Source organism: Dendrobates tinctorius, unplaced genomic scaffold, assembly GCF_039654945.1.
Source record: "Dendrobates tinctorius isolate UK_male_01 unplaced genomic scaffold, ASM3965494v1 ptg000176l, whole genome shotgun sequence".
Taxonomy (NCBI): domain Eukaryota; kingdom Metazoa; phylum Chordata; class Amphibia; order Anura; family Dendrobatidae; genus Dendrobates; species Dendrobates tinctorius.
In genome coordinates, this window is record NW_027361843.1 from 2,417,546 (window position 1) to 2,705,903 (window position 288,358).

At 43.4% G+C, this 288,358-nt stretch overlaps 1 protein-coding gene and 1 long non-coding RNA gene across 2 annotated transcripts; both read left to right on the plus strand.

Moving 5' to 3' along the window:
• The first annotated feature begins 390 nt into the window (after positions 1–390).
• On the plus strand, positions 391–118,392 carry LOC141054180 (uncharacterized). The gene is made up of 3 exons (XR_012221371.1): positions 391–736; positions 827–884; positions 118,155–118,392. It is a non-coding gene; the product is annotated as an uncharacterized lncRNA (long non-coding RNA).
• Positions 118,393–135,012: 16,620 nt separating this feature from the next.
• LOC141054190 (uncharacterized) lies at positions 135,013–137,037 on the plus strand. The gene is made up of 2 exons (XM_073551425.1): positions 135,013–135,162; positions 135,265–137,037. Exons 1-2 carry the CDS (start codon positions 135,020–135,022, stop codon positions 136,241–136,243), a joined length of 1,122 nt encoding a protein of 373 aa, XP_073407526.1. The 5' UTR covers positions 135,013–135,019; the 3' UTR covers positions 136,244–137,037.
• Positions 137,038–288,358: the final 151,321 nt, after the last annotated feature.

The following is a 288,358-nucleotide window of genomic DNA, read 5'->3' on the forward strand; positions in this document are numbered from 1 at the left end:
GTATTCCCGTATATATTTTTTCTATTTTCATTTTTTATTTTTCATCCGTTTTTCGTTTTTCTTTTTCTTTTTCTTCTCCCTTTTTTATTTTCATTTTTATTTTATTCCCTTTTTCCCTTTTTTTCACATTTTCTCTCAAATTCTATTAATTCATTTTTTTATTTTTATTTTTATATTTTTTTATTTTTTGTTCTTTATTTTCATCTTACTATTTTTTATTTTTTTAATTTTTAAATTTTTCTACTTTTTATTTTTTCAATTTATGTTTCCCATTTCATTTATTTTTTTCCCATTTTTATGTTTTATTTTTCCCCTTCTCCCCCCCTCTTTTTTACTTATATCCCTTCTTATTTATTAACCCGCTTTTCTTATCTTTCTTTTTCTTCCCCTCTACTTCTTTTTTATTTATTGACACATTTCCAACTTCATCCCTTCCTCTCTCTCATTTATCATAAACTGTTCTCTCCCCTTCTCACCCCTCCCTCCACCACTGAGTCTCTCCTTCAACAGTGCAGGTACTGCTCTGAGCTACCGCATGCCTTCTTCCAAACACATACTGCCCTCAGCCTGACCTCCCCCTGCTCTCTCTCCCTCCCTATGCCGCAAACCCCATACAGACGCCACGTTGGCTTTATGACGTCATCATCCTGCACCTTCTTAATAAACATATATATACCGCGCTTTCTTGAGCACACACTTACAACACCGCAGGTCCAGGCTGCTCCCATGCCATCAGGTCAGCTCTGCAGCACCACCTGGTGCATAACATCTCCTTCTGATCCATTTTTTTCTTCTCCACATTCATCTCTCATGTTTTCTCCTACAGCCCCTGTTTGGGACTTCTGAAAATGCTCTAATTAATCTTTTCCTTGACACTACTTGAGGTTAGTACTCAGTATATCTGCCTTATTTGCCTGCCTTGTGTTTCCACCACCCCTGTTATTTCATCATAGACAGAGACAATACTATAATATGTCTCATCTAGGTCTGCTGCTTATCCCCATTGTTACTCCTGATGCCTAGAATGTTAAAATTGACTTGTGGCCAATAGTCTCTCTAGCACTTGCTTAATTTAATTTTTTTACTCTCTATATGACATTTTCCTAATTGCCTTAGGGACCTTTATGTTGTCGTGCTTAAATTTGTATAGATATATGTTTCGCCTTTAGGGTTTTTTTGCACTACTTTTCTGTTTTTGTTGTTTTTTTGTTAATATTTTTAAAAAAAATATATTTTTATTTTTTTTTTAAATTTTTTCACATTTTTTTCATGTTTATTATTTCTTTTCCAGCTTTCCGCGAGTTTGTCGTCCATATTCATTGTTGTGATTGCTTTTTAATTTATTTTGCAGTATGGTTTGAGAAAGGCCTCTTAGTAGGTCGAAACGTAACCATAGTATACTCATATCCTGGATTACGATATTATACCCACATTTTGGATACTTCTTTTGTCTGCGGTGTTACACTATTTGATGCATTTGAAATAAAATAAAAATCCAAAAATTTCACAAAATCTTCAAGATTTTTTGGCAAGATTAATCCACACTTGAGTGCGACTGTTTATCTACTGACTATTGTTTGTGGACCCTCCACGTACAGTCAGCACCTATCTCCTCCACAGCAAGAGTGCGCGTCTTTCTTCTTTTGCTCTGCAGGCAACCATTGATGGCACAGCACGCTCTCTCCGGCTCCGCCCTCAAAGAACGCGCCGCGATGTGCAGTTTCAAGTCGCCGCGCGTTCTTAACCCCTAAGGTGCCAGTGCCACCCCAAAATCTGCAGCGCAAGCCGTGCACCTTTGAAACTGCCGCCGTGCCCACAAATTTAAAGGGCCGGCGGTGGGTAAAAGAGGCCGGTGGCCGCTGCATTAGCCTGAGGCCCACAACGGGCTAATAAAAAGCGGCCCACCGGGAAAATACCCGGTTGGGCAGATTACCAATCCGGGCCTGTGTATATAGTATTGGGGAGAATTGGAAGCTCCATAGAGATTTTAGGATGCTGAACTATTATCTCAGGCCCACTATAGATTACACTTCAATTTAACAGGCTAAAATAGGCAGGTGTATGACCAGGTACAAGGTGTATATAGTATTGGGGAGAATTGGAAGCTCCCTAGAGATTTTAGGAGGCTGACAATGATGATCTCAGTCCAAGTAAGCCAGCAGGCAGCCTAATAAGCAGGCCTGCTGCACACAAAAGTGTGGAAAAATGAACGCTTGGTAACTGTGCAGAAAAGAGGAAGAAAAGTATTTTTGCTTTTAAAAAAGCAGTTTGCACAGCAGTGTGCAAACAGCAATGCAGCTATCAGGGAGCCTTATAAGGCAGCCTAATAACCATCAGAGCTGATGCACAAAAATATAGCCTCCCCTGTCACTGCACACAAACTGTTGTGTTGTACAGTGGAAATCGCTACCAGCAGAAGCAGTTTTTTTGTTCTTCTTCATTGCCTAACGCTCTCCCTTATTCAGGATCAGCAGCTGCAACCTCTCCCTAATGCTAAGATCAGCAGAAGTAAGATGGCGGTCGGCGTGCACGCCCTTTTATAGCCCTTGTGACGCCACACAAAGCAAGCCAATCACTTGCATGCCCTTCTCAAAGATGGTGGTGACCGATGCCCATGTCATCGTGTTGCACACAGTGTGCGTCCTCCATCATTGGCCGAAAAAGGGCGCTGGAAGCATCATTTGAGACGCGACTTTGGCGCTCTGGTCGCCGACCTTGTGGCCGACCTCACGCTATGGTCGGGTTTCGCTTCATGAAACCCAACTTCAGCGAAAGTCGGCGACTTGTGAATTTGACCGACCCGTTTCGCTCAACTCTAGCGATGACGTGAGTATGGTTTAGCTTAGATCCATTAAAGGAGTCTGTGTCTTTCTGTTGTTATACAATTTTACTATGGGGTTAATCATGGGGCCATCTTACAGACGCCTATCCATTGCTAGCCTCTGGTCTTAATGTACCTGGCAGTAAAAAGGTGATATCAACCCCACAAATATGAACCCCACTTTCCACCGCCACAGGGCAAGTGGGAAGAGCCGGGAAAAGCACCAGAATTGTAGCATCTATTAGATGCATGTTTTCTGGGGCAGCTGGGGGCTGCTATTTTTAGGATAGAGGTGCCAATATCCATGGATTCTTACTAATCTGAGAATACTAGCCTCCAGCTGTCTGCTTTAGCATGGCTGGTTGTCAAAAATGGAGGGGGGCTCACACCATTTTTTAAAATTGTTTATCTAAATAATTAAAAAATATGGCATGGGGCCCCCTTTTTTCTTGATAACCAGCCTTGCTAAAGCTGATAGCTGAGGGTTGCAGCCCGCAGCTGCCAGTTTTGCCAGACTGGTTATCAAAAATACATTGGAACCCCACGTATTTTTTTGTTATATTTATTTATAGCGCAAGTGGCGGCTGATGAACCCTACCATCAGCCGCCGCCTGCTCTTAGTGTTAAAGGGAACCTGGCAGCAGGATTGTGCACCATCTTGGAGGAGGACTTTTTTATCTTCTCTAGCAAGATGGCGCTGCCGATGCATGTGCACTCGCAGCTATAGGATCACCTCTATATACACCGATAGCTGCTACTGCGCAGGCATGGCGGTCACCATTTTAAAAAGGATTTTTTTTAATACTCCTCAAGAAAACTGCACATTAAACATGCACTTATGCTGCAACGCAGGTGCCACAGTTTGCACCTGCCTGCAGAAGGGTTGTAAGTATGACTGAACATATATTCATTATGTAGACTAGTGGGCAGGTGACTTAAGGATCATTGACCTGTCATCACTCTGCTTTATGAAAACCTAAGCACCACATGAAATCTTTGCACACAGCCCGGCCCAAAGTACAAGCATATCATTAACTCAAAGCTGAAAATAAAGATCAAACAACCACAAGACGGATTTCATCAACCAAGGTATCATTTTATTCAGTATAATGGTGTCGACCTGACACTGTCTGTAGGTTACTGTGCACAATCGTGCTGACAGGTTCGCTTTAACAGTAGAATAAAACTCTCAACATTGTCCACTGCTGGCAATGATCACAGCATGAGCAGGGTACAGTGATGTGAGCTGTGTTCAACACCTGACGATGGGGAACAGTACGAACAGTACCGCTGATTCCCAGATGCCAGTCCATGGAAACAGTCTGATATTTACACAAACTCATTCACTTGAATGGGCCTACGTGTGTAAATGTCTCCATTACATGTGAAAACTGTCATCACACGTACCGGAAACACTGACATCTTAAAGAGCCCTTATTGGAAACTCGATGATTTACCAAGCATTGGACGAATTTTTAGGAAAAAATCTATCTAATCTGAACAAGAATCTGAATGTGCAATTTTCGTGCCAAATTTGCAAACAAGTTCGCTCACCATCTCTCTGTTTATAGATAGTGTGGGTTCTTTTATTCCATCGATGACACCATGAAGATCAGTTGATGTTACAATTAGAGAACACAGATGAAAAATAGGAATTCAAAAGTTCGGCCTTCTCAACATCATTTTTTACCACTTCACCCTTTTCATCCTGTGAAAATCCTATAGCATCTTTGACTATTTTTTTGCTTTTTTCATACCCCCAAAATCCTTTTTACTGCTTTTCGTCTCCCTTGCAAGCCTTACTTCATTACTGTCTTTAGCTCTTCTAACTCTTGCTCAGCATTCCCTGCAGACAGCATTATATTCTTCTTTAGATATGCCTCCTCTTTCCATTTAATATACATTTCTTTTTTCCTTTTTAACAAGTGATTATACTCTGTGTTCATCCATCCTGGTCTCTTTAAACGCTTCCAATTCTTCCTTCTTTTCAGGATTGTTACTGTTTGTGCAGTGAGAATTTTATTTAGCAAAATCTCCCGTCCTTCTTGAACATTTCTGTCCTTTAGAACATCCAGCCATTGGATGTTGTAAACCATCAGGGATTTTATTACACTAATAAATTACAAGAGATTAATTGCATTAAATGATTATCAAACCTGATGTTATTCAGTTTGAAAATATGAAGGCTTAAGGGTGATTTTATTGCAATGTTCAAATAAATAAGGGGACAATGCAAAGATTGTGATGGTGACAAGGAGGCATTGTTTACATTTAGAGGAAAGAAGGTTTATTCGTAATCACAGATGCAGATACTTTACTGTAACAACATTGAGACTATGGAACTCTCTGCCACATGATGATCTTTCTGCCACAAGAAGGGTCTGGATGCCTTTAATGACAAATATAATATTACAGGTTACAGGGAAGGAATGTTTCCCCTAATATGTAGCTATTAGCATCTGCCCCACAGGGTTTTTGCCTTCCTCTGGATCAACATGTGAAGCTATAGTTTGAGCTCTGTGGATTTAAGTCTACCTTAAAACCTAAGTATGTTCCTGTTTGGTTTAATGCAAAAAGCAGAAAGTTTATACATTTTGCTTATAAACCTACTTTTGCATTGGGACATGAATAATTTTTATTGCAACTGTACATGAAGAACTAACATAGATCAAGCATATTTCTGTCAGTTAATGTTATTTTGGGTTGTGGATGCGCACTCCGTCTAGTGGAGGCTGAGCATATTTACATCCATCCACAAGAAGGTAGAAAGCAAATGATTTAAAAAAACAAATTGAAATACTATTTAAGTCCATGGCTGCTACATATATATATATATATATATATACATAAAAAGCTGCAAATCAAGTCAGCTGTGAGCTATGATTATAGAAAAGGACAGTAAGAGGAAAATAAATGCAGATGACAGTTTTTGTCATTAAATAACAAAATTAAGTTCTGAAAAAAATATTGTGTATATATATTTTTATTTTTTTAGAATTTAATTTTGTTATTCATTACAATATATTAAATATTGCATATTGTATGTATGTGTTGTGTGTGTATATATATATATATACTGTATATATATCTGTATATATATGTGTATATATATACAGTATATACATACACTGTATATATATATATATATCAAAAATATAACGGGCTAAGCGTCACACTGTCTGAAGCCTCTATAGACTGCGCAGTCTGGCTCCAGACAGAGTGACGCATCCCTCCCAAGAGATCGTGGTATGCGTAAGCACTGAACGCATACCGCGATCTCTGCTATAACTTACCGAGCCAGTGTTGCTGTTGCCGTGGGGTCTTGCGCCATGTGACGTCAGGAGAGGGCAGGTTGTGGCGCCGGAATCGGCGCCTGCGCAGGCCGCGCTTACCACCGCCATTTTGTAGAAGACACACTGCAGTGTGTCTTCAAGAAAATGGTGGCGGAAAGCGAGGACTGCACAGTCACCAAGTCCGGCGCCACAACCCGCCCTCTCCTGACGTCACATGAATCGGCGCCTGCACAGTCCGTGCTTACCACCGCCATCTTCTTGAAGACACACTCAGTGTGTCTTCAAGAACATGGCAGCGGAAAGAGAGGACTGCGCAGGCGCCCAGTCCAGCACCACAACACGCCCAGAACAGGACAGCGCTGGACACAGGGAAGAAAGGTGAGTATAAATGTTTTGGTTTTTTTTAATGTGTGCAGTTTAATAGGGGTGAGGGGGACCATTCATATCAGGATTGGGGGGTGAGGGGACCATGCATACCATGAAAGGGGGGTGAGCGGACCATGCATACCAGGATTGGGGGTGAGGGGACCATGCATACCAGGATGGGGGGGTGAGGGGACCATGCATACCAGGATGGGGGGGTGAGGGGACCATGTATACCAGGATTGGGGGGTGAGGGGACCATGCATACCACGATAGGGGGTGAGAGGACCATGCATACCAGGATGGGGGGGTGAGGGGACCATGCATACCAGGATGGGGGGGTGAGGGGACCATGTATGCCAGGATAGGGGGGTGAGAGGACCATGCATACCAGGATGGGGGGGTGAGGGGACCATGCATACCAGGATGGGGGGGTGAGGGGACCATGTATACCAGGATAGGGGGGTGAGAGGACCATGCATATTAGGATAGGGGGGTGAGGGGACCATGCATACCAGGATAGGGGGGTGAGGGGACCATGCATACCAGGATTGGGGGGTGAGGGGACCATGCATACCACGATAGGGGGTGAGAGGACCATGCATACCAGGATGGGGGGGTGAGGGGACCATGCATACCAGGATGGGGGGGTGAGAAGACCATGCATACCAGGATTGGGGGGTGAGGGGACCATGCATAACAGGATTGGGGGTGAGGGGACCATGCATACCAGGATTGGGGGGTGAGGGGACCATGCATACTAGGATTGAGGGGTGAGGGGACCATGCATACCAGGATTGGTGGGTGAGGGGACCATACACACCAGGATTGGGTGGTGAGAGGACCATGCATACCAGGATAGGGGGGTGAGGGGACCATGCATACCAGGAGAGGGGGGTGAGGGGACCATGCATACCAAGAGAGGGGGGTGAGGGGACCATGCATTCCAGGATTGGGGGGTGAGGGGACCATGCATACCAGGATTTGGGTGTGAGAGGACCATGCATACCAGGATAGGGGGGTGAGAGGACCATGCATACCAGGATTGGGGGGTGAGGGCACCATGCATACCATGATAGGGATGAGGGGGTACCATACATACCACGATAGGGATGAGGGGGTGCCATGTATACCACAATAGGGATGAGGGGGGTGCCATGCATACCAGGATTGGGTGGTGAGGGAACGATGAATACCAGTATATGGATAAGGGGATACCATGCATACCATGATAGGGATGAGGGGTGCAGCACATACCAGGATGGGAGACCATATACCACTAAAAGTGTAGAACGGGTTCATAGCTAGTATGTGTATATATATATATATACATACATATATATATATGTATCCTGCTGTAATTAAATAAATAATAAGCAAAAGTGCATTTAAGTGATACAGAGTTTATAGTAATACTGTATTTGATAAAATATAGCATAAAAGCTGTCCCACCATCGACAAGGTAACTCTGTGGTCGGGGCGGTACTACACTGTCTAGTATTAAAAACCTTATCATGTGTCAAAGTTGACCTCAGTATGAGAATAAGGGCAGACAAAAGGACCGGGTCCCATCCAGTGGACACCAGTGAGGGGAAGCCTTTAAATACAATTTCCAGCTCAGGAGAGGGAGACCACGCCCCAGCTTTCACAGAATGCAAAAACACAAAGAAAAAACCTCTCATTTCGTCTTTTGTAGGTTATATAATAATATATATATTATTATTATTATTATTATTATACATTTATATAGCGCCATTTATTCCATGGCACTTTACAGGGAAAAGGGGAAATATAGGCAAGTACAATAAACATGTGCAAGACAAGGGACACACGAGTACAGAAGGAGAGAGGACCCTGCGCGTGAGGGCTCACTGTCTACAGTGATGGGTGAGGATACACTAGGAGAGGGTAGAGCTGGTTGTGTGGTGGTTCAGTAGACCGAGGATCATTGCAGGCTGTATGCTTGTCGGAACAGGTGGGTCTTCATGTTCTTCTTCAAGGTTTCCGTTGTTGGTGAGAGTCTGATGTGTTGCGGCAGAGAGTTCCAGAGTATGGGGGAAGCATGGAAGAAGTCTTGTATGCGGCTGTGGGAAGAGGAGATGAGGGGGAAGTAGAGAAGGAGATCTTGAGAGGATCGAAGGTTGCGTGCAGGTAGGTACCAGGAGACCATGTTACAGATGTATGGAGGAGACAGGTTGTGGATGGCTTTGTATGTCATGGTTAGGGTTTTAAACTGGAGCCTCTGGACAATAGGAAGCCAGTGAAGGGCCTCGCATAGGGGGGAGGCAGGGGAAAAGCAGGGAGACAGGTGGATTAGTCTGGCAGCTGAGTGTAGGATAGACTGGAGTGGTGCCAGAGTGCTGGAGGGGAGGCCAGAGAGTAGGAGGTTGCAGTAGTCGAGGCAGGAGATGATAAGGGCATGCGTTAGTGTTTTTGTGGTTTCATAGTTGATGAATGCGTGGATCCGGGAAATATTTTTGAGTTTGAGGCGGCAGGAGGAGGCAAGGGCTTGGATATGGGGTTTGAAAGAGGGGGCAGAGTCGAGGATCACCCCAAGGCACCGAGAGTGCGGGACTGGGGAAAGAGAGCAGCCATTGACATTGCTGGATAGGTCTGGTGGAGGGGTAGAGTGAGATGGGGGAAATATGATGAATTCTGTTTTGTCCATGTTCAGTTTGAAAAAGCGAGCAGAAAAGAAGTCCACCGCATCTGGAGGCACGTTTGCCCCTCTCCTATATACTGACAAGCTCATTACCTTAGAGAGATCATTCTCCTCAATGCCTAAAGCACCATCGTCCTTTCTGATAGATGCCTATAAGCTCTACACAATCTATATACCACACGTAACTGAAGAAGGTCACATTGACCGAAACGTCTTTTTTCGTGTACTACAATAAACCGCCTTACAAATACCTTTAAGTTGAGTGCTAGGTTCATATTTGTTAGTTCAAGATATACATGCTGTTCCAGTAGTTTTGATTTGTAAGGGAGAAGAGATATCGGGAGATAGTTAAACACAGAGGATGGGTCGAGGGAGGGCTTTTTGAGCATGGGTGTGATTGAGGCATGTTTGAAGGGTGAGGGAAAGACACCATTTGGAAGTGAAAGGTTGAAGAGGTGTGTTAGAGTTGGGATGAAGACTGTGGCAAAGTCAGGGATGAGGTGGGACGGGAGCTGGTCAAGTGCACAAGTGGTGAGGTGTGATCTTGACAGGAGGGTGGAGAGCTGATCTTGTGTCATAGTGGAGAAGCTGGTTCTGGAAGAACAGGGGTGAGCAGCTAAGAGGGGCATTGGGGCTGCGGGCCAAATTTCTCTGATCGTATCGATCTTCTGCTTAAAGAAGGAGGCAAAGTCTTCAGCAGAAATGAGAGGAGATGGAGGAGTTGCTGTGGGACGGAGTAGAGTTGAAAGTGTTGAAAAGCTGTTTAGGGTTGTGAGACAGTGAGGATATGAGAGATGCAAAGTAAGTTTGTTTTGCGGCAGTGAGCGTGTACTTGAAGCTGGCAAGGGACAGGGACTGCTTGTATATATATATATATATATATATATATCATATAATTCCACACAAACCCCCCAAAATGGACCAGACAAAATTGTTGTCTGTAGACGCTCATTAAGCCTGCTGCAGTTTTTTGTGGGGGCTGAAAAAAATTTAATATATTTTGATCAATCAAGTATTACGTGCTTTGAGGTCCTATTTTGTGTTATACAACACACCTAAAAATCGTTGAAACAATTCCTTGGCTACATTTCTCAGCCATACATGATTCAACCATACTCTATTTCATAGTGTGGAGTACATTTCTGTAATGAACCAAACAATCCTCAAAGAATATCAATATGATTCCTTCAAAAAGCAAACACCACAAACCAATAGAGAAAAATGAAGGAGTAGAATCAAGATTATAAAGATAAAAAATATATATTTTATTATAATAAATTAAAACAACATATCATATAACAATATATTCAAATAGGATACCAAATATAGAGACATAAAGACACAAAGAAGCTAGCAGAAGGTATAGCCCAAAAAAGGTTAAGGTACACACAGATATGAGGTTACTTATAATCAATAATGCCAAAATGGATATCAATAGTGCATATAAATATCTTGCCCAGTTCCTACTACGTAATCCATATGATAAGGGACAAGGATGACAATATCCTAATAAAGTTGCAAACAATTTATAAGTACCAGGTCACTCAAATATATATAAATAAAGTGACAATATCTATATATCAAAAAAATATGCTAAGCACCATCGAAATACAATAAAAAGATATAAATCAATTCCTAATCATCATCATCAAAAGGCTGCAATAAATACAAAACATACATTAACTGCAGTCATAATGAATAGGGGGATAACCACCTGCTGTAACACACCTTGACGTGCGTTTCACCGCCTCTGCAGTTTTGTCAGGAGGTCATTATTTCTTCATTAGCATTTTAAAAAAGGTGATGGGGAATAAGGGTACAGCGCTGCCCGGCAGCCGCAATTCCCGCAGATTTCAGCTGTACATGACAGCTGATACTCTGCAGTTTCAGCCACAGTGTTTTCTTTAATTGATAGGTGCCGACTGACCCCTTAAAAGCCGCTGTCAATTGTAACAGCACTATTTAATTTGGTTGCGAGGGGGTTACAAGACCCCTTTTTTAACCATCGGACCCCCACGATGAGAATTGCGATTGCTGATGGTTGTCATGGTACTCTGAGGTCATTTGGGGACCCAGTGGTACAATAACTTATGAGATCTAACTATAAACTGGGTCTCATAGGCATAGTCATTGAAATACTGATCAAAATAAAAATTATACATGTCACAGAGGTACTAAGTATAAAAGTGGAAAAAATGAAATACAATATGTTGAAAATAATGAAAGAAATCACACACAAGTCACGGAAAGCCATTTAGTCACTAAAAACGCAGTTTTTGCGATAAAACAAAAATAAACAAAAAAAAGTACCCAAAATCGATATGGCTGCATCAGAACGATCAGCTCTAAAACTGGCAAGTTTTCAATAACATGAGGCGAAAGCCGTAAAACAAATAAAAAACATATACCGTATTTTTCGGACCATAAGACGTACTTTTTTCCCAAAAAATTTGGTGGAAAAATGGGGGTGCGTCTTATGGTCCAGATGCACTTACTAGGAGACACCATCCGAGGCTGATGGGCGGCGATTTGGCAGATGATCGGTGGTGCGGGGCCTCCGCCGGCATTGGTGGAAATCCCGGAGCCCCCGCACATCCATCCCGGGCTGGTGTGGCACTTTTGCAGGTGATTGGCGGTACAGGGGCCCCGCTGGCACTTTGTGAAAGGAGCCCCCGCACTTCCATAGTTGTAATGTTGATTTGAAAATGGCCGCGCATAGTGAGATCTCGGGAGACGAGATGTTGTCCCGGGAGACAAGATCTCTTCTCCTGAGATCTCACTCTGCGTTTGCGCCGCCTCCCGCAGCCATTTTCCTGAAGCTCAATTCAGCATTACAATTGAGCTTCAGGAAAATGGCCGCAATGTAATGCTGAATTGAGCTTCAGCTTGCATTTTTTAACTAAAAAATGGTAGTTTTTCCCCACATATACTGTGTACTAAGGAGATATTTCACAACAAATATTGAGGTCTATTTTCTCCTTCCACATTGCTTTAATTCCTGTGAAGCACCTGAAGGGTTAATAAACTTCTTGAATGTGATTTCAATGACTTGGGGGATGCAATTTTTAGAATGTCAATTTTGGGTATTTTATGTCATATACGCCCTACCAAAGTCACTTCAAATGTAATGTGTTACCTAAAAAATGGTTTTGTATTTTTTTTGTGGAAAAATTAGAAATTGCAGATTAACTTTTAACTCTTCTAAGTTCTTAACAAAAAAAATGTTTAAAAAATTATGCAAATGTAAAGGAAGCATGTGATAAATGTTATTTATTAACTATTTTGTGTGACATAACTTTGGTTTAAGAGCATAGGAATTCAAATTTTGAAACATTTCACATTTTTGGTCAAATTTTCTATATTTTCATAAACATGCGCAAATTATATTTTACCACTTTCATGAGGTACAATATGACATGAAAAAAACACTCTGAAAATCACTTGGATCCATTGAAGCATTCAAGAGTTATTACCTCATAAAGTAACACTGGTCAGATTAGAAAGATTTGTCCTAGTAATTAAGGTTAAAATTGCCTCTGTTACTAAGGGGTTAAACATGTTTTTTTTTTTTAAATTAATTTAATTTGATCTTCAGTATGCAGGACAATAAAGGTGTTCCACCTGAGGGGAAGGTGTAGGTCACCATCCTGACATTACAGTATACAGTGCAAAAATAGCAGCCAAGAAGGTTTTGATAGGGGGTGTTCCCACAATAGGTGAAACATAACTTTCACTCCTGCATTGCAATGGCAGCATGTATCTGGCACAGAAGGCTAATCCAGATATTCATATCAACAAGATAAGATCTTAAAGAGGACTTATGATGCTGCTGTAATGCAGTCTTTGCATTTCTCAAACATAACGCTTCTCATTTAATACCTTCACCCTAGAGCCTGTTTTCACCTTCCTGACCAGGCCAAATTTTACAATTCTTGACCAGTGTCAATCTATGTGGTAATAACTCACGAATGCATCAACATATCCCAGTGATTTTGAGACTGTGTTTTCACGACACATTGCACTTCATGATAGTGGTAGGTAAATTTAGACCGATATTTTTAGCATTTTCTTGTGAGAGTATCGGAATTTTGGTGAAAACATTGAAAATTTTGCAATTTCAAAACTTTTAACTTTTATGCCCTTTAACCAGATGGGTATATAGCACAAAATAGTTAATAAATAACATTTACCATATGTTTACTTTACATAAGCATCATTTATGGAACATATTTGTGAAGAATATTGGAGATATCATTTTATGTGAATCATTTGTATTCTATTTGGCATGAGATTATACAACCCCCTTATGTTGTGCAGTTATAACAGGACACCTAGCTCAGCAGGGGGTTAAGCCTGAAAAAGCTGTGAGTGACAGATCTCACAACTTGAGCCAGCTAAGCGCAGAACAAAAGGTGTGCTTGCAAACTGGTTACCATAAGGTTTAACTGCTTTGTTCAGACAGCTAGGATTTTATTCGGAGACTATGGACTGATTGTATACCTACACACTAGTTACATTTTCAAGATCTCTGGAATGGGACGAATACCTTCTAGGGTCTCGATCCGTTCTAGCCCATCAGGGTGGGGAGATAGCTAAAATGGCTAGAAGGAGCCAGGTAGCAAGGCTGTGTTTAGTCTCAACACGTAGCAGGAACCCGGCCGGATCCGATGGCGCCAAAACTGCTTCCCTAGGACCGCCCATTAAGGAGTTATGACCCAGCTTAGATTTTGGAGTTTTTACCTGCTAGAGGCAAGGGGAAGGGATTTAGATTCAGCCCAGAGGGCAGGAGGGGCACGACCCAAAATGGCTAAATGCTAGCATACAGCATGGGCCATTGCTTTTTCTCTGGGGAGTTCGCAGTGACAAATTTTGGGGGAAGAAGTCAAGGACCAGAGAGGACCACAAGCCTCCCATGTGGCATCCCCTCCCTGGCAAGCCATTCCTTTAATTTGACTGGTAATTGACACTTATATTCTGCATACATTGTCCTACCACTATTGTATTTGCATATCTGACTATTGTATATCTATAACTATTGTGTATATAGTGTATTGTCTAATGTGCCCTTAAGGAGATTAAACATATAATTTAACCTTGGGCTGATCTTTTATTTTGATCTACGAATCCACACGTTTGTTTCTCGTCTTAACTTTCCATGCTATCGGGGCTTGTTTCTGGCCTGATATAATTCGGTTAATGGACCGGGCTTTTATCTAATGAGGAGCTGGTGGTAGTTCTACTGGGTTGACCAGGCGTTCTTTCACTTGTGCTAGTGAAAAGGGCCTCTTAGCCTATCAAGGTTGTGGGAGAGTATGATGCCACATCAATGACTGCATGGGCAGCATCCTCTTACTCCCCGTGCCTCCCTGAGTCTGTGTGGACAGGGGGTTTCTGTGTAAACTTGTGCCAACCTGACATGGGGTGCAGAATGTCACATTTTGTAATTGGAAAGACCACATTATGTGATTCTTCAGATGTAATAGTGACAGGCAGGGTGGCAAGGTGCGGGTTCATCACAATTATTTTTTTAATCAGGAAGATAGAAGGGTTAAAGGTTGATCAGCAATTTCTCAATTTTCCAACAAAAATTTTAGTACCAATTGTTTAGGGACCACACCACATTTGAAGTGACTTTGAGGGGCTATTGTGACAGAAAATACCCAAGCGTGACACCATTCTTAAAACCTCAAAGTGCTCAAATCCACATTTGTTAAGTTTAGTAACCCTTCAGGTGCTTCATAGGAATTAAAGTAATGTGGAAGGAAAAAATGAAAATTTTACTTTTTCCCACTAACATGTTGATTTAACCCCAAATTTAGCATTTTTACAAGAGTAAAAGGAGAACATGGACTGCACAATTTGTTTTGCAATTAGTAACATACTAACATAGTTAGCAAGGCCGAAAAAAGACATTTGTCCATCCAGTTCAGCATATATTCCAATGTTCAAAAAAGGTTATAACACGGAGGACCGTGAAACCAGATACACAAACCACAAGAGAAAAGGTCCTCCAATGAGAGTAAAAAGTTTTTCATTTTATTGGTCAAATAAATACATGATAAAATTAGAATTGGCAAACCATACAGAAATAGGATAGCAAAAAACAAGCACACTGGGTGACACAATCAATAGCAAAGGATAAACTAACTTAATAATGGCACCTGAGAAAGCATATAAAAAGATATATAAAAAATAATTTTTTATATAAAGTGCTTAGTGCAAGAGAATTACTGCCCAATATGCTTCAAAGCTCCAGACAAATCAAAATTAATCCAAAAAATACATAAATAAATACATAAAGTGCTGGTGCAATGAAAAAACTATAAGCAAAAAGAATTATGGTTAAATAATATATTTCATAAATCCAAATACATCCATATCGATTCATCAAAGTGTATGGAGAAATACATAAAGTGCTGGTACAACAGAAAAATTGAAAAAGAAAATCATGCACATAGAGATTGGTCAGATACTAGTATTGCTGGTTTTTCCCATATCTGGCTACCTCAGAACGGGATCAAAGCCCTGAAGTCTGTAATGCATGTTGTGAATAAACTGAGAGAGCCAGATATAAGGAAATGCATCTCATGGCTGTGAAAGGAAAACTATATAAGTATATTTACCACAATAGAAGGTCACCCAGGGTCCCCCTGACGCACGTTTCGATGGTTATCTTCCTCAGAAGGGGTGCTCAACCTCCCGTTTCAAAAGATCACCCTTTTATAACCACATCCTCCATGCAATGCGGATCACCTGTGTAGTGCGAGGCCTCTCCCAGCCGCATTACGTCACCCTCCCGGAAATGTGTCCCCATAAAAAACCGCCGTGTTTCACACATATAAAAATGCCGTTATAGCAGATGCACGGTACTCAGAAGTGCACCCTCATGGTCGTCTTGGTGACAAATCACTATGCATATATTAAGAGCCAGTAGTATCGGCGCCATCTTGGATGCCCCGTAAAGGCAGTGTACTCTGTTGTCCTGGAGATATCACGTCATACAGCACAACAGTATCGTGCCCTGTGAAACCAGCCTACCCTTTGAGGAATGCACATAGAGCAAATCTTAGCGCAATCTAAATAAAATGCTCAGCTAATGTTTAAGGGCCAGACAAAGAAGGGTACAAAATCAACTAAACAGAGCATGTTCGCAGGAGACTGAGCAATAAAGATTTTTTTCTCATGTTAACCCCCCAAAAAACAGATATCTATAATAATAAATGCCCTAACCAGCTTCCGGTTGTAACAACTTCCGTCCAGTTGTAACCGGTGACGTCACCACACACACACACGCACGTTAACCCTCAACACACCACACCGCCTCAACACACACTCCTCTCACCTTTCACCTCCACTCATGTCCACTCACTCTTTCACTCCACATACGTTCCTTTCTCTCACTCCGTTTCTCATACTCACACCGTCATCGTCGCTGCCCCGACATCTTCCTCCGCCGCCGCGATCCAGGATCCAGACGTTCTCCAGGCCGCCGACATCGGGATCTAAAAAGATGGCGTCGGCGAAATCTCGCGAGATTACGCCGACGCCATTTTGGATCCCGATGTCGCCCATGCCAGCGACATGTTGTTGCGGCGACGCCATCTTGAATATCGCGGGACTTCACGAAATCCAAGATGGCGTCCCACAAGAACATGTCGGCGGCCTGGAGAACGTCTGGATCCTGGATCGCGGCGGCGGAGGAAGATGTCGGGGCAACGACGATGACGGTGTGAGTAAGAGAAACGGAGTGAGAGAAAGGAACGTATGTGGAGTGAAAGAGTGAGTGGACATGAGTGGAGGTGAAAGGTGAGAGGAGTGTGTGTTGAGGCGGTGTGGTGTGTTGAGGGTTAACATGGCAAGAGGTGTGAGGCTGTGTGCACACGCTGCGGATTTTGCTGCGGTTCCGCAGCGGTTTTGGCCGCTGCGGAACCGCAGCAGTTTTTGCTGCGGTGTACAGTACCATGATTCCCTATGGGAATCAAAAACCGCAGTGCAGACGGTGCGGAATTTTCCGCGCGGATTATCTGCGGTTTTCAATCCACAGAAAGAATTGACATGTCAATTCTTTCTGCGGATTCTCCTGCGGTTTGCCATCTCCTATATTGAGGAGATGAAAAACCGCAGGGCAAAACCGCAGAGCAATCCGCAGGTAAAACCGCAGGTCTTTTGACCTGCGGTTTCACCTGCGGATTTTACAAAATCTGCGCGGATGAATCCGCACCTAATCCGCAGCGTGTGCACACAGCCTTAACGACGTCGGCGAAATCTCGCGAGATTTCACCAACGCCATCTTGCATTCGTGAAATTGCGTCATTTACCTCACGCCGACTTGCTGTGCGGACGCTTGGCATTGCCTGTACCACCATAACTACTGCTGCCTTGGTCCTATGCCTGTTTACTGCCGGTGTCTAATTACAGGGCCAATTTGCCTATACTGCCATAACTATTGCTACCTTGCTACTCTGCCGGTGTCTAATTACAGGGCTAATTTGCCTCTACCGCCATAACTACTGCTGCCTTGCTCCTCTGCCGGTGTCTAATTACAGGGCTAATTTGCCTCTACCGCCATAACTACTGCTGCCTTGCTCCTCTGCCGGTGTCTAATTACAGGGCTAATTTGCCTATACCGCCATAACTACTGCTGCCTTGCTCCTCTGCCGGTGTCTAATTACAGGGCCAATTTGCCTATACCGCCATAACTACTGCTGCCTTGCTCCTCTGCCGGTGTCTAATTACAGGACCAATTTGCCTCTACCGCCATAACTACTGCTGCCTTGCTCCTCTGCCGGTGTCTAATTACAGGGCCAATTTGCCTCTACCGCCATAAATACTGCTGCATTGCTCCTCTGCCGGTGTCTAATTACAGGGCTAATTTGCCTATACCGCCATAACTACTGCTGCCTTGCTCCTCTGCCGGTGTCTAATTACAGGGCTAATTTGCCTCTACCGCCATAACTACTGCTGCATTGCTCCTCTGCCGGTGTCTAATTACAGGATCAATTTGCCTCTACCGCCATAACTACTGCTGCCTTGCTCCTCTGCCGGTGTCTAATTACAGGGCTAATTTTCCTCTACCGCCATAACTACTGCTGCCTTGCTCCTCTGCCGGTGTCTAATTACAGGATCAATTTGCCTCTACCGCCATAACTACTGCTGCATTGCTCCTCTGCTGGTGTCTAATTACAGGGCCAATTTGCCAATACCGCCATAACTACTGCTGCCTTGCTCCTCTGCTGGTGTCTAATTACAGGATCAATTTGCCTCTACCGCCATAACTACTGCTGCCTTGCTCCTCTGCCGGTGTCTAATTACAGGATCAATTTGCCTCTACCGCCATAACTACTGCTGCATTGCTCCTCTGCTGGTGTCTAATTACAGGATCAATTTGCCTCTACCGCCATAACTACTGCTGCATTGCTCCTCTGCTGGTGTCTAATTACAGGGCCAATTTGCCTATACCGCCATAACTACTGCTGCCTTGCTCCTCTGCCGGTGTCTAATTACAGGGCCAATTTGCCTCTACCGCCATAACTACTGCTGCCTTGCTCCTCTGCCGGTGTCTAACTACAGGGCCAATTTGCCACTACCACTTCATAACTACTGCTGGGCAATTACAGGGTCAATTAGTATCTGTTTACTCTACAATACTCCAGGACGCTTTCTTCACGGCCAGATAACTGCCAAATAGACTCCTTTACCTGTGCAAACATGAGTCATAACAAAAAGTATGCCAATGCCAGTGAAAGGAAAGCAGCTTTAGCACTACGACAAAAACAACGCCGTGCTAATGAGACTCCTGAGGAAAAACACCATCGCCTTGAGAAGATTAAGGCTTATAAACGCCGTCGCCTCACACACGAATCCCCTAACTCTAAATCCATAAGATTGGCTGAAGAAGCCTCTGCATGCCGTCATCGCCGACAACAGACGGCCTCTTCCTCATCATTATTATTAGACTCACAACAGGATGCTTCCACATCAGCATGTGGAACAATTTACTGCTACACTTCATCCCATATGCCGTTCACTGACATAACTAATCAGCAATCTGTTTCTGCCCTATCAATACCACCATTCAATACCGATGCACAGTATGCCAATGCCAGTGAAAGGAAAGCAGCTTTAGCACTACGACAAAAACAACGCCGTGCTAATGAGACTCCTGAGGAAAAACACCATCGACTTGACAAGATTAAGGCTTATAAATGCCGTCGTCTCACACATGAATCCCCTAACTCTAAATCTATTACATTGGCTGAAGAAGCCTCTACACGCCATCACCACCAACAACAGACGGCTTCTTCCTCATCATCTATAATAATAAATGCCCTAAGCAGCTTCCGGTTGTAACAACTTCCGTCCAGTTGTAACCGGTGACGTCACCACACACACGCACATGTTAACCCTCAACACACCACACCGCCTCAACACACACTCCTCTCACCTTTCACCTCCACTCACGTCCACTCACTCTTTCACTCCACATACGTTCCTTTCTCTCACTCCGTTTCTCATACTCACACCGTCATCGTCGCTGCCCCGACATCTTCCTCCGCCGCCGCGATCCTGGATCCAGACGTTCTCCAGGCCGCCGACATGTTCTTGCGGCGACGCCATCTTGGATTTCGTGAAATCCCGCGAGATTCAAGATGGCATCGCCGCAAGAACATGTCGCTGGCGTGGACGACTCGGGATCCAAAAAGATGGCGTCGGCGAAATCTCGCGAGATTACGCCGACGCCATTTTGGATCCCGATGTCGTCCATGCCGGTGACATGTTCTTGCGGTGACGCCATTTTGGATCGGCGAAATCCCGCGATAGTCAAGATGGCGTCGCCGCAAGAACATGTCGCCGGCGAGGACGACGTCGGGATCCAAAATGGCGTCAGCGAAAACTCGCGAGATTTCACCGACGCCATTTTGGATCCCGACGTCGTCCACGCCGGCGACATGTTCTTCCGGCGACGCTATCTTGACTATCGCGGGATTTCACGATACTCAAGATGGCGTCGCCGCAAGAACATGTCGCCGGCGTGGACAACGTCTGGATCCAGGATGGCGCCGGTGGAAGAAGATGTCGGGGATCGTGGAGCAGCGGCGATGACGGCGTGAGTATGAGAGACGGAGTGAGAGAAGGGGTCGTATGTGGAGTGAAAGAGTGAGTGGAGATGGTGAAAGGTGAGAGGAGTGTGTGTTGAGGAGTGTGTGTGTTGAGGGTTAACATGGCAAGAGGTGTGATGGTATCGCATCGGGCCATAATCTAGTATCAAATAAGAATATTATTAAAGTTATTCAAAATGCTATTTTGCCGAATTAAATTTTGTCATGATCAAACGGGTGATGCAAGGGGTCCTCATGCATCCTTCTTGTTATCATAACTATTTTAATGGTTATCTTATTAACAACATTCCTACAGGACAATTTTTAAGGTTAAAACGTAATTGTTCTGATGCTAACTCCTTCTCTTTGCAGTCACGTGAGCTGTCCCGAAGATTTTTTGAGAGGGGGTATAGCCGAAGATCTGTCCAGAAGGGTTTGAAGAGAGCTTTAAACAGTGAGAGAAGCAAATATTGCCGTATACGGAATTTTTGTGATGTATACTCCTATATCTCACTGTGCACTCTCACTTTATTTATTGGTGTCATATTCACTTCAATAAATAATTCACCTTTGGTTGTGGTTTGTCTCTTATTTATTATTTCATATTATTTCATTAATTATTTATTATTATTTTCTATTTTTTATTTTTTATTTTTGAATTTTATTTTCTATTCCATTTAAAAATTTTAGAAATTTTTTTTTCTGTAATCTTTTTTATTTTTATTTTTCACTTTTTATTCTTTATTTTATTTTTATTTTTTATTATATTTTTTATTTTTTATTTATTTATTTTTTTTATATTTTTTATTTTTATTTTTTCTTTAATTATTTTTTCTTTAAAAAGAAAAATTTTTTCAGAGAATTTTTCTAAAAAAATATATATGTGTATATAATTATTTTATATGCAAAATACCATTAAAATAGTTATGATAACAAGGAGGATGCATGAGGGCACCTTGCATCACCTGTTTGATCATTTGATTGAGCAAAACAGCATTTTGAATAACTTTAATAATATTCTTATTTGATATATCTGTTTTTTGGGGGTTAAAAAGAGAAAAAAAATCTTTATTGCTCAGTCTCCTGCCAACATGTTCTGTTTAGTTGATTTTGTACCCTTCTTTGTCTGTCCCTTAAACATTAGTTGAGCGTTTTATTTAGATTGCACTAATATTTGCTCTATGTGCATTCCTCAAAGGGTAGGCTGGTTTCACAGGGCACGATACTGTTGTGCTGTATGACGTGATATCTCCAGGACAACGGAGTACACTGCCTTTACGGGGCATCCAAGATGGCGCCGATACTACTGGCTCTTAATATATGCATAGTGATTTGTCACCAAGACGACCATGAGGGTGCACTTCTGGGTACCGTGCATCTGCTATAACGGCGTTTTTATATGTGTGAAACACGGCGTTTTTTTATGGGGACACATTTCCTGGAGGGTTACGTAATGCGGCTGGGAGGGGCCGCGCACTACACAGGTGATCCGCATTGCATGGAGGATGTGGTTATAAAAGGGTGATCTTTTGAAACGGGAGGTTGAGCACCCCTTCTGAGGAAGATAACCATCGAAACGCGCATCAGGGGGACCCTGGGTGACCTTTTATTGTGGTAAATATACTTATATAGTTTTCCTTTCACAGCCATGAGATGCATTTCCTTATATCTGGCTCTCTCAATTTATTCACAACATGCATTACAGACTTCAGGGCTTTGATCCCGTTCTGAGGTTGCCAGATATGGGAAAAACCAGCAATACCAGTATCTGACCAATCTCTATGTGGATGATTTTCTTTTTAAATTTTTCTGTTGTACCAGCACTTTATGTATTTCTACATACACTGATGAATCAATATGGATGTATTTGGATTTATGAAATACATTATTTAACCATAATTCTTTTTGCTTATAGTTTTTTCATTGCACCAGCACTTTATGTATTTATTTATGTATTTTTTGGATTAATTTTGATATGTCTGGAGCTTTGAAGCATATTGGTCGGTAACTCTCTTGCACTAAGCACTTTATATAAAAAAATATTTTTTATATATCTTTTTTATATGCTTTCTCATGTGCCATTATTAAGGTAGTTTATCCTTTGCTATTCATTGTGTCACCCAGTGTGCTTGTTTTTTGCTATCCTATTTCTGTATGGTTTGCCAATTCTAATTTTATCATGTATTTATTTGACCAATAAAATGAAAAACTTTTTACTCTCATTGGAGGGCCTTTTCTCTTGTGGTTTGTTCAGCCTATATTCCGTCAGAATAAATCCCCAGATCTACGTCTTCTAAAGAACCTAACAATAACTGTATGATACAATGTTGTTATGCTCAAGAAGATATCCAGGCCTCTCTTGAACCCCTCGACAGAGTTCGCCATCATCACCTCCTCAGGCAAGGAATTCCAGATTCTCACTGCCCTAACAGTAAAGAATCCTCTTCTATGTTGGTGAAAAACCTTCTCTCCTCCAGACGCAGAGAATGCCCCCTTGTGACCGTGACCTTCCTTGCTATAAACAGATCCTCTGAGAGATATTTGCATTGTCCCCTTATATACTTATACATGGTTATTAGATCACCCCTCAGTCATCTTTTTCTAGAGTAAATAATCCTAATTTTGCTAATCTCTCTGGGTATTGTAGTTCTCCCATCCCCTTTATTAATTTTGTTGCCCTCCTTTGTACTCGCTCTAGTTCCATCATATCTTTCCTGAGCACCGGTGCCCAAAACTGTACACAGTACTCCATGTGCGGTCTAACCAGGGATTTGTACAGAGGCAGTATGATGCTCTTATCATGTGTATCCAGACCTCTTTTAATGCACCCCATGATCCTGTTTGCCTTGACAGCTGCTGCCTGGCACTGGCTGCTCCAGGTAAGTTTATCATTAACTAGGACCCCCAAGTCCTTCTCCATGTCAGATTTACCCAGTGGTTTCCCATTCAGTGTGCAATGGTGATATTGATTCCTTCTTCCCACATGTAGAACCTTACAATTATTATTGTTGAACCGCATCTGCCACCTTTCAGCCCAAGTTTCCAACTTATCCAGATCCATCCAATTGCTCCTGAGTATGATGATACTCAATATGTGTTTGAAAACTACTATATGGGGGCACAGTAATTCAGTCCAGAAATTCATCTAGGGGTACAATGAGCATTATTAACTCTTAGAAGATTCACAGTATTGTATAACATTGGACTGAGCAAATGGAAAATTACCATTTTTTCCACTAAAATGTTGCTTTGTTCCGAAGTTTTTAATATTCAAAAGTCATAATAGGAGAAAATGAATGGTGCAATTTGTTGCACAATTTCTATTGAGTACAACAATATCCAATATGTGGTCAAAAAAAAATAATTTTGAGACACAGTGCAAAGCTCAGAAGGGAAAAAAGTGCTATATTGGAGTTCAGATTTTGCTGGAATGGTTAGAGGCTAATGGGAAAAAAATGGACCTCACAGTTTGTTGTGCAATTTCTCCTGTGTGCACCAATACCATACATGTAATATGGGAAATACTTTTCAGCCACAGTGCAAAGCTCAGAAAGGAGGTGTCACTGTTTCTACATTGACTGTAGCCAAAGAATGCTGTGAATGACAGCTTAGCCACCCTATGGGATCTGGAGTGTGCTGGACTGTCAGTTTTCTGAGTGATAGTCCAGTTATCCAATCTAATCCTGAGGTGTGCTGGTTTGCCAACAGTTTGATTGACAGCCTTGCTGCTCAATCTGGCTTAGTCTGTAGGTGTTTCCTCAGGTGCCTCCCATCTCTAATCATTTGCAAGGTGTTTAACTGGCTAGCTTCTAGTAGTCTGTGTCAGTCCTATATTTGCTTTAGATAGGTGTGTTTGCTTGCTGTGTGTCTGATTCTGATCTTGCTGACTACCTTGAATTTTGGATTTACCCTTCTGCTTTTGACATACCCTCCTGGCATTTGACCCCAAACTGTTACCTGACCACGCTTTTGTATTACCTCTCTGTGCTATGAGCCCTCCTGGTATGTGACCCCAGACTGTTATCTTACCAAGCTTTTGTATTACCCCTCTGTACTACAAGCCCTTGTCGTATCTGATCTTGAACCTCCTGACTACCATGTCTCAACACTTGCCCTTGAGTAGTGAGTCAAAGGAGGACCATATTATAGCGCAGATTTTGTTTTTATGGTTTGTGGATGCCATGACACACTGGAAGCGCACCTAAGGTGCCAGAACAGCAGAACCCCCCATAAATGACCCCATTTTAGAAACTACACATCTTAGTGAATTTATATAAAGGTGCAGTGATCATATTGAAATCATGAGTGTTTAACAGAATTTTATACCGTTCGGCAGTGAATAAAAAATATTTACCATGTTTTAGGATTATAAGAAACACTTTCTTTACCTAAATTTGGGTGGAAATTACAGGAGTGGAAGGGGCTGCCATGCAGAAGTTCGGCAACAGCAGGAGTGGGGCAATGCTGTGGGATCCCAGCTAGAAGTAGGGGGTGTCCTGGCTTCAGGCCCCAGGCTGTCGGAAAATGTTGGTATTAAGTGAAGTCCCTGCACTTTCTCATTGATTTCCCTGTGGTGGGCTTCAAGGAAATGGCCACTAGAGGTGGTGCATGTGCAGATTAAAATCTCACCTCCCAAGATGAGATTACCTCATTTCGGCCATCTTTTTACTGTAATTTGTAACTTACCAGAAGTCAGAGGTAACGGCACAAGCTCTCAATGTAAGTCAAATAAAAGTTTGTCCTGGATCTTATAGCCTTACATTTAGTTGAGACTTCCGCATTGCTCTAGCAAGAACGATGCCCATAAAAGATAAAGACGGTGGCTGGTAAGTATTAATCTAGGTGCAGGAAACTTAGATAAGTAACACCACTCCAGCACTTCAATAACAAATGCTGGAGTAGTGTTTTAAATAAAAAATCTGTATTTTTATCTCATCAATCCAATAAACAATTTGTCAATGGCTTTCTGGCTTGTTCATATGATTGTTATCGAATTGCAGGCAAGCAGCTCTGCAATGATCTTTTTGAAGTGCAATGGCGTTCTCCTTACAAATTCTGTCATGCACCAAAGCGTTGTTCAGTGGCTTCACAATAGTGGACCCATGAACATTACCGTTAGCTAATGTGAGAAGCTGCATAAATACACAGCGTCAAACCTGCAGCTGTTCCTGATCGTGGGCATGCACCCTTATAGCCTATGTTACTCAAAGCCTTAATGGCAAAATATATGTTTAAGAAGTAAGATAACACTTACATGACTTTGAAGCTATTAGAGTATGTGGTTCAAGGAAAAGAACTTTGACTTTTGTATATGCAAATGGAAATTCTGACTTAAATCTATATTCAAAGTGGCAAGGCTCTTTAAATGGTTTCTTCTTATAAGATAGCAACTTTCAAAAACTATTTCTAAACTTTATTTCCTAGGGAGCACTGCATGGCACAAAAATCTAACTATGGCAGCTTGGCAGTCCCCTTAAACATAGACTTTACCCCTTATACAAGATCTGTGCCAACATTGGCCTATTTGACGGACAACACTAGCCAAAGAGGAAGGTTCGGAACGAAAAGGGCTGAAAAACAAATGCAATGTGGCAGTGAAGTGTCGGCAGCATGAGGTGCACCTTAATAGAAACGTAGACCTGATTATTAGGTCTGGTGCCTATTCATGATTGGAAATTGGAAGGAATGTTAGTGACAGAAGAGAACGAGTAGAAAAAAAGTCAAGTGATTAAGAGAAAGAAAGAGAGCCAGAAAAAAAAAAGACAGAGACTGGGTCTAGGATAGAGGTTATGGAAGATATTATACTAAAGTTTGCAGAAAATCAAGGCACATCTGTGCTTATTGTATAAACTCAAAGCTGAATAAGAGGAGCTGGGTGATTTCTAAACTTTATAAGAGCAGTAAATTATAGAGTTTTGATTAGCTTTTACTCAATTTTCAGCAATACAATTAATATTAGCATGTGCTATAATATTTTAAATAACAATAAATAGAATATTAATAATACTATACTAGCAATTAATAATAAAATTGTAATTATAACATTGAGCAGAATTAAGATAAACCTATTGGTTTGGTCCCTCATGTGAGCCCTTGGGAAAATGAATTTTCCAACCTTACCTTAAACAGAACCAACCTGTGAGCCTCCCCTACTTTTCATTGATGAGTGGCAAGAACTAAATAAAACCTGTATGCAAAATAAGATTCTGATTTAAATTTATATTCTATGTGACAAGGCTCATTAAGAGGTTATATTATTGACTAGTAAGATTACTATTTACAACAGTTGGCACTAGAGAACCTACAAATATTCCCCTCAATGTGCCCCTGAATAGACATATTTCTTTAAATGTGTTACTAGAATAAAACGCTTGCTCCACACAGTGCCAAATAAAAATTAACCACCGTGCTCAACTTAAAGGAAACCTGTCAGCAGGATTGTGAAAAGTAACCTACAGACAGTGTCAGGTCAGTGCCGTTATACTGATTGAAATGATACCTGGGGAGATGAAATCTGTCGTGTTTTTGTTGTTTAATCTTTATTTTCAGTTTTCAGTTAATGATATGCGCGTGCTCTGGGCCGGCCTGTCACCATGCGGGTATGTCCCTTGCCTCCTATCTGACATACCCGCCTAATACCTGCCTTGGTCTTTATTGGACAGGCTTCTGCTGAAAAAAATACATGGCACAATAACATCTGGCTGCCTTTGTTATGAGGAAATTAATGGATCAAAGGCACTGCCAAGAGCCATAATCAGTCCTGAGTGGATTATATGCGTTTTATTACTTACCTGCAGATTTTCAGCATCCCATTCAAGTCTATGGGGTATTTTTTGCACTTTTGAAATCTAGCATTGCATCAAACCAAACGGAAAAATGAACTCAACTTTTATGGATTTATCTGGTAATTGTGAGACAGAAAGAACAATGGGCTTTGTGAACTTTATTTGAGTCAGCATACCATTTCAGCCATTTGTAATGTATTACTGTATAAATATGATTGCTAATACCTGCACAAATCGAACTTCAGATGATGATTGATATATTATGTAATAAATGTTCTCACTAACAGCCTCAGTATAAGAATAATGTGCATTGGATGCATGCTTGTAGCAATGTATCATTTCATTTATTGCTATTATCAAGAATTTGTTAGCTAATAATTCTAGAATCCGGTATGAAAAATATCACATCAAATTATGCTACTAAAAAATCGACAAAATTCCATTACATACCTAAATAATAGACTAATATTTAGTAACTGTACTGGGAATTGTCTTTGCATTAATAAAGCATCTGCAGCAAAAGGGGTGTCACTCGAGATACTAAATTCTATTAATTTTAAGGTAAATCTGATGTGCATTAATAGTACCATGATCAGATAAATATTAGATGAGTTCCCTGAAATATATGCAAATACTATCAATATATCCACGGAGGATTCTAAATGTGTATATATTGTATATTCAGACAAAATCACTGGCAAAGTGCTAGAGGGGAAATATGTAGCATTTTGGTTGTTAGCTTCAGTAAAATATATCTAGGAAAAATCATCCAGCACACTAAGTGATGAGAGGGGTTAATCAGCCAAGTTTAGTGCTACCATGATTGAAGAGCTGTTGAGTGGGAGGAGTCCAGGGGATAAATACCCAGCTTTCTAGAGCATTTGTGTGTGGGTGAATCTGAAGGTGCAAGTTCTGGAGATGTGATTTTGTGTTATGGAAAGCAGGATGTATGGAGATTGCAGGTTTTCTGGATTGAATGTCCTTTGCTAAAGGACATGGAGCCAGATGGGCTTACCAGCACCATTGTGTGGAATCATTACTTTATGTTTTACCTTCTGCCAGACAAAGGCTGTATTTACATTTTCTGGTGATGTGGTTTATGAGGATTCCAACAAACCAATTGGCCTTTAAATAGAAACTGTTCCTGCCTGTATCTACCTCTTTAAGAAAGTGAGTGGTCCAATCTTCCACAATATATATTAGAGATGAGCAGTTCTTTTGAAATTCAAATTCGCCAATTTCACCAAAATTTCCAGCAACTTGATTTGTGTTGATAAAATTTGCTCAAATCTCAATACTAGAAAGCTTATAATTGCTCAGAAAATACACATAGGAGAGATAGAAACCGTCTAATCCTTAAAGCTCATAATCTACGGGAGTGTGAGAGACACTGTTGAGATGGAAATGACTGCGGCACAAGCTGTGCTCAACTGGGAACCTGTGATCTGTAATGACTAGTGGTGGGTGAGTATAGGGGTGCTCGATCGAGTAGTGAGCAGTGCCAAGTATTGGGTGATACTTTAGTGCTCGGTTTCTCATGTGAATTATCACTGAGAGAGGGAGAGAATTTTTCTGTCCTCTGGAAAAATGCTCCAGTTTTGCTATTCACTTTCATTACGTGCGCTATTCGAGTCGTGTACGTCCGACCTACTTGATTCAAGTAGCAAGCACATGGTAATTTCACTGATTGAACAACACTATTGATGACCCCTGTACTGACGAACACTGTAAAAGGAATGATAATAACAGGGGTGGGCATTTGATTGCTGTGGAGGGCCGAACCAATCGGCTGAACTTAAAGGGGCGATTCGAAACCAAAGGTGAATTTCATATTAAATGTATATCTATTCAGTGTAATCATCTAAACTTGTTTTCTAATATACTGCAATGAAAAATTCCCTAACGTACCATCTATATTCTGACTTCCTGACTTTTTTTTTTAAACGTCTCATGACATTTTGTTTGCAATTCACCAGTGCATACAGGGATACTTGAATTAGCCGTCATCAGGGGGCAGAAGCTGTGGTTACTGCAGCAGCCTCTGCGCCCTCTCTGAAATTAGGCGCCATCAGTGATTTCTGTCTTGGAGGCTCGGCTAGTCCTGCTCACCTGCATGCTCAGTATGAGTTTTCTGTGCTATATTCCTTTGACTGCACGGTGTCAATGCGCTCCCTTGCTGGATCTAAGGAGAAGAGATGACCTGGCAGGGACCAGTCCAGTCTCTGAAACAGATAACGCTTCTTTTCATGGTGTAGAAAGCAGCTGTGGCAGTGACCGCAGCCTCTGCACCTAATGATGTGCCATGTGAGTACCCCAAAATGCACTGGGATTCTCAAAAAAAGTACTTGGAAGTAAAAAAAAAACACAAGCAATTTTTTTTTAGCACTCAAGGTGCTCAAAACCACATTCAAGAAGCTTATTAACTCTTTACGTGCTTCACAGGAACTAAATCAATGTGGACAGAAAAAATTCATATTTAACTTTTTTTACGAACATTTTACTTCAGAACCAATTTTTTTTTTATTTTCACAAGTGTAAAAAGAGAAAATGAACCACAAAATTTGCTGTGCAATTTCTCCTGAATACGCCGATACCTCATATATGGGGGTAAACCACTGTTTGGGTGTACGGCAGGGCTTGGAATGGAAGGAGCGCCGTTTGACTTTTTCAGTTCAGAATTGGCTGGAATTGAGATTGGATGCCATGTTGCATTTGGAGAGCCCCTGATGACAGTGGAAACCCACAACAAGTGTCACCATTTTGGAAGCTAGACCTCTTAAGGAACTTATCTAAATGTGTGGTGAACACTTTGAACCTCCGAGTGCTTCTCAGAAGTTTATAACGTAGAGCAGTGAAAATATAAAATTGTTCTTTTCCGCAAATACGAACTTTTCGCCCCAAATTTTCATTTTCACAAGGGTAACAGGATAAATTAGACCACCAAAATTGTTGAGAAATTTGTCCTGAGTAAGTTGATACCCCATATGTAGGAATAAACAACTGTTTGGGTGCACGACAAAGCTCAGAAGGGAAGGAGCGCCGTTTGACTTTTTCAATGCAGAATTGGCTAGAATTGAGATTGCACACCATGTCACATTTGGAGAGCCCCTGATGTGCCTAAACAGTGGAAATGCAGTGCTCCATCTTACGACAATTTATTTCTCGGATGGTGGGAGGAGCTGGTGGTTTATAAACATCAATAATTTGCATCTAATGTATTGATTTGGCAGAGATACATTGATGATGTTCAGTTTCTTTGGACTGGGTCAGTGGAGGATTGTCAAGCCTTTATTGGTGATCTTAACCAGAATGAACTAAATATAAAACTTTCTTACAATATTTCAGATGTGTCCATCGATTTTCTGGATTTGAAGCTCTCCGTGGCTGATGCAGGCAACAGGTGCACTCTGTTTCGCAAGGCCACGGCTACCAACAGCCTCACTTTACCAGCTTCTACCCCCTCCATCTTAAAACAGGTATCCCCAAAGGCCAGTTTTTGCGCCTTAGAAGAAACTGTAGTACGGAAGTGGATTTTCTCCATCAAGCCAAGGATCTGTCTTTACATTTCAAGAAAAGTAGCCATTCCAAAAAGACCATCTCAGTGGCTTTCCAATTCGCATCTCAGTAAGATAGAAAGAATCTCCTTGCGAAGAAGGTACGTGCTTCCTCTCGGCCACTGTCTATGATTACAACTTTTAACAATCAATGGTCTGACATCCGGAGGTTGCTGCAGGAAAACTGGGATATTCTGATCATTGACAAAAGGATTGTCCCCTTTGTCTCCAAATCCCCTAGCCTAGTTGCTAGCCATAAATTAATAGACACAGTCTTATAATCAATTAATAGAGCAAAACTCGTCAATGCATTAGATATATGTACACAACCTCCCAAGGTTTAAATGGAGGTAAGATGAAAAAAATGCCAAAAAATAAATAAGATTAAAAAAATCTTTATTCATTAAAGTATAATAAAATTGTTAGCGGAACATGATGGAGAAAAGCAACACTGGGAAATGTGAGTTGAGTACCAAGCACCTACATAGGGTATAATTCAGACTGTGATCATATAAATATAAAGTGTTCAGTGCACAAAAAAAAAGCGAATAAATGGTTAAATGAGACACATGCTTATATTCAAGTAATCAAACTCTTCATTGGGGTAAAATCAGAGTATAAATATATAGCTCTAAAGTGCTTTGGTGCACAATTATAATCTACAAACTAGTAAGCATGGAAAAAGGAATGGCAAAATTGTGTCATAGCAATATATTTTAAAGTGTTCACTGCACAACCTCAAAACCAAAGGTAGATAAATAGTTAAATAAGACACATGCTTATATGCCAAAAAAACCTCTTCATTGGGGTAAAATCAGAGAATAAATTGTATAGATCTAAAGTGCTACTGTGCACTAATATAATCTACAAGCTAGTAAGCATGAAAAAGTAATGGCAAAAATGTGTAATAGAAATATATCTTTAAAAGCTCGGTGCACAGCCACAAAACCACAGGTAATTAAATCGTTAAATAAGACACATGCTTGTATGCCAGAAAAACTCTTCATTGGGGTAAAATCAGAGTATACATTGCATAGATTTAAAGTGCATCAATGCACAATTATAATCTGCAAGTTAGAGAGCATAGAGAAGTAATGGCACAATTGTGTCATAGTGATATACCTTAAAGTGCATGTGTGCTGAAGCTCCCAGTGAGAATCCTCCAACCCCGACAGCGCCATTTCGCAAAGTGCTTCTAGCCATTTCGCAAATCCCCTAGCCTAGTTGCTAGACATGCAAAGAATTTAAAGGACAGTTTATGTCACAGTCACTATCAACGGTGAAATTAAATCATCACACTAGGATTTTTGGATCATATCCCTGTGGCAATTGTAATGTATGCCAGTACATGATTGGACAGGATGATTACTCGATCTCTACTCTTCCCTGTCAGATTAGACCAAAAGAGTTCTTTAACTGCAGATCTTGGAATGTAATTTATCCCATCTTCTGCGACTGCCCCAAGATTTACGTGGGTCAAAAAACACCAGAGATCAGAAGGAGAAGGCAACAACATCTTTCACAGTTTCAACAGCCCAAAGGGACTTTGAAAAGAGCAAGACCCTAACATCTGTTGCAAGTCACTTTCTGGAACACCATTGGGGCAGGACCTATAGTTTCAAGATTATGGGACTGGAAAGTGTATGTTGTAATATTAGAGGTGGTGATATTGCCAATTGTTTACTATGTTGTGAAAGCAAATGGATTTATAATTTGCATAGTCTCTCCCCAAAAGGCCTTAATGAGGAACTGCTCTTCACCGGGTATTATAAACAGTTATAGGGATCATTATAGCACGACTGTTTGTCCACTAACCGAGCCCTCTTTTTTGAGGGTTAGGGGTTAACAACTCTATCTAGGTGTGTCTGTTCAATTGATATGCCTTTCTGTGGCAAATTCCCTCTTTCTCGTGCGTTTATTTCTATACATCTGTGCTTAAGCTTATTGTATGGAGATACTGTAGGAAGGTGGCCCAGCTTGGAGGGTGGTCACTTGTTTGCCGCGAACAGACGTCACAGACACGAGACGGAGGCTGATTTCAGGTACAACAGGTCCAAGTTTATTAGCCGTCCTCCTGACGACCTCAGCAATACACCGCAGCACTTCCACAGCTCTCCGTATTCAGACCTGGGTACACACACCTTTCTTCTGTTGTTGTGATGTTTCTCACGGTTCTGTCACTGTGGCCGCCCTAGGCCTAACTACCACCAGCACTTCACCGGTCAGAGGTTGTCATCAATTTGGTACCCCCGTGGCCTCGTCTGTTCTGTTCTGCGGTTCTTCGTGTTGGGGCCACCCCCCTGACATCTTTTCTCCTCGGTCCCCTTGTTGAGCTCTCCAACACTGTCCGCACTCCTTCACAAACTCCTCTCCTCCTGAGCTCCCTTGGCTGACTGGAACTTTCTGGAACCCTCCTGTCCTATTAATAACCTTCCCGGTTCCCTGTAAACCCGCCCCCATTACTAATGGTTTCTAGAGCCATAAACTGTTGTCAAGTCCTGTACTCACGCTCCCCCCTGCCATCTTGTGGTCAATCCAAGGTACTGCACTTATTCTACACTTTTCCCAGCTGTCTCCCTTCTGTCATTACAAACATCTGTCTAAAGTGCACATACCGTCCCTTCTTCCTACTGACAAGTCCGTCTGTCAGGTCTCCTTCCCCACACTACCAACCTATGCAACCTGACTTTTCCGATCTGTAGGGGAGCGTATATATGGGTTGATAATTCATGTGCAATGTTACATCATCTCTAATTCATCTATCTACTCACTGACGCTTCATTCAGATATGGACCATGGATATAGCCATATTGCTACATTAATAGACATGCCGCTCTGAGTCTTAATGTCTCTTTTTCTGTGTGTTTATCTCTTACATGATATCTGAGCCTGGCCTATTTTGATACTTATTTCTTATAATAAAGTAATATCTTCTGTTTTTCAACTAAATCCTCTTTTGTCCTTAATTTATTGTTTGGGTGTAATTCCGTCTATATGTTCTATCCATGCCGTATTTTTTCCATCTCTTTTGGCATTATGGGTGTACTCAGCTCAATTTGCCCCTCTAGGTTTGAGGTAACCACTCTCGTCCGCTGGCAGTTGCCATGCAGTTCAGGGAGGGTCCTTTGTCTGTATGTGTCACGTGTACCTGTCCTGTGTGACATGACCTGCAGGTCGGTAACTGAAACAACAAGACAATGTCACATATACCTGTCCTGTGAGACACGACCCGCAAGACAAAAGGGAAACACCGGGGAAACAGTTACAACGGTGGGCCCTGCAATAGGGAACAGGGACATGGAGACCTCCTGCACTTCCCTGAGGCAGTGTCCCTGAACACTCCTAACGTTTCCTATACAGGCTCTTCACATGTCGCCGAGCAGGATACCTCAATCCTTCACTATCCCTGCAACTATCCCTTCCTAGGGAACTGGATAGTGGGAACACATTGTCCCACCGCTGCACTAATACACATGAAGGAAAAAGGGGAAAACACCAAAACTTATCCTTCTCTGCTGCAGTCACCAGGCAGCAGAGTGCAGCACCAGATCAGCTTTCAGCAGTGGCTCGACACCGCAGAGCCAACTGCTACTTTCACCATCTTTCTCTGCTGCAGGCACCAGGCAGCAGAGTTCATCATCGGATTAACTTTCAGCAGTGGCTCGACACCTCAGAGCCAGCTGCCACCTTCACCTCTTTCTCTGCTGCAAACACTGGGCAGGCAGAGTTCAGCACCAGTTTCAGCAGTGGCTCGACACCTCAGAGCCAGCTGCTACTTCACCAGGTTTCAGCAGTGGCTCAACACCTCAGAGCCAAATGCTCACTTCACCGTGGTTGGAATCCAAAAAGGAACTGCTATAACCAACACCTGCTGATACACCATGTGACCTTATATAGCCAAGGGAGTGGTCACATCAGCAGGGAAACCAACAGACATGCAATAACACCTATGGCCACTGGGGGGGCAAAAACCCATATTAAGCTCCCAGGCCTGAAAGGAAAAAAAAGGTTTAAATGAGGAAATCCCGAATCTGACACAGATCCAAGAATTGGACTGAGACAGTATGGGGAACTAGTATATAACCATTGGTCAGACAATCTGACACTATATAGACAATTTAATATACATTATATCATGGTTACTATTGGTTAGGTCCCTACATATAATAATAATAAATTTTATTTCTATAGCGCCGACATATTCCGCAGCACTTTACATTTCGGAGGGGATTTGTACAGACAATAGACATTACAGCATAACAATAATCACATAGATTATAACAAATACCAAGAGGAATGAGGGCCCTGCTCGCAAGGAAAGAGTAAGACATGAAAGGTGGGTAGTAACAGTTGCCCTCATTGTATGGACCAGCCATAATGTTAAGTGTGTAACAGTACAGACACAGAGGGCTAATGGATGCATAAAGCATGTGGGAACATGATGCGGGGAACCTGGTTAGGGTAAAACTTTTGGCTGTGCCACACAGGGATAGATTAGGTTAATGTGTTGAGGCGATAGGCCAGTCTGAATAAATGCGTTTTCAGGGCACGCTTAAAATTGTGGGGATTGGGGACTAATCGTATTGACCTGGGAAGTGCATTCCAAAGAATTGGTGCAGCACGTGTAAAGTCTTGGAGACGGGAGTGGGAGGTTCTGATTATTAAGGATGCTAACCTCAGGTCATCAGCAGAATGGAGGGCGCGGGTAGGGTGGTATACTGAAACAAGGGAGGAGATGTAGGGTGGTGCTGAGCTATGGAAGGCTTTGTGGGTGAGGGTAATAAGTATATACTGAATTCTGGAGTGGATGGGTAGCCAGTGTAATGACAGGCACAAGGTAGAGGCATTGGTGTAGCGATTGGTGAGGAATATGATCCTGGCTGCAGCATTCAAGACAGATTGGAGAGGGGAGAGTTTGGTAAGAGGGAGACCGATTAGAAGAGAGTAACAATAGTCGAGACCAGAATGAATAAGAGAAACAGGAAGAGTTTTTGCAGAGTCAAAAGTAAGAAAAGGTCGAATTCTAGAAATGTTTTTGAGGTGCAGATGACAAGAGCGAGCCAGTGATCGAATGTGAGGGGCAAAGGAAAGCTCGGAATCAAGTATGACCCCAAGACAGCGGGCATGTTGCTGGGGAGTAATAGTGGAGCCACACACAGAAATGGCAATGTTGGGTATAGGTACATTAGTAGTGGGAGGAAACACAAGAAGTTCAGTCTTTGACAGGTTCAGTTTTAGATATAGTGAGGACATGATGTTAGACACAGCGTTTAGACAATCGCCGGTGTTTTCTAGAAAGGCTGGCGTGATGTCAGGAGAAGAAGCGTATAATTGGGTGTCATCAGCATAGAGATAGTACTGAAAACCAAATCTACTGATTGTTTGACCAATAGGGGCAGTGTACAAGGAGAAGAGGAGGGGGCCTAGAACCGATCCTTGAGGAACCCCAACAGTAAGGGGAAGGTGAGAGGAGGAGGAACTGGCAAAAGATACAGTAAAGGAGCGGTTAGAGAGATAGGAGGAGAACCAGGAGAGAACGGTGTCCTTGAGGCCAATGGAACGGAGCATAGTGAGGAGGAGCTGATGATCCACAGTGTCGAATGCTGCAGAGAGATCCAAGAGAATTAGCATGGAGCAATGACCATTTGATTTAGCTGTTAGTAGATCATTAGAGACTTTAGTGAGGGCAGTTTCAGTAGAGTGTAAGGAGCGGAAACCGGATTGGAGAGGGTCGAGAAGAGAGTTTTCAGAGAGATAGCGGATAAGACGGGAGTGGACCAGGCGCTCCAGGAGTTTAGAGATGAAGGGAAGATTAGAGACAGGTCTATAGTTTTGGTCGAGAGATGGTTTTTTAAGTAGTGGATGTATGATGGCATGCTTAAATGAGGAGGGAAAGATACCAGAAGAGAGAGAGAGGTTAAATATTTTAGTTAGGTGAGGGGTGACAGCAGGGGAAAGGGACTGGAGGAGATGTGACGGAAATGGGTCACTGATGCAAGTGGTTGGGTGAGAAGATGCAAGGAGCCTGCTTACTTCTTCTTCTGTGACTGGTTCAAAATCAGAGAGTGAGCTAGATGCAGTGGGGGAGGGAGGACAGTGCATGGTATGAGGTGATTGGGAGATAATTTCCTGTCAAATCTGGTCAATTTTTTCTTTGAAGTAATTGGCCAGATCGTCAGCTCGGAGCTCCGTGGTTGGGGCCTGTACTCTTGGGTTGAGTAGAGAATGAAAAGAGTCAAAGAGACATTTCGGGTTATTGGACAGTGAGGTGATGAGAGTGTTGAAATAGGCTTGTTTGGAGAGATGAAGGGCAGTGTTGTATGTTCTAAGCATAAACTTATAATGGATGAAATCTTCGTATAGATTGGATTTTCTCCACAGACGTTCAGCGCACCTGGAGCACCGCTGCAGGAAACGTATTTGCAGGGTGTGCCAGGGTTGTTGCCATCTGTGTTGTGGTGTTCTATTTATAGGGGGTGCAAATTCATCCAGGTCTGTTGTGAGTTCATTTTCCCCTTCGTCACTGAGGTCTGGTGAACTCCCTATTCTGGTAATGGAAGGTAATGAGCCTGATTATCAGGCACCTGAGCCTAATGAGGATGACTGGCTGAGTGGAGTCACGGACTGGATATAAGGCTGCCGACGCCCTTCTGCCCTGCGGGTGATTTCTCTGTGGACTTCTAGGACACCAGTCTGATTCCTGCTCCTCTAAAGCTAAGTTTTCTGCTTTGCCTGTTAGCATTTGTGCTTTGTTTTTGTTTTCCTTGCTTTTCTGGATTCTGCCATTCCCTGCTGGGGTGAGCTGAATCTCCTTTGGCCGGTTGCTCTGTCTTCAGACTATTCCTGAGTACTGACATAGCTTTTTTGAAGCCTAGCATCTTCAGGGCCTTTTTCATTGTCAGTCTGTTGGCTCTTATTTTCATAGGGTTTTTCACGGATTGCAGACAGCAGCCTTCCTGTCCTTTCCTATCTAGTTAGCTTGGGCCCCGTCTTTGCTCAGTCTATCTTTCTGTCTGTGTTAGTGTTTTCATCTTGCTTCACCTTCATTATATGTTGGGGGCTGCGTATTGCTTTGGGGTCTGCTCTGGGGCAGTTTAGATTTCCCCTTTCTTTCTTTAGGCCTATTTAATTCTCCGGCTGTGATCGAGGGGTCTAGGGCATCATAGGAACCCCCCACGGCTACTGTTAGTTGTTGTGGATAGGATCAGGGGTCTGCAATCCGATAGCTGCCAACCTCTCTGGTTTTCTGAACTTAGCTAGCATTTCTGTTTTTGCCTCCTACGGTGACTCAATCATAACACAGGTCACTTTTAAGTGTTTCATTGTAATGCTTCAGTGCAGAATCAGGACATGAGAGGGAGGAGATAGAGGCCAATGAAGACTGCAAGTTCTTCATTCATTTCTGGGTGTTAATGGCCTGTATGTTTCTATAAGTATGGACAGTGGGGGTGACCTGAGCAGCCTGGCAGTTTTTGATAGACAATGAAAGAAGATTGTGGTCAGAGAGCGGGAGAGGGGAGTTTGCAAAATCATCCACTGCACAAAGTCGAGAGAAGACCAAGTCGAGGGAGTTTCCGTCTTCATGCGTTGGAGAATTAGTAAGCTGCGAAAGGCCAAACGAGGAGGTTAGAGATAAAAGGTGAGTAGCAGATGGGGAGAGGCGAAGAGCAATGGGGATGTTGAAATCTCCCATGATGCGGGTAGGGATGTCACAGGAGAGAAAATGTGGAAGCCAAGTGGCAAAATGATCCAGGAACTGATGGGAGGGGCCGGGAGGACGATACACCACCGCCACTCGCATTGAGAAGGGAGTGTAAAGTCTGATGGCATGGACCTCAAAAGAAGGGAAGACTAGTGAGGGTAGTTGAGGGATAATCTGAAAGGTACATTTTGGTGATAGGAGCAGACCAACGCCTCCACCTGCTCTATTGTCTGATGTTGGGGTATGAGAGAAGTGTAGTCCCCCGTATGAAAGAGCAGCAGCAGCGGTAGTGTCTGACTGCTGGATCCAGGTTTCAGTAAGAGCCAGGAGGTTAAGAGAATTAGAAAGGAAAAATTCATGAGTGAAGGAGAGTTTGTTACACACTGAGCGAGAATTCCAAAGTGCACAATTAAGAGAGACAGATGGCATGCAGGGAATATTAATAAGATTAGAGGGGTTTCTGAGTGTAGCAGTTGGGGGGTTTGACTTTCTATAACATGGGGGACCAGGGTTGTGAGCAATGTCTCCTGCGACTAGGAGAAGGAGGATAGAAAGAGTGAGCAGATGGTTGATTTGTGAGAGCGTCTCTTATGTTGAATGGTGGGACTGAATGGATCTGTGCAATTTAACAATGTGAAAAGAGCGTGAGTGCTATACATAGGAGAGGAAAGGAGCGAGGGGCTGACATGGATGGAATGTAGAGAGTTAATGCCAGGGCGGTGGATGTGTGTGAATGCAGCGGCAAGGATATAAATTACACAAATGCATATGGTATATATTTGTTGTTATCCAAATGTACAGGGAATAGATTTATTTATTTGTCTTACCTGTCTCCTGCCCTGTCTAAGTGCCATGTTATAACTGCCAGTACTTTGATACATGTACTTCGATTACATGTGCATAAATGCCCCCTGCATAAATGCCTTCCCCAAGCTATGTCTGAATATATAGGAGGCTAATGTTTTTTTTTTTTTAATTTTTTTGTGCTCTCTTCTCGTTAATCAATCAAACTAAATTGAGACAGCAGGACCCAATAAAATGTTGTGGTCAGATAAACATGTCCAGCACTACATGGATCATAAAGCACTTTGAAAAGTTTCTTGACCTCACAACATAAGGGGACAAGCAGAGTAAGTTGAAATAACTATATACCAGATATAAGCTTGCATAGTTGAAAACATATATATAGCATTCAGGATTAACTGCTTGCTGACATTGAATGGAGTGGAGAAACACAGGAGTTGATTCAGAGCAGAGATTGAAAGAGCTGGTTACCAGATATAAGCTTGCATAGTTGAAAACACATATATAGCATTCAGGATTAACTGCTTGCTGACATTGAATGGAGTGGAGAAACACAGGAGTTGATTCAGAGCAGAGATTGAAAGAGCTGGTTACCTGTATGAAGAGAATAGAGATGCGTGTCACATTCATCCATGTTATAACTGCCAGTACTTTGATACATGTACTTCGATTACATGTGCATAAATGCACCCAATGCATACATGACCCTCTTCCTTGTAGGTCGCCTGAGGACAAAGAGGATTAATCTCTCCTTGCTCTGTCCTTTTGTCCTCGTTTAACCCCACCTCCCTATGTCATTTCCCTTTCTTAGCCCCCTATCCTCTCATTCGTCGTCTCATCCTCCCCCCTGCAGCAGTCTCGTCCCTCCCTTCCATCGTCATGTCAGCCTTCTCCTTACCACTTCGTTTCGGCTGATAATTGACTCTAGTAAGGTCGATTCCTGATATACCCCCTCCCCCTAATACTAATAAAGATCACAACAACCATTCTTGGGTGCAGGGTGCATGCTACATGACCATAATGGTATGCCTGGGATATTAGATGGGCTGAGAGCTCAATTTTTGGCTTGGCACATTAATGATAGATTGAGTTTGAATTAGAGATGAGTGACATTGCCTTTTTTCGGGTCGAGTTGGGTTTCGCGAAACCCGACTTTCGCAAAAGTCGGGTCGAACGAAATCGGCCGACTATAGGGAAAAGTCGGGGGTCCGACTGAAACACGAAACCCAATGTAAGTCAATGGGGAAGAAAAGTCGGCAGTGAGAGGAGGACAGGAAACACACTTACAGTGCCCATTTGAATGCCAAAAGCATAAATTCTCCTGTGGCATGATGTTTTGGAATTTGCCTTTATAGCGTGGATCCAGGATGCTGGCCAACCAGTAGTCGTCATCGTTCATCATTTTGGCAATGCGGGGGTCCCTTTTTACGATCTGCAAGGCATAATCTGACATGTGGGCCAATGTTCCCAGTGTCAATGATGCAGTGCGACTGCTTGGTGGAGGAGCACTTTCTGGCAAATCCACATCTCTCCAGTCACGCACAAACCCTGTACCAGACCTTGCCACGCCAACATTTTCTCTGGACACACGAGAAGCATCCTCCTCCCCTAAATAATCATCCCCATCATCACCCTCCTCCTGACTGTCATGAAGGATTTCCTCCTCCTCTTCCTCTTCGTCAGCCTCGGCTGCAGACGCCTGTTCCTTAATGTGCGTCAAAGTTTGCATGAGCAGACGCATAAGTGGGATGCTCATGCTTATGATGGCGTTGTCTGCGCTTACCAGCCGTGTGCATTCCTCAAAACACTGAAGGACTTTACAGAGGTCTTTCAGCTTTGACCACTGCACACCTGTCAACTCCATGTCTGCCCTCAAAGTGCCTGTCCGGGTATCCTCCCACAAATGCATTACAGCCTGCCTCTGTTCGCACAGCCGCTCAACCATGTGCAGGGTGGAGTTCCACCTTGTTGCAACGTCGATAATTAGCCAGTGCTTGGGAAGGTGTAGCAATCGCTGCAGCTTCTGCATACGACTGGAGTGTACGGGCGACCGGCGGATGTGCGAGCACAGTTTTCGAACCTTCTGGAGCAGGCCTGTTAACTCTAGATAATTATTGAGGAAGCACTGCACCACCAGGTTCAAGGTGTGAGCCAAGCAAAGTATGTGTCTGAGTTTTGAAAGGGCTATGGCAGCCACAAAATTACGGCCGTTATCGCTGACTACCTTGCCTGCCTCAAGATGTAGACTGCCCAGCCATGACTCAGTTTGTTGCTGAAAGTAGTCTGCCAGTACCTCCGCGGTGTGTCTGTCGCCCAAACACATCATCTTCAACACAGCCTGCTGACGCTTTCTACTAGCTGATCGATAGGGGGACACCTCGTGTGCAACACTGGCAGCTGCGGATGGAGTGCTGCTGCGACTGCGCTCTGGGGACGAGCTTTCGCTTCTAGAGGAGTAGGAGGAGGAGGGTTGAACGCCTACAGCCAACTGTTTCCTATACCGTGGGCTAGGCAGCACAGTCCCACCACCGCTGTCCCCTGTGGACCCTGCATCCACCACATTAACCCAGTGCGCAGTGATGGACACGTAACGGCCCTGGCCATGCCTACTGGACCATGCATCAGTTGTGAGGTGCACCTTTCCACTCACTGATTGCTTGAGTGCATGGACAATGCGGTCCTTCACATGAAGGTGGAGGGCTGGGATGGCTTTGCGAGAAAAGAAGTGGCGACTGGGTAGTTCATAGCATGGTACTGCGTAGGCCATGAGTTTGAGGAAAGCTGCGCTTTCCACCAACCGATAGGGCAACATCTCTAACGAGATTAGTTTGGCAATGTGGGCATTCAAACCCAGTGTACGCGGATGAAAGGATGAGTACTTTCTTGTCCTACTCATAGTCTCTGGCAGGGTGAGCTGGACTTGAGAGATGCCTATGGTGGAACTAGCGGTGGACAGGGCGGACTGAGAGAGGGTTGATGATGGTGATGGAGTTGGTGTTCTTTCTGATGGCCTAGATTCAGTCTTTCGTTGATATAACATTAGATTCTATATGTCATCCCCAGATGAAGAAGTGGTATACACTTTGAAACGCATTGGGAAATAAACGGTTAATCTTTCTCATAACCTGGATAAGTGAATTTGTCTAGCAGCGCACTGAAGTCCATGAATTTATTCCAAAGAATCTGGAGTTTTACGGTCCCAGAGTTGACCTTTGGATGTGCAGCAAGCTGACTACGGATCCTATATGCCTGAACCTCTCCTGGAAAGGGTGAGTAGATTCTAATTTATTCTTCCAACAATAACCCGGATAAGACCCTATTGCGCTTTTTGTTCCTTTAGTTTGATTGCGTTGATATAACATTGTGATTCCCTGACAGCTTTGGCCTCAACATTTGCTGCTGTGCTAACCGGTGGGCTTACAGTGGGGGAAACAATGTAGCGTTGCTGACTACCTTCTTTGAGAGCATTTGCACATGTGGTACTTGAGGTTTGGTTTTCCGTCCACGCTTGCAAGTGCATGGTGGTTAAATGTCTAAGCATGCAACTGGTATTCAAATTTTTCAGATTTTTCCCTCGGCTAAAGGTCTTTGCGCACTTCTTACAGATAACCTTGGCCTGATCATTAGGATTTTGTTCAAAAAAGTGCCACACTGCACTCTTCCTACTATGGAAGACATTTTGCATCCTTGCACGCTGTGCTATTTTGACCGTCTGGCCAAGCAGTCCAGTAACTTTTTGGCTTTTTGTAACCCGTTTTTGGACTGCTCCGTGCCTGCCAGATGACAGCTGTTGCGATGTCGATGCCTGCTGCGGATGCTCGTCCTCCTCTTCGGAGCTATTGGCAGCGGCACCCTCTTACCCCAATGGATGCCAATCTAGGTCAACAACTGGGTCATCCATCACCTCCTCTTCAATGTCATGTGCACCTTCCTCTGTGTCACCATGTACGATGGTATAGTATGCGGGAAGGGGCACCTGAGTTTCATCAGGGTCAGAATCTGGCTCAGTACACTGCGAGGACAATGTCGTGCTCTGAGTGAATGTACCAGCAGAATCATCTATCAGTGGCTGTGCATCAGTGCACTCCATGTCAGATTCATCTTGGCCTGGGTAATTCACCATTTCACTTGATAACCCAGGCATGGTATGTGAAAACAGCTCCATGGAGTAATCTGTTGTGTGGCCTGCCGCATCCTTCAATTTTGGTTGGGGTGAAGGACACAAAGAAAGGTGTGGTTCATGACCATGAGCCTCCAAAGACGACTCAGTACTTTTATTTTTTACAAGTTCAGAAGAGGAGGCGATAGAGCTGGAGGCCGAGTCAGCAATGTAGGCCAAAACTTGTTCCTGAAGCTCCGGCTTTAAAAGCGGTTTACCTACTCCCAGAAAAGGGAGCCTTCGAGGCCTTGTGGAGCCAGACGATGACGCAGGCTTAACACCTCCTGCATTAGGTGTTATTTTGCTTTTGCCACTGCCAGCAGATCCAACACCAACACCATCATTAACAGCTGGCAACCCCCGCCTACTAACACGGCCTCTTACACCACACTTCCTCATTTTTTGGAAAAATGTACCCACAATTCCACCAACGATATGGAACTGTAAAACAAGGTACAAGGTGTATATAGGACAGGGGAGAATTTAATTCTCCTACCACTTCTGGACACTGATGTATTGTGTCAGGCCAGTGTATATCACACCGCTGTATGACAGGCTGAATTTGGCTGGTGTGTAAAATGTGATATATGACGGGAGAATTGGAATGTCCTTACACACTTCTGGACACTGATGTATTGTGTCAGGCCAGTGTATATCACACCGCTGTATGACAGGCTGAATTTGGCTGGTGTGTAAAATGTGATATATGACGGGAGAAATGGAATGTCCTTACACACTTCTGGACACTGATGTATTGTGTCAGGCCAGTGTATATCACACCGCTGTATGACAGGCTGAATTTGGCTGGTGTGTAAAATGTGATATATGACGGGAGAAATGGAATGTCCTTACACACTTCTGGACACTGATGTATTGTGTGAGGCCCAATGTATATCACACCGCTGTAGGACAGACTGAATTAGGCTGGTGTGAAAAATGTGACATAGGACGACAGAAATGGATTGTCCTTACACACTTCTGGACACCGATGTATTGTGTGAGGCCCAATGTATATCACACTGCTGTATGACAGACTGAATTAGGCTGGTGTGAAAAATGTGACATAGGATGGCAGAAATGGATTGTCCTTACACACTTCTGGACACTGATGTATTGTGTGAGGCCCAATGTATATCACACCGCTGTATGACAGGCTGAATTTGGCTGGTGTGAAAAATGTGACATAGGACGGCAGAAATGGATTGTCCTTACACACTTCTGGACACTGATGTATTGTGTGAGGCCCAATGTATATCACACCGCTGTATGACAGACTGAATTTGGCTGATGTGAAAAATGTGACATAGGACAGCAGATATGGATTGTCCTTACACACTTCTGGACACTGATGTATTGTGTCAGGCCAGTGTATATCACACCGCTGTATGACAGACTGAATTAGGCTGGTGTGAAAAATGTGACATAGGATGGCAGAAATGGATTGTCCTTACACACTTCTGGACACTGTTGTATTGTGTGAGGCCCAATGTATATCACACCGCTGTATGACAGGCTGAATTTGGCTGGTGTGAAAAATGTGACATAGGACGGCAGAAATGGATTGTCCTTACACACTTCTGGACACTGATGTATTGTGTCAGGCCAGTGTATATCACACCGCTGTATGACAGGATGAATTTGGCAGGTGTGAAAAATGTTATATAGGATGGGAGAAATGGAATGTCCTTACACACTTCTGGACACTGATGTATTGTGTCAGGCCCAGTGTATATCACACCGCTGTATGACAGGATGAATTTGGCAGTTGTGAAAAATGTTATATAGGACGGGAGAAATGGAATGTCCTTAAACACTTCTGGACACTGATGTATTGTGTCAGGCCCAGTGTATATCACACTGCTGTATGACAGGATGAATTTGGCAGGTGTGAAAAATGTTATATTGGACAGGGCAGGATTGGAATCTCCCTAGAGTGTACGTCTGTAAGAACGGAACAACTCCTCGACTTATCCTTACAGAGTCACACCCTTAGCTTCACTGTGGCCGTGATAACAGCCATTACACGGTACTGAGAGAGCAGCATGCACGTACACCGCTGTCCGGTGTATGTTAAATTGTCAAGCTCCGTGTTTTTTTAGTATACGGACTGACACACGCTGTCTCTCTATAGTTTTGAATGTAATCAAACAGCAAATAGACTAGACTGTTTGAAAAACAGACAAAACTATAAGGTGGAGGTCTGTAAGAACGGAACAACTCCTCGACTTATCCTTACAGAGTCACACCCTTAGCTTCACTGTGGCCGTGTTAACAGCCGTTACACGGTACTGAGAGAGCAGCGTACACCGCTGTACGGTGTGAAAAAATGCACGCTCAGTATCTCACCAGGACAAAAAAAAAAAAGGATTGCTTTTAAAAAAGCAGTTTGCAAAGCAGTGTGAAATCAGCAATGCAGCTATCAGGTAGCCTTATAAGGCAGCCTAACAACCAACAGAGCTGATCCACCAAAATATAGCCTCCCCTTGCACTGCACAGTGACTGGTGTGTTGTACAGGCAAAATTGCTAGCAGCAGTAGCTGATTTTTTTTCTTCTTCCCTGCCTAACGCTCTCCCTACAGAATCTGCAGCAGCAGCATCTCTCCCTATACTGAGATCAGCAGAAGTAAGATGGTGGTCGGCGTGCACGCCCTTTTATACCCCCTGTGACGCCCCCCAAAGCAAGCCAATCACTTGCATGCCCTTCTCAAAGATGGTGGGGACCGCTGCCTATGTCATCACGTTGCCCACAGTGTCCGTTCTTCCTCATTGGCTGAAAAAGGGCGCTGAAGCATGTTTTGAAACGCGACTTTGGTGCTAAAGTCGCCGACCTCGTGGCCGACCTCACGCTGAGGTCGGGTTTCGTTTCATGAAACCCGACTTTGGCAAAAGTCGGCGACTTTTGAATTTTTTCGACCCGTTTCGCTCAACTCTAGTTTGAATCCATTTCAATAGTCACAAACTGTCATCATATATTTACTACTCTTCAGTGCACCAGTGATGCCTTTGTCAGGTGTAATGTGCTAAGCATTTGGTGATAGGGCTAACACCAGAATGGGAGACCAGCACAAACCCACTGATCTCTCTAAAAAAAGTTTGAGTAAGCATGTGTAATAGTGACCTTATATATATGAGCTTTAAATAATTAATTTATTTGTTTTTCTTATTATCCAGTACTCTTGGTTTTCTATACATAAATATCTCTGTCCCTTCTATATTTATGTAGACTGATTAACCTGGACTGCGAATTTCTAAATTTACTGCGCAGGCAGCATCTAACCAATGGTTTTCCTCTTATAGCAGCTATAATCTGCCAGTCTGCTGTTCGATTATAATGGACGCATGCGCTAATGAAACTAGACTAGAACTCAGGTGTATGTCAGTGGCGTCCTTGTTAAATCGCATGTTTATTATGTTGCTGCTTCCTCCTGTAGCGCTTGCACAGTATGGATTCATTACTCGGCTTTGTCTAGCAGCTTTAACTAGATACGCTGATACATGAGTGTGATGTGACATATATGGTCTGATACACGCCCCCCATTTGTCATTCAGCCTGCCTATCATGTGACTTTTGGTCACTCCAATATTATGTGTTTCTGGGTACTCGGGCACATGCGCACTGGCCACCGTTCGGACATCTTGGTGTACCCTTTTCTTCACTTCCTGGTTTGAACACCTCCGGCGTTCGGCGCCATTAGCCATTGCGTGCACTTTCTAGCGAGTCTCCACATGAGAATACCATGCAGCTGCTGTAAGTTTGCTATGTAAATTTCTTCTGATAAATACTCAGGTGTCTAGTTGATCCACCACCCCTGCGCCTGACGAAGCCACTGAGGTGGCGACACGTGTTGGGCTTATGCCCTCTGACCCTCCGGTTGGGTAATATTCTGGTCATGCACAATTTACTTTTGTAGATGGGATTTAAATCTTATCCATGAGATACCCTAGGCATGGACGCTTATGGAGGATTTATAGTAGCCACCTAGTGGTCAGATGTTATATTAGTGTGTCAGTACTGCAAACCTTCATCTTGCTAGTCACTTCCTAGCTTATTTTATGCCTACGTAATGTTTGTTATTTGAGGCATCCTCCTCTCCAGGCCTTTGGGGGACTCATTTATCTATTGTGATACTGTTGTCTTTATTATCATCTCTTCAGCATCTGTCCATTTATCCATAAGGGATTTATTCATCTATTGTGATATTGCTGTTGTCATTTTTTCAGCATTTGTCCATTAATCCACAAGGGATTCACTTTTCTATTGTAATTTTGCTGTCATCATTGTCTCATCATTTGTTCATTTATCCACAATTATCCTCTTTACTGTGTTTCTCTATAATATGAAAGCACATTTGGGGCCGTTACTTATCAGTAGTGTTGAGTGATACCATCCGATATTGATAAATATCGGATCGGATTGGATCGGCCGATACCCAAAAAGTATCGGGTATCTCCGATTCCGATACCGTAAGTCCCATTCAAGTCAATGGGACAGAAATATCGGATTTAAAAAAGCCCCTTTCTTTACTTGCACATCCTGTTTGGGAGGGGGGAAGAATGTGGGTGGTGCGAGGGCGGACACTGTGCGTGTCTGTATGTGCGGGCGGGGTCTGTGCGGGCCTGCCGGGGGTCTGTACGGGCCTGCCGGGGGTCTGTGCGGACTGCCGGGGGTCTGTACGGGCCTGACGGGGGTCTGTGCTGGCTGCCGGGGGTCTGTGTGGGCCTGCCGGGGGTCTGTACGGGTTTGCTGGGGGTCTGCGCGGGCTGCTGGAGGTCTGTGCGGGCCTGCTGGGGGTCTGTACGGGCCTGCCGGGGGTCTGTGCGGGCCTGCCGGGGGTCTGTACGGGCCTGCTGGGGGTCTGTGCGGACTGCCGGGGGTCTGTGTGGGCCTGCCGGGGGTCTGTGCCGGCTGCCAGGGGTCTGTGCGGACTGCCGGGGGTCTGTGTGGGCCTGCCAGGGGTTGTGTGTGTGTGCAGGCATCGTCCCATTGGGCTATGCCTGCTACAATGACAGTGATTGACACATTAGCCAATGATGGGACAGTAGTAGTCCCATCATCCGGCTAATGTGTTGAATGTAAAAAAATGTATATATACATACTACATACATACTACATATATACAACATTCATACAACATACATACATACTACATACATACTTCATATATACTACATTCATACAACATACATACATACTACATACATACTACATATATACTACAATCATACAGCATACATACATACTACATATATACAGCATTCATACAACATACATACATACTGCATACATACTACATATATACAACATACATACATACTACATACTACATACATACTTCATATATACTACATTCATACAACATGCATACATACTACATACTGTACATACTACATTCATACAGCATACATACATACTACATACAGTATATACAACATTTATACAACATACATACATACTACATATATACTACATTCATACAACATACATGCATACTACATACTACATACATACTACATAAAATACTACATTCATGCAACATACATACTACATACTACATACATACTACATATATACTACATTCATACAGCATACATACATACATACATGCTACATACATACTACATATATACAACATTCATACAACATACATACATACTACATACATACTACATACATAAAACATGCTACATACATACTAAATACAATACATTCATACAATACATACATATAGACATACAGTACATATAATATAGAGTACATACTCACCATCACTTGTCACTTTGTTCCCCAAAGCCAGTTTCATCTATAAAAAATACGAGAATAACAAACAAGCAATATACTCCCTGATCTGCAGAAATCCACGAGTGTCCCACGACGATCTCCCGTGGAGAACAGCAGCATCAGCTGATGCGACCGCTCTCTAAGGGCCCCAGGAATCCAATGACGGGAGGTAGGTATCCTTCCGCATTGTATTCCTCCACCACTGTAAAAAAATAGTCCCTAGTCTCACTTTTGGCATTGCTGTGTGAGAAAGTTCCCACACAGCTTTTGCCATAAAGTGAGACCAGTGAACCATAGTAACCTCTCAGTGATGCAGTGCAGGAGATCGTCGTGGGACACTCGTGGATTTCTGTGGATCAGGGAGTATATTGCTTGTTTGTTTTTTTCATATTTTTTATAGATGACACTGGCTTTGGGGAACAAAGTGACAAGTGATGGTGAGTATGTACTCTATGTTATATGTACTGTATGTCTACATGTATGTATTGTATGAATGTATTGTCTGTAGTATGTAGTATGTTGTATGTTGTATGTATGTACTATGTATCTATGTTGTATGAATGTAGTATATATGTAGTATGTATGTAGTATGCATGTATGTATGTTGTATGAATGTAGTATGTATGTAGTATGCATGTATGCATGTTATATGAATGTAGCATATATGTAGTATGTAGTATGCATGTATGTATGTTGTATGAATGTAGTATATATGTAGTATGTATGTAGTATGTAGTATGCATGTATGTATGTTGTATGAACGTAGTATATATGTAGTATGTATGTAGTATGTAGTATGTATGTATGTTGTATGAATGTAGTATATATGCAGTATGTATGTAGTATGTAGTATGTACGTATGTTGTATGAATGTAGTATTTATGTAGTATGTAGTGTGCATGTATGTATGAATGTAGTATATATGTAGTATGTAGTATGCATGAATGAATGTTGTATGAATGTAGTATGTATGTAGTATGTATGTAGTATGCATGTATGTATGTTGTATGAATGTAGTATATATGTAGTATGTATGCAGTATGCATGTATGTATGTTGTATGAATGTAGTATGTATGTAGTATGTAGTATGCATGTATGTATGTTGTATGAATGTAGTATGTATGTAGTATGTATGTAGTATGCATGTATGTATGTTGCATGAATGTAGTATATATGTATGTAGCATGTAGTATGCATGTATGTATGTTGTATGAATGTAGTATATATGTAGTATGTAGTATGCATGTATGTTGTATGAATGTAGTATATATGTAGTATCTATGTAGTATGTAGTATGCATGTATGTTGTATGAATGTAGTATATATGTAGTATGTATGTAGTATGTAGTATGCATGTATGTATGTTGTATGAATGTAGTATATATGTAGTATGTACGTATGTATGTTGTATGTATGTAGTATATATGTAGTATGTATGTAGTATGTAGTATGTACGTATGTATGTTGTATGTATGTAGTATGTATGTAGTATGCATGTATGTATGTTGTATGAATGTAGTATATATGTAGTATGTATGTAGTATGTAGTATGCATGTATGTATGTTGTATGAATGTAGTATATATGTAGTATGCATGTAGTATGTAGTATGCATGTATGTATGTTGTATGAATGTAGTATATATGTAGTATGTATGTAGTATGTAGTATGTACGTATGTATGTTGTTTGTATGTAGTATGTATGTAGTATGTATGTAGTATGCATGTATGTATGTTGTACGAATGTAGTATATATGTAGTATGTATGTAGTATGTAGTATGCATGTATGTATGTTGTATGAATCTAGCATATATGTAGTATGTATGTAGTATGTACGTATGTATGTTGTATGAATGTAGTATGTATGTAGTATGCATGCATGTATGTTGTATGAATGTAGTATATATGTAGTATGTAGTATGCATGTATGTATGTTGTATGAATGTAGAATATATGTAGTATGTATGTAGTATGCATGTATGTACTGTATGTTGTATGAATGTAGTATATATGTAGTATGTATGTAGTATGCATGTATGTATGTTGTATGAATGTAGTATATATGTAGTATGTATGTAGTATGTAGTATGCATGTATGTATGTTGTATGAATGTAGTATATATGTAGTATGTATGTAGTATGTAGTATGTACGTATGTTGTATGAATTTTAACACCAAGATTCATACCTATGAATGATCATAACACTAAGTGTAAAAAGACACATGTGTAGTCAGGCAACTCTGTATTACAATAGCACCTACCAAGAACCTCCTGAGTTCAAATGCCTGAGAATTGTAAACTCTAACGAGAAAGCACACAAAACAGTGTTTATGTGCAAAAATACAAACAATTTTATTGAATAAAATACATATAGTCACAAATCCAATGAGCATATATAAGGTGGAAACAACAAACCGCTCGACACAATGTGCACAGGGTGTAAATAATTAAACATCTAGAGCTAGGTATAGCTTGGAGTAACCTGTTGGTAATAATAAAGTGCTGATGCAAATACTTGCTCATACCTCATAGAATCATAGAATCATAGAATCATAGAATCGTAGAGTTGGAAGGGACCTCCTGGGCCATCTGGTCCAACCCCCTGCTCAAAGCAGGATTCGCTAAATCATCCCAGTCAGATGTCTGTCCAGCCTCTGTTTGAAGACTTCCATTGAAGGAGAACTCACCACTTCTCGTGGCAGCCTGTAGTATAAAGGTCAGATAAAGGTCAAAATGAACATACTTAAATATGCGAGCAAACGGGACAATATTCCCTTTGTTGTACTGCCAGCAACTCACAGGTAAATTAACCTATAAGGCACTACTATGCCACAGAAAGGCTCTTAGGATCGAATCTCTTACCCATGTGGACAGGTCAAGCGGTACTGGCAAACCCCGACGCGTTTCGCCCAGAGGCTTCCTCGGGGGGCTGTGTGGCCACTGTTGTGGGCCCAGGCCCTCTTATACTGGCAATAATTAAAGTAATCTATATCTGGTGTGTGCGGTCATAAGATAGCGACCTGCGCTGTCAATACAGGACCGCCACGTCACTTCCGGTAGAAGGCGCGCGTCATAGTGCCTGTGTTGCTATGGCCACATCGACACGCGCGGCCATCGTGACGGCGCATGCGCGGGCAACACAGAATCCCCGCCGCGTCACTTCCGGCAATCCCGGAACCCGGCATCCGTCAGCACGCCCATGTAACCATGGACGCACAGACGCACGCCGACCCCGTCAGGATACCTTCCACGGCGCGGCAGGTGCGTGCACAGCGCATGCCCCTCTCAAGACGGCCATATATCAAATATACCATGAACCACCTCACTAAGGGAGATAATATAAACACAGGGGGAGTTTGTTACAAAATATAATACCAGAACAACAACCTAAGCACAAATCTAGGTCACAACAAATAATAATAAACAAAATAAGACAAAAAAATGTTTTTTTATAGTAAGTATAAGACAAAAAATAATAATATAAACATAAATAGAAATAATAAACATAAATATAAATATGCTGTGACACCAAAAGCATGCATCTTTCATTGTTTTTAATCATGGAGGATGTATAGTCTTTTCAGTTCTAGGATGGTTATTAAGGTAATTCTTCCTCCTCAAAATCCAGATAGTGCCAGAAGAAGGGTCTTCAAAGAAACCAGAATGATGATATTACAAATATATACCAACTGTTGAAAATTTAAAAACAAAAAATAATATTAAAACCCACAAAAATTGAAATTAAAATTAAAAACAAGAGAAAGCACAAAGAATTAGAGAAACGGTGAGAACGACAATTTCTCATTGAGACCTTTAGGAGTCATTGTGCCCAAGGTCACAATCCAATGGCACTCCAACTGTGCCAGGGTACGTTTAAGATTACCCCCTCTGATACCACAATGGACCCGGTCAATCCCCCGAACACACAATCCAGATGGATCCGAATTGTGGTGCAACCGAAAGTGTCTAGGGATTGTCTTCAGGCCAGGGACATCCGTAGCCTCCCGTACTGCCCGGATGTCCCTGACATGTTCACGAGTCCTAACCCGCAGCTCACGGGATGTCATAAATCAAATTACACTGGCAGGTTGCATAATACACGACATACCATGAGCTGCAGGAAATATATGTGAGAATACGAAATTCCCTATCACCATCGGAGGCTATGAAAGAGGAAGTCCTTAAGATATTACTACAAGCCCGACACGAGCCACAAGGATAACAACCCCAACGCTGTTGTTGCACCCCAAATGGATTAGGGGTAGTCGCCACATAGTGACTTTTAACTAGTAAATCCTTAAGGTTTTTCCCCCTTCTAGCAGTCATCAAGGGGTGTTCAGGTAAAATCTTACCTAAAACAGGGTCCGTTTTGAGGACTGACCAGTGTTTTTGGAGAATCTGGCGCATATCAGTCCACTGATTATTAAAAGTTGTAATAAATCTAAGTGGTTGATCTTTACCCATATTACGCACAGAACCACAAAGGAGTTCACTACGTGGAGTACCCCGGGCACGACGTAAGCCCCTCTTGATACACCTATTACTATATCCACGCTCACTGAACCTGGAAGTTAGGTCACGAGACTGACCCTCAAAGGCTGCATCCGTTGAACACACACGTTTCATACGTAAGAACTGCCCAGTAGGTATTGCTCGTATGGTCGAGGGGGTATGGGCAGAAGTCGCATGCAGCAAAGCATTTACTGCAGTATCCTTGCGAAAAACATCAGTTTGGATCCTGCCCACCCCATCGACCATAATCTTGATATCCAAAAAGTCTATCATCTTGGCATCAATCTTATACGTCAATTTGATGTTAATTGTGTTCTGATTGAGTTCCCGGATGAAGCCCAGAAGGCCAGCCTCCGACCCTTGCCAAATCATAAAAACATCGTCAATGAACCGGTACCAGCACTGCGCATGGGAAGCGGCCCGAGCGCCGTCACCGAAAACCTCCCTTTCCCAATAACCCAAGAAGAGGTTTGCGTATGACGGCGCACAGGCCGCACCCATCGCAGTGCCCCATTGTTGCAAATAGTACCGGTCCCTGAAAGTAAAATAATTGTGTGTTAAAACAAATTCCAATAGTTCCAGGATCAGTGAGCGCAGAGCGGGTTCATAATTACTCATGCCCAGAAAATACTCCACTGCCAACAGGCCGTCTGGATGTCGAATGCTGGTATAAAGTGATTCGACATCAATGGTGGCTAAAAGCATGTCTGGGTCCATACATAAGCCGTCAATCTTCCTCAGGACGTCCGTAGTGTCTCTGACATGGGAGGGCAGCGACTCAACCAAAGGCTGCAAGTAGTAGTCTATAAATTTACAGACTGAGTCGCATAACCCTCCAATGCCAGAGACAATCGGACGTCCCGGGGGTACCAAAGGATCTTTATGTATCTTTGGCAACAGGAAGAACGTAGGTGTAGTCGGATTTTCGACCATCAAACCGTTAAATATCTTTTTAGGGATTACCCCCTGTATTAAGGCTTCATCCAAAATTCTAAATAATTCTCCTTGGAATCTCTCAGTTGGATTACCCGATAACAGGATATAGGCATCCCGATCTCTCAATTGCCGGAATGCCTCTCTTTCATACATTCCTGATGGCCAGAGGACCACGTTCCCACCCTTATCTGCCGGCTTAATGACTATATCTTTTAAACCACTAAGTTCCTTTACTGCTTGCCGTTGTACATATGTAAGGTTCTGTACACCTCTCTTTTTAGGCAGGTTCCTAAAGTCCTCAAGAGCCAGTTTATTAAATATATCCACCTGTGGACAGATAGAAAAGGAGGGGAACGTGGTCGACTTAGGAAAAATGGATGTAGGAAAAGTACCTGTTTCATGAGGGGGGACACCTGTCTCCAATTCCTCCAAGATAGTTAAAGCCTCCTGTTCTTGAATAGTGGGTAAATCAGCACCAACCTCCGCTTTAGTATATATTTTACGTAAAACCACCTTCCTTAGGAAGAGTTGTAAATCTTTCATTGCTGAGAAGAAATCAAAAGAATTAGTGGGAACAAATGATAAACCCTTATTCAGAACCTCTACTTGAGGCTGTGACAGGGTGTAGTTAGATAAATTACCTCCAATCTATTCTTTGATTTCTTCTCTAATGATTGTGGTGGAGTAAGTTTTCTTTTATTTGGTCCTTTCGCCTTCCTCGCACCGGATTTAACATATCCCAACCTTTCATTAAGGAGGGAGGGAAGAGAGGGTCCAGCAGGTGCCTCTTCATCCATAGAGGATGCTGATGAAAATGAATTATGATGGCTTCTATTGGTCCCCCTTATTGATACTTGTTTCCTCCTCCACTTATACACCCGATCATTAGAGAAATCCGCTACATCTCTTTGATATTTTTTGGTTTTGGAGGCGACAATATCCTTTTCCCATCTCACAAAGTCAATTTCTAGATCCTCATTTAATTTAGTGAGAGCTTCAGTCGTTAAGCTAGTTTTTAAAGACGTCTGAAGAGAATTGATTTCCGTCTCCAATTCATTAAGTGTTGCATCATTAGATTTAATTAAAAGCCCCATAAAGCCCCTTGAACAATTAGCGGACACTTCCTCCCACTGCCTCCTAAAAGGTTCATCCTCAGTGGAAAAAGAGGGGAAAACTTGTACCCGAAGTCCCCTAGGTATAAGGCCTCTATCAATATATCGCTCCAGAAACGACTTGTTCCACCATAACCTTGTCTTTTTATTTAAAAGTTGTTTTAATTTCAAAATAGAATCCTCTGTGTCTCTTGAATTAGCAGCCACACTCTGGTCTCCACCAAATACCTCATTAAGCTTTGTAAGCCACGCTTTTTCGCGGGTTTTATGATCCATATGATCAGGTAGAAGAGCTGTGAATATACACAGAAAGATAACAATTTTAACACCAAGATTCATACCTATGAATGATCATAACACTAAGTGTAAAAAGACACATGTGTAGTCAGGCAACTCTGTATTACAATAGCACCTACCAAGAACCTCCAGAGTTCAAATGCCTGAGAATTGTAAACTCTAACGAGAAAGCACACAAAACAGTGTTTATGTGCAAAAATACAAACAATTTTATTGAATAAAATACATATAGTCACAAATCCAATGAGCATATATAAGGTGGAAACAACAAACCGCTCGACACAATGTGCACAGGGTGTAAATAATTAAACATCTAGAGCTAGGTATAGCTTGGAGTAACCTATTGGTAATAATAAAGTGCTGATGCAAATACTTGCTCATACCTCAGATAAAGGTCAAAATGAACATATTTAAATATGCGAGCAAACGGGACAATATTCCCTTTGTTGTACTGCCAGCAACTCACAGGTAAATTAACCTATAAGGCACTACTATACCACAGAAAGGCTCTTAGGATCGAATCTCTTACCCATGTGGACAGGTCAAGCGGTACTGGCAAACCCCGACGCGTTTCGCCCAGAGGCTTCCTCGGGGGGCTGTGTGGCCACTGTTGTGGGCCCAGGCCCTCTTATACTGGCAATAATTAAAGTAATCTATATCCGGTGTGTGCGGTCATAAGATAGCGACCTGCGCGGTCAATACAGGACCGCCACGTCACTTCCGGTAGAAGGCGCGCGTCATATCATCATTCTGGTTTCTTTGAAGACCCTTCTTCTGGCACTATCTGGATTTTGAGGAGGAGGAATTACCTTAATAACCATCCTAGAACTGAAAAGACTATACATCGTCCATGATTAAAAACAATGAAAGATGCATGCTTTTGGTGTCACAGCATATTTCTATTTATGTTTATTATTTCTATTTATGTTTATATTATTATTTTTTGTCTTATACTTACTATAAAAAAACATTTTTTTGTCTTATTTTGTTTAATTATTATTATTTGTTGTGACCTAGATTTGTGCTTAGGTTGTTGTTCTGGTATTATATTTTGTAACAAACTCCCCCTGTGTTTATATTATCTCCCTTAGTGAGGTGGTTCATGGTATATTTGATATATGGCCGTCTTGAGAGGGGCATGCACTGTGCACGCACCTGCCGCGCCGTGGAAGGTATCCTGACGGGGTCGGCGTGCGTCTGTGCGTCCATGGTTATGGAATGATGACATTGGATTTGTGACTATATGTATTTTATTCAATAAAATTGTTTGTATTTTTGCACATAAACACTGTTTTGTGTGCTTTCTCGTTAGAGTTTACAATTCTCAGGCATTTGAACTCAGGAGGTTCTTGGTATGTTGTATGAATGTAGTATTTATGTAGTATGTAGTATGCATGTATGTATGAATGTAGTATATATGTAGTATGTAGTATGCATGTATGTATGTTGTATGAATGTAGTATGTATGTAGTATGTATGTAGTATGCATGTATGTATGTTGTATGAATGTAGTATATATGTAGTATGTTGTATGCATGTATGTTGTATGAATGTAGTATATATGTAGTATCTATGTAGTATGCATGTATGTATGTTGTATGAATGTAGTATATATGTAGTATGTATGTAGTATGTAGTATGCATGTATGCATGTTGTATGTATGTAGTATGTAGTATGCATGTATGTATGTTGTATGAATGTAGTATATATGTAGTATGTATGTAGTATACATGTATGTATGTTATATGAATGTAGTATATATGAAGTATGTATGTAGTATGTATGTATGTTGTGTGAATGTAGTATATATGTAGTATGTATGTAGTATGTAGTATGTATGTATGTTGTATAAATGTATTATATATGTAGTATGTATGTATGTTGTATGAATGTAGTATATATGTAGTATGTATGTATGCTGTATGATTGTAGTATATATGTAGTATGTATGTTCTATGAATGTAGTATGTATGTAGTATGTATGTTGTATGTAGTATGTATGTGGTATGTATATATATATATATATATATATATATATATATATTATTTTACATTCAACACATTAGCCGGATGCTGGAACTACTACTGTCCCATCATTGGCTAATGTGTCAATCACTGTCATTGCAGCAGGCATAGCCCGATGGGACTTGTAGTCCCATCGGATGATGCCTGCACACACACACAACCCCTGGCAGGCCCGCACAGACCCCCGGCAGTCCGCACAGACCCCCAGCAGCCGGCACAGACCCCCGGCAGGCCCGTACAGACCCCCGGCAGGCCCGTACAGACCCCCGGCAGGCCCGTACAGACCCCCGGCAGCTCGCACAGACCCCCGGCAGGCCCGTACAGACCCCCCGGCAGTCTCGCACAGACCCCCAGCAGCCGGCACAGACCCCCGGCAGGCCTGTACAGACCCCCGGCAGTCCGCACAGACCCCCGGCAGCTGGCACAGACCCCCGGCAGGCCCGCACAGACTCCTGGCAGCCGGCACAGACCCCCGGCAGGCCCGCACAGACCCCCGGTAGTCCGCACAGACCCCCGGCAGGCCCGTAAAGACCCCCGGCAGGCCCGCACAGACTGCGCATCATGATGCGCACAGTCCGCGCATCATGATGACATCATTTCAGCAGCCAATCACAGCCACAACAGTGGCTCATTGCATTATGGGAACTTCCGATTTCGGTATCCGATATTCTAACAATATCGGTACTCGGTATCGGAATTCCGATACAGCGAATATCGGCCGATACCTGATATTTGCAGTATCGGAATGCTCAACACTACTTATCAGACATTGGTTCTACATGTGTTTGACCGGTTTGGGTTCAGGTGGATTGTAACATCTCATGGGGGCTTTTTGTCCTGCTTTTAATTGTTTTTAACTAATTGTTGGTGTGTTGTGGTTTCCTATGACTTTCTGAATAAATAATTTTTTTATACCATTTTGTGTATTTTTTGATGATCCCTGGTGTATAGTATGTCTCTCTTTCTTATTCACACGTAAACAGTGGAAAACCCCCACAATTGACACCATTTTGGAAACTTAAGGAATTTATCTAGATGTGTAATGAGCACTTTGAACCCCCAAGTGCTTCACAGAAGTTTGTAACGCAGAGCCATGAAAATAAAAAATCATATTTTGTTACCAAAAAATGATGTTTTTGCCCCCAAATTTTCATTTTCACAAGGGTATCAGGAGAAATTGGACCACAAAAGTTGTTGTACAATTTGTCCTGAGTACGCTGATACCCCATATGTGGGGGGAACCACTGTGTGGGCTCATGGCAGAGTTCGGAAGGGAAGGAGCGTCGTTTTGGAACGCAGACTTTGATGGAATGGTCTGGGGGCATGTTGTGTTTGCAGAGCCCCTGATGTTCCTAAACAGTAGAAACCCCCACAAGGACCCCATTTTGGAAACTAGACCCCCTAAGGAGCTTATCTAGGTGTGTGGTGAGCATTTTAAACCCCTAAGTGCTTCAGAGTCATGACAATAAGAAATCATATTTTTTCCACAAAAATGATGTTTTCACCCCCAAATTTTTACTTTCACAAGGGTAACAGGAGAAATTAGACCTCCAAAGTTGGTGTGTAATTTTTCCTGAGTATGCTGATATCCCATATGTTGGGTAAACCACTGTTGGGCACACGTCGGGGCTCGGAAGGGAGGGAGCACCATTTGACTTTTTGAAAGCAAAATTGGCTGGAATGAATGGTGGAGCCATGTCGCGTTTGGAGACCACCCTGATGTGCCTAAATAGTGTAAAACCCTCAATTGTAACTCCAACCCTACTCCAACACACCCCTAACCCTAATCCCAACCCTAACCAAAACTCTAACCACAACCCTAACCCCAACACACCCCTATCCCTAATCCCAACCCTAACCCTAATCTCTAACCCTAATCCCAATCCTAATCCTAATTTCAACCCTAACCCTAATTACAACCCTAACCTTAGCCTAACTCTAACCCTAATGGAAAAATGAAAATAAACATATTTTCTTTATTTTATTATCTTTCCCTAACTAAGGGGGTGATAAAGAGGGGGGTTTATTTACTATTTTTTGTTATTTTCATTACTGTGATAGGATCTATCACAGTGACCAAAATGAGCCAATAGGAAAAATATTCCTATTATTGCTGAGTGCCGGCCAGCAGTTCGCCATGGGCGCACTACGCATGTGCCCGCAATTTTTTTCCCAGAAGAAGATGGTGGCACCCATGGATGGGAAGCACATGGGCGATGGAGCACCAGGAGGTACCGGGGGGATCGGGGACCCTATTTCTCTCTCCTCTGATGTGCGATCACATCAGAGGAGAGAGAAATTAAATGGCACATCAGACTTTCTTTTTTTGCAGTCGCTGCTATACTGTTAATAACGGCGATGGCAAAAGCAGGGTCGGTAAAAACCAACCTGAATCATGTTCTCTGGGGTCTTGGCTACCCCCAGAAGCTGAGACCCCAGAGAAAATTCGACTCTGGGGGTGCTATACACTTTTAAAGTACCCTTAACTACCGCCATTAAAAGGTGTATCGGCGGTCGTTGAGGAGTTAAGATGTCATAGCTGCAGGGCATTATGGGGAAGCCTGTGACATTTGCCAGCCCTCTGATACTTCAGCATTATAAGAAATGGTTCCTGACAATCTTTATTGGGTTTGTGATTATAATTTTAATATAAAATTGGCAGTACTTCTCCAGCTCCTGGCTTGGTACATTTCTAGGGGCTGATGTCCATGACCTACACAGGCACAATTTTCAGCAAGTGTATGTTGCAATCCAAATTTTCCACAATCTATATTTAAAAAATTGGAAATCTTGTCTCTCTAATCTTCCAATTTTCACACAGGCCACTAAGTCTAATATTGGGCTCCTGCTTACTGTCATTTTCTGCAACCACATGGACATTAGCAGCAATAGACTGACCAAGCCCTATTTGTATAGAGGAGTTATATAAGCATGCATTAATCTGGGCAAAGGTCATTGTGAAGGGGCGGAGAGGAGGTTAGATGTGACAATAACCTATTGTGAATAGTGGATCCTGTGATATCTACTGATTGCTGAAAAGATGTTTGTACAGAAAAGAAAGTATAAGTTTAATATGAGACCTATTATCTTGTAAAAGTCCAATCTATCAAAAGATAATGTTATTTAACCCATCCAGTAAAGAAAGTGCAATAAAAAAATTATATTGATACAAAATGGCACCAACAGAAACTAAAGGTTGCAATTCAAAAATAAGTTCATATTTCATTCGGAACAATAAAAATTAAGGATCTCACAAAATGACAACACAAGCCATTTTCATTCTTACTGAGTACAACTTTTTTTTTAAACCAATAAAATAAAGAATAAACAATTTAAGTTTGCTATCTCTACACCAAATAAAATTAACCCCTTAAGCCCAAGGCCATTTTCGATTTTTGCATTTTTGTTTTTTGCTCCCCTTCTTCCCAGAGCCATAACGTTTTTATTTTTCAGTCAATATGGCCATGTGAGGGCTTGTTTTTGTTGGACAAGTTGCACTTTTGAAAGACACCATTGGTTTTAACATATCATGTACTGAAAAAAGGGAAAAAAAATCCAAGTGCGGTGAAAATGCAAAAAAAATGCAATTCCACAGATTTTTTTTTACCTTGCTCTCAAAAGGCAAAAACTGATCAGGCGATTATGAACATGGCGATACCAAATATGTGTATATTTTATTTTTTTTATTGTTTTATTTTGAATTGGGTGAAAGGGGGGTGATTTGGGTGGAAAATGGGTGTGCGTCTTATAATGTGGATATACCTTACTGGCCACGGTGGAGCAGGGTCCCAGGGTTGCTGCTGGAGGAGGCAAGAGTGGCGGGTTGCTGCAGGCAGCTGGCTGGGATGAGAGTGTGTTCCGCTATGGGTGAAAATGGCTGCAGTGCTCTGTGGTCCAGGGGGCTCAGCCAGGATTTTGTGAAAGCCCGGAGCCCTCCGCATATCCATTACTGTGATGTGGTGGCCTCCGGGAAAATGGCCACCGGGGGTGGCGCATGCTCAGATTGAGATCTCGGGAGCAAGATCTCTTCCCAAGATCTCGGGAGACGAGATCTTGACACCCAAGATCTCGTTGCCGAGATCTCAATCTGAGCATGCACCGCCCCCATTTTCCCGGAGCCCCCCGCATATCCATTGCTGCGATGTAATGGCCTCCAGGAAAATGGCCGCTGAGAGCAGCGCATGCTCAGATTGAGATCTCAGCAACGAGATCTTATCCTGAGATCTCGGGAGATGAGATCTCGGCACCCAAGATCTCGTTGCCGAGATCTCAATCTGAGCCCCCAGTGGCACTTTTCCCAGAGCCCCCTGCACATCCATTACTGCAATGTGGTGGCCTCTGGGAAAACGGCCACTGGGGGTGGTGCATGCTTAGATTGAGGTCTCGGCAACAAGATCTTATCCCAAGATCTCGGGAGATGAGATCTTGGCACCCAAGATCTCGTTGCCAAGATCTCAATCTGAACATGCGCCGCCCCCAGAGCCCATTTTCCCGGAGCCCCCTGCATATCCATTGCTGTGATGTAGTGGCCTCTGGGAAAATGGCTGCCAAGGGCGACGCATGCTCAGATTGAGATCTCGGCAATGAGATCTCATCCCAAGATCTCAGGAGACGAGATCTTGGCACCCAAGATTTTGTTGCCGAGATCTCAATCTGAGCCCCCAACGGCCATTTTCCCTGAGCTCCCTGCATATCCATTACTGCGATGTGGTGGCCTCTGGGAAAATGGCCACAGGGGGCGGTGCATGCTTAGATTGAGGTCTCGGCAACAAGATCTCATCCCAAGATCTCGGGAGATGAGATCTTGGCACCCAAGATCTCGTTGCCGAGATCTCAATCTGAACATGCGCCGCCCCCAGAGCCCATTTTCCCGGAGCCCCCTGCATATCCATTGCTGCGATGTAGTGGCCTCCGGGAAAATGGCTGCCAAGGGCGACGCATGCTCAGATTGAGATCTCGGCAACGAGATCTCATCCCAAGATCTCGGGAGACGAGATCTTGGCACCCAAGATTTCGTTGCCGAGATCTCAATCTGAGCCCCCAGCGGCCATTTTCCCAGAGCTCCCTGCATATTCATTACTGTGATGTGGTGGCCTCCGGGAAAATGGCCACTGGGGGTGGCGCATGCTCAGATTGAGATCTGCCGAGATCTCAATCTGAGCATGTGCCACCCTCGGTGGCCATTTTCCTGGAGGCCACCGTATCACAGTAATTGATATGCAGGAGGTATCCTAAAAGCATTGAAATTTATTCAGCTTGAAGTTGCAAAGCATGCACAAAAATGATGATATGGGCAATATACTCACTTGCCTAATTGTGCACATAGTGTATTATGATGTTGACAATGCGTTTTGGTCAACCTGAGGAAGAGATCAGACCAAACTTGAAATGTATTGCCCTAATCATCATTAAAAACCATGAACTTAATCTTCAGTCACAGCAGTGATTCTGCTGAGAGCAATTCTCCTTTTTTGCAGTTTGGTAATAGTCATTGTCATGGACTGTTTCTTAGCAAAGAAATACAATATTCTATAAAACTTACAAGATTGAAATATGGTTGGTTAGTTTTAGTCATATAATCTGAATGTGAAAAATGGTAATTCATTGACCTAATAAAATAGCAGATCATTAATGGTGAAGTCACTCTAGAAATCTAATTAGAACATCTAAAACTGTATAGCAACAAAGCAAAGGAAATAAAATATTGTCACAGCAAGATCATTTTATTTACTGGTTAAGAAAACTTTTGGAATTGTTTTCTCTAGGACCTTACAAATTGCAGCACAAAGATATAAATCAAGTATAATTGAGATAATGTGTGGCAGGATCATTGGGACGAGGTACTACATGTTCCTTTTAAATTAGTTACAGCTAAAAGTTGATGTACATGGAATAAAAAATGGCATATGCTGCAAGAATGTCAGCACAATAGCAAACAGATTCTTAGCAGACTGATGTGCATTTAAATGAATTTGCTGGAGGACAGGCTAAAGGCATCAGACAGTAAACTGAAGGAAGAAAGGATTTTACAGGATGCTAGTTACACGAACATCCAACATATACTGTTAAATAATGCATAAAACGACCATAGCAAATTATTTATTATAGCAATAACAGTATGTGGAAATCATATTTTAGAAGTCGACTATTAACTCTAACTATTAACTGAATACAGTTATTTGTTTTAAATAATACAGAAATAGAAATCCAGGAAATAAACTTTAGGGCTCTTTCATGTGTTTCACTGGTTCACATCATAGATTTGTACTGAGAGTTTATAGGACGCACTCAGAGGTGCAGTGGCCACTTCTGTATGTCTCTGAGCTAATACAGAGTATGGATTCTGACAAAAAAATGTGGAAATTGTAGGGTTTCATGCTTTAATCTCCGAGGATATAATGTGCAGACCACCAATGACTTGTCAGGGAGCTCCATTGAGCTGACTTTGGTCTGCTCAGTTCACTGGCACTTTTCCCCCCTGCAAATCCCTTAATTGTCTCCCAATTTCACAATATATCCACTTCAAGCTAGTAACACTGACCTACAAAGCCATCCATAATCTGTCTCTCCCATATATCCCGAACTAGTCTTCCTCCTCCTCTTCCACCTGTGCAATCACCTGATTCTTCATCGCATGAAGTGTTTCTACAAGGAAGCATAGAAGCATGGCGCTCATAGCAGAGCAAAACAGCATGCCAGTCCTGCATGGAGACCCATTTGAACAGAGAAAAGGCTAGGGGTCAGCCGATGTGAGCAGTAGCAGCCAACCTAAAGGAGAGGGGCCTGACTCAGAGCTTTTGCACCCTGCTGCCTTGTTTGCTGTGCTGCTTGGACTGCATGTGTGGCACCTCTGAGGGACCAGTTGCCACAGAGGTACTGCACCTCAGCCAGAGGTGTGGTACCCCACTCTCCGATAAGAAGGAGGTACTACCTGGAAGACGCACAACTCATCATGCTATGTATATTGATGTCATGTTGCCTATCATATTTAATTCTGTATTCTTTATGTATATATTTTTTTGATTGTATTATTCTATACCATGACAGGCAGTTGTTTTGTTGTTTTGCATCTCTGGCTATCACCAATATGACATCTGTTATAACGTCATTTTGTATGATCTTGGCCTCATTTGGTGTCCCCCCTCTTTAACCATATAGTCATTATTATATTTTGGTATATCAGTCATTTTATGTGGCCCCACCTGTATTTATATATATATTTTATACATATATATTATATATTCTATATTGTTAAAGACCCTCATTTAAATGGCTTTTTTTCTTATAATTTGCCTACTATGTGTATGCCTTATAGGTGGGATTCACCTATGCCTTAAATGTTGTATTGGCACCATACCACTACTTTGTCATCTTGTGGCCAACATTTGATCTATGTTCTTTATTGCTAGCGATGGCGCGCACTCTGCGCGCGTGCCGCTGGCTTCCTCACGCCGGGCGGCTCTCGGCATCCTGGTGTCACGTGATTAGTCACATGTTTGTGACGTCACGGGCGCGCGATGCCGTCGCCACTCGTTGTGTTCTGGTTGTCAGGGCGACGCGTGCGTCATCATGAGCAGACACATCACCGCTGCACGCAGTGAGGGGAGGAGCCTTGTGCCAATGCAGCCCGTGGTGTCTTAGAAACCTGGGTGACACGTGCATCATCAGTAGACGCGTCACAGCTACATGTAGTGAGGGGAGGAGTCTTGTGACGTGATGTTGGCCATGTGATTGCCTTAACACTAGTGTCATTGTAATGGGACATGGCCTGGGTCTCAACTTAATGCTGTTGCACGATTAATGCAGTGTTCCTCAGTACAGTGGTGACTCCACATTCCTCAATAAAAATTAGGCACTTTCACTCACACGTCTGTCTTGAATGTTCCTTGATGGATGTTGTTTAGACACTGGGCTGTGTGTATGGTATGTTTGATGTCACCATGGTGATGGCAGCCATTGTTGGGAGGTACTTTTGCCACTTATTTACCACCTTCTATTTGGTCACATGCATGTGATTCACAATGTGATTGGTCGACTCTACCTTAAATATCCCTCATTTCCTTCTTCCCATCACCCCTTGAGAAAGGCCATTTGCCGAAACGTGCGTTGGGGGGATATACATGTGGTGAGACCTCTACTTGCTGTCCCAACAGGTAAAGTTGCCTCTATTGTCTAAATGTATACAATGTTAATGTTTATATCCATCTAAACCTGTTTGGCTGCATTTGATAACTTGGGTTTGGCGCAATTTATCATTCTATTTTACATTGCTATTATGTCTTAGATATGCCTTATCCCTATTTGGTCTCATTTTCTTCTGTATGCCCCGTTTGTTTGCCTCAGTGCTGCCATGGTCATTCTGACTCAAATTTTTCCTCCTGTTTTCTTGTCTCTGTTCACACTACAATAAAGATTTAATTATATCTTTTGTAATATTGAGTCTTTTGGACTTTTTTGATCGCTTCATCTTTTCCTTTTGAGTTAATTCCCATGCTATGTGCGATTGTCCTTATTGCTCCTACTAAGGTATACCCATTTTTCATGGCCATATATGTATGTGCTATATGTAATTTATATATTTCATCTTTATGGGTTCTTTATCCTTAATATGGTTTTGGTCAGCCGATGTGAGCAGTAGCAGCCAACCTAAAGGAGAGGGGCCTGACTCAGAGCTTTTGCACCCTGCTGCCTTGTTTGCTGTGCAGCTTGGACTGCATGTGTGGCACCTCTGAGGGTCCAGTTGCCACAGAGGTACTGCACCTCAGCCAGAGGTGTGGTACCCCACTCTCCGATAAGGAGGGGGTACTACCTGGGACCCACACACTAGCACCCAACACCACACCTCTCCAAGCCAGGGGGGAACGAGGTAGAGGGTGTGGGTGGAGGAAGTAGATAAGAGCAGGACAGCTGGAGCGAAAGTTGACAGTTGGTAGTGGAGAGTTGTCATGGTTACAGGAGTCAGTTGGAGCAGGTGTCAAGAGAGGAGAGGAGTGACGAAGAAGGGCTCCAGTGAAGAGAAGGGGTCCTAGGGGCCAGGAAAGTGAAGAATACACCCGTGGTGGTCAGGTGGAGGGACCAGGTCGCAGTGGGGACCGGCCCCAGACTAGTGGAGAGACTGTAAGACACAGCTAGAAAACCGGAGGCTGTAGTATCTGTATGTCTGACAGCCAAATCCACACATAATAGCTAAATAGGCAGCCACATAGGGTCAAGGGGACCAGGAGATCATCGCCTGACAGGACCTGAGGCTGCTGGCTTGGGACACTGTGTGTGAGGCGCAGGGCAGGAGTGTGTGAGCCAGCGCAGAGAGACTACCTGGGAAGGTACACAAGAAGGGGGTCCTGGAAAAGTGCACCCAAACTACCTGAGAGCTGGCTGGACCCCTGACCCGGAGGACACAGCACCCGGCTGGTGATTATAACCTAAAGACTGCGAGTAAAGTGTGAAGACTGCACCCTGCTGTGTCCTCAGATTTATTTACTGCATCAACTGCCCTGCACTACAACAGTTACCATCATCAAATTAACCCTATAACTACCCTGGGGCCCGCTCTAGCCATGGAGAACTGTAACATCTCTGCTGCATGACCAACCGCCCCAGTGGACCTGAATCGCAGCATCGCCCATTTATTGCTGAACACCAAGGGTAGCGTCACGACTTAATCCCTTATAAACTTTCCCCCTTACATTTTAATGCACGCCCAAGGCCACGGACAGGGTCACTGCTGCCGTGACATCCCCTGAAGAACTGACTGGCCCAGACCGAGTGCCCCAAACTCTTGCGGGCGTCGCACATGACCACCACCTTTTCCTCCAAATTGTACGCATCACTCTAAAGGCCTTGACTTCTTGTGTATTTTAGGACCTCATCATCTCCCATCACATCAGCACACCTTTCCAGTCTGTCCGTTACTCTGCTGCCCTAATCTATTTCTGTCCTCACTACTTCTCTGCTTCTTCCCTCTTCAAATCCCTTAATTGTCTCCCAATTCCGCGGATGCAATCATCGTCCTCCAATTTCCAGACTGTTCCACTGGTCAGTCCACGCTGAGAGCATAGATACCATACACTTGGGTGGTGCAACTACACACGGTGGTGCATCATACGTGGAAGTGGTGAGCAATATGGGAACACAGGATGCTGTGCTGCGTACTGGTTTTGTTGCTTGGGAAATGTGATGTTCAGGATGCTGCTTGCCTGATGTTACCCAACGGTGAGAATTTGTGCACCCTGCTGTCTAGGTGAGCAGGGAGTGGCTCCCTGAAAATGACTGGGAGGAATGCATTCCCTGATTTTTACCCTTGGATTATGGCTAACTTTAAAAGGGCTGCTTCTGATCCAATTCAGTGATGTTTATTCAGTTTCCTTGCGTAGGTGCATGGTGGGTGTTTCCTGTTTGAGCTCTGGATGCTTCTCTGAAGTTGCTAATGGTCATTTTGGTTCTTTTTTATTATCTTTTGTCCTTTTGTCCCAGGGTTTCCCTTTGGTTTTCATTTTTTTTTGCTAGCTTTGGATTTACTCTTGTACCTTACTGCAGATCATCCGCATCACCAGATGCCAGCTACCCTGCGACAACAGTCTGGGAAGAGCTCTGTAAAGCCCCCCTATCCTTAGGGAGAGGGTAAAGAATATCCTGGCCCTTAAGGACATGCTTAGCAGTGTTAGCTTGTGCCAAGTGCGTCTGTATTTGCGATTTTGCTGGTCGAATAAGAGTCGATACAGAGTAGCTATTTCTGCATATAACAGTATCCATTTTAAGCTTACAACACTGACCTACAAAGCCATCCATAATCTGTCACCCCCATATATCTCTGAACCACGTAATCTCTGGTTCTTGCAAGGCCTTCTCTCCTCCACAATCGTGCATTCCTCATCCAATCACCTGCAAGACTTCTCCCGAATATCTCCCATGCTTTAGAATTCTGAGGCCCAACACATCCAATTATCCCCTATATTCAGACATTTCAAGCGGAATTTGAAAACCCATGTCTTCAGAACAGCTTACAGCCTGCAACTACCCCGCTACCACCTAACCAACACCAGAGTTGCTGCAGCCCTCAAACCTTTTGTCTCCTTCCCCATTATCCTGTAGAATGTAAGGTCGCAAGGGTAGGGTCCTCTCTAGTGATAGGCGAGCACTAAAATGCTCGGGTGCTCATTGTTCAAGTCGGGCAAATCTGAATACTCGGGTGCTCAACCAGAGCAGCCAGCACAATGTAAGTCTATGGGAGACTTGAGCATTATTCTGGCGGCCCTATGGAGGTCTGCAGAGGGACAAGAAATTGCAGAAATCGATGTGAACATTACTCAAATGACATGGGAACAGAATGGGGAAGACCCCTGGAAGCATTTCCTACTCCCAGATCACTGCTGTGAACAATGTTGTCAGAGTCCTACGCCACTTTTGCAGACTCACAATAAAACATACAAAACGAAACCAAAATGGATTTCCTGGGAAATATGTTAAGGAACATCCTTTCCAGGGTAATGACTTGTATATAAGGCAAAATAAATAACCAAAAACAAGAATGCTCCTGCACACCTTGGGCTATGTTCACACGTAGCGTTTTTGATGCGTTTTTGAACTTTAGCATTGCTTTCAACCAAAAGAAATGCATTCACTGGGAAATGTCATTTTAACATTTACAACCTTATCTGGCCATGTGGTTTGTGACACATCATCAGACACATCCTGTTTCATTTACGAAGGAGGGACACTGAAAGTCTCAAAGCCTATTTTTATAGGGCCATCAGGCGGCCTTAACTATTCTTAAAGGGCCAGTAGTCAGCCCTCACTATTCTTAGAGGGCCATCAGCTGGGTGGTGGTCCCATTATTAAACAGTGGGTCTCCTATACTGTTCTTGCAGTGAGTGGCAGGGCTTCCCAAAATTTGGACGCACCCCAATACTCCTTTGAAGAGACATATAGGAGGGCCTCCTGAAAACAATGTTCCCATTATTAGGAAGTGGGTCTCCAATACTGTTTGCCTATACAGTGAATGCAAGAACTGCCAAAAATTTGGAGGCACTCCAATGCCCCTTTGAAAAGATGTAGAGGAGGGCCTCATGAAAAAATGTTCCCATCATTAGGAAGTGGGTCTCCCATAGTGTTTGCCTATGCAGTGAATGCAAGGGTTGGCAAAAATTTTAAGGCACTTCAATGCCCCTTGGAAGAGATGTGGAGGAAGCCCTCATAAAAAAAATTTCCCATTAAAAAGGAGCGGGTCTCCTATACTTGTAATGCCCATGCGCTAAGTGTATGGACAGACAAACCTTTACTCCTGGGGCATATACATGAACATACTGTATAACAATTTTTTTTACGGGCATCATAAACACCCTTTAAAAAATTATGTGGGTGTTGCATCACGGACCACGGTCACCCTCGTGATATGGTGGTGTAGGATGAGGATGAGAAGGAGGAGGACAACTGCAAATAGCCAAAACCAGGAAGCGTATACCCATGTGTGAGTGTGAAGATGTGCATGGGAATAGGCCTCCCAAAAACAGACACTGGATTTGAGTTTATGTTGCGCTGCTATCATTCGGTGGTGTTGAGAAGTCTGGCCCAATCCAGTCCTTGTTCATTTTTTTAAGAGTCAGCCTGTCAGCATTTTCAGATGACAGGCGGATGCGCTTATCAGTTATAATTCCACCAGCAGCACTTAAAACCCTCTCTGACAAAACACTAACAGCAGGGCAGGCCAGGACCTCTAAGGTGTAGAGAGCCAGTTCATGACATGTGTCCAGCTTGGATACCCAATAATTATAAGGCACAGAGGAATCATGGAAGACGCTGGTACGGTCAGCATCTTCCCAAACTTTGCACTCCTCATGAGAGTACCCCACGCCTCAGGGCCTGTGCGATGGGAGCGTTTGAGAAAACTTTTGCAGAACTTTGACAGTGTTCCCCTGCCTTTACTGGATTTGAGTTGTGTCTCACTCGCCTGTTCTTCTTGGTTGTCCAACGAACTGTGATCTCTGCCGCCATCGTTTTCAGATGGGAATTTTTAAAATAATTCCACAAGAAGGGCCTTCTGGTACTGCCCCATTTTAGTAAAACCGTCCACCTCGGGAATAAGAGATAGAAAGTTCTCTGTGTTAGCATGGGTCTAAAAGTGTCACCAACCAGTAATGACTGTCACCCAAAATTTTAAGAATGTGAGGGTCACTGGAAAGGCAGCGTAACATAAACTCAGCCATGCATGCTATACTGCTAACAGGCAAGAATACCGTGTCCTCACCAAGAGGACGACTGACCATGCTCTCCTCCTCCTCCCTGTCCTCAGGCCATCCACACTGAACAGACAGTATGACAGTTGTGCAGGCAGTACCGTCTATAGCGCATTAAACTAGAAACTGTTCTTCCTCCTCCTCCTCTTCCTCATTGTCAACCAATCCACATTGGGATGAGATGAGGCTGGGCTGTGTGTAATCATCCTGTATAGTTCCTTGCTCCATCTCATCGTGCTCTGCCTGCAATGCATCCTCTTTGATTGTGAGCAGAGAGCGCTTTTGAGAACACAGAGATGTAGGATAGTTATGCTAATTATGGCGTCATCTCCACTCACCATCTTGGTGGAGTGCTCAGTTTTGGAGGATGATAAATATGTCTGACATCCATGTCCACTCCTGAGGTCTTATGTGTGGAGTCTGAACTGAATACCAACAGCCTTGTTGATGCTGGTAGTCAACAACTGTCCTCTTCTGCTCACAAATCCATCTGCAGTGTAGAGTTCCAACGTGTGGGGACATAACACACCAGTTGGTGAACTGGAAGCTTCAAATGCTGCTGAAGCACAGGAAGGGCGGTGGAAGCTGTAACTGATTTTCTAAAATGGGCACACAGGCAGCGTACTTTTAAAAGCAGATCCGGAAGCTTCGGGTAGGTTTTGAGAATCAGAATCGAATCAGAGCCACCACCAGGTTCTGGCCATTGTCACACATGACCATGCCTGGCTGTAGATTTAGTGGTATCAGCCACAGAACTGCCTGGTCTTTCAGAGCTGTCCACAACTCTTCAGCATTGTGCGGTTTTCCACCTAAGCATAATAGCTTCAGCACAGTCTGTTGCCGCTTTGCTGAGGAAGTGCTGCAGTGCTTCCAGCTTGTGACTGATGTGCTCATTTCGGAGATGGAGGCTAAAGAGGAGGAGGAGGTGCAGGAGCTGTGGACTGTGGGGGCAACCCTTATTGACGTAGGGCCCGCAATCCTCAGCGTCGGGAGGGCGTGTTCCATGCCAAGGTCCGACTGGGTCCTGGCTTCCACTATGTTAACCCAGTGTGCTGTCAGTGAGATGTAGCATCCCTGCCCACAAGCACTTGTCCAGGTGTCCGTGGTTAGATGAACTTTCTCAGTAACTGCATTGTTGTGGGCACGGTAATTTTGTGGGACATGTGCTTGTGTAATGCCGGGATGGCACACCAGGAGAAATAGTGGGGGCTGGGGACCGAACACCAAGGGACGGCCACTGCCATCAGGTTGCGGAAAGCTTCCGTCTCCACGAGCCTAAAAGGGAACATTTCAAAATAGTGAAATGTGGGAAATTAGTAGTGTGGCCCGTGGGCGTTGGCTGCGTACTTGAGCTTGCGTTCCAAGGACTAGGGTATGGACGACTGAAAGCTGCACTTGGACAAGGATGTGGACATGCTTGCTGTTAACTAATTAAATGTGTGCAATGACAGGTGCAGGGAAGGAGGCATCTTTGCATGCACCATGGATAGGAGATTGGCTTGCACGCACAACAGCGGAAGAAGCAGTGGTGTCACCCACAGACACTCTTCATGGACCCTGGGGTTTGGCCCACAAAGTCGGATGCTTTGCTGCTATGTGCCTGATCATGCCGGTGGTGGTGTCAAGCTTGTAGTTTTGCTACCCCTGCTGATGCTGGCCTGGCAGGTGGTACAAATGGCCTTTTTGGGGTTATCGGCAGAGTCTTTAAAAAACAACCAGACTTGGGAAGACCTAACAGTTGGACCGGCAACTTCCATCGTGTTATGGGGAATGGTTGCCCACCTTCTGTCTGCGGCCACCACACTGCTTCTTCCTGCTTGTTGGGGTGCTACGCCTCCCTCCCCCTGTGTGCTGCTGTCCTTGCTCTGCATGTCCTCCTGCCAGCTTGGGTCAGTTACTATATCATCTACCACTTTGTCTTCCAGTTCTGCACCCTGGTCCTCCTCCTGACTTTCTGGCAATTGTGTCTCATCACCATCCACCTCCTGTGACACTTTCCCACCGTTGCCTTCGTGTGACCATGGCTGCTCAAATATTTGGGCATTGCTACATGCGATTTCCTCTTGCCCTGCTTCAAGTGGACCTGGCAAGAGGCCCGAATCTATAAATGGAAAAGTGAACAGCTCTTCGGAGTGTCAAAGTGTGAGATCAGTTGTCTCCGAGCACTCGTCATGGTGGGAGGAAGGAGGATCTAGGTGAGGAATGTGTGGTCCAGACTCACGGCTACTGAGACTTGACCATGTGGAAGTATGGTGGTGGTGGTGGTAGCAAAGTGACTGGAAGCATTATCCGCTATCCAACCAACAACCTTTTGACACTGCTCTGGGTTCAATAGTGGTGTACTGCGGTCCCCTAGTAATTGGGACAGGAAGGTCGGACGAGAAGATGTGGGTGTTTGTTGTGGCACAATTTCAGCTTGTTCACGGCCTCGGCCTCTTTGTGCACCATAACCATCGCATCTAGTTCCCCGTCCCTTGCCATATGCCTTGCCCATTTTAAGTGGAGGACAATATTTTCCACATTCATAACAAATGGCTGAATTTGGAGCGAACTTATATGTGATCCATGTGATGGAAAACTACAGTTTTAAATAGCTAGCCTTTAGGTAACTATTTTTAACAGCAAACTGTTGTCAATAACTTCTCCAACACACTGCAACAAAATTTAAATGGAGGTCAGAAATGGCAGAATTTTGAGGGCACTTATATGTGATCCATGTGACGGACAAACCACAGTTTTAAATAGCTGGCCTGTAGGTAACTATTTTTTAACAGCAAACTGGTGTCAATAGCTTCACTAACACACTGCAACAAAATTTAAATGGAGGCTAGAAATGGCAGAATTTTGAGCGCACTTATATGTGATCCGTGTGACGGACAAACCATAGTTTTAAGTAGCTGGCCTGTTTGTAACTGTAATGCCTGCTGCAGTGCAGTAGCGCACAATCTCCACCAGAGGGTGAAGGAAAATAGGTACACTCACAATGAAACCACAGAGCAGCAGGCAGGAGCAACTAGATGGCGGAAGAGTAGTCAGGGAAGCCGGGTCAGCAACAGAGACGAAACAAAGTACCAGAGGTCACAGCAATAGATTTGGTCAGAAACAAGCCAAAGAAGTCATAGCCGGTCGGGAGCAGATAAGCCAAAGACAGGACACAGTCAAACAGGTCAGAGGACAAGCCGAGTCACATACCAAAAAGTCATCACACTAAAGGGAAACACTGAGTCAGGATGGGAATAGGGGAAAACAGAGACATGGGATCAGATAGCAAGCGTAGCAGGACCAATCAGAGCAATCAGAGTCAGCTACAGCAGCCCTAGGCAGGAACTATAACTTACATAGCCTTCAGGAAGCAGCGGCGATTAATAGCAACCCTGAACCCAGACTGAGGCTGAGAAAGGTTAACCCCTTCATGACCAGACCAGGAAAAAGGGAAAACAGGACTCCAACCCCGGTCTGGATCATGACAGTACCCTCCTCTCAAGGGGGCCCACTAGACCCCCAGGTTTCCCAGGATACCACGCATGAAATGCCCGAACCAATTGATCATCATGAACTGATTGTTTCGGGACCCTTGATGGATCCTCACGACCGTAGCCCCTCCAAAGGACCAAATACTGCAAGGAACTGCGGACCATGCGCGAATCCACAATCTGTTCCACCTCATACTCCATCTTCTCATCCACAGAAACCAGAGGTGGAAGGGATGGAGACCCATCAGAGGAAGGTGCGAATGACTTTAGGAGACACTTATGGAACACATTGGGGATCCGCAGCGATGGAGGTAGATGTAGGTGAAAGGCAACTGGATTGACAGCCTCATTAACCTCTTAAGGACCTATAAACCTGGGACCCAGCTTAGCGGAAGGAACTTTCAGCCGAATGTTCTTTGGAGACAGCCATACCTTATCTCCCACCAGGAACATGGGTCCTGTAGATCGTCGCTTATCTGCAATCTGTTTATGTTTGCCCTGAGCTTCCCCAATGTTCCTCTGGACCTCCCTCCGCCGCTGAATGGCCGAATCAGCCCCAGGACACACCGATTCCATCCTGGAAAACTCACCAAAATGGGGATGAAAGCCATAATTACAAAAGATCAGAGAGGTTTCCGTGGACTGATTAATATGATTATTAAAGGCAAACTCAGCCACTGGTAACAAAGAACACCAATCTTCCTGCTGAGACATGGCAATACACCGCAAAATTTGTTCAAGAGACTGATTGGTCCTATCTGTCTGACTATTGGTTTTGGTATGATAGACTGAGGAGCAAGCTAAAGTAATACTTAAGCTTTTATAAAAAGCCCTCCAAAATTTGTACATAAATTGTACCCCCTATCTTAAACCACATTGAAAGGCACACCATGCAATCGTACCACGTGCTCAACAAACAACCTAGAAAGAGTTTCAGCATTAGGCAGTCGCGCCAAAGGTACAAAATGCACCTGTTTACTGAATCTATACCCCACCCCCCAGACCAAAATTTTGCCAATGGAAGGAGGGAGATCAGTGATAAAGTCCATGGACAAATGAGTCCAATGTCTATCCAGAATTTGCAATGGCACCAATTCCCCAGCCAGTCGGTTATGGGAGCTCTTAGCACGGGCACAAGTATCACAAGCAGACACAAAAACGGTGACATCAGAGACCATAGAGGACCACCAAAACAGCCTAGCAAATAGCTTTTCAAGTGGCCAAGATTTCAGGATGCCCACTAACAGCAGAATCATGGAACTCCTGGAGCACCCTCAACCGGTACTGAACAGGGCAAAGAGCTTGTTGTCAGGCAATGATGGAGGAGCAAGAGACTGAGCCTCATGATTCTCCTGTTCCAACTCTGAAGGCACCCCAGCAATGATCACCCCATGCTGAAGAAAGTAGGAAGGAGGTTCAGGAGGTGATATCGGATCCAAGCTGTGAGATAAGGCATCAGCCTTGACATTCTTAGAACCAGGCTAAAAGGTGATAGAAAAATTACAGCGTGAAAAAAAACGACCACCTTGCCTGTCTGGGAGTCAAATGTTTGGCCAACTCAATATAAGACAGATTCTTGTGGTCCGAAATCACCATGATGCGATGAACAGCCCCTTCCAAAAAGTGCCTCATTCTTCAAAGGCCAACTTAATAGCTAAAAGCTCCCAATTCCCAACATCGGAATTTCTCTCAGCAGAAGAAGGCACAGGGCCTCAGGTTAGTCAAAGTGGCGGGTCCTTTTGACAACAATGTCCTCACCCCCACCTCCGATGGGTCCACCACAACGATGAATGGTTTAGACGGATCAGGCTAGACCAAAACATATCAGCCCCCTTACGAGTCAGATCAGTGAGGAGCTTGACCACCTGTGAAAACCCCTTAATAAATTTCCTATAATAAATTGCCAGCACCAAAAACATTGAAGACCCTTTAAGTCTCTGGGTTGCACCCAATTCACAATGGCCCGTACCTTACCAGGGTCCATATGAAACCCCTTGTCAGACAGAATGAACCTCAGAAAGGACAATTCTTGGGCAAAAAATGTACATTTTTCAGATTTCGCAAAAAGCGAGTTCTCTCGTAACCTCTGGAGAACCGCACATAGATGATCCATGTGAACCTGTTTGTTAGATGAGAACACGAGGATATCATCCAAATACACCACCATAAAGCACCTAATAAAATCAGAAAATACATGGTTGATGAAATTTTGAAAAACAGCTGGCGCATTGGTGAGACCAAAGGGCATAACCAAATTCTCACATAACCCTTCAGAAGTGAGAAATGCCGTTTTCCACTCATGTCCTTCCTGAATACGGATAAGATTATATGCCCCCTGAGGTCCAATTTAGAAAACCATTTAGCCCCCGACAATTGGCTGTATAAATCAGGGATGAGCGGGAGGGGGTATGTATTTCTCACTGTGATCTTATTCAATTCTCAAAAATGGAGGCACGGGCGCAAATCTTTTTTTTTTTACAAAAAAGAATCCAGCCACCACAGGAGAGACAAAGGGACAGATGTGGCCTTTACGTAGGCTTTCAGAAATATACTCTTTCATAGTAGTTCGTTCCGGGACAGAAAGGTTGTACAGATGGGCCTTGGGCAATTTAGCACCCGGTGTCAGATTGATAGTACAATCAAAAGGACAGTGTGGTGGTAAGACCTCAGCCTCCTTTTCGGAAAAAACATCCTCAAAATCCTTCAGATTCCCAGTCTATCACAGGATTATGTAACTGTAACCAGGGGAACCCAAACACCAGTCCCGCAGGCAGATTGTCCAGAACAAAAAATGAAATACGTTCCTGATGCAAGGAACTCACTTTAAGAAGAAACTCCTCTGAGACAAATTTGATAACATTCTTAGCCAGTGTGTTTTGTCAATAATGGCAACAACATGAATATGAGTCTCCAGCCTAACTCTCCCTAACTTACACTTGGTCACCAAGTTAGAGTCAATGAAGTTCATGGACGACCCGCAGTCCACGAAAGCAGAAGTGGTCAAGCAGTAACTCCCACAACTAAGTTCTACTTCCAACAATACATTTGAAAATGAGGAAAAAGGTACCTGAGAGTCTGGTGACCTCCTCAACAATCACCCAGACTCAGCCGCTTGTTAGTCGGTGGGCAGGAGGGGCAGTCCTTTTTCCAATGTCTGGGATCTATGCAGTAAAAACACAGCTTTCCTTCACGTCGCCGTCTCCTCTCCTTCTCCTTGAGGTTGGTGGCCCCCACCTCCATAGGTTCAGACGGTTCCAAAACAACAGAATTAGTAGGGAGTAACAGAACCTCTCGCTGTGTAACACCTCTCTCCCTTAGCCTCTGATCAATATGGATAGCCTGAGTCATAGCCTCCTCCAATGAGCTGGGAGGTAGATGGAGAGCCAGAGCGTCCTTCAGGTGATCCGACAGTTCTCTCCTGAACTGACATCTCAGCGCAGAGTCATCCCATGACACCTCAGTGGGCCATTGATGGAACCTGGAGCTGTACCAACCGACTGATCGCTTTCCCTGAACCAGACCCATGATAGTGTCCTCTGCCAACTGACACGGTCCATGTTATGAACGGGTAGCCGAGGAGGAAATAAAAAACAATACAAGCTAAGTCTCAGAAAACTAAAGAGGTTGGTAACTATGCAGACTGCAGACCCCTGATCCTAACACACAACTAGCAGCAGTCGTAGAGCGTTCGTACGGTGGTACTAGACGCCTCGTCACAACCGGAGAACTAGATAAGCCTAAAGCAGGAAAAGAGGAAAACTATCTGCCCCAGAGCAGACCCCAAAGGAGAGACAGCCCCCCACATGTATTGACGGTGAAAAGAGATGAAAACACAAACAAAGGCAGGAAAATAGGCTGAGCAAACGATGGGGCCCGACTAACTAGAAAGGACAGGAAAGGAAAGACACTGTCTGCAGTCTGGCAAAAAACCCTACAAAATGTCCAACACATCTGATAGCAAAATTAACCCTGAAGTCACTAGACTTCTCCCACTATATCAGCACTCTGAAATATTCTGAGACAGAGCAAAAAGAGGCCAATCTAAAAAGGGACAAAAAAGGGCAATTTGGCAAGTAAGAGTGGAAATTCAGCACAGCCCAGCCGGGCTGGCTGACCACACAAAAAACTGAAAAGACCAACAAGAGCAAGTGTGAACATTAGCAAAAAACAAACTTATCTTTGAGAAGACTGGAACAGAGCTGAGTCCTAGACCTGAGAAGCAGACTGAATCACCAGCATCTGGCTAGGGCGTATGCTGTCTTATATCCAGTCTGATACTCCAGAGATCCAATCATTATCTTCCTCACCAGGTGGCAGATCACTACCACTTAAACCAACCTCACTACCTCCTGTCACCACCAGAGGGAGAACGGAAGGGGAACTCTCAACTGGTGGAGCAGAAAATGAGCTCATAACAGTACCCCCTCCTTGAGGAGGGGTCACCGAACCCTCATCCATGCCACCAAGCCGATCAGGATGGGCCCGGTGAAAAGCATGAACCAATTTATTGGCATGAATATCAGAGGCAGAGACCCAAGAATTATCCTCCTGGCCATAATACTTCCATTTGACCAAATACTGGAGTCTCCGTGTAACCAAACGAGAATCCAATATTTTCTCTACCTCATATTCGATATTGCCTTTAACCAACACAGGGTCAGGAGGTGCCGCCACAGGAACTACTGGCTCAACAAACCTCTTCAACAGTGATTTGTGAAATACGTTATGGATTTTGAACGTAACTGGAAGAGCCAATTGAAAAGAAACAGGATTAAGAATCTCCAAAATCCTATAAGGTCCAATAAATCTTGGCTTAAATTTTGGAGATGCAACCTTCATAGGAATATTCTTAGACGACAACCAAACCATATCACCCACTTTAAACCGGGCACCAATGGTCCTATGCCGGTTGGAAAAACGCTGGGCCTTTTCCTGAGAGAGAGACAATTTATTTCACCACTTGGTCCCATATCTGCTGCATTCTCACAACCACAGTGTCCACACCTGGGCAGGACGAAGATTCCACTTGCCCTGAAGAGAATCGAGGATGAAACCCAAAATTACAGAAAAAGGGTGACATCAAGGTGGCAGAACTAGCTCTATTGTTCAGCGCAAATTCGCCAAGGGCAAAAATGAGACCCAATCATCTTGATCAGCAGGTATAAAACATCTTATATAAGACTCCAAGGTCTGGTTTGTTCTCTCAGTCTGCCCATTGGTCTGGGGATGAAACGCGGAGGAGAAGGATAACTGAATTCCCAGATTGGAACAAAAGGCTTTCCAAAATCTGGAAACAAACTGGATCCCTCTATTGGACACAATGTTCTTAGGAATCCCGTATAACCGAACCACCTGTTGTAAAATCAAGGGTACCAACTCAGCGGAATATGGCAACTTTGGGAGTGGTACAAGATGGACCATCTTCGAAAATCTATCACAAATTACCCAGATAACAGTCATTCTCTGAGAGACAGGAAGATCAGAAATAAAATCCATTGAGATATGGGTCCATGGCCTCTTGGGCACCGGCAGGGGCATCAGCAACCCACTAGAACAAGAACAGGGTTTAGACCGAGAACAAGTCCCACAGGACTGTACAAAATTCCTGACATCACGAGATAAGGCAGGCCACCAAAATGACCGACTCACCAAATCTCTGGTACCAAAAATACCTGGATGACCAGCCAATGCGGAGCAATGGACTTCAGACATCACTCTCTTTCTCCACTGGTCCGGAACATACAATCTTCCCATAGGGAAACGCTCAGGTTTATCCTCCTGAAATTCCTCCAGGGCGCATCTCAAATCTGGCGAAATGGCAGAAAGAACTACCCCCTCACCTAGGATAGTAGTAGGCTTGGTCACATTAAGAGAATCAGCAAAGAAACTCCTAGAAAGGGCATCTGCCTTAAGATTCTTAGTGCCCGGAAGAAAAGAGACCACAAAATTAAAACGCGTGAAAAACAAGGCCCATCTAGCCTGTCTAGGATTCAAGCGTTTAGCCGACTCCAGATAAGTCAAATTCTTGTGATCGGTGAGGACCACAAATTGATGTCTAGCTCCCTCCAACCAATGTCTCCACTCCTCAAATGCCCATTTCATGGCCAACAATTCCCGATTCCCTACGTCATAGTTGCGTTCAGATGGGGAGAACTTTCGAGAAAAGAAGGCACAGGGATTCATCTTAGAAGTCACAGGGTCTTTTTGGGACAAAACAGCTCCTGCACCAATCTCAGAAGCGTCTACCTCCACTTGAAATGGAAGTGAGACATCAGGTTGCCATAAAACTGGAGCTGAAGTAAACCTCAGCTTAAGCTCCTGAAATGCTGAGACAGCCTCAGGAGACCAATTCAGCATATCAGCACCCTTCTTAGTTAAATCAGTCAGTGGTTTGATAATACTAGAAAAATTACCTAAAAATTTACGATAGAAATTAGCAAAACCCAAAAACTTCTGGAGAGCCTTCAAAGAAGTAGGCTGAACCCAATCATAAATGGCCTGTACCTTGGCCGGGTCCATTTCAATAGTCGATGGAGATAAGATAAATCCCAAAAATGAAATCCTCTGTACACCAAAGAGACATTTCGATCCCTTAACAAACATGGAATTCTCCCTCAAAATCTGAAACACAGTTCCACATGAGAATCCCAATCACTAGAAAAGATCAAAATATCATCCAGATAGATGATCAAAAGCTTATCCACAAAGTCATGGAACATATCATTCATAAAGGACTGGATGACAGAAGGGGCATTAGTGAGCCCAAAAGGCATCACCAGGTACTCAAAATGTCCCTCCGGAGTATTAAACGCCGTCTTCCATTCATCCCCGTGCTTGATGCGAATAAGATTATACGCCCCCCTGAGGTCAAGCTTAGTAAACCAGCAGGCACTCTTAACTCTGGAGAATAAATCAGACATCAGCGGTAACGGGTACTGATATTTAACCGTCATCTTGTTAAGGGAACTATAATCAATACACGGTCTTAATGAACCATCTTTCTTGGCCACAAAAAACCCAGCACCTAAAGGTGACGAGGATGGTCTAATATGACCATTCTCCAATGACTCCTTAATATAGGATCGCATAGCATCATGTTCGGGTCCAGTAAGTTAAAAAGCTGACCCTTGGGAAATTTACACCCAGGCATCAACTCAATTGCACAGTCATAACTCCTATGAGGGGGCAAAGACGCAGACTTACTCTCACTAAATACATCAGAGAATTCAGCCAGATAATCAGGAATATCATGAGACTGAGGAGAGGTGGAGAAAACAGGAGCGTCCCTAAGAACTGAGGTTTATTCTCCGCCAACAGAGTGGCATCAATACCCCTCAAAGGAATAGGCGTCTGCAGAGGCATCATGGACAAACCACAACGTTTAGCAAAGTCTAAATCCATCAGATTCAGAGCTGCTCCTGAATCCACAAAAGCCTTAGTGGAAAATGTGGACAAGGAGCAGATCAGAGTAATTGCCAAAAGGAACTTAAGTTGTATACTGCCCACAGCAAATGTGTGCAAAACGTTTCTCTCGTTTAGGGCAGACAGAAATAGTATGAGAGGCGTCTCCACAGAAAAAACACAGCTTATTACGCCTTCTAAACTCCTGACGTTGCGCCCTAGACAAAACCCCATCACATTGCATAGGTTCAGACATTTGTTCAAAAGGTGGCAGCGCCTCCCGTGTATTTTTACGTTCATGTAAACGCCGATCAACTTGAATGGCTAATGCTATAGAGCCATCCAGACCAGAGGGAACAGGAAATCCCACCATAACATCTTTTACGGTCTCTGATAAACCTTTCCGAAAGAGGGCTGCCAATGCACTATCATTCCATGTAGTAAGGACTGCCCACTTTTGGAATTTTTGACAATATGACTCTGCAGGATCCTGACCCTGGTTTAATGCCAATAGGGTTCTCTCAGGTTGATCAACAGCATTAGGTTCATCATACAACAACCCCAAGGCCTGAAAAAATGCATCCACATTAGTCAGAATAGGATTTTCAGGTGTCAGAGAAAACGCCCAATCCTAGGGATCGCCGCGCAGCAAGGAGATGACAATTTTAACCTGCTGCGCAGAGCTTCCCGATGAGTTAGGCTTCAAGGAAAGAAATAATTTACAATTATTCTTAAAATTCAAAAATTTAGACCGATCCCCAGAAAACACATCAGGAGTGAGGATTTTGGGTTCAACAGAATGAATGAGGTAGGTGGAAATTCCCTGCACTTCAGCAGCCAGCTGCTCCACACGATCAGACAATTGCTTAATCTCCATTAAGGAAAAATCCTTCTACGGCCCCAGAGAAAAAGAGGAAAAAATGCATATAAAAAAAAAAAATTCTGACAATTTTTTTTCCTGCTTTTGAGTACCCTAGAAGTATGGCTGGTGATTCTGTTATGAACGGTTAGCCGAGCAGGAAATAAAAAATAATACAAGATAAGTCTCAGAAAACTAAAGAGGTTGGTAACTATGCAGACTGCAGACCCCTGATCCTAACACGCAACTAGCAGCAGTCGTGGAGCGTTCCTACTGTGGTCCTAGACACCTCGTCACAACCGGAGAACTAGATAAGCCTAAAGCAGAAAAAGAGGAAAACTATCTGCCCCAGAGCAGACCCCAAAGGAGAGACAGACCCCCGCATGTATTGACGGTGAAAAGAGATGAAAACACAAACAAAGGCAGGAAAATAGGCTGAGCAAACAATGGGGCCCGACTAATTAGAAAGGACAGGAAAGGAAAGATACTATCTGCAGTCTGCCAAAAAACCCTACAAAATGTCCAACACATCTGATAGCAAAATTAACCCTGAAGTCACTAGACTTCTCCCACTATATCAGCACTCTGAAATATTCTGAGACAGAGCAAAAAGAGGCCAATCTAATAAGGGACAAAAAAATGCAATTTGGCAAATAAGAGTGGAAATTCGGCACAGCCCAGCCGGGCTGGCTGAAAACACAAAAAACTGAAAAGACCAACAAGAGCAAGTGTGAACATTAGCAAAAAACAAACTTATCTTTGAGAAGACTGGAACAGAGCTGAGTCCTAGACCTGAGAAGCAGACTGAATCACCAGCACCTGGATAGGGCGTAGGCTGTCTTAAATCCAGTCTGATACTCCAGAGATCCAATCATTATCTTCCTCACCAGGTGGCAGATCACTACCACTTAAACCAATCTCACTACCTCCTGTCACCACCAGAGGGAGAACGGAAGGGGAACTCTCAACTGGTGGAGCAGAAAATGAGCTCATAACAGGTCCGGTTCATCATAGATAAGTCCTAGGGCCTCAAAGAACCTATCCACCAACATCCATTCGGGGCAGTGGGGGGCAGACAGAAAGCCCAAGATTGGGGAACCTCCCTGAGTAAGGAGATAATAATTTCCACATGCTGAGTCTCATTCACAGACGATCGAGGTCTAAGAGAAAGCAATAATTTACAACTCTCCCTGAACGTACGAAATTTATCTTTCTTACCAGAAAAGGTGTTAAGAAGCTTAACCGAGGGTTCGGGAGAGAGCAAAGCAACATCTACTGAATCACCAGGTCGATTAACAGCATGAGGGGTGGTTCCCTGCACAGTCTGAACTGTCTCTGTCAACTTTTTTTGTAAGTAAGTATGGGACGTGGCTAGGGCCCAATGTTCCACCGATAAATTCCACATCATCTGTGTCAAACTGGACACCTGATCCACCAAGTTACAAAGCGGATCCATGACCAGAGAAAAAAAAACGCAAAATCCCCTTTAAATGTATGGGTCAGTGATAATGGAATGCTGCTGCAGTGCAGTATAGCGCAACCTCCACCAGGGGATGCTGGTGAGGGAAGAGAGGTTGCACACACAGCATAGCACCACTGCAGCAGCACAGGCACCACTAGGTGGCGAAAGAGTCGTCAGAGGAGGGCGAGAAATACCAGAGGTCACAGCAATACAAGTGGTCAAATACAAACCAGAAGTCAGAGCCAAACGGGAGCAGAGATAACTGAGATGTGAGACAGTCAAGCAGGTCAGAAGACAAGCAGGGTTACATACCAAGAGGTCCAAGCACAGGGAACAAACATTAACACAAGTGGGATGGCAGGAAAGGGAAGTCACGGGAGCAGAGTAAATGGGCAGAGGACAAAACACAGTATCAAGGGGTCAGCTGCTCTAGCCTGGGAGCATGAACTATCACTGACATTGGTCTGCAGGCCACAGCAGACTGAAATAGCCACACAGAACCCAAAACGAGGCAGTGAATACAAGTGGGGATTACTTGTTTGTTAGGCAAACTAGTGAAAATCCTCCAAAAATTCAAAAATGCAGCTGAAGAAAGGGCAGCACCGCTTACCTGCCCAGGTTTCTGAATAAATGCACTACAGGATGCAGCGAGCCCATATAGCAAGATGTTGGCAACACAGGTGCAAAATACTAAATAAACAGCCACTCACAGCCTACCAATCAATGGAGGGGGTGACTGCTTAGTATATGTAGAGGCCTGTATAGGGCGCTGTTCTCATGAAGGTAATGCATAGTGTCTGGTTCACAGCTTATTAGTCATGCCCATACTTTTCGATTAGGCAGGCTGGCCAGCACTCTCTCAATGTATCCCAATGTGAACACCCCTGTATAAAACAAAACGTACTGGGCTTGGTTGCACCCTGAAAAAAAAGTGCACAAAATACATATAGTGAGGTATTGGTCAGTATTTTGGCCAAAATATGCAAGCTCGCAACCCAACATCAAGGGTCCCCACACTTGGGATTCCTATCACTAAACTAATAGCAACGCCACAAAAGAGGACTGAAAAGCCTACAAAAATTCAAAAGTACACATAAAAAAAGGCAGCACTGCTTACCTGCCCAGGTCTCTGAACAAATGTACTACAGCTGTATTTTTGTGTCTTCTCGCCCCCCAAAAAAATCCCAGAAACTGTGTGGCTACCTCCTCCTCCGCCTCTTCCACTTACACCACCACATCCACCTCATCCTCCTCCAGTTGGACCTCCACTCCCTGTTTGTAGCTTATGAGTTTAATTTGGGTTTATTCTATGTTCTTTTATGTCAGAAAAAACCTCCACAAAAACAGTGTTGGATTGCTTCTCCCTTGCCTATTCCACCTACACCGCCACGCCCACCTTTTCCTCCACTTGGACGTATACCTTCTTATTGCTAGGTTTAGTTGTTAATTCGAGGTTGTTTTAATGCATTTCATTTTAAAACAACACAAATAAACAACACTGAAAAAAGAAAAAAAACAACAAAAATTACAAAATACAAAAACAGTGTTAGATACAGTGTTGGATTACTCCTCCTCTCCATCTTCCACTTACACCGTCAGGTCCAACTCTAACTCCACTAGGACCTAATCCTCCTGGTTCTAAATTGGTAGTTTTAATTTTTTGAATTCTAGGTTGTCTTTAGTCAGTTGCCTTAAAAAATAAAAATAAAAACACTGACAAAAAAGAAAAAACATAAAAACAGTGTTGTATTATTCCTCCCTTCCCTCTTCCACCTACACAGCCACGTCTACCTCTTCCTCCCCTTGGACCTACGCCTCCTGGTTCTAGATTGCTAGTTTTAGTTTTGTTAATTTTATGTTGTTTTTAAGTCAGTTCCATTAAAAAATATTAAACAAACAACAACAAAATATATATGAAAACATATAGCTGAATGGTCTCCTTTGGACACCAGGGCTACGCTGCTCAGGAGAGGGGCAAGAGCGTTGGGGCCTATACGGTGCCTCTGTCAGGTTTTCCATGCATTCCTTTTCTAGTTCATAATTTTACAGTGATCTGTAGCCAGAAATTCAAAACAATTAACCCATATTTACTGATTTTATGACCATTCGCAGTCTCACTGTAGCATCCGAGTGTATGCGGTAGTGGTGGGAAACTTAGTGTACGCTACTGGAGCAGGAATTACCGTGGCTGCTGGCACCAAATGTTCCCTCCAATAGATGCTCTTTAAGGGATTTAACTAGTCATTCCAATTACATAGTCTCTAAATTGTCATGGATGGCTATTTTGTCTTGCAATATCAACTGCTGACTTAAGGCCCCGTCACACATAGCAAGTTTTGTGACACAACAGCGATCTCACCAGCGAGATCGCCGTGTGTGATAGCGATCAGCGACCGGCCCCCCTGCCAGTATCGCTGATCGCTCTGGGAAATCTCTGGACATTTCTTTCGTCGCTGATCTCCCGCTGGCCCGCACGCATCGCTGTGTGTGACAGGCGGGAGACCAGCGATCAGCGATAAAATAATGAAAAAAAAAAAATATTACTATTCTCACCTTCCGACGTCCCGCGCAGCATTCCTGCCTCTCTCCACACTCCGGTCCCAGTAATCCTTTGCAAGAATGACCGCGAGACTTTGCGATCCCGTCATCTCGGTAATTCTCGCAAAGGATTACTGGGACCAGAGCGTGGAGAGAGGCGGGAATGCTGCGCGGGACGTTGGAAGGTGAGAATAACAATATTTTTTATTTTAATTCTATTTTTGACATGAATCAGCGCTGAACACAGCGATGCCGCACGCGCGGCGTCGCTGTGCTAATCGCTGGTGAAGCTGTCTGTTTGACAGCTCACCAGCGATCACATAGCGATTCACCAGCGATCCTGACACGTTGATATCATTGTCGGGATCGCTGGTAAGTCGCTATGTGTGACGGGGCCTTTAGTTAAGAAGCGGTTAATTGGCTTGACTGGTGCTTTCCTTGGATGTGGTAACTGTTCATCAGGCTGCCTCTTCGTAATAGAACCCTGATTATCTGTTACTCATAGTCACCTTGGGGTGGAGCCCATACTGTATGGGAGTGAGTTCAGAAGGAAACAGGAGGCTTTCAGAAAACAACACTTGCACAGGGAGAGTGAGGTGGATGGCCTCCAAAGGACACCATGGCCTCCTTGCCTCGTGAACCATCACACCCAAGATGACACACAGCGTCGATCGAGAGAGGGGTGAGGGCATGTGGGCCTTTGCGGCACCTCTATCAGGCTTAGACCTACCTCCGCCACAGAGGTCCTTTTTGTTTTTGGGATTCTATGTTATTTTAAGTCATTTCTATATCCACATTTGTTTGAAGGGCACTTTTCCTGCTCTTACCCTCATTTCCTTTCGCAGAATGCTTACCCTTCCTATGACCATTTTGCAGTCATCTAAAAGCACCAAAGTTTGGTTCGCCATTGACTTCTATAAGGTCCGGGGTCATGTTCAGATGCCAATCTGTACTTTGAACATCCACGGGTTTGCTCATCCCTAATAATTGGAGTTGGGCCAACATGTAAATTTGGTGACCATATTAAAACGAAGGTACGTCCATGAGCAAACCAATTGAGTTCTTTAAGTTTTTTTTCCATTTAGGCTTCTGTGTTGAAAAATTTGTTTTGTAAAGAAAAGTGTCCTCAAGCTTTGCTCTTGCAGATATTCCAGAGATCATAACAGTAAATCATGGCTTTTGGTCTCAGTGCAGAGAACTAGCAAACTCTTAATGTTTCACACTTGCATTTTTCAATTTCAAGCTGTTTTCATGGAGATTAAAAAGCTTGCTTGTTCTTTTGTGGATAAAATTAGATGGCTAAATACCAGACTGCAGGGGTGATTTGATAAGTTGCAGATTGTGACAAAGAATGGGTTTTAGTGCGAAAGAGGTATCTAAGCAAAAAATAGCACATGTTAAAAATGTAAAACGTACAGAATGAAAAGAAAAAGAGAAAAAAAGAATTGAACAGGGAATGAAAAATAAATTAAACTATCTATTTGAAGGGAATCTGTCACCACATTTGACCTATCTAAACTAATAATATGGGAATACAAGTTATAGAATGATGAAAAAAAAGTCTTTACTGCCTCGTATCAGATGCCGTGTTGCTGATAAATTATTTTTTTATTAGTTTATTTAAATTACCTCTTCCGGGTTCTGGAGAGGACGCTACCTGGAAGACAACTTTGCCTCCCGAGGTTTTTTTACATGAAGGAGAGTCACCAGGGTGATGTGTGATGACCACTCTCTGCTCTCCTGATCTTACTGCGGAGCTTTGTGTGATTATACCTCACGTCTGTAGGTTCCTCCCAGCTTCAGCTTCCATCTCACAGGCAGACAGGGCTGCTATATTGTTACAATACAGCAGAGCTGAGAGATAAGCAAAAACCATGTTTGCAAGAAGACAAATTTCAATTCTCTTGTTCTGTTTTAGTTCCATATCACACTGGTAACTCCCCTTTCATGCCTGGAGGCAGACTTATCTTCCAGGCAGCATCCTTCCAGAGCATGTGTAAGGGGGTGGTCAGTCCCCTCAGTTGCGCCCTCTCCTCCTTCCGTGAGACCCCCGTGCACTTTTATGTACATATGCTATGTACATGTAATGATCCATATATGTTTTATGCCTTGTAATGTACTGTGATGTAATGTGTGTGTTTCCCCTTTAATGCCTGTCTAGTTATGGACAGAACTAGTAAAATAAGGGGGCTGGACCTGCAGCCACAAGGAAAGAGTAAGCTGCTGCTTCCTCAAAAAAAAATAGGTACATCGACCAGGGCAGACGTGTACTACAGAAGGTCCAGCAGAAAATTACTCGCATTTTCCATTGACTTGCATTGGACTCACTACTCATTACGAATACCCGAGTATTAGGACCTACTCGTTACGAGTATAGCGAGTCCGAATATTTGACTACTCGATCATCCCTATTCCCGATCTGATTACATTTTTTTATTCAATATCAAAAGACAGCTTGCATGCGTGCTGCTTACCTGGGAATGCACAATAGGACTAAAGCAAGAAGGCAGATAGTGTGATGCACTTCACTATGTTCTACTGGAAAACCAAGTTGACACTTACCATCTCCCTAAACATTGTTGCTATTGTGATATAGTACACCCTTTCATTTTAATGGTGTTACTTAAAGAATGTGGCCTTTTTCAGCAAAGCAAGGTGCATTGCTCAAGAGTGATTTGATCACCATGAAAAAGAGTTAACCTAATCTGCAAAATTCACAAGTATCAATCCAATAAAACACGCTAAAAGCAAATTCCATCTTACAACCCAAAAGACTTAAAAGATCCACTGGTAGTGTTTCTACTACAAACTGTAGCAGAATGTATCTTTTGAGAATCCACCCGAACATAAGAGAACTTCACTGAGCAAGTTATCTTGAGTAAACAGCATTTACTTCTTATGGGTAAAAATGAGATAAGAATTCAGAAGCACACAGCCCGTGTTGCTGCCATAATACACTCAAAAGTGAAAGTAAAAGTAACAACAAGAGAGCTTCCTTCCCCACAATACAGCAAATATATAACTTCACACTATCACCATCTGCTGTCAGGCTAGTGTAAAGTCCTCCTTTACATAAACAATAAGTCCATTTCTGTTGCATATGCCAACACCCTTTCTCATCAGTAAGGATTTATTCAATCAAACCCAACTTTTTTATTAGTCTCTGGTGTTTATCAGCATTCAACGCCTTCGTGAAGATGTCTGCTGTCAGTTCTTCAGAAGGACAATATTCTAACTTCAAGACTCCTTGTTCCTGATGATCTCTCAAGAAATGATACTTCACATCAATATGCTTGGTTCTTGGATTGACTCTTTCCATCTGAGCAAAAACAAGACATCCTTGATTGTCCTCTTTCAATTTTGTCGGTTCCAACTGTGGTTGTCCTAAGTCTGTCAACAATTGTCTTAACCACAGAACTTCTTGACTTGCATGTGCTGCGGCAACATATTCTGCTTCTGTTGAAGACAGTGTCACAATTGACTGTTTCTTACTTGTTCAACTTATTGGTCCACCTGAGAAGAAAAAAATATGTCCACTGGTAGATCTTCTGTCAGTTGGATCTCCAGCCCAATCTCCATCAACGTATCCTGTTGAAATGCAATTATCACTTGTGGGTAATTTGAGCTTAACGTTGCTGGTTCCTTTCAAATAATGCATTACTCTTTTTACAGCATTCCAGTCAGCTTTATTTGGTACCTTTCTACTCAGGATTCCTACTGCTGCTGCGATGTCTGGCCTTGTAACAGTCGCTAGATACAGTAGTTTTCCTATTGCTGTTCTGTACTCTTCATTATTTGGTAACATACTTTTCTCACTATTTATCTCTTTAAGATAATTAGTTTCCATTGGAGACTTTACTGTTTTTGCATCCTTCAATCCAAATTTTTCTGTTATGTCTTGAATCATGTGATTTTGATTCAGAAACTTCCGTCTTCTTCTCTTTCTATCTGTATTCCTAAGTACTGTTTCACATTTCCCAAGTCTTTGATTTCGAAATGTCACTTCAGGACTTTTAGAATGTTTTCTTTATCCCTTTCTTGTTCAGAACAAATCAAAATGTCATCTGCATATATGAGTACATAAATCCATCTATTCATCAGCCTTTTTGTGTACAAGCATGGATCAACTTTGTGTCTTTGAAAATTTTCATTTGTAAGCACTTCCGTGATTTTGTCATTCCACGCTTTAGCTGCTTGCTTTAAACCATATATGCTTTTCTGTAGTTTGCAAACTTTGTTTGGGTTTCTTTCATCTTTGAATCCTGGAGGTTGTTCCATGTAAATGTCTTCTGTTAAATCTCCATTCAAAAATGCTGTCTTTAAATCCAGATGTATCAGTTCCATCTGTTTCATTGCTGCAACTGTAAGTAATGTTCTTATTGTAGTATGTTTGACAACTGGATCAAATGTCTTATCATATTCTTCTCCATATTTTTGAGAATACTCTTTAGCTACTAGTCTTGCTCAGTATCTTTCAGGTGTGCCATCTGTTTGGTATTTTACTTTAAAAATCCATTTACATCCTATGGCTTTTCTTCCTTCTGGTAAATCTGTCAGTGTCCATGTATTTGAGTCACGCATGGATTTCAGTTCTGTTTCTGTTGCTTCTATCCATTTATTAGCTTCTTCTTTAGGGAGTTTAGATATGTCTTCCCAAGAGGTAGGTTCATAAATTTTACTTGTGCTTGTCTTGTATGAGAGACGTTTTGGTGGTTTACCTTTGTTTTCTCTCATTGAATGTCTTGGTTCTGTGCCTGTTTGTAGTTGTATTTCTTCATTTTCAGTATTACGTTCTTCATCAATTTCAACTACTTTCTCATCAGATGCCTCTTCAGTTATGTCACTGCTGTTTTTCTCATTTTTTGCGTCAATTGAAATCATAGTGTCTTCATTTAGCTCCTCAATGAATGTCACATTGTTACTCACCGTGACTGTCTGTTTTGGGATCTAGGATTCTGTATCTCTTGCAATTTTCACTATAGCCAACAAATATTCCCTCCATGGATCTGTTTTGACGTTTGGAACGTTTTTCTGTTGGAATGAATATAAAAACTTTACATCCAAAAACTTTTAAGTGATTGCCACTTGGTTTCATACCTTGCCACAGTTCATATGGAGTTTTCTTCAGTTTTCTGGAAAAAAGTCTGTTCTGTAGATATGTAGCTGTCATTGCTGCCTCACCCCAATATTTCTCTGGTAGTTTGGAATCTGCAGCATACATCTCATCATTTCTGTCAGAGTTCTGTTTTTCCTTTCTGCTACTCCATTTTGTTCAGGTGTATACAGAACAGTTTTCTGGTGTCTTAGGTAGTTTTCTATTTTGTGACCTGTAAATTCACCTCCATTATCACTTCTGATGACAATTGGTTTCCTTTGAAATTTGTTACTCGACCTTGTCACCTAGTCTACAAGTTTATCAAAAACTTCACTTTTGTTCTTAATTAAGTATGTGACTGTGTATCTTGAGTAGTCTTCTATGAAAGTCAACATGTATCTATTGCCTCCTGATGTAGTCACTTTCATGGGTCCACATACATCAGTATGCACCAAATCAAGTGGTCTTTTGCATTTCATCTCACTTTCTTTTGGAAAAGATATTCTTGTGGCTTTAGATTTTATACAACATTCACATCTTACGTTAATTGAGCAATCTGATATCTTTAGATCTTTTGTCAATTCTTTTCTTTGTAGTTCCCTTATACTGTCAGGATGTCTGTGTCCTAGATGTCTATGCCACACGTGAATACAGTTCTTGTGATCATGTGTACATACCTTCATCTGCTCCTCTGGTGTGTCAAGATGATATAATTGTTCATCTGCTTTGACATTGGTTATCACCTTGTTTCCTGCTAGAATTGCACATTCATTGTCTTTGAATTTTACAGAGAATCCAATGGCTGTTAAATGCTTCACAGATAACAATCCGCCTTCCAATTTTGGAACATACAACACATCCTGTACAAGTATCTTTGAATCTTGTCCGAACTTGCTTGAACAGTTTAGCATACCTTGTCCGATACCTTCTGCGGTTATTTTGCTTCCATCTGCAAGATAAATAGCTTCTTTCTTATCTAAATCAAGATCAGTGAAGAAATTCTTGTCTCTTGTCATATGACTCGTTGCTCCTAAATCAATAAACCAACCAAGTAAGGATTTCTTGTCTGTTGCTTTAAATGTGCCATTCCAATTATTCTCGCATGAATCGGAAATTGTGTTTTTCACTTTCTGTGTATGCTCTTTATGTTGTAATTTTTATTGTTCTGCTTTCTATATGGTACAGTCTTTCTTTAAATGACCTTTTTTCTTACATCTGAAACATTCTCTTGTCTCTTTATTATAGGGTTTTTTAAATTCTGTAGCTTTATGAGCGTTTCCACTGTCCTTTTCAGTAGAAGAATCATTTGTTTGTTCTTCTCTTCTCTGATATTCATCTATTAGTCTTGTTTTCACAAATTCTAATGTGATGTCTTTTTCTGGTCTTGTCTCTAGGGCATTTATCAAGGCTGCATACAAATCTGGTAAACTGCACAATAATATTGCTGCTACATGACAATCTTTAATGTCTTCACTAATAGACCTTAGCTGTGATATTACTTCCATCATTGAGAATATGTGCTTCTGCATGTCATCATTTGCACTCAATCTCATACTGTAAAGCTTTCTTAATAGAAATAACTTGTGATTTAAACTGGATCTTTCATGTAATTTTCTTAATGCGTCCCACATTTCTTTCGCTGTATCTTCATTCCTTATGTGTATTAATTGAGCATCATCCACTAATAAGCTAATGGTGGCTTTTGCTTCTGTATTCTTTCTATCCCATATTTGATCATCTTCATCAGGTCTATCTGTAATGATTACTTCTCATAAATCGTCCTTAGATAACAACATCTCTACTTTGAATTTCCATAACTGATAATTTTCACAGTTCAGCTTAGCTACTGTGAGTTTCAGCTCAGTGCTGAACATCATTTTTATATAATCTTACTTGTTTTATGAAGATATTCTTTTTTCTTGTTTCTTCTTTAGAGTTCCTGTATATCCTGTGTGTGGTGATTCTCTGTAATGATCTCCAGTGTGCGGTCATCCAGTTCCTGGAATCATAAATTCCTTTGTCCCTCTATATCTGGATTTTTTCAGCCTCCCTTCACTGGGTTTTATCTTATCTGCTTCTCCGGTATCTGAGATTATTGCTTGGGGTTTTCAGTGCCTCTGAGATTCTGTGTTCTGGGACTATCTCCTGGGCTTCCTCCTGGGATTCTGTATTCTGGGCCCATAACTTGTAGCAGAGTGTATCTTTTGAGAATTCACCGAAACAAAAGAGAACTTCACTGAGAACGTTATCTTGAGTAAACAGCATTTACTGCTTATGGGTAAACATGAGATAAGAATTCAGAAGCACACAGCCCGTACTGCTGCCATAATACACTCAAAAGTGAAAGTAAAAGTAATAACAAGAGAGCTTCCCTCCCCACAATACAGCAAACATATAACTTCACACTTTCGCCATCTGCTGTCAGGCTAGTGTAAAGTCCTCCTTTGCATAAACAATATGTCCATTTCTGTTGCATATGCCAACACAAACCACAAGTTGTGAAAGTGTTTTAAATGCACTGTTAGCAGTGTCTACAAAATCTATTTGTTTGCATGAAATGTGAAATTTTATAACCAGCAAGAGATAGAAATGTTAAAGATATTGTCCGTTTCAAATTCTATTTTGTATCTGAAAGATTTAGAAATGTGCAACATCATAATTCTTTACTTTTAACATACAAAAGAACATCTTACAAAGGTCATATGCTTCTAAAATGTGATGCGCTCAGAAGAAGGATGATAATGTACCACCAAGTCATTAGGATGTTACAATCTGGATGAGATGGATGCTGAATTGAAATAACTCATGGAATCAAAGTGAGACAAAGAAAAAAAATACTGAAAACCATATTTCTTCTATTTTATTGCATTTACTGAACCGCATCATGCCTAGGGAATTGTATTACTTTGTAGCATTAGATATGGTTAGGTACAGTACTTCTGTGTATTGTGAGTGCGATGGTAGTGTCTATAAGAAAATGCATATCAGCATACTAATGAACAGCACGGTGGCTGAGTGGGTTTGAATCCCACCAAGGACAACATCTGCAAGGAGTTTGTATGTTCTCCCCGTGTTTGCGTGGGTTTCCTCCGGGCACTCCGGTTTCCTCCCACATTCTAAAGACATACTAATAGGGAATTTAGATTGTGAGCCCCATCGGGGACAGTGATGATGATGTGTGCAAAAAATGTAAAGCGCTGCGGAATATGTTAGCGCTATATAAAAATAAAGATTATTATTATTATTATTATTATTATTATTTTACCAATAGAAATAAATCATGAATAGACATGTACACAGATATTTCTAGATATTAAATATACTGTATGGACAACTGTTTGACAAGTAAAATTTCACAAATCCAACTCACAAAAGGTTTTGTGAAATTTTATGTACACAAAGTTCCTCTGCATTGCGGCTTTAAGGGTATGTGCACACGCTGCTGATTCTGCTGCCAATCCGCAGCGGATTTGGCCCTGCGGGTCCGCAGCAGATTCTGCTGCGTTGTACAGTACCTTTATTTCCTATGGAAATAAAAAAACGCAGTGCACATGCTGCGGATTTTTCTGCGCGGATTTGCTGCGGGTTACAATCCGCAGCATGTCAATTCTTTGTGCGGATTCCGCTGCAGTTTCCTACCTTCACCATTGTGAGGTGAGAAACCGCAGGGAAGTATCAGACATAGCGATATCGCTAGCAATATTGCTATAACGTCACAAAACCAGTTATAGCGATATTGCTAGCGATATCGCTTAGTGTGACAGGCCCTTAAGACTCCTCATCTCGGCATGCTTAGCATGTCATTCTCCGCAGGGAGATTTGATACTTCTTGGATATCGGTCAGACACCTCTCACACAGCCAAACCAGATCTCACACTTTGCACTGATGAGGGGCAGTACCCAGAAGCACAGTGTCTGCAAATTGAGATTCTGGTATGGCTTTTATCCTAAGTCATGTAACAAGGCTCGTTAAAGGGTCAACATTGACTTTTAGGATGGCTAATTCCAATAGGTGGCACTAGAGTTCTACTCCTCTTCCTTTTTGCAGATCCAGTCCCTGTAATGAGAGGAGCAGCAGCATTTATAGCAGACTCAGACAGGCTGGTGGCCAGGTCTGCTTCTTTTTCTAATGCTGTGAGGCAAGCCTTATGGCTCAAGTGCTGGCTGGGGGACCTACAGACAAAATCCAAATTATGCTCCATTCACTGCGAGGGCGAATTCCTGTTTGTGCCTACGCTAGACATCATTTTGGACAAAGCAGTGGTTAAAAAGAAATCTTTCCCAAGGCTCTCCAACCAGTCCTTAAAACGGCCCTTTTGAAGCAGGAAATTCATTCAGAGGAAACCTCCTAAAGGGGCCCAAGGATGGGTGGGGGGATAAAAGAAATAGAAGCAAGAGGTTCATGCTCAACAGACTCTTTGACAACAAAAAACAACCCCAATGAAGGTGTCCCCCAAGTCGGAGGAAGATTAACTTACTTTCTCCCGGCCTGGTAAAAAATATCCAGAAGTATGTGGACCCTAGACTTAATAAAACTAGGTCTAAGGCTAAAGTTTCATTCTCCCCAACCCCTTTCTTCATAGTAACTCCACAAAGATTGCAAAAGATGAACAGTTAGCACTGCAAAAGGAGATTCTAGGTCTAGTGGAGAGAGATGTGCTTTGAGAAGTCCCCAGCCAAGATAGAGGCAAAGGGTTTTATTTCCCTCTTTTCATGAGAAAGAAGCCGGATGGGACATTCAGGACAATTGTGAACTTAAAAAAGTTGAACGAGTTTCTGGAAATTCAGTCCTTCAAAATGGGGACAATAAAATCATCAGTGAGAATGCTTTTTCCAACCTGTTTCATGGTTTCATTACTGTCTTAGACTTAAAGGACGCATACTGCCATGTCTTCATCCACAGGGACTATCGCATTTTTCTCAGGGTGGCAGTCACAATTCGGGGGGAATTAATACATTTCCTCTTCAGGGCACTCCCATTCGGCCTGGCCATCGCCCCGAGAGTATTTACCAAAATAGTGGCGGAAGTTATTATGGCTCGCATAAGAGAACAAAATACTCTGATAGTTCCATAGGACACCTTCTGGTAATAGGCAATTCCCCTCATCACTGCAAAAGACAGCTAGACAAATTTATGAAGACACTGACAAACCTAGGCTGGCTATTAAACCTACCAAAATGCCGAATCATACCGAGTCAGGTGCAAGAGTACTCTTAGGAATAGTTCTGGACTCAAACAAGCAGGAATGCCACCTCCCACAGGGGAAAATTCAGAACATGATACAAGGGGCATCATGTATGAGGAGCCTCTCAATCACAACTTTACGGGAGGCAATGTCACTGCTGGGATCAATGACAGCTTGTATTCCGGCGGTCCAGTGGGCCCAGGCCCATACCCGAGAATTGCAATGGGAAATATTAGCAGCAGGAGCATCTCTAGGTGGAAATTTAGATGGGTGGTTAAACATCCAGTCAAAAACGGGCTGTTCTTTAGAAGGGTGGACGGATACAAACAATATAGCCAGAGAGGCTCCCTGGGTATGGCCAATATCTCAAATCCTAACCATAGACAAGCCCCTGAGGGTGGGGAGCCCATCTGGAAGATCAGATAGCCCAAGGGTCTTGGACAGAGGATCAAAAGTTAGCATCATCAAACATGAAAGAACTGTTAGTGGTAAAACTCACCCTCTTTCAGTTTTTAAGCTCCCTTCAGTCCCACCATGTAAGGGTGTTCTCAGACAATCAAGTGGTAGTAGCATATTTGAACCACCAGGGGGCACCAGGTTCTGGACTCTGATGGATGTGACGAAGTTCATCTTTCATCTAGCGTAGGCCAATTTAAGCTATCTTTCAGCACTTCATATAAAAGGCACAGAGAATCAAACGGCAGGCTTCCTAAGTCGAACACAACTAAGACAGGGGGAGTGGGAGCTGGACCAGACAGCATTCAATCGGATCGCAGAATATTGGGGTTGGCCAGAAATAGACCTGTTTGCAAACAGCCAGAAAGTAGAGGCTTTCTGCTTGATAGACCTCTGTGGGAGTCCAGTGGCTTTAGACACTTTTACAATACCTTGGAACTACCATCTAGATTAAGCCTTCCCGCCAATTCTGAGTTCTGAGGAAAATTCGGGAGGACAACGCAAGAGTGATCATAATAGCCTCTTTTTGGCCAATGAGGACATGGTTTTCATGGCTGAGGATGATGTCCATTTCTGACCCTTGGGTTCTCCTGGACATCCCAGCCCTTCTGTTCCTAGGGCAGGTGGTTCATCCACAGGTAGAAAACTTGCATATGACAGCGTGGAACTTGAGAGGGCACTTCTTAGCGATAGGGGGTTCTCTCCAAATTTAGTAGCCACTCTAATGCAAAACAGGAAACCAGTAACTACCAATGCGTATGGGAGGATTTGGAAAAAATTTCTTTCAGTCTCAGGTGCCAATCTAGCTGTTCAAATAAAGATGATCTTAGAATTCCTTCAGAAAGGTTTGGAACAAGGTCTGTCCACAAGCACCTTAAAAGTTCAGGTGGCAGCGCTAGGGGCCCTGTACAACCATAATCTGGCCGGGAACCATTGGATAGCAAGGTTCATTAAGTCCTCAAGTAGATCCAGACCTATTTCTATTCATACTACTCCCCCCTGGGACCTGAATTTAGTCCTAACTGCATTAACCAAGGCTCCCTTTGAACTCCTGTCGGAAGCCCCGCTAAAAATTATATCTCTTAAAACCTCCCTGCTCATAGTTTTAACATTAGAACATAGAGTTAGCGATATCCAGGCTTTGTCAGCATACCCGCTTTTCACACAGATACTGGGGGATAGAGTTATACTTAGGACCGACCCAGCCTATGCTAGAAGTGGCATCGTGGTTCCACAGGTCACAAGAAATATCCCTGCCTACCTTCTGCCCCAATCCCAAAAATAAGAGGGAGGAAGCCCTACACACATTAGAGGTAAAAAGATGCCTAGTCCAGTATCTGGCAGCTACAAGGGAGTGTAGGAAGGATAGGTCTCTTTTTGCATGCTTCCAGGGTCCACGAAAAGGGCAGAAAGCATCGAAAGCCAAGCTGGATTAGAGACGCTATCACCCTTTCCTACTCCTCATGTGGGACAGCCATCCCAGAGGACATAAGAGCCCATTCGACAAGAGCTGTGGCGACTTCCTGGGCAGAGAAAGCCGGCGCCTCGATAGAGCAGATATGTAGAGCCGCTACTTGGTCTTCCCCCTCTATATTCTTTAACCATTATCGGCTAAACCTGGCCTCTTCTTCAGATCTTACCTTTGGGAGAAGGGTTCTGGAGGCAGTGGTCCCCCCTAATGTACAATCTATGTAATTCTCTTTGTGGTGCCATCATGAGGGAAAGAGAAAAACATAGTTACTTACAGTTGTGGCCAAAAGTATTGACACCCCTGCAATTCTGTCAGGTAATACTCAGTTTCTTTCTGAAAATGATTGCAAACACAAATTCTTTGGTATTATTATCTTCATTTAATTTGTCTTAAATGAAAAAACACAAAAAGAATTGTCCTAAAGCCAAATTGAATATAATTCCACACCAAACATAAAAAAGAGTGTGGACAAAAGTATTGGCACTGTTCGAAAAATCATGTGATGCTTCTCTAATTTGTATAATTAACAGCACCTGTAACTTACCTGTGGCACCTAACAGGGGTTGGCAATAACTAAATCACACTTGCAGCCAGTTGACATGGATTAAAGTTGACTCAACCTCTGTCCTGTGTCCTTGTGTGTACCACATTGAGCATGGAGAAAAGAAAGAAGACCAAAGAACTGTCTGAGGACTTGAGAAACCAAATTGTGAGGAAGCATGAGCAATCTCAAGGCTACAAGTCCATCTCCAAAGACCTGAATGTTCCTGTGTCTACCGTGCGCAGTGTCATCAAGAAGTTTAAAGCCCATGGCACTGTGGCTAACCTCCCTAGATGTGGACGGAGAAGAAAAATTGACAAGAGATTTCAACGCAAGATTGTGCGGATGTTGGATAAAGGACCTCGACTAACATCCAAACAAGTTCAAGCTGCCCTGCAGTCCGAGGGTACAACAGTGTCAACCCGTACTATCCGACGGTGTCTGAATGAAAAGGGACTGTATGGTAGGAGACCCAGGAAGACCCCACTTCTTACCCCGTGGCATAAAAAGCCAGGCTGGAGTTTGCCAAAACTTACCTGAAAAAGCCTAAAACATTTTGGAAGAATGTTCTCTGGTCAGATGAGACAAAAGTTGAGCTTTTTGGGCAAAGGCATCAACATAGAGTTTACAGGAGAAAAAAAGAGGCATTCAAAGAAAAGAACATGGTCCCTACAGTCGAACATGGCAGAGGTTCCCTGATGTTTTGGGGTTGCTTTGCTGCCTCTGGCACTGGACTGCTTGACCGTGTGCATGGCATTATGAAGTCAGAAGACTACCAACAAATTTTGCAGCATAATGTAGGGCCCAGTGTGAGAAAGCTGGGTCTCCCTCAGAGGTCATGGGTCTTAAAGCAGAACAAAGACCCAAAACACACTTCAAAAAGCACTAGAAAATGATTTGAGAGAAAGCACTGGAGACTTCTAAGGTGGCCAGCAATGAGTCCAGACCTGAATCCCATAGAACACCTGTGGAGAGATCTAAAAATGGCAGTTTGGAGAAGGCACCCTTCAAATATCAGGGACCTGGAGCAGTTTGCCAAAGAAGAATGGTCTAAAATTTCAGCAGAGCATTGTAAGAAACTCATTGATGGTTACCGGAAGCGGTTGGTCGCAGTTATTTTGGTTAAAGGTTGTGCAACCAAGTATTCAGCTGAGGGTGCCAATACTTTTATCTGGCCCATTTTTGGAGTTTTATGTGAAATGATCAATGTTTTGCTTTTTGCTTCATTCTCTTTTGTGTTTTTTCATTTAAGACAAATTAACTGAAGATAATAATACCAAAGAATTTGTGTTTGCAATCATTTTCAGGAAGAAACTGAGTATTATCTGACAGAATTGCAGGGGTGTCAATACTTTTGGCCACAACTGTACCATTAACGGTGTTTCTCTGAGCCCATGACGGCACCCGTACATTCCCTCCCTTCACGTTTGTGGGTGTGCACACTAAAATTAGATCGTTTGGAAATAGCCATGAGGTGCCTCTATTAAGCTTGTTATAATATCAAATATATTGTGTAGCTGTTTATGTTGCCAGTCTAAAGTTCCGTTAATGCTCTGTAAACCAACTGATGCGGAAGAGAGGTACTGCCTTTTAATCTGTAGGTTTCCTGTCCCTGGGGAACGTATCCCTTCTCTCCATGGTGCCGTCATGGGCTCAGAGAAACACTGTTAACGGTAACTATGTTTTTCTACTCTGACCTTCTGTCAATGTGTTATCAGAGGAGAAACAGTGTGACAAGTGATTCTACCAAGAAGATAACAATGATCGAACTTGTCATATTGTAAAAAAAACAAGCAGAAAGCAATAGATTCTCCCTTTCCCAGTAAGTTCCATCAATTTATTAGTTAGGATATAGGGTTAGATAGGGTAGGTCTTTAATAGAGTACCAGTTAACTAGATGAGTTAGTTTATTAATAATATATTTTTATTTTTAAAATAAAAATAAATTGCCAGGGTTAGGCTTAGGGTTGATCTAAATTCTTTTACTGATCATTTATTAATAGTTCCATCAAGTATTTGATCAATTTGTTACTCTAATCAATTAGTTAGAAAATGATTTAGTTGCGTTAATTAATTTGTTCATTGTTGTACTAATATGCAAATACAAATACTACATATACATAATTTGATAGGAATGTATTTTCTACTAAAATAAAACTAATACTGTAGTTCCTAGAATAATCCAATGGAAGACGAATCTTCGGATTGGTGAAGCTGCACTAAGTCAAACTGTCTCCATCCCCATTTTAATCCAATGGTTCAAATTCTGGTGCAATAAAATGAGCATCCTGAATGGTCTGAAAGTTCCTTCTGACTGGATGGTAAATTAGTTCTTAACCAGTACTAATAGGATAACCTTGCTTAGTGACTGTTACTCCCATTTTCACCTATTCTAGAAACAGAAGTTTTCAGGTGGACTATGAACAGTTCCAAATTTATGAGTGAGGAGAGTGGCTGGCGTAAGAATAGCAAGAGGTTCTGGATCCATAGATACAAGAGGTATTGAGTTTGCTCAAGAGGTCTTAAGTTTACGATGGCGAACACTTCAGCTAAGAATGTGGTCAAAGTCTCATGAGTGAATCTTGAGAAGTTTGCGTCCATCATCATAGACTCCAATATACTATTTGTGATGCCTATCATTTTTTCTCATGATGCACCCATATGGGAAGCATGAGGAGGATTGAAGACCCACAAACAACTGTTTTTTGCCCAGAAGTCGTGGATTGGTGTTGAATTAATTTGTAATCCTCAAGAGCACCTACGAAGTTGGTTCTACAATCAGATCACAATTGCTTTACTGGTCCTCTGATGGCAATCATCTTAAGGCATTGATGAAACTCCAGACATCCATGAATTCTATCACTTCAATGTGTACAGCATGCACCCTCACGTATGTGAACAACACAGGCCATCGTTTTCTCTCTGGATAGCCACCTCTGTTTTTATGTGCAGTGACTACCCTTGGCCCAAAGACATCCATACCAACATAAGTAAATGGTTATCAGCAGGCAAATCTGACATTTGTTGTTGCAGTTTCCCTCTAGTTTTGCGGCACTGAACACATTGATTGATTCATTGATTTAGAATGCATGCCCTAATGTTTCATGTTTAATGTTTCACCACCCTTTCATGATAATGCCATATCAATAGGGTGGTGATATGGTGAAGATCAGGAATAATCAGGGATTATTTTCTACTTCCACCAACATGACCTTGTTTAAACAACCACCGAACTTCAGCAAACCTTTACTGTGGAATATTGGTTTTAAGTTGACAATGAGGCTGTTTTTAGGAATGTTTTGGTTTTCACATATGCATTTCAGTTTCTTGTGAAAAACATTCTGCTGCACATTACATATCACAAACAACTGACTTAGAGCAATGTCCCTGCAGAGATAGGCTTAGGACATGTGCCAACCACAACAAATTGCGTTACTGTTTTTATTGTGATAACACTGTACAATGTGGGCTAACCTTGCAAGGTTGCGAACAGGCCTTGTCAATCTGGAGAAGCTTTCGAATCGCTGACAGTCCTAACCAACCTTTGCTTTGGATTTGATGATGAGGGTGTTGACGTGAGGACTCTCTGGATCAATTTCCAGATCTGAAAACTGAAAACATCTTCAATGATAATCCCTGTGAACTGGTCCATTAGGCATTCTGGTCCTGTCAACCAAAAAGAGTTTGCGAAGGCACCAGCTGATGCAAGGTCAGCAGGGTTTATTTTGGATGGGATATACTGCCATTGTTCAGGTTTAGAAGACTTCCTAATCCTTTCAATGTGGTTACTGACATAGACAAAGAAGTACTGGGTGTAGGGATTTGAGCCTATCGTCCATGTCAACTGTGCATGACTTGCCAACTGAGGCAGCCATACATAGGCTGTATTTAGTGGCTGCAGGAGAAGGATTGCTTCTGAACATGAGTACATTCATAGACTATTCTACCATTTCCTCGCCAGTGTTGTTGTCTCGATGCCATAAAAACCTGAGATAATTGCTGTGATCTCGCTGTAAGATGAAACAATGGAACATGTGTTCAATGTCAGCAGTAATAGCGACTGGCTCTTTTGTGAATCCTATAAGCACTCCAAACAGGTTATTGGTCAGGATGGAACCAGTGAGAAGAACATCGTTCCGAGATACACCATGATGTTTGCTGCTTGAATTGAACACCACTCTGATTTGTTTAGGCTTCAGGTGATATACTTCAAAGGTATCACTATAGGCTAGGGATGAGCGAGTAGTGAAGTATTCAGACTCGCTGTACTCGTTACGAGTACCTCCTAATACTCGGGTACTCGTAACGAGTAGCGAGTCCAATGTAAGTCTATGGGAAATGCGAGTTATGGGCTGTGTGTGTGTGTGCTGGGCTGGGCTGGGACTGTGCGAAGACTGTGCCGGGCTGTGCGGGACTGTGCTGGCCTGTGAGAAGACTGTACCGGGCTGTGCGGGACTGTACCGGGCTGTGCAGGATTTGCTGGCCTGTGAGAAGACTGTGCCGGGCTGTGCGGGACTGTGCTGGCCTGTGTGAAGACTGTGCCGGGCTGTGCGGGACTGTGCTGGTCTTTGCAGGTACTGTGCGGGGACTATGCCGGGCTGTGTGGGACTGTGCTGAGCTTTGCAGGTACTGTGCGGGGACTATGCCAGGCTGTGTGGAACTGTGCTGGCCTGTGCAGGACTGTGCTGGGCTTTGCAGGTACTGTGCGGGGACTATGCCCGGCTGTGTGGGACTGTGCTGGGCAGTGCAGGTACTGTGCGGGGATTATGCCGGGCTGTGCAGGACTGTGCTGGGCTTTGCAGGTACTGTGCGGGGACTATGCTGGGCTGTGCGGGACTGTGCTGGGCTGTGCAGATACTGTGCGGGGACTATGCCGGGCTATGTGGGACTGTACTGGGCTTTGCAGGTACTGTGCGGGGACTATGCCGGGCTGTGTGGGACTGTGCTGGCCTGTGTGGGACTGTGCTGGGCTGTGTGGGGACTATGCCGGGCTGTATGGGACTGTGCCAGGCTGTGCAGGACTGTGCTGGGCTGTGCGGGGACTGTGCGGGCTGTGCCAAATATTGTGAGGCAAGTAGTGAAATACTCGCCAGGATTTGAATTTGCTCGAGTACCGAATCCTAACGAGTATACTAGCTCATCCCTACTATAGGCATATTTACCCCCAAATTATTAGGGCTCATTGAAAGGGATAAGAAAACGTAACTTTTATTCAAAAATATAAAAATAACCTAAATGACATAGAACATGGTGCACTCGTGTTTCAATTCCTAGAATGACAGAAAATTGACAAGACACAACAAAAAAACAAAGTCTCACCAATGTGATCTATTGCAGTCACAAAACCAAGATGTCTCTGTTTCTATGCGTTTTATCGTTTTGATTCTCAATATACTCCAAAGGAAGAAAGATACTGGCACTCTTTATTCTTTTGCAAGGGTAGAGCTGGTTCTGTGTGATCATTACGAAATATCTTGTCCATAAAGGCCACAAAATGATCCTTCAATTCAAGCTTATTTCTCATTGTTCTTTGCAGTGAGATGAACCTAGATTGTGACTCTTAGGCTGCAGCAACACTATCAGTATTTGTTCAGTATTTTTTCTCAGCATTTGTATGCCAAAACCAGGTGAGGAACAATCAGAGGACAAGGTATAAAAGAAGAAAGTTCACCAATTCCGCATGTTTGACCCACTCCGGGTATTGGCTTACAAATACGTATGTGAAATACTGACCAAATACTGATAGTGTGGCCATACCCTTACCCAAACTTATGATTAAACCAAAATCCACCCAGTACAGCCAATGCATGTTAGCATGATCAATTAAGGGCAATGTCATATAACTGATGATCCTAATGGATCATCAAAACAACTCCATATAACAACATATTTTATGCAGGAGAAAAGAATAAGAATCTATAATGCTTCAAAATATAACAATCCTTTTATTATAAATAGATGTGAGCGAATATCTTCAGCTCCCTCCTTATTTGGCAAGCTATAGCACTTACCAAATTAGCTGCAGCGAGAAACCAGATACTTGGATCGCTCCTGCTGATCAGCTGTTCAGTGTCACAGCTGCATGTGCTGCGGCTGTGTGACAGTCACAACACATGCATGGAGAGCCCAATAAGCAGGCTTATTCGGTAAGCACTATAGCTTGCTGAATAAGGAGGGAGTCGAAGATATTTGCTAATGTCTAATTAGAAATACATAGCATTAGAAAATCAGGCAAACACTATTTAAAAATGGTCAGAACAGAAAAGCAGGGCTGACGGCTACATCAGTTGCAATCACATGAAGTTAAAGGACTCGCAGTGTAACAATATGTAGCATTGAAAATACCAAGATACTGTGTAGGTATGAGAGCCGACTGGGGGGTGGTCCTTCTTCCGCCACAAACAGACTCGAGACAGACACCGATGTGCGTTCAACAGGTCCTCTTTATTGGCCGTCCTCTCGACGACCCGCAGCACCACATAGCAGCTGCTCAACTCTGCAGCACTACACAGCAGCTGCTCGACTCCGCACACAGGCCCGGGTACATTCACTTCCTTCCTTTTCCTAATTGACATCCCTCGCGGCTCTTTCACTGTGGTTGCCCTAGGCCTAGCACCACAGCGCTTCACCCGTCCGAGTCCGTCCGTCAGGTTCCCCCGGGTCTCCTCTGTTCTGCGGCTTCTGCTGTCAGGGCCACCCCCCTGACCGTCTCTGTTATCAGTCCCTTCTGGAGCTACTTCTTGGTCTTTCTCTCCCTTCAGTCTTCTCCTCTCCTGATCTCCTCTCCCTGGACTGACTCCTTCTAGAACTCTACCTCTTTTTATAGTCCCTCTCTCTGGGAATTCCCCTCTAGAGCTCCTGTAACCCGCCCCCCATGATTCTGCAGTTTTGTAGCTGATGTAAAGCCCTTTTCTCACTGCTCTCTGCTGCCATCTTGTGGCCACACTACAGTATTACACCTCCTTCTGTTTCTGCAGTCTTTAGTCTCCCCTAGTGACCAAACTCAGTACTTCACCATCCTTTCCTATCTCCAGCTGTCTCCCACCTTCATATACAGCAGTCCACGTCAAACACATTGTACACTTACCCTCCTGCTGCAGACATGTCCATAGGTCAGTCCACGTCCCCTACAACTGCATGGGTCCTTATAATAGAATATCTAGCATGAGCATTCACATAGTACAACCCATATAAGTCAATATACAACATGTAATGAGTATATAAATACTTGTAAGTAATGTCAGACAAGACAAATCAAGTTGCAAAGCACCACAGAGGAAGTCAGCCCAGCATATGGAAACCCCTAAGTCCACTACGCCCGTTTCGCATGTTTTTCTTGCTTCATCATGGGGGAATAGTTGACCTCTAACCTGATAGAACCTTTCATTGCTCAGGTAACAGGTCTCATGACCGGGATGTTATCCAAATGGGTAAGATATAGGTTGTGCATGCACTTCACTGTCAATGCCGCAAATCCATCCTTGCTACTGTCAAGCGCAATCCACATGCATGGGAACTTGGACGCATCACCACAGCTCCCAAACATGCGCACCACAACAAAGTGACGGAGAGAGGGGGCACTGGACAGGAGGCCAATGCACAAGCACATCGCAGCCATGAGTATTCTATACAAACAAAACAGATGAACAGAGATTTCCACAAAAAGAATAGGGATTATACTGCCTCAAATGAACAATTGCACTGTATGATGATACAGATACAAAATCTATACAGGCAGTTCAAAAGATAAAATATCCTTCCCGAAATGATGTTGTATTCATAGTCCTTTAGCTGCTCCCATTATATATTACATTATGATGATGCAGCGCTTGATATTTTTTCTCTTTTAATTTTTGATTTCAAACATATGATTATTTATAGAAATGAGCGAACATGTTCAGAAAACGATCGCCAAACAAATTTAGCACGAATATTGCACATTTGGAATCGTGATCGGAAACACAAGCACTTTTTCTTAAAATTGGAAATGGTGGGTAAAATTTGGTAAAAGTCCAGGCAAATAATTGCGTTGCCACTAAAGTATTGTGGGGGGGGTCCCCTGTCTTAATAGCCAGTAAAGGCTATGTATACAGCTGTGAACTGATATTAATAGACTGGGAAGCTCCATGGGTATTACCATCTGTGTGTTTTGAAGAATATTTCCTTTGAAAACTGTGTAAATGACATAGAGAAGTGCTCTATGTAGAAGCTCGTGCTAAAATCACATTGTAATCAGATAGCAATCGCACTGCATTAGAATGTAAATTGGATGCTAGATGTCAAAAATCGCATTGTATTCACATAAAAAACACATGATACTTGCATTACTCTCGTCCAACTTTGCAGGAACAAAATCGGTGTTACGCCATGGCAGGCGGAGCGAGGTTAGTGAATCCACTTGACCACAGAGGACACTGGGGAAGCTGAACCCTAGGAACCAGCCGGACAAGGACATCAGATGAATAGCAAGGCTTTATTTAGACACTTAAACAGGAGAACCGTCAAGGAAGAGCCCCCTGGGCCGAAACACCAAATTCTCCCAAGGGAGCTCCAGTGAGGGAACCCCTTAGCAGGGATTGTCCGGAGCAACCAAGGAGGCTCAAGTGCAACAGATCCAAAACCAGAGAGTCAGACCCAAGAAGAACAGTGGAACTGAGGGGAGGAGAGCGTGAGGTTCAGGGAACTGGAGAAGGTGAACCAGAAAGTTCAGAGGGTACCGTCAGAGTCCGCAGGTAGATGTAGGTAGGCAGGACACTGGCACTAGAGGAAAATACTGGGTATTAGTACAAGGCAAGACAAGGCTGAACAAGCAGGCGCTGTTCTGGGACCTGAGAACTGCAACTTAGAACAATGCACAATGTTGCCCAGGCACCTGCCAAAGGAAGTGAGGGTCTTAAGTATATACAGGCCTCTCAGTAATTGGCTGAGAGGTGATTACAGGAAAAGGGTGCACTGGCCCTGAAATCATTTGACAGCGGCGCACGCATGCCCTATGCACGCTTCCCCTCAACCCAGAAGTGAGGAGGAGGAGGAGACACATTGGAAAGATGCAGCAGCCTGAAGGAACATTGCGGGAGTGCAGACAGGGTAAGTAAAATTGAGGGGAACAGGGGAATGCCTGCGGCCAGATGGGGCTTGATCTCCCAGGATCCTGGAGACGGGTCCTGCTGACCGGATAGTTACAATCAGACCGATTTTAAAATTGCTAGTGTGCCTCCAGCATTAGAATTTGTGCGCACATTGCGTATTTGCAGAAATTTCTGTAAGGGTTCTTCATCTCTAGGCAGCAAAAACATGTGGCATTTTGACACTTTTTTAGGTGCATTTTTTATGTATTTTTGCATGCGTTTTTGTTCAGAAATAAAGGCTTTTTTAGCTAAATACAGATAATTAAAAAAAGTTTTATGATGTAATTTCTTGGTTTAATACATTCTTTTTCATTCTGATGCAGCAGCATCAGGGTAATAGGATTAATACTTGGTGTCAGCAGCTGTCATTGACACCAAGACCTAGGTTTAGTAATGAAAAGGTGTCAGCCAGACACCCTCTTTACTAAACCAGTAAGTAAATGCACACATACACACACATACATACACACACACACACACTGTAACCAGCTTATGTAGGAGTGTTGATAGAATGAACCTACATAGGCTGTAACAGAGGGGCTGTAACATAGGTTCCCCTATAAAATCTAACTAGCAAAGACTAGACAGACACCTGTGGGCTGATATTAATAACCTTCGAAGGTGCCGTGGCAGCTGTCTGCCTAGTCTTTGCTAATTAGATTTCATAGGGGGACCCTATGTAAGTTTTCTTCAGGGGTCCCCCCTGTAAACTAGCCAGTAAAAGCTAATCAAACAGCTGTGAGCTGATAGTAATAGCCTGGGAACCTTTATTGCCATTGGCTCCTTCACAGAATATTATCAGCCCTCAGCCATTGGCTTTCCCTCTGCTGGTTATGAAAATTACATGGGAGCCCACACAATTTTTTTTTCATTTTTGGTGAATATTAACAGTTGCTGTTTAGTTACAGCCTATGTAGGTTCATTCTATTAACACGCCTACATAGTCTGGTTACAATGTGTGTGCATGTGAGCATGTGTACTTATTGGTTTAGTAATGAGGGTGTCTGGCTGACACCTTTTCATTACTAAACCTAGGGCTTGGTGCCAATGACAGCAGCTGACACCAAGTATTAATCCCATAACCCTGATGTTACTCAATCAGAATGAAAAAGAAGGTGTTGGACTAAGAAATTACATCACAAAACTTTTTTTTACATATTTTATTTAGTTAAAAAAAGCCTTCATTGTTGTACAAAAACGTATGCAAAACCAAGGCAAAAACGCATAAAAAATGCAGCAAGACTCCTGTTTTTGCTGTAATGTTTTTGATGTCAAGAGATGCAGAAACCTTGCAGAAATTTCTGCAAGCAAATACTCAACGTGCGCGCATACCCTAATGCTGGAGTCACACTAGCGATTTTAAAATTGGTCCGATTTTGTTCCTGCAAAGTCAAACAAGTGTAATGCAAGTGTCATGCATCTTTCATTTGAGTACAGCCCGACTTTTAACACCTACAGTAGCATCCGATTTACATCCTAATGCAGTGCGACTGCTATCTGCAATGTGTATGTGTATATACTGAATGTAATCTATCTATTCTATCCTGTCGGGTCCTGCTGTGAGTTCTCTGTATGTGGTTGCTGAATTGATGGCTTTTTATCTATTTAGTGGCATTGCAATTATTTTCTCACACTTGCTTTTGTTTTCCAAACACAGAAAGAGAAAAGTTGCAAGAAAGGGCCCTTTTGTACATTACCCAACCAAATTTTTTAACTCCAGTGACTGTAATCTTCTTTACCAAAATTATCTTTTTATTCAACATTGTTAAGCAGTTTTTGGGACGGTGGAATTGGCATAATAGCGGGAAAAGATGTGTTCCAAAGCAGGTCGGTTGCCAACTGCATGTTTGACTACAAAATAAAACCTGTTCTCACATTCCCTAATAGCTTAGCTTATGAGGTTGATTCCCGAATGAAAGACCACTTCTTCAAATTGATGAGCAGTCAAGAAGAAGATTTTCCAAGAAAACAGAAATGGCATCATCCAGCTTATCAATAGCAAAGAAAATTGCCAAACTGCATCATGTGAGTGCCATGACAGTTGTAAGAATACAAAATGAAGTCCGTCCATCCATTCAAATGAAAAGATATGGATGTCCAGTCAAAATATTGGAGTCAGCAAGTAGGCTCATCAGAAGATCTATCAGTTCTGGCAGGACAAACACGGCAGTGGAGGTGGCTCATATGCTTTGTAATAGAGAGCTCACAGACGTCCATGCAAGCACTGTCTGCCGCACATTACACTAGTCTAGAATTGTGGCTTGAAAAAAGATGAAGAAGCCTCAACTGCAATATCATCATAAGCAGCTTTGGCTTGAGTTTGCAAAAAATATATGAAAAGTGGGTAATAGAAGATTGGAAATGGGTGATTTGGAATGATAAGACAAAATTCAATAGACTAGGCTCTGATGAGTGTAACTGGGTCTGGAGGAAACCAGGTAAAAAAAGGTTCTAATGGATAGAGAAATTGAAGGAATTGTGAAATTCGGTTGAGGAAGCCTGATGATTTGAGGTTGTTTCACAGCCAAAGGCATTGGATACTTGACCAGGACTGATTGTGGCCTAAATGCTGAGCTATATGTAAGTATCCTACAAGGTGAGTTGCTTCATACATATGAGTACTCTGGGTATGAAAAGGACGACATAGTGTTCCAACAGGACAATGATCCGAAGCATACGTCGAGATTGGTGAAGAAATGGTTGTATGAAAATGAAGCAAAGGTGGTGGATTCACTCTCACAGTCCCCAGACTTGAATCCAATCAAACACTTGTGGGTAAAGCTGAAGAAAAAACTGCATTTGACCAGGATGCACCAACTTTGGGAACATGTAAGGATCAAATTTGGGATTTGGGATCAACTTTGGGATCAGATGTCAGTTAAGACATATTTGAATCTAATTGAGAGCATACCCAGAAGGATTCAGGCACTGTTTAAAGAAACAAAGGTGGATTTACAAAATATTGACAAAATAATAAAAATTGAAATTTAGCTTTATAGGAAAAAAACAGTAACAATGCAGTGACATCAAAAGAATTTGCATAGCTAATCATATGCCAAATAGTTGCAAGTGAAATTTACAGTATGTATGTGATAGCCAAGATAATTGTCTGTAAAGTGATAGTAGTCTCACGTTCAAAGTAGTAGTGGATAGTGAGATATGGAGTCTGAAAGTCAAAAGTTTAAAACATTGTTACCCTTTTGCTTATCAGTGTATGACCAAGTGACCACTATGGGCTCGCTGTAGAGTTGAGTATCACGATTGGAATCACGCCAATCTTTCTACTCACATCTACTGTTTCATGAAAGCTCCAGCATCTTATTTCTCTGGCTGTGTAAGGCTGAGTTCACACGTGGCATTTTTTCCGCGTTTCCGCGGTATTTAATTATGTTAACTAAATACCCTTATTATTACTATTATTACTACCTTCATGCAATTTTTGCAATATATTTTTTTACTTTTTTATTCCAGGATATTTGTTTTGTGTTTTGCTTTTGGTTTTCTCTGTGTAAAGGTCATGTGTTCATATGCAATCACATTTTGCATGCACATTAATTTACTTTTTCTGCTCAGACCCAGTTTCTCATTTGTTTCATTGTGCATTCTGTGCATATAAGGGTGTGACCGCCCTGTTTCTGAGTTGGAAAATCGATCCTGTCTGGCCTATACTATTACTGGTGGTTCAGTCCCTCTGTCCTTGTTCACATTCATGTCACTTGACAAGTGGAAAGGTTTTAAATACAAGAGTTAGGACTGTCCCACAAGGGTTGCCGTGACGTGGCGGGATGGCTTCTACATTATTTTGATCAAAATTATGTTAACTAAATACCCTTATTATTACTATTATTACTACCTTCATGCAATTTTTGCAATATATTTTTTTACTTTTTTATTCCAGGATATTTGTTTTGTGTTTTGCTTTTGGTTTTCTCTGTGTAAAGGTCATGTGTTCATATGCAATCACATTTTGCATGCACATTAATTTACTTTTTCTGCTCAGACCCAGTTTCTCATTTGTTTCATTGTGCATTCTGTGCATATAAGGGTGTGACCGCCCTGTTTCTGAGTTGGAAAATCCATCCTGTCTGGCCTATACTATTACTGGTGGTTCAGTCCCTCTGTCCTTGTTCACATTCACGTCACTTGACAAGTGGAAAGGTTTTAAATACAAGAGTTAGGACTGTCCCACAAGGGTTGCCGTGACGTGGCTGGATGGCTTCTACATTATTTTGATCAAAATTATGTTAACTAAATACCCTTATTATTACTATTATTACTACCTTCATGCAATTTTTGCAATATATTTTTTTACTTTTTTATTCCAGGATATTTGTTTTGTGTTTTGCTTTTGGTTTTCTCTGTGTAAAGGTCATGTGTTCATATGCAATCACATTTTGCATGCACATTAATTTACTTTTTCTGCTCAGACCCAGTTTCTCATTTGTTTCATTGTGCATTCTGTGCATATAAGGGTGTGACCGCCCTGTTTCTGAGTTGGAAAATCCATCCTGTCTGGCCTATACTATTACTGGTGGTTCAGTCCCTCTGTCCTTGTTCACATTCACGTCACTTGACAAGTGGAAAGGTTTTAAATACAAGAGTTAGGACTGTCCCACAAGGGTTGCCGTGACGTGGCGGGATGGCTTCTACATTATTTTGATCAAAATTATGTTAACTAAATACCCTTATTATTACTATTATTACTACCTTCATGCAATTTTTGCAATATATTTTTTTACTTTTTTATTCCAGGATATTTGTTTTGTGTTTTGCTTTTGGTTTTCTCTGTGTAAAGGTCATGTGTTCATATGCAATCACATTTTGCATGCACATTAATTTACTTTTTCTGCTCAGACCCAGTTTCTCATTTGTTTCATGAAAGCTCCAGCATCTTATTTCTCTGGCTGTGTAAGGCTGAGTTCACACGTGGCGTTTTTTCCGCGTTTCCGCGGCGGTTTTAATCACGCGATTTTGCCACGAAAACGCAAAAAATAAGCATCCCATGCATTCCTATGAGATTCCGCAATGCTGTGCTAATGCTGCGGTTTTTACCGCGGCAGAATCGCTTCGCGGTAAAAAACACAGCATGCTCATTAATTTTGCGGAATCGCGGCAATCCCGCACCCATAGGAATGCATTGTTCTGCTTACTTTCTGCATATGGCTGTGCCCACCATGCGAAAAGTAAGCAGAACAATTGCGGATGGTACCCACGGTCCGGAGGAGAGGAGACTGTCTTCCAGGCTTTGGGTACCATATCCCTGTAAAAAATAGAATTTAAAATAAAAAATATTGTTATTCTCACCTTCCGACATCCCGCGCAGCCTTCCCGCCTCTCTCCATGCTCCCATTCCCAGTACTACTTTACAAAAATGCCCGCGATGACGTCTGTTCTCGCGGGATCGCGAAGTCTCGCGGTCATTCGAGTGACGTCATCTCGAATTACTGCGAGACGTCGCGATCCCGCGAGAACGTACGTCATCGCGGGCATTTTCGCAAAGGATTACTGGGAATGGGAGTGTGGAGAGAGGCGGGAAGACTGCGCGGGACGTCGGAAGGTAAGAATAACACCATTTTTTATTTTTTTTACATTTTATCTTTTACTACTGATGCTGCATAGGCGGCCTCAGTAGTAAAAAGTTGGTCACACTTGTCAAACACTATGTTTGACGAGTGTGACCAACCTGTCAATCAGTTCTCCAATCGATGCTACAGATCGCTTGGAAAATGCTAGCATTTTGCAAGCTAATTACGCTTGCAAAATGCTAGTTTTTCCGCGGGAAAGTCCGTGGGAATTTAAAATGCAATTTTCCCACGGAATGGAATTCCGGAACTCTTGCGGTAATTTCCGCGAGAGTTCCGCTACGTGTGAACCCAGCCTAAGTGTTGTGTCTCACACAATCTCATAAGGTGAGTGGTTATGCCTTTAATTATCAACCTGTTAACATGTATAAGACCCTATTGCGCTTTTGAATTCCTTTACGCTGCAAATTCAACACTTCCTTGAGTTTTCAACCCATGCACAGAGCAAGTTATAAAGGGAAAAATTATCAAAAAGGGTCAAATTGTTTAAATGTTTCAAAATCATATTCTTTGAATTCTATAAGTGCAATTTTTTTCACAGGATTAACAATTTTACAACAACTACAAAAACAACAGCAGTAGCACCTATTACAATATACAGTATATGACATGATGGTCCAGATGGTTTATCACTGATGCACATCAGCAAACACAGTTGCACCATCTGAACAACCAGATTTAGTTCTATCTTGATCAGGGGCCTCAAATACGCTACCTATGGGCCGCATGTGGCCACTGAGGCTGCTTTGTACTGCCCATAGGCATTGTAGACCCCTTGATAATTGAGGCCTGGTCCAGGGATCCACCAATGGCAGCATTTTAATTCAATTGAATGTGCGTATGACATCATTGCCATGCACCAGCATGCCGATGTCACATGTTGGCCTCTGATTGGCTGGTGGTTGGCATTGAATGTTTTCTATAGGAAAATGATGCTGGCAGTGCATGCGCAGTAGCACCTATCGTGTTCTGATAGATGCCACTGTACAAGCGCCGCCACCGCCATTTTGATGGAACCTAATGTTTTTTTTCTCCATCAAAATGGCACTGGCGCTGGCGCTAGCATAGTAGCATCTATCAGAACATGATAGATGCTACTGCACAGGTGCCTGTCAGGAACACCGCACTGCACTTGCTCACTGAGCCAGTGCGCGTGTCCTGAGTACAAAAACAGTGCTCAAAGATACCTGTGGAACGGGCAGCAGAGGTGACGATGCATGCTCCAGGACCTGAAGCACGTGACTGCTGGGGGCATGGCCTAAGCTCCACAGAGCTAGGAGCTGCAGGGAAACTCCTAGAAAGGTAACTACAAGACAATGTTACCAAGGGGCATAGACAGAGACAGAAACCAGATCAAGCCGGGTTAAAGCACGAAATAGCAGGACAGTACCAAAGGGTTAGACAGAGCGAATAGTCAGGACGTAGCAGTAGATCAGAAAACCAGAATGGGCAATGGACAGTACAATAGGGACAAACTGCAACGGAGCAACAATAGCCAAGCCAGGAGGTCAGAACCGGAGAAGACAATAGTACCAAAATGAGAGACGGAGTACAGAGTGAGGGAACAGACCGGGTCATACACGGGAATCAAACAAACAATGTAGAATACACGCACACCAGGGGGTCGGTCAGACACACAGCCAGAATAACAGTATAGCTGACATACACTCACTGGCCACTTTATTAGGTACACCATGCTAGTAATGGGTTGGACCCCCTTTTGCCTTCAGAACTGCCTCAATTCTTCGTGGCAGAGATTCAACAAGGTGCTGGAAGCATTCCTCAGAGATTTTGGACCATATTGACATGATGGCATCACACAGTTGGCGCAGATTTGTCGGCTGCACATCCCTGATGCGAATCTCCCGTTCCACCACATCCCAAAGATGCTCTATTGGATTGAGATCTGGTGACTGAGGAGGCCATTTGAGTACAGTAAACTCATTGTCATGTTCAAGAAACCAATCTGAGATGATTCGAGCTTTATGACATGGCGCATTATCCTGCTGAAAGTAGCCATCAGATGATGGGTACATTGTGGTCATAAAGGGATGGACATGGTCAGCAACAATACTCAGGTAGGCTGTGGCGTTGCAACGATGCTCAATTGGTACCAAGGGGCCCAAAGAGTGCCCAGAAAAAATTCCCCACACCATGACACCACCACCACCAGCCTGAACCGTTGATACAAGGCAGGATGGATCCATGCTTTCATGTTGTTTACGCCAAATTCTGACCCTACCATCCGAATGTCGCAGCAGAAATCGAGACTCATCAGACCAGGCAACGTTTTTCCAATCTTCTACTGTCCAATTTCGATGAGCTTGTGCAAATTGTAGCCTCACTTTCCTGTTCTTAGCTGAGAGGAGTGGTACCCAGTGTGGTCTTCTGCTGCTGTAGCCCATCTGCCTCAAAGTTCGACGCACTGTGCGTTCAGAGATGCTCTTCTGCCTACCTTGGTTGTAACGGGTGGCAATTTGAGTCACTGTTGCCTTTCTATCAGCTCGAACCAGTCTGCCCATTCTCCTCTGACCTCTGGCATCAACATGGCATTTCCGGCCACAGAACTGCCGCTCACTGGATTTTTTTTCTTTTTCGGACCATTCTCTGTAAACCCTAGAGATGGTTGTGCGTGAAAATCCCAGTAGATCAGCAGTTTCTGAAATACTCAGACCAGCCCTTCTGGCACCAACAATCATGCCACGTTCAAAGGCACTCAAATCACCTTTCTTCCCCATACTGATGCTCGGTTTGAACTGCAGGAGATTGTCTTGACCATGTCTACATGCCTAAATGCACTGAGTTGCCGCCATGTGATTGGCTGATTAGAAATTAAGTCTTAACACACAGTTGGACAGGTGTACCTAATAAAGTGGCCAGTGAGTGTAGAATGCTAGTCTGGAGTGAGTATAAATACCCCTTCCAGATCCAAAGAGAGGCTGGCAAAAGTTAACCCTGTGAGAACAGGACATTAACCATGTCCTAACCATGACAGTGCCATTTTGATGGAGTCAAAAACATTTTCTTACCCCACAATAATATAGGCATAAAGGATATAGGCATGTATAGGCATAAAGCATAAAGGCATGTAGGAATGTATCATGCTACAGAGGAGGTGCCACCGCTGTTCCATTTTGATGATGTTAATTTTGTTTTCTAATCTTCTAATAATACAGTGGATTCTGAAAGTATTCAGACCCCTTTAAATTTTTCACTCGTTGTTTCATTGCAGCCATTTGGTAAATGCAAAAAAGTTCATTTTTTCTCATTAATGTACATTCTGCACCCCATCTTGACTGATAAAAACGAGAAGTGTAGAAATTTTTGGAAATTTATTAAAAAAGAAAAACTGAAATATCACATGGTCATAAGAAGTCAGAGAAAAGAGGGAGACACAAAAACGCAAATAGGGTCTTATCAAACGTTCCACAGAGTTGCCCACCAAGAGAACTACTCACCTGGTGAGAGTGAAGGAAGGACATATATTAATGGCAGCAGCTGCAGATCCACAGGTCAGTGCAGAACCTGATTGCAGCATACACTTAGGTAGGAAGGAAGAATTCCAAAAACTGTAGAAGTTTCAACATGGTTTATTCTACGTGTTTTAGGGTTCAGGTGACCCTTTCATCAGGACATACCACAAACATTGTACAAGAGTCATAGGCATACAGGGTTTAAGTACACATCAGCTTTTTGAGAATGATGCCCAATGGATCAGATGACACCCAGTGTCAAAGTTCAGGCTCATCAGGAAGTTCACATGACAAGATTAAAAATCATCAGAGAAATACAAATTAATATCATACACATTATTTTTTTTGTAGGATAACGAAATTGAAAAAGAGATACAGATCATGGAAAGAAAAAAAGGAAAAAAAATGAAAAAAATAAAAAAATAAATGGCGAGAAACATGGTTTCACTGAGAAAAAAGGTGGAACCGAACTCACAGGAGAAATGGAATAAATTCGGAGATGAAGGCATTTACTTTGAGCTACTGAGCTGGAGGGATGGAATCTTGAAGAACACAGATTGCCAACGTTGAACCATTGTTAAAATACTTTTTTATTAATACATATTAAAATATTTTTTTTTAATATTAAAAGTGGAAATGTGTTTATCAAGTTATGTCACAAAAATAAATTTTCTTAAATATAAAGGGGAGAGAATATAATTGAAACAAACTACCGTATATACTCGTGTATAAGCTGAGATTTTCAGCCCATTTTTTCGGGCTGAAAGTCCCCCTCTCGGCTTATACATGAGTCATATATCTGGGGGTCAGCGGGGGAGGGGGAGCAGGGGTGTCAGAGATCATACTTACCCCCCCGGCGTGGTCTCTGCAGCCCTCCTGCTTCTCCACGGTCTCCCTTCCTGCCTTCAGTGCTCATGTGGTACCGCTCATTAAACTCATGAATATGCACATATTCATGAGTGTAATGAGTGGTATCACATGACCGCTGAAGGCAGGAAGGGAGACTGTGGAGAAGCGGGGCTGCAGAGACCGTGCCAGGAAGGGGTAAGTATATCGATGTTCACCTGTCCGGGGTCCATCGCTGCTCACTGCTGTCTGCTGTGTCAGTGACATTTAGGCAGCAGAGGGCGCGGTGACGTGGTTAGTGCACCCTGCGCCCTCTGCTGGCTGAACAGTCACTGACACACGAAGCGGCAGACAGCGGTGAGTAGCGATGGAGCCCGGACAGGTGAATATCTCAGGTGACGGGTCCTGACCAGGAGATGTGAGTATGTTTTTTTTTTTGTGGCAGCATATGGGGGCATAATATATCGGGCAGCATATGGGGGCATATTCTATGGAGCAGCATATGGGGGAATATTCTATGGAGCAGTATATGGGGGCATATTCTATGGGGCAGCATATGGGGGCATAGTCTATGGAGCAGCATATGGGGGCATAGTCTATGGAGCAGCATATGGGGGCATATTCTAGGGAGCAGCAAATGGGGGCTTATTCTAGGGAGCAGCATATGGGGGCATATTCTATGGGGCAGCATATGGGGGCATAGTCTATGGAGCAGCATATGGGGCATATTCTATGGGGCAGCATATGGGGGCATATCCTATGGGGCAGCATATGGGGGCATATCCTATGGGGCAGCATATGGGGGCATATCCTATGGGGCAGCATATGGGGGCATAGTCTATGGGGCAGCATATGGGGGCATAGTCTATGGAGCAGCATATGGGGAATATTCTATGGGGCAGTATATGGGGGCATAATCTATGGAGCAGCATATGGGGGCATATTCTATGGAGCAGCATATGAGGGCATAATCTATGGAGCATTTTATGGGGGCATAATCTATGGAGCATCTTATTGGGTCATAATCTATGGAGCACATTATGGGGGCATAATCTATGGATCATTTTATGAGACATAATCTATGGAGCATCTTATGGGGCATAATCTAATGAGCATCTTATGGGGGAATAATCTATGAAGCATTTTATGGGGCATAATCTATGGAGCATCTTATGGGGCTATAACCTTTATGGAGCAGCATATAAGGCATATTATTCTATGGAGTATCTTATGGGGCCATTATTAAGCTTTGTGCAGCATTATATGGGGTGTATTTTGTATGGAGCATCTTATGGGGCCTATCATGAACTGTATGGAGCATTATATGGGGCTCCTGATTCAATATGGATATTCAAAAACATTTAACCTACTGATGTCTCAATTAATTTTACTTTTATTGGTATCCATTTTTATTTTTTAAATTTACCAGTAGCTGCTGCAGTTTCCACCCTAGGCTTATACGCGAGTCAATAAGTCTTCCCAGTCTTTTGTGGCAAAATTAGAGGGGTCGGCTTATACACGGGTCGGCTTATACACGAGTATATATGGTAATCATTTCATCAGTATAACGACACCAACCTGACAGTGTATTTAGTTTACTGAGCAAAATCCTGCAGACAGGTTCACTTTAAATGCATTCTCATGCAGCAATAACATCATATCTTCAGCTTCATAGAAATGATAAACTGTCATAGGTGCCATAGTTATGATTTATAATCTTCACTGTTTGAATTTTGGCACCATTGTGATAATAAAGTGCTCCTCAGTACAAATTGAAACAATCATCTAACATATCCATTGTCTAATGCACATTATAGTCTAGATGGAAGCTAAAAAGTAAACTTTATTTGGAAGGTTAAGTTTGTCATTTAAAATACTTTTTTGCTAAAGAGCGAATTTCGAGTTTCTAAGGGTTTACCCTTTAAGATTTTGTGGACAATATGTAAGTATATGGAATATAATTAATAATCGGTATAAAATTAAGCCATATTTTTAAGACTTTCTAAACTAGTCATTAAGAAAAAAAACAAAGACAAAAACATAATGATTAAATATTTTGAAATAAATAACTAAATAGCATAGTGCTTGAAAATAATATACGGTACTTAGTTAACAAGTTTTTTAATAAAAAAAATGTGAAAAGCCATCCCACCTCTTCACTGTGATCGTAATTGGGACAGTCCTAACTCTAATATTAAAAACCTTACCGTTTGTCAAGTGGCATGCATGTTGATAAGGCTGAGACGGACTGGGCCCAACTAGTGGGCACACAGACATGAGAGACCACATCAATATAATGCCCAGCTCAACGGAAAGTCAGGCCACACCTTCATATGCACATGATGCAAACAGACAGAAAAAACCCCAAAGGTATGAACTGGGATATAAACTAGTGTGCAGCGTGTAAGCAGACGTTCACACTTGGCCTCTGAACAGATAAAAACAAAGACAGAAGCATAATGATTAAATACCTTGCAGTAAATAGAAAAAATAAATGGCATAGTTCTTGAAAATAATATACGGTACTTAGTTAACATGTTTTTTTGATAAAAAAATGCAATAACCATTCCACCTCTACACAAGGACCATAATTGGGACAGTCCGAACTCCAATATTAAAAACCTTACTGTTTATCAAGTGACATGCATTTGGATAACATCCACTAGATGGGCCCAGTCCATTTGAGCCCTTACCACATGCATGTCACTTGACAAACGGTAAGGTTTTTTAATAATGTTTTCAATCTCATTAAGATCACTTTATGGATATCGCTTTTCTAGTTTTAGTATACAGTATATACACTGCTCAAAAAAATAAAGGGAACACTCAAATAACACACCCTAGATCTGAATGAATGAAATATTCTCATTGAATACTTTGCTCTGTACAAAGTTGAATGTGCTGACAACAAAATCACACAAAACTCATCAAATTTATTAACCAATGGAGGCCTGGATTTGGAATCCCACACAAAATTAAAGTGGAATGTTGAAAGTGTGTGGACCCCATCTTTAATTTAATGTCCTTAAAACAAGTCAAAATGATGCTCAGTATTGTGTGTGGCCTTCACGTGCAGGAATTGTTGACACACTCCAGCCACATGAGGTCTGGCATTGTCATTCATTAGGAGGAACCAAGGGCCCACCGCACCAGCAGGGGTCTCACAAGGGGTCTGAGGATCTCATCTCGGTACCTAATGGCAGTCAGGCTACCTCTGGCGAGTACATGGAGGGCTGTGCCTGTGTGGCCCTCCAAAGAAATGCCACCCCACACCATTACTGACCAACTGCCAAAACAGTCATGCTGAAGGATGTTGCGGGCAGCAGATCGATCTCCATGGCATCTCCAGACTCTGTCACATCTGTCACATGTGCTCAGTGTGAACCTGCTTTCATCTCTGAAGAGCACAGGGCACCAGTGGTGAATTTGCCAATCCTGGTGTTCTGTGGCAAATGCCAAGCATCCTGCACGGTGTTGGGCTGTGATCACAAACCCCATCTGTGGATGTCGGGCACTCAGACCATCCTCATGGAGTTGGTTTCTAACCATTTGAGCAGACATGCACATTTGTGGCCTGCTGGAGGTCATTTTGCAGGTCTCTGGCAGTGCTCCTCCTGTTCCTCCTTGCACAAAGGCAGAGCTAGCGGTCCTGATGCTGGGTTCCTGCCCTCCTACGGCCTCCTCCATGTCTCCTGGTGTACTGGCCTGTCTCCTGGTAGCACTTCCAGCCTCTGGACACTAGGCTGACAGACAGAGCAAATGTTATTGCCACAGATCACATTGATGTGCCATCCTGGATGAGCTGCACTACCTGAGCCACTTGTGTGGGTTGTAAAGACCGTCTCATGCTACCACGAGTGTGAAAGCACAAACAACATTCAAAAGTGACCAAAACATCAGCCAGAAAGCATTGGTACTGAGATGTGGTCTGTGGTCCCCACCTGCAGAACCACTCCTTTACTGAGTGTGTCTTGATAATTGCCAATAATTTCCATCTGTTGTCTATTCCATTTGCACAACAGCAAGTGAAATTGATTGTCAATCAGTGTTGCTTCCTAAGTGGACAGTTTGATTTCACAGAAGTTTGATTTACTTGGAGTTATATTCTGTTGTTTAAGTGTTCCCTTTATTTTTTTTGAGCAGTGTATATATTTAGACGTTTTCTTAAAAGTTTCTGTATTTACTATTTGTGCATATTATGTACATATACTCATATCATTGACATTATATACTGCTTATTTCTGTTTTACTGGTTGTTGTTCTTTATGAAATATACTAGCTGAAGAGCCCGGCGCTGACCGGGCATAGTAACTAACTACGGTTAGTTATAACAAATTATAATGATTATATCTATATATATATATATAAAGCTGAGAGTATAGCCCCGCCCACTCCGCATAGCCACATTCAGTATAATATCCCACATCATCCCATCAGCCAGAGCTACCGGACTACTACCCCTAATATCCCACATCATCCCGTCAACCAGAGCCACCCGACTACTACCCCTAATATCCCACATCATCCCGTCAGCCAGAGCCACCAGACTACTACCACTAATATCCCACATCATCCCGTCAAAGCTGCCGGACTACTACCTCAAATATCCCACATCATCCCGTCAGCCAGAGCCACCGGACTACTACCTCTAAAATCTCACATCATTCCATCAGTCAGAGCCACCAGACTACTACCCACAATATCCCACATCATCCCGTCAGCCTGAGGTCAGAACCAGAGCACTGAGTCTAACGGTCCTAACTTCCATACCGGGGATCCCTTTAAGAGAGGCCTGGCGTTAGAACCAGAGCAGTGAGTGGATTTGCCCTGGCTTCCATACCAATGATCCCTTAAATAGAAGCCTGGGGTGAGAATCAGAGCGCTGAGGGTTTTACCATAACTTCCATACCGGAGATCCCTTTAAGAGAGAGGCTTGGTGTCAGCACCAAAGCGCAGAGTGGATTTGCCCTCACTTCCATACTGGTGATCCCTTTAAGAGGGGCCTAGGGTCAGAACCAGAGCGCTGAGTGGATTTGCCCTGACTTGCATACCAATGATCCCTTTAATAGAACCCTGGGGTCAGAATCAGAATGCTGAGGGATTTGCCTTAGCTTCCACACAGGAGATCCCTTTAAGAGAGCCTGGGGTCAGTACCAGAGCATTTGAAGGCAATTGCCCTGACTTCCATACCGGGGATCCCTTTAAGAGAGGCCTGGGGTCAGTACCAAAGCACAGAGTGGATTTGCCCTACCTTCCATACCAATGATCCCTTTAAGAGACCCTGGGGTCAGAACAACAGAGCTGAGTGGAACGGTCCTAACTTCCATACCGGGAATCCCTTTAAGAGAGGCCTGGGGTCAAAACCAAAGCGCTGGATAGATTTGCTCTGACTTCCATACCAATGATCCCTTTAAGAGGGAAGATGTGACTATGAGATGGAGGATGTGTGATGGGTATATAGATACGGGAGTCATGTACTCACTGCTCCTTTCTGGGGGCAGACAATGGCTGGGAGCTTATGTTCCCATGGATGCTAGATTTCTCCCACCATGTCAGTGTCTGCTGAGGTGTTGTCAGTGGGAAAACTTGCTCATAGCAACCAATCACAGCTCAGCTTCTTTTAACCAGCTCTGGTGAAATGATAGATGCTTAGTGATTGGTTGCAAGGAAAACTATTGCTCATAGCAACCAATCACAGCTCAACTTCTTTCGAACAGCTCTGGTGAAATGAAAGATGCTTCATGATTGGTTGGTGATACACACACACAAACATACATACAGTGGGGAAAAAAAGTATTTAGTCAGTCAGCAATAGTGCAAGTTCCACCACTTAAAAAGATGAGAGGCGTCTGTAATTTACATCATAGGTAGACCTCAACTATGGGAGACAAACTGAGAAAAAAAAATCCAGAAAATCACATTGTCTGTTTTTTTTTCATTTTATTTGCATATTATGGTGGAAAATAAGTATTTGGTCAGAAACAAGCAATCAAGATTTCTGGCTCTCACAGACCTGTAACTTCTTCTTTAAGAGTCTCCTCTTTCCTCCACTCATTACCTGTAGTAATGGCACCTGTTTAAACTTGTTATCAGTATAAAAAGACACCTGTGCACACCCTCAAACAGTCTGACTCCAAACTCCACTATGGTGAAGACCAAAGAGCTGTCAAAGGACACCAGAAACAAAATTGTAGCCCTGCACCAGGCTGGGAAAACTGAATCTGCAATAGCCAACCAGCTTGGAGTGAAGAAATCAACTGTGGGAGCAATAATTAGAAAATGGAAGACATACAAGACCACTGATAATCTCCCTCGATCTGGTGCTCCACGCAAAATCCCAGCCCGTGGGGTCAGAATGATCACAAGAATGGTGAGCAAAAATCCCAGAACCACGCGGGGGGACCTAGTGAATGAACTGCAGAGAGCTGGGACCAATGTAACAAGGCCTACCAGAAGTAACACACTACGCCACCATGGACTCAGATCCTGCAGTGCCAGACGTGTCCCACTGCTTAAGCCTGTACATGTCCGGGCCCATCTGAAGTTTGCTAGAGAGCATTTGGATGATCCAGAGGAGTTTTGGGAGAATGTCCTATGGTCTGATGAAACCAAACTGGAACTGTTTGGTAGAAACACAACTTGTCGTGTTTGGAGGAAAAAGAATACTGAGTTGCATCCATCAAACACCATACCTACTGTAAAGCATGGTGGTGGAAACATCATGCTTTGGGGCTGTTTCTCTGCAAAGGGACCAGGACGACTGATCCGGGTACATGAAAGAATGAATGGGGCCATGTATCGTGAGATTTTGAGTGCAAACCTCCTTCCATCAGCAAGGGCATTGAAGATGAAACGTGGCTGGGTCTTTCAACATGACAATGATCCAAAGCACACCGCCAGGGCAACGAAGGAGTGGCTTCGTAAGAAGCATTTCAAGGTCCTGGAGTAGCCTAGCCAGTCTCCAGATCTCAACCCTATAGAAAACCTTTGGAGGGAGTTGAAAGTCCGTGTTGCCAAGCGAAAAGCCAAAAACATCACTGCTCTAGAGGAGATCTGCATGGAGGAATGGGCCAACATACCAACAACAGTGTGTGGCAACCTTGTGAAGACTTACAGAAAACGTTTGACCTCTGTCATTGCCAACAAAGGATATATCACAAAGTATTGAGATGAAATTTTGTTTCTGACCAAATACTTATTTTCCACCATAATATGCAAATAAAATGAAAAAAAAACAGACAATGTGATTTTCTGGATTTTTTTTTCTCAGTTTGTCTCCCATAGTTGAGGTCTACCTATGATGTAAATTACAGACGCCTCTCATCTTTTTAAGTGGTGGAACTTGCACTATTGCTGACTGACTAAATACTTTTTTTCCCCACTGTACATTCAGTCTTATATATAGAGATTGTGTGACTTATACTAGTATTCTGTATCACATACAGAAACCTTCTGATTAAGGTCTGGGCCTTAGACCAAAATGTCAATAGTTATATCACATTGCACTACTTTGGATTGAACAAAATAAACTAACTGTCTTCTTAACTTGAATACTGACAAGTGCTGTCTTTCATGTTTTTGAACCAATTATAGGACCCTTACTTGAGCACCACCCGATACAGAGTGAGTATACCACGCTCAATTCTTTTCAAAAACAGTCATAAGCTTTCCATTCATTCATAGAATCTGTCAGTTGCATAATTTGTTAATGAACAATATTTTGGGAAGCACCAACCACAGTCTCCTAGACATTATTCAGAGAGTTGAACTGTTTTTCAACATTGTGAATCTACTGTTCAGTTAGGGCCCACAAGTTCTCAATATGGTTTATATCAGGTGAGTAAGGGGGCTGTGTCATTACTCTTTAATTTTTAAATATTTTATTGACTAGCCAACAGTGGACTACCTTAGTGCATGAGATGAAGCATTGTCCTGCATAAAAATCATGGTTTTCTTGAAAAATGCAGATTTTTTTCTGTGTCACTGCTTGAGGAAAGTGTATTCTAAAAATTGGCAGTGGTTTTGGGAGTTGATTTTGAGTCCATCTTCATGTTGAAAAGGTCCAACTAGCTAATCTTTATAATTCCAGCCCATAATAGTACTCCACCTCCACTTTGCACATGTCTGAGTCGAAGAGAAGGTCTGTGCTCATTGCTGATCTAGCCATGGGTCCATCCATCTAGTCCGTCAATATTCACTTACATCTCATCATCTTCAAATGAAGAAAGAGAGGTGCAAAAATCATTTCTATCAGTAATTAGAAAGCAATCCTGTCACTTAGTGAAACATAATATCAGCTGGTTGAACTGATGGCCTCAAAAAGGTGTCTCATTACCAAGATGCCACACAAAAAACATCTGATGATGGGTAAAACCAGTGAGATGTCTCAAGACCTTCACAACCCCATTGTTGCAAAACACACTGATGGCATTGGTTTCAGAAGAATTTCTAAAAGACTGAAAGTTCAAGTGAGCACAGTTGGGGCTGTGACGACTCCTGGAGTGGACCCTCTGGGTCGTGACACCAACCCTCCCAGGGCGAGCTGACCTAGTGAAGACCACCCCCTATACAGGGAGTGTCAGGGGCAAGCCCCAGGGGGTGAGGCACCACGACTGCTGGCACCAGGCGGCCGGCTCACAGGAGACACGAGTGGGTGAGTGTGTCTGCAGGAAGGTGTAATGCGTGGACACGGGAACACGTGGTATACAGAGACTTCGTTCGTCCGGGTGTGAGTGAAGCAGGATGCGTGCAAGGAGCACGTCAGAGCACTGAGTCAGGCAGCAGGTGTGCCAGGAGGTGTAACAGAGTACAGGAGCAGGGTGTGTGCCAGAGGGCACAACTGAGCAGAAGACAGAGTGCAGGATTGGTACGTGTGCCAGGAGGCACAACATAGTAAGAGACTGAGTACAGGATCAGAGCATGTGCCAGGAGGCACAACTGAGTATGAGACAAAGCACAGGGTCCGAGTGTGTGCCAGGAGGCACAACTGAGTATAAGACAGAGCACGGAATCAGAGTGTGTGCCAGGAGGCACAACTGAGTATTAGACAGAGCACAGAATCAGAGAGTGTGCCAGGAGGCACAACCGAGTACGAGACAGAGCACAGGGTCTGAGCATGTGCCAAGAGGCACAACCGAGTATGAGACAGAGTACAGGGTCAGAGCATGTGCCAGGAGGCACAACCGAGTACGAGACAGAGCACAGGGTCAGAGCGTGTGCCAAGAGGCACAACAGAGTGCAAGGCAGGGGACCTGAATACAGCGCACAGCCAGGCAGGGACACGGCAGACCAAGCCAGGAAGCACAACAATAATTCAGGCACCTCCCCTAGGGGGAGGTCGTCTGATATAGCACATGACTACTACTGGTTCCGGATCAGGACCTAGCCAGAAAGCACATAACCACTACAGGTTCCGGGTCAGGTCCTCCATTACCATAGAGAGGACCGGCCCTATAGAGCACTGACAGGAGCACGCAAGCGCAAACGTGACATGTTGGAGGAGACCCGGGGACGAGAGCTGCGCGGGCGCAACCCGACGGGAACCCCCGGAGTGATCGCGGCTCCGGAAGAGATGACGTCGGGACCGAGGTCCCGCCCCCAGGTGAGCGATGCGTGACAGTACCCCCCCTTTACGCCCCCTCTTTCTAAAACTGGAGAGGAACTTAGACAAAATCTGGGGTGCGTGGATATTCTCCCTGGGTTCCCATGACCTCTCCTCGGGGCCAAAACCCTTCCAATCGACCAAGAACATGGTTCTCCCTCTTACTTTCTTCATGGCCAAAATGTCATTCACCTCAAACTCATCCCCCAAGCCAACAAGCTGGGGTGTGTGGCCTGGAGAAGGATGAAATCGGTTAAGAACCACAGGTTTAAGGAGAGACACATGGAAGGAATTGGGAATACGGAGTGAAGGAGGCAGCTTCAATTTGTAAGCAACATCATTAATCCGCCTGAGGACCTCAAACGGACCAATGTAACGGGGACCCAGTTTGTAGGATGGTACCTTAAGGAGGACGTATTTGGTGGAGAGCCACACCTTGTCACCAGGGAGAAATGGAGGAACGTCCAGGCGCCTCTTGTCAGCGTGTAATTTCATTCTGTCCCGTGCTTTCTCGAGAGCGGTTTTGGTCTCCTGCCATACCCTGGAGAACTCCACAGACAGAGAATCGGCAGCAGGTACCCCCGAGACAGGAAGTACCGGTAGAGGCACATTGGGATGCTGTCCAAAGACGATGAAGAAAGGAGACTTGGTAGACGATTCACTGGAGTGATTATTATAGGCGAACTCAGCCCAAGGAAGTAGACCGACCCAGTCATTCTGATGAGCATTAGAAAAATGCCGGAGGTAGGATGTAAGGATCTGGTTGGTACGTTCCACCTGCCCATTGGTTTGGGGGTGATAGGCGGAAGAGAAATCCAATGACACTTTCATGAGTCCGCATAGAGCTCTCCAGAACCGGGATGTGAATTGGACCCCTCTGTCTGACACGATGTGCTCGGGGAAGCCGTGAATCCTGAAGATATGGGAAATGAAGATCTTTGCCAAGTCAGGAGCAGAGGGTAGACCGGGAAGAGGAATGAAGTGGGCCATCTTTGAAAATCGGTCTACAACCACCAAGACCACAGTACAACCGGAAGAACAAGGCAGATCAGTAATGAAATCCATGGCTATGTGCTGCCATGGAGCCGACGGAACGGGAAGCGGGAACAGAAGACCGTAGGGTGGTTGTCTGGGTATCTTGTTCTGGGCACAGGACGGGCAAGATGCTACAAAGTCTTTAACATCCTGGGAGAATGAAGGCCACCAATAATGGCGAGAGATTAAGTCCAAAGTCTTTTTGACACCAACGTGGCCGGCAATCTTGGACGAATGTCCCCAATTTAGCACTCGTTTTCGGTTATTCTCAGCCACAAAGGTTCTTCCCGGAGGTAACGTGGTTAACTTGACAGGAGCCACAGTAATTACTTTGGATATATCAATGATATGAGAGGGTTCTTCCTCTGCATCAGACGACAGGAATGATCTTGCCAACGCATCCGCTCTAACGTTTTTATCGCCGGGCCGAAAATGTAGCTCAAAGTCAAAGTGGGCGAAGAATAGGGACCACCTGGCTTGCCGAGAATTGAGCCTCTGTGCGGACTGGATGTACGCCAGGTTCTTATGGTCCGTGAAGATCTTGAATGGATGTATGGCACCTTCCAGTAAGTACCTCCACTCCTCCAAGGCCAATTTAATGGCCAATAGCTCTTTGTCGCCAATGGAGTAGTTCTGCTCAGTGGAGGAAAATACTTTAGAAAAGAAGCCACAGGTGACAAAACGTCCTGAAGAGGATTTCTGCAGAAGGACTGCACCAGCCCCGGTAGAGGATGCGTCCACCTCGAGAGTGAAAGGTCTACTAACCTCAGGTCGGTGAAGCGCCGGAGCAGTGGCGAAGGCTTGTTTCAATGACTGGAAGGTCTCTTCAGCCTCAGAGGGCCAAGCCTTAGGGTTAGCTCCCTTGCAGATAAGGGACGAGATGGGGCGAACCAACGAGGAGAAATGAGGAACGAACTGTCGGTAGTAGTTCGCAAAACCAAGAAAGCGTTGGATTGCCTTCACCCCATGGGGCTGTGGCCAATCGAGGACGGCGGACACCTTTGCCGGATCAAGGCGTAGACCTGATTCTGAGATAATGTACCCCAAGAATGGCAGGGACGTTTGCTCGAAGGCACATTTCTCGAGCTTGGCATAAAGGCGGTTCTCCCTCAGGCGCTGGAGGACTTGATGCATGTTCTTTCTGTGGGTGGAGAGGTCTGGAGAAAAAATGAGGATGTCATCCAGATAGACTACCACGCAGGAGTACAGCATATCCCGGAAGATGTCATTCACGAACTCCTGGAACACCGCTGGGGCATTGCAGAGGCCGAAGGGCATGACCAAGTACTCATAGTGACCGTCTCTGGTGTTAAAGGCGGTCTTCCACTCATCCCTGGAACGAATGCGGATCAAGTTGTAGGCCCCACGAAGATCCAGTTTGGTGAAAATTAGAGCTCCTCTAAGTCGGTCAAAGAGCTCCGGGATCAATGGCAGTGGGTACTTGTTCTTGACCGTGATATCGTTCAGGCCTCGGTAGTCTATGCAAGGACGGAGGGAGCCGTCCTTCTTTTTTACAAAGAAAAATCCCGCTCCCGCGGGTGAGGAGGACTTACGGATAAAACCTCTCGCAAGGTTCTCCTGGATATACTCAGACATAGCTTGGGTCTCAGCAGGGGATAGCGGGTATATCCTACCCCTGGGTGGCATAGAACCAGGAATGAGGTCAATCAGACAGTCATATGGCCGATGGAGGGGCAGAGTCTCGGCCTCCTTCTTGTCGAAGACATCTGCAAAGGACCAGTAAGCCAACGGCAGACCTGTAGGTGCCGGGGATGGACCGGCAGAGTTCATCGGACAGACGGGCAACAGGCACTTCTCCTGACAGAACGGTCCCCACCGGAGTATCTCGCCCGACCGCCAGTCCAGGGTTGGCTCATGAGTCCGTAGCCAAGGGAGGCCTAGGAGAAGTGTGTAAGACATGGTAGACAAGACGAGGAAGGAGATCTTCTCCAGGTGCAGGGCTCCAATCTGCAGCTCGATCTCTTCGGTGGCCTGGGTAACAGTCTCCTGCACGGACGTACCATTGACCGAAACAATCGACCGAGGAGTCTCCAGGGATCTGACAGGAATCCTGTATCTTTTAACCGCCTCGAGTTTGATAAAATTCCCCTCCGTGCCAGAATCCAGAAAAGCCTCCTCAGAATAACGCTTGGCACCGAGATTCAATAATACGGACACGAGCAGGGGAGGAGAGGAATCATGTACACATAGGGAGGCCTCTCCTATCAACCCTAGGCGGAGAAGTTTCCCGGCTTCTTGGAGCAGGAATGGAGGAGGTGAGAGGAGCTCCTCTCTCTGGCTAATTCACGGGCATGTTCCTGAAACCGCAGGTCAATGCGTGTCGCCAGAGAGATCAGATCCTCTAAAGAGGTGGGAGTATCCCGACCTGCCAGTTCATCTTTAATCTGACCGGACAGGCCACGCCAAAAGATCCCTACGAGAGCCTCGTTGTTCCAACCGAGTTCAGAGGACAAGGTACGAAAATGGATGGCATACTGTCCAACCGGTAGCGTACCCTGATGGAGGTTAAAGAGGGACTCGGTGTTCGAAGCCAGACGACCCGGCTCGTCGAACACCTTGCGGAAGGTGTCCAAAAAGGTGGAAAGCTGAGAGACGAGTGGGTCATTGCGCTCCCAGAGGGGGTTCACCCATGCTAACGCCTCCCCCTCTAAGTGTGAAACAATAAAGGCAATTTGGGCTCGCTCAGTGTGATAGTGCTGCGGCAAAAGCTCAAAATGTAACCGGCATTGGTTCAGAAATCCTCGACAAAACTTAGGGTCCCTATATCGGGGTGGCTTGCCGAGGCGCGGCATCGGGTGCGGGGCCGAGGACTGGGCAGAAACGGCTTGTATGGAAAGAAGCCGACTGTCTACCGACGCCATATACTTGAGGATATGGGCCTGGGTGTCGCGTTGCTGTGTGAGTTCTTGCTGGAGGCTGGCCAGCTGGGAAGCATTCCCAGGGTCAGAGGACTGCATGGCCGACAAACGGGACTCCATGGATTTCAAAAAGGCCATAATCCTGGTCTGACTCTCCCGTAGGAACACTAGTTCCTTTTGGATGGAGGCGGTGGTACCAACGGGGTCCATGGCCTGATTATACTGTGACGACTCCTGGAGTGGACCCTCTGGGTCGTGACACCAACCCTCCCAGGGCGAGCTGACCTAGTGAAGACCACCCCCTATACAGGGAGTGTCAGGGGCAAGCCCCAGGGGGTGAGGCACCACGACTGCTGGCACCAGGCGGCCGGCTCACAGGAGACACGAGTGGGTGAGTGTGTCTGCAGGAACGTGTAAAGCGTCGACACGGGAACACGTGGTATACTGAGACTTCGTTCGTCCGGGTGTGAGTGAAGCAGGATGCGTGCAAGGAGCACGTCAGAGCACTGAGTCAGGCAGCAGGTGTGCCAGGAGGTGTAACAGAGTACAGGAGCAGAGTGTGTGCCAGAGGGCACAACTGAGCATAAGACAGAGCGCAGGATTGGTACGTGTGCCAGGAGGAACAACAGAGTAAGAGACTGAGTACAGGATCAGAGCATGTGCCAGGAGGCACAACTGAGTATGAGACAAAGCACAGGGTCCGAGTGTGTGCCAGGAGGCACAACTGAGTATAAGACAGAGCACGGAATCAGAGTGTGTGCTAGGAGGCACAACTGAGTATTAGACAGAGCAAGGAATCAGAGTGTGTGCCAGGAGGCACAACCGAGGATGAGACAGAGTACAGGGTAAGAGCGTGTGCCAGGAGGCACAACCGAGTATGAGACAGAGTACAGGGTCAGAGCATGTGCCAGGAGGCACAACCGAGTACGAGACAGAGCACAGGGTCTGAGCATGTGCCAAGAGGCACAACCGAGCATGAGACAGAGTACAGGGTCAGAGCATGTGCCAAGAGGCACAACCGAGTATGAGACAGAGCACAGGGTCAGAGCGTGTGCCAAGAATCACAACAGAGTGCAAGGCAGGGGACCTGAATACAGCGCACAGCCAGGCAGGGACACGGCAGACCAAGCCAGGAAGCACAACAATAATCAGGCACCTCCCCTAGGGGGAGGTCGTCTGAGAAGCACATGACTACTACTGGTTCTGGGTCAGGACCTAGCCAGAAAGCACATGACCACTACAGGTTCCGGGTCAGGTCCTCCATTACCATAGAGAGGACCGGCCCTATACAGCACTGACAGGAGCGCGCAAGCGCAAACATGACATGGAGGAGGAGACCCGGGGACGAAAGCTGCGCGTGCGCACCCGACGGGACCCCCGGAGTGACCGCGGCTCCGGAAGAGATGACGTCGGGACCGAGGTCCCGCCCCCAGGTGAGCGCTGCGTGACAGGGGCCATAATCCAGAAGAGGACAGAACATCATTTCACCATAAACAGGCCACGACCAGGTGCTCCCCTCAAGATTTTAGACAAAGGAGTGAAAATAATTATTGTAAGAGTGGTCCAAGAGCAATGGACAACCTGTGAAAAGCTATAGAAAGACCTGCATTCAGCAGGTTCATTTATTTCAAAGAAAACTACAAATAATGCACTTAATCTCTATTGTCTGTATGAACTCTCACCATGGAAGACTACTTTCCTGAACAAAAAGCATGTTCAAACAAGTTTAAAGTTTGCTCAACAGCGTTTAGATAAGACTGTGAAATACTGGGAGAATATAGTTTGGTCAAACTAAACCAAAATTGAAAATTTTGGATGCCATAATACATACCACATTTGGAGGCCAAAAGGCACTGCATACCACCCCAAAAATACCATACCAACAGTGAAGTTTGGAGGTGGGAACATCATGTTGTATGGATGTTTTTCAGCATGAGGCCGGAGTCACACTGGCGAGGAATACGGGTGCGTGAGAGGCGCAAAAAGCACGCATTAGACACAGACCAATGATTCTCTATGGGGTCACTCGCACCAGGCGTATATTTCTCCTCCGTATCCTCCGCTCCGTGCCACTCACAGCATGCTGCGATTGTCAGCGTACTACGCCCGTAGCACGCCAATGCAAGTCTATGGGTGCGCAAAAAATACGGATTACACACTGAACACACGTGTGACCTGCGAGCAATACGCAGGTCTTTTGGCTGGTGAACAGGAAATGGGCCAATCCATCATCAGGAAGCGTAGACATGCAAATGAGCTCAAAAAGCGCTCCAGACATCCAGGAAGTCTGCCTCCACGGAGTACAGCAGCAGCATGGCGTCTACTTACATAAATGTGGAGATGCTAATTGTGCTGGTGCAGGAGCGTCCAGAAATATGGGACCCACGTGACGCAAACTATGCGAACCGCACAAGAAAGGAGGCGTCATGGAGGCGCATCTGTCGCCAGATGTACCATGACTTCGGTGACAGACCACGTGATGAGCAGCAGAAAATTCGTAAGTGCAACCATAAAAATATAATTAACGTTAGCGCGCGCTATAAAATGACTCTACAATCAGCCCCCCCCTTCCTGGGCATGTAATTTTAGCCTCATGAGGCCATTACATTAGGATGTGACACGTGGCTTCACACAGCCATAATTAGGGGTTAGGCCACAAGCTCCTCATCCTCCTAGCCACTAAAATTAGTTTCAGGGGAGCTAATGAGACCCTGGGTATCGGCCCAATTACATATGCCACCATGGGTAGAACGCACACCCCATAAGGCCCCATGCCTAGACTACTGTTTGAAAATGTGACCTCTCAAATATGTGATTTTGACAATCTTTCCTGTCACATTGCAGTGGAAGATGTGATGAAACAGTGGAGAAGCATCCGGGACCAGTACCGCCGGGAACGCCAGCAGCGGTCCAGGAGTGGGGATGCTGGCCATGTAAAGCGGAAATATATATATTATGACCGGCTGAACTTCCTCGCCCCAATTCTGGCTCTGAGACCGTAAGTACATACCTCACACCACATGACACAAAAACATTACACAAATACTTTACAGGGACAAAAATATTGATGTATTTTTGCCTCTGTTCTATTTCCTAACAGAACTCAATCCAACCTTACGGATCGAGGAACGGCCTCAGAGGCAGAGCCCATTATTGATCCTGTAGGGGATGAGGTGGCTGGCCCATCTTCTCCCCCTACAAGAAGGATGTCTGAAGAGGAGGCATCACAAGACCACACAATGGCTGCCCGACACAACACACCACCAGGACGGTCTGCAGCTGCAACCTCACCCATCCTGGAAGAGATGGGCAACTTGAGCAGCAGCCCAACTGCCCAGATCAGGCCCTCCCCACAGGCTGCTCTTGCATCACGGCGAATAAGAAGAAGGCGCCAGGTCGCCATTCAAGAGAGCCGGACCCATGTGGACACTGGGGTGCTGAATTACTTGTCCAGAGTCACTACAGATGATGGTGAGGAGGCCTATGCACGTAGCCTCACCCTTTATCTCCGTGCCCTTACCCGTGAGGTCAGGCTCCGTATTAGGGGGTGTATCCAGTTCCTGCTTGATGCAAGCACCCCCCCCAATACCCCATATGAGGTGTTTGAATTTCTGGAGAGGTGGCAGCTCTCACCAAGAAATTTAATGCGCATGAGACCATCCACACAGATGCTTGCTCAAGCAGGGTCTGAACAGCCCCTAATACGTGGGCCAACACCTCAACCCCTTCCTCCCCCTACCCATCCTTCTATTCCGCAGCCCCAAATATCTTCATCAAGGCAACCCCACCAATATGGCCACTTGTACCCACCCAGTGTTGGAGGCTGGTCCCAACCTGGTTGGGGACGATCTGGCTATCTTGGTGAGTATGAGCCATGGGCCTACCAGAGCCAACAAGAAGCCCCTCACCATCATCATTATTATTCTGGGCAGTATCACCAACAGGCCCAGGAGGCTGGACAACAACAGCATCATGGGCAACAGTATGGCCCCACACAGGGCGATGTTGTCCACAATGTCCAGCAGCACCCACAGGCTGTTCCTCCCCGTTCCCCTTCCCCTACATATGAGGATTTATGACTCAAAAATTTGGAGATGTCCAGTGACATGTAACTGGTGCTTCTAATCTAGACAAAAAAACAGGTGTTCTCCTTCACCAACATTTAGAACATAATTTAACACTCACATTTTTAAACAATGTTTTCCAAACATATGAAACAATCCATCATAACAGGCAACGCTACCTCACGCCTTTCACACAGATATTACATGTGTGTATAAAAGAGAATATTTAAATGCGCTATGCTGTTTTACCTGAAAAGATGAAAATACACTAATCACTTGCTAATGCATAGGAAAGGCGTGCTTGCCTTTAGTTAAGTAGTCAACTTTGTTATTAGCATTCTCTAGTAAACCAATTTGAGGCGACCAGCATTCACAATATCACGCTCTCTCAATGTCTTAACAAGTGATTTTTGTATTTTCATCCTTTCCAGTATAGCATGCTTAAATATTGTCTGTTCTACAGACAGGTAATATCTGTGTGAAAGATGTGAGGTAGCCTTGCCTGTCATGGTGGAATCTTTCTATGATTGGAAAACATTATGAGGAAATGTGAGTGTTATCTTATTCACTTTATTTAGGTGATGGAGCTCACCCTTTGTTGCCTAATCAAGGTTAATGTAGGCATGCAGCAATGTTGTAATTGCATAATGTTTGGTGCATTTTTTTTCCGTAATGTTAATGTTACACCAAGTTAAAGAAGGCCCAAAAGGTCATTTTGGCCATTGCCAAATTTGTGTTCTGGCAAAATTATGTTTGCCTTTAAGCAAAACAAACAAAAAAAAGGCAAAACTAAAAATTTGTCTACTCTAGTTAACGTCTCTGTGTGATTTCTCACTATCCATCACAACATACTTACAGACACCAACCAATGCAAAGAAACACTCATAGAATCATAAAAAGGCTTGAGTAATATATATTTAGACACACTTTGAAAAAAAGAAATTATAACATAGACACAGCATTCTCTTGCCAAGACGTTGCCCCCTCAGGTGAGATAAAGTAATTCGTGAATATATCACGCACTTTGAGGCCAGAGAGCGGTCTACGTTGAGGGATGATAGGTGGTCTCACCCTGCGCACATTGTCCGGCCTACGCACAACACCATCAGAGGAGGAACAATCATGGATCCTGGTGAAGTTATGCAGAACAACACAGGCTTTCACAACTTCATTCACATTTTGCTCACTCAACTGAATGGCAGACTGGAGTATCCGCCATTTGGCACAAAGATTCCCAAAGGAACACTCCACCAGTCGCCTAGCACGTGATAGGCGCAAGTTAAAAATTCTGCGCCTGTGGTCAAGGTTGCACCGGGGATATGGCCTCATGACATTACGTGATAACTGAAAGGCCTCATCTGCCACAAGGACATAAGGGACTGATTGTTCGGGGGAGCCTGGTAGCTGGCGTGGTGGTGGTAGATCCAACTGGTTGGTGCGTAGCCGCCGATCCATTATGGAAGTATTGAAGACTCTAGAGTCTCCCGTCCTTCCATAGGCCCCAATGTCAACAATTATAAACTTGTATTGAGGGTCTACCAGAGCCAACAATACAACAGAAAAGTATTGCTTATAATTGAAGAATTGGGACCCTGAGTTCGGCGGCTTACGCACCCTGATATGTTTGCCATCCAGGGCCCCAATACAATTTGGAAACTGGCAGTCCTCCTCAAAGTCCCTTGAAATCCTTAACCAGTCTTCCATCCTGGGCTCGGGTAGGACCACCTGATGGAGTCTTGTCCAGATTTCTGCACATGTAGACCTCACTATGCCTGAAATGGTGGACTTTCCAATGAGAAACTCATGGTGGAGGGCGGCATAAGACAGGCCAGTGGACAGGAAGCTGTAGAACAACAGAAATAGTACAGGTTAGAATGGCTAAAGTAAAAAAAAATCAGTTACATGCCGACCAAACTTGGTAGGAAATGAGAGATAACAACACACACATATGTGGTGGCACAATGACTAAGTGATATGCAGTACATATTAGATGTAACATTCTGCTGTGTCAGGTGAAACATATTTTGAGTAAGATGAGGGTATTAAACATTGTCCAAGAAGGCCAAAAAACATAAATTAACACACACATTATGAACATAGAGAATGTGGTTGTGGAGTACATACCGTATTGTGAGTAGAAGTCGCTCCTCTGCAGATATGGCTTTGCGCATCCTAGTGTCCTGAAAGGTGATCCCAGGGCGCACTGTCTCCAAGAGGCGATCAAATGTGGAAATGCTCATTCGACAGTACTGGTAAAATTTGTCCGGATGCTCCCGCAGAGACGAATAGAGGCGGTGAAAATGCCCTCTTGTGAGTCGTTGCCTCAAAAGTGGATGTTCCCACATGCGTCTCCTCCTCCGCGGATCCACTATCACAGGATATGGTTGCCCAAAGCGCCATGACAAAAGCCAGGTAAAGAGAACCTGCTCGGTTGTATTGAATGTCAGACCCTCTGCCATGCTGCACAAAGAACACCAACACACCTCGTGAAAGCAAGGTGAGAAATGTACAGAATGTAGGCAGCCACCTGTTTCTGAGTGTCTAAATAGGGTGCAGGCTAATGATTTAAATTGTTTGCAGGCCTCAAAACCGTTAAATGTCCATTTTGCAAGGCTGCGAGAAAATCTCGCCATACGGATTGCATACGGATTACATACGGAGACACACATGCGCAAAATACGCGACCTCACCTTGCTTACGGATGACCTACGGACCACTATTTAGTGGTCATTGATCCGTATTACGCATGTAAAATACTGACCGTATTTTGCGCAGGTTAGTGTGACTCCAGCCTGAGGCTCTGGCAAACTTCATATAATTGAAAGAAGGATGAATGGGCAAATATACCAAGACATTCTTGATAAAGTGAAGAAGAATCCGGGACTCATCGAAATACAGAAAAATAATTACAGATTTATTAGCAAAGTAATCTAAAAACTGTGACATTTCGATTGAAAAGACCTTATTCAGACTTTAATGATATGATAAACAAACAGAAAAAAACCTGAAAAATATTACCATCTTACAATCTGAGTATATGTTTACAATGAGATTCATAGTAATATATACGTATGTATATAATAATGGTTGACAATAGAGATGGGCAAATATTTCAAAGTTGGGTTTGGATTACGATCGCCAAAATTGCAATATTAGCCAATTTTTTATTTTAGTTGAATATTTGTCGAACACAGCTGAACGCCATTCAAGTCAATGGGAGGCAAAAACAAACGCATGCACAACACCTTCAAACAACCCAAAAGCTGCCAAAACACATCAAATTAGGGGTAGACATCAGGAAAGTGGACTCAATTCACCCAGAGCATAAATTTTAGCATGGCACGGCAGCAGTCAGCCATGCGTGAGGTATCTGGGTGTGGACCAGCATTTACAGCTTTGAATTAAACGTCAAAGTAAGATGAGGTGGGTGAGGGACTTGTGTAGGCCTGCTGTACTGGAAGCCCTGATACCACATGCAACAGCTGAACCTGTTTTGATGCTCAGCCACACTCAAGTGGCACAAATATCAGTTTTGTAGAGTATTATTCTCAGAAAAATCTAAGGATAGTAGTAACATGGGTAGTTGACTCAAAGGACTTGGAGTCCTGCTGCTACAACACACATGAAGGAGCCACAACCAGGAATCTACACATTTCCAAAACTTAGTGGCAGACACCAACAAAATGGCATCAATTTCACCACAGTAGAAATAGTATAATAGAGACCGATATCTCTTTCACTGCAGCCAACCCAGCAGATGAAAAGACCCAATCAGGACTCTCCATGTTTCCCAAAATTATTTGCAGATACCACCAAAGTGCCATCAAATTCACAAGATTAGAAATAGTATAATAGAGATCAACAAATTTTCCACTACAGCCAACCCATCACATGGACACCCAACCAGGAATGTTCACATTTCCAAAAATTAGGGCCTGACACCTCTGAAGTGGCATCAATTTCACAAGAGTAGAAATACAGACCGAAACGACTTCCACTAGAGCCGATCCAGCAGATGGAGAACAACCATGACTGTTCACATGTCCTCAAATTTGTGTTTACATCTGCAGCAGGCACAGATGCGACAGAAAAGATATCACAGAGTGCAGTTACACGAGATTAATGCAGCACACTAAAAAATGCAACATCACCTAGTCTGTGCAGTCTGTGATTGGGTGCAAATGTCCTTGGAGATCCTTGACTTGTTCATCTTGATGAAAGTTAGGCCGTCTACACTTTCATGGGACAGCCAGCTGCGCTTATCCGTCAGGACAAGACCAGCAGTTCTGAAGACACGTTCTGAGAGAAAACTGGCTGTTGGGCATGATAAAACCTCCAAGGCATGGGAAGTGAGCTCAGGCCACTCATCCATTATTAACCCCTTAATGTCTATGGTGTCATGACAACCTCCGGGTCATCCACGTACGGAAGCTGTTGAGACCATGCTCATAGCATTGTAATGTATTATACCTAAAGTGAAAGTCCCATGAAGGGACAAGGTAAAAAAAAAAACATTTTTTATAAAAATATGTAAAAAAAATTTAAAAAAATAATAAAAAATCCCCTAAAAATTCCCCTAAAAATACACATTTTTATGTAAAAAAATAAAATAAACAAAAAATACACGTTTGGTATCGCCGCGTTCGTAAAAATCCCATCTATAAAAGTGTCACCCTAGTTAACCCCTTCAATGAACGCCGTAAAAAACACAAAAAAGTAGCACGTTATACTTTTTCTAAGAGGTATCATCATACCGCTTTGAAAAAGTGCAATAACACATGATCAAAAAGACAGATACAGTGGGGCAAAAAAGTATTTATTCAGTCAGCAATAGTGCAAGTTCCACCACTTAAAAAGATGAGAGGCGTCTGTAATTTACATCATAGGTAGACCTCAACTATGGGAGACAAACTGAGAAAAAAAAATCCAGAAAATCACATTGTCTGTTTTTTTTTCATTTTATTTGCATATTATGGTGGAAAATAAGTATTTGGTCAGAAACAAGCAAACAAGATTTCTGGCTCTCACAGACCTGTAACTTCTTCTTTAAGAGTCTCCTCTTTCCTCCACTCATTACCTGTAGTAATGGCACCTGTTTAAACTTGTTATCAGTATAAAAAGACACCTGTGCACACCCTCAAACAGTCTGACTCCAAACTCCACTATGGTGAAGACCAAAGAGCTGTCAAAGGACACCAGAAACAAAATTGTAGCCCTGCACCAGGCTGGGAAGACTGAATCTGCAATAGCCAACCAGCTTGGAGTGAAGAAATCAACTGTGGGAGCAATAATTAGAAAATGGAAGACATACAAGACCACTGATAATCTCCCTCGATCTGGTGCTCCACGCAAAATCCCACCCCGTGGGGTCAGAATGATCACAAGAACGGTGAGCAAAAATCCCAGAACTACGCGGGGGGACCTAGTGAATGAACTGCAGAGAGCTGGGACCAATGTAACAAGGCCTACCATAAGTAACACACTACGCCACCATGGACTCAGATCCTGCAGTGCCAGACGTGTCCCACTGCTTAAGCCTGTACATGTCCGGGCCCGTCTGAAGTTTGCTAGAGAGCATTTGGATGATCCAGAGGAGTTTTGGGAGAATGTCCTATGGTCTGATGAAACCAAACTGGAACTGTTTGGTAGAAACACAACTTGTCGTGTTTGGAGGAAAAAGAATACTGAGTTGCATCCATCAAACACCATACCTACTGTAAAGCATGGTGGTGGAAACATCATGCTTTGGGGCTGTTTCTCTGCAAAGGGGCCAGGACGACTGATCCGGGTACATGAAAGAATGAATGGGGCCATGTATCGTGAGATTTTGAGTGCAAACCTCCTTCCATCAGCAAGGGCATTGAAGATGAAACGTGGCTGGGTCTTTCAACATGACAATGATCCAAAGCACACCACCAGGGCAACGAAGGAGTGGCTTCGTAAGAAGCATTTCAAGGTCCTGGAGTGGCCTAGCCAGTCTCCAGATCTCAACCCTATAGAAAACCTTTGGAGGGAGTTGAAAGTCCGTGTTGCCAAGCGAAAAGCCAAAAACATCACTGCTCTAGAGGAGATCTTCATGGAGGAATGGGCCAACATACCAACAACAGTGTGTGGCAACCTTGTGAAGACTTACAGAAAACGTTTGACCTCTGTCATTGCCAACAAAGGATATATCACAAAGTATTGAGATGAAATTTTGTTTCTGACCAAATACTTATTTTCCACCATAATATGCAAATAAAATGAAAAAAAAAACAGACAATGTGATTTTCTGGATTTTTTTTTCTCAGTTTGTCTCCCATAGTTGAGGTCTACCTATGATGTAAATTACAGACGCCTCTCATCTTTTTAAGTGGTGGAACTTGCACTATTGCTGACTGACTAAATACTTTTTTGCCCCACTGTATAAATAATCATGGTACTGCTGAAAACGTCATCTTGTCCCACAAAAATCAAGCCACCATACAGCTTCATCAGCGGAAAAATAAAAAAGTTATAGCTCGCAGAATAAAGTGATGCAAAAATAATTATTTTTTCTATAAAAGTTTTTATTGTGTAAAAACACAAAAACATAAAAAAGATATAAATGAGGTATCTCTGTAATCATAGTGACCAGAAGAATAAAGCTGCCGTACTAATTTTACCACACACGGAACGGAGGGAAAAAAAAACAATTCCTGAATTTTTTAGTTTTTGTACATTCTGCTTCCACAAAACTCGGAATAGAGAGCGATCAAAAAACGTTATGTGCCCAAAATGGTACCAATAAAAAAGACAGCTCGTCCCGCAAAAAACAAGCCTGCACATGACTCTGTCGGACAGAATATGGAAAAATTATAGCTCTCAAAATACGGCGATGCAAAAATTTCTTACAAAAAATTCTTACAAAAAAAGCGTCTTTTAGTGTGTGACAGAAGCTAAACATGAAAAAGGATATAAATCTGGTATCGCTGTAATCACACTGACCCGAAGAATAAAGTCGCCATGTCACTAATACCGCACGAGGAACGGCATAAAAAATAAAACCAATTCTTCACCTTTTGTGGATTTGTGCATTCTGCATCCCAAGGATCGCATTAAGGAGGTCACAGTGGTTCCCCCCCACATATGGGGTATCAGCATACTCAGGACATATAGCACAACAACTTTTGAGGTATAATTTCTCCTGTTACCCTTGTGAAAACAAAAATTTGAGGGCAAAAAGATTATTTTTGTGGAAGAAAATATGATTTTTTTATTTTTACGGCTCTACGTTATAAACATCTGTGAAGCACTTGGTGGTTCAAAGTGCTCACCACACATCTAGATAAGCTTCTTGGGGGGGTCTAGTTTCCAAAATTGTGTCACTTGTGGGGGGTTTCCACTGTTTAGGCACATCAGGGTCACTCCAAATGTGACATGGCGTCCGATCTCAATTCCAGCCAATTTTGCGTTGAAAAAGCCAAACGGCGCTCCTTCCCTTCTGAGCTCTGCCATGCACCCACACAGTGGTTTACCCACACATATAGGGTATCTGCGTACTCAGGACAAATTGCACAACAACTTTTGGGGTCCTTTTACCCTTAGGAAAATAAAAATTGGGGATGAAAAGATCTTTTTGGGGAGAAAATATGATTTTTTAACTTTACGGCTCTATGTTATAAACTTCTGTGAAGCCCTTGAGGGTTCATAGCTCTCACAACACATGTAGATAAGTTCCTTGGGGGGTCTAGTTTCCGAAATGGGGTCACTTGTGGGGGGTTTCCACTGTTTAGGCACATCAGGGGCTCAAGCGACGTGTCTGATCTCAATTCCAGCCAAAAAAGTCAAATGGCGCTGCTTACCTTCCGAGCTCTGCCATGCACCCAAATAGTGGTTCACCCCCACATATGGGGTATCAGCATACTCAGGACAAATTGCACAATAACTTTTGGAGTCCTGTTACCCTTGGGAAAATAAAAATTGGGGATGAAAAGATCATTTTTTGTGGAAAAAATTTGATTTTTTAATGTTACAGCTCTACGTTATTACCTTCTGTGAAGCCCTTGGGGGTTCAAAGTGCTCACCACACATTTAGAGAAGTTCCTTGGGGGTCTAGTTTCCAAAATTGGGTCACTTATGGGGGGTTTCCACTGTTTAGGTACATCAAGGTCTCTCCAAACGCGACATAGCGTCAGCTCTCGATTTCAGCCAATTTGACATTCAAAATCTCAAATGATGCTCCTTCCCTTCTGACCACTGCCTAAAGATTAGTCTTCCTCCACACATGGGATATCGGTGTACTCAGGAGAAATTGCACAACAAATATTGTGATTCATTTTCTCCTGAAACCCTTGACAAAATAAAAAAAATTGTGTCCAAAGAAAAATTTTGGGGAAAAAAAGTTAAATGTTAATTTTTTCCTTCCACATTGCTTCAATTCTTGTGAAGTACCTAAAGGGTTAATAAACGTCTTGAATGTGGTTTTGAACACCTTGAGGGGTGCCACTAGGAATTTCGGGGCTCCATACTGGGAAAATTTTCGGGGCCCCCGTAAGACTCCGCCCAGGCTCCACCCCAGCCCTGCCTCCACCCTTCAAACTGTCCACAGTCCCACCGCCCTCTCTTGGAAAACTCCACTTCTCACCAATCACACATTAACAGTTCCCATCACCAGATCACACATATAGCCGGCAGATTTTTTTTTCCACCAAAATAGTTTTTAAGCCGCAATCACAACACTGTAGACACTTTTGGCCGAGCTCTACTCTACTGTAACCTATTAAATATTTGTTAAAATATGCAATACAATTTAGGTACATTTGTATTAATTTTTCAATTTTTAAAATGACCATTAATATCACATACAATGGACAAATACTACTGCACCATGACCAGACACAATATTACCGCCACATAGTGACCTATAATTAATATCACATACAAGGAGCAAATACCGCCACACCAGGACCAGACTATATATTACTACCACAGTGACCGAATAAGTGTCTGTGTACTGGTAATACAGTGATTAATGACATTATACACAGGAGCTCTGTATATAACGTACAGGTAATACAGTGATCACTGGTGACATTATACACAGGACCTCTGTATATAGTATACAGTGTATAGTGTCAGTTTATAGGTAACACACTAACTCACCAGTGACGTCTCTAGGTTAAGTCCTTCATCCTTGCTTTTCATCGTTCATCCAGATCGCCATCACTTCTTCCAGCCAGGGCTCGCTCGTCTCTGCAGGAAATAACAGTTATCTAGAGCTCCACTTGCAGAACACATTACTTATTTTTTTCCCAACTTCTACACTACACCACATGAAGAAAAAAAGTCAACATAGTATCACTCTACACAGTAACAGGACTGCCCCCCCATTTAAACAGTTTACTCAAAAAATAAAATAAATACATCACTGCAGTAATAATATCCATTAATTAGTCCCTATGGTAATAATATCCCCTATCCTGGCCCCCGTGTGTCTCATTCTTGGCTTCAGCCATTTGATCTCCCATCCCACCCTCATGAGTATCCATTGTGCCCCATATGATCTCCCCATCTGTCTCCATCGTATCCATCCTGCCCCATGATCCTGACCCATCTGTTGTGAGTTCATTTTCCCCTTCATTACTGAGGCCCGAGGAACTCCCTCTTCTGGTAAAGAAAGGTAGTGAGCCTGATTGTCAAACACCTGAGGCTGATGATTGTGACTGGCTGAGTGGAGTTATGGACTGGATATAATGCTGCCGACGCCCTTCTGCCCTGCGGGTGATTTCTCTGTGGGATCCTTGGAGACCAGTCTGAATTCCTGCTCCTCCAAAGCTAAGTTTGCTGCTTGGCCGTTTGCTTTTTTGCTTTGACTTTGTTTTTGCTTTGTTTTTCTGGATTTCTGCCATTCCCTGCTGGGGTGTGCTGAATTCACTTAGCTCTGTCTTCTGAATATACCTGAGTGCTGATTCAGTTTTTGAAGCCTAGCTGCTTCAGGGCCTTTTTCATATCAGCTGGTTGGCTTATGTCTTTGATAGGGTTTTGGCAGATTGCAGACAGCAGCCTTCCTGTCCTTTCCTATCTAGGTAGTTTTGGGGCCCCGTCTTTGCTCAGTCTGTCTTTCTGTCTGTGTTAGTATTTTCGTCTTGCTTCACCGTCATTATATGTTGGGGGCTGCCTATTGCTTTGGGGTCTGCTCTGGGGCAGTTTAGATTTCCCCTTTCTTTCTTTAGGCCTATGTATTTCTCCGGCTGTGATCGAGGGGTCTAGGGCATCGTAGGAACCCCCCACGGCTACTGCTAGTTGTGTTGATAGGTTCAGGGGTCTGCAATCTGATAGTTGCCAACTTCTCTGGTTTTCTGGACTTAGCTTGTATTTCTGCTTTTGCCTCCTACGGTGACTCATTCATAACACCCATCTGTCTCCAATCCTGCCCCATCTGTCTCCAATCCTGCCCCTGTGTCTCCAATCCTGTCCCATGTCTCCATTTTGCCCTGTTTCGAATCATGCCCCTTGTGTCTTTCATCCTGCCCCCTTTGTCTCCAATCATGCCCCCTCTGTCTGCAATCATGCCCCCTGTACCTCAAATATGCCCCCATGTGTTTCATCCTGCCCCCTTTGTCTCCAATCATGCCCCTCTGTACCTGCAATCCTGCCCCCCGTGTCTAGGGTCCTGCCCCGTGTCTTCTGTCTTGCCCCTGTGTCTCCAATCATGCCCCTTGTGTCTGCCATCCTGCCCCCAGTGTCTGCCATCCTGCCCCCTGTATCTCCAATCCTGCCCCCTGTATCCAATCCTGCCTCCTGTATCCAATCCTTCCCCGTCTCCACCCAGCCCCCAATATCTCCATCCTGCCCCCTATGTCTCCATCCTGCCCCCAATGCTTCCAGTCCTGTCCTGTCTCCTTCCTGCCCCAATGTCTCCAATCTTGCCCCGTCTCCATCCTGCCCCGTCTCCATCCTGCCCCAATGTCTCCAATCCTGCCCCCAATGTCTCCAATCCTGTCCCCAATGTTTTCAATCATGCCCCATCTCCATCCTGCCCCCGTCTCCATCCTGCCCCCGTCTCCAATCCTGACCCCATCTCCAATCCTGCCCTGTCTCAAATCCTGCCCCCGTGTTGTGAGTTCATTCTGTAGTTCACCAGTTGTGATTTCCCCTTCCAGACTCCCTCTGGTGGTGACAGGAGGTGGTGAGGCTGGTTTGATCGGTGGAGGTCTGCCACCTGAGAATGAGGATGACGATTGGACCTCGGGATTCTCAGATTGGATTTAAGACAGCCGACGCCCTGTTCAGTTGCTGGTGGTTCCTTCTGGCTTGTCAGCTCTTGGTTTTCAGCTCTGTTCCAGTCATCTAAAGCTAAGTTTTTCTGCTAATGTTCACACTTGATTTTGTTGGTCTATTCAGTTTTTTGTGTGGTCTGCCAGCCCCGGCTGGGGGCTGTGCTGAATTTCCACTCTTATTTATCAGTATTTTGCCAATTGGCTTTTTGTCCCTTACTAGTTCGGTCTCTTTTTGCTCTGTCTCAGAATATTTCAGAGTGCTGATATAGTGGGAGAAGTCTAGTGACTTCAGGGTTAATTTTGCTATCAGAAGTGTTGGACATGATTTTTGTAGGGTTTTTTGCAGGTTGCAGACAGTCTCTTTCCTTTCCTTTAATGTCTAGTTTGTTTGGGCCCATCATTTGCTCAGTCTATTTTCCTGCCTGTGTTTGTGTTTTCATCTTGTTTCACTGTCAATACATGTGTGGGGGCTATCGATTCCTTTGGGGTCTGCTCTGGGGAAGTTAGTTTTCCCTTTTCTTGCTTTAGGCTTATTTAGTCCTCCAGCCATGACAAGGCATCTAGGAACATCGTAGGCACGCTCCACGGCTACTGCTAGTTGTGTGGTAAGATCAGGTATCTGCAATCTGCATAGTTACCAACTACTCTGGTTTTCTGTGGCATAGCTTGTTTTGCTTTTTTCTCCTCGGTGATCCATTCATAACAGAATCACCAGCTATACCGCCGATTCTAGGATACTCAACAGCAGGAAGGAGTTGTATAAAAAAAAAAGTGTCAGAATTTTTTTTTTTTTATATATTCTTTCCTCTTTTTTCTCTGGGGCTGTAGGAGGATTTTTTTTCTTTTCTTTTTCCTAATGGAGATTAAGCAATTGTCTGATCGTGTGGAGCAGCTGGCTGCTGAAGTACAGGGAATTTCCACCTACCTTATTCAGTCACATGCTGCTGAACCTAAGATCCCTACTCCTGATTTGTTTTCTGGGGATCGGTCTAAATTTCAGAATTTTAAGAATAATTGTAAATTATTTCTGGCCTTGAAGCCTAGTTCATCAGGGAGCTCTGTGTAGCAGGCTAAAATAGTCATCTCCTTGCTGCACGGCGATCCCCAGGATTGGGCTTTTTCTCTGACACCTGAAAATCCTATTCTGACTAATGTGGATGCATTTTTTCAAGCCTTGGGGTTGTTGTATGATGAACCTAATGCTGTTGATCAAGCTGAGAGAACCCTGTTGGCATTAAACCAGGGTCAGGATTATGCAGAGTTATGCAGTCAAAAATTCTGAAAGTGGGCGGTCCTTACTACATGGAATGATAGTGCTTTGGCAGCTCTCTTTCGGAAGGGTTTATCAGAGACCGTAAAAGATGTTATGGTGGGATTTCCTGTTCCCTCTGGTCTGGACGATTCTATGTCATTAGCCATTCAAGTTTATCAGCGTTTACGTGAATGTAAAACTACACGGGAGGCGCTGCCACCTTTTGAACAAACGTCTGAACCTATGCAATGTGATGGGGTTTTGTCTAGGGCGCAACGTCAGCAGTTTAGAAGGTGTAATAAGCTATGTTTTTCTGTGGAGACGTCTCTCATACTATTTCTGTCTGCCAAAAACGAGAGAAACGTTTTGCACACACATTTGCTGTGGGCAGTATACAACCTAAGTTTCTTTTGGCAATTACTCTGATCTGCTCCTTATCCACGTTTTCCACTAAGGCTTTTGTGGATTCAGGAGTAGCTCTGAATCTGATGGATTTGGACTTTGCTAAACGTTGTGGTTTTTCCATGATGCCTCTGCAGATGCCTATTCCTTTGAGGGGTATTGATGCTACTCTGCTATGAATGAGTCACCGGAGGAGGAGAAAACAAAAATACAAGCTAAGTCCAGAAAACCGGAGAGGTTGGTAGCTATCGGATTGCAGACGCCTGATCCTATTCACCACAACTAACAGGGGGGGTGCCCTAGACCCCTTGACACAGCCGGAGAACTACATAAGCCGAAAGAAAGAAAGGGGAAATCTATAAAACTTCTGCGGCTCTCTCATACCCCTAGTAACCTAGTAACGTGTCTGGTTACCTCAGGGGTAACCAGACAAGTGTATGAGAGAGCCGCAGAAGTTTTATACATGTAATTTGTTGTATAATTGCAAACAGGATTGCATTGTTACATCATGCAGGAATAGCTTATTTCAAACTGAATCAGTATAGCTGGCATATTAAGCAGGACACATGATTAACCTGTAGTTCTCTGCACTAGGCATTGGATATATTCATATTAAGGAGAAATTTTCTTTGCCGCACACACAGTTAGGTTGTTCCTTTGTTACAACAATTAGATACATATTTACACAATCAAGTAAGCTTATTCAATTTTGTTTATAAGTATTTGTAATTAATCAGAGAAACATTGAGAACAAAAGTCGCTACTATCTGAGCATTTATGCACTGTGATTACTCCATTAAGGATTAGTTAGCCTTGTCTTTGATTATCATGGTATACACATAGTATAGGGAGTTAAACCCAATTGTTATTTACCTTCAGCAGTGTGTATTTCACACTATTTAATCAAAGATGTGTTTCTTCTGCTGTTAGAACTACTGGGTCTTTCCCTAAAAAATATTTAGACAGAAGTTTATATAAATATAGCTTATGAATTTATGCTTAAGAAATAAACACTATTTGGAGATTATTTGTATGTAAAAAATTAAAAAAGAAAAGAAAAAAACATTCTGTGATTATGTTGCATAAAGCTTAATTCTGTGAGCATCTATCATTACATTTGTACTCCCCTTTTTTAGAAATTTCCTTGTAAAAAAGAATTTTATGAAATTTATTAATAAATGATTGGTTTTATTGATTCATTTATTTTTTGCCTATTTGCCTTTGTTATGTCTGCACAAATTTGTGGCAGAAATTGAGATATAATAAGAACAAAAACTGGATGCCAGAACTCAGAGCAGAAAGGATCATGTTATGATTGAGTCACCGTAGGAGGCAAAAACAGAAATGCTAGCTAAGTCCAGAAAGCCAGAGAAGTTGGCAGCTATCGGATTGCAGACCCCTGAACCTATCAACACAACTAGCAGTAGCTGTGGGGGGTTCCTACGATGCCCTAGACCCCTCAATCACAGCCGGAGAATTAAATAGGCCTAAAGAAAGAAAGGGGAACTCTAAACTGCCCCAGAGCAGACCCCAAAGCAATAGGCAGCCCCCAACATATAATGACGGTGAAGCAAGATGAAAATACTAACACAGACAGAAAGATAGACTGAGCAAAGAGGGGCCCAAGTTAACTAAATAGAAAAGGACAGGAAGGCTGCTGTCTGCAATCCGTGAAAAACCCTATGAAAATAAGAGCCAACAGACTGACAGTGAAAAAGGCCCTGAAGACGCTACTAGGCTTCAAAAAAGCTATGTCAGTACTCAGGAATATACTGAAGACAGAGCTACAGGCAAAAGGAGATTCAGCTCACCCCAGCAGGGAATGGCAGAATCCAGAAAAGCAAGGAAAACAAAAAACAAAGCTAAAAGCTAACAGGAAAAACAGAAACTTAGCTTTAGAGGAGCAGGAATCAGACTGGTGTCCTAGAAGTCCACAGAGAAATCACCCGCAGGGCAGAAGTGCGTCGGCAGCCTTATATCCAGTCCGTGACTCCACTCAGCCAGTCATCCTCATTAGACTCAGGTGCCTGATAATCAGGCTCATTACCTTCCTTTACCAGAATAGGGAGTTCACCAGACCCCAGTGACGAAGGGGAAAATGATCTCACAACAGTACCTCCCCCTTGAGGAGGGGTCACCGAACCCTCAACCACGCCACCAGGGCGATCAGGGTGAGCCCGATGAAATGCACGCACCAATCTTTTGGCATGAATATCAGAGGCAGAGACCCAGGAATTATCCTCCTGACCATAACCCTTCCACTTTACCAAATACAGGAGTCTCCGTCTAGCCAGACGGGAATCCAGTATTTTCTCTACCTCATATTCCATGTTACCTTCAACCAATACAGGGTCTGGAGGTGCCACCCCAGGAACAACTGGTTCAACAAACCTCTGCAACAAGGACTTATGGAACACATTATGGATTTTAAATGTGATAGGAAGAGCCAAACGAAAAGAGACCGGATTAATAATCTCCAAAATCTTGTAAGGTCCAATAAATCTAGGCTTAAACTTAGGAGAAGCCACCTTCATAGCAATATTTTTTGATGATAACCACACCATATCACCAATCTTAAACTGGGGACCAATGGTCCTATGTCGATTGGAAAACTGCTGGGCCTTTTCCTGGGAGAGAGATAACTTATCCACCACTCACGGTTACACAGGTATATCCAAAAAAATTTTTATATATATTTTTCCTCTTTCTATACCATACTGGTGAGATACCAGAAACTGCCTTAGGTTCTAGTGAATTTTTTGACCTTTTTGTCAATATGTTTTTTTCTGCTCAATGTGAACTGCCTCCAATGATGGACATCAGAACTATCTATAACTTTGCTATTTGAGTGATATGTCTACAATATCATAGATTTAATATTGATATATAAATATGTATCAGTCAGCAATTCATTTATTTTGTATAATAATTAATATTTTGTATAATAATTCATATTTTGTGATTTGGTGTTTATTTTTTGTTTTACCTAGATAAGATACCCTTGAAAAAGGCTAGTAAAGCCGAAACGTTGGGTGATTTGTGTGACTGTTATTTTCAATAAAATAATCAAGCATATCAAAAAAAGCTCTTTCAGCCTCAGGTTATTATTCTTATTATCAGAATTCTGTTCTTCCTGACGGCTTGGTTGTATCTTTCCCATTTATCATCATATATTTATCCACCACTTGGTCCCAGATCTGGTGCATTCTCTCCACCACAGTGTCAACACCTGGGCAGGCAGAAGGCTCCACCTGCCCTGAAGAAAATCGAGGATGAAACCCAAAGTTACAAAAAAAGGTGACATCAAAGTGGCAGAACTAGCTCTATTATTTAAAGCAAATTCGGCCAAGGGCAAAAACGAAACCCAATCATCCTGATCAGCAGAAATAAAACATCTCAAATACGACTGCAAGGTCTGGTTTGTTCTCTCTGTCTGTCCATTGGTCTGAGGGTGAAAAGCAGAGGAGAAGGACAACTGAATTCCCAGCTTGGAACAGAAAGTCCTCCAAAATCTAGACACAAACTGAACTCCTCTGTCAGACACAATGTTCTCAGGAATCCCGTGTAAGCGAACCACCTGTTGCAAAAACAGGGGCACCAACTCAAAGGAAGATGGCAACTTAGGGACTGGTACAAGAGGAACCATCTTAGAGAACCTATCACAAATCACCCAAATAACAGTCATTCTTTGAGAGACCGGCATATCAGAGATGAAATCCATTGAAATATGGGTCCATGGCCTCCTGGGGACCGGCAAAGGCATCAACAACCCACTAGAGCGAGAACAAGACCGGGAGCAAGTCCCACAGGACTGCACAAAATTCCTGACATCATAAGACAAGGTGGGCCACCAAAAAGAGCGATTCACCAGATCTCTAGTACCAAAAATACCTGGATGACCAGCCAATGCAGAGCAATGAACTTCAGACATCACTCTCTTCTTCCACTGGTCAGGAACATACAACTTTCCACTGGGACAACGCTCAGGTTTGTCCTCCTGGAACTCTTCCAGAACACGTCTGAAATCGGGCGAGATGGCAGAAAGAACTACCCCTTCGCCTAAGATGGTAGCAGGCTTGGTCACCACAGGAGAATCAGCAAAGAAACTCCTAGAGAGGGTGTCTGCCTTGACATTCTTAGTTCCAGGAAGAAAACAGACCACAAAATCAAAACGTGTAAAAAACAAGGCCCACCTAGCCTGTCTAGGGTTCAAGCATTTAGCCGACTCTAGGTAAATCAAATTCTTGTGGTCAGTGAGGACCACAACTTGATGTTTAGCTCCCCCCAACCAATGTCTCCACTCCTCAAATGCCCATTTCATGGCCAACAGTTCCCGATTCCCCACATCATAGTTACGTTCAGATGGAGAGAACTTTCGGGAAAAGAAAGCACAGGGATTCATTTTAGATGTTACAGGATCCTTTTGGGACAAAACAGCTCCTGCACCAATCTCAGAAGCATCCACCTCTACCTGGAACGGGAGTGAGACATCAGGTTGCCGCAAAACCGGGGCGGAGGTAAATCTTCGCTTCAGCTCCTGAAAGGAAGCAACAGCCTCAGGAGACCAATTCAACACATCAGCACCCTTCTTAGTCAGATCAGTCAATGGCTTGGCAATACTAGAAAATTTTGCTATAAATTTCCGATAAAAATTAGCAAAACCCAAAAACTTCTGGAGGGCCTTCAAAGAAGTGGGCTGAACCCAATCATAAATGGCCTGTACCTTGGCTGGTTCCATTTCAATAGTTGACGGAGACAAAATAAATCCCAAAAATGAAATCCTCTGTACTCCAAAAAGGCATTTCGATCCTTTGACATACAGGGAATTCTCCCTCAAGATCCGGAACACAGTCCGAATATGTTCCACATGAGAATCCCAATCCTTGGAGAAGATCAAAATATCATCCAGATAGATAATCAAAAATTTATCGACAAAGTCTCGGAAAATATCGTTCATGAAGCACTGGAAGACAGAAGGGGCATTAGTGAGCCCAAAAGGCATCACCAGGTACTCAAAATGTCCCTCCGGAGTATTAAACGCCATCTTCCATTCATCCCCCTGCTTAATGCGGATAAGATTATACGCCCCCCTGAGGTCAAGCTTGGTAAACCAGCAAGCACCTCTAACTCTAGAGAATAGATCCGAAATCAGGGGTAACGGATACTGATATTTAATAGTAATTTTATTGAGGGCACGATAATCAATACAAGGCCTTAAAGAACCATCCTTTTTGGCCACAAAAAAACCCGGCACTTAAGGGTGAAGAGGATGGTCTAATATGACCTTTCTCCAACGCTTCCTTAATATAGGACCGCATAGCCTCGTGCTCGGGTACAGATAAATTGAAGAGCCGACCCTTGGGAAATTTACACCCCGAGCTTAGTTCAATTGCACAGTCATAACTCCTATGAGGAGGCAGAGACGCAGACTCATTCTCACTAAATACATCATAAAAGTCCGCCAAATAGTCAGGAACATCATGCGACTGAGGAGAGGTGGAAAAAACGGGAGCCTCACTAAAGGCACACCGACAACCCCAACTCACCACAGACACAGATTTCCAATCCAAAACTGGATTATGAATTTGCAACCAGGGAAACCCCAGAACAACGGCATCGTGCAGACCATGCAATACCAAAAATCTGCAATTTTCTTGATGGTCTGGGGCGACCCGCATGACCACCTGGGTCCAAAACTGAGGTTTATTTTTAGCCAAAGGAGTAGCATCAATCCCCCTCAAAGGGATAGGCGCCTGCAGAGGTGTCATCGAAAATCCACAACGTTTAGCAAAATCCAAGTCCATTAGGTTTAGCGCTGCTCCCGAATCCACAAAAGCCTTGGCGGAAAATGTGGACAGGGAGCAGATCAGAGTAATTGCCAGAAGAAACTTAGGTTGAACACCACCAACAGAAAACGTGTGTGCAAAGCGTTTCTCTCGTTTAGGACAAACAGAAATAATATGCGAGGCATCTCCACAGAAAAAACACAGCTTATTACGCCTTCTGAACTCCTGACTTTGCGCCTTAGACAAAACTCTATCACATTGCATAGGTTCAGACGTCTGTTCAACCAGTGGCAACACCTCTCGTGCAATCCTGCGCTCACGTAGACGCCAATCAACCTGAATGGCTAATGACATAGAATCGTCCAGACCAGAGGGAACAGGAAATCCCACCATAGTATCTTTTACGGCTTCTGACAAACCCTTCCAAAAGAGAGCAGCCAAGGCATTATCATTCCAGGTAGTAAGGACCGCCCACTTTCGGAACTTTTGACAGTACAACTCTGCAGAATCTCAACCCTGGTTCAATACCAACAGGGTCTTTTCAGCCTGATCAATAGCATTAGGTTCGTCATACAACAACCCCAAAGCCTGAAAGAATGCGTTCACATTAGTCAGAATAGGATCATCTGGTTTCAAAGAAAACGCCCAATCCTGTGGATCGCCACACAGCAAAGAGATGACAATTTTAACCTGCTGCGTGGAGCTCCCAGACGAGTTAGGCTTCAAGGCAAAAAATAATTTACAATTATTTTTGAAACTCAAAAATTTAGATCGATCCCCAAAAAATACATCAGGTGTAGGGATCTTTGGTTCAACAGCATGCGAACGAGCAAGGTAGGCGGAAATTCCCCGCACTTCTGCAGCGAGCTGCAGAAACACGATCAGACAATTGCTTTATCTCCATTGAGAGAGAAAAAAAAATTCCCCCTACGGCCTCAGAGATATAGAGGAAAGAATATACACACACCTTTTTTTTTTTTTTTTTAAACACAATTCTTTCCTGCTATTGAGTACCCTAGGATCTGCGGTATGGCGGGTGATTCTGTTATGATTGAGTCACCGTAGGAGGCAAAAACAGAAATGCTAGCTAAGTCCAGAAAACCAGAGAAGTTGGCAGCTATCGGATTGCAGGCCCCTGAACCTATCAACACAACTAGCAGTAGCCATGGGGGGTTCCTACGATGCCCTAGACCCCTCGATCACAGCCGGAGAATTAAATAGGCCTAAAGAAAGAAAGGGGAAATCTAAACTGCCCCAGAGCAGACCCCAAAGCAATAGGCAGCCCCCAACATATAATGACGGTGAAGCAAGATGAAAATACTAACACAGACAGAAAGATAGACTGAGCAAAGAGGGGCCCAAACTAACTAAATAGAAAAGGACAGGAAGGCTGCTGTCTGCAATCCATGAAAAACCCTATGAAAATAAGAGCCAACAGACTGACAGTGAAAAAGGCCCTGAAGACGCTAGGCTTCAAAAAAGCTATGTCAGTACTCAGGAATATACTGAAGACAGAGCTACAGGCAAAAGGAGATTCAGCTCACCCCAGCAGGGAATGGCAGAATCCAGAAAAGCAAGGAAAACAAAAAACAAAACTAAAAGCTAACAGGAAAAACAGAAACTTAGCTTTAGAGGAGCAGGAATCAGACTGGTGTCCTAGAAGTCCACAGAGAAATCACTCGCAGGGCAGAAGTGCGTCGGCAGCCTTATATCCAGTCCGTGACTCCACTCAGCCAGTCATCCTCATTAGACTCAGGTGCCTGATAATCAGGCTCATTACCTTCCTTTACCAGAATAGGGAGTTCACCAGACCCCAGTGACGAAGGGGAAAATGAACTCACAACAGGATCACCAGCAAACCCTGCAGGGCGTCGGCTGCCTTATATCCACTCAGAAATTCCAGATGTCCAATCACACTCCGCCTGTTCAGATAACAGGTTCTTCCCATCCCAATCAATTTCACTACCTCTCTTCTTCACCAGCAGAGGGAGTTCATCAGACATCAAAGGTGAAGGGGAAAATGAACTCACAACACTACTCCTTTGGCGGAGAATAAACCTCAGTTTTGGACCCAGATGACAATGCGAGTTGCCCCAGACCACCAAGAAAACTGTAAATTTTTGGTGCTGCATAATCTGCACGATACTATTGTTCTGGGTTTTCCTTGGTTGCAAACTCATAATCCAGTTTTGGATTGGAAATCTGGGTCTGTGGTGAGTTGGGGTTGTCAATGTGTTCTTAGGGATGCTCCTGTTTTCTCCACCTCTCCTCAGTCTCATGATATTCCTGATTATCTAGCCGATTTTTCTGATGTATTTAGTGAGAGTAAGTCTGCGTCTTTGCCTCCTCATAGGAGTTATGACTGTGTAATTGAGTTGATGCCTGGGAGTGGTACAAGATGGACCATCTTCAAAAATCTATCACAAATCACCCAGATAACAGTCATTCTCTGAGAGACAGGAAGATCAGAAATAAAATCCACTGAGATATGGGTCCATGGCCTCTTGGGCACCGGCAGGGACATCAGCAACCCACTAGAACGAGAACAGGGTTTAGACCGAGAACAAGTCCCACAGGACTGTACAAAATTCCTGACATCACAAGATAAGGCAGGCCATCAAAAGGACCAACTCACCAAATCTCTGGTACCAAAAATACCTGGATGACCAGAAATGCGGAGCAATGAATTTCAGACATCACTCTCTTTCTCCACTGGTCAGGAACATACAATTTTCCCATAGGGCAAACCTCAGGTTTATCCTCCTGAAATTCCTCCAGGGCGCGTCTCAAATTGGGCGAAATGGCAGAAAGAACTACCCCTTCACCTAGGATGGTAGTAGGCTCAGTCACATTAAGAGAATCGGCAAAGAAACTCCTAGAAAGGTTGTCTGCCTTAACATTCTTAGTGCCCGGAAGAAAAGAGACCACAAAATTAAACCGCGTGAAAAACAAGGCCCATCTAGCCTGTCTAGGATTCAAGCCTTTGGCTGACTCCAGATAAATAAAATTTTTGTGATCGGTGAGGACCACAACTTGATGTCTAGCTCCCTCCAACCAATGTCTCCACTTCTCAAATGCCCATTTCATGGCCAACAATTCCTGATTCCCCACGTCATAGTTGCGTTCAGATGGGGAGAACTTTTGAGAAAAGAAGGCACAGGGATTCATCTTAGAAGTCACAGGGTCTTTTTGGGACAAAACAGCTCCTGCACCAATCTCAGAAGCATCTACCTCCACCTGAAATGGAAGTGAGACATCATGTTGCCGTAAAACCGGAGCTGAAGTAAATCTCCGCTTAAGCTCCTGAAATGCTGAGACAGCCTCAGGAGACCAATTCAGCACATCAGCGCCCTTCTTGGTCAGATCAGTCAGTGGTTTGACAATACCAGAAAAATTACCTATAAATTTACGATAGAAATTAGCAAAACCCAAAAACTTCTGGAGGGCCTTCAAAGAAGTAGGCTGAACCCAATCATAAATGGCCTGTACCTTGGCCAGGTCCTTTTCAATCGTCGATGGAGACAAGACGAATCCCAAAAATGAAATCCTCTGTACACCAAAGAGGCATTTCGATTCCTTAACAAACAGGGAATTCTCCCTCAAAATCCGGAACACAGTCCGGACGTGTTCCACATGAGAATCTAAATCACTAGAAAAGATCAAAATATCATTCAGATAGATGATCAAAAACTTATCCACAAAGTCATGGAAAATATCATTCATAAAGGACTGGAAGACAGAAGGGGCATTAGTGAGCCCAAAATGCATCACCAGGTACTCAAAATGTCCCTCCGGAGTATTAAACGCCGTCTTCCATTCATCCCCGTGCTTGATGCGAATAAGATTAAACGCCCCCCTGAGGTCAAGCTTAGTAAACCAGCCAGCACTCTTAACTCTGGAGAATAAATCGACATCAGAGGTAACGGGTACTGATATTTAACCGTCATCTTGTTAAGGGAACGATAATCAATACACGGTCTTAATGAACCATCTTTCTTGGCCACAAAAAAAACCCCAGCACCTAAAGGTGACGAGGATGGTCTAATATGACCCTTCTCCAACGACTCCTTAATATAGGATCGCATAGCATCATGTTCGGGTACTGATAAGTTGAAAAGCCGACCCTTGGGAAATTTACACCCAGGCATCAACTCAATTGCACATGAGGAGGCGAAGATGCAGACTTACTCTCGCTAAATACATCAGAAAAATCGGCCAGATAATAAGGAATATCATGAGACTGAGGAGAGGTGGAGAAAACAGGAGCGTCCCTAAGAACACACTGACAACCCCAACTCACCACAGACCCAGATTTCCAATCCAAAACTGGATTATGAGTTTGCAACCAGGGAAAACCCAAAACAATAGTATCATGCAAATTATGCAGCACCAAAAATTTACAATTTTCTTGGTGGTCTGGGGTAACTCGCATTATCACCTGGGTCCAAAACTGAGGTTTAATCTTCGCCAAAGGAGTAGCATCAATACCCCTCAAAGGATTAGGCATCCGCAGAGGCGTCATGGAAAAACCACAACGTTTAGCAAAGTCCAAATCCATCAGATTCAACGCTGCTCCTGAATCCACAAAAGCCTTAGTGGAAAACGTGGATAAGGAGCAGATCAGAGTAATTGCCAAAAGGAACTTAGGTTGTACACTGTCCACAGCAAATGTGTGTGCAAAATGTTTCTCTTGTTTACGGCAGACAGAAATAGTATGAGTGGCATCTCCACAGAAAAAACACAGCTTATTACACCTTCTAAACTCCTGATGTTGCGCCCTAGACAAAACCCCATCACATTTCCTAGGTTCAGACGTTTGTTCAAAAGGTGGCAGCGCCTCCCGTGTAGTTTTATGTTCACGTAAACGCCGATCAACTTATCAACAGGATAAGACTTTGCCAACAAAACCAGGGGAAGAGTCTTGAGGAGATCATTTGCATATTCCCAGTGCCTTCTGGGATAAGTGAAGAGTCTCCGCGAGCTCAACGATCACTGGGTTTTGGCCGTTGCAGCTGAAAAGAGGAATTTGGGCTCATCTTTCATCGTTTTTAAGAAATCTCAAGATGGAAGAGGCCAGGAGCCATTTGGTGAGCTGCATTTCTTGCTACATGTTCACAGACTTACCAGTGGAAAAGCCAAACTTCACATGCCACAAATGCAAGCTTGTGTCCCTGTTGGAGGAAAAGTTGCAAAATCTCGAAGAGAGGTTAGCTACGTTGAAGATCATTAAGGAAGGTGAAGAGTTCTTGGACAGAGCAGAATTATCTCTTCATGTTACAGAAAGAGAAGAAATTCGAAGTGCACCTGAAGAAACAGAGGAATGGAGACATGTGACCCAGAGAAGCAGGAGGATCAGGAGGCAGTCAGCACCCATACTGCTCAGAAACCAGTACCAGGCTCTCACGCAGGAAAACAATGAAGAAATACATCAGGATAAGACTTTGCCAACAAGCAGCAACCTTGTACGCCTTCAGAGTCCTCCTGGATGGAGAAAGAAAAATGTTGTGAAGAAGAAACGGAGAGTGGTGGTCATGGGGGATTCCCTGTTGAGAGGAACTGAGGCCGCTATCTGCAGACCGGATATAACTTCAAGAGAAATGTGTTGTCTTCCAGGTGCAAAAATTAAAGATGTGTCTGACAGGATATCAGGACTCTTCAGACCTACAGATGACTACCCATTCCTGCTACTACATGTGGGGACAAATGACACTGCAAGAAACGACCTGGAAACCATCTGCAGAGACTTTGAAGACTTAGGCAAGAAAGTGAAAGAACTGGGAGCGCAGGTGGTCTTCTCTTCCATCCTCCCAGTGGATGGCCATGGAAGAAGGAGGTGGAATAAGATTCTGCAGGTGAACAACTGGCTACGTCGATGGTGCCGTCAGCAACGATTTGGATTTCTGGATCACGGAGTGAACTACTTATACGATGGACTACTTGCTAGAGATGGGGTGCACCTTACGAAGACTGGTAAGCATGTATTTGGAAGTCGCCTTGCTACACTTGTAAGGAGAGCTTTAAACTAGAACAACATGGGAAGGGAAGCAAAAGACCAGAAAAAGCCATACACCTGACAAATGCTATTGAGAACTCTGCTATTAGAAGTGGAAAGGAAGAACAAAGACGAAAGAATCTAATTAATAAAAATATTGGAGAAAGAGAAACCAATCACAAACTAAAATGTTTCTATACTAATGCACAAAGCATGGGCAACAAACAAGGAGAATTGGAACTACTAACACAGGAAAAGAAATATGATGTCATTGGAATCACTGAAACTTGGTGGGACAATACACATGATTGGAATACAAGACTAGAAGGATACAACTTATTTGCAAGAAACAGACTTGATAAACGAGGAGGGGGTGTCGCATTGTATGTTAGAAACGCGTATATCTGCACAGAGATTGAAGCTTCAGAGACTGGGAGTTCTGTGGAAACTGTTTGGGTAAGAATACAAGGACAGAACAATGGAAAGGACACCATTGTAGGCATTTACTACAGGCCGCCTGTGCAAGCTGAAGCTATGGATGAACTCTTTATGCATCAAATGGCCAAGTTCTCCAAAAAATATGACATAGTTGTCATGGGAGATTTCAACTATCCAGACATTTGTTGGGAATCTCTCTCAGGCAAAACTAACAGGTCAAGGAAATTCTTATCCTCTCTTGCTGACAACTTTATCTTCCAAAAGGTAAGGGAGAAAACAAGGGGAACTGCTACCTTGGATCTAATCCTTATAAACAGGGAGGAAATGGTTGAGGAGGTAAAAGTGGCTGGGACCCTAGGAGGTAGCGACCATGCTATTTTAGAATTTTGGATAACTAGAGGCGGAAGACCTGTGAAGACTCAGACGTCAAGGTTAGATTTCAGAAAGGCAGATTTTAAGGGATTCAGAAAGAGAATTGGAGGGATCCAATGGCTGGATATCCTTAAAGACAAAAATGTCCAGGAAGGATGGGAAATCTTGAAAAATGAAATTCTCAAAGCACAGTTGTTAACAATTCCGAAAAGAGGGAAGAATAGGAAGCAGTTAAGGAAACCAGGATGGATGAACACAGAACTTAAGCACATGCTAAAAAGGAAGAAAAAAATGTTTATAAAATGGAAAGAGGGAGGCATATCTAAAGAAGAATATAATGCTGTCTGCAGAACCTGCAGGGCACAAATCAGATTAGCTAAAGCTGAAAATGAATTGAGGCTTGCAAGAGATGTCAAAAGCAATAATAAAGGATTTTGGGGATATGTCAAAAGTAAAAGAAAAGTCAAAGATGCTATAGGATTTTTACAGGATGAAAATGATGAAATGGTAAGACAGGATGTTGAGAAGGCTGAACTTTTAAATTCCTATTTTGCATCTGTTTTCTCTCAGAAAGGAAATGTAACATCAACTGTTATTCACTGTCCTATTAAGGGAATAGAAGAATCCAGGATATCTATAAACAGAAAGATAGTGAGGAAACACTTAGCTAGCCTAAATGAATTCAAGTCTCCAGGTCCAGATGAATTACACCCCAGAGTACTGAAGGAGATAGCAGAAGAAATTTTTGAACCCCTCTCTATAATCTTTGAAAATTCTTGGAGAACAGGAGAAGTGCCAGAAGACTGGAGAAGAGCAAATGTTGTTCCTATCTTCAAAAAGGGGAAGAAGGTGGACCCAGGTAACTATAGGCCGGTGAGTCTGACTTCTATACCAGGAAAGATCTTTGAACAAATTATTAAACAACATGTATGTCAATACCTGGATAAGAATGAAGTGATTAAACAGAGTCAGCATGGGTTTGTAACTAATAAGTCATGTCAGACTAACTTAATTTCCTTCTATGACGGTATCACTGATTGGGTGGATCAAGGAAATGCTGTAGATATAGTATATCTTGACTTCAGCAAAGCATTTGACAAAGTCTCTCATACAATCCTTATTGAAAAAATGATTAAGTATGGAATGGACAAGGCAACTGTTAGGTGGATTCATAACTGGCTTAGTGATCGGACCCAAAGAGTGGTCGTAAATGGCTGCACATCCAGTTGGAAGAATGTCTCAAGTGGGGTACCACAGGGCTCTGTCCTGGGCCCTGTATTGTTCAACATCTTTATCAATGATTTAGATGAAGGAATTGAGGGTAAACTGATTAAATTTGCTGATGACACAAAGCTAGGAGGGATAGCTAATACTAGAAAAGAGAGAGAGAGGATTCAAAAAGATTTAAATAAACTGGAGAAGTGGGCAGCAACTAACAGAATGGTTTTTAACAGGGAGAAATGCAAAGTACTACATCTGGGCAATAAAAATGGAAAAAGCATATATAGAATGGGAGGAATAGGGCTAAGTGACAGCACATGTGAAAAAGACTTGGGTATACTAATAGATCACAGACTGAATATGAGTCAACAGTGTGATGCAGCAGCAAAAAAGGCAAATGCAATTCTAGGATGTATTAACAGAAGCATACAGTCTAGATCACGTGAAGTCATTATTTCCCTCTACTCCTCTTTGGTCAGACCTCATCTGGAATATTGTGTCCAGTTTTGGGCACCACATTTTAAAAAAGACATCAACAAACTGGAGCAAGTTCAGAAAAGAGCGACCAGAATGGTGACCGGTCTGCAAACCCTGTCTTATGAGGAAAGGTTGCAGGATTTGGGAATGTTTAGTTTGCAAAAGAGAAGACTGAGAGGAGACTTAATAGCTGTCTACAAATATCTAAAGGGCTGTCACATTGTAGAAGGATCAACTTTATTCTCATTTGCACAAGGAAAGACTAGAAGCAATGGGATGAAACTGAATGGGAGGAGACACAGATTAGATATTAGAAAAAACTTTTTGACAGTTAGAGTGATCAATGAGTGGAACAGGCTGCCACGAGAAGTGGTGAGTTCTCCTTCAATGGAAGTCTTCAAACAGAGGCTGGACAGACATCTGACTGGGATGATTTAGCGAATCCTGCTTTGAGCAGGGGGTTGGACCAGATGGCCCAGGAGGTCCCTTCCAACTCTACGATTCTATGATTCTATGATTCTATGAATGGCTAATGACATGGAATCATCCAGACCTGAGGGAACAGGAAATCCCACCATAACATCTTTTACGGTCTCTGATAAACCCTTCCAAAAGAGAGCTGCCAAAGCACTATCATTCCATGTAGTAAGGACAGCCCACTTTCGGAATTTTTGACAGTATAACTCTGCAGAATCCTGACCCTGGTTTAATGCCAACAGGGTTCTCTCAGCTTGATCAACAGCATTAGGTTCATCATACAACAAACCCAAGGCTTGAAAAAATACATCCACATTAGTCAGAATAGGATTTTCAGGTGTCAGAGAAAAAGCCCAATCCTGGGGATCGCCGTGCAGCAAGGAGATGACAATTTTAACCTGCTGCGCAGAGTTCCCTGGTGGGTTAGGCTTCAAGGCAAGAAATAATTTACAATTATTCTTAAAATTCAGAAATTTGGACCGATCCCCAGAAAACAAATCAGGAGTAGGGATCTTAGGTTCAGCAGCATGTGACTGAATGAGGTAGGTGGAAATTCCCTGCACTTCAGCAGCAAGTTGCTCCACACGATCAGACAATTGCTTAATCTCCATTAGGGAAAAAAAATCCTCCTACGGCCCCAGAGAAAAAGAGGGAAAAATACATATAGAAAAAAAATTCTGACACTTTTTTAACAACTTTTTCCTGCTTTTGAGTACCCTAGAATCTGCGGTATGGCTGGTGATTCTTTTATGAATGGGTCACCGAGGAGGAAAAAACCTAAACATGCTAAGCCCAGAAAAACCAGAGAGGTTGGTATCTATGCAGATTGCAGATCCCTGATCCTAACCACACATCTAGCAGCAGCCGTGAAGCGTACCTACGATGAACCTAGACGCCTCGTCACGGCCGGAGGACTAAATAAGCCTAAAGCAAGAAAAGTAGAAAACTAACTGCCCCAGAGCAGACCCCAAAGGAATAGACAGCCCCCACACATGTATTGATGGTGAAGCAAGATGAAAACACAAACACAGGCAGGAAAGTAGGCTGAGCAAACGATGGGGCCAAAACTAACTAGAAAGGAGAGGAAAGGAAAGACACTGTCTGCAATCTGCCCAAAACACTACAAAATAATGTCCAACACTTCTGATAACAAAATTAACCCTGAAGTCACTAGACTTCTCCCACTATATAAACACTCTGAAATATTCTGTGACAGAGCAAAAAGAGGCCAATCTAATAAGGGACAAAAAGCAAATTGGCAAATACAGATAAATAAGAGTGGAAATTCAGCACAGCCTCATCCGGGGCTGGCTGACCACACAAAAAACTGAATAGAACAACAAAATCAAGTGTGAACATTAGCAGAGAAACTTAGCTTGAGCTGACTGGAACAGAACTGAGAACCAAGACCTGACAAGCAGAAGGATCATCAGCACCAGAGTAGGGTGTCGGCTGTCTTAAATCCAATCTGAGATTCCTAAGGTCCAATCGTCATTCTCATTATCAGGTGGCAGATCTCTACTGACTAAATCAGCCTCACTACCTCCTGTTTCCACCAGAGGGAGCCTGGAAGGAAAACTCACAACTGGTAGACCCCAAAATGAACTCACAACACCCATCTCCATCCTGCCCCCAATGTCTCCATCCTGCCCCATCTCCATCCTGCCCCCATCTCCATCCTGCCCCCAATTATTATTAATGTCTCCAATCATGCCCCATCTCTAATCCTGCCCCCGCCTCCAATCCTGCCCTGTCTCCATCCTGCCCCTGCCTCCAATCCTGCCTGTTATGAATGAGTCACCAGAGGAGGAAAAAACAAAAATGCAAGCTAAGTCCAGAAAACCGGAGAGGTTGGTAGCTAGCGGATTGCAGACCCCTGATTCTATTCACAACAACTAACAGTAGCCGTGGAGCATTCCTATGGTGGTCCTAGACACCTCTTCACAGCCGGAGAACTAAATAAGCCTAAAGAAAGAAAGGGGAAATCTAAACTGCCCCAGAGCAGACCCCAAAGCAATAGACAGCCCCCAACACGTATTGTCGGTGAAAACAGATGAATACACAAACACAGACAAAAAGACAGGCAGAGCAAATGATGGGGCCCAACTAACTAGATAGGAAAGGACAGAAAAGATGCTGGCTGCAATCCGCAAAAACCCTACCAAAAATGTCCCAACACGTCTGATAGGAAAAACGGCCCTGAAGTCACTAGACTTCAAAATCCCTATATCAGCACTCCGATATATTCTGAAGACAGAGCAAAAGAGATTTAACCGATCAGGGACAAAAATGGAAATTCAGCAGAGCCCCAGCCGGGGCTGGCAGAACACAAAACTAAGCAAATCAGACAAAATCTCATGGAACAATAACAGAGCAAAACTTAGCTTTAGAAGGCAGGAACTCAACTGGAGGCCAGAGCTCAGAGCAGAGAAATCACCAGCAACCCTACAGGGCATCGACTGCCTTATATCCACTCAGAGATTCCGGATGTCCAATCGCAATCCACCTGTTCAGGTGACAGGTTTCTCCCATCCAAATCAGTTTCACCACCTCCTTTCACCAGCAGAGGGAGTTCATCGGACATCAAAGGTGAACGAGAAAATGAGCTCACAACACCTGCCCCATCTCCAATCCTGCCCCATCTCCATCCTGCCCCGTCTCCATCCTGACCCCCAATGTCTCCAATCCTGCCCCCATCTCCAATCCTACCCGTCTCCATCTTGCCTCCCCCTGTCTCCAATTTGTCCTGCGGGGAAACATAATAATTAAATTAAAAAAATTCTTACCTGGCCGCCTCCTGCTGGAAGATGCAGCTCCTGTGTGAGCTCAGCTATTGCTAAAGGACCTGAGGTGATGTCATCATCATGTGATCAGGGGGCAGAGCTGATCAATGGTGAAGGCTTGTGATCAGCTCTGCCCCCTGATCACATGACAATGACATCACCACAGGTCCTCAAATGCTTGGGCACTGCTCGCCTCTCCTCTCCTTCTGCACTCCACATGGCTAATTTGAAAACTGAATAATTAGTCATGTGGTGCAGGAGGCTTGAGGGGCCCCCCTCTCCCCCGGGGCCCCGTTCAATGAACCGTCTGCACGGGCGGTAGGTCCACCCCTGGGCCCAGGCTATACGACATGACATACTGCATCAGGGCTTGTCGCTGTTGCCACAGTCACTGCAGTGGAATTTCACTGTGTCTGAACATCGCAAATCTTATTAATAAACTTGGCACTCAGCGGATGATAAGAAGGTAACTTAATGCAGTCCAAAAATATAGTACATACAACTCAGACGTTTCGGTCATTTAAGACCTTCATCAGTGTACCGACTGCTGGTGGAAAGATATAAGAACAATGTCATAGGACTCAATGTCACTCAGGAATATGTCCCATAAGGAGAAGGGTGAAAGTAATGCTGTGTAAAGCTGTATGGATCCGGTATCTACCGTTAATCTATGTTACCCGTTCTGCCCTTAAGTCCCTGGGACATGGAGCCTGCTATCCAACGTGGTGTCCACCACTTGGTACACTGATGAAGGTCTTAAATGAGGAAACGTCTGAGTTGTATGCACTACATTTTGGGACTGCATTAAATTACCGTCATATCATTTGCTGAGTGCCAAGTTTATTAATTATATATTTGGGACCCTACTTGAGCACCACCAACAGTTGTGTCACGATTTATCTATACTGGCACACTGCATATCAACCTGTTAACTGGCATGGACAAAGACCTCTGTATCGATGCAAGTTGATTACCTGAGGGGTGCGAACAGTAGAAGTGAGCACACAGCTTCCAAGCTTTCTGCAGCAGCTCACCCAGGCCAGGATAGTGGTGGAGAAAATGACAGATGTGTGAAAATGTTAAATATTACAATTTTATCAGGGAGGTATCTGACTGTCACCAAATGTGTTATGCAGGAGCAAAACGACCGCAAACATACAGGCAATGTAATCTATATATATATAAAAGTGAATGTATGTATGTATGTGTATCACCAACCAATCACGAAGCATCTTTCATTTCACCAGAGCTGTTTAAAAGAAGCTGAGCTGTGATTGGTTGCTATGAGCAACAGTTTTCCTTGCAACCAATCACTAAGCAAAGAAGCTGAGCAATAGTTTTCTCACTCCATGACAATGTAGGAGAAGGGGTCCCCTCTTTGTGTCTGGGCCGGAACCAAGGGGACTGCCACCAAGGTTCCTAGGGGGACTGTATCCAGGGGACAGAATTGAAGGACAGACGTCAGAGGGTTTCAGAACAGTTGGGGGTGGAGCCACTATAAAAGGGGCAGAGGGAGCCAGAAGACGTCAGATGCCAGAGCAGGAGAGAAGGAGTCAGGAAGCTAGAGGGCTCCAGAGAGCCAGAGCAAGGAGGACAGCACAACAACAGGAGAGGCTGAAGGGAGGCTCACCACCGAGAGAAGGGGAACAACACCAAGCCACCCAGCGGAAAGACACTGACCGCTCCACCGCGCTCCCAGCACCCACGGCCGCTACCGCTTGTTTCTAGTCCACGGCTGCGGCCTGCCCGCTGCTGCCTGCAGTTGCTGCAGCTCCACTCCAGCCCATGATCGCGACCCCCGCAGCTCAGTACCAGCCAGTTGCGGTCTGCTCCCTGCTCCCTGCGGCTGTTGCTACCCGCCCGCAGCTGATGGCTGCGACTTGCACGTCCTAATCCCCAGGCAACGCCGACCCGCCTCCATCAGGAAGTGCAATGCAGAGGGAGTCTTCAGGGGCCTGCTGTGCCCCCATCTCGCCGGGGCATAGGTATGCCTGAAGTCTCCACAAGATCCTCGTCGGCTGTGCCCAGCGGCTGAGACGCCGAAGCAGCACCAACCAACACTCTGCCGGACATCAGAGAGGATAAGTGACACGTTGTAGTTAATACTTAGGACACGTAGTTGGCCATACCGCGGTCCTATAGTGACCGGTCATCGCCTGATTAGTCGTGTTTGTGTTGCCATTGTATTTTGTGTTTGATCCCTGCATGGATAACCATTGTTAGTTTGCTGGTTGCTCGAGCTAGCCTAAGGGCATATATATATAAAAGTTACATCCTAAGTTCATCCTGTCTCCCGTCTCATCACTGCATCCTGCGTACCTGCAATTACTACAACAACACCTCAGCAGACACTGCCATGGTGGGAGAAATCTAGCATTCCCGGAAACATAAGCTCCCAGCCATTGTCTGCCCTCCAGAAAGGAGCAGAGCACAGGACAGAAATGAATACCCCCCTTCCTGTCATATCCTTATCACACATCCTCAATCCCATAGGCATATCTTCCCTCTTAAAGGGATCTCCGGTATGGAAGTCAGGGCAAATCCATTCAGCGCTTTGGTTTTGACCCCAGACCTGTCTTAAAGGGATCCCCAGTATGGAAGTCAGGATGTGGGATATTAGGGGTACTAGTCCGATGGCTCTGGCTGACAGGATGATGTGGGATATTAGGGGAAGTAGTCCGGTGGCTCTGACGGAAAGATGTGGGGTATTAGGGGTAGTAGTCCGATGGCTTTGGCTGACGGGATGATGTGGAATATTAGGGGTAGTAGTCCAGTGGCTGTGACGGGATGATGTGGGATATTATAGTGAATGTGGCTATGTGGAGTGGGCGGGGCTATACACTCAGGTTTATCTATCTATCTATCTATCTATCTATAAAATCATTGTAATTTGTTATAACTAACCATAGTTAGTTACTATGCTCGGGCAGTGCCGTGCTCTTCAGATAGTTTAGAATAATTTTGATTGTAAAAAAGAACAAGAAATTATGTACGTGATGTTTTAACTCGCACACAGACCTTACCTCAGCATCATCAAGTTTGTTGGGAATTGCATGAAGAGACAGACAAATTTGCAAAATGACTACATCCACAGAAGATCTGTGTTTCTTTCTTTAACCCCTTAACTCCTGGAGCTTTTTTCTATTTTTCGTTTTTGTTTTTCGCTCCCCCTCTTTCCAGAGCCATAAGTTTTTTATTTTTCCATCAATATGGCCATGCGAGGGCTTATTTTTTGTGGAACGAGTTGTACTTTTAAACAACACCATTAGTTTTACCATGTCGTGTACTCGAAAACGGGAACAAAAATTCCAAGTGCGGTGAAATTGCAAAAAAAAGTGCAATCCCACACTTGTTTCTTGCTTGGCTTTTTTTTGCTAGGTTCACTAATTGCTAAATCTAACCTGCCATTATGATTTTCCATGTCATTACGAGTTCATAGACACCAAATATGTCTATGTTCTCTTTTATCTAAATGGTGAAAAAAAATTCCAAAGCTTGCGTAAAAAAAATAAAAAATTGCGCAATTTTATGAGACCCGTAGTGTCTCCATTTTTGTGATCTGGGGTCGGGTGAGAGCTTATTTTTTGCGTGCTGGGCTGATGTTTTTAATGATACCACTTTTGTGCAAATACGTTCTTTTGATCGCCCGTTATTGCATTTTAATGCAATGTCACTGCGACCAAAAAACTTAATTCTGGCGTTTTGAATTTTTTTATCGCTACGCCGTTTAGCAATCGGGTTAATGTGTTTTTTTATTGATAGATCAGGTGATTCTGAACGCAGAATATGTGTGATTTTTTTATTGTTTTATTTTGATTGGGGCGAAAGGGGGGTGATTTGAACTTTTAGGTTTTTTTTATTTTTTCTTATTTTTAAACTTTTTTTTAACTTTTGGCATGCTTCAATAGCCTTGGTAGGACTATTCCATCATCGGTAAAGAAGGGGTTAAGATATTTGGAACAATCTCTCTGCAGCATTCTGAGAAACTGTGCGCATGTCTACCTAAAAGAACTGATGTTATTTTGAAGACAAAGAGCGGATTTGATTTATGAGGGTATGTGCACACGCTGCGGATTCTGCTGCGGATCCGCAGCGGTTTTGGCCCTGCGGATCCGCAGCAGAATTAGCTGCATTGTACAGTACCATTATATCCTATGGAAAATGGAAACCGCAGTGCGGTTTTTGCTGCGGTTTCCAATCCGCAGAAAGAATTGACATGTCATTCTTTTCTCCGGATTCCGCTGCGGTTTGCCATCTCCTCCATTTTAGAGATTTGACACCGTGTGTCATCTAGCTCATAACGTGGTTACATGACTTAAATAGATTTAAATCTATCACATTCAAAAGGTAGTACTATATGTCAAGGTTGAGCAGGTCACTAGTAAAATGATTGTTAAAGGACAAAATCTATTATTGATATCATTTTTGACCATTATTATTGAGTGAAAATTGTAGCATGCAGTTCCAATAAATTTTCTGTAATGAGAAAATTCATCATTGGAGAAATGAGAAGCTAGAGCAGAAATTGAGTTGAATAATTCAGCAATAATGCATGAGTTATAGATAGAAGATCCTTGTAAGCGATAAATATGCCAAATTCATTAATACAAACTAGATGTCATTTATTTATTTCTCACTTTCCAAAAGTATTTAACTTCTTTAATTTAGCAACTTTGAAATATTAGATAAGATTTGACTGAATGAAAAGTATGATAATGTCAATAAGGTGGATGTGCCCAATGCTTGCGTGGACGACCAATAGTTTTGCATTTTTTTTAGGTGTAATTATTTCTGTCCGGTTGTTGTGATGCCATTTTCCTGGTGATGAACTGAAAGTGCATGAAGTTGTCATCAACTTAATTTTAACCGAATTGCTGTAGAATATAGATATGGTCATTTAATTAAAGGGAATCTGTCACCCCCTGGGACATATATGACCTATTAATATGGGCATACAGGTAACAGAAATGTTAAACTAGTCCTACCTGCATGCCTAATATTAGTGGTCTTGTTGTTGAGAAATGTTATATTCTTTCCTATAACAGAGTATGTGTGTCAGTGTCCAGCTGCAGCAATGAGACTGCTTCTTTCCTATACTAATGATTTCTTCCAGGCTCCAGGGCGTACGGTACCTGGAAGATGCCAAAAGTAAAAAAAAATTTGCCCAGTCTATCAATAAAAAAAGGATTAACCTGATTGCTGAACGGTGTAGTGAGAAAAAAAGTCAAAACGCCAGAGTTACGTATTTTTGGTCGCCACGACATTGCATTAAAATGCAATAATGGGCGATCAAAAGATCGTGTCTGCACCAAGATGGTATAATTAAAACCGTCAGCCCAGCACACAAAAAATAAACTCTCACCCAACCCGAGATCATGAAAAATTGAGACACTACGGGTATTGGAAAATGACACAATTTTGTTTTTTTTAATAAAGTTTGGAATTTTTTTCACCATTTTTAGATAAAAAAGAACCTGGACATGTTTGGTGTTTATGAACTCATAATGACCTGGAGAATCACAATGGCAGGTCAGTTTTAGCATTTAGTGAACCTAGTGAAAAAGCAAAAAGAAAACAAGTGTGGGATTGAACTTTTTTTGCAATTTCACCGCACTTTGAATTTTTTTCCCGTTTTCTAGTAAACGACATGGTAAAACCAATTGTGTTGTTCAAAAGTACAACTCATCCTGCAAAAAATAAGCCCCCACATTGCCATATTGACAAAAAATTAAATACCGAAAAAAGCTTTGGGGGTTAAAAAACAGCGTAGGTTCCCCTGTATTTTTGATAGCCAGCCAGGCAAAACTCACAGCTGGGGGGCTGCAACCCTCAGCTGTCAGTTTCAGCAAGGCTTGTTATCAAGAATAGGGGGGGTACCCATGCCATAGTTTTTAATTACCTAAATAATAAGAAAATAAATAATTAAAAGAAAAACAGCCATGGGCCCCCCATTTTTGATGACCAGCCAAGCTAAAGCAGACAGCTGGGGGCTGGTATTCTCAGGCTAGTAAGGGGCCATGGATTTTGCTCCACCCACAGCAAAAAATAGCAGTCTGCAGCTGCCCAGAAAAGGTGAAGCTATTAGATGCACAAATTCTGGTGCTTTGCCTGGCTCTTCCCACTTTCACTGTGGCCGTGGCAAGTGGGGTTCATATTTGTGGAGTTGATGTCACCTTTGTATTGTCAGGTGACATCAAGCCCACGGATTACTAATGGAGAAGCATCTATAAGACACCTATCCATTACTAATCCTATTAGTAACAATAAAACACAACTAGAAAAGAAAATATAAATAAACCGTGCACCAATATTCATATAATCATATTCAAATCAAATTGTGCATCAATTCAATTTAAAATATATCCTCTTGATGTGTCATGCTAAATGAATGGCAAACCATTCGGTTGATAGTGTGAACAAACCACTGTATTGGACAATTATTTATCTAAAAAACGGGACCGCTAAATATATATTAAACAGCCTTTATTTCAATCAAAATTGGCAATTATAAACAATGTGCAAGAAAAAAGTGCCTATATGGCATACCAATTATTAAAATAATATAAAAATATCCCTGAGATCTGTCAAATCATTTGAATCAATATTTAAATATTTTCTAAAATATATAATGTATATATACAATTCATATCATCATACCGCAATTATATATTGATAGAACATATATTAAAGAACACATATCATATAATGTTTAGAGTGATATTGTAAATATTATGAATAAATATACCCCAAAATATCACAATAAAGTGATTAAAACCACCAATAAACTGCAAATCAAGAAAAATTACATTAGGTGAAATTTTATTATAATAGGTGATAATAACATAGAAAAGTGCAATGTATAAAAAAGTGCATATATATCAATATATATATAACCACAATGATATATATGAAAAATATCTCAATATACCTAATAAATCATATCCAACTTATATAATATATATTCCATAATTAACTTATCCATCTTCATATATCAATCATTATTATATTCATACTTCATCATTATTGTATTCATAGAACAGTCATCATTATGTGAATCTAACAATATAAATGAAAATAAAATTAATAAAATAAAAAGAAAAGAAAAGAAAATAAAAAAGGGAGAAAATAAAAAATATATAAATTAAATAATAATAATAATAACTAATAATAAAATAAAATAAGAATAAATAATTAATAATAAATAAATAAAAAACAAAAATATATAAAATAAAAAGAAAAAGTATAACAGACAATAAATATAAGAGATGAAAAATGAAAAATAATATAATAATAATAAATCAAAAAATATGTAAACAAAAATAAAAAATATACAAAAATAAATATACATAAATTACATAATACTAATCACATCTCTCATATTGAATTCACATGATTGGATCTCCTCAAATTCCTCAACAATTGATATTACAGTAATATAGTATAATGATAGTCCACCATATCCGTACATAAAGCACTTTTTGTTACAAATTCTTCTCGATCCTTTTCAATTAATCTTGCGTATATGCAATATTTTCCAAACGATACACCATCATTATCCTGATCGCATTCTTCCACTAAAAAAACTAGAATAAATATAAAAATAAAATCAATCAATAAAAGAAGTACATAAAATGCACATATATTGTTTATTTAAGAACTTCTTCCATGAAAATTCTCCCTAATATAGAAAGAATTCACTCATGAAAAAATTCCCCGAAGAAACACTGGTTATAAAAATGGGACAAAGGATATATTTTCATTGAGACCAAATGGGGACACAGTATTTAATGTCCAAATCCATTTGGTCTCAAGTCTGGCCAAGGATGTGCTGATATTCCCTCCTCTCATTGTATGTCTAATCATATCAATCCCTCTCACATTCAAAAGTGATGCATCACAATTGTGGGGCAATTTGAAATGTTTTGGCAGAGTTTTTAACATAGAAACATCCTGAATTTCTTTAGCTGCCAAAATCCCAAGGACTTGTTCCCGTACTCTAACTTTTAGCTGACGAGTCGTCATGCCTACATAAATGAGTGAACAGGGACATGTAGCATAGTATATTACAGCTTTGGATAAGCAATTGATGGAGTGTTTGATCTTAAAAGATTGAGATTCATTTGCATTGCTAAAATTCTGTGCATTGATAATATTAGGACAAGCTACACAATGTCCACACATCCTACACCCCAAAGGAGATTTTATTCCAGAAAGAAATGTAGTATTGTGTTCCCCAATATAATGACTCTTAACTATACCATCTTTTAAATTTTGTGACCTTGTGAAGGTAATACATGGGGCAGTTCCAATGTATTCTGCAAGAATGGGATCAGCTTGTAAAATTGGCCAATATTTCTTAAGACAGCTTCGCAATGCATCTGCTTGTCCAGTGTATTGAGTAATAAAACTGACAACTTTATTCGATTTTGGACTCTGAGTGCTATATAGAGCATTATGTCTCGTTGTATATTTGGCTCTATTGTACGCTCTTTTTATAGAGCGTCTGCTGTATCCTCTTTCTATAAATCGAATTTTCAATTCCTCCGCCTGCCTTTCAAAATCCAAATCGTCTGAACATATCCGTCGTAGACGTAAAAACTGACCTATCGGAATTGAATTAATGAGCGCTGGTGGATGTGACGAGGAAGCCTGCAATACCGAATTGGCCGCAGTGGATTTCCTAAATAAATCAGTCTGAAGACAATTGTGTACGTCTCTTTTTATTTTAACATCCAAAAAATCAACTGTATCATGATTATGGTGGCATGTCAGTTTGATATTTAAATTATTAAAATTTAACTCATTAATAAACTTATGTAGTGATTCTAAAGTGTCTTGCCAGACAAAAAAGATATCGTCAATGTAGCGCGCCCAGAAAGGGACGCGCTACATTGACGGCAGCTGGTCTGTCGTCTGTTGAGGTGTCACTGTAATCGTACTGACCCGAAGAATAAAACCACTTTATCAATTTTACAACACGTTGAACGGTGTGAACGCACCCCCTCAAAAGAAATTCATGAAACGCTGGTTTTTGTTCGTTCTGTGTCCCAAAAATTAGAATAAATAGTGATCAAAAAAAGTCACATGCCCGAAAATGGTACCAATAAAAATGTCAACTCGTCCCACAAAAAATAAGACCTCACATGACTCGGTGGGTCAAAATATGGAAAAATTATAGCTCTCAAAATGTGGTGATGCATAAACTATTTTTACAATAAAAAGCGTCTTTTAGCGTATGACAGCTGCCAAAAATAAAAACCTGCCATAAATAGTAAATCAAACCACCCATTATCATCCCCTAAGTTAGGGAAAAATAATAAAATTTTTTTTTTTTTTTTTCCATTTTCCCATTAGGGCTAGGGTTATGGCTAGGGTCAGAGCTAGGGTTAGGGTTAGGGCTAGGGCTAGGGTTAGGGTTGGAGTTAGAATTGGGGGATTACCACTATTTGGGCACATCAGGGGTTTTCCAAACGCGACATGGCGTCAGATCTCAATTCCAGCCAAAAAAGTTAAATGGCGCTGCTTCCCTTCCGAGCTCTGCCATGTGCCCAAATAGTGGTTTACCCCCATATATGGGGTATCAGCGTACTCAGGACAAATTGCACAATAACTTTTGGGGGCCTGTTACTCTTGGGAAAATAAAAATTGGGGGTGAAAAGATCATTTTTGTGGAAAAAATATGATTTTTTTAATTGTACGGCTGTACGTTATAAACTTCTTTGAAGCTCTTGGGGGTTCAAAGTGCTCACCACATATCTAGATAAGTTCCTTGGGGGGTCTAGTTTCCAAAATGGGGTCAATTGTGGGGGTTTCCACTGTTTAGGCACATCAGGGGCTCTCCCAACATGGCATGGCGTCCAATCTGAATTTCACCCAATTTTGCAGTGAAAAAGTCAAACGCCGCTCCTTCCCTTCCGAGCTCTGCCATGCACCCAAACAGTGGTTCCCCCCACATATCAGGTATCAGCGTACTCAGGACAAATTGCACAATAACTTTTGCAGTCCAATTTCTCCTGTTACCCTTGGTAAATTAAAAAAATTGAACCTGAAGTAATTCTAAATCCTATATTAAACCTTTTAACACTAAACCTTACCCAAATGCTATATTTCCCTATCTATATCCCTAATACACAATGAATTGACATAAGTACATTAACACATAAATGTACAGTAAGACAGTTACACTTCAAATGACACATTACAAGTAAAATGTACCCGGTTTCACTAAGAAGGTGCGCACATGCATGCCGGGTACAGATCACCCTCTAGCACACCCCCTACAACTGCAAAGTCAAAAGTTTACATATATTTCATTAGTTTATGTTACCATTGCCCTTAAACTGAATGACTTGGATCAAACGTTTGAGATATCCATCCACAAGCTTCTCACCATAGTTGGTCACAATTTGGACCCATTCCTCCTAACAAAACTTGTATAACTGATTCAGGTTTGTAGGTCGCCCTGCTTGCACCTGCCTTTTCAGCTTTGTCCATAAATTTTAAATAGGACTGAGATCAGGGCTTTGTGATGGCCACTCCAAAACATTGACTTTGTTATCCTTAAGCCACTTTGTTAGCATTTTGAAAGTATGATTTGGGTCATTGTCCATTTGGAAGATTCATTTCAGCCCAGCTTTAACTTCCTGGCTGATGTCTTGAGATGTTGCTTCAGTATTGCCACATAATCTTTTTTTCTCATGATGCCATCTATCTTGTGAAGTGCACCAGTCCTCCCTGCAGCAACGATCAATGATGCTGCCACCCCCGTGTTTCACAGTTGGGATGGTGTTCTTAGGCTTCGAGCTTGTCCCTTTTTCCTCCAAACGTAACAATGGTTATCATGTTCAAAAAGTTCAATTTTAGTTTCTTCAGACCACAGCACATGTCTCCAAAAAATAAGATTATTGTTCCTGTGTGCATTTGCAAACATTAATCTGGCTTTTTTATGTTTCTTTTGGAGCAATGGCTTCTTTGTGGCAGAGTGGCCTTTCAGCCCATGTTGATAGTGTCAATATCCACATTGAAATGAATACTCTATCTTACCAGCTTCCGCCATAATTTTCACAAGGTCTTTAGCTTTTGTCCTTGGGTTGATATGCACATGTCGGACCAAAGCATGTTCATTTCAGGGATACAAAATAATTATTCGCATAATTGTTTGTACAGATGAACAAAACACCTTCAGGTATCTTGAAATTTTACCCAAGGATAAGCCAGACTTGTGCAAGTTCACAATTCCCTTCCTGATATTTTGGCTGATTTCTTGAGACTTTGCTATGATGATACGCAAAGAAGCAGTGTGTTTCAGGTGTGAATTACAATACATCCGCAGGTACCTCTAGTTAACTAAGATGTTGCCAAAAAAGAAGCTTCCAAACACATGACATCACCATATTTGCAGTCCAGAATTGTTTAAATTAGTGAAGTAAAAAGACTTTCAAAGGAGTGCTAGGAACAACAGGACACGGATATTATTTCATAAGACCACAACGCATTTCGACTGTAGCCCCGTCTTCATCAGGTGGCGTTGTGGTCTTATGAAATAATATCCATGACCTGTTGGTCCTAGCGCTCCTTTGACCGTATTTTTTACTTCACTACTGCACCTATGCTCCATTGGAAGTAGATGGCTGGAGCTGCGGTGAACCTCCTTCTGCTAAACTAAATTGGCCAGTCCGCTCTTCCAGTGCTCCCCAGTGACCGCTACCTATTTTGACTACTATCAGAAATGTTTAAAGGTATAGTAATCTTAGTGTATGTAAACTTTGGACTTTGCACTAAGTAATAAAAACTCCTTAAAACATTCTCTCTCTCTTATTAGTCTGGCATTTGGCAAATAATAATTATGGTAATCCTAAATGATCTAAAACGGGAAAGGTTTATTTTGAGTTCATGTCAGATATTGAATAAAACATGCATACGTGTATTTTTCGATAGTGTATGTAGACTTCTAGTTTCAACTTCAGATGTACGGTGAGCATCTTAAACACACAGATGCTTAACAGAAGTTTATAACACAGAGCCATGAAAATGAAAAAATAAAAATTTTTCTAAACAAATATTTTTCTTAGACCCACTTTTGCATTTTCACAAGAATAACATAAGAAAGTGCACCATACACATAGTTTTAACCCCAGATTTTACATTTTTACAAGGGTAAATGGGTAAAGACGAAATTTTTCACACAATTTCTGCTGAATGTGGAAATAGAAGAAACAACGTGGTTAGAAACCATAGCCAGCTCACCAGACAAACCCGCAGGTGCTCGGAACTTCATCTTGATGGGACGATATGTGTGAAACAAATGAGGTGATGTTCCAGCTCCTTAAAAAATGTAAACTTTATTAGTCCTGGTTAAAAAATGTTGCAGCGGTGAAAAAACTCCCTGTACAATGTGATTCCAAAAGGTTAAAGCGACGCGTTTCGATCAAAGACCTGATCCTTAACAAAGCTAGATATCTACTGGCAACATGGCTATTATCTAGTGTGCAGGGGCCAATCACAAGAATGATCTACAGTATTGTCAGCTAACGTGACTTAAGGTCCTGAATAATAATGCAGCTGCACACCACATACTAGTAGTTAAAAGAGAAAGAAGAAAAACAATCCACATACATGAAATACATATTGAAAAAAAATTATAATAAAGGCAATGAATGACAAACATTCCCATTATTTCAATAGTGAAACATTATTTAGTTTCTCTTTTGTAGTCCGCTTCGCGTGTAAGGAGACGCCGTCTGACATCTCCTCCACGTACTGATCTGTTAACCTGTTCTATACCACAAACTTGGAATGATGCAGTTGTACGTGCATGGTATGTTATAAAATGTTTTGCTGCTTTGGAAATATTCTGATTATTGTTTTTACTGTTTAATATATCTCATAAGTATTCTGAGATACGTGCATTGAATGTAAGCAACGTACACTAGAGATGAGCAACTTTGCCTTTTTTAGGGTGGAGTCGGGTTTCATGAAACCCGACTTTTGCAAAAGTTGGGTAGTACGAAATCGGCTGACTATAGGGAAAAGTCGGAGGCCGACTGAAACAAGCAACCCAATGCAAGTCAATGGGGAAGCAAAGTCAGCAGGGAGTGGAGGACAGTAAACACACCTACAGTGCCCATTTCAATGCCCAAAACATCAATTCTTACTACTGAAGCTTGTCAACCTTAATTTACTTCATAATAATAGCTACGCATTGAAAACTGGGGGTTGTTTGGCTAAAGTTGTGGGGGGGTAGGGCTGGCTCCAGGTTTTCGTGTGCCCTGGGCCAAAGAGTGTCAGTGCGCCCCTTTAACACATACCACAACTCATGATGCTCCGATACGGCACAGAAATATAGGTATAGTACAATGACAAATACTTCACTGCTTACATGACATGACTGATCTATTTTAAATTGTACAATAGCTCAAAAAAAGGACAATATATTACTCCATACAGTATTATGGCCACCACATTGTGCGCCATACAGAATAATGAGCAAAATATATTTCTCAATACAGAATAATTGGTCACATATAATGTTCCATACAGCATATGATGAGCTACACATAATGCTACAGTATATGATGGTCCCTATGGACAATGCTCCAGTGTGTTATGGGCCCAAATAATGCTCCATATATAATGGGCCCCATTTCTAATGCTCCAGTGTATAATGTGCCCCATAGATGCTTCTCCAGTGTCTGATCTGCTCCATTTAGAATGCTCCAGTATATGATGGGCCCCATGGATGATGCTCCAGTGTCTTATGGGCCCAAATAATGCTCTATATATAATGGGCTCCAGTTCTAATGCTCAAGTGTATAATGGGCCCCGTAAATGCTGCTCCAGTGTCTGATGCCCCCATTTGGAATGCTCCAGTATATGATGGGCCTCATGGATGATGCTCCAGTGTATGATGGGCCCTAATAATGCTCCATATATAATGGGCTCCATTTCTAATGCTCCAGTGTATAATAGGCCCCGTAAATGCTGCTCCAGTGTCTGATGTCCCCCATTTGGAATGCTCCAGTATATGATGGGCCTCATGGATGATTCTCCAGTGTATGATGGGCCCTAATAATGCTCCATATATAATGGGCTCCATTTCTAATGCTCCAGTGTATAATGGGCCCTGTAAATGCTGCTCCAGTGTCTGATGTCCCCCATTTGGAATGCTCCAGTATATGATGGGCCCCATTGTTAATTAACCCAGGCATGGTATGTGAAAAGAGCTCCATGGAGTAATCTGAAGTGTGTGCTGCTGCATCCTTCACTTTTGGTGTGGGTGAAGGACACAAGGAAAGGGGTTGCTCCTGACCAGAAGCCTGCACTGACGACTCAGTGCTTGCATTTTTTTGAAACTTCAGAAGAGGAGGCGATAAAGCTGGAGGCTGTTTCAGCAATGAAAGCCAAAAACAGTTCCTGATGCTCAGGCTTTAAAAGCAGTCTATCTACTCCCAGAAAAGGGAGCCTTATAGGCCTTCCGGAGCTACACCATGACGCAGGCTCAACACCTCCTGCCTTAGCTGATTTTGTGCTTTTGTCACTACCAGCAGATGCACCACCACCACCATCAGTCACAGGTGGCCCCCCACACCCACGTCCACATCCTCTTCCATCATACTTCCTCATGTTTTGGAAAATGGGCCCAAAATTCCAGCAGATATATGGTACTGTATCAGAAGTGTATAGCTCTATACAGTCTAGGGATAACAGTAAATCTCCATATATACTTCATGAGTCATACACAAACGCTCACAGGCTCAGTATGGATTACACAATAAAATAAAAAGTTGGAAAAGGGTACAATATCACCAGATACAAGGTATATATAGTATAGTGTAAAAACATTCTAAATCTCCCTATATATTTCAGGAGGAAGACACAAACACTCTCAGGCCCAGTATGGATTACACAAGAATATGAAAAGCTGTAAATGGGTAATGTAACACAAGCGTACAGCTGTACACAGTGTTGGGGTAATCTTAAATTTCCAAATATATTTCCGGAGTAACAGACAGACGTTCACAGGCTCATTATGGATTACACCAGAATCTAAATAGCAAAAAAGGTTAGTGTATCAGAAATGTACAGCTGTATACAGTGTTGGCCAAATTTGAAATCTCGGTATATATTTCCGGAGTCACCCTCAGATGCTCACTCAGTCTGGGTTTGACCATAATAAAACGTGTTGTTAAAAAGGTACTGGATAACAAGATAGCAAGTATATATATTATAGGGTACAATTGAAATCTCCGTATACATAGTCCCATAGTCACTCTCAGACGCTCACTCAGTATGGATTTGACCGTAATACTAAATGTCGAACAAAGATACTGTATAACAAGATACAAGGTGTATCGAGTATAGGGTAAAAATTGGTATCTCCGATTCACCATATATATAGATGGCATTGTGGTGTAGTGACCACTGTGTCCGCTAGTGGGCGCTGTGAGGATGTCCCAGGATGAATGGATAGCCTTGTCCAGAGTGGTAAAAAGAGCAGGGTGCTAAAGGATTGTTATGTATCTCAAGGTGGGTGGCCTTGGGATGGAGGCTTGCTTACGTGCTGATCAGCAGAACTGATCTTTCGTTCCAATGTGTCAGGGAGAAGTTTCCAGGTAGCTGGTGAGACAGGCGAGACCAGTTACCTACAAACCCACCCAGGGGGTGTGTTTAAGAACGCTATTGTAAAGTGTGTATGAGTGGTTGAAGGACCTGTGATGAGGTCATAGCCATGTGACCCGGTGGGCGTGGCTACAAACCATATAAGGTGGCCAGGGTAGGTCACATGGAGTGAATGCTGGGACCTGGTTGGTCCGTTTTGGAAGGTCCCATCTGAGAGAGATGGTGCTGTCTTCCTGACAGCAAGTGAACGCTGTGTTTAATGGCTGCACGTGCCTGATAATTCCCTGGAGGGAATTAATGTCTGCAGTATGGAGAAGCAGCCATGAGGTAAACCCTGAGAAGGGATATAACTGTGAGGCTAAGAGAGCCTGCGTATGGCATAACCTGTGTTACCACAGGGATAACAGAGGGAAGCTCTGTCATGGACGCTATGCTGTTAATATGAACTTTATGTTGCTGGTCATGGTTTATGATGCCTAAATAAACCACATGGACTGTGATTGTTTTTATGGAAAACCTGTGCCGGAGGTGATTTATTGGCTGCCAAGCGAGTATCCCCTACCCAAATGACAGCGCTACCTTACAATTGGTGGAGAATGCAATGGGCAATGTTGTAACCTTGTTGCTAGGAGCAACGGAAGGGGACTGCAAAATTCGGTTGCTAAGGGCAATGGTTTCCAAAAAGCACATGGTGCAGTGCTGGCAATACTGAGCCAGGAGGGCTGACAGTTGTGAAAGCCGTGTGATATACTGATAGCAGGTCAGTGGAAGAGACTTATAGGACACCTCTGAGGTAGAGTGGTCTGAGAACCTGCGCAGCCAGCAGGTGATGGCTGTGAAAGCCGTGTAATATGCTGACCGGGGTCAGAGGAAAAGACTGTGGATTGTGATAGGGTGCCTCTGTGGATGAGAGGTACCCGAGGGCCTGTGTGGCTGACACAGGTAACGGACAGGTGTTTGTGTTGTACTGACCTGGGTCAGTGAGAAAGACTGTGTACCTGGAGGGTTCAGTGAGCAAGGTCCTGGAGGGTCAGTGTTTGGAGGTTCTGGGAGAAGAATAGGATCCCTGGAGCACGTGGTATGACCTTGGACCTGGTGAGGCATAAGTGTTGGACAGTCTCAGGTGGAGACAGATGTCCTGAATAGCACCCACCGAGCCCCTGGACCTGGTGAGGTCAGTGTGTTGGGAGACACTGGGAGGAGGGTCGGCTCCCTGAAAAGCACCCTGTGCACCCTGTGTGTTGGATGGTCTCAGGCAGAGACGCAACGTCCTGAATAGCACACAGACAGGACACATGAGTTTTGTGTGGTGTGTTTTTCTTTCTCTCTTTTCTCAACTCAACTTTTGGTGGCTCAGGAGAGTTAAGAAGGTGAAAAGCGGCTTGCTGTAACTCGGCGGGGTTACGAAGGTGACAAGCGGCTTGCTGTAACTCGGCGGGGATACGAAGGGGACAAGCGGCTTCCGGTAACTCGGCGGGGTTACGAAGGTGACACCACCAGCTGTGTGTGAACGGCAGCCGGTGGTGTCGGTGATCGGTGACAGCAGGAGCTGTGGTGGTGCCAGCAAGGACTTGTGTGGTACCGTAAAAGAGACATAAACTGTGTGGTGTGAACTGTGGTCTAAGGAGACCGGTAAAACGGACATGGGAAAATCCCGAAAGGGGCGGTGGCCCAAATTAGGGTTGGAGCCCAAAAGGGGTGGACTCCCAGAAGGGGGCGGTGACCCAAATCGGGGTGGTCCAGAAATGTGCCGGATTGACCCAGAAAGGGGTGGTAACGCAGAAAGGGGTGGAGTCCCAGAGGGAGGCGCTGGACCAAATTGGGATGGTGGTCCAGAAAGGGGCCGAGTTTGCCAAAAGGGTAGCACTGGGTACCTCAGTGGACATGTCTGGGGAACCGCAGTGTGTGTATGTCTTTTGAGGAGTGCGGCATGTATATTCCAGATAACGACAGGCCACAGGTGTGTACCGTGATGCTGCACTGCGAAGGAGTCTCTGGTAGGCTGGACTCAAAGAGTCAGGTGACTCTGACAGGAACTCAGCTCGTTTTATCTCTGACCGAGAAAAACGTCACGGTTCGCTGCGACCACGGGGTCATTGTGAATTATACAGTGAACAGAGTCCTGATTGAGATGACAAAGGGGGTTAACTGTCAAGGTGGTAGTATGCCACCAAACTTAGTGCCTCCCTTTGAGAGGGGTCGGGACTTTGTCTTATTTGATGATATATGGCAGCAGGATGGAGACGTTCCTACTGTTGGGTTAGCAGACATGGTGATGGTGACGCCTGCTAAGCTGGACAGGTCAGTTGTAAAAGTGACCGGAAGAGGGGGTACATCTGCCCAACGTACGGACCTGACGTCTTGTGACATGACGGATGGTGGGCTGGGAGATGAGACGACTGGAGTGGACACACGGTCAGAGGGACACTGGGGAGTTCTCTTGGATGGTCGGCGTGACTCAGACTCTAGGGGTGACTGTGGCTCTGAGAGAGAGAGGGAGCACAGACTAGATGAGCTAGAGAAAAAAGTCTTCGAGCTCAAAGGTCACCTGGCATCGTGGCATGGTCTGAATAAGTCCCTCAGAGAAGAGGTAGAAGTACTCACAGAAACTGTAAGAGGTCTTCTGGGGGACAAGAAGTGGGACGAAGACCTACAGTGGCCAGGCCTGAGTGATGAACAGAGTGAAGACAAGAAGAAACTGGAGCGTATGGAAGCAGAGATGATCCATATGCAAGAGAAGCTTGCTGCTGCAGAGCATGCTAAAAGGCAAGCACAGCAGGAAAGAGATGAACTGGCTGATGTGATTGCCAACAACAGTGGTAAAGATGCTCTGGCTTTGGAAGAAAAGAGGCGGTTAGAGTCTTGCATTGTTCAGCTTGAAGAAGAAGTGGAGGAAGAACACGGCAACGTTGAATTAGCCAATGACAGGCTGAGAAAGGCCAAACTTCAGGTTGACCAGATGAATGCTGATCTGAAGACAGTACATAGTAATGCTCAGAAGACTGAGAGTGCCCGTCACCAATTAGTTTGCCAGAATAAGGAGTTAGAAGCAAAGGTTGCACTACTGGAGGAACAGCTTGATGCGGAAATTAAAGTGCGACAATCTGCAAGCCAACAAGTACGTCATACGGAGAAAAATCTGAAGGTTGTACTAAGGCAAATGGATGATGCAAGGCATAATTCTGAATAGTACAAAGACCTGGCGGAGGGAAATGATGTGCGGCTGAAACGCCAGGTGGAAGAAGCAGAGAAAGAGGCTCAACGTGCCAATACGTTGCACCGTAGATTACAGTGTGAGCTAGAGGATGTTACAGAGACAGCAGGTGCAATGAGCCGTGAGGTTAATGCACTGAAAAGCAAACTTAGACATGGTGGGGTACCATTTCTTACAAGACGCTTAGATAGAGAAAGGATGGTGGCTAAACAGTGTCTGATGATTCAGACAGACCGTGACTGGAGGGTCAAAGACAATGACCGATATTCTGACCACTGGGGGCGGGGGAGGCCTAACGTAGGGATGAGGCCGTATGACAGATGGAGATGGTTCTCTCGACCTGTGGGGCAGGGTGCAATTAGTGTTCGGTCTCGAAATCCTGGTGTAATGTTGTGTGTTCAACCCCACAAGTTTGAACAGAGGGGGGAGGTATGTGGTGTAGTGACCACTGTGTCCGCTAGGGGGTGCTGTGAGGGTGTCCCAGGATGAACGGATAGCCTTGTCCAAAGTGGTAACAGGAGCAGGGTGTTAAAGGATCGTTTTGTATCTCAAGGTGGGTGGCCTTGGGATGGAGGCTTGCTTATGTGCTGATCAGCAGAGCTGATCTTTCGTTCCAATGTGTCAGGGAGAAGTTTCCAGGTAGCTAGTGAGATGGGCGAGACCAGTTACCTACAAACCCACCCAGGGGGTGTGTTTAAGAACGCTATTGTAAAGTGTGTATGAGTGGTTGAAGGACCTGTGATGAGGTCATAGCCATGTGACCCAGTGGGCGTGGCTACGGACCATATAAGGTGGCCTGGTAGGTCACATGGAGTGAATGCTGGGACCTGGTTGGTCCGTTTTGGAAGGTCCGGTCTGAGAGAGATGGTGCTGTCTTCCTGAGAGCAAGTGAGCGCTGTGTTTAATGGCTGCACGTGCCTGATAGTTCCCTGGAGGGAATGAATGTCTGCAGTATGGAGAAGCAGCCATGAGGTAAACCCTGAGAAGGGATATAACTGTTAGGCTAAGAGAGCCTTCGCATGGCATAACCTGTGTGACCACAGGGATAATAGAGGGAAGCTCTGTCATGGACGCTATGCTGTTAATATGAACTTTATGTTGCTGGTCATGGTTTATGATGCCTAAATAAACCGCATGGACTGTAATTGTTTTTATGGAAAACCTGTGCCGGATGTGATTTATTGGCTACCAAGCGAGTATCCACTACCCGAATGACAGCGCTACCTTACAGCGTAAACCACAAATGCTCACTCACTATGGATGATACCGTAATAAAAAATTTTGAACAAAGGTACTGTATCAGCACATACCAGGTGTATCCAGTCTAGGGGTAATTGTACATTTCCGTCTATACTTCCGGAGTCAGACACAAACACTCACAGGCTCAGTATGTATTAGACCAGAATTTAAAAAGTAGAAAAAGAGAAAGGTATTCGAAGCGTACACCAGTATACAGTGTTGTGGTACTTTTAAATCTTCATATATATTTCAATCTCAGTAAGCCAGTCCAGACTCTCCACTACTAGAAACTACATGGATACAAGTACAGACGGAAAGTCGAGTGTTTGCAGAAATTTGGGAATTACTCATCGCGGGAAAACCTCCCGGTAGATGTTGCAGAGGCGATGCAGACCCTCAATTACTGTGTCTGTGGAGACAGCGAAAACGGTTCTTTGTGAAGAAAGGATTGCTTTATCGCAGTAGCGTGGATCACATCACCGTTACTCGTCTCCATCAATTTGTGACCACAGGGAGATATGTAGACATGGTCCTCACTGCCTATCATGATGTGTCTGGTCATTTTGGAGTGTAAAAGACAGAAGCCACAGGCCGTAGGCGATTCTATTGGATTGGCATGAGAGGAGACATTGAAAAATGGTGGCAGGAATATCACACGTCTGTGACTATCACAACTGTGAAAGGTGATCATAAAGCACCACTGCATCCGCTTGTAAGTTGACGTCCATTACAAATGGTAGCCATTGATCATATGAAGGTAGAGGCCAGCAGAACAGGCCATAGCTACATTTTAACCATCATCGATCAATACACCAAATTTCTAGTGGCCATCCCTGTGAAGGATTTAACTGCCCAGACTACACAGCGGTGGAGCACGGAGAGGTAAGTATTGCAACTTGTAAGTGCTATGGCCATGACCAAGCGGGGGGGCACACTCATGGGCGACGGTACTGGCACATGGCCCCTCATAGTACGCTGGTGTGTCTGACGGCGAGTGGGCCCCCCCACCGTCAGAGACACTGTATTGTACTATGAATGGCCCTGTGCCAGTGCCGTCGGCCATCAGTGGGCCCATCCACCTGTTCAGAGCAACGGCACTTGCCCGGGTGTGCCAGGTGTTGACCCCTGCCCTTGGGGGAGGTGGGCAGCCTAGTTAGGGAGGTTTAAAAAATGGCATATGTTGATGTGTAGGCTGGACATTCAGCAGCTGCAAATGGCGGAATTGGGCAAGTCCGAGGAAGAGGAGGACAAAAGCGAGGCAGTTTTCTGGCAATCTATGTGTCATCAGGGGAAGGTGGGACAAAATCCTTGGAAACCCATGCATGGTTCCTTTTAATGAAGGTTAGATCATCAACATTTTGGGTCAACAGACGGGTCCTTTTTCTGTCAGGATTGATCCAGCAGCACTGATGACGCTTTCAGATAACACACTAGCAGCAGGGCAAGCGAGCTCTTGTAAGGCATATTGTGCCAATTCAGGCCAGGTGTCCAGTTTACAGGCCCAATAGTCAAAGGGGAATGACTTGTGAGGGAGAACATCGATATGGGAGGAGAAGTAGTTTGTAACCATAGTTGACAACTGCTGTTTCCTGTCACTTTTAATTGATGCAGTATTAGCAGTCGTGTGAGCGGTACTTGAGAAATCAGTCCACAACATGGTCATGAAACCCCTGTCTCCAACGCCACTTCGGTTGTGTGCACCACGAACACCTCTTCCATTGTGCCCACTACGGCTTGTGGGAGAACCAGCACCGCTGCTGTGTGCTGGGAAAGCCTCAAACCAACGGTTTACCAGAGTTGCTTGTTTGTTAGCCAATATTATCTGTTGTGAGTTCATTTTTCCCTTCACTATTGAGGTCTGATGAACTCCCTCCTCTGGTGAAGGAAGGTAGTGAGGCTGATTATCAGACACCTGGGCAGCTAGATGATGACTGGGTGGCTGGAATTGAGGACTGGATATAAGGCTGCCGACGCCCTTCTTCCTGGCTGGTGATTTTCCTGCTGGATTCTTGGAGACCAGTCTGATTCCTGCATCTCAAAGCTAAGTTTTTCTACTCTTCTTTGTACTCTTCTGTTTTGCTTTTGTTTTGCCTTGTTTTTTGGGAGTTCTGCCATCCCCGGCCGGGGGTGAGCTGAATTCCATTTTTGTCTCTGATCTGTTGATCTTTTGCTCTGTCTTCAGAATATACCTGAGTGCTGATATAGTCTTTTGAAGCCTAGCGACTTCAGGGCCTGTTTTTCCTATCAGTCAGTTGGCTCATTTTGATAGGGTTTTTGCAGATGGCAGACAGCAGCTTTCCTATCCTGTCCTATGTAGTAAGCTTGGGCCCCATCATTTGCTCAACCTATCTTTCTATCTGTGTTATGGTTTCATCTTGCTTCACCGTGATTATATGTTGGGGGCTGCCTATTGCTTTGGGGTCTGCTCTGGGGCAGTTTAGTTTTTCCCTTTTCTGTCTTTAGGCTATATAGTTCTCCGGCTGTGATCAAGGGGTCTAGGGCACCGTAGGAACCCCCCACGGCTACTGCTAGTTGTTGTGGATAGGTTCAGGGGTCTGCAATCCGATAGCTGCCAACCTCTCTGGTTTTTCTGGACTTAGCTGGTATTTTGTTTCTTCCTCCTTCGGTGACTCATCACAACAATTATCTCTAGGTTCTCCTGTGGCATGATGTTGTGTAATTTGCCTTTGTAGCGTGGATCGAGGATGCTGGCCAGCCAGTAGTCGTCATCCGTCATCATTTTGGCAATGTGGGGGTCCCTTTTTAGGATCCGCAAGGCATAATCGCACATGTGGGCCAATGTTCCAGGTGTCAATAATGCACTGCCACTGCTGGTTGGAGGAGCACTTTCTGGCAAATCCACATCCCTACAGTCACGCACAAACCCTGTACCAGACCTTGGAACGCCAACATTTTCTCTTGCCCCCTGAGAAGCATCCTCCTGCCCAAAATAATCATCCCCTCCTCCACCTCCTCCTCTTCCTCCTCCTCGCCCAGGACAAGTCCCTGACCAGACAATGGCTGACTGTCTGCAAGGCTTCCCTCCTCCTTCTCCTGTTCCTCCTCCTCTGCTGCAGATGCCAGATCCTTAATGTGCGTCAAATTTTGCATGAGCAGACGCATAAGTGGGATGCTCATGCTTATGATGGCATCGTCTGTGCTTACCAGCCATGTGCATTCCTCAAAACACTGAAGGACTTTACAGAGGTCTTTCAGCTTTGACCACTGCACACCCGACAATTCCATGTCTTCACTCAAACTGCCAGCCCATGTATCCTCCCACAAATGCATTACAGCCTGCCTCTGTTTACACAGACTCTCAACCATGTGCAGGGTGGAGTTCCACCTTGCTGCAACGTCTATGATTAGGCAATGCTTGGGGAGGTGGAGCAATCGCTGCAGCTTCTGCATACGACTGGAGAGTAAGGCCGAGTGACGGATGTGCGAGCAAAGTCTTCACACCTTATGGAGCAGGGATGTTAACTCCGGATAATTATTAAGGAAGCACTGCACCACCAGGTTCAAAGTGTGAGCCAGGCAAGGTATGTGTGTGAGTTTTGCAAGGGCTATGGCTGCCACAAAATTACGGCCGTTATCACTGACTACCTTGCCTGGCTCAAGATGTAGACTGCCCAGCCATGACTCAGTTTGTCGCTGCAAGTAGTCGGCCAGTACCTCCGCGGTGTGTCTGTTGTCGCCCAAAGACATCATCTTTAGCACAGCCTGCTGGTGCTTACCACTAGCTGTTCGATAGTGGGACACCTCGTGTGCAACACTGCCAGCTGCGGATGGAGTTCTCGTGTGACTGCGCTCTGTGGACGAGCTTTCGCTTATGGAGGAGGAGGGTCGAAAGCCTACAGCCAACTGTTTCCTATACCGTGGGCTAGGCAGCACTGTTCCCCCAAAGCTGTCCCTTGTGGAGCCTGCATCCACCATATTAACCCAGTGTGCAGTGATGGACATGTAACGGCCCTGGCCATGCCTACTGGACCATGCATCTGTTGTGAGGTGCACCATTCCACTCACTGATTGCTTGAGTGCATGGACAATGCGGTCTTTCACATGCAGGTGGAGGGCTGGGATGGCTTTTCGAGAAAAGAAGTGCCAACTGGGTAGGTCATAGCATGGGACTGAGTAGGCCATGAACTCGTGGAAAGCTTCACTTTCAACCAAACGGTAGGGCATCATCTGTAATGAGATTATCTTGGCAATGTAGGCATTCAAACACAGTGTACGCAGATGAGAGGATGAGTACTTTCTTGTCCTACTCAGAGTGTCTGGTAGGGTGAGCTGGACTGGAGAGCTGCATATGGGGGAACTAGCGATGCCCCCCGAGAAAGCTAAATAGCGAAACGTGCGTTGGGGTCCCGTTTTCCACTAATAGTAAGTCTGGGTCTTGGCTTATTGTAATTTTTTGCATAACAATTTTTTGCACTGGTTCTTTTTGACTTTATTTTATCTGGCAGTGTTATCTATCACCATTGACATGTGATTAAACCCTCTATCTCCTTATGTATATATGGCAGATCCGTTTTTTAGGATTGCTTTAACATTATTTATTATAGATCTATGGATATATTTTGACATACGCACCTGTGCACTTTAAAATCTAATTGGTGACATAAACTGCCTTGTTTTTCATATATACATATTTGAAAAAACTTGCAACTATGCATTATACTATATATTTTGCCACATATGTATGTGTATATATATTTACTATATGAAACCAATTTTTGTGCAATCTATTTTTACTTGCCTATTTAGACACCCTTTCTAATCTATATGTGGCTACTAAGTGTCGCTGATTCCTTTGTATATTGTGATTCTTGATTGACTCATTACTTGTATTCTATTATTCCATTTTTGGAAGAAAATAATAAAAATATACATTTTTTACTTTATTGCTCTTTAATCCATTTTTTCTTTGGGCATTATATGGGGGAAGTAGCAGTGCACCGGACGGAGTGAGGGGGGGGTTGATGATGGATTTGGTAGTGATGGCCTAGATTCAGTGTTGAGTTGCAAAACCATTGTGATTCCCTGAGTGCTTTGGCCTTGCGACGACACCTCAACATTTAGTGCTGGTGGTGTGCTTAACGGTGGCGGTGGTCTTACAGTGGGGGAAGCGATGGAGCGTTGCTGGCTACCTTCAGTCAGAGAAGGTGCACATGTGCTACCTGAGGTTTTGTAGTCCGTCCACGCTTGCAAGTGCATGTTGGTTAAATGTCTAAGCATGCAACTGGTATTCAAATTTCTGAGTTGTTTACCTCGGCTAAAGGTCCTTCTGCACTTCTTACAGGTAACCTTTGCCTCATCAGTAGGATTTTGGACAAAGAAGTGCCACACTGCACTCTTCCTACTTTGGTATACATTTTCTGGCCTTGCACGCTGTGCTAAGTTGACCGTCTGGCCAAGCTGTCCTGCAAATCTTTTAGCTTTTGGTCCACGTTTTTGGAGAGCTACGGGCCTGCCAGATAACCACTGCTGCGATGTCAGTGCCTGCTGTGGATCCTTCTTCTTATCTGAACTATTGCCAGCGCCACCCTCCTCCCCCAATGGACACCGGGTCAAGAGCTGGGTCATCCATCACCTCCTCTTCAAAGTCATCTGCACCTTCCTCTTTACCTTCCTCTGTGTCACCGTGTAAGGTGGTATAGTATGCGGGAAGGGGCACCTGAGTTTCATCAGGGTCAGATTCTGGCTCAGTAGACTGCAAGGGCAATGTAGTGCTCTGGGTCAATATACCAGCAGAATCTTCTAGCAGTGGCTGTGCATCAGTGCACTCCATGTCAGATTTATCTTGGACTGGGGAATTCAGGATTTGACTGGATAACCCAGGCATAGTATGTGAAAAGAGCTCCATAGAGTAATCTGAAGTGTGGGTTGCCACATCCTTAACATTTGGTGAGGGTGAAGGACACAAGGAAAGGTGTTTTTCCTGACCAGAACCCTGCACTGACAACTCCATCTTGCAGATTTTGAACGTTCAGAAAAAGAGGCAATAGAGCTGGTGGTTGTTTTGGCAATGTACACCAAAACCTGCTCCTGATGATCCGGCTTTAAAAGCGGTTTTCCTACTCCAAGAAAAGGGAACCTTACAGGCCTTCTTGGGCCAGACGATGACGCAGGCTCAACACCTCCTGCCTTAGCTGCTATTGTGCTTTTGCCAGAACCAGCCGATGCACCACCACCATCAGTACCAGCTGCGCCCCCCTGCCCACGTCCACAGCCTCTTCCACCATACTTCCTCATGTTTGGAAAAATGTACCAAAAATACCAGCAGAGAGATGGTACTGTATGAGGAGCGTCCAGCTGTGTAAGGTGTATTAAAAAAATTAAATCTACGTATATATTTTGTTAGTCAAAGACGCTGTCCCAGTATGTATTTGACTGTAATCCAACAAGCAGATATACGGTACTGTATCAGAAGTGTACAGCTGTATACATTTTTTGTGTAGCTAACAATCTCTATATATGTATTTGCGGAGTGTCACACACACACACTGACTCTGTATAGATGTGACTGTAATGCGAACAGCAGATATACAATACTGTTTGAGAATCGGACAGCTCAATACGGTGTATGGAGAAATGGAAATGTCCATATATGTATTTACGGAGTGTCACACACACACGCTGACTCTGTATAGATGTGACCGTAATGCGAACGGCAGATATACAATACTGTTTGAGAATCGGACAGCTCTATATGGTGTTGTGTAATTTGCCTTTGTAGCGTGGATCGAGGATGCTGGCCAGCCAGTAGTCGTCATCCGTCATCATTTTGGCAATGTGGGGGTCCCTTTTTAGGATCCGCAAGGCATAATCGCACATGTGGGCCAATGTTCCAGGTGTCAATAATGCACTGCCACTGCTGGTTGGAGGAGCACTTTCTGGCAAATCCACATCCCTACAGTCACGCACAAACCCTGTACCAGACCTTGGAACGCCAACATTTTTCTTGCCCCCTGAGAAGCATCCTCCTGCCCAAAATAATCATCCCCTCCTCCTCCTCCTCCTCTTCCTCCACCTCGCCCAGGACAAGTCCCTGACCAGACAATGGCTGACTGTCTGCAAGGCTTCCCTCCTCCTTCTCCTGTTCCTCCTCCTCTGCTGCAGATGCCAGATCCTTAATGTGCGTCAAATTTTGCATGAGCAGACGCATAAGTGGGATGCTCATGCTTATGATGGCATCGTCTGTGCTTACCAGCCATGTGCATTCCTCAAAACACTGAAGGACTTTACAGAGGTCTTTCAGCTTTGACCACTGCACACCCGACAATTCCATGTCTTCACTCAAACTGCCAGCCCATGTATCCTCCCACAAATGCATTACAGCCTGCCTCTGTTTACACAGACTCTCAACCATGTGCAGGGTGGAGTTCCACCTTGCTGCAACGTCTATGATTAGGCAATGCTTGGGGAGGTGGAGCAATCGCTGCAGCTTCTGCATACGACTGGAGAGTAAGGCCGAGTGACGGATGTGCGAGCAAAGTCTTCACACCTTATGGAGCAGGGATGTTAACTCCGGATAATTATTAAGGAAGCACTGCACCACCAGGTTCTAAGTGTGAGCCAGGCAAGGTATGTGTGTGAGTTTTGCAAGGGCTATGGCTGCCACAAAATTACGGCCGTTATCACTGACTACCTTGCCTGGCTCAAGATGTAGACTGCCCAGCCATGACTCAGTTTGTCGCTGCAAGTAGTCGGCCAGTACCTCCGCAGTGTGTCTGTTGTCGCCCAAAGACATCATCTTTAGCACAGCCTGCTGGTGCTTACCACTAGCTGTTCGATAGTGGGACACCTCGTGTGCAACACTGCCAGCTGCGGATGGAGTTCTCGTGCGACTGCGCTCTGTGGACGAGCTTTCGCTTATGGAGGAGAAGGGTCGAAAGCCTACAGCCAACTGTTTCCTATACCGTGGGCTAGGCAGCACTGTTCCCCCAAAGCTGTCCCTTGTGGAGCCTGCATCCACCATATTAACCCAGTGTGCAGTGATGGACATGTAACGGCCCTGGCCATGCCTACTGGACCATGCATCTGTTGTGAGGTGCACCATTCCACTCACTGATTGCTTGAGTGCATGGACAATGCGGTCTTTCACATGCAGGTGGAGGGCTGGGATGGCTTTTCGAGAAAAGAAGTGCCAACTGGGTAGGTCATAGCATGGGACTGAGTAGGCCATGAACTCGTGGAAAGCTTCACTTTCAACCAAACGGTAGGGCATCATCTGTAATGAGATTATCTTGGCAATGTAGGCATTCAAACACAGTGTACGCAGATGAGAGGATGAGTACTTTCTTGTCCTACTCAGAGTGTCTGGTAGGGTGAGCTGGACTGGAGAGCTGCATATGGGGGAACTAGCGATGCCCCCCGAGGAAGCTAAATAGCGAAACGTGCGTTGGGGTCCCGTTTTCCACTAATAGTAAGTCTGGGTCTTGGCTTATTGTAATTTTTTGCATAACAATTTTTTGCACTGGTTCTTTTTGACTTTATTTTATCTGGCAGTGTTATCTATCACCATTGACATGTGATTAAACCCTCTATCTCCTTATGTATATATGGCAGATCCGTTTTTTAGGATTGCTTTAACATTATTGCGACGACACCTCAACATTTAGTGCTGGTGGTGTGCTTAACGGTGGCGGTGGTCTTACAGTGGGGGAAGCGATGGAGCGTTGCTGGCTACCTTCAGTCAGAGAAGGTGCACATGTGCTACCTGAGGTTTTGTAGTCCGTCCACGCTTGCAAGTGCATGTTGGTTAAATGTCTAAGCATGCAACTGGTATTCAAATCTCTGAGTTGTTTACCTCGGCTAAAGGTCCTTCTGCACTTCTTACAGGTAACCTTTGCCTCATCAGTAGGATTTTGGACAAAGAAGTGCCACACTGCACTCTTCCTACTTTGGTATACATTTTCTGGCCTTGCACGCTGTGCTAAGTTGACCGTCTGGCCAAGCTGTCCTGCAAATCTTTTAGCTTTTGGTCCACGTTTTTGGAGAGCTACGGGCCTGCCAGATAACCACTGCTGCGATGTCAGTGCCTGCTGTGGATCCTTCTTCTTATCTGAACTATTGCCAGCGCCACCCTCCTCCCCCAATGGACACCGGGTCAAGAACTGGGTCATCCATCACCTCCTCTTCAAAGTCATCTGCACCTTCCTCTTTACCTTCCTCTGTGTCACCGTGTAAGGTGGTATAGTATGCGGGAAGGGGCACCTGAGTTTCATCAGGGTCAGATTCTGGCTCAGTAGACTGCAAGGGCAATGTAGTGCTCTGGGTCAATATACCAGCAGAATCTTCTAGCAGTGGCTGTGCATCAGTGCACTCCATGTCAGATTTATCTTGGACTGGGGAATTCAGGATTTGACTGGATAACCCAGGCATAGTATGTGAAAAGAGCTCCATAGAGTAATCTGAAGTGTGGGTTGCCACATCCTTAACTTTTGGTGAGGGTGAAGGACACAAGGAAAGGTGTTTTTCCTGACCAGAACCCTGCACTGACAACTCCATCTTGCAGATTTTGAACGTTCAGAAAAAGAGGCAATAGAGCTGGTGGTTGTTTTGGCAATGTACACCAAAACCTGCTCCTGATGATCCGGCTTTAAAAGCGGTTTTCTGTTGTGACTGTAATGCGAACAGCAGATATACAATACTGTTTGAGAATCGGACAGCTCAATACGGTGTATGGAGAAATGGAAATGTCCATATATGTATTTACGGAGTGTCACACACACACACGCTGACTCTGTATAGATGTGACCGTAATGCAAACGGCAGATATACAATACTGTTTGAGAATCGGACAGCTCTATATGGTGTCTGTATGGAAAATTTTAAATCTCTGTCTATTTTTATATGAAGTGACACACGCTGTCTCTGTATAGTTTTGACGGTAATCAAACAGCAGATATATGAAACTGTTTGAAAAGCGGACAGCTCTATACGGTGTAGGTCTGGAAAAATGGAAAATCTCCTCTGTTTGTTTTTCCAGAGACACACACAGATAGCTTGTATTTGTCTGTGATACCAGCCAGTATGCAGTAGTGTGTGAGAAGCGTACACCGCTATACGGTGTATGTAAGGAAAATTTTAAATCTCCATCTATTTTTATACGGAGTGACACACGCTGTCTCTGTATAGTTTTGACCGTGATCAAACAGCAGATATATGAAACTGTTTGAAAAGTGGAAAGCTCTATACGGTGTAGGTCTGGAAAAATGGAAAATCTCCTCTGTTTGTTTGTCCAGAGTCACACACAGATAGCTTGTATTTGTCCGTGATACCAGCCGGTACACGGTAGTGTATGAGGAGCATACACCGCTATACGGTGTGTGAAAAAATGAGCGCTAGGTAACTGACCAGAACAAAACAATAAAAGTTGGAATGCTTTGAATAAAGCAGTTTGAACAGCAGTGTGCACACAGCAATGCAGCTATCAGGTAGCCTTAAAAGGCAGCCTAATCACCACCAGCGCTGATGCACACAACAAAAATCCTCCCCTTTTACTGCACACTAACTGTACAGTGAAAAGCGCTATCAGCAGAAGCTATTTTTTTTTCTTCTTTCCTGCCTAATGCTCTCCCTATTCAGATTCAGCAGCCGCACCTCTCCCTATTCTAAGATCGGCAGAAGTAAGATGGCGGTCGGCGGTCACGGCCTTTTATAGCCACTGTGACGCCACACAAAGCCAGCCAATCACTTCAATGCCCTTCTCTAAGATGGTGGTGGCCGCTGCCCATGTCATCTCGTTGCCCACAGTGTGCGTCCTCCATCATTGGCTGAGAAAAGGCGCTGGAAGCATTATTTGAAACGTGACTTTGGTGCTCGGGTCGACGACCTCATGGCCGACCTCACGCTATGGTCGGGTTTCGATCGGCGAAACCCGACTTCAGCTGAAGTCAGCGACTTTTGAATTTGACCGACCCGTTTCGCTCAACTCTAACGTATACCCGACATATGACATTTGATAATAGCCATGATGCCAGTAGATATCTAGCTTTGATAAAGATCTGGTCTCAGATCAAAATGCGTCGCTTTAACCCCTTGAAATCACATTGTACAGGGAGTTTTTTACCACTGCAACATTTTTTAACAAGGACTAATAAAGTTTAAATTATTTAAGGAGCTGGAACATAACCTCATTTTTTAACATGGAAATACAGTGCTGTATAGCCATAAGGTGAAACTCGGGAGGGATAGAGCGCTATTTGTCTCCTGGAGCGCAGATTTTCCTAGAATAGCTTGTGGACTCCATATACAGAGCTGGTAAGTGCAAGAAGAGCAAAATACCCCCAAATATACCCATTTTGGAAATTGTACCCCTTTGGGAACTTATCTACAGGTGTAGTAATGATTTGACTGCATAAGTGTTTTTCAAATATAAGCAGCAGTGGATGTTGATGAGTGAAAATTGCTATTCTAGTGCCTGTACATTGTATTGCCGAGTACTATGTAGAGCCCAGTACATTATGCCTAGCTTATGCTTCTGGAGAAATGAGCCTGTATATTAGGAAGTCTCTCATTACTACAGGAATGACAAACCTGTGCACGCTAAATGTGGATCAGGCACACCGTGGGTCTCAGAAGTTTGGAGGGCATTTAAATTTAGGAGTGCAGAACTTTCTGGATTTCTTTTGGGGATGAGGTGCCATAGCGCTTTTCCAGAGCCTTTGTGCTACCAGTAACGTGGAAGTCCCCTATATTTCCATTGACAAGATGATGGACATGAGTGGGGACTTGCTTTTTTTGTGGATTAAGTTGAAGCTTTTGTTGGGAGCATTTTACATAACATTTGGGATCACATTTATCTATTCTACGCTGACCACTTAAATTGGTGTTTACATCAAAATCTCCGAATGACATGATTCAAATTAAACTCCCGAGGGATTAATTCACTATAATGCAGCAGCAGAGTTACTCTTGACTCCATCTGGCCTCTGTTCAGCGTTGTCCTTCTTTTCAGTGATGCAAAAAACTGAGGCCTACCGCACTTTTATGCAAGCCTAAAATGGCGGACACCGCCGGATCACAGGCCAGACATCATCCACAGTGTCTCTATCTGCCTCATTATAGGGAATCTTCCGTCGGGGTTCCTTCTGAATCAGCGCAGAGAGCAGGATAAATGTGAGCTGAGACTTACTGCAATCTTTGGGAGGCAGAATAAACAAATCAATAGTAGGTGAAGAATTCGTTTTATTTATTTTTTATGCCGTTCTTCGTGGGATATTAGTGCTTAGACAACTTTATTCTTCGGGTCTGTACGAGTACAGTGATATCAGATTTATATATTTTTCATGTTTGGCTGCAGTCATACACTAAAAGATGCTTTTTGTTTGCAAAAACTAGTTTTTGCAATCCCACATTTTCAGAACTATACTTTTTCTATATTTCTGCAAACAGAGTTATGTTAGAGCTTGTTTCTTGCTGGATGAGTTGATGTTTTTATTAGTACCATTTTCGGGCACATGCGATTTTTTGATTGCTTTCTATTCTGATATATTTGGAGAACACGAATAAAACCTAAAAAATGTCAATACCATATATCGTACTATATTTATATATATACAGTGGGGAAAAAAAGTATTTAGTCAGTCAGCAATAGTGCAAGTTCCACCACTTAAAAAGATGAGAGGCGTCTGTAATTTACATCATAGGTAGACCTCAACTATGGGAGACAAACTGAGAAAAAAAAATCCAGAAAATCACATTGTCTGTTTTTTTTTTTCATTTTATTTGCATATTATGGTGGAAAATAAGTATTTGGTCAGAAACAAAATTTCATCTCAATACTTTGTGATATATCCTTTGTTGGCAATGACAGAGGTCAAACGTTTTCTGTAAGTCTTCACAAGGTTGCCACACACTGTTGTTGGTATGTTGGCCCATTCCTCCATGCAGATCTCCTCTAGAGCAGTGATGTTTTTGGCTTTTCGCTTGGCAACACGGACTTTCAACTCCCTCCAAAGGTTTTCTATAGGGTTGAGATCTGGAGACTGGCTAGGCCACTCCAGGACCTTGAAATGCTTCTTACGAAGCCACTCCTTCATTGCCCTGGCGGTGTGCTTTGGATCATTGTCATGTTGAAAGACCCAGCCACATTTCATCTTCAATGCCCTTGCTGATGGAAGGAGGTTTGCACTCAAAATCTCACGATACATGGCCCCATTCATTCTTTCATGTACCCGGATCAGTCGTCCTGGCCCCTTTGCAGAGAAACAGCCCCAAAGCATGATGTTTCCACCACCATGCTTTACAGCAGGTATGGTGTTTGATGGATGCAACTCAGTATTCTTTTTCCTCCAAACATGACAAGTTGTGTTTCTACCAAACAGTTCCAGTTTGGTTTCATCAGACCATAGGACATTCTCCCAAAACTCCTCTGGATCATCCAAATGCTCTCTAGCAAACTTCAGACGGGCCCGGACATGTACAGGCTTAAGCAGTGGGACACGTCTGGCACTGCAGGATCTGAGTCCATGGTGGCGTAGTGTGTTACTTATGGTAGGCCTTGTTACATTGGTCCCAGCTCTCTGCAGTTCATTCACTAGGTCCCCCCGCGTGGTTCTGGGATTTTTGCTCACCGTTCTTGTGATCATTCTGACCCCACGGGGTGGGATTTTGCGTGGAGCACCAGATCGAGGGAGATTATCAGTGGTCTTGTATGTCTTCCATTTTCTAATTATTGCTCCCACAGTTGATTTCTTCACTCCAAGCTGGTTGGCTATTGCAGATTCAGTCTTCACAGCCTGATGCAGGGCTACAATTTTGTTTCTGGTGTCCTTTGACAGTTCTTTGGTCTTCACCATAGTGGAGTTTGGAGTCAGACTGTTTGAGGGTGTTCACAGGTGTCTTTTTATACTGATAACAAGTTTAAACAGGTGCCATTACTACAGGTAATGAGTGGGGGAAAGAGGAGACTCTTAAAGAAGAAGTTACAGGTCTGTGAGAGCTAGAAATCTTGATTGCTTGTTTCTGACCAAATACTTATTTTCCACTATAATATGCAAATAAAATGAAAAAAAAACAGACAATGTGATTTTCTGGATTTTTTTTTCTCAGTTTGTCTCCCATAGTTGAGGTCTACCTATGATGTAAATTACAGACGCCTCTCATCTTTTTAAGTGGTGGAACTTGCACTATTGCTGACTGACTAAATACTTTTTTTCCCCACTGTATATATAATTCTTTTTCTATTTTTCTTTTTTATGTATTATACACATTATGCACGTTGAATTTTTGGCATTATTAGGATTGGCGTAGTGGTTTCTATACATATTTGATTCTTATTACACATGTTTGGAATATAGACTATTTACTATATAATTTTATTTTACATGTGTAATTTATCCATATATCATGTAAATGTTTGGTCCGCTGTGTTATATATATATTTACTATTTTCCATTCTGATTAATCATACAAATCCAAGTACCGACATGTTCTGTTTTTTAGTATTATTGTATAATTATTGTATACCAATTATGTCTAATAAAGGTCGATTATTTTATACTCCATTTTGCATTTTTTATTTATATTTTTAAATATATTTTTACATTTATTGACCTTTTTCTTAGACCTGTAAATTCGAGTTTCTCTTTTTCGGTGTTTCTGCAATATCCCGAATGGTCTACCATTCTTTCCAACAGTCACCATATATCACGTATTTGGTATTTATTAGTGTGTGTGTGTGTGTGTGTATATACTGTATATATATATATATATATATATATATATATATATATATACAGTGGGGAAAAAAAGTATTTAGTCAGTCAGCAATAGTGCAAGTTCCACCACTTAAAAAGATGTGAGGCGTCTGTAATTTACATCATAGGTAGACCTCAACTATGGGAGACAAACTGAGAAAAAAAAATCCAGAAAATCACATTGTCTGTTTTTTTTTCATTTTATTTGCATATTATAGTGGAAAATAAGTATTTGGTCAGAAACAAGCAATCAAGATTTCTAGCTCTCACAGACCTGTAACTTCTTCTTTAAGAGTCTCCTCTTTCCCCCACTCATTACCTGTAGTAATGGCACCTGTTTAAACTTGTTATCAGTATAAAAAGACACCTGTGAACACCCTCAAACAGTCTGACTCCAAACTCCACTATGGTGAAGACCAAAGAGCTGTCAAAGGACACCAGAAACAAAATTGTAGCCCTGCACCAGGCTGTGAAGACTGAATCTGCAATAGCCAACCAGCTTGGAGTGAAGAAATCAACTGTGGGAGCAATAATTAGAAAATGGAAGACATACAAGACCACTGATAATCTCCCTCGATCTGGTGCTCCACGCAAAATCCCACCCCGTGGGGTCAGAATGATCACAAGAACGGTGAGCAAAAATCCCAGAACTACGCGGGGGGACCTAGTGAATGAACTGCAGAGAGCTGGGACCAATGTAACAAGGCCTACCATAAGTAACACACTACGCCACCATGGACTCAGATCCTGCAGTGCCAGACGTGTCCCACTGCTTAAGCCTGTACATGTCCGGGCCCGTCTGAAGTTTGCTAGAGAGCATTTGGATGATCCAGAGGAGTTTTGGGAGAATGTCCTATGGTCTGATGAAACCAAGCTGGAACTGTTTGGTAGAAACACAACTTGTCGTGTTTGGAGGAAAAAGAATACTGAGTTGCATCCATCAAACACCATACCTACTGTAAAGCATGGTGGTGGAAACATCATGCTTTGGGGCTGTTTCTCTGCAAAGTGGCCAGTATGACTGATCCGGGTACATGAAAGAATGAATGGGGCCATGTATCGTGAGATTTTGAGTGCAAACCTCCTTCCATCAGCAAGGGCATTGAAGATGAAACGTGGCTGGGTCTTTCAACATGACAATGATCCAAAGCACACCGCCAGGGCAACTAAGGAGTGGCTTCGTAAGAAGCATTTCAAGGTCCTGGAGTGGCCTAGCCAGTCTCCAGATCTCAACCCTATAGAAAACCTTTGGAGGGAGTTGAAAGTCCGTGTTGCCAAGCGAAAAGCCAAAAACATCACTGCTCTAGAGGAGATCTGCATGGAGGAATGGGCCAACATACCAACAACAGTGTGTGGCAACCTTGTGAAGACTTACAGAAAACGTTTGACCTCTGTCAATGCCAACAAAGGATATATCACAAAGTATTGAGATGAAATTTTGTTTCTGACCAAATACTTATTTTCCACCATAATATGCAAATAAAATGAAAAAAAAAACAGACAATGTGATTTTCTGGATTTTTTTTTCTCAGTTTGTCTCCCATAGTTGAGGTCTACCTATGATGTAAATTACAGACGCCTCTCATCTTTTTAAGTGGTGGAACTTGCACTATTGCTGACTGACTAAATACTTTTTTTCCCCACTGTATATATATATAAAAATTATTGAATGAATTCACACAATTGTGTATAAAAATTTTTTTGCACAAAAGTGATAAAACAAAGTGAAATACAGAAAATGTATACCTAACATATATATAGGGCACTCTCAATATATATTAAAGTGCAGTGTGCAGAAAAATAGAGGATGGCAATATATTTTTTATTTTTTGAACAAAATAAAAAGGCAGAGTGCTATAGAGAAAGTGCAAAGTGCAATGAGTAGGAATTGGCAAGGGAGTCTGTACCTTTAAGGTCTGCCGGTCCAAGAACAGCACTGCCCTGACGCGCGTTTCGGATACAGCGATCCTTCGTCAGGGGGTGGCATGTTACCTGAACCGGAGCCTTTTTATTATGAGGAGATAATCAATGAGCAGTTGCAGCAGTGGATGCAGCGCATGCGCCGTCGAATGAAGCCGGAAGCAAACCGGCACTCGTGACCCGGAATCAAAGGCGTTGCCTAGGAACCAGGAGGCAGACACCGGAGGCCGGGTCCAAAGACGGCGCACGGGCACAACCGCGGCATAGGCAAATAGATATCAAAAGGGACCAATGCCTGTGAGTACATGGCATAATGGCGCGCACGCCGTCGGCAGGACAGGGGCTCGGTGATAGTGCACAGCACCTCAAAGCATAGTTGCCATGGGTATGATACACCACACAGAAGCGCGAGTCACCAGCGGCGCGTGCGCACAACCTCGACTCCACACACATGGGTAATTATTGTGTAAACAAAGGGGAAAGCAAGTGCAGTACTGACCAAATTGCACAATCAATACAGAAAAAACAGGCATAAAAAATAATAAATATGCATCCATATATAAAGGAAATACAGAAAAATAATAGAAAAAATAATAATAATAGTATATGAAAAATAAAATAAAAATAAAAATAAAAAATAAATAATAAATAAATAAATAAATAAAAAATAAATAAAAAATAAAAATAAAAATAAATAATAAATAAAAAATAAAAAAATAATAAATAAGAATGAAAATAAATAAAAATAAAGCCTAAAAAAAGGAAAAATATATATATAATAAATAAATAAAAAAGGAATAAAAAAGGGGAAAAAATAATAATGCATAATGTAAACAAGAAAAATATAGTTTGCAGTATAAAAAAGCGAGTTTTGATATTCATGTGGATACAGTCCAGACATTTTAAGATATCCATAATTAAGATGCAAATTCATATAATCATATAGATTCACTCCAAATATTGTGCAATATCCAGCTGTATCATATCAAGGGATACTTCCAAGGACCAGTATAATACGTAAAGTTCACACACATGATAAAAGCCTAATAAAATTAAAAAAAAAATAAAAGCAGTTAAAATGAGGAAAAGATGGTTCAGGTTATAGAATTGGGGTCACAAGACACGCTAAATCAAAGAAAAGGAGCGAAGCATAAATTTTCATTTAAGCCCAAGGGAGAAACTGTTTTTAGCTTCCATATCCATTTGATTTCCAAGCGAGCCAAGGGGGGTAGTTATTTTTCCCCCGTAATGTTTGGCTTAATCATATCTATGCCAATAACTTTAAATAGGGTGGCATCACAATTGTGGTGTGCCCTAAAGTGTTTAGGGATGGTTTTCAGGGTATCGACATCAACTTCCTTCGCAGCTGTAATACCCAGTACATGTTCGCGAACCCTAACCTTTAGTTGTCGGGTAGTCATACCAACATATATAAGTGAACAAGGGCAAGTGGCATAGTATATCACAGCCCTTGTAGAACATGTTATTGGGTATGTAATTTTATATGTTTGAATGCCATCAGAGCTTAAAAAAGTTTGAGCTCTCGAGATGTTTGGACATGCCACGCATTTGCCATTACTGCTATTGAGTACCCAAGAATCTGCGGTATGGCTGGTGATTCTGTTATGAATGAGTCACCGTAGGAGGCAAAAGCAGAAATACAAGCTAAGTCCAGAAAACTAGAGAAGTTGGCAACTATCAGATTGCAGACCCCTGAACCTATCAACACAACTAGCAGTAGCCGTGGGGGGTTCCTACGATGCCCTAGACCCCTCGATCACAGCCGGAGAAATACATAGGCCTAAAGAAAGAAAGGGGAAATCTAAACTGCCCCAGAGCAGACCCCAAAGCAATAGGCAGCCCCCAACATATAATGACGGTGATGCAAGATGAAATTACTAGCACAGACAGAAAGATAGACTGAGCAAAGACGGGGCCCCAAAACTACCTAGATAGGAAAGGACAGGAAGGCTGCTGTCTGCAATCTGCCAAAACCCTATCAAAGACATAAGCCAACCAGCTGATATGAAAAAGGCCCTGAAGCAGCTAGGCTTCAAAAACTGAATCAGCACTCAGGTATTTTCAGAAGAAAGAGCTAAATGAATTCAGCACACCCCAGCAGGGAATGGAAGAAATCCAGAAAAACAAAGCAAAAACAAAGTCAAAGCACAAAAGCAAAAGGCCGAGCAGCAAACTTAGCTTTGGAGGAGCAGGAATTCAGACTGGTCTCCAAGGATCCCACAGAGAAATCACCCGCATGGCAGAAGGGCGTCGGCAGCCTTATATCCAGTCCGTAACTCCACTCAGCCAGTCCTCATCATCAGCCTCAGGTGTTTGACAATCAGGCTCACTACCTTTCTTTACCAGAAGAGGGAGTTCCTCGGGCCTCAGTAATGAAGGGGAAAATGAACTCACAACAGTACCTCCCCCTTGAGGAGGGGTCACCGAACCCTCAACTACGCCACCAGGGCGATCAGGGTGAGCCCGATGAAAGGCACGCACCAATTGTTTGGCATGAATATCAGAGGCAGAGACCCAGGAATTATCCTACTGACCATAACCCTTCCACTTAACCAAATACTGGAGTCTCCGTCTAGCCAGACGGGAATCCAGTACTTTTTCTACCTCATACTCCATGTTACCTTCAACCAATACAGGGTCTGGAGGTGCCACCCCCGGAACAACAGGTTCAACAAACCTCTTCAACAAAGATTTATGGAACACATTATGGATTTTAAATGTGACAGGAAGAGTCAAACGAAAAGAAACCGGATTAATAATCTCCACAATCTTGTAAGGTCCAATAAATCTAGGCTTAAACTTAGGAGAAGCCACCTTCAAAGCAATATTTTTTGATGATAACCACACCATATCACCAACCTTAAACTGTTGACCAATGGTCCTATGTCGGTTGGAAAACCGCTGGGCCTTCTCCTGGGAGAGAGATAACTTATGCACCACTTGGTCCCAGATCTGGTGCATTCTCTCCACCACAGTGTCAACACCTGGGCAGGCAGAGGGCTCCACCTGCCCTGAAGAAAATCGAGGATGAAACCCAAAGTTACAAAAAAAGGTGACATCAAAGTGGCAGAACTAGCTCTATTATTCAAAGCAAATTTGACCAAGGGCAAAAATGAAACCAAATCATCCTGATCAGCAGAAATAAAACATCTCAAATATGACTCCAAGGTCTGGTTTGTTCTCTCTGTCTGCCCATTGGTCTGAGGGTGAAAAGCAGAGGAGAAGGACAACTGAATTCCCAGCCTGGAACAGAAAGTTCTCCAAAATCTAGACACAAACTGGACTCCTCTGTCAGATACAATGTTCTCAGGAATCCTGTGCAAACGAACCACCTGTTGTAAAAACAGGGGCACCAACTCACAGGAAGACGGAAACTTAGGGAGTGGTACAAGATGAACCATCTTAGAGAACCTATCACAAATCACCCAAATAACAGTCATCCTCTGAGAGACAGGCATATCAGAGATGAAATCCATTGAAATATGGGTCCATGGCCTCTTGGGGACAGGCAAAGGCATCAACAACCCACTAGAGTGAGAACACGATTTAGACCGGGAGCACGTCCCACAAGACTGCACAAAATTCCTGACATCACGAGACATGGAGGGCCACCAAAAAAACCGACTCACCAGATCTCTAGTACCAAAAATACCTGGATGACCAGCCAAAGCAGAGCAATGAACTTCAGACATCACTCTCTTCTTCCACTGGTCAGGAACATACAACTTTCCACTGGGACAACGCTCAGGTTTGTCCTCCTGGAACTCTTCCATAGCACGTCTCAAATTGGGCGAGATGGCAGAAAGAACTACCCCTTCGCCTAAGATGGTAGCAGGCTTGGTCACCACAGGAGAATCAGCAAGGAAGCTCCTAGAGAGGGCGTCTGCCTTGACATTCTTTGTTCCAGGAAGAAAAGAAACCACAAAATCAAAACGTGTAAAAAACAAGGCCCACCTAGCCTGTCTAGGGTTCAAGCGCTTAGCCGACTCTAGGTAAATCAAATTCTTGTGGTCAGTGAGGACCACGACTTGATGCTTAGCTCCCTCCAGCCAATGTCTCCACTCCTCAAATGCCCATTTCATGGCCAACAGTTCCCTATTCCCCACATCATAGTTACGCTCAGATGGAGAGAACTTTCGGGAAAAGAAAGCACAGGGATTCATTTTAGATGTTACAGGATCCTTTTGGGACAAAACAGCTCCTGCACCAATCTCAGAAGCATCCACCTCTACCTGGAATGGAAGTGAGACATCAGGTTGCCGCAAAACCAGGGCAGAGGTGAATCTTCGCTTCAACTCCTGAAAGGAAGAAACAGCCTCCGGAGACCAATTTAACACATCAGCACCCTTTTTAGTCAAATCAGTCAATGGCTTGGCAATACTAGAAAATTTTGCTATAAATTTCCGATAAAAATTAGCAAAACCCAAAAACTTCTGGAGGGCCTTCAAAGAAGTGGGCTGAACCCAATCGTGAATGGCCTGTACTTTGGCCGGGTCCATTTCAATAGTTGACGGGGACAAAATAAATCTGTACTCCAAAAAGGCATTTAGAGCCCTTGACATACAGGGAATTCTCCCTCAAGATCCGGAACACAGTCCGAATATGTTCCACATGAGAATCCCAATCCTTGGAGAAGATCAAAATATCATCCAGATAGATAATCAAAAATTTATCGACAAAATCTCGGAAAATATCGTTCATGAAGCACTGGAAGACAGAAGGGGCATTAGTGAGCCCAAAAGGCATCACCAGGTACTCAAAATGTCCCTCCGGAGTATTAAACGCCGTCTTCCATTCATCCCCATGCTTAATGCGAATAAGATTATACGCCCCCCTGAGGTCAAGCTTGGTAAACCAGCAAGCACCTTTAACTCTGGAGAATAGATCAGAAATCAGGGGTAACGGATAATGATATTTAACAGTAATTTTGTTGAGGGCACGATAATCAATACAAGGTCTTAAAGATCCATCCTTTTTGGCTACAAAAAAAAAACCGGCACCCAAGGGTGACGAGGATGGTCTAATATGACCCTTCTCCAACGCCTCCTTAATATAGGATCGCATAGCCTCGTGCTCGGGTACAGATAAATTGAAGAGCCGACCCTTGGGAAATTTACACCCCGGGCTCAGTTCAATAGCACAGTCATAACTCCTATGAGGAGGCAGAGACGCAGACTCATTCTCACTAAATACATCATAAAAGTCCGCCAAATAATCAGGAACATCATGCGACTGAGGAGAGGTGGAAAACACCGGAGCCTCACTAAAGGCACACCGACAACCCCAACTCACCACAGACACAGATTTCCAATCCAAAACTGGATTATGAATCTGTAACCAGGGAAACCCCAGAACAACAGTATCATGCAGATTATGCAACACCAAAAATCTGCAATTTTCTTGATGGTCTGGGGCGACCCGCATTACCACCTGGGTCCAAAACTGGGGTTTATTTTTAGCCAAAGGAGTAGCATCAATTCCCCTCAAAGGGATAGGCGTCTGCAGAGGTGTCATCGGAAATCCACAACGTTTAGCAAAATCCAAGTCCATTAGGTTTAGGGCTGCTCCCGAATCCACAAACGCCTTGGCGGAAAATGTGGACAGGGAGCAGATCAGAGTAATAGCCAGAAGAAACTTAGGTTGAACACCCCCAACAGAAAACGTGTGTGCAAAGCGTTTCTCTCGTTTGGGACAGACAGAAATAATATGCGAGGCATCTCCACAGAAACAACACAACTTATTACGCCTTCTGAACTCCTGACGCTGCTCTCTGGAAAAAACTCTATCACATTGCATAGGTTCAGACATTTGTTCAACAGGTGGCAACAACTCTCGTACAGCTTTGCATTCGCGCAAACGCCGATCAACCTGAATGGCTAATGACATAGAATCGTCAAGACCAGAGGGAACAGGAAATCCCACCATAGTATCTTTTACGACTTCTGACAACCCCTTCCGAAAGAGAGCAGCCAAGGCATTATCATTCCAGGTAGTAAGTACTGCCCACTTTCGGAATTTTTGACAGTACAATTCTGCAGAATCACGACCCTGGCTCAATGCCAGCAGGGTCTTTTCAGCCTGATCAATGGCATTAGGTTCATCATACAACAACCCCAAAGCTTGAAAGAATGCGTTCACATCAGTCAGAATAGGATCATCTGGTTTCAAAGAAAACGCCCAATCCTGGGGATTGCCACGCAGCAAAGAGATGACAATTTTAACCTGCTGCGCGGAGCTCCCTGACGAGTTAGGCTTCAAGGCAAAAAATAATTTACAATTATTTTTGAAATTCAAAAATTTAGACCGATCCCCAAAAAATACATCAGGTGTAGGAATCTTTGGTTCAGCAGCATGTGAATGAGCAAGGTAGGTGGAAATTCCCCGCACTTCCGCGGCGAGCTGCTCCTCACGATCAGACAATTGCTTTATCTCCATGGAGAGAAAAAAAAAATTCCCCCTATGGCCTCAGAGATATAGAGGAAAAAATATACACTTTTTTTTTTTTTTTTTACAATTCTTTCCTGCTATTGAGTACCCAAGAATCTGCGGTATGGCTGGTGATTCTGTTATGAATGAGTCACCGTAGGAGGCAAAAGCAGAAATACAAGCTAAGTCCAGAAAACCAGAGAAGTTGGCAACTATCAGATTGCAGACCCCTGAACCTATCAACACAACTAGCAGTAGCCGTGGGGGGTTCCTACGATGCCCTAGACCCCTCGATCACAGCCGGAGAAATACATAGGCCTAAAGAAAGAAAGGGGAAATCTAAACTGCCCCAGAGCAGACCCCAAAGCAATAGGCAGCCCCCAACATATAATGACGGTGAAGCAAGATGAAAATACTAACACAGACAGAAAGATAGACTGAGCAAAGATGGGGCCCCAAAACTACCTAGATAGGAAAGGACAGGAAGGCTGCTGTCTGCAATCTGCCAAAACCCTATCAAAGACATAAGCCAACCAGCTGATATGAAAAAGGCCCTGAAGCAGCTAGGCTTCAAAAACTGAATCAGCACTCAGGTATTTTCAGAAGAAAGAGCTAAATGAATTCAGCACACCCCAGCAGGGAATGGAAGAAATCCAGAAAAACAAAGCAAAAACAAAGTCAAAGCACAAAAGCAAAAGGCCGAGCAGCAAACTTAGCTTTGGAGGAGCAGGAATTCAGATTGGTCTCCAAGGATCCCACAGAAAAATCACCCGCAGGGCAGAAGGGCGTCGGCAGCCTTATATCCATTCCGTAACTCCACTCAGCCAGTCCTCATCATCAGCCTCAGGTGTTTGATAATCAGGCTCACTACCTTTCTTTACCAGAAGAGGGTGTTCCTCGGGCCTCAGTAATGAAGGGGAAAATGAACTCACAACACATCCCCATGGTTGTTTGGTATCTGACAAGAAAGTAGGGAGAATAGAATCAGTTGAATAATGACTCCTTACCAATTTATCACACAAATTTGTCGATCTCCTATATGTAATATTGGGTTTAGGCCCAATATATTGTGATATGATAGGGTCCGCTAACAAGACTGGCCAAGATTTTTCTAAACATCGAACCATTACATTTGTTCATCCATGGTATTGGGTGATATATCTAACCAATTGGTTAGAGGTTGGAGATCTTGTTGAATAAAGGGCCTGGTTGCGAGAAGTATTTTTGGCACGGTTAAATGCTCTCTTCACCGATCGGCGGCTATATCCACGATTGAGAAACCTCTGTTTGAGATTATCAGCTTGTCTATAGAAGTCTTCATCACTGGAGCATATCCTGCGTAATCGCAGAAATTGCCCAATTGGTATAGAACGTATGAAAGCTGGAGGATGTGAGGAGGACGCATGCAAATATGAGTTAACCAAAGTTGTTTTGCGGAAAAGCTCTGTTTGAATACAATTTTCAGCATCCCTCTTTACACAGACATCTAAAAATTCAATTTGATTCTTACTCTGTTGATAAGTAAGAAGAATTCAATTTGATTCTTACTCTGTTGATAAGTAAGATGTATATAAGAAGAATTCTGATTTAAACACAGCATGAAGTCCTGCAATGACTCAACTGAACCTTGCCAGATTAAAAAAATATCATCAATGTACCGCCTCCAGAATAGAACGCGGTCCATTGATGACAGATGATCTGACAAGAAGAGGTCCCTCTCCCACAGCCCCAGGAATAGATTGGCATAAGAAGGTGCAAAGGAAGCACCCATAGCAGTGCCCTGGAGTTGCAGGTAGAAGGACCCCTTAAAAGGAAAAAAATTGTGTGATAAGGTAAAGGATAAGAGTTGCATAACAAACCAACCCATTGGCAAAGAGACATTTGAAGATTTCAAAAAGAATTCGGCTGCACATATCCCGTCCATGTGCCGTATATTTGTGTATAGTGACTCATCGTCACAAGTAACCATAAGGGTATCCTCACCAATGTATAGGCCATCTACTTTTTTGAGAAACTCATTGATGTCCTTAATGAATGAAGGCAGGGATTCCACCAAGGGTTGCAATTTGGAGTCAACAAACCTGTTGACATGTTCCAAATAATTACCACAACCTGAGATTATACGTCTACCAGGAGCTACTGTTAAATTTGTATGCATTTTTGGTAGTAGAAAGAGGGTGGGAATGGATGGTTCGACTACTTGAAGTGCCCCAAATAGTTCCTTAGAAATAATCCCATTCTCTCTGACTTTTTGTAGAATACTCAATAACTCAGCCTGAAATTTATTGAGGGGATTAAATGTCAATCTTTTATAACACGTGGCATTACCCAATTGTCGAAGTGCCTCTGTATTGTATAGGGTTTTAGGCCAAACCACCACATTCCCACCCTTATCCGCTGGTTTAAAAACTATATCCTCCAGTCCCTGAAGTTTCTTAAGGCTGCTTGTCTCATCCCTACTTAAATTATTATTTACAGGAAAATGAGGATTTTTTCAAACTCTTTGCTCACAGTTTTTGCAAATATATCTATAACAGAACATGTTGAAAGTGATGGAAATTTTCGGGAGCGTGGTTGGATTGTTAATAGTAATAGAAAAAACTGACGGCACATCTAGAACTAGTCTGAATAGGTGCATACCAAAAGGCAACTTACATATTAAATTAGAAAATGGTAGCACACCAAATATGAAATACGAATTGCAAAATGGCTTTAGTAATACATTTCATAATGGCTTTTTGTAAGGCATATCAAATATGAAATAAGTGAAATATGAATAGCATAATGGCTTTTGTAATCTAGAAAAACATATGAGATACTTAGCACAAAATTTGGCCAAAAGATGTGAGCCCATTCACCAGCGACAAGGTGATCTCAGATTGAATGGGTCCCTATACTGACTGCCTGGTGTGAACTGACCTCTGGCTAGTTACATGATAAAGCCTGTATATATAGGACGATAGGAACCAAACATGTGATTGAATGCGATTAAAATCACCACTTGATGAAGGGCGGAGTGCTCAGTCAGAAAACTAGTATTCAAGTAATAGAAAAAACTGACGGCACATCAGAGGTCAGTTCACACCAGGCAGTCAGTATAGGGACCCATTCAATCTGAGATCACCTTGTCGCTGGTGAATGGGCTCACAGCTTTTGGCCAAATTTTGTGCTAAGTATCTCATATGTTTTTCTAGATTACAAAAGCCATTATGCTATTCATATTTCACTTATTTCATATTTGATATGCCTTACAAAAAGCCATTATGAAATGTATTACTAAAGCCATTTTACTATTCGTATTTCATATTTGGTGTGCTACCATTTTCTAATTTAATATGTAAGTTGCCTTTTGGTATGCACCTATTCAGACTAGTTCTAGATGTGCCGTCAGTTTTTTCTATTACTTGAATACTAGTTTTCTGACTGAGCACTCCGCCCTTCATCAAGTGGTGATTTTAATCGCATTCAATCACATGTTTGGTTCCTATCGTCCTATATATACAGGCTTTATCATGTTACTAGCCAGAGGTCAGTTGACACCAGGCAGTCAGTATAGGGACCCATTCAATCTGAGATCACCTTGTCGCTGGTGAATGGGCTCACATCTTTTGGCCAAATTTTGTGCTAAGTATCTCATATGTTTTTCTAGATTACAAAAGCCATTATGCTATTCATATTTCACTTATTTCATATTTGATATGCCTTACAAAAAGCCATTATGAAATGTATTACTAAAGCCATTTTGCTATTCGTATTTCATATTTGGTGTGTTACCATTTTCTAATTTAATATGGATTGTTAATGGAATCTTACCTTCATCGGAAGAGTTATGCTCACGTTCTAATTCATCCAAAATGGCTAACGCCTCTTGTTCCGTCTCTGTAGGAGATAATTTGGAAACGGTTTCATCATGGAAGTGGCGTTTGAACAATAGCTTCCTCGCAAAAAGGTGCAAATCCTTAATTGCGGTGAAATGATCGAAATTTGCAGTGGGGCAGAACATAAGGCCTTTACATAATAAATCATTTTCAGTTGGAGTGAAAACGTGTGTACTGAGATTATTTACCTTAAGATTATTCCTGTAGTTATCAGGAGAATATCTAGTAGAACGTTTCATAGGTTGGTATCGTAGTTCACGTTTCCGTTTAGGTGTAGAAACACTTGAAGCAGTAGCAGAGACAGAAGTAGAGGCGTTAGAAATGTCACTCATTGGTGGATTAGATGAAGTTGATAGGTGTCGATCCCTATTGTAATTGCCATTATTATCATTTGGTTGGTTTTTTCGCCACCTATGCACTCTCCCAGAACTAAAATCCTTCTGATCTCTAATCAGCTTGTTACTTTAGTTTAGTTCAATATCCTTAGTCCATTTGTCAATATATTTGCCCAATTGGACATTAATTGACTGGAGTTGTTCCGTTGATAAATTTGATTTAGCTCTTACATATGCCTCTTCCAAGGCTTTATCAATTTCAATGGCTGATTTCAATTTCAACTTAATTAATAATTCCATTAGTTTCCTGGATGTTTCGTTACAAATATTCTCCCAGTTTACGATAAAATCATCATCATTGATTATAAAAGAGGGAGTCACCTGGACTCTTAGACCCCTGGAGATAATCAATGAGCCGCTGCACCGGCTCATTGATTATCTCCTCATAATAAAAAGGCTCCGATTCAGGTAAAATGCCACCCCCTGATGAAGGATCGCTGTATCCGAAACGCGCGTCGGGGCTGTGCTGTTCTTGGAACGGTGGACCTTAAAGGTACAGACTCCCTTGCCAATCCCTACCCATTGCACTTTGCACTTTCTCTATAGCACTCTAGCTTTTTATTTTGTTCAAAAAATAAAAAATATATTGCCATCCTCTATTTTTCTGCACACTGCACTTTAATATATATTGAGAGTGCCCTATATATATGTTAGGTATACATTTTCTGTATTTCACCTTGTTTTATCACTTTTGTGCAAAAATTTTTTTATACACAATTGTGTGAATTCATTCAATAATTTTTATATACAGTGGGGCAAAAAAGTATTTAGTCAGTCAGCAATAGTGCAAGTTCCACCACTTAAAAAGATGAGGGGCATCTGTAATTTACATCATAGGTAGACCTCAACTATGGGAGACTAACTGAGAAAAAAAATCCAGAAAATCACATTGTCTGTATTTTTTTCATTTTATTTGCATATTATGGTGGAAAATAAGTATTTGGTCAGAAACAAAATTTCATCTCAATACTTTGTGATATATCCTTTGTTGGCAATGACAGAGGTCAAACGTTTTCTGTAAGTCTTCACAAGGTTGCCACACACTGTTGTTGGTATGTTGGCCCATTCCTCCATGCAGATCTCCTCTAGAGCAGTGATGTTTTTGGCTTTTCGCTTGGCAACACGGACTTTCAACTCCCTCCAAAGGTTTTCTATAGGGTTGAGATCTGGAGACTGGCTAGGCCACTCCAGGACCTTGAAATGCTTCTTACGAAGCCACTCCTTCGTTGCCCTGGCGGTGTGCTTTGGATCATTGTCATGTTGAAAGACCCAGCCACGTTTCATCTTCAATGCCCTTGCTGATGGAAGGAGGTTTGCACTCAAAATCTCACGATACATGGCCCCATTCATTCTTTCATGTACCCGGATCAGTCGTCCTGGCCCCTTTGCAGAGAAACAGCCCCAAAGCATGATGTTTCCACCACCATGCTTTACAGTAGGTATGGTGTTTGATGGATGCAACTCAGTATTCTTTTTCCTCCAAACACGACAAGTTGTGTTTCTACCAAACAGTTCCAGTTTGGTTTCATCAGACCATAGGACATTCTCCCAAAACTCCTCTGGATCATCCAAATGCTCTCTAGCAAACTTCAGATGGGCCCGGACATGTACAGGCTTAAGCAGTGGGACACGTCTGGCACTGCAGGATCTGAGTCCATGGTGGCGTAGTGTGTTACTTATGGTAGGCCTTGTTACATTGGTCCCAGCTCTCTGCAGTTCATTCACTAGGTCCCCCCGCGTGGTTCTGGGATTTTTGCTCACCGTTCTTGTGATCATTCTGACCCCACGGGGTGGGATTTTGCGTGGAGCACCAGATCGAGGGAGATTATCAGTGGTCTTGTATGTCTTCCATTTTCTAATTATTGCTCCCACAGTTGATTTCTTCACTCCAAGCTGATTGGCTATTGCAGATTCAGTCTTCCCAGCCTGGTGCAGGGCTACAATTTTGTTTCTGGTGTCCTTTGACAGCTCTTTGGTCTTCACCATAGAGGAGTTTGGAGTCAGACTGTTTGAGGGTGTGCACAGGTGTCTTTTTATACTGATAACAAGTTTAAACAGGTGCCATTACTACAGGTAATGAGTGGAGGAAAGAGGAGACTCTTAAAGAAGAAGTTACAGGTCTGTGAGAGCCAGAAATCTTGATTGCTTGTTTCTGACCAAATACTTATTTTCCACCATAATATGCAAATAAAATGAAAAAAACCCAGACAATGTGATTTTCTGGATTTTTTTTTCTCAGTTTGTCTCCCATAGTTGAGGTCTACCTATGATGTAAATTACAGACGCCTCTCATCTTTTTAAGTGGTGGAACTTGCACTATTGCTGACTGACTAAATACTTTTTTGCCCCACTGTATATATATATATATATATAATTCTTTTTCTATTTTTCTTTATGCATTATACACATTATGCAAGTTGAACTTTTGGCATTATTAGGATTGGCGTAGTGGTTTCTATACATATTTGATTCTTATTACACATGTTTGGAATATAGACTATTTACTATATAATTTTATTTTACATGTGTAATTTATCCATATATCATGTAAACTTTTGGTCCGCCGTGTTATATACAGTATATATTTACTATTTTCCATTCTGATTAATCATACAAATCCAAGTACCGGCACATCCTGTTTTTAGTATTATTGTATAATTATTGTATACCAATTATGTCTAATAAAGGTCGATTATTTTATACTCCATTTTGCATTTTTTATTTATATTTTTAAATATATATCAGAATGAACCAAACCACCAATTCAGCAATAGTTTTTTGTTTACTTTTTTTTATTCTGTTCGGCGTGTCATAAAATTGATAAGGCAGTTTTGTTTTTTGGGTCGGTGTGATCACAGCGATACTACATTTATATCTTTTTTATGTTTTGCACAATAAAAACTATTTTATAGAAAAAAATTATTATTTTTGCATCGCTTTATTCTGAGAGCAAAAACTTTTTTTATTTTTCAGCACATGGAGCTGCTGTATTGTGGACACGATGATGTTTTCAGCCATACTATTTTTATTTAAATTCATTTCTGTGATCACGTTTTAATCCATTTTTTGTTCAGCGATATGATGAAAATGCATTGCTTTTATATTTTTAGAGTGAACTAGTGGGATTGTTTTATAGGTCGGGTTGTTCCGGACGAGGTGATATGAAATATGTGTACTTTTTTGTATATTTTTCTTTTCATAAATTGCTCACAGTATCAAAAGTACCATTCATGCGCTGGCAGGAAACACATAGTACATGTATGAAATCTCAACAGAGATGACAGTGATTGTCACAAAGGTGCAGCCATACATCAAAGTCAAGAGGATGTTTTGTGTGGACAACTTGAACACTTGCCAGAACTGGGACCACATTAAAAGATTGTATCAGCTAATTTACAACATGGAGCAAACTTGACTTTGTTGTATTGACAAATCATCCATGCCAGGATGATTGAAAAAGTTCCTTGCCCGGTTCTGTAGATGATTCAGTAAGCAGAAACTATCTGACAGACTGACTTTTAGCATTTCCTTTTATTTTAATAGAATAACTATTCTAAATTCTTGAAATTCTATTATATTTCTAAACTGATAAAATATTGCTAAAAGGAAGCTTAGAAATCTTTAGATGTATTTTCAATATGTTCACTTTGTTGAAAGAATTATACAGTATAAAGGGCTATTTCAATTTCTCAGTTTTGTTACACTTTGCTGGTTGGAATGTTCACCATTTCTTTCAGGTTTTGCAAAGTGGTGACCATCGTATGACACACATGGTGACCATGGTATGACACACATTCTTTTGTGTAAATGTGCTGAGATATCCATTTCATTATCTAAAGGGCAAATACTGAGCCGGAGAATTCTTTCAAACTAACAGTGTTTAAAACCTATACAATACATAGCATGACATTTTTAGTAACTGAAGACACTATAATAAGTGGACTGCTTGGACTACTAGTCTCCTGCTTTCAAGGTTACCTATTTAACTTTCACAGTGCAAGTACAGTAGAGAATCTAGTATTTGTCAAGTGGAAAAAAGTGTCAATTTTCTGTCTGTGCCAGAACAAATGTTCTGTCTACATGAACTTCCTTTAAAAGCTTCCATGTAAAACAATAAATGATTGAGGCATAGCTATTTTACTAAACTAAAGCAAGCACAACTATAGCTGAAGCAGGTCAGGGACAAGGCGGTTTAGTCTCCTAGGCAAAGAGGGAAAATTTTCACATTCACAAAATAAAAATAATAAAATCTCAACAATAAAATCATGTAAAAAATAGTGATTGGATCACTGACAGAGTAGAAGTTTGTAGAAACATCTATAGTGGCACCTGGTGACCATTTGTTCACTTGCCTCTAGAGGCGCCAATCAATAGCAATCTGAATCTAAATCAAACTAAATCTGAGAGCACAGTGATCCGCTATATTATGACAGCCAGTGGTGCCATCACATTCCTAGATTCCAAAACAAGGTGAAATAAGCAAAAATTATTCCAAACATATGCCATCCCCTCAAATATCACTAACCTACACCCATACTTCAGAAAATGTCAGAAATCCACTTAGCCCCAGACCCTAAAGTAACTACATACCCCAAAGTAGGTCACAATATACAGATCCTTGGATAAATACATACATTACCTCAGGATAAATGGAGACCCCCTAGATTTCACACCAAAATAAATACAAAAAGCAAAATATATTGATACCTTAGACTAAACCCTAAATCAGTGTTCCCCAACTCCAGTTCTCAAGAGCCACCAACAGGTCAGGTTTTATGGAATTCCTTAGTATCGCCCAGGTGGTGGAATTATTGCCTATGCAGTTGAGCAGATCTCCCCTGTGCAATTTTATGGGAAATCCTGAAAACAAGACTTGTTGGTGGCTCTTGGGGACTGGAGTTGGGGAACACTGCCCTAAATACACTTTTTTCAATACATATAGAAATCAACAGAAAGAGATGCCAAAAATAACTACAGACCTCAGATCAGGTGCACTTAATAAATTTGACCCGGATTAGCCTACAAAATAAATACAGACCTCAGATATGACTGCAGTTTACATACAGTTCATAGATAAAATATAGACCACAGAATAAACTCAGAAAACAGTTCAAATATATATATATATATCCTCCCGATAAATACTCTAAACAACTCGTAGAAGTGTTAATATTCCCATTTCCTGTGGGCTTTTCAGCTCCACTCATGGCTGAGATCCTATACAGAAATGATTATGAAATTTCTGCAAATCCTTCATCACTAAAAGATCCTCCACTCATTTATGATCAATGCACATATAATATATTTGATACAAGGCAGTGCCCCAAGTGGTTACCTAACCAAGCCTGTTGATGGTCCTGAAATAACGTAATGGAATTAAAGTCTTTAACCCCCTTACAGATAGATACACCAATTATTTATCCTATATAATGGCTGTAAAGCAAAACAAACTATAGAAACACCAAAGTGAAAAACTTTACAAAAAAGGCCAGATTATAAGGGATAAAAGTCAATAAAGTTTATTCAAACATACTAAAAACATAGTATAAAACATTGAAACGAAGGCACCGCAGGTATACAAAAAAGTGGGTCACTCAGATATAAGAAGAAAGTACTCAAACAAACATTATCAGGATGTTTCCATATTCATATGAAAAACCCCCCTCAAAAAATACATATACAAGTAAAAAGCCCATATAAGGTACGTAAAATTCAATGATGACATTGTCATAAATAATTTGATGTGAAAAAAGCAAAAGTGCATAAGTATTAATATACTATAGTAAAGGGCAGAGTTACCACATGGAAAGGGCTGTAAAAAAGCAGAATTATCAATAAATTGAAAAAATAGAACAAAATGCAAAAGGAGTACAAAGTAAAAAAAAGAGTACATAGTAACAGGTACTGTACCTTTAAAGATAGCAGATGGTGGCCCATCACACCCGACGCACATTTACAGATAGAGCCAATTTTGTTCTTTTTGACCAAGCCCCATTTTTCATATCTGACAAGCATCACTTTCCTTTATATATCCCAGAAGAACAAGCAATGAAACAAAGTCCAGAGTCATATGGTAAAATTACCAAATCTTTATTAACAAACCAGGTAAAGAACAATGTGGCTAAAAAGTGACATGTGAACAAACAGTAGCATGATGGTACACAATGCCTAAAGATGTATACTAAAGCAGGTAGAAACCTATACCAGAGATTTAGAATGGTTAAGCCTACATTCACAGGTTTACATCATGGGTTAAATGACCAGCATATATATTAAGTATAGGTGAAAGTCCCCAGCCGGACAGAAGAGAATAATGGTATATCTCTTATAAAAACCATGTGAATGGTATAAAGTAGGTTAAACACATACCAGGATAGGGGGGCACTGTGCACCCACTCCACTGACCCAGACGTGCATTTCGGAAAAGAGTTCCTTCCTCAAATATGGCGTTATGGCTTTCCAGCTTTTTGTGCTGTCATCTGTATTTACTATCACTTTCCTTTATGTAGTAATAACTCTGGAATGCTTCTACATTTTTCAGTGATTCTGAGTTTGTTTGTGCTTTGTGATGCATTGTACTTTACAATAACAGTAAATTTAGATGTATATATTTTGTATTTATCTGAAAATATCTGACATTTGTCAAAAGTATAGAAAAATCAGCAATCTTCAAACTTTTTATTTGTATACCTTTAAAAAGATGTTCATACCACACAAAAAAGTTAATAAATAACATTTACCTATTGTCTACTGTACATATGCACCATTTTCCAGATGTCCCTTTTTTAAGGATGATAAGGAGTTTACAATTTTAAGAGCAAATTGTCATTTTTTTCAAGGAGATATACAAAATGAGGGGTCTATTTATTGGAAATTCAACAAAAATGACACCATTTTAAAAATCAGTTTTAACAAAGTATTCACAACTGAGATCAATAAATTTGTTAACCTTTAGGTTATTAAGAGGGGTTAACTTATTATGGAAAGAATAAAACAAATTGTTACATTTTCCACTAAAATGTTTCTCTAGCACCAAATTTTTACTTTTCACAAGGGATAATAGGATTAAATAGACTGTACAATTTGTACAATCATAGCAATACAACATGTGTGGTCAAAAACTAGTGTTTGTGCACATGGTGAGGCTCAGAGAGGACTGCTACTTACTATTTGGAATATAAATTTTTTCCGTAAGAGATTGGAGTCTCCATGCTGCATTTACAGAGCTCCACGAGTTGCCAAAAACTGCAGAAACCCCCTTTAAGTGACCTTATTTTAGAAAATTCAACTTGGGGTGTGATGAGCTTTTTAAACCCACAGTTGTTTAACAGTATTTCATAACAATGAACCACGAAAACAGGAATATGTTTTTCAATTAAAATGTTATTTTAGCCCCATTTTTTAATTTTTACAAGCGGTAAAAGGAAAAAATGGAACCCAAAATGTGTTACACAATTTTTCTCAAATGCAGCAATTCCCCATTTGTAATCAGAAACTACTCAGTTTTTCCTGGAATAGTTTGCGGGCACAGCAGAAATACGCCACAAATTACCCCATTTTCAGTATTTTGACCACACAGGTATTTTACAGAAGTAAGCAGTGGTTGGTGCAGACGTGATACCTAAAATATGTCAGCTTAATGCCAAATACACTGTGCCCAACTTGTACTTCTGTATACATGCACCCTGGAAATTATTAAGTGGGTTTTCCCAACAACAGTAATGTCATACATGTGAATGCCAACTGTGGTTTGGGCACCCTGCACAGCTCAGAAAGGAAGGGGGTGGCGTTTAAGTTTTGCAGTGAGAATATTGCTGGATTGGTTTTTGGGAAACATGTTGCTTTTCCAGCACATTTGAACTACCGGTATGTAAAAACTCAATATTTTCTAGTGATAAGTTATGAACGTAAGTGGGAGCTTGTTTATTGTGGGATGATTCTCAGGTATTTATTGGTTCAATTTTGAGGCACACAACAATTTTTGTTCAATTTTATTGCTAGTTTCCCATTTATTCTCTGGTCTACACTCATAAAATATTGTATGTTGGGGTTTCCATTAAAATTCCTGAAATTCAAGATTACAATTGAACTCCCACTGAAACCATTCACATAAATGAGGCAGATGAAAACACTTTGAACTCTGCATGGCTTAGATGAAAGGAAAAGACAGAGATGAGTGGTTTCATAAGTCTGGAATATCTCCTGCTTGCACCATAGTTCAATAATCACTTATCTTCCCTACTACAGGAAAAATATATCTTTGTACCATGTTAGCAAGTAGATAGAAAAATAATCAAAATTGAAAGTCCTCAGAAGTTGATACCTTTTAATTACTAGCTGAAAATATGGTAACAAATAGCAAGCTTTTGAGACTATTCAGGTCTCCTGAGATATTCTCTATACTGAGGCTTCTGGCAAGGGCTATTTTATGCTTATGATGTTACTCCTCTCTGCTTTTTTCCTATAAACTAAGTAGTGATGGTATGTGGTATAGCAAAGGACCTTTGGACTCACCGCAATAAATCACACCAGTACAGTACAACATGCTCAGTAGCCAGACATACCTGTTGTTTTTTCAGTTTATATGGTTGGCCATTGTGCTAATGTGATTTATTGAGGTAATCTTAAAGGTCCTCTGCTATAGCACATGCCATCACTACTTAAATAAAAAGTAATCAATTGCAACAAGATTAATTGCTCTGAGAAAGTGAGAAAATAATCTTAAAGTTGATACCTTTTAATGCATAACAAAAATAAAATAAGTGATGTTACAAAGCAAGCTTTCAAGACTTCTTAGTAGATATAAATGAACGCTAAAATGCTCAGGTGCTAGCTGCTCGAACTCAGCAATTCCTAATACTCGCATGTTCTTTTCGAGTAACGAGTAAAATGGGAGTCAATGGGAAAGCCGAGCTTTTTTCCAGGAGACCATACAAAGAGGTCTGGGGGGCAGTGAAAATATTAAAATCGATTAGTGCTGAATGGAAGGACAACAGCCTGGGGAAGACCGCTGGAAGCATCTCTGACTCCTAGATTGCTGCTGAGAACAATGGTGTCACACTTTTATTCCACTTTATTCGACAATAAAACATTCCAAACCGGCATTTTACAGAAAAAGCAATGTTAAGAAATTTAACATTTTAACATTTTTTCCTGTATAATGACTTGTATATAAGGCTAAATTTTAAAAGGATTTAAGAAAATATATAATTTAAGTAAGCCAAAATTGACATTTTTTTATTAAAAAATATGACATTTTAGTGTAATTTGTGAAGGAAGCAAGAACTGCCAAAAATAAGGGACTCAGAGCCACCCTGTATTAGACATAAAAGAGGACCTCATACACATTCTGACAAAATGAGTAAAAACCCTGCTGTAACTAAATAAGTAAAAAGCAAAAGTGCATAAATACCACAGAGTTCTTATTAATGCTGATGTGATCAAAAATAGCATAAAAGTCATCCCACCGTCTACAAGGTGGCTCTGATCGGGACGGTCCTATGCTGTCTAATATTAAAAATCTTACCATGTGTCAGAGTTGACCTCAGTGTGTGAATAAGGACAGACAAAAGGACTGGATCACAACCAGTGAACACCAGTCTGGGGAAGCCTTTGTATTGGTACTCCTAGACTCATAAAGGCTGTGCACGTTTGAGGGTTATATACCAGCAAAATGTACTCCAGACCATGCTCCTATTGCTGATATTATTGGTCTCCCAGGTGGGTGAGCTGAGATTTTATGTACCTTGGGCAGGTAATAGAAATATGGAACTCTTGGGTGCGCCGTGTTTATGAAATCAAATTCGTACTTATTTTAAAAACTCAAAAAGGAGGACTCAAAAAAGGTTTTTTAAATAAGTACAAATTTGATTTCATAATTAGGGCGCAGTCAAGAGTTCCATATTTTTATTACCTGCCCAAGGTGCATAAAAACTCAGCTCATCCACCTCGGAGACCAATAATATCAGCAGTAGGAGGCCAACCTATCGAAATTTGTTGACTGCCATTTACAGAGACTAGTTCCTGAACTTCCATCTCACTGGAAAGATAGTACCCACATTTTACAAGTTTTACAAACCATCCAATGGCAGGATCATTATATCTTGGGCACTTTAGACATTACCTTCTTATACACCATCATTCAACATGAAAAGGGGTGTGAAGATGCTAAATATTTTATGTCTAAGGATGGCACATTACCGAGTGACCAAATCACTTTTATTTTAGAATGTATGCACTTTATACTGTACTCACCCACAATTATTTTCGCTATGGGATGCACTACTACTCCCAGCAGTGGGGCACTGCCATGGGAACCAGGTTTGCCCCTAGTTACGCTAAATTATATGTTGGTAGAAGGGAGCAGGAAACCATCTACAGGGGAGGCGTGCTACGGGTGAACCTAGTCCCTTAGTAGCATTTTATCGATAACATTGTTTTTATTTGGTCTGGTGGTCTTATTTTATTGGTGGATTTTATTAACGATTTAAATAAAAACTGCTATTTTTTTAAAGTTCACAGCTACCACCAGTACTAAAGAAATTAATTTTTTAGATTTAAAAATATTTACAGAGAAAATTACAATTCAGACTCAGACGTACCACAAACCCACAGATTCTAACAATTATATTTCTCTGAACAGTTGCCTTCTCCCAAAATGGCTTCTGTTATGAATGGGTCACCGAGGAGGATAACAGGAGCAGTCTAAGCCACAGAAAACCAGAGAGGTTGGAAACTAAGCAGATTGCAGACCCCTGATCCTATCCACACAACTAGCAGTAGCCATGGAGCATACCTACTATGCCCTAGATGCCTCGGCACAGCCGGAGAACTAACTCAGCCTAAAGCAAGAAAGGTGAAATCTAAACTGCCCCGGAGCAGACCCCAAAGGAATAGACAGCCCCCAAACATATATTGTCAGTGAGACAAGATGAAAACACATACGCAGGCAGAAAAATAGACTGAGCAAATGATGGGGCCCAAACTGACTAGACAGTACAGGAAAGGAAAGACACTGTCTGCAATCACGCAAAAAACCCTAAAAAATCCAACACGTCTGATGTACAAAAAACACTGACCTCACACAACTTCACCCCCACTATATCAGCACTCTGGTATATACTGAAAGCAAAGCAAAAAGAGACCAATATAACAGGGGACAAAACAAGCTGACACAAGCAGTAACATATAGGCATTGATCCAGCACAGCCCCAGCGGGAGCAAGCTGACCCACACAAAGCAGAGACAGACAAAACCAGATCAAATGCAAAAAGATAAGCAAATGAGCCACTTAGCTGAACCATGCAGGAACAGAGCAGGAGACATCAGACATCAGACCTCAGAAGGCACAGGAAGAAAATCACCAGCAGGGATTGAAGGAATTCAGCTGTCTTTACACCAGTCAGAAACCCCAGATCTCCAATCGTCATCATTATCAGGTGGCAAGCCTCTGTCAATCTGACCAGCTCCACTACCTCCTGTATCCACCAGATGGAGCCCAGAAAGAGAACTCGCAACACCTCTGTCAATTTGACCAGCTCCACTACCTTCAGTAATAACCAGAGGGAGCCCAGAAAGAGAATTCACATCAGGCTTCTAAATGTCCCTAAGAGTCAGTTCATAAAAGCCCATAGAAAAATATTCAGGATTGAGAGTCCTCAGTAGTTGATACCTTTTAATGGCTAACTGAAAAGATGGTAATACATTGCAAGCTTTCGAGACTACTCAGGTCTCTTCATCAGGCTAGACTAATACAAAATCTGAAGTCACATATTTATGCACAATACAGCCTAGAAAAAATGCAATAGATAAGACAAGTGACGTGAAGCAGAACTATCAATATGGGAGAGGGAGAAACATAAATATAAACATTGGACCAGTTCATAGATAAGGAGTCTGGATGTTTTATGGTCCTCTGATTGGGGTCTAGTTCTGTGTTGCCCTGCAAGGTTTTAAAAGGAAATTCCTTAATTGATGTAAAAAGACATAAATCCATGCGACACATTCATTCCAGCACTGAGAGTGTCAAAGTTCGTCATAAATTTGTACTCCCAAACTCGTCTCTCTCTCTGAGATGTGAAGTTACCTTTCAATACCAGTAATTTCATATCCATGCTGCTGTGATCAGGGATACAGAAATGTTTTGCCACAGGTAGATCCATTCTTTTTTCTCTTATTGTGTGACGATGAGCATTCATCCTTGTTCTAAGCTTTTGCCCTGTCTCCCCCACATACAGACCCCCAGTTGGACATTTAGTACAAATAATTAAGTACACCACATTAGATGTAATGCAGGTGAAAGTACCTGGGATCTTGTAGTCCTGATGTGAGTTGGGGATCTTTATCTTGTCCGTGGTCATTATAAATGGACAGGTTTTACATTTTTTCTGGTTGCAAGGAAAGGTTCCTGCAGCTGTTGGAGAGGACAGGGACATTAAAAGCCCATAAAAACTGTTCAAGAACTCAGGATTTTAATATAGAGGCAGATATTTTAACCAAAAGGTTCCACCATAAAGGGTATGACATAAACCTGATGACCCAAACAAGGGAGCTAGTGGAAAAATTACCAAGAGAACAATAACTCCAGCATAAAAAGAAAAATAGTAATTATTTGTTAATTGATGAAGTTCCCATCATAACTCAATATAATGCCAACAGTAACATTCTCAAGAAAATTGTCTGTAGACACTGGGGCATTCTGAAAGAAGACAGAGTTATTGGGGAAACATTACCAGAATGTCACAGATTTATATACAGGAAGGCAATCAATTTGGGGAATATGATAGCCCCCACCATCTCTAAACCCATAATTTTTTCTGCTACCCATCAGCAACAAGTTTTTTTCTGGTTTTTATCCATGTGGGAAGTGTTTACCATGTAAAAAACTGGGCACTAAAAAACAACTGACTATTGCCAATCACTTGACTGAAGTCAAAATTAAGGATTTTATTACTTGCGCCACCCAAGGGGTAATATACTGTATAAAATGCCCCTGTGGTAAATTGTACATAGGACGAACTATATGCCCAATGAGCATCCGAATAGGAGAGCATCTGCGCAATATTAGGAATAAATTCACGGGCCACCCTTTATGCAATCATTTTCTAACACATCATGGGGGCTCACTGAAGGATTTCAAGTATACAGTGTCCATTTTAGGACATTAAAAAAAGTTGGAGGAAAGGGAATTATATGCACCAAATGTCTAGAGAGGAAAGTAGGTGGATTTTTGAATTTGATACTTTAATACCCAATGGTCTGAACAGTGAAATTGAATTGTTCGCTTTTAGTACATAATGCTGTATTATAGGCTCCGCAGGATATATAAGCGCCTATACAGTTTACTGGACCATCCCTGACGAAGGAATCAGTGCATTCCGAAACTTGTTGGATTGTGGTCCTCTGTGCACTCCATAGCCAGTCACGTGACTCATCAAGTGACCGTGACGTCACACAAGGTCCTGCATCTTCTCTGTGCCTTGCTGGTTTTATCCAGGACTCTGCATATACTGCCTTGAAGCGGCAGCGCTGCACATTCCTGGAGGATCATCTGCCACCTGCTGGGACAGCGTCCCAAGAATTTATAGCATTCTCTTCTTTTTCTTTTAACCATTTCCTGGCAAGGACATTATATCTATATTGGGACATCAAATCCTGCAAAAGTAAGAAGACCTGCTTGTGTAAAGGACCTTCACTACAGCTGGGATTATCATCTCACTGCGGTTACATGCCTATATAAAGGTAATTTGATACATGGACTTTTATCTACTCTTTTAAATTGCATACAGCTTGGTGTATTTTTATCTGCATTCCCCCATATGCTATATGTATATCTATTGGTGTTATCTCTTTCCTTTTAAATATCCGGGATACTTTGCGCAAATTTAACCCATTATTTTAAATTAATTTTAATTGGGCAAAAAATAGGTGGTATTGTCCTATTATTTTCTGCATACACCCGGCATTTGCGCTTAGCGCCCTTGTTTTTTTGTATAACTAGAACATTATAATACCAATACATTTTTAAACAATTTTTTGAGGGTTCTATACCAACGAAATGTACTCCTGATCATGGAGTAGTCTATGGGTGAGCAATATAATACCATTAAGGGTATGTGCACATGTTGAGTAAAATTTCTGCACCATTTCTGCATCTCTTGGCAGGAAATATGCAGCTGCAAAAACAAACGTTTCTGGTGCGTTTCTGCCCGTGTTTTTGATTGACTTGAGTGAAGTCAATGGTGAAAAATGCTGGCAAAAATGCACAGACAACTGACATGCTAAAGATTATTTTCTGCACCAAATCTGCTAGTCAAAAATACTCAACGTATGCATGGCACTTCAGGTTTCTCATTCACTTTGCTGGCAACAAGTTTTGTCACAAATCCACGCAGAAAAAAAACACGACAAAAATATACCCAGTCCGTAATGTGTGCACACAGCTTAAATTTTTTAACAAGTTTTTTGAGAGTTATATACCAACGAAATGTACCCAAGAAGATGTAATACCCTATGTATGAGCAATATCAGACCAATACCTTTTTGAAACAAGTTTTTTTGAGGCTTATATGGCAACAAAATGTATCCAAGAAAATGTAACATCCTATTGGTGAGCAATAGGTATGAGCCTTTTTTAGGGTCGAGTCGGGTTTCATGAAACCCGACTTTCTCAAAAGTCGAGTCGAACGAAATCATCCGACTATCGTGAAAAGTCGGAGGTCCGACTGAAACACGAAACCCAATGCAAGTCAATGGGGAAGCAAAGTCGGCAGGGAGTGGAGGACAGTAAACACACCTACAGTGCCCATTTCAATGCCAACAACATCAATTCTTATTACTTAAGCTTGTCAACCTTAATTTACTTTATAATAATAGCTACGCATTGAAAACTGGGGGTTATTTGGCTAAAGTTGTGGGGGCGTAGGGCTGGCTCCAGGTTTTCGTGTGCCCCGAGCGAAAGAGTGTCAGTGGGCCCCTTTAACACATACCACAATTCATGATGCTCCGATACGGCAGAGAAATATTGGTATAGTGCAATGACAAATACTTCTCTTCTTACATTACATGACTGATATCTATTTTAAATTCTACAATAGCTCAAAAACTGGACAGTATATTACTCCATACAGTATTATGGCCACCACCTAGTGCGCCATACAGAATAATGAGCCCCATATATCGCTCCATACAGAATAATTGGTCCCATATAATGTTCCATACAGTATATGATGAGCTCCACATAATGCTACAGTCCAGCTCTGTGCACTTGGACTGTTCAGGCAGAGGGCGTACAGACATAATCGTTCTCTCTGACCTGAACGTCACTGTCAGGAAACGCGGAAGAGATCACAGTGGTGGAGCAGGGAGAGGTAAGTATTGCAAGTGCTGGTGCCCTGAGCAAGCAGGGGGGCGGTGTCTGTAACAGCGAGTGGGCCCCCCATCGTCAGAGACACCGGCCTACTGTGAGTGGCCCTGTGCCAGTGCCATCGCACACGAGTGGGCCCCCCACCTGCTCAGGGCCCCGGCACTTGCCCGGGTGCGACAGGTGCTGACGCCGGCCCTGTGGGGGGCACAGCCCAGTTAGGGAGGTGGAAAAGCTGGCATATGTTGAGGTGTAGGCTTGACGTTCATAAGCTGCAAATGGAGGAATTGGAGAAGTCGGAGGATGAGGAGGACAAAGCGAGCCATTTTGCTGGCAACCTATGTGTCATCAGGGGAAGGTGGGACAAAATCCTTGGAAACCCATGCATGGTTCATTTTAATGAAGGTGAGATCATCAACAGTTTGGGTCGACAGCGGGTCCTTCTTTCTGTCAGGATTGCTCCAGCAGCACTGAAGACTACTTCTGATAGCACACTGTCAGCAGGGCAAGCGAGCTCCTGTAAGGCATATTGTGCCAATTCAGGCCAAGTGTCCAGTTTATAGGCCCCGTAGTCAAAGGGAAATGAACTGTGAGGGAGAACATCGAGAGGAGAGGAGAGGTAATTTTGACATAGTGCTGTCTCCTGTCTCCTGTCTGTTGCAATCGATTCAGTATTATCAGTCATGTGAGCGGTCCTTGAGAATTCAGTCTACAACATGGTCATGAAACCCCTGTCTCCAATGCCAGTTCAGCTGTGTGCACCACGAACACCTCTTCCATTTTGCCCAGTACAGCTCGTGGTAGAATCAGCACCGCTGCTGTGTGCTGGGAAAGCCTCAAACAAATGGTTTACCAGAGTTGCTTGTTTGTTTGCCAATATTAGCTCAAGGTTCTCCTGTGGCATGATGTTGTGTAATTTGCCTTTATATCGTGGATCGAGGATTCTGGCCAACCAGTAGTCGTCATCCTTCATAATTCAGACAATGCCGGGGTCCCTTTTTAGGATCCACAAGAGATAATCACACATGTGGGCCAATGTTCCAGGTGTCAATGATGCACTGACAGTGGTGGGTGGAGGAGCACTTTCTGCCAAATCCACATCCCTCCAGTCACGCACAAACCCTGTACCTGACCTTGGCAAGCCAACATTTTCTCTTGCCCCCTGAGAAGCATCCTCCTCCCCAAAATAATCATCCCCCTCATCCTCCTTCTCCTTCTCTTCCTCTTCTTCCTCCACCTGGTCCAGGACAGTTCCCTGATCAGACAATGGCCCACTGTCATCAAGGCTTCCCTCCTCCTCCTCTTCCTCCTCCGCTGCAGACGCCTGATCCTGAATGTGCATCAAAGTTTGCATGAGCAGATGCATAAGTGGGATGCTTATGCTGATGATTGCGTCGTCTGCGCTTACCAGCCGTGTGCATTCCTCAAAACACTGAAGGACTTTACAGAGGTCTTCAGCTTTGACCACTGCACACCCGACAACTCCATGTCTGCCCTCAAACTGCCTGTCTGTGTATCCTCCCACAAATGCATTACAGCCTGCCTCTGTTCGCACAGCCTCTCAACCATGTGCATGGTGGAGTTCCACCTTGTTGCAATGTCTATGATTAAGTGCTTGGGGAGGTTGAGCGATCGCTGCAGCCTCTGCATATGACTGGAGTCTACGGGCCAGCGACAGATGTGCGAGCACAGTCTTCGCACCTTATGGAGCAGGGCTGTTAACTCCGGATAATTGTTTAGGAAGCACTGCACCACCACGTTCAAGGTGTGAGCCAGGCAAGGTATGTGTCTGAGTTTTGCAAGGGCTATGGCCGCCACAAAATTACGTCCGTTATCACTGACTACCTTGCCTGGCTCAAGATGTAGACTGCCTGGCCAGCACCTTCGCGATGTGTCTGTTGTCGCCCAAAGACATAATGTTTAAAACAGTCTGCTGATGATTACCACTAGCTGTTCGATAGTGGGACACCTCGTGTGCAACACTGCCAGCTGCGGATGGAGTGCTCGTACGACTGCGCTCTGTTGACGAGCTTTCGCTTATGGAGGAGGAGGGTCGAACGCCTACAGCCAACTGTTTCCTATACCTTGGGCTAGGCAGCACTGTTCCACCGCCGTTGTCCCCTGTGGAACCTGCATCCACCACATTAACCCAGTGCGCAGTGATAGACACGTAACGGCCCTGGCCATGCCTACTGGCCCATGCATCTGTTGTGAGGTGCACCTTTCCTCTCACTGATTGTTTGAGTGCATGGACAATGTGGTCTTTCACATGCAGGTGGAGGGCTGGGATGGCTTTTCTAGAAAAGAAGTGCCGACTAGGTAGGTCATAGCATGGGACAGCATAGGCCATGGGCTCTTAGAACGCTGCTCTTTCTAATGAGTTCAGTTTGGCAATGTAGGCATTCAAAGCCAGTGTACGCGGATGAGAGGACAAGTACTTTCCTGTCCTACTCAGCGTGTCTGCTAGGGTGAGCTGGACTTGAGAGCTGCATATGGGTGAACTAGTGGTGGACCTGACGGACGGAGAGGGGGTTGTTGATGGTGATGGTGGTGGTGCTGGTGGTGATGGCCTAGATTCAGTCTTTTGGTGCAAAAACAGTGTGATTCCCTGACTGCTTTGGCCTTGCGACAACACCACAACATTTCTTGCTGGTGGTGTGCTTACCGGTCGGCTTACAGTGAGGGAAGCGATGGAGCGTTGCTGACTTCCTTCAGTCGTAGCAGGTGCACATGTGCTACCTGAGGTTTTGTAGTCCGTCCAGGCTTGCAAGTGTATGGTGATTAAATGTCTAAGCATGTAACTGGTATTCAAATTTTGGAGATTTTTCCCTCAGCTAAAGGTCCTTCTGCACTTCTTACAGATAACCTTTACCTCATCAATAGGAATTTAGTAAAAAAAGTGCCACACTGCACTCTTACTACTATGGTCTAAATTTTCAGGGCTTGCACGCTGTGCTAATTTGTCCATCTGGGCAAGCTGTCCTGCAACTCTTTTTTGTTTTTTTACCACGTTTTTGGGCAGCTACGGGCCTGCCAGATAACCGCTGCTGAGATGTCGTTGCCTGCTGCGGATCCTTCTCCTCTTCTGAGCTATTGCCAGTGGCACCCTCTTCCCCCAATGGATGCCAATCCAGGTCAACAACTGGGTCATCCATCACCTCCTCATCGATTTCAGATGCACCTTCCTCTTTGTCACCGTGTAAGGCGATATAGTAGGCGGGAAGGGGCACCTGAGTTTCATCAGGGTCAGATTCTGGCTCAGTAGACTACGAGGGCAATGTAGTGCTCTGGGTCAATGTACCAGCAGAATCATCTAGCAGTGGCTGTGCATCAGTGCACTCCATGTCAGATTCATCTTGGACTGGGGAATTCAGGATTTGACTTGGTAACCCAGGCGTGGTACGTGAAAAGAGCTCCATGGAGTAATCAGAAGTGTGGCCTGCCACATCCTTCAATTTTGGTGGGGGTGAAGGACACAAGGAAAGGTGTTGTTCCTGACCAGAAGCCTGCACTGACGTCTCGGTGCTTGCATTTTTGGACACTTCAGAAGAGGAGGCGATAGAGCTGGAGACTGTTTCTGCAATGTAAGCCAAAACCTGTTCCTGATGCTCCAGCTTTAAAAGCGGTTTACCTACTCCCAGAAAAGGGAACCTTCCAGGCCTTCTTGAGCCAGACGATGATGCAGGATCAACACCTCCTGCCTTAGCTGCTGTTGTGCTTTTGGCATAACTAGCAGATGCACCACCACCACCATCAGTACCAGCTACACCCCCGCCCACGTCCGCGGCCTCTTCCACCAAACTTCCTCATGTTTGGGAAATTGTAGGGGAAAATTTAAATTTCGGTATTTATTTCCGTATTCACACACAGATGCTCTCCCAGTATGTATTTCACCGTAATCCAAACAGCAGATATACGGTACTGTATCAGAAACGTACAGCTGTATAAAGTGTAGGGGAAAGTTTAAATCTCGGTATTTATTTCCATCATTACACACAGACGTTCTCCCTTAATAATAATAATACATTTTATTTCTATAGCGCCGACATATTCCGCAGCACTTTACATTTCTGAGGGGACTTGTATAGACAATATACATTACAGCATAACAATAATCACATAGATCATAACAGATACCAAGAGGAATGAGGGCCCTGCTCGCAAGCTTACAGTCTATGAGGAAAAAAGGGGAGACACAAAAGGTGGGTGGTAACAGTTGCCCTGAATGTATGGACCAGCCATAATGTTAAGTGTGTAACAGTACAGATGCAGAGGGCTAATGGATGCATAAAGCATGTGGGAACATGATGCGGGGAACCTGGTTATGGTAAAAAACTTTTGGCTCTGCCACACAGGGATAGATTAGGTTAATGTGTTGAGGCGGTAGGCCAGTCTGAATAAATAAGTTTTCAGGGTACGCTTAAAATTGTGGGGATTGGGGACAAATCGTATTGACCTGGGAAGTGCATTGCAAAGAATTGGCGCAACACGTGTATAGTCTTGAAGACGGGAGTGGGAGGTTCTGATTATTGAGGATGCTAACCTCAGGTCATCAGCAGAACGGAGGGCACGGGTAGGATGGTATACTGAAACAAGGGAGGAGATGTAGGGTGGTGCTGAGCCATGAAGAGCTTTGTGGGTGAGGGTAATAAGTTTGCACTGGATTCTGGAGTGGATGGGTAGCCAGTGTAATGACTGGCACAAGATAGAGGCATTGGTGTAACGATTGGCGAGGAATATGATCCTGGCAGCAGCATTCAAGACAGATTGGAGGGGGGAGAGTTTGGTAAGAGGGAGACCGATTAGAAGCGAGTTACAATAGTCGAGACGAGAATGAATAAGAGAAACAGTCAGAGTTTTTGCAGAGTCAAAAGTAAGAAAAGGTCGAATTCTAGAAATGTTTTTGAGGTGCAGATAACAAGAGCGAGCCAGTGATCGGATGTTGGGGACAAAGGAAAGCTCGGAGTCAAGTATGACCCCAAGACAGCGGGCATGTTGCTGGGGAGTAATAGTAGAACCACACACGGAAATGGCAATGTCGGGTATAGGTACATTAGTAGCGGGAGGAAACACAAGGAGTTCAGTCTTTGACAGGTTCAGTTTCAGATGTAGTGAGGACATGATGTTAGACACAGTGTTTAGACAATTGCCGGTGTTTTCTAGAAAGGCTGGCGTGATGTCAGGAGAAGAAGCGTATAATTGGGTGTCGTCAGCATAGAGATGGTACTGGAAACCAAATCTACTGATTGTTTGACCAATAGGGGCAGTATACAAAGAGAAGAGGAGGGGGCCTAGGACTGATCCTTGAGGAACCCCAACAGTAAGGGGAAGATGAGAGGAGGAGGAGCCAGCAAAAGATACAGTGAAGGAGCGGTCAGAGAGATAGGAGGAGAACCAGGAGAGAACAGTGTCCTTGAGGCCAATGAAATGGAGCATAGTGAGGAGGAGCTGATGATCCACAGTGTCGAATGCTGCAGAGAGATCCAAGAGAATTAGCATGGAGTAGTGACCGTTAGATTTAGCTGTTAGTAGATCATTAGAGACTTTAGTGAGGGCAGTTTCAGTAGAGTGTAAAGAGCGGAAACCAGATTGGAGAGGGTCGAGAAAAGAGTTTTCTGAGAGATAGCGGATAAGACGGGAGTGGACCAGGCGTTCCAGGAGTTTAGAAATGAAGGGAAGATTAAAGACAGGTCTATAGTTAGCATCAAAGTTTTGGTCGAGGGATGGTTTTTTAAGTAGTGGATGTATGATGGCATGCTTAAATGAGGAGGGAAAGATACCAGAAGAGAGAGAGAGGTTAAATATTTTAGTTAGGTGAGGGGTGACAGCAGGGGAAAGGGACTGGAGTAGATGTGACGGAAATGGGTCACTGGTGCAAGTGGTTGGGCGAGAAGATGCAAGGAGCCTGCTTACTTCTTCTTCTGTGACTGGTTCAAAATCAGAGAGTGAGCTAGATGCAGTGGGGGAGGGAGGACAGTGCATGGTATGAGGTGATTGGGAGATAATTTCCTGTCGGATCTGGTCAATTTTTTCTTTGAAGTAATTGGCCTGATCGTCAGCTCGGAGCTCCGTGGTTGGGGCCTGTACTCTTGGGTTGAGTAGAGAATGAAAAGTGTCAAAGAGACGTTTAGGGTTATTGGACAGTGAAGTGATGAGGGTGTTGAAATAGGTTTGTTTTGAGAGGTGAAGGGCAGTGTTGTATGTTCGAAGCATAAACTTATAATGGATGAAATCTTCGGGTAGATTGGATTTTCTCCACAGACGTTTGGCGCACCTGGAGCACCGCTGCAGGAAACGTGTTTGCAGGGTGTGCCAAGGTTGTCGCCGTCTGTGTTGTGGTGTTCTATGTATAGGAGGAGCAAATTCATCTAGGGCACTTTGAAGTGTTTCATTGTAGTGCTTCAATGCAGAATCAGCACATGAAAGGGAGGAGATAGGGGCCAATGAAGACTGCAAGTTCTTCATAAGTTTCTGGGTGTTAATGGCCTGTATGTTTCTATAAATATGGACAGTGAGGGTGATCTGAGCAGCCTGGCAGTTCTTGATAGAGAATGAAAGAAGGTTGTGGTCAGAGAGTGGGAGAGGGGAGTTTGCAAAATCATCCACTGCACAAAGCCGAGAGAAGACCAAGTCGAGGGAGTTTCCGTCTTCATGCATTGGAGAATTAATAAGCTACAAAAGGCCAAATGAGGAGGTTAGAGATAAAAGGTGAGTAGCAGATGGGGAGAGGGGAAGAGCAATGGGGATGTTGAAATCACCCATGATGAGGGTAGGGATGTCACAGGAGAGAAAATGTGGAAGCCAAGTGGCAAAATGGTCCAGTATGTATTCCCAGTATGTATTTGACCGTAATCCAAACAGCAGATATATGGTAATGTATCAGAAACGTACAGCTGTATACAGTGTATGGGAAAATTTAAATCTCGGTATTTATTTCCGTAGTCACACACAGACGCTCTCCCAGTATGTATTTGACCGTAATCCAAACAGCAGATATACGGTACTGTATCAGCAGTGGACAGCTGAATACGGTGTAGGGGAAAATTTAAATTTCTGAATATTTATTTCCGGAGTCACACACAGATAGTCAGCATGTATTTGTCCATGATACCAGCCGGTACACGGTAGTGTGTGAGGAGCGTACAGCTCTATACGGTGTATGGAAAAATTTAAATCTCCGTATATTTTTCCGGAGTCACACACAGACGCTGTCTCAGTATGGATTTGACCGTAATCCAAACAGCAGATATACGGTACTGCATCAGAAGCGGACAGCTGAATACGGTCTAGGGGAAAATTTAAATCTCCGTATATTTATTTCTGGAGTCACACACAGACGCTGTCTCAGTATGGATTTGACCGTAATCCAAACAGCAGATATACGGTACTGTATCAGAAGCAGACAGCTGTATACAGTGTAGGGGAAAATTTAAATCTCCGTATATTTATTTCCGGAGTCACACACAGATAGTCAGCATGTATTTGTCCGTGATACCAGCCAGTACACGGTAGTGTGTGAGGAGCGTACAGCTCTATACGGTGTGGGAAAAAATGAATGCTCGGTAAATGTGCAGAAAAAAATAATAAAAGTATGAGTGCTGTGTAAAAAGCAGTCTGCACAGCAGTGTGCACACAGCAATGCAGCTATCAGGCAGCCTAATAACCAGCGCTGCTGCACACAAGAAAATCCTCCCCTGTCACTGCACACTAACTGTACAGCACAATTGCTATCAGCAGAAGCACAGATTCTTTTTTCTTTCCTGCCTATCTTTTTTCTTCCCACCTAACACTCTCCCTATTGAGAAACAGCGGCAGCAACCTCTCCCTATGCTAAGATTGGCAGAAGTAAAATGGCGGTCGGCGGTCAGGGCTTTTATAGCCACTGTGACGCCACACAATACAAGCCAATCACTGCAATGCTCTTCTCTAAGATGGTGGTGGCCGCTGCGAGCGTCATCGTGTTACCCACAGTGTGCGTCCTTGCTCATTGGCTGAGAAAAGGCACCTGTAAGCATTATGGAAAACGCGACTTTGGCGCTCAGGTCGGCGACCGCATGGCCGACCTCACGCTATGGTCGGGTTTCGCTCGGCGAAACCCGACCTTGGCGAAAGTTGGCGACTTTTGAATCTGACTGACCTGTTTCGCTCAACTCTAGTGAGCAATATAATTCTGACATATTTTAACAAGTTTTTTAAGTTTATATAGCAACAAAATGTATTCAAGAATATGTAATACCCTATGCTTGAGCAATATAATACTGATACATTTTGAAACAAGTTTTTTGAGGGTTTTATACCACGGAAATGTACTTCAGACCATGGAATAGTCTGTGGGTGAGCAATATAATAACGATTAAAATTTTGAACAATTTTTTTGAGGATTATACACCACCAAAATGTACGCAAGAGCACATAGGCGATCAGTAAAATAACGATAAAATTTAATTCAGTATTGCTGAGAAATGTAATCCAGCAACATTATTAAAACTTTCTTTTTTTACGGTTTATATATCACAAAATGTACCCCAGAACACAGAATGTTGTACGGGTAAGCAAAATTTTCAAATGCTTGTTTGTACTGTTATATAAAAAGTGGTGGCTAGGGGCCATATACCGACGGTCGGCTAGCGCCATGAGTTGGCAGAAAATCCTCTGTGTCTACCAGCCTAAATGGCAATATTTCCATGGCAAGCAGCATTTTGGCATGCCCAAGCATTTCAGCATGCCCTAGCGCAGTAGCTGTAGCCAGGACCTTGCAGCAAACATATAGACAGCCAAACCTTCCCAACCCCTATGCCATTTTGCTTACTCTTCTTCCAGGGTTGTGCGCTAGGTGATGTACTTGTTATATACCTGTATGCCGCATATCTCTTCATGCTTTGTGTATTATCCAACTTACGTAGACACTATGTCTATTTATGGGACTGTTTGGTATTATTCATTGAACTATGAGTAGCATTTTCCCTATATCCAATTGCATGGATTGTATGTTCCATCCTGTGTTATGGGCATTTATCATTTATGTAATTATAAAACAGTCTCTGCTCAATATTATCTACACTATGCACTTTATCTTCTGCAATACCAGTTTTTCTTTGCCTTAGATATTTGTTATGTCTACTACTAAAGATTGCTAGTTTATCTTTATCTTTTTCTCTGCAAGTAGTTTACATTTTTATCAATTCTGTATTCAGGGACGACCAATAGTTAACCCAGCCTTACTTATTGTGCCTCCCCCCATTGGAGGTCTTTTCCCACCCTGTTTTGTCTATTTTTCATGTTTTTTGTATTAATAAAGAATGCTATTTTAGTTTTTATGTAGAGTCTCTTGTGTCCTACAGCATTGTTGACAGCTTTCAGGAACAGTGTATTATATGTATGCTTCAGTTGAAGTGTCTAACATCCTATTACTTAGCTTTTTTGGACATATGTGATTAAAGTAGGACAGGGCCTATGTATCATTGATGAGCATGTTTGTTTTGCTCCAGCAACAGATGTGGTCCCACCTGCCCCACATTCTCGGCATCTGTGTGCACCATCATCAGCACTTCCACTTCCCCATTACCTTAATGCACTCTCTTGAAACCAAGTTTATTTTTTTTAAAAGAAAATATTGGGCACCTGCATCAATCAAAAGTGTATAGATGACAATCATATTCAATCCGGAAGCATGTTTCAATTCTTTCTTCAGTTTTGCAGATCACAGAAATTTTCACAGACCATGTAACACTGTATGGTTGAGAAATGGAAGCTTGCAAAATTTGTAAAAGCTTTTTCTCAGTTTTAGAGATCACAGAAATTTTCACAGACCACGTAACACTGTATAGCTGAGAAATGGTAGCCTACACAATTTTAAAAGCTTTTTCTCAGGTTTATAGATCACAGAAATGTACTATACACTACAGAATTGTGTATGACTTAGAAAAGTAGTCCAGGGAAATGTGCTAACAATTTTTGGGTGTGTTATATCACAAAAATGAGGCCTTTTAGAGCATGTAATACTTGATGGATCAAAATATATTCAATTTTTTCAGCCTCCACAAAAAAGCTGCAGCTATATATTTGCCTAATGCCTGTCTACAGACTGGATTCTGTCATTCTCCCTGCTCCGGCGACTCTCTCTCCCTCCCCAGGCTAAATGAAGATTGTGTGTGATACAAACAGAAAAGCAATTAGCCCTTAAATGGGCTGTTAGTATGATGGCTCAGCTTCAGCACCAGTATCAACACACAGGCCTCTGATTTGTTATACTGTGCACACAGACCTAGACAAGCACTCTCTCCCTCCAATACGAAGTGTCACAGAGCTGTGCAATGGCCGGGCACGGCCTGTCCTTTTATAATCCCTGATGATGTCAGATGTCCACTCAATTACAGTATTGCCACAACCAAGGTGGCTACGGCATTACAGTAACTCACAGGAAATTCCTGCATGCTTATTGGCTGTATAATAGGCACCAAAGATGCGGGTGGGCATTCAAGTTTGAGCTCAAGCACCACCCATTGCTTGCTGAGTAACGAGCAACATCCGAGCACCGTGATACTTGAGTGATAACCGAGTATCACCGAGCACGTTTGCTCATCCCTGTTACTTAAGTTTGGCATGGTATAAAAAACTATTGAAGAGACACACATTTAAATATATACAGAAAGAGCAGAGACATGGCCTAATAAATGAATACTTAAAGAAGTTGTCCTGGATTATTTTTCTTACGGTTGGTCTAAACAGGTAGGTAGTTGCTGGAAGAAGCAACTACGTGCCTATTCTACCTGACGCTGACTAAGTGCGGTCACCGACGGCTCAAGGTGGCAATTCAGGTGCTCCACATCAGAAGAGCAGCTCTTCTTCTTTTTCCAGGCTGCTCTGTTGATGGGGTGTGACTGCCGACATCATGATGATTGAAGAAATATCAACCCCACTCAAGGTTGGTATCCTTTGATGCTGCAGTTTTATTGGTGCAATATAACAAAGTAGTGCTTGGTATGGGGACATTTGCCACTGGTAACGTGATGTTATAACCTGTCCTGGGTCTTTTTCAAAGAGAGAGGGGAGAACAGAAAATAATATAATAAATAAAATAACATTCCAAAATTGAGAACATGCATATATGAAATAGTAAACAATAAAATATATTTCTTGTTACATAAAGAATACAGTAAATTATATTTACATAAAAAATTCACGGGAGCACAACTAAAGGTTAAGAAACCTGTCACGGGGTTACCGCGACAGAACAGAGCCAGAGAACCACAGCGCATTGTGACTCCTACATTGCTGCTGAGAAGAAGCACTTGTCCGGTGTATTAAGGGTGTTTGTTTCTTTCAGCAGGACAGGGGTTAATCGGTCATGTGGATATCCCTGCTTTCAGCTGTGCTTGGTTAACCACTCCTCTCTCCTATAAGAACTAGGTCCACAGGCCAGATCTTTGTCTGAGATAGCATTTGCTTCAAGGATCTGGAGAGAGAGGAGCTGGTGTTAGGAGTGCTGGAGGAGTCTATTGTGCGACGACTGTGTGGTTTGTACGCTTGGAGATTCCTCATCCATTCCTGCTTTGTTTTCTTCCCCCATCCTTCACACCCTGGTGTATACCTCTGTTGCTTGTGAGAGTATTATTTGTGAGTGGAATTTTCATTTACCCTTGTCTCGTTCCCCTGCCTGTCGGGTTGGTGTACTTCGGTACAGAGTAGCGCCTCTCTTCCCCGGGAGGGGGGAGGGGGACAGAAGCAGGGCTAAGCTAGGAGACAGGGCTAGGGCGGAGGCCCCGGCATCCTCGCCATCTGAGGTATCCCGGGGAACAGGGCGAGTTAGGGTGCCCCCTAGTGTCAGGGCCAGGAAAGGTGCCCCTGGTCTCAGTTTACTCGCCAGTCCAATCGTGACATTATCTCAGACCCAAAACCTTTTTCTGATCCATGATGGATCCCATCACAGTGCTGACAGGGAAGTTGCAGCAGCTCAATTTGGAGGTGGCGGATTTACGCACAGTGGTTTTACAGCCCCCTGTTACATCTGGTGTGGAGATTGCGTCATCCAGACAAATCATTGTTGAACCCAAGGTCGCGCTGCCAGACAGGTTCTCTGGTGGGCGGGACAAGTTTGTTGTGTTCCGTGAGGCCTGCAAACTTTATTTCCGGCTGCGTCCGTTATTCTCCGGTACGGAGGAGCAACAGGTGGGGATTGTTATCTCGCTCCTGTAGGGGGACCCACAAGCATGAGCATTCTCTCTCCCATCTGACTCACACTCACTCCAGACAGTAGAGGGTTTCTTTCAGGCTTTGGGCTTGGTGTATGACGACCCTGATCGCGTCTCCTTGGCTGAGTCATCTCTGCGCCAACTTCAGCAAGGAGACCGTCTAGCTGAGGAATACTGCTCCGAGTTCCAGCGGTGAGCCACCAACACTAGGTGGAATGACCCAACCCTCCATAGTCAGTTCTGTGAGGGTCTCTCTGAGAGGGTAAAAGATGCCATAGCTCTCTATGAGACTCCTGACTCCCTAGAGGCGGCCATGTCTCTGGCGATCCAGGTTGATCACCGTCTTCGCCAGAGAAAAAAGGAGTCACCTCTGGGGATGGGAGGTCCAAGGTTGAGCGTGGTCTGTACAGATCCCACTGTGGAAGCCATGCAGGTGGGTGTGGCTTCCCAACCTAGCAAACATATAGTAGTTCAGCGTAAGGGGGGAGTGTGTTTCTGTTGTGGCAAAAGAGGTCATTTTGTTAACACATGTCCTACCCGTCATTTGTTTAAACAACCGCCGGAAAACTAGAGGGCCCGGGTGGCGGGGAGGTTGGCAACTCGGGTGTACTCGTAACCTCGGTGGGAAAGACGCAGTTTTCTCTTCAAGCTATTTTGTACATGGGGGAAAATAAGGTAGACGTATCTGCCTTCTTGGACAGTGGGGCGGGGTTTAATTTGATAGACGCCAAGCTCGTCCAGGACCAAGGTTTTGTCCCACATATCTTGTCCAGACCGATACCCATTATAGCCATCGATTCCGTCCCTCTAAGGCAGGGGCATTTCACGCAGGTTGTCCATGACTTGCGACTACAGGTGGGAGCCATACATTCTGAGGTGTTAAGCTGTTATATACTTCAGGGCCTGCCCTCACCTGTAGTACTGGGACTTCCTTGGCTCGCCGAGCACAATCCAGTAATTGATTGTTAGACATGGGAGGTGATAAAATGGAGTACTTACTGTCAAGAACACTGCTTGGGTATCCGGTTGGCAAGGGTGTGTACTCCGTCCGTGCCCCATTACCTGTCAGACTTCAAGGATGTGTTTTCAGAGCAGGGGAGCCAAGAGCTTCCTCCTCATCGTCCTTATGACTGTGCCATTAATCTGGTCCCTGGTGCCAAGCTGCCCAAGAGCAGACTTTATAACATCTCAGGTCCAGAGATGCAGGACATGAAGGACTATATTAAGGAAAGCCTGGCTAAGGGTCATATCAGACCATCCTCTTCTGCCCTTGCTGCAGGATTTTTTTTGTCAAGAAGAAGGATGGGGGTTACGTCCTTGCCTGGATTTCCGGGAACTGAATGCTATCACTATCCGTGATCCGTATCCGCTACCTCTGATCCCCAACCTTTTTAATGAAATTGTGGGAGCAAAATGGTTCTCTAAGATGGACCTCAGGGGGGCATACAACCTCATCTGCGTTAAGGAGGGGGATGAGTGGAAGACTGCGTTCAATACGCCAGAAGGGCACTACGAGTGTCTAGTGATGCCTTTTGGATTGACGACCGCGCCCGCCGTATTTCAGCACTTTATTAATGACATCTTCAGTCACTTAATAGGCAGGTTTGTGGTTATTTACCTGGATGATATCCTTGTATATTCACCTGACCTTGAATCACACCAGCAACATGTCAGGCAAGTTCTCCACATTCTATGTGACAATAAGTTGTGTGTCAAACCGGAGAAGTGTATGTTCTCAGTTGAAGAGATCCCTTTTCTTGGATATGTATTATCCTCCACCGGTTTTCGCATGGATCCAGCGAAGGTCCGGGCGGTATTGGAATGGGATCGTCCTGAGGACTTGAAGGCCTTACAAAGGTTTTTAGGCTTCGCCAACTACTACCGAAAATTCATAAAAAACTTTTCGGTAATAGCCAAACCACTCACTGATATGACCAAAAAGGGGACAGACTACTCCAAGAGGCCCAGTCCAGCCAGGGAGGCATTTGACACACTGAAGAGGTGTTTTGCTTCTGTGCCGATTCTTATTCAGCCTGATGTCACTCGGCCTTTTATCGTAGAGGTTGATGCATCCGAGGTGGGAGTGGGGGCTGTTTTGTCGCAGGGTGCGTCTCCTGGTAAATGGCAACCATGCGCATACTTCTCTAAAAAACTTTTGCCACCTGAGAGAAACTATGATATTGGTAATAGAGAACTCTTGTCTATCAAATTGCCATTTGAGGAGTGGCGTCATTTTTTGGAGGGAGCGGTTCACCCTGTGATGGTGATGATCACTGATCATAAGAATCTGGTTTACTTGGAGTCGGCAAAACGTCTTACACCGCGTCAGGCAAGATGGGCATTATTCTTTACCAGGTTTAACTTTTTTGTTACTTTTAGGCCCGCTGCTTTCCGGGGGGAGGCGATAAGTGCAAACCGGTACCTATTCTACAAAAAGGGGTAGTGATGGCATGAATATGCTCTGATCTTGAAAGAGAGGTTGCTGATGCTCAGGGGGACGCCCCTGCTACCTGTCCTCTGGGTAAACTGTTTGTGCCGCTCAATCTTCGTCTAAGAGTCCTCAGTGAACACCATGATACTGTGCTGGCTGGACATCCGGGGAATAAGTCCACCGCAGATCTACTTACTAGGCGCTTTTGGTGGCCAGGTGCTCATAAGGATGTTCGGGAGTATGTGGCCGCCTGCAATGTCTGTGCGCGTTCTAAGACTTCGCATGCGTGACCATCTGGGGCTCTCCAACCATTGCAGATCCCCAACAGACCTTGGACTCACTTGTCGGTTGATTTTATTACTGACTTACCTGCATCTGCAGGGAACACTGTAATCTTGGTGGTGGTAGATAGGTTCAGTAAAATGTCTCATTTTATTGCGCTACCAGCGTTGCCTAATGCCAAGACTCTGGCAAAAGTCTTCATCAGGGAGATAATCAGACTGCATGGGGTTCCTACCGATATTGTCTCAGATCGGGGGGAGCTGTTTGTCTCCAAATTCTGGAGGGTGTTTTGCAACCGTCTTGGGATCCATTTGTCACTCTCGTCGGCTTTTCACCCGCAGTCTAACGGGCAGACTGAACAGATTAATCAAAATTTGGAAACATATCTAAGATGTTTTGTATCTGAGAATCAGGAGGACTGGGTGACCTACTTACCGTTGGCTGAATTTACAGTTAATAATTGCTGTCAAGAATCAACCGGTAAGTCCCCATTTTTCAGGGCATATGGGTTCCATCCACAGTTTAGTTTGTTTAATGGTGATCACCCTCTGGTTTACCAAAGGAGGAACAATTTTCTTCTTCCATATCTACCATATGGCAGGGGGTGACTAATAATTTGCGAAAGATGGGTTCCAAGTATAAGAGTGTGGCCGATCGGAGACGTATGGTGGGTCCGGACCTGTGTGTTGGTGACTGGGTGTGGTTGTCCACAAAGAACATTAAGCTGAAGGTTCCATCTTGGAAATTGGGCCCCAGGTTTATTGGTCCCTATAAAATCTTAGCCGTCATCAACCCGGCAGCATTCCGCCTTGCTCTGCCACCAACTTTCAAAATTCATAATGTTTTTCACCGTTCACTTCTCAAGAAATATGTGACAATGGCTGGACCCTCACCCCTTCCACCTTCTCCTGTTATGGTCGATGGTAATCTGGAGTTCCAGATTGCTAAGATCTTGGACTCTCGTTTTGTTCGCCGGTCACTGCAGTGCTTGGTGCATTGGAGGGGGTATGGTCCTGAGGAGAGGATGTGGGTTCCAGCTTCTGACGTCCATGTGGCTAGACTGGTTCAGGCCTTCCATGTGGCACATCCGGATAAACCAGGCCCTGAGGTTCCAGAGAGTCCACTCAAAAAATGGGCTCAGCAGGAGCTGAGTCCGTCACAGTTAATCAGGCCATGGACTCCGCTGGTACCTCGGCTACTCTTCTGATGAAGAATCTGACCTGATCTATGTCCTCTGAACTCGTTTGGAAAATGGCGGTACCCCGGCCACTCTTCTGATGTGAATCAGACCCAGCCCATGTCCTCTGAACTCGTTTGGAAATGATGGCAGCCAGAGTAAGAAGACTTTCCTGTCTACCCACAGTCCTCCCCACTGGATCTCCGTGTCTCGTCCGCGACTCCTGTATCTTGACCGGTGCATGTGCTCGTTTCAGATGTCGGATCAACGTTGTTTGGAGTGTTTGTGTTAAACTCTGGTTTCTGCCGAAGGGAAATTTTTTTTTTTCCTTCTTTCCAGCCCCGGTAAGAGGGGGCTTAAAGAGGGGGGTACTGTCACGTCCGCCATGTCCGCCATGTCTGTTTTGCCTCATGAACACCTGGAGCGGTGTGCACGTGCACCTTGTGTCTGCTATCCTGCTTGTTCCCTAGAACAGTGTGCACACTCACCTCATGTCTGCTGAGCTGCAAGATGCCTGCGTTTCTGCTTTGCATTCTGTGATCGTCTCGCCTTAGCTATTCTTTGACTTGTAGTCCTTCCTCTGTTCTCTGCCTTGCCTGTTTTGCCATGTCTGGTCTTTGCTATTCTGAGCCTTGTAGTACTTCTCATTTTCTTGTCTCAGCCTGGTTTTCCACACTCTGTCCTCTGGTGCTCTCTTGCACATTTCCAAGTCTAGTCCCAAGGTTCTCCCTTGGCCCGGCTCTGGGTTTCAGCCTACGCTCCGCTGCTAGACTCTGTCCTCGCTCTGACCTGGCTCTGTTTCTGCCTATTTTCTGCTCCTTGTTCCGTACCTTGTTTCTTGGCTAGTCTTGCCTTGTTCCTTGCCTTGTCCTTGCCTTGAACCCCGGCGTGGGTTCCCCTTGGCCGTCTCCTGTGCCGTGGTAAGTGCCTCGTGTTTGTGTACAGCCATGTGCACTGGCCAGAGTGGCGTGCCTCCTGCGTGGCTCCTAGCATGCAGCCCTTCCTTGAACCCTGGCGTGGCTCCTAGCACGCACCCTGCCTTGAACCCTGGCGTGGCTCCTAGCACGCACCCTGCCTTGAACCCTGGCGTGGCTCCTAGAACGCACCCTGCCCTGAACCTGGCGTGGCTCCTAGCACGAAGGTTCCTTTGCCCCCTCCTGTGCCTTAGTCGTGCCTTGTGCTGGCGTTACAGCCGTGTGCATTGGCCAGTGAGGTGTGCGTCCCTTCGTGGCTCCAAGCATGCAGCCCTGCCTTGAACCCTGTCGTGGCTCCTAGCACGCACCCTGCCTTGAACCCTGTCGTGGCTCCTAGCACGCACCCTGCCTTGAACTCTGACCTTTGCGTGTCTCTACACACGTACTCTGTCTTGTACCTTGTGCCTTGGCGTGTTTCTACACACGCACTCTGTCTTGTACCTTGTGCCTCAGCGTGTCTCTACACACGCACTCTGTCTTGTACCTTGTGCTTTGGCGTGTCTCTATACACGCACTCTGTCTTGTACCTTGTGCTTTGGCGTGTCTCTACACACGCACCCTGTCTCGTTTTGTGAACCCTGGCATGTCCCCTACACACGCACCTTGCCTTGCACCTAGACTTGAACCCTGGCGTGTCCCCTACAAACGCACCTTGCCTTGCACCTAGCCTTGAACCCTGGCGTGTCCCCTACACACGCACCTAGCCTTGGACCTTGGCGTGTTCCCTAACACGCATCATGCCTGGATATCTGTCATGCCTTCTTGCCTGAACCCTGGTTTGCCTGCCGGATGCCCGGAACCTGCCGATAGCTGCCAGAGATCGTAAGCTTGATGACTGCGGCCTGATGTCTGGAGCTGATGTTCGCAGCCTGATGCCTTGATCATGTCGATCATCGCCAGCGGTCCGGAGTCCGATGCCATTGTGCCTTTACCTGTACCTAGGCGTGCCACCTGGCACATACTATGCTATGGACCTTGGCGTGCCCACACGCACACCTTGCACGTTTTGCTTGTTTTCACGTTTGCACTGAATGTAATCCTGAAGATCTTAATGAAGATACCTTGCACTTACGTTTTGTCTTGTCTTGCTTCCGGCTTGTCCCTGGTCATCAGACACTCCCATAGTGTCCCTCTGAGCCGGCCGTCTGGTCCCAGCAGTCGTGGTGGCTCACCCCCTTGGTCTTGCCCCTGACACTCGCTGTATAGGGGGTGGATTCTCACAAGGTCAGCTCGCCCTCGGTGGGTGGGTGCCATGACCCAGAGGGTCCACTCAAAAAATGGGCTCAGCGGGAGCTGAGTCCATCACACCCATACGCTTTTTTATCTAGTGGGTTCCTAAGCACTCTGGAGTCCTCAAAGGGCAGGCCTGACCTCTTTGAGGATTTAGCCACTGCCCCATCAATCTTAGGGACTTTATGCCAATACTTTGAGTCTTTCTCCTCAAAGGGGTATCTTCTCTTTGAGGATAAGGGAAAGGTACCAGATTTTTCTGACTTTTTCCACTCCTTATCTATGAGTGCTTGTATCCTGGAATTAACTGGAAAGGTGCACTTTTTCCTTTCCTCAAACTTTATATCATCCAGGGACTTAGATTGTCATGATCCATTTTTGGATCTGTTGCAGATTTGGCATTTCATATTAAAAATTTTTTCCTTTCAGGCCATCGGGGGTTAATGTCAGTGGCCGCTGGTGTCATTACATTGCTGCTGAGTTTGCGGACCTTTAAAAGGTCACCTGATGCATCAGCTGACTGTTGGTGATATAGGTCCTTTTGGATACCAACCGTGCTGAAGACAGGAGGTTGCTGGTGCAGTTGTGCTTCAGCTGAATGCTGTGATCTGGTGCCTTATTCTGCTGTGCGGTGCATTGCAGCAGAGAAAACTAAGTGATGTTTTTGTGTTTCCTATTCCCTGTGGTGCTTGTCTATCCTTACATTGTGTTGTCTTTATGCAGCGGTGGGACCAGTGTCCTCACTTGCCAATTCCCTACTTAGGGATAGGTGCAAGCGAGAGCTTAGGTATCCTGCTTGGCAACAGGTTGAAAGATCCTGTATAGGGAAGAGCTGGGCACATCCTCAGGTGAGTGCAGGAGGTGTCCATTTCCCCGTTCCCTATCACAGGGCCCACAATTGTTAAAGTTTTCCCTGGTGTCCCTTGGTGTGGTTTTTGTTTTGCCATTTACTGACTGACCAATTTGTGGGTCGTGTCACACTGGGCCAGTCACTCCGTGACATTATCACCAACCTGCCCATTTTTTTTTCTGGTGAGCCATGGCCCAAATGCAGGCCTTTGCCCTACTGCTTCAGACCCTCACCGATGATTTTGGGGTGCTGCGTGGTGAGGTGGTGCAGCAACTGCAGCAGTTGGTGGGGTTCGAGGCCTCGGCTCAGGTGCAGGCTCAAGCAGAACCCAAGATATTTCTCCCTGACAGATTTTCTGGAGGGAGAGATACATTTTTGGTTTTTCAGAAGGCCTGCAAGTTGTAGTTCAGGCTCTGCCCCCGTTCATCAGGGAGTGAAGAACAACAGGTGGGATTCATCATATCCCTTCTTAAGGTGATCCTCAAACCTGGGCCTTCTCCGTGTTGGCCAATTCACCATCTTTACGGTGAATGGACGAGTTTTCCGTGGCTTTGGCGCTGGTGTATGGAGATCCTGATGGCCTCTCCCTGGCGGAATCCCGACTCCGTAAGATCAAGCAGGGGGGGCCGGCCAGCTGAGGAGTACTGCTCAGAGTTCAGGAGGTGGGCCACTGACACGCAGTGGAATGACCCTGCACTTAGGAGTCATTTTATGCAGGGTCTATCTCCAAGGTTGCAGGATAATCTGGTGCAGTATGCCGCCCCCAGGTCGTTGGAGGCCACCATGTCATTTGCCATCCAGGTGGATAGACGCTTGAGGGAGAGACATACTCCAAATGTGCCTCCTGTAGTCCTTGTTATGGAGGAGGACACACCTGTGCAAATGGACGAGTTTATGCAGGTGGTAGGAGGTGGTTCCCAAACGGTGTTGCCTGCAGTTTGTCGTGGTGTGGGGTCATGTTTTACTGTGGGCAGACTGGTCATTTCATCGGTGTCTACCCAGTTTGTGCCAAAATATTTGTACCATTTAAGAAGCCACGTCCCCCAGGTCGTGTGGAGGGAGGCAACCAGGGAGTGTATATTTCCTCCATTTTTTCCCCTCAGTGTACCTTGTCTGCAGAAGTGGTGGTTGGCAGGGTAACTGAGGGTATATCGGTGCTTGTGGACAGTGGAGCAGGTGTCAATCTGGTGGATGCTCACTTTGTCCAGACCCATGGCCTGAGGTGTAGGACACTAGCAAAACCCCTAAGCGACCAGGCCATTGACTGTCACACTGAGCCAAGGGAGTCATCATGAGGAGTCCCTATCATGCTACATCTTGGGGGGAATGCCATCACCCATCGTTTTAAGTCTCTTTGGTTGAAAAGACACAACCCAGTCATAGATTGGTGGTCCAGGGAAATAGTAAGCTGGGATCAGTCGTGTGAGGGCTGCTGCCTAGGGGCTACTGTCTGCATTTGCCATAAACCTGAGGGTCAGGTGACTGCTGAGGTGAATTCTGGTGGATCAATGCTTCCTCATCATAGGTTGTTTTCTGGTGAGGTCTGGTGTTGAGGGTCCAGAGGCCCCTCATTGAAAGGGGTGGACTGTCACGATCCATTTTTGGATCTGTAGCAGATTTGGTGTTTCATATTAAAACGTTTTTCCTTTCAGGCCATCGAGGGTTAATATAAGTTCCCCCCCCCATGGCCACTGGTGTAATTACATTGCTGTTAAGTTTGCTGATGCAGGTGGTGACCACTCTCACCTTCCTTTAAAATGTCACCTGATGCATCAGCTGACTGTTGGTGATACAGGTCCTTTTGGATACCAACCGTGCTGAAGACAGGAGGTTGCTGGTGCAGTGGTGCTTCAGTTGAATGCTGTGATCTGGTGCCTTACTCAGCTGTGCGGTGCATTGCAGCAGAGAAAGCTAAGTGTTGTTTTTGTGTTTCCTATTCTCTGTGGTGTTTGTCTATCCTTACATTGTGTTGTCTTAGTGCAGCAGTGGGACCAGTGTCCTCACTTGTCCTCTGGTGAGTGCAGGAAGTGACCATTTCCCCGTTCCCTATCACAGGGCCCACAATTGTTAAAGTTTTCCCTGGTGTCCCTTGGTGTGTTTTTTTGCTTTGCCATTTAGTGACCGACCGATTGGTGGGTCGTATCACACTGGGCCACTGGGCCAGTCACTCTCTGACATATATGTTCTCTCCTCCTAACTGCTCTGACCAACCGATCCATATCCTGAGCAGGAAAGCACGGGCAGCCACCTATATCACTGTCTGAGGAGGAGGAGGATGGGGATTCACAATGATATTCTCCTACAGACCAAGGAGAGGCATCAGATTCTGTAGTGACCTCCTGAGCTTTTTTACTCATCTTCTTTAACAGGGTCCCTATGGAATCTTCTACCTCAGCCCTTATCACAGACATAAGGCTTGCAGTGAAGTTAGGGGTCTCATCCAGGATAGTTTTCTGGATACTGTCCGAGCAGAGACTCTTCTTGGGTCCTACATGGGGCTATTTTTCTTCTTTATGCTAGCCTTCCTAGGTCCCTAGTGATTTAGGCAAGAAAATTACCCTTATTAACAAAAGGTGACATTCACATAGATCACTCACCATCCACTGTCATATCAAGGGCACTGGATTTGGAGGCTGATCAGGGGTACATACGACATCCCTTCTGGAAACAGAGGAGTCCTGCGACCTTCCACTCCTCTGCCTGGGACAGCTGCCACTCTTGCCACTTGAGCGGCTGCTCTCTTTAGTGTGCCCGTGTTGGTGAATGGGCACTGGTAGTAATGAATGCTGGTGGTGTAAGAAGATGAACTGAGACAGAGTCAGCGGTTTCCGGTGCCCTTTGAGGCCGGAACTATTGGGACTGTCACCACTGCTGCCGGGGGAGGGTTCTTCTGGGAGGGAAAGACCTTCACACTGGACAGCAGGGGGCACGGGGAATATAAAAAGGACTGAGCGTGGGAATGGGTCAGACTTGGCGGGAAAAGCGACAGGAGAAGGTTGACTCCCTCTCCGCTGCTCTGACTGCTAACTCCATGCCATTCATCCCCCATTCAATCTCTAAAATTGACTGTGTCATGACTGAGCTATCTTCTGACTCTGCCCTTTTGAACAGCTCTTTCCCTCCTGCAATTGCAGATAAGCTGACTTGCTCCATTCTTAGAGACTACTCCAGAGGACTGCCTGCCACCGCGGTCTGTGAGCTTGCCCACGGTTCTTGTTCGGTGCCATCCCTGAGGAATCCACACAAAGGACTGTTTCTACATTTCAGCACACTCAAGCCAAGCAGGACTGGATACATCAGCACCATCGGGAGACAGTGCTTCTCGTTCTCCCGTAACAGAGCTAGAGACATTGTCCACGATTTGCGATGCCATCGGGAGATTTTCCAACCTTTCCCCTGCAAAAACTGCAAGCGATAAGTTACCTTGTTTTTTGTATATTTTTCTCTCGAGCCTTGTGTTTGTGTGCAATTCCCATCACTGCCGTTACTAGTCTGGCCTCCCTGTGTGGAGTATTCCTTGTTTAATTACCTGTTCAGTAAATCCTCTTAACCCTTTCTCTGAGTCCGGCTCTTCACTTCATCCAACAAACCTCCCTCCTTTACACTACTACTGCAATGACTGCTGCAGCTGCTGTCCTCTTAAGTCCTCCAAGAAGAAGAGAGCTTTGGACATAAGCACCTTTCTGTGGTCATCCCTTCACTTTATATGGGATCCACAGTGCTTCTTCTCAGTTCCACTTCCTTCAATCCCAAAAATGCCCCTCCCCCTCCATACTGCCCTGGCCGATGTTCTTGCCCAAGGCACCACCATCTTGCTTCCTGTGCACCCCCTCCGATGTTACTTGGACACACCCATTCCCAGTATGCCTTGCTTGTGACATCAGCGGAGCATGCCGCTGGAAGCCTGACTCACCATGGAGACTGCTGCCGGAAGATGGTGGAGGGATATCGGAGCAGCGGATTCAGACCAGCAAGGCATACGTCTGTGCCACCCGCACCCACAGGTACACTAAAGCCCTTCATTACACGTGGACAGCACTTCCATCACCTGAAGGCTGGCATACAGGCATGAGCCTGCTCTTCCAGTATCGGGACAGGAGTGGGTAAATACAGCCAAAAAATAATAAACTCTTCGACTCGTCCGGTGTCAGCATGAGGGTTCCCATTAGGACAGGAGACCCAACTGAAGAGGGGAGAGGTACCGCCCTTTTATTTCAGTAGGTTTCCTGTCCTGGCTAGGCAGATCCCTCTCTCAGGTATGCTGTCATGGGTGAAGGGAAAAAAGCTGGTGCACTTACCCAAGGGAATGAGGATGGGTCAATGAGTCTGAAAGGACAAGCATAATTAGGGCAATATTCAACAACAAAGTAATTAAAAACAATCTGGTCAATGTTGCATAAACAAGTAAATAATTATTACCAAGTTAATGTTACATTAGATAGAGTACATAATTCAGGTTCATCAATGTTCTAATAGGTCCAATTCTCTATTCAAATCCTTTGGGGCCAGTGTTTGTAATGAGTATATCCAGAATGCCTTTCTCTTAAAGTAGGTTAATGTGGTTCCCACAACGTCTAGGTTTTAGGACCTGTTTAACCACCTGAAAACATAACTTTGATACAGTGTGTTTGGCAGCTGAAAAATGTTGACGATATGATGATTGTCAGATAACTCCCCACAGTTAGGCAGCAATGTCACTGTTCTGTCATCGTGGTGTCAGCAGCAGCCACTGAATCGCTGGCAGAGGTGGTTTGTAACTGTACTGTGCCAGCAGAGATCGGTGACATGAACAACAGATAGGTACTGTAACTAGCAACTACTTGCTTTAGTTCTTAGGCCCATATTAAAAAAATAAATACTCCACATTCCAAATTATTATCAAATTGGTTTTACCTGTCATAAAGATGTAAGGATGGTTTGTGTCTCAGGGTCTTTGGGTCACAGAAATCTGTCTCAAACACCTGTGATAGTTAGTTTGCCAGGTAAGCCCAATTAAATGAAAACTACTTAAGGCCAGTTTCACAGGTCAGTGGCTCCAGTAGGTGTAGTGACAGTTTCCTCATGTACCGGAGACACTGACACACGTAGACACATTAAAATGAATTAGTCTCTGCACATGTCAGCTTGTTTTCTCAGACACATGATCCATGTACAAAACACGGAGACATGTCAGCATTTGTGGGAGCGCATGGTCCGCAAAACGTGCTGAACATGGCATACGGAGAACAGTTCACACTGTCTTCCGTGTACATGGACAGCCGCTGGGGAAGAAGTGCTACAGTAAGTGCTGTTCCACGGCGACTGGTGCTGAACGCGGCTGTCATTCTTCTCTCCTGCTCTGCCGGCAACAGCAAGCAGGAGAGAAAGAATGAATGAAAACCAGACGTGGGGTCCCCCTCTGTTTGTGAACCAACCTGGCAAAACTCACAGCTGGGGGCTGCTCTTCTCAGGCTGGAAAGAGGTCATTGATCTTGGCCCCCCAGCCTAGAAACAGCAGCCCGCAGCTGCCCAGAAAAGGCGCATCTGTTAGATGCACCTTATCTGGAACTTTGTCGGGTTCTTCCCACTTGCCCTGTAGTGGTGGCAAGTGGGGTCATTATGGGTTAATGTCACCTTTCTATTGTAAGGTGACATTAAGCCCAGATTAGTAATGGAGAGGTGTCAATAAGACACCTATCCATTACTAATCCTAGAGTTATTCAAGGGTTAAATAAACACACACAATAAGAACAAAGTATTTTAATGAAAGAATACAATACACACAGTGTTTAAAGCTTTATTATACTCCTAATTCCATATCGATGCCATCGTTCTCCTGTAAAAAATTATAAAATAATAAACCAACAATATCCATACCTGTCCAGCGATCAGTCATGTCCCACAGCATTATCCATCTCGGGGGGTTAATCAGTTTACAGGCGGAGCATTAGCACTGCTAATGCAAACGCTCTGACTGTGAACTACTGGGGAATGAATGGAAGCAGCAGACCAGCTCTGTGACATTACCGCTAGTTACTGAGCATGCGTCGGCTGCTTCCATTCATTCCCCACTAGTTTACAGTCGGAGCGGTCGCATTAGCAGTGCTCCGCCTGTAAACTGATTAACCCCCCAAGATGGATTACGCCATCGGACGTGACTGAGCACCAGACAGGTATGGATATTGTTGCTTTATTATTTTATAATTTTTTACAGGAGAATGATGGTGTCGATATGGAATTAGGAGCAAAATAAAGCTTTAAACACTGTGTGTACTGTATTCTTTCATTAAAATACATTACTCTTATTGTGTGTGTGTTTATTTAACCCTTGAATAGGATTAGTAATGGATAGGTGGCTTATTGACACCTCTCCATTACTAATCCGGGTTTAATGTCACCTTCCAATAGAAAGGTGACATTAACCCTTTATGACCCCACTTGCCACCACTACAGGGCAAGTGGGAAGAACCCGACAAAGCTCCAGAATAGGCGTATCTAATAGATGCGCATTTTCTGGGCAGCTGTAGCTATATCAATGGCCCCTTACCAGCCTGAGAAGAGCAGCCCCCAGCTGTGAGTTTTGCTGGGTTGGTTCACAAACAGAGGGGGATCCCTCGTCGGGTTTTCATTCATTCTTTCTCTCCTGCTCGCTGTTGCTGGCAGAGCAGGAGAGACAAATGACAGCGGCGTTCAGCACCAGCCACTGGGGAACAGCACTTACTGTAGCGCTTCTTCCCGGCCGGCCGTGTGGTCCTTATGCGGCACAGTTGCGGCACACAGTTGCCACACGTGTGCCACATGGATGTACCACGTATCCACACGGACACGGATAGCTCCGGTACCATTTTTTCCGGTACCGGAATTATTTGGACGTGTGAGACTGCCCTAAGAAGGACGTGTCACATTTTTAAGCAGACAACAGATTTCAAGCAATATGGGAAAGACCCCAAAGCATTAAAAGGGACATTAAATTCAAGAGAATAAATTCTCTGTGAAGTGAATAGATTCTGGTTAAATCTGTGTGACACATTAATTTGAATTTTGTCTAATCCGCTCATCTCTACCTTTGTTGAGTCTATGAAAGACTGTCATAAATTTGTATTTTTTGACCTTTCTGTCTCTTTGTGATTTGAAGATGCCATTTAATGTGACTACTTTCATATGGTTTATTTTTCATCCTGGGCTACAGATGAAAGGAACCTACATGGAGGAGTAATATCATAAATATGGAGTTGACCCTGCAACCAGCATCAGCAGAGAATATTCACTTATCCTCCCTTTTTCTGTCAGATCAATTCAAATAGCAGCTATACTGTAAAACCTCTACATTGTTGGACACAAGCCTTGCACAGTACCCAGCAGCTTTTTTTAAATATATTTAATTGTGATAAAGCTTAATTCCCCATTATCTATTGATTAAACGGCACTTTTGTTTGTGGTGACAACCCCATTAAAGCTTTGAATATGGGACAAAACCTTTAATATGGTATATTAAATATGTATTTAAATTAAAATAAAACAAAAAAATAGTTAATAACTATCTGAATTTAATGTTTCAAATGATAAAAAAAGTTTTTCTATAAAACTCTTCTTCAAGAAAGTAGTGGATTGCAGTCTATTGGCAGTTCCATAAGGATTTAACAGTGTAATGTGACCTTGTGAGATCATTTCAGTGGCATAGATGTTCTGTCTGATAAATGAGACAAGTAAATCATCTGTTATGCTTTACCGTCTGATCGGCTTCAGCAAAGAGCAAATGGTCTTATGAACTTTGATAAATGCCAAAGAAGACATATTTCCTGCTTATTAACATTCAAAGATTAGAAGCCAAAGAAGATTAAAAGTGGACTTAATGACGCTTTTGTGAGACCTACTAAACTTCCTCAATAAAGAACACTAAATATTGTTATCATTTCAGAGAAGACCAAATTCATTTACATCCTGTTCAAGAACATCAAACGCATTAAGAAAGAGGTTAGCGTCAGGGATCACATGGTTTCCTTCAAATGAACACTCATAATCTATACAAAGTGAAAATATATGTAAAACTGAACTTTAGGCAGAGGTGAAAGTATGTCTTGTATTTATGGGTTTGACAGTATTTTATGTTTAGACTTCAGTATATTTCACTTAGAAGATAGCTGATCTTTTGCTCTAGTGGCTAAAAATATTTTACAGATAGTCCAGAGGAAAAATATACAGAACAACTTCCTCTGCTGTCATTTACTGAACTATATATCTAACATACATAATAAAAGATTTTTACTAAAATTTCTACTTGTAAAAAAAAAAGCTTTTCTGAAACAAATTTGTTTTCATTGTTGAAATCTGGGGATTACTTCTTGACATGTTTAATGAATTTACTATTCCAGATTACAGCAAACAATTTGCCAAAATATAAAGTACATAAAGGGAGTTTAACCCCTTAACGACCAGAGGTATTTTTGGTTTTGAATTTTCATTTTTTGCTCCTCTTTTTCCCAGAGCCATAACTTTTTTTACTTTTTTGGTCAAAATGGCCACGTGAGGGCTTGTTTTTTGTGGGACGAGTTGTACTTTTGAACAACACCATTGGTTTTACCTTGTTGTGTAACAGAAAATGGGAAAAAAATTCGAAGTGCGGTGATATTGCAAAAAAAGTGCAATTCCACAATTGTTGGTTTTTTTTCCGGCTTATTTACTAGGTTTGCTAAATTGTAAAACTAACCGGCCATTATGATTTTCCAGGTCATTACGAGTTCATAGACACCAAACATGCTTACATTCTTTTTTATCTAAGTTTTGAAAAAAAACAAAAAGTTACCATTTTCCGAGACCTGTAGCGTCTCCACTTTTCGTCATCTGGAGCCCGGTGAGGGCTTATTTTTTGTGTGCCGAGCTGACGTTTTTATTGATACCATTTTCGTGCAGATACATTCTTTTGATTGCCCGTTATTGCATTTTATTGCAATGTTGCAGCGACCAAAAAAAAGTAATTCTGGCGTTTTGATTTTTTTCTAGCTACGCCATTTACAGATTCAATTAATTCTTTTATATACTGATAGATTGGGCGATTTTGAATGCAGCAATACCAAATATGTGTATATTTAATTTTTTTAAAAATTGTTTTAATTTGAATGGGGTTAAAGGGGCGTGATTTGAACTTTTATATGTTTTTATTTTTTTTTAATATTTTTAAAAACTTTTTTTTTTTACTTTTTGCATGCTTCAATAGTCTCCGTGGGAGACTAGAAGCTGCACTTGTCCAATCACCTCTGATACATAGAGCAGGGCTGCAGCCCTACTCTATGCATCAGAAATGCTCACTTGCTATGAGCGCCGACCACCAGGGTTGAGATCTGTAGACTGACTAGACCACTCCAGGACCTTCATATGCTTTTCCCTAAATACTAAATACTTTTTTTCCCCACTGTAGCAAGGAATTATCTCACAATGAATCAGCCCCACCCTCAGTCTTACATTATGTACAATCTGAGTCAGAACATTCTATGTGGAGCTGAGTCGATGGTGAAGATGGGAATGGGCTTAACTAAAGCATAGCACGTCAGCCCATGAGTTCTAGCAAACTCAGCATCAATCATGCTGACTCCAGCTCCACTGTCAACAAACACAGAAATCTCAGTTTTGCTCTCCAGCACCACCTCTGTTGTCAGGACAAACCGGGAACTGCAGGTTGACCATAACTGGACCCCTTGCTTATTCACATTTAAACTACCAAGGGTTAAATGAGTCTCCTTTTGCTTGGGCTTCAAAGGACAGGCCCCCCAAAAAGTCCCTTTTTTCCACACAAAAAAACACACTCCCTTCTTTTTGCGAATCTCAGGGGAAATGTACAATGCAGAGGCACCCCCTAAATGCATGGGTTCCTCCACCTTCCTCAGAACTGGTTCACCACTAGACCGCTCTCCTAGCAAAGGGGCAATACCCTGAAAAAGAGGCTCTGGAGAAGGTGGTCTTACCAACCTATCCCGAAGGCATCTATCAACCTGTATAGCCAATGACATAGTAGCCTCAAAGGACTCAGGGGTTTCAGGCACTGCCAAAGCATCCTTCAACCTTTTCAGTTGAGGAATGAGAGAACAGAAAGAATGATGATGAGGTTGTAGATCCCACTTGGTGTGAACCCAGAGGTACGCAGATGAATAGCTCAGCAGAGGGAGTGGAGAAGGATGATGATGAGGAGGTTACGTTGCGGCTTTCCACACAGACACAAAGTGATGCAATCATGACAAGCACTGCATCCTCAGCCTCAACTCTGGCTATAGCCAGCACCAGTCGCGAGTGTGCAATTCACAGGGATGGCAAGGGTTGCCTAGCCTAAGCCTTTTTTGAGACTGCAAAGGATGACCCAACACACGTTATCTGTGTAAAAAACTACTAGAGTAGAGCTGAGGTAAATATTGCATTAATTTGACAATTACATGCCTTAGTGTGGGAATCTCAGTGTGCTAAAATGCAGACTAGCTGGCCTCACCAAACACCAGCTGTCCCATCAGCCCCATCTGCTGCTTCTTCTTCGTTCACCATTCCAAGTCTTTTCACACAGGTCTACGACTACACTTGTTTACCCCATTCAGTCGGGGTGAGTGACAGCCTGTCAACTGTTGTGGAAGTAGACATGACTGCTGCTTTTTGGTCACCTAGCACAACACATCTTTCTCAATCCAGCATAACATCTCTGTCTGCATCTCACTCACAGTCCAGCAGTTTATCCTGTTCTCTGTACTCCACCCTTTTTCAGCACAGCAGCCAGCCCTCAGTCCCATAGTTATGGTCACATAAAAGAATGTTTCTTCCTACACATGGCAAAGCTAAGAGCTTGCACTCCACCATCTCCAATCTGTTGGCCACAAAAATGCTGCCTTTCCACATGATGGATACAGACTGTTTCAGAAAGTTGATGTCCCTCGCAGTCCCTCAGTACCAGTTGACCAGTAGCAATTACTTCTCTAAGAAAGCTGTGCCTGCACTACATCAGTATGTCGCTGACAACATCACCTGTCCCCTGAAAAAAATCTATGTATGCCAGGGTGAATTTCACCACGGACACCTGATAAGAGCAAACATGGGCAGGGGTGTTACATTTCACTACCTGGGCACTGGGTGACTCTGGTGGCTGTGGAAGCAGGTGGTCAAGGGGCTTCTCCACAAGTCTTTGAATCCCCAAAGCTTGCATGACAAACCTCTGTATCTAACAGTTCCTCCACCGCTTCTGTATTCTCCACCTCCTCTAGGGCCTCCTCCTGTTCCCTCAACCTCTTCCTTAATCAGACACGCATTCCAACAGTGCAGATAGAATCTCCCCCATCTCCGTACTGAGCAGCCATGGCTCACCGCAATTAGGCAGTATTTAAATTAATATGCCTTTGAAATCACAGTCACACAGCTCAAGACTTGTGTACAGCTATCCAGGCCAAGTTAGAGCAATGGTCGTTTCCACTAAACCTGGAGCCAGGGAAGGTTGTGTGCGATAACGGTGCAAACCTGGTGACAGCCACATGCCATGGCAACCTCACACACATGCCTTGCATGGCTCACATCCTCAATCTGGTAGTACAGCAATTTCTCCAAAACTATCCCGCCCTGGATGCGCTGCTGCAGAAAGCACTGTCGCTGTATGCTCACTTCTGACTATCGCGCCATGCAGGTCATCGACTTGTATCACTGCAGTAGTCTTTCAGCCTACTGGTTAACCGTTTGATTAGCAATCTTCCGGCATGGTAGAATTCCACTCTGCATATGTTGCAGCAGCTTTGGCAGCAGTGACGAACCCTGATGCAGTATGTCATTTTGCATAGCCTGAGCCACTGCACTACACTACGGTCGTGGTGCAAATCTTGCTTGCGGAGTAGGCACAGATGAAGAACCTCTGCACCCTTCTGCACAGTTTTGAAATGGCTACTAAGATGGTTAGCACTGATGATGCCATCATCAGCATCATTATTCTGGTCATCTACATGCTGAAGCACACCTTGAATAGTCTGCATGAGGATATGATGTTACCAGCGGAAGAGGTGGAAACAGAGGAGGATGCGGAAGGGATAACAATAGTTATAATTTATGAACTCTCATTGCACATGCGGGTGCCATGGGAGGGTGGCTTACAGTGATCAATGGGGGCTCATGGTACCAGACAAACTGTTAGTGAAGATGCAGGAGTCGAGGAACAAATGGAGGAGGATGAGGTGATAGACGCACAGCAGTCAGTAGATGAAGAGGATAATGATCTGCTCTCTCTTGATCATGATTGGCAGGAGGGGACAGAGGTAGCAACCTTAAGTGTTATCCCCAAACCAACACACCATGGACTTGGACCTCATGGAAGTGCTCGTCACATGAGCACCTTCTTGCTGCACTATCTTCAGTACGATGCCTGTATTCTTAGGATTAGAAATATTGCTGACTACTGGGTTGCCACTACGTTAGATCCACATTACAAGAGTAAATTTAGCCAGTTGCTTCACCCCCTGGAAAGAGATGCGGACATGCTGAAATATTGAAACACACTTGCAGACAATCGTAACAATGGTTTTCCCCAAGACAGAATGGAGGCATACAGTGTACATCCCAGTTCTAGACGTCTAACTCCGGGAACTTCAAGTCGTCATTGCAAAACCATTACAACAGCAGTGTAAGTGGCATAAGCAATTTCTGTGAGTCATTTCACACATTTTTTAGACCAGCCCATGCACCAGCAGAACAGAGTACAAGTCTGACACGTTGTGAGCGACTGGAGAGGAAGGTGCAGGAGTATTTGGAGCTCATTATCAATGTCATCAGGGGGTTTGGACCATTTTGCATTTTGGTCTGCAAAAATGGAAGAGTGGCCTGAGCTTGCCTGTCACTCCTTGGAGCATGTCTTGTCTCATAACATTTCTTCAGCGCTGCTGGTGGTGTCCTGACAGTTAAGCACATTCAGCTGTCTCCCGAAAGTGTAGATCTCCTAACTTTCATCAAAATAAACAAATCATGGATCTCCAATGGCTTTTGCACCCTAGTCACAGATTGGGCAGACTAGGCAATGGTGTCATTTTTAGTGTCATGTATTGATCTCACGTTATTGCAGTCTGTGCTATCTTTGTGGTATCTTCTATGCCTGCTGTTGCTACTGCTGCTGATGTGACAAACATTTTTTTTGAAATGTGGTGGGTTGTCTGTAGTGGAAGGTGTGTCAGAGTCCTATCATACTGTTTCTACTCTGTGGAAATTGATTCTGTTTTAGTGGTGTGTGATAATATTTTGTTGAATTGTGGAGATCCCAAGTTGGGTCTCCATCTGGTGGGTTACCTGTGTAATTAGGGCTTCTAGACAGGCAGCCCTGCACTCACTTCCAGTCAACTGCCTGTGTTATTTTCCTTACATGTTGGTACCAATAGTACTGCATGAAACTGCTGTTTGTGCCATTTGAGTGTGGTTGGGAAAAAAGAAAAAGCTGTTGCATGAGGTATCAGGGCTCCCCAATAGGAAGGCTTACACTGCTCCCTTCGCCACCACGTGTAATTGAAACTTCAATTCAAAGCTCTCAATGCTGGCCCAGACCCTGATACCTCATTTATGGCACATGGCTGACTTCTGCTGTGCCATTATCAAACTTCTACTGTAGGTAAATTGATACCATATTTCCTGTTGTCTACCTCTAATTTTGGGAAATATTTGTGCTCCAAGGTGGGTCTCCTTGATATGTAGTGACTGTTGCAGTATGGCTCCCAGACCGGCAGGCCTGCACTTACTTTTAGTTAAATACCAGTCTTACTATCATTACATTTTTAAAATATTAGTGATCTACCAAGCTGATATTTGTGCTACTTGAGTCTGGCAGGGAAAAAAATGTAGGACATCTGGTATCAGGGGAAGCAGGGTAATCCAATCGCAGGGGAGCGCAAAAGAAAGGGAGAAGCTTGAAAGGTTTTCTTCCTTATTACGTTTCACTACGCGTTTCAATGGATAACCTCCATCTTCATCAGGTGCTACCTGATGAAGGCAGAGGTTATCCAGTGAAACGCGTAGTGGAACTTAATAAAGAAGAAAACCTTTCATGGTTTGGTTCGATGCAAATTTGCCAAATGGTTAGACATTTGACGAACATGTTTGACGAACAGTTCAACGAATGTACCCGAACCCCATTAGATTCAATGGGAGGCTAAACAAACATATACACAACACATTAAGGGCTGACAAAAAGCTTCCTAAACAGCTAAAATTAGGAGCAGGCAATATGAACAGTGGCATCAATTGTCCCACAGTAAAAATTTGTTAATGACACAGCAGCAGTCAGCCATGGGCCATGCGTGAGGTATCAAGGTCTGGCCCTGCATTTACAGCTTGAAATTGAAGTTTCAATGAGGAACTGGTGATTAAGGCAGTGGTGTAAATCTTTGTATCAGAGACCTCATGCAACACCTCCATTTTTTTTTATTTATTCCAACCACACTCAGGTGGCACAGACATCAGCTTCCTTCAGTACTATTGATATTTAACTCAAGGCAAAGTGCACACAAAATAATGATTTTGGGTTATAAAGTATCACAGTAAGAAAAATAACATCACCACCAAAAGTGCACCCACAGATAAATACAAAGGACAAATCGGAAATTAAAATGACCAAAAAAGAAGAAAACTAAAGACATGTCCAATATTTCAAAATATGAAAGAATTTTTTATTATTAGAAAATATACAACAAAATAAGGTGGACCAATACCAAAAACAAGGGCATATTTATAATTGGTGACTTATGACCACAATGGTTTTATATCTGTAATATTTATTATTTTACCACCTCATTGCTCTGCAATCAATGTTGTCCCTTGTGTTGTGCCCTTGTTTTTGGTATTGATCTCCCACTCCATCTTATTTTGTTGTATATTTTCTAATAATAAAAAAATCTTTCATATTTTGAAATATTGGACATGTCTTCAGTTTTCTTCTTTTTTTGGTCTACAGTACTATTGGTAGAAAAATGTAAGGGCAGTGACACAGGTAGTTGACTGATCAATTGACCAACAGTAGAACATTTTATAATGGCACAGAAGCAGTCAGTCATGTGCCATGCATGAGGTTTTAGGGTCTCGGACTGCATTTACAGCTTGAAATTGAAGTTTCAATGAGGAACTGGTGGTTAAAGGAGCAGTGTAAGTCTTCTTAGCTGGGATACCTGATACCTCATGCAACAGCTCAATTTCTTTTAGTTTCCCAGCTACACTTAGGTGGCAAAAATATGAGTTTTATAGACTACTATTGGTAGAAAAATGTATAGATATTAGCACAGTACGAGACTGATCAATTGACCCACAGTAGAACATTTTATAATGGCACCGGAGCAGTCAGCAATAGGCCATGTATGTGGTATCAGGGTCTGGGTCAGAATTTATAACTTGGAATTTAAGTTTAAATTAAGATGAGTTGGGTGAGGGACCAGTGTAGGCCATTGTGCTGGGAGCACTGATACATCATGCAACAGCTCAAACTTCTTTTCTGCTCAGCCACACTCACGTGGCATAAATATCAGCTTGTTAGGCTACTATTGTAGAACAATTTAAGGATAGTAACACAGGTAATTGACTGATCAATTCACCCACCATAGAAATTTTAGAATGGCACAGCAGCCGTCAGCAATGCGCTATGCATGTTGCATCACAGTCTGGGCCAGCATTTACAGTAGAGCGAGGAATTGAAGTTTCAATTAAGAGATCGTGGCTAAAGGGAGCAGAAAAAGCTTTCTTTGCTGGGAGGTCAGATACCTCATGCAACAGATGATTTTATTTAGTTTCCTAACCACACTCAGGTTGTACAAACATCAGTTTCATAGATTACTATTGGTAGAAAGATGTAACTTAGTAACACAGGTCAATTGACCCACAGTAGAACATTTTATAATGGCACAGAAGTAGTTTGACCTGTGCTATGCATGAGGTATCAGGGTCTGGGACAGCATTTACAGCTTTCAATTGAAGTTTCAATTAGGACATTGTGGCTAAGGGGGCGGTGTAAGCCTTTTTTGCTGGGAGCCCAGATACCTCAAGCAACAGCTCAATTTTTTAGTTTCCCAGCCACACTCAGGTGGCACAAATATTAGTTTCATCGACTATTATTGGTAGAAAACTATAAGGATATTAACACAGGTAGGTGATTGATCAATTGACCCACAGTAGAACATTTTATAATGGCGCCACAGCAGTCAGCAATAGGCCATGCATGTTATATCAAGGTCTGGGCCAGCATTTAGAGTGAGGAATTGAAGTTTCAGTTAAGACATGGTGGCTAATGGAGCGGTGTAAGCCTTTTTTGCTGAGAGCCCTGATACCTGATGAAATAGTCAGAGTGAGACAGATATATGGAGAGCCAGGCTGACAGGTCTCAGGGCGCTGGTAATAGTAATCTGATGCTGCTCCTGTCAGGTGCCTCTAGAGAGGATGTAAATATGGGAAGCAGGGTAACCCGATCGCAGGGGAGCGCAAAGGAAAGGGAGAAGCTTGAAAGGTTTACTCATCTCTAGTGGGCATGTGGATGAGAATTTGTCTAAATTATAGTTTGTTATGTGAGTTATCAAGTCCTGGAATTAATTGTCAGATGACCTGACTTTTCAAAACCATTTGTGGGGTCAACATTCTGGAGTATACGGATGTTGGCATGTGGATGAGAATTTGCCTGTATAATAGTTTGGTATGTAGTGATTGTGACCTGGGATTAATTGTGAAATGGGGTAAAGTGTGTTTTACTGATGAAAATAGTAATTTCTATGGGACAAGCAATAAATAGAATCTTAAAAGGATTCCACTAAACAGAAAATGTAAATACAATTTAAAAAAAACCCTACCACACAATTTTGTGTCATTCACGGTAATTTAATTAATAATAGGAAGTTGTGTGATATTACTCAAAAAAGGGGGTGACACAAAGGCCTGGTTATGATGGGCATATGGGACAATAATAGAGGGAATCGCTCCTTCTACCACGCTTACTACAAACCTGGCATATTTTTGGGGGACGGTTTTGGCTAAAAATGGGAGGGACGAGGCAAATAAAATGGTGCTCTGTATTTCTTCAGACACCCTCTGACTCAAAGAATACCATCTGTGCTCTTGACTTAAATAGGAGACACTACAATTTTCTCCTGAAACTGAAGAACAGTCTTGTGAGACTTCTTGTAGAGAATGAAGCTGTTGTAGGTAGCAAACTGGATGATTGCTACCTTTTTATACCCGGTCCTTCACCAAATATGGTTGAAGCACCTGGTCTGACAGGTCAATGCCTTCCATAATTATTATAATCTGTTACACATACCAATTTCTCTTGACCTTCCATTTCACTGTAAGAAGTTGGTCTCTTACCAGTGAGAATGACACCTTCTTCTCCAAATGTCTGAACACCAAATATGAGGGAAAACCTACTCTTTTTTTCTGACTGTCACACAAGCCTATGTATTTACAGAATGGAGGCATTTATATAGGGGGATACTAGTATGATAATTGCATTGTACAAGTGGAATCCATGGTGAAGAAATGGTGTAATTACAGTAGTTCCCAGACAATTTTACCAGAGATTCCAATTTTCTGTGGCAGTTTGGTGGGTTTACTTTGGAGTTCCTACTTTCATAAATTAGAAAGATGCATGTGTACTCTGATGTGCTCTCACACATTTTATATAATTTGACATTATATTTAGCTTACTTGGAGGGGATGAATTGGCAGAATGAGAGACAGCTCTTAAAACTCATCAAGGACTCGTCAAATTCAACATTTTTTCCAGGGGTATAGGAATTTGCAAATAAATGCTTCAAAAGGGAAACTAGGAGTCTCAATTTATTTAGGCGATCATAATTAGGCTATGTGCACACGTAGCGGAACTCTCGTGGAAGTTACCGCGAGAATTCCAGAATTCCATTCCGCGGGAAAATCACATTTTAAATTCCCGCGGAAAAGCTAGCGATTTGCAAGCGTAATTAGCTTGCAGAATGCTAGCGTTCTCCAAGCGATCTGTAGCATCGCTTGGAGAACTGATTGACAGTTTGGTCACACTCGTCAAACATAGTATTTGACGAGTGTGACCAACTTTTTACTATTGAGGCTGCCTAAGCAGCATCAATAGTAAAAGATATAATGTTAAAAATAATTAAAAAAAATAAAAAATCAGGTTATATTCACCTTCCGGCGTCCCACGCAGCCTTCCTGGGCCTCAGCGACGCTTCCGTTCCCACTATTGCCTTGCGAGACCTTTGATGACGTTGCGGTCTCGCGATACTGTAGTGGTCTCGCGAGGAATAGGGACCGCTACATTATCGAGAGACTGCGACATTATCAAAGGTCTCGCAAGGCATTACTGGAAACAAAAGCATCGCTGAGGCCCGGGAAAGCTGCGCGGGACGCCTGAAGGTGAATATAACACCATTTTTATTTTTTATACTATTTTTACAGGGATATGGTACCCACAGCCTGGAGGACAGTCTCCTCTCCTCCGGACCGTGGGTACCATCTGCAAATGTTCTGCTTACTTTTCGCATGGTGGGCACAGCCACATGCGAGAAGTAAGCGGAACAATGCAATCCTATGGGTGCGGGATTGCCGCGATTCCGCAAAATAATGAGCATGCTGCGTATTTTTCTGCTATGCGATTCCGCCGCGAGAAAATCTGCAGCATTAGCACAGCATTGCAGAATCCCATAGGATTGCATGGGATGCTGGTTTTTTGCGTTTTCAAGGGAAAATCGCGCGTTAAAAAACGCCACGAAAACGCAAAAAAACACGACGTGTGAACGCAGCCTAAGGGTAATTTCTTGGTGGGGCTTGGGAATTATCACTGAAATGAAGAAATCTCATTAGGGTTTCATATCGGGTTTGGGACAAAACAGCTCCAATACAGGAGTGCTGTTTGCAGATTTTTTCCCCATAAGCTAGGAGAGTGTTTTTTTTTTACTAAACCCATGTAGAGGGTAAGGCACCAATTTTTTTTTATTTCAGGGATACTTGTAGGGATTCATGAACAGGAATGGAGGGATGTAGGATTTTGGGAAAGTATTGTCGAGAATATAAATTTGTTTAGTGTGCAATTAGTTATCCCTTTGATTTTTTTCAAAATTTTGTAACCCTAGAAGTCCCTTCTTGGGTTACAAAAATTGTGAAAAATCAAGGGATTAACTAGTGACATCTTTTATACCAAGTGGTTGCTAAAAGCTGTTAATTTGCAGGGAAAATGAACTGTTGGGATACCACAATGGAGTGGGGACTGCAAAAATTGGTCCTGCCTCAGACATTTCAGCAGTGATGACTAACTCCGATAACATCAGGCTGTGGGATCCCGCGAAGGAAGAAGATTCATCACTGGCTGAAAACAGTTCTGCTTCAGTAGCAAATTCCATATCAGTCCTCTAACATTAACCTTAGAGAAAGAAAGAAAGAAAGAAAGAAAGAAAGAAAGAAAGAAAGAAAGAAAGAGAAAAAATGAAAGAAAAATGGATTATAAAATTAAAAAATAAAAATAAAATTTAATCTGACTAGTGGGATGACAAGGAGGATGATCAAGGAGGTGATTAGGAGAGTGTGGAAGAATTTATTGGGATTGATTTTGAAGTTTGATTCTTTTTTTAACTGAAAGGACAGCACTTGAGCATAGTTTATCTCTCCTCTCCTAGAACAATCACAAGGGGAGAAGAGAGAAGCACAGCCCAAGTGCTGTCCTATTTACAAAATGATGGGGTTTTGATCACTGTGATAGTCTATCACAGTTATCAAACATCAGGAACAAATGAAAATGGCTCCTAACATTGACGGGTGCAGGTAGGCAGATCTCAACGGGCGTACGTCATTTTGTGAAGAGGAGGGGGATCGGGGCGGTGTGACACAGGTACAGAGGTACCGTGGGAGCCTTGGGACATCATTTATCTCTCCTCTGAGATATTTGGTCACGTCAGAAGAGAGTAATTATTTTTAATGCAGATCTGATTTTTTTATGTAATCGTGGACCGTAAAAAATCAGCCCTGATCTTGATATCCAGAGTCTCAGCGTGCTGAAACCTTGGAGATTTTCCGACTCTCGGCAGCACTATTGCATTCTTTCTTGCCACTGTTTTAAAGCGTCAGTGAGGAATAAAGCTGCTTAACTGATGCCGTTTTAATGCGTATTAGATGTCATTAATGGGTTAAAATAATTGGGGTCCATTTACTACTCATCAGCACACATAATTAAGTACATACGCATTCTCTGGTTTCCCATTATCTTAAAAATTTAGAATGTCATAATACTATATCAGCTGCTGCAAGTGATAAATAGATCTACACTAGTACAAGGATACAAAAAATACTAGCTTGAAGGTGAATAAAGATTTGCAGTGGATTTAAAGTCTTTAAATCTAATCTTTGTTAAGCTACACAGTGTGACCTGATGTTCACCTTAGTAACATAAATGTATGGGGGAGTAGTAAACACTCATTCATTTTCCTTAGATCAGCTGAAAAAGATCAAAGATGCATGGTAATACAAAATAAACTTCTACATGTTACATAGAGCTTTGCTGGAAATCTCTTTAAGTTTGTATTGCTTTGAGCAGTTATGGAATCAGGGTTCCATTGCCTCCTGTTGCTTTGTAAAACGATTGATGCGTAGTACCTGCAGGAGTGATTAAGATCAGCTATAGTCAGATTGCATTTTTATGTAAATAAGAAAACAAGAATTTACAATATTCTAAGTAGTTTTTTAATAGCTTTTTATAACAAGAAGATTTGCATTATGGAGAGATGCAGGAATTTGCTTTGACAGTTTATAAAATCTGACCCACAATTTCACTTCACTTGTCAAGAACAAAGTTGCACTGCAGATCTACATTCTCTTCAAAAAAGACAATGGGGGGACCTACATCTAACTGTTTCTAATGTTATTTTTTAAAGCTATCCTTTTATTTATTTCTTCTAACTTGAAATTGGTGAAACGGAACAGTAAAGTTTGGGGTCCTTACCAAACATCTACAGTTCAGGCATGAAGGAAGTCTGTGCTATTGTTTTTGTTCAGCACCCCGAACATTAAGTGTTTCCCACATCTGCATGACAGCGTGAGAAAAAACGGCGGTTCTGATCGGCGATTAAATTATTACTGGCGGTAAAAAAATTACTGCTGGTCACAAAGGCGTTGGCTGATGAGAGCGTATTACTCCCATCAGCCTATGCCAGCTATCATCGATAACAGCGAGAGCAGGCACCGCTCATGGAAGTATTCATCAGCGGGAGCTTGCAATATAAATACGTTTTTTTTTTTAATTGCCTTGGTACCCCTCCATTTTTGAAAACCAGCATGACAAAACCTACAGCTATGAGCTGCAACCCTCAGCTGTCAGCTTTATTTTGGCTAGTTTTCAAGAATAGAGGGGTCCCCAGGCCATTTTTTTTTTAATTATTTAAATAAATAATTTAAAAAAACACAGTGGGGTCTCCCCCATTTTTGTCAACCAGCCAAGCTAAAGCAGAAAGCTGGGGGCTGGTATTCTCAGGCGGCTAAGGGGCCATGGATATTGCCCCACCAGCCTAAAAATAGCAGCTTGCAACCATCTAGAAAAGGTGCATCTATTAGATGTGCCAATTCTGATGCATTGCCTGGCTCTTCCCACCAGGTATTCCCATTAACCCCACTTGCCACCATCACAAGGCAAGTGGGAAGAGCAGGGCAAAGCACCAGAATTGGCAAATCTAATAGACGCGGTCTGCTATTTTTTGGGCTGGGGGTAATATCCTTGGCCCCTTATCAGTCTTAGAATACCAGCCCCAGCTCTCTGCTTTAGCCTGGCTGGTTGTCAAAAATGGAGGATGACCCACCATTTTTTAAAATTATTTATTTAACGTATTCTCATCAGCCGACGCCTGTGACTGGAGGTAAATGTTTTACCTCCGGTCATAGCTGCTGGCTCATACTGTCATGTTAGAAAGTTTGTGTCTGCCTGTGAAGTTTGCGCCTGCACTAAGAGCTCTCATAACAAGGCAGTCGAGGAATTTGCTACCATTGCCAGTTTCTGATACACCAAGGACACATCTGTCCATCGACTTTATCACCAATCTTCTTCCCTCCAAGGGTAATACTGTCGTCTGGTTGGTGGTGGACAGATTTACAAAGCAGTTTGTGCCAAGGTTTTGGAGGGCATTTTGTAAAAGGTTGGGTATTGAGTTGTCTTTCTCGTCTGATACAGAGACCAATGGTCAGACCAAACAAACCAATCAGTCGTTAGAACAGGTTTTGTGCTGCCTTGCCACTTCCAGTCAAGAGGATTGGTCTGATGTCTTACCTTTAGTAGAATTTGCATTTAATAACTGTGTTAACCACTCCACAGGTAACTCCCCTTTCTTCTGTAACTATGGGTTTAATCCACACTTTGATGAGTCTTCTCGCCTGAACTCAGGTTGCCCGGGGGCTGATATTGCTGTACAGCAGTTGGAGAATTTATGGCAGGAGGTCCAAAAGAAAATTGGGGAGGCTCAGAGGAAATGTAAGCTTTTTGCGGACAGGAGACAGACTGTTGGACCCACCCTTCAGTTTGGGGATAAAGTGTGGCTGTCCACCAGGAACATTAAACTTAAGGTTCCTTCGGCTAAATTGGGGCCTAAGTTTATTGACCCTTATGAGATCATGGAGGTGGTTAATCCAGTGGCATTTCGTTTGCGTCTTCCAGCATCTTTTAAGTTCCCCAATGTATTCCATAGGGCCCTGCTGAAACCATTGAGGGCTGTGGAAGAAGCGTCATTGGGTCCCTTGCAGCCTGTGTTGGTGGATAGTCAGGAGGAGTTCGAGGTGGAGTGCATCGTGGATTCCCGGTTGGTCTGCCATTCCCTCCAGTATCTTGTGCACTGGAAGGGGTATAGTCCTAAGGACCGATCCTGTGTTCCTGCCTGATCGGTTCTTGCCGATCATCTGGTGCGCTCCTTTCACACCCGGTTTCCTGGGAAATCTGGGGATCCGGTGGACCCCCGTTGGGAGGGGTACTGTCATGACTCAGGACAGGATGGTTCCGCATCCATCCTGGTCAGGTCAGGGTTAATTCAGTCTGTCTCCCTTTGGTTTTGGGACGGCTATTTAATGTTGGCAGTACCTGCATTCAGTGTCGGTGATACTTCCGCATACTCGGTTAGTGGTTGCTGACCCAGGTGACTCGTCCTTAAACATGTGCCTCTGTGCTTGTGTGCCTTGCTGTGTATGATTCGGTTTGTCTTCTGACTTCTGCCTCTGTATCATACTTTGGTACTGTTCTGTCTCCTGGTTATCTGATCCCCTTGGCTTGTCCCCATTTACTCTTCGTGTTGTCCTTAGGTACTGCAAGTTCATCTGGCTTCTGACTCTCGGCTCTCCTTGATCACATTTACTGTCTTTGCCCTGTGGTCTGCATGCTCAATGTCTTTCCCTGCATTTACATGCAGTGGCTCCACTCCTTGGTCACGTGATCGCTCAGTGGTAGGTCCTGAGCTCACTACATTAGTCTCAGGTCCTTGTGGACTGCATGCCTTCTACCTGCACTCACTGTGCTCATTCACACACTCCCTGATTGCGCCCCCTAGGCAGCGCCAGTGACACCTTAGGTGTCATCACATAAACAATATATAAAAATTCCCCATAGAAATCAATAGATAACCATCATATTAAACCAATCAGTCATAAAACTGGTTCAAGGAAGAACATTCAGTGAAGTGAAGTGGAGACAGAGGCTTGAAAGAAAAATCCTCACTGATGTGCCAAGGGGAGCCAAGGCTAATTCATCTGGTCCAATCCAACAGAAGAGGTATGCTAGCACAAAGTTTTGAAAGGGGGGGGTTTATCACCTATCTGAAGGATTGATATTAAATGTTTGATCGCTGGTACCATGGACAGTTTAATGGTAGCCAGGGCCCTGGACAGTTTAGACTGTGTGGAGCCCCTCAATCGCTTGATATATACTGGGACATGCCACATGACAACTAGAGCATCATATAATGAACACATGAAAAAAATTGTTGGTACCCTTCTGTTAATGTAAGAAAAATGCACAACCCACTATACATAAGAGACAACACTATTCAATAAGTGTTCCTTATTGATATATTATCATTACGAATTATTATTATTCTTGTAAAGATAGGATAAGATGCTATTTAATAAGGGACAGGAATATCAGCAACAAGAGAGCAATATACAAAACAAGAAAGGTTGCTTTGTAATAAGGGATGGCACTACACATAAAATATGATATGCAATACAGGATGGCGCTATACATACCAAAAGTGGACACTATTTAATAAAAAAAGGCACTATGCATAATAACAGGCCTCTGGAAAGAAGGCCACCGGGGGCCTCTGGAAAGATGGCCACCGGGGGCCTCTGGACAGATGGCCACCAGGGGCGGCGCATGCTCAGATTCAGATCTTGGCAACGAGATCTCGTCCCTAGATCTTGGGAGACGAGATCTCAGGACAAGATCTCATTGCCGAGATCTGAATCTGAGCATGCGCCGCCCCGGCAGTCATCTTTCCGGAGGCCATTGCGTCGCAGCAATGGAACTGCGGGGGCTTCCGGGCTTTGATGAAATCCTGGCGGAGCCCCCCACACAGCACAAAGCCACACTGCCGCCACACCACAGAGCCCAGACACCAACGCACAACAGAGCACAGCCACCGCCGCACCACAGCAGCACCAGCCTGGGAAGAGAGGCTGTATCGGGACTGCCACCACCGGGACCGCTGCCAACGCAGGATTTGTAAGTATATTGCGACCATAAGACGCACCCCCATTTTCCTCCAAAAATTTTTGGGAAAAAAGTGCATCTTATGGTCCGAAAGATACGGTAATGAGTGTAATAGGAGGCAAAGGGAAATTCAACCATTTTTCAGGCAGACCCTACATGGAGGTGCAGTGAAAATGCTGAGATGGATGGAAAAAGTGCTGAATGGGAAGAGAACAGTATGGGGAAGACACACAAAACCTACAAGAAGCAAAATGAACATCAAACCTGCTGTAACGAAATCAGTACAAAGCAAAGGTGCATTTAAATTATATAGGGTTCTTAGTAACACTGTTTTTGATCAAAAATAGCATCAAAGCCATCCCACTGTCGGCAAGGTGACCCTGATCGGGATGCTGCTGTCAATAGTGACTACATAATATTAATGGATAACAGAGTGTGGGGGCTTTCTCTTTAGCCCCATTGGCACCCCTGAGATCATGATTCTGTGGTCCTAATGTTTGCCATGGCAATTCACAGCCAAATAGCGGCCTTCAAGTCTGCTGGCTACAGTGGCCAGTTCAGAAGTCAGTGACATTTGAAATTTTTTCATTCCTGTCATGCCACTTTACATTCATTCCATAACATCACCTGAAGGGTTAATAAAATACCTGAGAGCAGTTTTCAATATGTCAATGGGTACTGTTTTCAAAATGGTATCACTTTTGGAGGTTTTCCAATATCTAGGACCCAAAAAGTCAGTTCAAACCTGAATAGGTCCTTCAAAAAATAATTTTTGTAAATTTCCTTGAAAAAATGAAAACTTACTGCTACATTTTTAAACCTTTTAAAAGGCTAACAAAATAAAATAACATTTTACAAATAGTGCTGATGTAAAGCTGACATGTGGGAAATGTTATTTATGAATGTTTTTGTGTGGTATGACTATCTGGATTAAAGGGATAATCACTCAAAGTTTGAAAATTGCTAATTTTTTTACATTTTTGTTAAATTTCTAATTTTAATAATACTACTAATAATAAATTTTATTTCTATAGCGCTGACATATTTCGCAGCACTTTACATTTCAGAGGGGATTTGTACAGACAATAGACATTACAGCATAACAATAATCACATAGATTATAACAAATACCAAGAGGAATGAGGGCCCTGCTCGCAAGCTTACAGTCTATGAGGAAAGAGGTAGACACGAAAGGTGGGTGGTAACAATTGCCCTGATTGTTTGGACCAGCCATAATGTTAGGTGTGCAACAGTACAGACACAGAGGGCTAATGGATGCATAAAGCATGTGGCAACATGATGCAGGGAACCTGGTTATGGTAAAACTTTTGACTGTGCCACCCAGGGATAGATTAGGTTAATGTGTTGAGGCGGTAGGCCAGTCTGAATAAATGCGTTTTCAGTGCACGATTAAAATTGTGGGGATTGGGTACTAATCGTATTGACCTGGGAAGTGTATTCCAAAGAATTGGCGCAGCACGTGTAAAGTCTTGGAGACGGGAGTGGGAGGTTCTGATTATTGAGGATGCTAACCTCAGGTCATCAGCAGAACGGAGGGCGCGGGTAGGGTGGTATACTGAAACAAGGGAGGAGATGGAGGGTGGTGCTGAACCATGGAGGGCTTTGTGTGTGAGGGTAATAAGTTTATACTGAATTCTGGAGTGGATGGGTAGCCAGTGTAATGACTGGCACAAGGTAGAGTCATCGGTGTAACGATTGGTAAGGAATATGATCCTGGCAGCAGCATTCAAGACAGATTGGAGAGGGGAGAGTTTGGTAAGAGGGAGACCGATTAGAAGAGAGTTACAATAGTCGAGACGAGAATGAATAAGAGAAACAGTAAGAGCCTTAGCAGAGTCAAAAGTAAGAAAAGATCGAATTCTAGAAATGTTTTTGAGGTGCAGATGACAAGAGCGAGCCAGTGATCGAATGTGGGGGGCAAAGGAAAGCTCGGAGTCAAGTATGACCCCAAGACAGCGGGCATGTTGCTGGGGAGTAATAGTGGAGCCACACACGGAAATGGCAATGTCGGGTATAGGTACATTAGTAGAGGGAGGAAACACAAAGAGTTCAGTCTTTGACAGGTTCATTTTCAGATATAGTGAGGACATGATGCTAGGCACAGCGTTTAGACAATCGCCGGTGTTTTCTAGAAAGGCTGGCGTGATGTTAGGAGAAGAAGCGTATAATTGGGTGTCGTCAGCATAGAGATGGTACTGGAAACCAAATCTACTGATTGTTTGACTAATAGGGGCAGTGTACAAAGAGAAGAGAAGGGGGCCTAGGACTGATCCTTGAGGAATGCCAACAGTAAAGGGAAGGTGAGAGGAGGAGGAAGCGGCAAAAGATACAGTAAAGGAGCGGTCAGAAAGATAGGAGGAGAACCAGGAGAGAACGGTGTCCTTGAGGCCAATGGAACAGAGCATAGTGAGGAGGAGCTGATGATCCACAGTGTCGAATGCTGCAGAGAGATCCAAGAGAATTAGCATGGAGTAATGACCATTTGATTTAGCTGTTAGTAGATGATTAGAAACTTTAGTGAGGGCAGTTTCAGTAGAGTGTAAAGAGCGGAAACCGGATTGGAGAGGGTCGAGAAGAGAGTTATCAAAGAGATAGCGGATAAGACGGGAGTGGACCAGGCGTTCCAGGAGTTTAGAAATGAAGGGAAGATTAAAGACAGGTCTATAGTTAGCATCAAAGTTTTGGTCGAGGGATGGTTTTTTAAGTAGTGGATGTATGATGGCATGCTTAAATGAGGAGGGAAAGATACCAGAAGAGAGAGCTTAAATATTTTAGTTAGGTGAGGGGTGACAGCAGGGGAAAGGGACTGGAGGAGATGTGACAGAAATGGGTCACTGGTGCAAGTGGTTGGGCGAGAAGATGCAAGGAGCCTGCTTACTTCTTCTGTGACTGGTCCAAAATCAGAGAGTGAGCTAGATGCAGTGGGGGAGGGAGGACAGTGCATGGTATGAGGTGATTGGGAGATAATTTCCTGTCGGATCTGGTCAATTTTTTCTTTGAAGTAATTGGCCAGATCGTCAGCTCGGAGCTCTGTGGTTGGGGCCTGTACTCTTGGGTTGAGTAGAGAATGAAAAGTGTCAAAGAGACGTTTAGGGTTATTGGACAGTGAGGTGATGAGGGTGTTGAAATAGGTTTGTTTGGAGAGGTGAAGGGCAGTGTTGTATGTTCTAAGCATAAACTTATAATGGATGAAATATTCGTGTAGATTGGATTTTCTCCACAGACGTTCGGCGCACCACTGCAGGAAACGTGATTTTTTTTTTATAAACAAACACAAAACATCTAGAAATAAATTTACCATTAACATAAAGTACAACATGTCATGAAAAAACAATCTCAAAATCATTGGGAATCTGTTGAAGCATTGCAGAGTTATTACCACAAAAAGAGAAACTGGTCAGATTCCAAAAATTTGGCCCTGTGGGTTAAAAACCTTACCATGTTTCAAGAACAAGGTACATCAATATTGGAGGTTACTTCAACCAGATAAGTGATCTATTATGATCTATATATTTGCATCTTGAAAAAATGAACTGTTTATGATCTCTAAAGAAATCATTTTTTTCCTGTATATCGCACCTCCAATCTGTGTATGAAAGGTGCTGTATATACAATGGTGGTATTTTACTGCTTACATTGGACACTTATGCACTTTATTATACACTTGGTTATGCTTTAGCTGTGTAGGGAACCATTTCTTATACCGACGTTGTCTACAGCCATATTGACCACACTTTGAATGGACTTCAAGCATTAGAGATCTTCTAGACACAACATAGCGAGACCATAGACATTAAGTTCTATTGTGCGCATGTTGGGAATTTGTTGGTTTGTGTTTAGCAGTAGGAGGTTGCAGGGACTATAAATGATGGCCAATGTTGATTGGAGGCACCACATTGAATTCTAGGGTGCTAACCTCCGCTGTTAGGTACGTGATTAGTTTATTAGGGTATCATTAGGGTCAGTGTTTTGATTGCTACGCCACACTGTCCAAACATCCAACCTATCGCCCTTGCAACATTACCCTATTCTAAATACCTGGGAGGTGCTACTTGTATTTTTTTTTAGAGTATTTTTTGGAATTTTTTAATCCTATCATATTAAAAGTTAAATTTTAAGGGTTGTTTTTTCTTTTTGGTCTATGAGAGAGTGCAGAGTACACACAACGGCTTTTAGCACAGTACTCTCACAGATGGGTTTGCAGAGTACACAGCCGCTTCAAGGACAGTACTCTCACAGACAGGGGGCGCAAAGTACACATAGCAGTTTAAAGGACAGTACTCCAACAGGTGGGGGGTGCAGAGTACACACAACAGCTTAAAAGACAGTACTCCTACAAACAGGTGTGCAGAGCACATATAGTGGCTTAAATGACAGTGCTTCCACAAATGAGGGGTGCAGAGTATACACAGCAGCTTAAAGGACAGTACCTCCACAGGTGGGGGGTGCAGAATACACACAGCAGCTTAAAGGACAGTACCCCCTCAGGTGAGGGGGTGCAGAATACACACAGCAGAATAAAGAACAGTACTCCCACAGGCGGGTTTGCAGAGTACACACAGCTACTTTTACCACAGAAATAACACATATAGGGGTTGCAGAATACACACAGTGTTTTGTTTGCAGAGTGCACAGTCAGAATCTGTCCCTTACTCAAGATGCGTCCTATCCCTACACTAACAAGAGCATAATGGCAGAGGCACTCATGATCCCACCTTTATACAGGGCAGGTCATGTGCTGCACTGGCCAATCACAGCCATGTCAATGCTTGGTGTGGCTGTGATGGTTCCGTAAGTGCCCACAGTCGAAAAGCTTGTTGATTGGCTGTGCTGCAGACTTTCAACAAGCTTTTTTAGACTGTTGTACCTGAACAGGAAACCGGACACACAGTAAAATAGCCGTGTTTGGTACTTTCTGGTTCCGGGTGTTAGGAACGGTGGATCGCACTAAATAAAGTAAATAATAAAATGCGTTCGCCGCTCTGGGTTCACCATGCAGAAGGTGTTATAACTGCTGCCGAGTAATGGCAGATGTGCTATATGGTGGTATAATGCGCACGGGTTCAACTTCACCCGACATGCGCAAAGCGGACTCTGTTAACTCACAGAAGCGCTGTAACATAAACATACAAAAAGCTGAGCCTGTTAGTGTCACAGACCTCAGGTAAATGCACACACGGTATCTGGTCACAGGAGCAGGACCCAAGGCAGAGGAGCTGGGTCCGTCTAGACCTACCATGCGTGCGGCGTCGCTACTGCAGACGCCAAGGATGGCTGCAACTGCAGCATGGCGTAGGACACTGCTGCTAGTCGACAAAGCAAAGAAGCAGGCGCAATGTCGGACACTAGCACTGTGGATGATGGTGTAGTGGCTTGAGGCTTGCCACGCACTGGCGCTGACTCTAATCTAAGTCCCTGTACACATTCGTAATATCAGAGGGAGGGGATCTTAATGAGTCATTCGCAGGTTCGTACATCCATCATTATTCACACAGTAGCAACTAGAGACTATACTAGCGCATGGCCGAACAGTCATGCGCGCTTTTTATAGCCGGGACCTTCCGGAAGCTTCCAGATCTCCGAGATGGACCAATGAGATCTGCAGCAGGACCTGGGCACATGACTCCCGATCTCCAATGGGAGATCGTCTCGTGAGCATGCCCAGTAGGAGAACAGAGGGACTTAGTCTCTGGAGCAATCTGCTGCAAAGCAATCTCCTCTGCAGTAGATAGACAGCAGGAGACCGCATAATGTGAGGCTCTGGATTCCTGTAGAGCAGATGCAGAAACCTGACACCTAACATTACCCCCCCGCCTAGGCAAGTCTGATGTCCCGGCAGGTGACACAGATAACCGGGACACATGGAAGGCATCAGAGGCGGCAAAATCACCAGGTTTAAGAAGGGACACGTGGGAGACAATGCGAGCTGCAAAACCACCAGGAGCAGAAATTGAGGTGGAACGCCGCAGTGTGTCGGCGGGCGTCTTCACTCTCTGTTTAAGGAGGCTATTCCAAGCACAAGAGGCGCATGCCCGAATATACTTTTTAATGTCCCGAGCCCTGTGCGGCCACCAATAAGACCCTGCCAGGAGTTTTGTGGTCTGCATGTAGCCACAGTGACCACCCGCCCTTGACGCTTGTGCCCGCGCGAGAACCTTCGGCCAAAGGGGAGGGGGGACAAAGGTCTTACCCGGTGGCACAGAATTTGGCCATTGCGGGGCCCCGTTATCCTGGGGAACAGAGTGCTGACAGTGGTAACCGCAAGTGGAGCTTAGTGCCAGACGCGCCTCGAGACTGGCGCGAGACACCTCTATGGGCTCTGGGAGTGAGCACTCTGGCTCGGGTGATTCCAGAGGTTCAAAGAGATTGGGAGCCGGAGTAACCTTCCGTATGGATTGAGCACGCTCCAGCCCGCGCTCCGAAAAATGGAGATGAATGCGTGTGGAAATGGCAATCAGCTCCTCCAGACTTGCAGGAATCTCTCTGGTAGATAGAGCATCCTTAACATGCTCCGCTAAACCTCTCCAAAACACAGGGATGAGGGCTTTATCAGACCACTCCAGCTCGGAAGCAAGTGTCTGAAAACGATCGGCATACTGGCTGACCGAGAGAGAACCCTGAGTTAATGCAAGGAGCTGAAGAGAGGTGTCGTGCGTGACCCGTGGTCCCAGGAAGACGTGCTTGATAGATGTTAAGAACTGAGCAGCGGTCCGAACCTCTGGGTCACCACACTCCCACAGTGCCATGGCCCACTCCAACGCCCTGCCCGACAGAAGGGAAACAATAAACCCCACCTTAGACTGTTCTGTAGGGAACTGATGAAGAAACTTGAATAATACTATTCTTAATGAAGAGACCTGAGTAGCCTCGAAAGCTTGCTACTTGTTACCACCTTTTCTGTTAGCCATTTAAAGACATCAATCACCCAGGACTCTAAAATGTAATATTTTTCTATCCACTGGCTAATATGGTACAAAGATAAATATTTTCCTGTATCCATAGAAAGTTTGATTTCTAGCTTGACCTATACGACAATATAAGGATAATAGAACAAATAAACACTTTCTGTTTTTAAGTAAAAAGATCAAACTTTGTGATCAATATAGAATGTTTCCTGTTTAATCAATGTATGTTTATGCTTAATATTCCTTAAAGCTCTAAATATGTCTTATTTTTATGAGCAAATTCTGTGCAAGTTATACCAATGAATTTGCATCACATAAAAATGTAATTTCTTACTGAGCTTTATATAGATTAATAGCAATGCTTGTGTAAGTCAGCTGCTTGAAATGTGCTTTTTATGCCAGAGAATGCCTTAGGGATTTTATGTTCTGGATTTTATTCTAATACATTTTCCCTGGTTTGGTGCCAACTTTCAAAAAACCTTTCCCAGATTTTGTAAGGCCACAGACAAGAGACTGTGATGTGATAAAGTACCTGCCTGAGATTTTATTTGGGAAGCGCTGTAGAAATACATTTGCTCAAGCTTATTCTTGCACTTGGGTAAAAATGGCAATTGAGTAATAAGCTTTGGGACACTAAGAATAAAAAGTAAAGAAACAAAATATAATACAAAAATCTCTGTTAGATTTACAGTGAAGCTCCATTTCATGCAACATAGCATAGAGTATTATATTTAATGCCCAACCATACTGTACAAATACATGATCAATTTTGGGCCCAGGTTTTAATATGACAAATGGCCCAGAGTATCCCAAACATACTCAACCATAACAGGACCCAGTGTATAATCAATAGACAACTCATTAAAAATTGTTAGTTGAAAGGGTCATTTGATGTTAGAACGCATAATCTTTTAGGGCATTGCACAAATAAATATGAAGGGGATATGCACTTGTAATGCATACTTTAGGGGAATGTCCTTAATAATTTCCTTTGTTGAGCCAAAAGTGCTGATCCTATATTTTCTCCTTCCTAAAGTGTTGGGTATTTCCCTAAAACCACAGTGAAGTACTAAATAATACTGCTATATAACAATGGCATGTTTTAACATAGGATGCGGTCTCCTGAGATTGATAACCTTACAAAGAAAAGTATTATAGTTTTAGCATTACTGAACATCTGATAGCGGCCAAAAATTAACCAAACAGGCCCAGAGCAATTTCGCTCTTTTCCACAGTAGTGTCCTAAGTTTCTGGAAGAAGCTCATCTCCCTTCTTTCCTCCAATATGTATGGTTCCCTAAACAAATCCTTTTAGTATGTAGTTTAGTTGTAGCTTAAAATAAGAACACGTTGCAGAAATATCCATACACTTTGTTTGGTTTAGCATTCATATATAATATTTGATCTTAGACTATGTGATTTATTGTGCTAGAATCTCCTTTGTGGCAGAGATGCCATGCACCGGGAGTTGGAAGTTTCACCCCCAGCAGTTCGCCCCCAGCATTTCGCCCCCAGCAGTTCGCCCCCAGCAGCTCGCCCCTAGGTACACTTCGCCCCCGAACATTTCGCCCCCAGCATTTCGCCCCCAGGTTGTTTCGCCCCCGCACATTTCGCCCCCACACATTTCGCCCCAGCAGTTCGCCCCCGCACATTTCGCCCCCGCACATTTCGCCCCCAGTAGTTCGCCCCCGGATGTTTCGCCCCCGGATGTTTCGCCCCCGGATGTTTCGCCCCCAGCAGTTCGCCCCCGGATGTTTGGCCCCCAGAAGTTCGCCCCCGGATGTTTCGCCCCCAGCAGTTTGCCCCCAGCAGTTCGCCCCCGGATGTTTCGCCCCCAGCAGTTCGCCCCTGCATGTTTCGCCCTCAGCAGTTCGCCCCCGGATGTTTCGCCCCCAGCAGTTCGCCCACAGCAGTTCGCCCCCGCATGTTTCGCCCCCAGCAGGTCACCCCCGGATGTTTCGCCCCCGGATGTTTCGCTCCCAGCAGTTCACCCCCGGATATTTCGCTCCCAACAGTTCGCCCCCGGATGTTTCACCCCCAGCAGTTTGCCCCCGGATGTTTCGCCCCCACAGTTCGCCCCCGCATGTTTCGCCCCCAGAAGTTCGCCCCCAGATGTTTCGCCCCCGGATGTTTCGCCCCCAGCAGTTCGCCCCCGGATGTTTCGCCTCCAGCAGTTCGCCCCCGGATGTTTCGCCCCCGGATGTTTTGCCCCCAGCAGTTCGCCCCCAGCAGTTCGTCCCCGGATGTTTCGCCCCCAGCAGTTCGCCCCCGGATGTTTCGCCCCTGGATGTTTCGCCCCCAGCAGTTCACCCCCGGATGTTCACCCCCGGATGTTTCGCCCCCAGCAGTTCGCCCCGGATGTTTCGCCCCCAGCAGTTCGCCCCCGGATGTTTCACCCCCGGATGTTTCGCCCCCTGTCAGTTCGCCCCCAGCAGTTCATCCCTGGATGTTTTGCCTCTAGCAATTTGCTCCTGGATCTTTCGCATCCGGGAAAAACCTGCCTGAACTGAACATTGGCAGGTTTGCTTATCACTAATAATACACCATATGAGTCTAAGATATACAATTCTGATCAAATTAGTTTTTTTTATTCTCAAACTTTGTTTTCTAGATGAGTAATTTTACAAACAGACAGGAAAATAGTAGGATTTCATTGGTTACTAAGGAGGTTGTGCCCCCTTGGGAGCAGAACGGATCCTGGCTCCCTATGATACATTCAGGGCTGCTTGTTCACAGCCCTCTGCAAAGCTCCCCTTCACCCTCCACTCATGTGCTCTGTCCTGGACAAGAGGAGGGCTCCCCCTGCCTGTGTAAAGCCGTTACAGGACGGAACACATAGGGGGGGCTTTGCAGATGGCTGTAATCCAGCAGCCCTTTATACATCTTAGGGAATATATTGTTAGCTGCATGCTCCTGTGTAGCCACGCCCTCTAGAATCCATCCACAAGTACTGCTACTAAGGAGAAACAACCTCCTTAGCAACCACTGAAATCCTGCAGCACATGGAGCTTTAACTTGGATGAGACTTTTCACACAGAAGTGAAGCTGCTGGAAGGTCTCCTTTGGAAATGAATATCATGGGCACAGGTACTATAACATAACATGTTTTTTGCAGAGTTATGCTTTAACTGTATATATCAAAACTGTTTTAACAAGAAACATAAAAAGGTATAGAGGGGAAGGATTAGAGAAAAAGAGAAAATACAAATTGCAGGTTATAATGCTTGAATTATTTTACAGCTAAAAACACTGCTCTCAAAACATACAATATGTGACCATGAACTAAAAATCAAAGCTGTAGGCAATGCCTCTCAGATAATCCATCAAGCTTCTATTATCGAAATCTTGCACGATACGTTTAACCCTTGCTGAAATTGCAGCATACTTTTTGTTTCTTGCAGCGATGGGATTTCCTGCTATTATCTGAATAATTTCAAAACTATGGAGCTCTTGCTGATGTTTCAGACAGTTAATGAACCGGTATATATTTTGGAAAAGAGTACCACATGTTTCTCGAAAGCTACGGTGCCATCCTTCGACATCATTATTTGTTCGCTGTTGATCATTCAATGTTCGTTCATACACATTCCAGAATTGAACTGGAAACAAAGGTGCTTGACGTCCTCTGCGATTCATTCGACCGATATAGCTGTCTTCAAAATAGTTGGCAATAGGTATTGCTTCTTGTGGAAAGTCAGGATCGTCCACCAATTCTTCAAATGATTGCACAACATTCTGTGGCGGTAGAAAGGCCAGGGCAGGTATCATGCGTATCCAACGGGCAAATTCATGGTCACCTTGGTATTGCATCTTGAGTCCTTCATTTTGAACTTTACGCCAAACCGACTGTGAAAGGTGGAAAAAGCAACCAGTCTTCACAAGGTTGGGGAATTCACTTTCAAATGCCTGTATTGCAGCTAGTTCAAAATCCAACATCAGGTTGTCTGGCTGCAGTCCAGGCTGCAAGTTCTTCAGCTCTTGCTGCAACCTCTGGTATGTAGAACGGCTCTTGTCTGTCAGCAAGGTGTACACTACAGGAACAGCAAGGCTGCTGTGGACTACATGGATTGTGTAAAGTTGCTTAAACAATGCTGGTGTAGTGAAAAACATGCCATCAGCAAACCACTCTTTACTTTGTGCCAGTAGATGGAGATTGTCTCTTGTTCCAAATATCAACATACGGCTGTGTCCATTTCCTAATTTAAAATGAAAGTATTAGTAGAGGAAATAACAGAAAAAGTGTAACAAGCAGCAGACAGAGTTTTGGGATAAATTCACAAAAAAAATATCCTAATCAGAAGACTCTGTTCATATCTCACATTAAATACTCACATTTTGCTCCAGATTTTCTGATTTCATAATAAAAAAACTGAAGCAAAATCTAGTGTGAAGGGGCCAACCAATAGTTTTTTACAACATATATTGTCCCAGTGGAAAATTATATATTTTTGTTTAAAATTAAAATTACTTCCAAACTTGAAATAGGTCACATTTTTAGGGTACCTTTAGACCCTTCAACTAGACGGCGGTTCAGCACGGCCGATCGCCACTATGCTGAATGGGCCGTCTAGTTGACAGCCGCATCCAGACGCAGCGTGCGGCTGGACGCCTGAATGAATGACTGGGCGGTCCGCCCGCCTGAATGGGGCATTCCATTCAGGCGGATGGGCACGCTAGCCGTCGGGTGGGCAGCGCGGACGTTCGTGACATCCGCGCTGCCTATGCTGTCTCATTGAGAGGATTGTGCAGGACGCAAAAAACGCCAGTAAAATCACCAGTGTGCTTTTGGCCTAAGGCATAACTGAATGGTCCATTAGGCTGGGGTCATATGCAGCATTAATGTGTAAATCCCATCCACATGCTGATGAAAAAATTTTGTTTACAAAAAAAAAACATGCAGTGCAGCATGTCAATGTATGCTGCCATTATACAAACAAAATTCCAGCCATTCAGACAAGGGGCTGAAATCCTGCACTAAAACCTGCACCTAAATCCATAGAGTTAAGTGAAGATTTTGATACAGAATTAGGGTACCACAATAGTGGCCACAATTGCAGGCACAAATAGATTCCTGTGGGATCTCCAATTGCTACCGCAATTACAGCCGCTGCGGAGATGCCGCTCCACAATCCCCTTCCGTCAGTGGGCACGAGGCCTCAGGCTTTATCCAGACAAGCTGGATTTACAGACGTATTCCGTGCTGTGTTTCCTGCCTGAAACCCGCCCTTTCATGTCTATGGTGCGGGTTACGGGTGGGTTACGGTTCAAAGCTATTTTCCGGCGGATCCCGGAAGGAATGGGAATGGGCAAGAGGGAAACCTCCCAAAAAATGCCTGCAAACCACGCCAAATATGCTCGGTTTAGGCCATAGCAGGGCATGGCCACGCCCATAGCAGAGCTTGGCCACGTACCCTATTTGCAGAAGCGTTTTGCCAAAGCGCTTGCAAAGTGCTTAAAAAGTGCTTGGAAGCAGCAGGCAAAACGCATCTGCAAATCATGGCGTACCTCACCTGAGCTCCGGAGTTCAGCCCGACCTGTCCACGGATCTGCAGGACTGAACTACGAGAGCCGAGGAATCAGCCAGCGATGGCAGTTCAGTCCGTGCATGCCGCAGACAGGCGAGGCTGAACTCCGGGGCAGCATCCAGGACAGGTATGGCCAGTACAATGCTGCATATTTGGAATTAGTGTTGGCCGGTCCGATCACTGAAGATCGTAATTTATTACAATTTTCAGGCTGATCGTTATTTTAAATTACGATCCGATTTGTAGCCAGATCATGATGATGATCTGAATTAGAAATCGGAATCCTCCGTAATCTGAAAACACTGTCCGGGCATACACTCCCAAAGAGTGTGCGCATATACAGTGGGGAAAAAAAGTATTTAGTCAGTCAGCAATAGTGCAAGTTCCACCACTTAAAAAGATGAGAGGCGTCTGTAATTTACATCATAGGTAGACCTCAACTATGGGAGACAAACTGAGAAAAAAAAACCAGAAAATCATATTGTCTGTTTTTTTTTCATTTTATTTGCATATTATGGTGGAAAATAAGTATTTGGTCAGAAACAAGCAATCAAGATTTCTGGCTCTCACAGACCTGTAACTTCTTCTTTAAGAGTCTCCTCTTTCCTCCACTCATTACCTGTAGTAATGGCACCTGTTTAAACTTGTTATCAGTATAAAAAGACACCTGTGCACACCCTCAAACAGTCTGACTCCAAACTCCACTATGGTGAAGACCAAAGAGCTGTCAAAGGACACCAGAAACAAAATTGTAGCCCTGCACCAGGCTGGGAAGACTGAATCTGCAATAGCCAACCAGCTTGGAGTGAAGAAATCAACTGTGGGAGCAATAATTAGAAAATGGAAGACATACAAGACCACTGATAATCTCCCTCGATCTGGTGCTCCACGCAAAATCCCACCCCGTGGGGTCAGAATGATCACAAGAACGGTGAGCAAAAATCCCAGAACCACGCGGGGGGACCTAGTGAATGAACTGCAGAGAGCTGGGACCAATGTAACAAGGCCTACCATAAGTAACACACTACGCCACCATGGACTCAGATCCTGCAGTGCCAGACGTGTCCCACTGCTTAAGCCTGTACATGTCCGGGCCCGTCTGAAGTTTGCTAGAGAGCATTTGGATGATCCAGAGGAGTTGTGGGAGAATGTCCTATGGTCTGATGAAACCAAACTGGAACTGTTTGGTAGAAACACAACTTGTCGTGTTTGGAGGAAAAAGAATACTGAGTTGCATCCATCAAACACCATACCTACTGTAAAGCATAGTGGTGAAAACATCATGCTTTGGGGCTGTTTCTCTGCAAAGGGGCCAGGACGACTGATCCAGGTACATGAAAGAATGAATGGGGCCATGTATCGTGAGATTTTGAGTGCAAACCTCCTTCCATCAGCAAGGGCATTGAAGATGAAACGTGGCTGGGTCTTTCAACATGACAATGATCCAAAGCACACCGCCAGGGCAACGAAGGAGTGGCTTCGTAAGAAGCATTTCAAGGTCCTGGAGTGGCCTAGCCAGTCTCCAGATCTCAACCCTATAGAAAACCTTTGGAGGGAGTTGAAAGTCCGTGTTGCCAAGCGAAAAGCAAAAAACATCACTGCTCTAGAGGAGATCTGCATGGAGGAATGGGCCAACATACCAACAACAGTGTGTGGCAACCTTGTGAAGACTTACAGAAAACGTTTGACCTCTGTCATTGCCAACAAAGGATATATCACAAAGTATTGAGATGAAATTTTGTTTCTGACCAAATACTTATTTTCCACCATAATATGCAAATAAAATGAAAAAAAACAGACAATGTGATTTTCTGGATTTTTTTTTCTCAGTTTGTCTCCCATAGTTGAGGTCTACCTATGATGTAAATTACAGACGCCTCTCATCTTTTTAAGTGGTGGAACTTGCACTATTGCTGACTGACTAAATACTTTTTTCCCCACTGTATATATATATATATATATATATACACACACACACACACTATACAGGTGTACAGCGTGTGTGCATATTTAGCTTTAGTAAATGGCTCCAGGCTGCGCTGTTAAAAAATAAACAAACCCAGTTACTCACCTCTTTCTCCAGTGTCCAGTACTGGCTCCGGCTCCTAGCCCAGCAGTGCAGGGAATCCCGAAATCCAGGCGGCGCATCGCCGCCTCTGTGCCTGCCGTACTATAACTACAGTGGAGAGTGATCCCAGGACCGCTCACTAGACGGTCCTGGGAAAGCACCACATCACGTCACAGAACAGCCCGGCACATGTGCAGAGGTGGTGATGCACAACCCAGAATGCATAGCATTGGGATTTCGGAATTCCCTGCACCGCCGGAGACAGCGCTGGACACCGGAGAGAGAGTTGAATAACTGGGTTTGTTTATTTTTTAACAGCGCAGCTTGGGGCCATTATATATATGCAAGAAAGCTGGAAGAAGAGTGGCTCAACTGAGATTGTTGCTGAGGACTCAGTGTGCTGCTGGAGCAGGGGTTGGCTTCCGCCCGTACTTAACATGCATCCATGAAGAAAGACCTCCGCGCTCCTGAAGTCCTATACAAATCCTTTATTGCATTTCAAAGTTCCAAAAGTGCCAGACCACCATCACCCACCCACATATATGCATATATATACACACACACTGTTCGGGCGCACAGTGTGCATATATATATAT

What these genes read in the sequence shown, in the direction of transcription:
- LOC141054190 (XM_073551425.1), top strand. Translation starts at nt 135,020, where the DNA reads ATGAAACAGTGGAGAAGCATCCGGGACCAGTACCGCCGGGAACGCCAG. An exon ending in CCAATTCTGGCTCTGAGACC is followed by an intron (nt 135,163 to 135,264) that starts GTAAGTACATAC and finishes ATTTCCTAACAG; the next exon opens with AACTCAATCCAACCTTACGG.